This window comes from Malaya genurostris, chromosome 3, assembly GCF_030247185.1.
Source record: "Malaya genurostris strain Urasoe2022 chromosome 3, Malgen_1.1, whole genome shotgun sequence".
Lineage (NCBI taxonomy): Eukaryota > Metazoa > Arthropoda > Insecta > Diptera > Culicidae > Malaya > Malaya genurostris.
Genome location: NC_080572.1, coordinates 223,296,317 through 223,508,750, shown reverse-complemented (window position 1 = coordinate 223,508,750; position 212,434 = coordinate 223,296,317). Strand labels below are relative to the sequence as shown.

At 37.6% G+C, this 212,434-nt stretch overlaps 5 protein-coding genes across 9 annotated transcripts; 3 read left to right on the top strand and 2 right to left on the bottom strand.

The window, feature by feature from the left end:
• Positions 1–402: 402 nt before the first annotated feature.
• Positions 403–169,489, bottom strand: LOC131439177 (uncharacterized). 5 transcript variants are annotated; one of them, XM_058609890.1, is made up of 9 exons: positions 168,841–169,489; positions 142,013–142,663; positions 78,076–78,521; positions 57,904–58,150; positions 18,871–18,900; positions 18,020–18,350; positions 14,621–17,963; positions 3,107–3,347; positions 403–3,043 (listed from the first exon to the last, which is right to left on the bottom strand). In XM_058609890.1, the coding sequence occupies exons 2-9, from the start codon at positions 142,087–142,089 to the stop codon at positions 2,851–2,853; spliced, it is 4,908 nt and encodes a 1,635-aa protein (XP_058465873.1). In that variant the 5' UTR covers positions 142,090–142,663; positions 168,841–169,489; the 3' UTR covers positions 403–2,850. The 5 variants fall into 5 exon arrangements, with proteins under 5 accessions (XP_058465873.1, XP_058465874.1, XP_058465875.1 ...); XM_058609891.1 differs by having other exon boundaries at positions 168,866–169,489; XM_058609892.1 differs by having other exon boundaries at positions 169,107–169,489.
• A 19,525-nt stretch (positions 169,490–189,014) lies between these two features.
• LOC131437147 (galactose-specific lectin nattectin-like) lies at positions 189,015–190,554 on the top strand. Its single transcript, XM_058606312.1, has 3 exons — positions 189,015–189,210; positions 189,275–189,439; positions 189,508–190,554. The coding sequence occupies exons 1-3, from the start codon at positions 189,045–189,047 to the stop codon at positions 189,738–189,740; spliced, it is 564 nt and encodes a 187-aa protein (XP_058462295.1). The 5' UTR covers positions 189,015–189,044; the 3' UTR covers positions 189,741–190,554.
• Positions 190,555–200,273: 9,719 nt separating this feature from the next.
• Positions 200,274–202,073, top strand: LOC131438163 (clotting factor G beta subunit-like). Its single transcript, XM_058607996.1, has 2 exons — positions 200,274–201,124; positions 201,540–202,073. The coding sequence occupies exons 1-2, from the start codon at positions 200,281–200,283 to the stop codon at positions 201,986–201,988; spliced, it is 1,293 nt and encodes a 430-aa protein (XP_058463979.1). The 5' UTR covers positions 200,274–200,280; the 3' UTR covers positions 201,989–202,073.
• LOC131438164 (C-type lectin 37Db-like) lies at positions 202,024–202,685 on the bottom strand. The gene is made up of 3 exons (XM_058607997.1): positions 202,590–202,685; positions 202,446–202,528; positions 202,024–202,377 (listed from the first exon to the last, which is right to left on the bottom strand). The coding sequence occupies exons 1-3, from the start codon at positions 202,678–202,680 to the stop codon at positions 202,024–202,026; spliced, it is 528 nt and encodes a 175-aa protein (XP_058463980.1). The 5' UTR covers positions 202,681–202,685.
• Positions 202,686–207,752: 5,067 nt separating this feature from the next.
• On the top strand, positions 207,753–208,589 carry LOC131437247 (perlucin-like). Its single transcript, XM_058606472.1, has 2 exons — positions 207,753–207,859; positions 207,920–208,589. The coding sequence occupies exons 1-2, from the start codon at positions 207,778–207,780 to the stop codon at positions 208,357–208,359; spliced, it is 522 nt and encodes a 173-aa protein (XP_058462455.1). The 5' UTR covers positions 207,753–207,777; the 3' UTR covers positions 208,360–208,589.
• The last annotated feature ends 3,845 nt before the right edge of the window (positions 208,590–212,434 follow it).

Sequence of the window (212,434 nt, the reverse complement as noted above, 5' to 3'; positions counted from 1 at the left end):
AAAATTTAGGAAATTTACAGGGGAGGCAAATCCAGATATTCATAAGAACGTAATTCGTAAAATGGCTGAACTTTACATGAATGATTTAAATATGTGTCAATCATAACTCAGCTTTCAAGCAGTCGTTTAAACTTTTATGCTTCAGTACTTGAAAACACTGGAATCTTGCAGCTAACGTTTTTATGTACAACACTATGGGCATTATTGTTTTCTGCCTCCTATTGCAGTGGGAATTGTATGAATATTGAGCTGCTTGATACACTTTCATCATATCGAGGTGAATTTGTTGTTGTAGCAAAACGGGTTCGAATGATAGGGTTGTTAGTTAGCAGCACTAAACAGTTTTAAAGGCGATTCTTTTGAGAAATAACATTTGGATTTATTTTTCAAATTTATTTCCACTATCTCTATTAACTTGGTTTTTGGTAAATTGTATCACTATATGCTATAGGCTCTACAATTATTTCTAGTGTGTATAGTAATATCCATTCCTTTGTAACTGTAACATTCGCTTACAATCAGCATATCCTAACTTGCTTGTAATTTCCCCTACATCATTAAAACACTCCAGTTAAGTATTCTAGCCCCCTAGACTTCCGTAAAGAATAAAGTTCCTAGCGTTAGTTCGGCGTTTATCAGCTGGCTAAATTCCATTTTTTCGTCTTCCTACCTTTCTTAATTCACTCGTAACGGTAAGGTCAGAAAAGATTTGGCGATTTTTAGGTTCGTCTCAGAGCGCCGTTGAATGTGGACTGTCCAGCGTCTGAACCCGTGGAACGTAAATAGAAACGAATTGTTTTGAACAGGAGTATGCGAAGAACTATTTTGCAAACGGTCAAGAAAATGGTCATGTCTGAAAAACTGTCGTTTGTGTTGTATTTACTTCTATCATATTAGACTCTTACTCTTCGACATTATAAAACGGACAACTTTCGGATAAAATCTTGCGTCTCGGCTATAGCCTCATGTTCGTAAGCAAATCGTTATAACCTCTTCAAGATATTCGAGTATCTAACTTTATGCAAACATTTGAACTGCGTTCTACGTAGTTTAACATTCTTTCTTTCGATTCTTTCTTCTGGTAGCGCAAAACGAACTGCGCTTATGGTAAGACTAGTCTAAAATATTTGATTTGATTATTTGGTAATGTTTTTGTTTTGATCGGTTACTTAGCAACATTTATCTTTTGGTATTTCTTAACACGATTAGAGAATATGGTGTAGTCTATCATCGTAACTTGTTCTTTCCTTTCAATGTTTGTGTTCAATAGTTATATGCACGATTTGATTTGAGAGATTACGACTGGTTTGCGCACCAGTTTTCCTCAAAGTCGAACCAGGCGATTTTGTATTTTTCAATATACAAATATTAATTTGATTTGATCGTCCTCAAGTAAACGGCTATAAACTTGAATTTTGTTGGTTATTCTGTACTATTCCTAATACTACATGGCCTGATTATTGGTTAAAAGAAGTTACGAAACTGTTGTTATTTTTTGTAAGAAATTGGTGTCTTTTACATATTTCGGTGTTTTCTAACAACTCTTTCTTGCAAGTTTATGCTTTCAATAAAATCTTTGTTTTTCAGTTTACACTAATTGACTGCAGCAGCATAGCATTTATCGAAACTGTCAAACTGTCATAATATTGCTTGATCTTGCCCAACTCAATGAATATATAAACTCTATAAACTATGAAACTTTATACAAACTGAATCCTGATGATTGCAGTATTGCTACAAAAAACGAATGTTTCATCCAGGAAAAGTCAAATAAGCTCTTTTCTTCCGATCCAACAATTAATTTGGAACAGCTAACGCGCTAGGTTGACACTTTTCCATACAATAATGATATTCATAGTGTCTCGTATGACAGAACGGTTATTTAAGTAGAGATTTTATCTTGACTAGAACATTCATTGGTTGTTTTTTGAAATAAATAACAAATGCTATTGCTAATTCCAATAGGCAAATTTCTGCTTTTGTGTTAACAAATAAAAAAATAATAATAATAACAGCAATGTGGGGTTAAGTTTCACTTGTTTGCAACTGAAACTTTCGTATCCTGCATGTTTATTGCTAATCTTCAGCACAAATACGGTTCTATTTCTATCCCTGTTCATTCGCTTAGTACTTCTACTCTAGCTACTGTCGTATAGTGTTTACGTTTAGTATCCAGTTCCATTATTCAAGTAATGTTATTGATTCCCAATGTTTTGATTGATCTAATTACACCTGTTTACATCTAAAATTCCGATTTTGTTTTGTTTTTTTTTTTCATATTAGTTTTAGATTAAATCAGTCTCATTCATAAATTATATTTGATCGTTTGTTTATTCTCTAACACAGAAATATACGGGACAGAACCTAATATATAAGCTGGTAAATATTGAGAAAAAAATTTCCGAAAATCTAACTAACCCACCACAAATGAGTAATCATTCGCGTTTGGCAGTGAAAATTCTTAAACAACAATATTTGGTAACGGCATAAGTTTCGAGATTTACCTTCACCAGTTAATAGATAACATTAAACACATACAGCAAAATTTGTAATTTTGTAGACCCTGTACCAATTTTGTGTGGTTACTATACGTGTTTCACATCCTTTTTTTTGTCGTAACTCTAGAGCAAGTATATAGAAACACCATGACGGTTCTAACAGATAGCAACTTAGGCTTGAAAATCAGTCATTTTCAGTTTTGGTATTTTTGAAACTACAATTATATTTTTTTGAGTTGCAAAGGGTGTTCTCATCTCAGTAGCCAAGTCGTGATTCCGTTGTCAATCGAGGACCACTCACTAGTATCCATTGCAGTAACGTCACGTGAATCTCTATTGTGAATTCAAACAGCTAGCTAAAATATTTTAATCCAGCGACGAGTAAGAACTTTTCGATAAACAATTCCGAATCCAGGACGGCGATGTGAGCGGCTCGTCCGATCAGTGCGTTGGCCGTGTGGGGCAAGGCGTGGTGTACGTCGAACCGAACTAGCGTCAAATCCGGACGGGCCAACATCGGGGAGATTATGTTATTAACCATTTCACTGAAACGATTCATTTGATATTAGGATTATCGACAGTTTGCGTTTATTTGGAGCTACACTTACCGATACACAACACCCAGATTGGATTGATCACGAACGGCTGCCTTACACAGTTCCAGTCGGGCGGAGTGCGGTGGAACGTAGCGATCTTGCGACGATCCGCACAGTAGGACATTTTTAAAGTGGTGCAGAGTACTTCGTTGACTCAGTCGGAATAGGAAACTCTGTCGCATGTCGGGTGCGTCCCGTAGACAAAGCTGCAGTAGTGAGCCGCTCTTTTTCCATTTTTGCATGAACCACATACCTGTAAAAAAATTTGGCGTCATCAGTTAGTTGGTAAATTTGTAATATTTGTCACATAATTTGTTTTTACCGATGGCCAAAACTAGGATGATCATTTACCACAGGAAATAATCTCGTCACTAATAACGTTATTGCAAAACGAGCGAATGGCACTGTTATAGAGATGGACAATCCATTTGTGGGACCGTCCACTAGTTCTTCTGGAAACATGAGTTCTTTGTTGAAGAACGATAGTTCTCTAATCTTTTCAAAAGAAATAAATGTGATTGGATTCTATACGAAAGTGTAATAATATATGTAGATTTCGAAAAGGTTGTAATTTTTAAAGAATGCAGTTGAAATTGTATATATTGGCGGCCTCTGAACGATGGCTACTTTAAATACATGCAAACAAGTTACTGCGTTTCCAATTGAAGAATTTGTTACGAACGAAATATAATTGTTTGTTCTCGTACGGTTTAACAGAAACATGCTGGAATTCTGATGAACGAATGAACGGTTCAGAAGAACTAGTTCTTTCGTTATACCGAAAGTTCTTAACAGTTTTTTGAAATGAATTTTTTTTTATCTACAGTATTAATCGTGTTGGGCCGAAGTTGTATTTCCCTCCATTGGACTATAAACGAAAATTAACTTTTATTATAGTCTAAGTTGCGGTGCAATCAATCGGAGTCCTCGTAAGTGAGGTGACGCCAACAAGAAGGAAAAAGAAGAAGAAGAACTACAAAACGACAGCTCCGGTTGTCAAGTTCTAACTAAAAGTGTAAATAATTCGGGAGATGGTCCACAGCCTACATGTTACGACTTTTGATAAATATTAAAAAATTGACTTTAGATTGGAGCCTCGGAGATCTTTAGTGTTGAATACCATTTTACTCAGTTCGTGAATGTGTGCGTGTGGAGATGGCTGGACCGATTGTCACAAACTTAGATTTAAATGAATGGTCTCTTGGTCCCATGGGTTGCTATTGAATTTTACACGGATCGGACTTCCAGTTCGGGAGTAACGGAGTAAAATGTAAAACTCGATTTTCTTCAACTAATATTCAAATTAAAGGCCTTATAGTCCCATATGTTGCTATTGAATTTCATCTGAATCTGACTTCCGGTTCAGGAGTTACGCGGTGCAAAATGAACTGAAAAATAAATGAATGGCCTTAGAACCCCATATAATTGTACAAAATTTCATTCGGATACTACTTCCGGTTCCGGAACTACAGACAGATAAGTCTAAAAGTTTCATTTTCAGGAGCGTGCTTTCATACAAGACACGGAAAAATCAAACCAAATACATTCAAATAGTCTTATAATTCTTTAATCAATCATGTATGGTTAGTTGATGACAGTGTTCGTGTGCTCCAAACCGTAAATCACTCCATTTTATCAGAAACGGCTAAGCCGATCTTCGCAAACTTAGATTCAAACGAAAAGTATTATGTTTACATAAGTTGATCTAGAATTTCATCCAGATCTGGCTTCCGGTACCAGAAATACAACCTGTCATACAGAGCGATCATGCAAAAAAAATGTAAAGAAATTAATTTGTTTGAAAGCTGTATCAATTTATAGGTTATACTTAACACTCGGATTCGTACTGTATTTTACCGTATTGTATTGTATTTTCGACCCAAATACTGCGTACTGTTTTCACCCTTAAATGTACTTTATTTTAAATTGTACTGTATATTCCCAATGAAATGTCCTGTATTGTTCACATTCAAAAATAAATACAGAGTTTTAAAGCTGTTTAACTCATCGAATTTCGATTTGCCGCAATTCAAAACGTTAGAAGGAACAGTTTCAACACGTAGCGAATAAAAATACATGCAAACAATGAATAGAATGGTCTCTTTATCTCCTTTTCATCGTGGATTTTTCATTATTCATTCTTGTTCAGAGTGCCTCATGACAGTTTTGCTCATTTTTCTTGATTTAAAAAAAAGAACAATGTCATTAGCACAAACTGGAACCCAAGAGGTTCCAAACCCCCTAATGACTAAGAACAATGTCTCCACCAAAATGTAAGAATACACTAAATTAAAATCATCATCAAAAATATCTGTTTCTCATGATTAATTCATTATTTTTGTTTGATAATTAAGGGGTAAGGCTACCATAGAACTTTCAGAAAATCAATTGATTTTGTCAGCCTGAAATTTACCTGGTTCAAAACGACTCTTAAACTGGTTGTTTACGATAGTTTGCGAAAGCGCTTCGCGCCGCGTTTGATGCACTTTTAGACAACTTTAAACGCCTTTTCCTCGAAACACGATCTTCAAAATCGGATGAACTCATGGCAGCTACAAATCTTTATCGATTGTTTCCAAATTTTGAGGAGACTTTTATAAATACATTATCTAGTATACCACGTAGGAGTTTCTTGATATGTTGTTGACATTTTTTCTAACAAAATATGAAATTTTCATGTAAAAAAATGAATTTATATGCTTAAAATTCATACTTAAAAAAACTTTAGTTCTTGTTCCAGCTTTAAATTTGAAGATACAGTCGGTTCGACCGTTTTGAATCTCCCGGAAAACTAGTCGCAGCAACTTGGTCATGAAGAGGCTATTTTTTGTCGGATTTATGTAATATTCTATAATATAATTATTTTTTTAAGGCACACTGCTTTAGCTCTAAGGTGCCAAGGACTTTTTCTAATTTTATTAATGACTAACTTAAAACTAGGATAGTATGATTGGATAATGTTGTATTGGGGTCGCAGTGGTCGACTTTGGCAGATCCAACCTTCAGCTGGCGATCGGCACCGGCCGGTGGATGGAAAATATCATGAGTCTTCCAGATGACGTTGGCCGCATCCCTCGGTCCGTGTGGGTCCGCGGGAAACACCCCCAGGCTACGAATACCCGGCGGGTGGCCCGCATGACTAGAGCGACCTTCCGTGGGCGATGATGGTGATGTAAATATAACGAAAAAATATAGAGAAGTAAATATTGCGGAAAACGAAGTAAAATGGGGATATGGGAACGAAATGACTAAGAACGACAGAGCTCTAATTAGTTGACATCGAGATGGAGAAGAGACGGGGAGGGGGGAAGCGAAAAGGTTAGTGACAGCAAAAAGATCTTGTTAGTTCCGATGGAGATGGTGGACAGATGAGGAATCGGGATAATCGGCGGAAGTTAGTGTCGAACCTGCAGGTGAAAATAATTCTTAGCCACAGTTGAAATAACGTCGATAAATAGGAGGAACTTTCTAAGCAAGATGTAACAGATTACACTTGTATATTAATGTGTTTGAGGAACTGATATATCAGAAGCATATATGAACTATCCCGACTCGCCAACACATCCCGAACCGGAACCTCAGTCGGTCTACCTCGGGCCCTGAGGGATTCCAATAGCTCCGATCTGGCGTCGCGATACTCTACGCACGACCACACGACATGCTCGATGTCCTGATAACCGTCGCCACAGGTGCAGAGCCCGTTCTCCACGATCCCGATACGCCGGAGATGTGCGTTGAATGTATAGTGATTTGACATGAGTCGTGACATAACGCGAATGAAATCACGACTCACGTTCATCCCCTTGAACCAAGGTTTCGTCGATACCTTAGGGATAATGGAGTGTAGCCATCGTCCCAGTTCGTCATTCGTCCATGAAGTTTGCCAACTTTCGAGAGTTTTCTGACGAGAAATACTGAAAAATTCATTGAAGCAGATTGGTCTTTCATAAATGTCACCTTGTAATGCGCCCACCTTAGCCAATGAGTCTGCCTTTTCATTGCCCGGAATGGAACAATGCGAAGGGACCCAGACTAACGATATTGAATAAGACCGTTCAGATAAAGTTCGCAAGTGTTCCCGTATTTTCCCCAGGAAATATGGGGGATACTTTCCTGGCTTCATTGCCCGGAGAGCTTCTATTGAACTTAGACTGTCCGTGACAATGACGTAATGGTCTTTGGGCAATGTTTCAATGATCTCGAGGGTGTACTGAATAGCAGCTAATTCTGCGACGTAAACTGAAGCCGGATCACTGAGTTTGTAAGAAGCGGTGATGTTTTGATTGAAGATGCCGAAGCCTGTGGACCTGTCGATGTTTGATCCATCAGTGTAAAACACCTTTTCACAGTTGACTGTTCTAAATTTATTATAAAATATATTAGGGGCCACTCGAGGGCGTACGTGTTCCGGAATTCCACGAATCTCTTCTCTCATGGATGTGTCGAAAAACACAGTAGAATCAGAAGTATCCAAGAAATGAGCACGGTTGGAAGCAAACGAAGAAGGATTAATATTCTGAGCCATGTAATCAAAATACAAGGACATAAAACGGGTTTGAGAATTAAGCTCAACTAACCTTTCGAAGTTTTCAATCACCAGAGGATTCAAAATGTCGCATCGAATGAGCAAACGATATGAGAGATCCCAGAACCGGTTTTTCAACGGTAAGACGCCCGTCAACACTTCAAGACTCATCGTATGAGTTGATTGCATGCAACCCAAGGCAATACGCAAACAACGATACTGAATTCTTTCCAGCTTAATGAAATGGGTGTTCGCGGCGGATCGGAAGCAGAAGCATCCATATTCCATAACGGACAATATCGTTGTTTGGTACAATCTGATCAGGTCTCCTGGGTGGGCACCCCACCAAGTTCCGGTTATTGTACGAATAAAATTGATTCTCTGCTGGCATTTTTGTTTCAGATACCTAATGTGACATCCCCAGGTGCCTTTGGAGTCGAACCAGACCCCGAGATATTTGAATGTGAAGACCTGAGCTATGTTTTCACCCCCTAGTTGAAGCTGTAGTTGTGCTGGTTCTCGCTTCCTTGAAAATACAACCAGCTCAGTTTTCTCCGTAGAGAACTCGATACCCATTTGAAGAGCCCATGTGGATAAGTTGGCAAGAGTATCTTGTAACGGCCCTTGCAGATCGCCAGCTTTGGGTCCTATAATGGACACAACGCTGTCGTCGGCAAGTTGTCTCAGCGTGCAAGATGTGTTGATACATTTATCGATGTCGTTTACGTAAAAATTGTATAAAAGGGGGCTTAAGCATGAGCCCTGAGGAAGACCCATGTAACTGAATCGTATTGTCGACAAATCACCATGCGCGAAATACATGTATTTCTCGGACAATAGATTGTACAAAAAGTTATTCAAAATTGGTGAAAGACCATGCTGATGCAACTTCTCAGATAGGATATTTATAGAAACTGAGTCAAAAGCCCCCTTGATGTCTAGGAAAACTGACGCCATTTGTTCCTTACGACCAAATGCCATTTGAATTTCGGTTGAGAGCAACGCAAGACAATCGTTCGTTCCTTTGCACCTGCGGAAACCAAATTGTGTATCTGAAAGTAAGCCATTAGTCTCGACCCAATTGTCTAGACGAAACAGAATCATTTTTTCGAACAATTTCCGGATACAGGAAAGCATAGCAATCGGCCGATACGAATTGTGATCGGAGGCTGGTTTTCCTGGTTTTTGAATGGATATCACTTTCACTTGTCTCCAGTCATGTGGAACAATGTTGTCCTCAAGGAACTTATTGAATAAACTCAGCAAGCGCCTTTTGGCGGGGTCAGGCAGATTTTTCAACAAATTGAATTTTATTCTGTCTAATCCCGGGGCTTTATTGTTACATGACAAGAGCGCAAGTGAGAGCTCTACCATCGAAAACGGTGTTTCGTTTGTATTTGGTGTCGCGGCGCGGGTGATCTTCTGTTCCGGAACAGAGTCTGGACATACTTTTTTAGCGAAATCGAATATCCAGCGGTTAGAATATTCCTCGCTTTCATTCGTTGTGTTATGATTGCGCATTCGTCGGGCTGTGTTCCAAAGAGTGCTCATAGATGTTTCTTTTGTTAGGCCGTCTACGAACCGACGCCAGTAACCGCGTTTCTTAGCTCTAATCAAGTTCTTAATTTTAACGTCTAACGCCGCGTAATTCCGGTAATTATCAGGTGTTCCATTTTTTCTGAATATTTTATACGCGGAGGCTCTCTCCGCGTTTAAATTTGTGCACTCTTTGTCCCACCACGGGTTGGGAGGACGGATGTTAGTTTTTGCGCCGGGTACACGTTTCGTCTGAGCTTGAGTCGCGGTGTCGAGAATCAAGCCAGCCAAAAACGTGTACTCTTCCTCCGGAGGAAGTTGTTGTGTTCTTTCAAGTTTCTCAGATATCGCGGTCGCATAGCTATTCCAATCAATATTTCGTGTGAGGTCATAGGAAACATTGATTGTCTTCGATGGTTTTGAGCCGCTGGTGATTGATATTACGATCGGTAGATGATCGCTACCGTGGGGATCAGGAATTACCTCCCATGTGCAATCCAACCGTAGCGATGTCGAGCAAAGTGATAAATCCAGCGCACTTGGTCTTGCTGGTGGTGCAGGAATCCGTGTCATTTCTCCCGTATTCAAGATTGTCATATTGAAGTTGTTGCAGATATCATGGATCATAGCTGATCTGTTATCGTCGTGAAGACAGCCCCATCCCGTACCGTGTGAGTTAAAGTCTCCTAAAACCAACGTCGGTGCGGGAAGGAGCTCAATGATATCACTGAGCCACCGATGCCCAACCGAGGCTCTTGGGGGAATATAGATTGAAGCAATGCAAAGATCCTTGCCTTTGATTGTAACATGACATGCGACAGTTTCAATACCTGATATCGAGGGGAGGTTAATTCGATAAAAAGAATAGCACTTTTTGATCCCCAAAAGTACTCCTCCGTAGGGATCATCTCGATCCAGGCGAATAATGTTAAAATCGTGGAAGTTTAAGGATATTTCAGAAGTTAGCCAAGTTTCGCACAATGCAAATGCGTCACATTTCAGATTATTTACTAAAAATTTAAAAGAATCTATTTTTGGAATGATACTTCTGCAATTCCACTGTAAAACAGTGATTAGATCCGTGACCTCGATGGATGATTTAGCCATCGAAGGATACAATCGCTGAAAGAAGGGGCCAATTTGCAGTCAACTGCTTTAAATATGTTTTTACTGTTGGCATGAAAGCAATTAAAATGCTTTTAAGAGGGTCAGAAATATTAAAAGTTGTAAAAATCCAGTCCACAACATCAGAGAACTTGATAAGTCCAGCACCTAGTTGGTTCTCTGATAGATTTTCAGGGACGTTTGGGGATTTTGTTGTCCCGGGAAGTGGTGGGAATTCCATCTCGGAACTGAGTTTTCCGAGACCAGGAGCCTTTTGCTTCGGTGGTTTGTCCCGATTCCCGTTAGCTGTAACTTTTCGAAGCCCTTCGGAAGACACCTTCGAGCCCTTACTAGGTAGCTTATGAGAGGATTTATTCATTCTTTTCCTACAGCTATGAGGGACCGCCGATGATGGACCTTCCAAAGGGTCGTCAGAATCGCTCTCGTCAGTTGACAAGCAGGCATATGGGTTCGTTGTCAGTTTAGGAGGGGTGGCACTCTTAAGCATCTCGGCAAAGGAACGCTTGGAGTGTTCCTTCAGGGAACGCTTCATCCGATCTCCTCGCAGCTTATACGCAGGACATGCCATTAGGTCATGCGGACCCTCCTTGCAGTAGAGACACTTTTCAGCATCCTTACCGCAAGAGCCATCCGCATGAGCCTCCCCACAGTTAGCACACCGGGGCTTATTGCAGCAATGAGAAGCTGTATGCCCCAATTGTTTGCAATTGGTACAATTCATTACTCGAGGTACAAAAAGACGAACAGGCAGACGAACCCGGTCCAAGAGGATGTAGTTGGGCAAAGCAGAGCCGGCGAAGGTCACACGATAAGAGTCAGATTGGGGGTAAGACTTTGTTCCATCCCCGGCGATCGATACTGAATGCAATCGCTTGCAGTCCAGTATCTTGACGTTCTTAAGTGAGGGGTCCTTAAAACAGCCCTCTCCGTACTTAAGAACGTCCTCGCAAGTCAAACTCGAATCGGTGACCACACCGTCGATTTCTACTTCGCGAGCTGGCACGTAGACGCGGTACTCCCGCGTAAAATGATCATTTTGAACGAGCTCATTAGCCTGCTTTGAGCTGGTGAACAGAACCCTGAGCTTATCTGGTCGTATTTTATCAATACTTTTTATAGTATTGTATCGCGAGGACAGATCCCGCGATATTTTCAAAACATTCAGTTTTTTTTCTTTAGCCTTGGTCCGGAAATAAACCGAGTAAGGCCCGGCCGAGAGTGCAAGCCCATCGGGATAACTCTTTATGCGAGACTTATTGCTGCCAACAGAAGTCTCCATCTGATCTTCGAGAACGGAGGGGTCGGGAGTCAAATTTGACATGTCGCGGAGCTACCTCCGCGCAGAAATAAATGATTCGGGGGGGGGGGGGGGGGGTCGAATGAAGAAGAAAAAAAAATATACAAAATAATAGTACTTAACTTTTAATCCAACGGGGGCCAAGCCCTCGTCGATCGGCGTATCGCCGCTTCGAGGGTGTGCAAAAAACCTCCGAGAGGAAAAAGCACACTCACTTATAATCCGCACAGTATAATCACAATGCCCACTGAAATCTGGCCTTGATCGATCAAACAATCACCGGCTAACGGTACTGTTTCGATCGTCCGCTCACAACAATGCACTGCTTCAGTGTATAATGTACAAAAAACCTCTCACAGAAAAAAGCACTATTGTCTATTACACAATAGCGATATAATCTAGTTTTGATCGTCCGGTCACGTTATCACACACGGCACTGGTTTTTTTTCGCAGTAAACACAAAGCACGTCCGTTCGCTCGGAAGGCTGGAACGGCAATGGATTTATGTAATAGTCATTTATTATATACGTTGAAGTACACTTGATTAAACACTGAGAAATAAATTTCGATAGCTATCACTATATTTCTGGAAAACGTTTCTAAAATTGTCCTATATTTGTTTTGACGCGCTTGGTGGCCTTACCCCTTAATTCATGCATTTTTTGGTTCTTATTGAATTAAAAAATGTCTTGAAAATCTAAATTGTTAAAATTTATTCAATATTTAAAGAAAAGTTTTTCGAAGAATCATATTAATGAAAACCTGAGTTATATGAAAAAGGCTTTAAAGCACCATTAGGTGGATTAGAACAGGTTTTTTGTGACTTACTAAATCTGCCGGGCCGTAGTACGACCGACAACATTCTAAAATTCTTATCCAGTTATAATCATAGAAAGATTTGAAAAAGCTAGATCATGAATTGGGACAGCGAAAAATGAAATAGTTTTTCTTTTGCAGATTTTAATCAAACTTGTTCACCTATTGTTCTATCCTGGGATGTGATGAAAAATATCTCAATAGGCACCTGAAAAAGCACCGTCAATTTTATTTGAAAAAGCTCTGTCAAAATTGTGTGTTGTTATGCCGTAGCTCATTTTATACTGGTATAAATCAGTAATGAATTATGCCCAGAGTCTTGCAGAATGAATTCTACTTTGCCTATAACCAAAGACATCATATTAACAATATATCCAGCTCTCACATTTCGCGAACAAGTCATTGGCAACATCCTTTTTTGCGAACATGACGCTTTCAAACCTTGCACAGAGAAGTAGGGGAGAGAAATGTCAAATTCGTGTGCGAAAAATAGCAGCACTGCGCATCCATACAATTGGCATGATATGTTGAATGTGATGCCGTGTGATTGTTGCTGAATTGAAGATTGATTTCGCTCAAAGCTGACAGGGTCTGCTATAACTCTAACAGCTGGTAAAATTTGTGGACATAAATTATGAAAGAATCTCCGTTAGCTTTTGTTTATGAGCTACTGTATTTTTGCCAAACATAAAAATGAAAGGCATAAAATTAAATTCATTTTTTGTCTGTTTCAGTTAAGTCCCAAAGAGTTTTGAGATATAACTACCACAACAATATCCAATATAGAAATTTTATAGTGCAAATAGAAGTAATAAAACTGTGAATACACTTTGAAAGAGGTCTTATCAGATATAAGTTATCAAATTGGTTACATCTCATCAAAAAAGAGACTATGCTGGACAGATACTTTTAAAGTTTTCTACCGATTCATGCTGAAAGACTTGAAGCCAAGAGGCTTGAAGAAAAAATAATTTCGATCAGTCTCCGTTCTACTAATACAGTCTAATCAACTAATACAGTCTTTCACATAAAAGCGTGGTCACGATTACTCGCGATCGGTAGAGTGGAATAGTGTGATTTTTTTTAACACAAAGGGCAGTAGTGTCCTTCATGCAATGCGAGAATAAATCAGCTGACTATCGTTTACAATTCGATCTCAGCATTTTTCCGCTTACGCTTCGCGCTAGTTTTTTTTGTGCTCGTATCCGAAATGTCCCAAAATGACGCAAGCTGCCGCGGTGAAATACATGCAAAAGTCGAAATAGTTTGTGAGTAAGTGGGTTAGTCGTTTTAAAGAGGTGAAAAATGTCGTCGACTTTCCAAATCGCGGGTATCTCGGTGTATTGTCGGAAAAAGACGAAAAAGTGATTTGTGACCTGTTTTTGAAGAATCCGACATTAACTTCGCGCGAAGATGCTTCAAAATTGATCAAAACAGGTTCAAATATATCGTACGGAACTGTTCGCAGACATTTGATCGTAAATAATGTGAAATTTTGAAATACTTTGCAAAAACCGATGTTGAGTGAAAAAACATGTGCAAAAACGTCTTGAAAGGAGCAAATTCGTATCGTGACCTTTGACTGGCCCTCTCAGTCGCCCGATGCCAATCCAATTGAGATCGCTTGGGCTCAAATGAAGATGAAGCTTGGGGAGAACCGACCACAAAATTTGAAGCAGTTTGTTCGTCGAATTAACAAAATTTGTCTGTCGTTTTCAGAAGAATTTGCGCAAAATTTCGCTCAAAGTATGCTCGAAGGTGTCAAACCATTATTAACGCTGAACGGGATTGGACTTGCTATTAGTGTATTTGCATGCAAGTTTTTGATCTAATAAAACAATATTCAAAAGTATTTTCGTGTTGAGTCTTTTCATTTTCTCACAACAGTGACCACGCTCTCATGTAACAGACTGTAAATACTCATTGACTAAAACATTGTTGTTAATCAAAGAGCCAGATTACTTAGACAAAAGATCGCGCAAATCCCACTCATCGTTGAGTTTCTGGTAATTCTATTACACTCCAAAGAATGTAAGAAAAAAACGGTAAAACCAGTACTGAGATATGTGTCTAGCATCAGGTCGAACTTTTGTATTACTCAATGAGGTTGTGTACTAGTGGCGGAATGTGGGTCATCGAGACCAAGAGCGATTTTTCGGGAAATTACCTATTTTCTTAGACAGTACACCAGACTTTGGTACCTAGAAACCTAGTCTAATCAACTTACCCATATTAACAAGCCCACTGGAGTTATACAGCGTGCCTAGATGTGGTCCCGATAGCGATAAAAATGTATGCAACCTTGATAGCAGCGGACGCATCTGTGGCCTCGCCAAAGCCGACCGTACGATGATGGTGCCTAGTGAGTGTGCTACGAAGGATATTCTGCTGGGATTCAGCTGATAGGTTTCGATGTGATACAACACTTCAGCAACCAGTCGATCAGTCATCGTTTCGAAATCAGAAAACGTGTCACCCTGATTTCGCTCGGACATGAGGAATTCCAAATGTGCTCCTGGCAGTCCCAGTTCTAGGTAGGTTCGAACTAGTCTCAAGTCAGCCGAGTTTCCATCGAGACCATGGACGCAGATTACCAGGTGCAACCCTTTGGCGGAAAATGCACGGAACTCGTCACTGATGTGGAAGTAAGGCATCTCTGAGGCAAGTTTCTGGTAGTCCGAGTAGATCGATCCAGAATAGTTGATTTGTTTGCGAAACTCTTCACGGCATTTCTCAAATTCCAGCAGTTGCATAGGTGGATCGACCCGTTTCTTGGATTCGTCCTCTTCCGGTTTAGGCTGTGGGGTTCGGTGCAGCTCTCGCATAGACGAATTGCGTTCCGGAGGAATCGGATGATTTTGTATCGGATGGTGACCATTTTGATGGGTAGAGTTTATGGTAGCGTTCGGGTTGTTGAGTGTTTCCGCACATTTTGCAATGGCAGCGAGTTCGCTAGAACTTTGGGATTTTAGGACCGGGCGGGGAGTTTTTACTACTTCGTAGATGTGATAGAGCGGGTTATCGATGGCTTGAATTTCGTACTTTTTGAAAACGAGCGGAGCACGAATCGGTTGTTGAATTGGTTTACTATACTGTGGTTGCTGGAGAACTTGTTGCTGTACCGGAAGTATTTGGTACTGCTGAACCGATGGTACAATCTGCTGCTGTTGAATGACCATTGAGGGAATTGCTTGCGGTTGTGGGATCAACGGTGGTGGTGGTTGAGGTTGCGGCTGTGTTTGTTTACTTTGCACCGGTACAGGCTTGGGAAGGGTTGTTTGCTTAGGAATACTTTCTTTTGGAATGTTTTCGATCAACGACGGAGGATCGCGGAACTCGTCTGGCGGTGGTGGCGCATCACGGAACTGTTGCGGAGGCAATAACCGTAGGTCTTCGAAGACGTAATCGGAAATGTTGGCCAAGTCAAAGTCGGATTTGGATTTTTCTTTTCTCGCACTTCGTTTCTGCGCTCGTGTATCTAAAGTGGAGTGTTGAACGCTCTTCTTAGGGTCGGTCGTTTTCTGTATCGACCTTGGTTCATTCCATTCCTTTTCCAGATTGTTCCAATTTTCTGTTTGCACCGAACCCTTGATGTTGTCATTGTTCGACCTTGATTTCATCGAGCTTTGGTTACTTCGAACCAAAAATTCATGAGATTGGTTTGCGGGTTTGCGATTCATAAGCCGAGGTTGTTCGTTCAACAATTTTAAAAGTCTTTTTCTTAACTGAGCTCCATTGACAACTCGATTGTCATTCCGCAGTGTATCGGGGCTGGAAGGGATGCTGCTTCGCCGACTAGAAACCCATCCGGATTGTTCACTTAGTGAAGAAGTTGACTCACTGCTAGAATGTCTTCGCTGTAGTCGTACCGGTGGTAGCGGGGAGTTACTGAACGCCGGCGGTGGTGCTAGATTGGGTAAACTTTCACTGAAACCGTTGGTACCACCCGCTTGCTCTAGTTCTAGATTTTCTAGTTTGAACGGAACACTGGCCGACGAGAGCAGTCGGCGTTGTTTACTTCGCGTTTTCGGAGTGATATCGGGACTATCGGTGCTACTCGAATCATTGGTACCATTGGTGCCCTTGCTATTTCTTCGCTGGTTGTTGACCATATGCTTGAAGTCGGCCACCCGAACTCGAGCAAACTCCACCGATCGATGTGGTAGCGTGTTACTGCTAGTGACACCCGCAGATCCGTTTTGACAGGGTAGCATTTGAGAAGAGTTACTTCGTGGGATCGTATTGGAATCCGTTTTCGTGTTGAGCGATCCGGTAGACTGTTGCTTTTTGCTACGGATCGGTGGGTATGAGTTTCTCGGCGGAATGACCAGGCCCATACCAGCCCCTTTCGGTAGTGAGTTGTAGTAGCACCCGGCTTGTGACTTTTTGTGGTCCGTTTCGTGAACATAGCTGGGTTTCGGAACGGCATATCCATTCGTCATTCGGTTTTGAATTTGAACGGTGTGCGGAATGTGATCTTTGATCAGCTGACATGCCGTATCTTTGACTTCGTAGACTGCAGGACCGACAGAACCGTTGGTTGTGGCCATTTTGCGCGAATCACCGGGGTTTTTATATTTTTCTCGGAACTCGTTTATATTCTTCAGCAGATCTTCGGCTTGGACCGGGTTTTTTTTCGGTTTTGATGGAATCGCTTGTATTATGGCGTTACCGGGTTGATGATAGATGATCTGTTTCTGATTGTGGTTATTATAATTGACATTATGAATGTGGTGACGTGGTAAAGATGCCGTGTTGTTCTGAACTTCAAGTTGATCCAGTGATTTACTGTGTCGTGTTGGTAGTGTACCACCGGTTAGGATTGTTCCGGGACTATAAACTGCTTTGAACTGATCCCATTGGCATTCCGGATCGGCTAGTGTGGAAACCGAGTGACGTGAAAGAGGTTTGGTGCAAAGACCGTTCTGGGAAGCAGCCGCAGCCGGGGTAATTGTTAGACTAGCCTGCAGGATGTCACCACCGAGGGCATACCGTGTCGTCATGAGTCCCATGTAGTTGTTGCACATCTTTGGAATTGGTTCAATGTAGCAAGTTGAAATTCCACACGAACATTCCTTGGCACTCATGATGGGAGCGATCTTGTTCGGTTGATGATGGTGCGTTTTCAATTTTCCAAGCGTCCCATTATGACCGTTAAGATGTGGTTCACTGCCGGATCGACGTTTGCTGTAGTCATTTGAATCCGTATAGCGATCTTCAAAAATTAGAGGAAGTGAGTTGGCATCTCCATCTAGGGGTGTGCAGTGAACCGGTAGCGGTGGCAAGTTTGAAAGATATCTCGATCTACGCGCCATGTCACATATTGATGCATAGTTTTGATAGTTTGAGTCGTAGCATCCACTTGCCGTGTGCCGAGGATTTTCAATCACGAAGAACCCTTCAGCGAACCGTCTAACTCGAAGTATGTGATGTTTTTTTGACAGTAAACTGTGTACCGTTGGTTGAGTGGATGCCGAAAGGACACGTCTCCAGTAGAGAATGCATTCAGCGCAAAGCTGAGCTATGTCCGAGTTAGCCCGCGCCGCAAGGTCATCCTCGGTATCCATTAACTGGAAAGGATATTCACAAATTAGAATTAATTAGCTCACACTTTGTTCAGACTCACCTTTGCTGAATCAGCCAGTTTTCTCAGTCTTTGTTCCGTGTCCAGGTTGGAGAGTGGCGTCGATCCCGTCAAGGATGCCCATTGGTGTGGTAGCACGGTGCAGAATTCCTGTAGCGAAAGCCGTAGAGACTCGAGGGCTCCCAGCAGCAAGGCACAGATTTCCTTATGGACATTGCGAGCGTGCAGCAGTCGGCCGGCCGAACCGCCACCACATTTGGCTCCTCCGCCGACCTGTGGTCCGAAAAAGATAGCTTCCAGTGGGCCGGGGGAATTCCCTCCGCGGCAGTTGAGTTTCGAACTGCCAATCCATGGTTTTGTTGATTTAGGGGCACTGAATATTCATGAAAATAACAAAAGAACGATTAGTCGTCTTCGATCCTGCTCTACAAGTTTTCTTTGTCACAGCAACAGCCCGGGAAAAGTTTTTGCTTCGATGCAGGAATGATGGGGAAAGTTTTTCAAGTGAAATACACATTTGAACCAATTCCAGATACGCGAACAAATTAATAGAGGCGGTATTGGGTGACACTAGGAGCATGCTATGAGATACATCTTTATCCGAAATAGTCGGCTGTGAGTTACGAGCGTAACTGGGGAAACAATAGAAAGAGTTATTCCATACATTGAAAGTACCAATTATCTATTCATTTCCCAACATTAGGTGGCACTTTTCGAGGGACATGTTGATGTAATTTACAGGAGGAAGGGTACAAAAGCATGGCTGGTTAGCATGTTATTTAACAAGGGGAGATGCACATTCGGAAACGGTATGTGATATGGTCGAAGGTGAGATTGATGGAAAAGGGAAAACATGGCTTAACGAAATTAAAAACGATTCTTGATGGCCTTACCAGCTTTGTACATAGTGCATAATGCTTTTCCTTTGGAAATGGTTTGGAAAAGTTTCATTTGCAGCAATAGTTGAGTGTTTTATTTTTTCGCACAAGCGATGTTATGAAAATGTGAGGAATGTGAAGAAAAAATACGGAGATAATATTTTACAATCTGGTCGGTTAAATGGATGACGTGTTTCTTACGAACACCACATGGTATATAAACAAAATATTTGAGGCTACAGCGGAGCGGAAGGGTTAAAATATAGTTCAAATGACTATTTAGGCTTTCGATGACAATCGCTGAGTACGTTTGTTGGAGTTAGTAGGATTGATTACTACTTATTGGCTTGAAAGCCAAAGAAAAAGATAACACGGAACTCAATCTAAAATCTATCCCAAAAAATCCAAGTTAGTTATAATAAATTAAAGCAATATTATTTTCGTTTTTACTATCTCGATTCAGCAACATTTGTTTCTTCTTTTGATTTTCTTATTTATGACTACTAATTAATTAATAATCAAATATTTTCTGTTTTTGACTTTCTCATATAGAAACCGATTTTTGTACCGAGACACAGGGGGACTAGATTAATGTACCATGCGAATCAGTTCTTCGATTATGCAAAATGTCTGTATGTTTGTGTATGCAAGAATGTAACATTTCTTTGCACTCACTTTTCTCGGAGATGGCTGAACCGATTTTCATGAACTCATGGATTCAAATCAAAGGTCTTGTAGTCCCATACAAAGTAAGTGAGTTTTATTTGAATCCAACCTCTGGTTTCGGGATCACAAAGTGATATGTGCCAAAAATGAAAATAAGTGCACTAATGACTGAGCCGATTGTACAAAGTTCCTGAATTTTATTTGGATACATCTTCCGGTTCCGGGGGTATTAGTCTAAAAATTCCAATTTCAAATTACTTCCTCACTTTTCTCAGAGATGGCGTGGTCGATTTTAACAAATGTTCCGCAAACACCTGGAATATTGTTCACAAATTTTAAAATATAACCCCTTTTTGCTCAGCGATGGCTTGACATATATACGCAAAATTAGTTTCAATTGAAAGCTCTTATGATTCCATGAGTAATTCCTGAATTTCAGGGTTATGATTATCAATGATTGCAAACCTTCTTATAAAGCATAAATAGGTACATGCGCTGATACAGAAGAAGAAAACACAAAACCGCCTCTGCTAACGAAGTACGCTGTGTCCTGTATTCGATTCGCACATGCGGTAAAGAAAACGAAAACGAAAATCGACACCAAAGCTCGGTCACTTTACAGGATGTGCGGCTGACGTACAATAGATTCTCGGATGCGTCACGATGTATTGAAGTTTATTCGAAAAGATATGCGTCGAACTTACATGCTTCGTGATGTGTAGTATTTTTGCAGCCGGTATAGTTATAATAATAATCGCAACAATAAAAATCCATTCACAAACCACATTTTAAGTTGCTGGTTCAAAATTATCCTACATAGTATGTATTTCATAATAACAGTTACATGAGTTTTCGCTCGTTTAATTTGTTAAATCGAAATAGTACATGAGATAATGCTGATATAGTCGGAAGAAAAAGCAAACAAAGAGAATCTGTCAATTGCTTTTAGGCCCTTTTGAAATGCTTACGTCGATTACAATTATCGTGATGCATCGGTAATTCTTGAACGGCGTGTGGATTTACTTTTTTTATCCAAATACGGCAATTTTGCCAGTTGACGTATCAACGCATTGCGTCTCATCAATAAAAAAAGAATTTTGCGGTTAACAAAACGGATCATCATCCAATTTATTAAGCTATCAGCTTTTGAATTCACAGCGCATACGATGGTCGTGTGGCTTCAATTCTTGCCTCATCTTCAATTTTGTATGGCACCAAACCCAAATCTTTACGCAAAATTTTCCATAAAGTCGATGGACAAAGTCCAACTTCTTGCGCACGACGACGAATCGATAAATTGTCGTTTTCTTCGACACTGGCCTGAACGACGGCAATATTTTCATCTGTACGCACTCATTCTTGTTGATGGCTTGGCATCCGAAACAGTGAATATAGACCGAAATTGGATAATTACGTTCTTTATGGTGGTCTCAAACGGATGATTATATGCACCATGAAATTCTCGAAGTACTCTATGAACAGTTTTGATTGAACATTGATTTTGAAAATAAGTTTCCACGATTTGGAAGCATTGTTCTGGAGTTAACCTATCCATGATGGTTTACCAAACAATACTGAGTAGAGATGTCACTTTACACTGTCAAAACAACTTTCAAACAATAGAGTGATCCCTATAGAAAAAAAAACAAACCTCCTAAAAACACCCGTTATTTGTTCAAATTGTTCCTTTGTTATGCTACTACTTCTGAACTTATCCGATCTTTACTGGCGTGCCGAACGAAAACGCGTTGTCGAGTAAAGACGTTGCACTTCGTTGAAAATCAAGAGTGTTCTATGAATAGCAGAAACTTTACGTCTGTTTAGCGGTTCAAATTGAGCTGCCAAGTTTTGCATTAAGCAGTTCAATTTGAACTGCTATGCACTGATGAGTCAAAGACGAAACGTAAACATTTTGAAAACGGTTATGTGGCCTAGCACAAAATTTACCTGACCCCTGAATGAATAATGTGTTTTTGCGGGGAGTTTTTTCAATATACAGAAAACTGCCATCGAAAGTCATCGTATTTTGGGGTAAGCGTCCGATGAGCATGCTCTAGTCGAGCGAACGTGTGGGGTGCAGTTTGAACACTTAAAAAGTGACAATTTTGATTTGGAAAACGAAGAACTAGCCTGAACGCCACCAAAGTTAGAAGTTGAAGTATTGGAGGAATTGCTGAATCATAATCCGTTGCAAATAACAGAAGAACTCAACGTTTAAAAGCAATGGGAATGATCCAAAAGGTAGACAATTGGGTGCCGTATGAATTGAAGCCAAGGGACGTCGAACTCAGTTTATTCGCGTGCGGACCACTTCTTCTACGGTACATAAGAAAAGATTTTTTACATTAAATTGTTACTGGCGAAGAAAAGTGGGCCCTTTACGGTAATCCGAAACGTCAGGAACGGCGTTTAGAACATTCATGGTCTGAAGGTTATGCTATGCATATGGTGGAACCAGCTGGGTGTGGTGTATTATGAGCTACTGAAACCGAGAGAAACAATCACAGGATAGGTCTACCAATGGCAATTGATGCGTTTGAGCCGAGCATTGCAAGAAAAATAGCCACAATACACCAATAGATATGACTAAGTAAGGATTTATTTACAGTCCAATGATAATACGATACGAACGATGTGACGAACACCTAGAAAACCAGAAATGAGTGAACCTAGCGAACAAAAGGACGCCGGGAACACAAAAAAAAACATTGCTGTCTACTTTAAATGGGTTTGCTGTCGACATTTAGTACTAGAAATTGCAACTTTACTTAAGGAACAAAGATACTTAGATCTGAATGTCTGTTTGCTTCGACTAAATTAAACGAGTAGTGTAATCTATTAAAAGAGTAGAAATATGCTAGAGATACTAACAATTTACGCTACATGAAGCATGGTAACATCAAGTACAACTGTCAGCCTCCTAAATGTCCCTGACTCAACTTTATTTTTCGACACATCCATGCAGCGCGAAGTGCGTGGAATCCCGGATCACCTACGCTCGACGGAAATCCCAAAAATATTTTCAAGTAAGTTCAGGCATATTGACTCTGAGAAAATGTTTTACACGGACGGATCGCGAATTGAAGAAGCGACAGGGTTTGGTATGTTCAACAATAATGTTTCGGCCTCATTTAGGCTTCAAGAACCTGCATCTGTTTATATAGCAGAGCTAGCAGCAGTTCATTATAGTTTGAGTGTAATCGTCACATTATCTCCAAACCATTATTTCCTCTTCACAGATAGTCTGAGTGCAATTGAAGCCATTCGCTCAAACATGACTGGCAAGACTGAACCGTTTTTCCTGGGCAAAATAAAACAGTGCCTGAACGACATATTAAACAATAATTATCTAATCACTATAGTTTGGGTCCCGGCTCATTGCTCCATTCCTGGCAATGAAAGAGCCGATATTTTAGCCAAACGTGGTGCTATTGAGGGTGAAATTTATGAGCGACCGATTGCTTTCAACGAATTCTATAGCTCGTCTCGCCAAAGAACACTTGCCAGCTGGCAAGCTTCTTGGGATAGAGATGATCTGGGTCGGTGGATGCACTCAATTATTCCGAATATATCGACAAAGGCATGGTTCAGGGGACTGGATGTGAGTAGGGATTTCATTCGTGTGATGTCCAGACTCATGTCCAATCACTACACGTTAGATGCACATCTCCTTCGAATTGGGCTCTCCGAGACTAATCATTGTGCTTGCGGAGAAGGTTATCGGGATATTGATCATGTCGTTTGGACATGCGTGGAGTATCGTGATGTCAGATCTCAACTAATAAATTCTTTGCGTACCCAAGGTAGACTATCCAATATCCCAGTTCGAGACATTCTTGCTTGTCGTAACCTTTCATACATGAAACTTATTTATCATTTCATGAAGAAAATTGGAGTTTCAATTTAATAAAGGCCCCTTTTAAGACTTAGCTCTGATCCCAGCTGCGTCCATGAGTTCATCCAATAGCTAAATAAAAATAAAAATTATGTAATGATACAAACAAACTCGAAACGGTTTATGAAATTATCAACAAAATGTCAAAAAAAAACAGCTTATTTTATAATTTATAGAAGGTAATCGTTTGGTTCAAATAATATTTCCGAGTAGATTTCATAATTAATGACGAGTTACCTAAGATGATATTTAAGCTATAAGAGAATATGTTTTAATAAATTCAAAACGTTGTGACTATGTTAGAATTAAATTAGGATAAGAATATTATGTAAAAGTGATGCTACGGCGAAGAAAAACTTATGTAAACTGCCTTAAGAAATAAACGTATTTATGAAAAAAAAAAACATCAAGTACAACAAGGAGCAATACGGAGATGTTCTTCCAGCGATAAGAAAATTTTAATGAATTTACTCTGAGGTCTTTTTTTACGCGATTATTTTTGTGCGGTTTTTTTACGCGGATTTCCAAAGTTACGCGAATTTCCGAGGTTGCGCGTTTTTTAAGCAGATCTCCGAAGTTACGTGGATTTTTCACACGAATTTTTAAAGTTATCCTGATTACTGATATGACCCTAGTCACGTCTCACAATTCGGTTCTTTATCCAAGTAACAATTTTTAGTGCGGCAGTTTATTTGTGATTATTTTGCAATAAAAAATTAGTGTAATTGTTGCTTACATCTAACCGCTTGCACAACTCAAAAAGTACAGTTTTAACTAGTGAAAAAAAAAAACATCAAGTACAACGTCTATAAGAGATCCGTTAAAAACAAGTCAAAAACTAGTTGTCGTTTCGTTGCAAGAACATGCTTGAATAACCGGTTTATACGCAACTTGAAAATAACTTATATCAAGTAAATTTGTTACTACTTGTCACCGACAAGAATGTTAATATTAGATAAATTTAGGAGTAACATAAAACACATGCTCGTGCTTTTGTTGCAACATAGTTCGGACTTAGTAGTATCAGAACTAGTTGTGGATTAGTACTTGACTATCTTCACATCCGGACTCTCACTTGAGTTCTAAGGCTCTATAGCTTTCATATTCTTTATCTTCTAAATAAACTTTAATTAGTTTAATGTCACTAAAATTATCATTTGTATGCAAGGATGGCTTTTATCATATCAAAGAACGCTCACTAGCAACTCTTCACACGATTCATTCAGTGCCATCAAAAAGAGACGGATATCATCGCAGCAACAAAAAACCGGTATGGTTCATTTAACATAGAATAGACACCAGCTCGCTGCTGTGGGGATTCTCTCTGAAGCAACAAACGTTTCGCGCGTATTCTCGTTTCGCGATCCGATTCTATATAGGCAGTTGATAATTGCGATAGAATTATTTTACTATTGCCGCTTATCCTAACTATGTGCATATAACCTTTGTATAAGTTGTGTCTATGAAAATGTATGTGAATGCTCTACACAATGGTTTTGAAATATTGCAACTTAGTATGAGAATCATCAAGTCTAATCATCGATTCGATTTTCTGCGATAATTGAAGACAAACACGAGAAAAGGTCCTAAGTGCAAATGAGAGTTTCTCTTTGTTTACGTTCTCTTTCGATTATTACGGTCCTATCGGTCATCCCTCTTTCGAACCCTTTAAATAGAATAACGACTGAACCCATCGACTTTCGATCTGTAGTTCAGAAATTGTTGAAAAATACAGGAATAAGCTGTAATAATTGAAAGAGTAAGTAAATAAAGAGAATCTGTCATTTGCACTTGGGACCTTTTGTAATGTTCATCGAGAATTGTCAACTTGTGATTCTTTCTTGGTAAATTCCACACAACACCATTCATTATCAGACTGTATTTTTTTTAAGGGTCGTGAAATACTCAGAATATAAAGTGAAGCGAAGAAATGTAGAAACATTCTCTCGCGGTTCATGCATTGAAAGATTCGAGTTCTTGTAGCATCTTCTACCGGATTGAAAATGTTGTATACAATATTAATAAATATAGAGAAGATTCTGTAAAATTTTCGGCAATCACCAACACTGTTTGAATGTATCAAAGCTCAACTTCGAGTGACATTGTTTGAACAGGAAGTTGAGTATTTTTGCTATTTTAGCCTCTAAAGATGCGCAATACATTTGTCATTTTAATTATTTTTTACTAACTGCAGATACTTCTAAAATAATTTTTTTACCTTTTACTGTTTCTGTACAGAAAACTAAAGTAAATTGATCATTTTACTTGCGTTGCATCAATTAACACCCTTAAGTTATCATCTTTTGAAGCATTGAGAGAGGGGTTGATAGCATGCAAAGTATTCTATGGACCGCAATAATTGCACAGATATTCAATTCGAAAGATTTATCATTTTTGAATTCCCCTTTTTTTCCGACATAAAAACTTCTCAATAGTTTTTTAATAGTAAAAATTTCGCGAAAAATCGAATCGCATAGTTGCTATTCTCCAAAATTGGAAGAAAATGGTTTTCATTGTGCGATGTCACAGTAAACAGTAAATAAATTACAGAATCTCGCTAAATCTCGGTGAAAAATAAATTTTCATTTATTTCACTGATATGGTCGACAAACGTATAAATTTCATTATTTATTCTCAATTTAGTAAATATTTTGAACACCAGTAGGAATCATATCTGCCAATTTGATTTATTTTTCAGAAGTGAAAATTTAGGTCATCTAGGGGTTAAGGGTTTAGTTTTTCGAATTCGTTTTTATGACTGTAATTTCCAGATTTTTCAAACAAACTCAAACTCTCAAACAAAATGGCTCACTCAATTTATTTGATCTGGACGACATTGATCAATGATATAAATTGTGTTTGGTAAATTAGTTTTATTCATTATTGAACAGTGAATAACCATAAATGAACTTGTTAGACGAAGAAAATGTACGGGATGTATTTTTTTTTAAATTTATGTGTTCCATTAATTTTACGGATTATCAGTAAAATTTATCTTAAAATGCTAACGCTTTACAGTTCATGACGTCCATATATTAACGGATTGTTTGTAAATTCTACCAAACATCGGTAATGATTGATGAACAAGTCAGTATAATGGGGACGGATGATGGGTAGATCCAACCTTGAAAAGAAATTGTTTCTGGCCCGAAAAGGCGAATGATCGAAAGATTAAAACCTCTTTAATCGAAACAAAAAAAATCAGTATTATTATGATAGTAATATGTACGGCCTTTTCAGTCTTTTCTGCATCAATTATGGCCAAACACCGGGTCATGCTTCCCAAAATTCTTATTTAAAATCTTGCTGAAAAAATTATCCAACCAATATGGCTTACGTTTGCAAAGTTGTATTTTGATTAGAGCTCTTATAGCAAATTCAGTAGCTGGAAGTTTTATATGGGCGATCTATAATAGAACTAAAACTAGAAAAAACACATCTCCATCAAACCGTTTTAGTTTTATTTGTTCGAACAGTTCTACTTTCAAATTTATAACTGGTATATGCTGCCGTTCCATTTTTTGTATTGTTGATGGGGCTGCCAGTTTTTCTTGTTATAATTTCCAGATTTAAATTTTAAAACTGACATAAATTATGCATCTAGAACTGCAACACTCCTAAACATGCCCTTACTTTTTCTATTGGACTCGCATCAAGTGGTACAAATGGACAATCCTAGTGACCTCTTTCCTTTTACACTATCTTCACGCTAGATTCCAGCTCTCATTTTTTTTGACGAATCTTTGCTTGGTAGAATTACCATCTAGTAAACCGAAGCTTTCCAATAGATTTTGTTAATTTTTTGACGTGAATGGAATCTTTGTTTCTACATGTAACCATGACCACACTTTGATGTAAAAGACTGTACAATTGTTAGCACAGGACATACGAGGGTTGTTACTTATGGATTTAGCCTAACATTCAAAACAGTATATTTAATCGGAAATGATTTAATTGTTTTTCGAAATATTTACCTAGATGATCAATACACTTTTGCATACGCTTGAACCAATTTTCACTCTTCTTGAGGTACCCGTAAAACATGATTTTTGAATGCTTCAATAGCTTCTTCAGGAGTATTGAATTGCTCTCCCCGCAGTTTATTCTTCACGGAAGTGAACAAATAGAAGTGATTAGGTTCCAAGTCAGGACTATACGGCCGGTGGCCCATCAATTCGACGTTTTCGGCGCTCAAATATTTGGTTGTTTAAGCCGTTCAGATTTTTCACAGCATCGTGGTTTTCTGGCAAAACAACTGATTTTGTACGACCTTCTTTGAATGCATCGGCAAGCAAACAACGGCCACGATTGAATTCGTTATTTCATTTTTTACAGTCGCATAGGATGGTGCTATACTGCCAAAAGTCGAACTAAGTTTATTGAAATATTGTGATTTTCAGCGTAGCATAGAATGCGACGGAATCGCCGCAGAATAGCAAAATAATGAGCGTCAGAATCACAGGTGCCAGGTTGCAGATTTGCATGTAAATTTGACGATTTCTTTTGTAAGCAGACTTTGCAGTTTTGTAGATTTTTTACAGGCTTTTGAAACTATTTTATACAGTCATCAAATCCACAGACTTAAAAAAATTGCGTCAGGCTTCTTGTTCGTTTTTTCTCGTCATACTTATAAACTTGTATTGGAGTGCAAACGTGAAAAATTTACCTGGCATCTCTGCCCATGAGTTATGTGGTTGTTTTAACTCCTTCGCTACCTGTTTTACTGAAGTTTGTACAATAAAAGCATCAACAAGTATGTATCTGTCAAAGACGACTGAATTTCAAGAGTAGACGATTTACAATTTTTTATGGTAGTTTATTTTTATAGTTAATATTGATAATGTTACGAGTGAAGCACATGGTTTTGAAGACAAAAACGAAGTATCATTGTATAATTATTCTGGTTATAAAAACAATTATCATTTAACGGTCAGTTTGGAAATATATATTTTTCTGGTTTGTGGTTTCAAAGAGGTTGAATCGATGCGAATGACAGTTTCGCGGCATTTTGTCGCTATCTTGTTGCATCGCGATCTTTGTTAACCACCAGTGAAATTACTATACACTTGTCATGATAATCCACGACGAAAATCATAATAATGTAATGGCTAAAAATGTCAAACTTCATAATGGAAACGTCAAATCCACCACGCAACACTTATTGTGGCCAGGGTTGAGCACAAAAATAAAAACGGGTAGCATTACAAATTAGACATGAACGTACTGTTTAACAAATTTGAAACTGTGTGGAAGGCATAAAAATTTTCGATCGTTGCAAAATGGTTATGATCAAACCACTGGAATAAAATTGACAGCGACCACTATATTTTCCGTTTACGTCTTGTGCAGTTATGCCTAATTCATGTCCGTTATGCTGCACGAGGTTTTCGCAAATGAATAAATTTTGCACAGTATCAGTGATGTGTGTGAAAGAAGCGAAATTGGGTTCCCTCTTGATGCTTCTGACGAGATGTCAACTTCTGGCAATACGTTGTATTAAATCTCAAGTCTTCTAGCAGACAGAAATAAAAAAAAACGACGTCAATCAGATCCTTAATTGTAGCGTTCTTGTGAAAGGATGGATGCTGTGCACTGCAGGTGGTAGCAAAATTTGTAACGAAAATTTTTGATTTCACCATAACCCATTAGTAGAGAGGGAACGTTAGGCAACCAAGTTGTAATGACTTTTCCATGAAAGCAGTTATACCGAAAGTTTTTGGTCTGAAGCATTATGATGATTTCACTTTAAAAGCAAGCAGTACAACAAGGTACCTAATTTTCTAAGACGTTTCCTTTTGTGAACCCAGCGATTCACTAACTAAACCGGGATGTATTTTGTTGCTAACAAATTTATTCCTAAGGATGAGCCCGAGAAGCCGTACCGTACTGACTTTTTCTTTGATGAAATATAGAAATTCCTTCATTTTTTGCTAAATATTCCTGCAACATTGGTTTTTAGGACAGAAGTGAAAAAACAGTGACGCCGCAATCAGTCGAGTCCAGGCCACATAACCAATACAACAATGTGATGCCATGACAAATAGGATGGAAATGGGTATAAGAAAATTCCGCACGTTTATTCCGTCGTTTACCCAAATGGGTAAAAAATCATCACTGAAAGCATCCCACATCAAAATTTGTACCACTAACCGTTTTCCTCTCTGCGGTTGACCAAAGCATGGGAAAGTGATTTCACGTTTGACAAGACCGAATTGGCTCGGGAGAGTTTTCACTTAGCAAAAACCGTACACGCGTTTGTGTCTTCCACTTCACGAACGCTTGACCTCAATTCGGTTGTTTTCTCGACCTGTCGCCATGCATAAAACATTTTCTCTGTGCCTGTAATGTCACCCGTTATCGTTTATGACCGGGTTTTCTGGTATTCGTTCCTTCTATTGTAGTCGCTGGGCTGGCGGCATTGCATCCTCCAGCGATCGATTACTGCCTTCTCGGAGTGTGGCGGTACCGAACGGTTGGTTTTCGGTCTCCGGTTGTGAGCGTCAGTGTGCTCGAGAACTATCACCAGTTAGTGTAATGAAGGAAGTATAATTTGCAAGGATCGACAATGCTCACGAGTATGAAACATCCGCCGGACGGAAGAATAGTGAAAATGAGAATCGACAGGTCCGTGAGTGGGAAGGGTGACCAAGTTTTGATGCATTTTGTCGTGAATAAGACTTACTTTACTATGGCACACCTTTTCAAAATTTATCCTCTGAGAGAGTGATAAGTTTTTGATTGTGAATATCTCTTGTTGTATCTACACGGAGAACCCTTCGATCATAAAATTGCGATATCGCAGTTTCTAATTTTTGCGATAGTTGATTTAACTAATTTATTTTTGATTCAACCAATATGGTTTTTGATTTGCATATATTCAAGTAGTTGAAAAATATGTTGTTTTGAATGCTGTCAAATGCGGGAGACAGTTGAAAGCAAAACAATAATTGCAATGCAAAATCAACAACTTTTTTAGTTGAAATCTGTTCGCGTCGCTTCAAAATGTCAATAAAAACAACATCGATGGTTAAAGCGTTTGGTGAAATTGTGTTCATTTGATTTGAGAAATTCATGATAACAAGTGTTTATCTAACAGCGGTGTTGTGATAAAGTTAATTTTGTTTAAAATGAAAAAGATTTGGTGACAAATTAGAAAATGTTAATGATCTCGTTATCTTTCAGGTATGCGCAAAAATTTTATGCTTTAAATTCGATCATTGATTTATTTCCAGCAGACTGTTTTACTTCCAGCTGTTTGATACCGATGATGATGTTCATGCATTAGCAATAAAACGCTTTTTGACATGAATTTAATTTAAGAAAGTAACAGGAGCGAAGGGTTTCAAACACCCAGAACGCGCTGCGATTGAATGGCGCGTTTGAGTTGCCGTCGCAAAATTCTAATTCCCAGCGGTTGATGCACCCAAGCTCATATAAATTGAATAAAATTTACGCAAATCAATAACATTGTTCGATTGATTCAACTATTTGCAATGTCTAAAACAAATAAAACCGATTTATTTTTCAACTAACAGAATTTTGTTTCAATAACAACACCAGTTATTTCAACTAAAATATTTGTTGAAATTGGAAGGTATGTGTCCTCACTAATTGACAGCATTTTTTTTTCAAACAGTTAAATTAGTTGTTTCAACCATCGTTTCTGCTAATCGAAAAACAAAAATGACAGTTTAGTTAAAACAGCAATCGATTAGTTGTACCAAATTTTAACCAATCGAATTCAGAAAATCAACTAACATTCTGGTTGAAATGGGATCGCGGGTGGTTCCGTGTAACGAATCAACATAATTTTTGCTACACGCCATCGGAAATATGATCACAATTTTATGATAAAATTATCAGTTGTATTACATAATCTCAAATAATTCAAAATTAAAATTTTCCGCAATGTTTGGTATAAACGAGTATCAAAGGGGATAATCCATAAGGCGCGTTTGCCTCGCTCGTATTTTTAAAGCTCATAGCTCAGTGATCTGTGAAAGGATTTATATAATCTAATTACCAATAGAATCGAAAGTTTTCAACTTAAACGTGTATATCAAAAGCATTGAAGTATTTCAATAGTACACTATTGAAAAACCTGTCTCATTTGACCCATGTCAACACCAGCCAATCAGAAGGCGTTCTGATGAAGAGAACAAAATATCTGCTGCTGTACAACAAATCGTTCGAGAAAAATGTTCCGAAAAGTGGTGAATATCGTAGTGAGTTCCTCAATTTGGTCCTTCTGAATGCTAGAAACGAATCCCTACAGCATATTGATAGTTTCTTTCAATAAATTATGCAAATCCGAAATGAAATAATCCACATTAAAATTCTGTATGCGGACCGCCCATTAGTGAAAAAGCTACAAACGAAATCACGTAAAAAGAAAGCTCCTAACCAAAATTGGATCAGTTTGGATTCTATCGCCACTGCGAGCAGATGTATTTTGTGTCGTTCGCAAAGCTAGTTTCGCTTCCGACAAGAGCGATTACGTCACAGCTGCCAGTCATTTGCATTGATGAAAAAACAACGGTGGAGAGCATTACACAAAATCAGCCTTTCTAATGGCTCAAAAGTTTTCTAAAGAACTATTAGGATTTGTTGTTCGCTAATCGAAGGTAAATATCCTCAGTTTAGTGAAAATCTAGAACAGCTTGGTTAGATTTGTGCACTTTTCGCTGTGTGAAATTCACAGTAATCGAGATCAAGTGAAGCCTTCTTTGTTTTTGCGAAAAATGTTCCAGAGTTTAATGTCGTAGTGAATTACGCAATTTGACCCTCCTGAATGCTAGAAACGAATCCCTATAGCATATTGATAGTTTCGTTCAATAAATTAGGCCTATTGTATCATTGATCAACCCATCGAATTAATGTTTTCTTTATTGGAAGATTATAATCGATTGTAAACGCTACACATACACCAACCATATCAGTATCGCGCCCACGTACAACAGCTCAGCCTGGAATTAGATGACGGAAGTCAGCGGCATCCATCGAAATTCGAATTCAACTCATCACTTTCCATCACAAACGCTTTCATAAAACGTTCGTTTCAGAGCCACCATTATTTTATTATAAATAACTATACTGGTTATTTCATAATATTTGTGTTTCGGAATGTTAAATGTAACTAATCTGTACTTTAGTTTAGGTGCATCGTTTCAAATTCTACATACAATTTCATACAATTGATCAACTAATTAATATTCGAAATTGTTAAGAAACATGTCAGTTGTTTTCGTATTCACGACATCCAGTTATGTCTCTGACATTACCCACCCACCTTTTTTCTTTGAGAACGGGTTCTTACTGCATCATTCCGCTTGAAAATAATCGAATCAATTTTAAATGATTAAGATTACAGAATACGGATTACAACGTAGCGCTTTGAACTAGTTCTCACTCATTGTTTGTTGATGAGATTGGCTGGCGGAAAGTAGTATTATTATACAGGCACCGGCTGTTATATTACTTTAAGAACCATTATCACGTTGCACAAGGTACTGTATTGGACGACCCATCGTCGCTTTGTTTACATTCTATTTTGGTTGTTGTTGGGAATATGTTACGATTTAAATTCTGGGTGAAACTACAGGGTTGCGCAAAGGAACCTGCTACATTTAATATGTTAATTGACAAAAGCTTCGAAGTGCTAGACGAAAAAACTAACCAACAATAAAAAGATTAAGAATTAAGGTTACCATTTAAAAAAAACAACAACATTAGAATAGAATAGAAGTCACAATTCGATAAGTTAGGCGATTGCGGCGGCCAAGCAAAATCAGTGCTTCTGGAAATGATTCACTTCCGGAAACGATAAACGAGCTCCATAATCTGCCGGTCTCAACTGCTGGGTTACGACTATCCAGAGCTGCTAAATGTCACTATCAACTAGCAACTTTGCACGACGAAGATTGGAAAGTTTATGTCACTGGACTGCTGCCAACCAGGCTCTACCAATCATCACTTATTGACGGTCTGAGAGCCAATCTGTCATAACTAAAATTCTCTTGATATTACACTCACCAGGACGCTCATTGATTGCCGATGCGATTGATATTATCTTCATTTCTCCTGTCACTGCTTTATTACGATGTGACTAAATATTAATCAAGCAGCATAAACATTGAATTAAAATCATGTACACCAATAAACTCCGAAATCCAATGACTTTTTACAAAGAACAATGAACTTTATCAATTTATGTTTATGTTAGTACTCTCATGGAATTTTTTTACTTCAACAGGGAATAGGAGAATGAGAGAGAGAGAACAAAATGCGTCACCTGTCTTTGACTGATTATACTTTTACTTGGTCATTGAACTATCGAGTATCTCATTTGACAGACACTTTGATCGTACCGATTACAGTTGACGATGATTTTAGTCAGTCTGTCAAGGTCATTTGACATGACTGACAATTTTCAGCTCTGATCTTATATCGATGAAACGACAGATCTTCCTTGACCATTTGATGAAAAGAAGGGCGAGAAATTCGAAGAGCAGCCGCCTGTTTCTAACCCGAACGAGCGGGATTTTTCACAACATTCTCTGGTGTCCGTACAGTCTGAACGTGGCCCGGAGGTTTTATTTTGGTCATCTGTTTGAACAAAATGTTCACCCACATCTTCACAGTATTCCACGAAGGCACCGGCTTTAAGTTATAATGTCTTTCAAACTCACGAGTTGTACGTAAAAGCAAAGCCTTGGTATTACATTCCTTAAGTGGAATAAGACCTTCTGTTACAACAGACTTCGCAACCGATTCAGAGTGTACAGAACCAGTGCATGGCTGGTGCTACGATTCTACTGACACTACGAATCCTTCCAGGTCGGGGCTCGAACATACGACAACTGGTTTGTAAGACCAGCGCCCTATGCATTGAACTGCCAACCCGGGACAAAGTTGTATGTACGACTGTTTATTCAAAAACGCGGAGAGCGACATTCCCGTGCTCCATGATGAAAAATTACTAGATGAAAATAAACCTTCATTCTTCTACTATCCGATGCTTTATTTGGTTCCTGTGCATCCGATTTTTTCCCGATGATTTCTCCATCTCTTATTTGGTTCCAGTGTAACCGGAGAACAAAATCTGTTAGGTTACTTTGGGCAACTCTATGGTTTAATGCATAATGTTAGCATTGTGTAAGTGACAGTAGTAATTTTGCACTCGTTGCGAAGGTGGAGCCGGAAGAACAACAAAGGTGTGAAATAATCTCACTATTTCATCAGGCCATCGACAGGAAGCAGGGAATTGTACATTCTACAGTCTACAACGAACATTTAATTGTTGATCGAAATGAAAAAAGTGGCTAAAATGGTTTTCCGTATAGTGAAAAAGAACCGAATGTCTTATTATGGATGCCGAGACGTATGTGAAATCAGACTTCCGGGACTATTGTTTTTCACTGCTCATCATAAGTTCGAGGTCTTGTTCATCATAAGTTTGAAGAGTTTAGAAAGCATAAGATATCAGTTTGCCAAAAATACATGATTTGGCAAGCAATTTACACTTGTGGAAAGTAGAGCACTCCATTTGTGACCACCGGGATGATCAACGGGTAGGCATGGCCAGGGTCGCCGGGAGAAAATACGGGCCTGGGGGGATGGCATTATTACGGGCATTATTATCCTATACATGAGGATAAACCCTCTGTGTACCTTCCACACCAGAGCGCGACTCTCGCATGAATTACACCTTAAGGCCTATCCGCAATAGGCCGATGATGCACACCAGGCACGTTGTTTTCTCTTCGGCTTTGACTGATCTTGTTGTTTGTGTATGTATTGGGATGACGGAGCCGGTAAAATTTGTAGATCGGTCGCAAACGATACACAAATTTGGATTTTATTATGAAGAATAAGAAAAACTTTTAAATCTTCAAGTTTCCGAGCCTCCTGAAAAAGTCCAAGCCCGGGACGATTTTCTCTTCCGCTCCCCTCTCGGCGGCCCTGGGCAAAACCAAACTTCCATTTCTAAAGTCGCACAATAGTCTTAAGTTTTTTGGATGGATTTAGCCTCGTGCCATTATTCGAAAGATGTTTTGGAGTGGCATAAGTTTAATGAAAACTTCAACGTAGTGTCACTAAACTTGTGTCATAGGATCTGAACGTCTTTATCTGACCCTGAAAGATAAGGTTATTGGTTTACATATCGCGCTTTCATCCATTGGTGTTGTTGTTTGGGAGTATCGTTATAAGTTTTGTTCCTTTCTATATAGAATGGATATAAAATAACTGAAAATCAAAATTTTGGTCGGAGCTCCGGAGACCGCTTTGACTTCGCTCGGCGAGATAAAAAAATGTCTGTGTGTGTATGTGTGTATATATTAAGTTTAGTCTCGTTTTCAAACTTCTACCCAAGCAATTATTGTTGATTTTTGGCATCAGGGAATGTTTCGCAATAAATGTTGAAAGCATGAAAGTAATCTGAAATTTTTTGATCTATCTAAAACTGTTCCATGAATTAATTATTATTTGAATGACGTAAGAAAGGCTTTATCATACCACCAGATGAATTAAGAAGTGGTTTATTTTGAATGAATTGCTACTGACAGTAAGCGTATATTTCAGGCGCATATTGTCCCTGTAATACCGGTATCGAAAGTCGCACCCGAATGAAATTCTAAAGTTTTGCATGGGATCATAAGACCTAAGCTTGTGGAAATCGGTCACGCTTCACCTGAGAATAGTGAGTAAGTAATCATAAATTCATTTGTTTACACTAGTCACCCTGTAATTCCGGAGCCGGAAGTCGGATGGATTTGAAATTTTGAACTTACAAGATTAACTCATTGACATTTTTTATTCTTTCAGGAGGCACTTTTCGTAAAATAACTAAGATTATTCTCAACCGCAGCACCGTGTAGCACACACCAGTAGCAGACATTTGTAGCCGCACCGTGATTCTGGTTTATTTAACGCTATTGAACTGCTGGTCATATGTTTACGGAGCTTATGGACTCGGTTGTGTTTTCAAACCTAAGTTTCGGTATTGGTTTTTTTTATCTTCATAGCGTGCATGAAATTGAACAATGCACGCTGTGTGCATCGTTCGTAAAGTTGTGCTGTGTTTTCTTCTTCTGTACTAGCAAGTACCTGATTCACGTTTTCTCGCTATTAGGAAGCAATCGTTAATGGTACCCGTTTACAAAAAAAGGAGACAAGCGTAATGTGGCAAACTACAGAGGAATTATAAGCTTATCCGCGGCTTCAAAAATTTTCGAATTGTAGTGGATTTTGACCTTCTCTTACAACAGACTTCGCAGCCGAATCTTAGTGTACAGAACCATTGCATGACTGGTGCTACGATCCTACTGACACTACGAATCCTTCCAGGTCGGGGCTCGAGCATATGACAACTGGTTTAAAAGATCAGTGCCCAATGCATTGAAACGCCAACCCGGGGAGATTCACTTCTACATGTTATGAAAATTTGGAGCTCTGATCCCAGATCCACACTATATATACTGATCTAAAACAGCTTTTGATTCGACCAATCAAGACATTCTCATAGACAAGCTATCCAAGCTTGGGGTATTGGACGATTTACCAATTGACTGCAATCTTACTTGACGGATAGGACCCTCCGTATTAAGCTCGACTCGATAACGTCTTCGAATTTCACGAATTCATCTGGTGTGTCACAAGGTAGCAACCTAGGCCCATTGTTATTTATCTTGTATTTCAACGATGTGATGCTACTACTTGAGCCTGGTTGTAGAATCGCACACGCTAATTTTGATTTGAAACTGTATTTTGTCGTTCGTACCACCGAAGATTGCGTCCGTCTTCAGTCTACGTTGGACCTTTTTTGTCGATTGATGTCATCGGAATAAACTAACTGTTGGTGTTTCGAAATGTATAGTTGTGTCGTTTCATCGTATCAAGAAGCCAATTATGTATAGCATTAATCGAGTGATCCTCCAAAGAGCTGACCTGATCAGTGATCTTGCTGTATTGCTTGACTTACTTTCAACCACCACCGGCACGGCCATTATCGCAAAAGCTAATCGACAATTGGGTTTCATATTCATGGCGAGACCCCATAAACCTTCCTTCGTATGATGATCGATGCAGATTATTGAATATGAATTCATTAGGACAAGCTAGTTTTGTGGCTAAATTATTGAATGGTGAAGTTGATAGCTCTGAGCTCCTCTCCCTGTTGAATTTTCGAGTTCCTCCGAGAGTTTTTCGCAGTAGTATCCTTTTTGTATTTCGAACCAATAACTGCAATGATTCGAACCTTTGAGACTATCGAGAAGTTTCATGAGTTTGGAGAACCATCATGCCGGTTTATTTCACGAATCCAATCACATATTTAGGTAATTGTTTTAGTGCATAGTTTTAAGTTTTTATTTCATGTAAACAACAGTCAGATGAAGCTAATAAATAAATAAATAAATAAATAAAACTGAAATTCCAAATGGTTTCGATAGATGGCACCACAATCCAGAAAAGTAAAGTGTATACCGCTCTGCCCCTCATTCCACTACAGCGAGTTTTCCTTGGCTTGATTCTGCTGTGCGCTAACCTTATAAACGAGTTCCAGAAGATATTTTGGACGTAGTGGACCAGTCTCACTATGCTATTGGAGTAAAAGTAAGGTTGATAACAGTATCATATTTTGTCTAGTGGTTTCATACATTCTGTTGCGTCACGGTCATTCGCGATGACGAATTATGAGCAAGAGTTAAAGGGGATTTTGTAGGCATGAACAAGACCAAGGATGGCTTTTATCGTATCAAAGAACGCTCTCTAGCAACTCCTCACACGATTCAATCAGTACCATCAAAGAGAGACGGATATCATCGCAGCAACAAAAAACCGGCATGGTTCATTTGACATAGAATAGACACCAGTGCGAGAGTAAATTTCTCTCGATGACCTGTCTGAGAATCAAAGGTTAGCACGCTGTTGTGGGGATTCTCTCTGAAGCAACAAACGTTTCGCGATCCGATTCTATACAGGCAGTTGATCATTTTACTATTAGCGCTTATTCTAACTATGTGCATATAACCTTTGTATAAGTTGTGTTTATAAAAATGTATGTGAATGCTCAACACAATAGTGTTGAAATATTGCAACCTAGTATGAGAATCATCAAGTCGAATCATCGATTCGATTTTCTGCGATAATTGTCAACTTGCGATTCTTTCTTGGTAAATTCCGCACAGCACCGATCACTACCAGACTGTAATTTTTTAAGGGCCGTGAAATACTCAGAGTATGAAGTGGAGCGAAGAAATGTAGAAAAATTCTCTCACGGTTCATGCATTGAGAGTTCTTGTACCATCTTCTACCGGATTGAAAATGTTGTATACAATATAGATAAATTTCGAGTAGCTTTTGTCCAATTATCGGCAATCACCAACATTGCAGTAAGCCTTAAATAAAATCTGTTTGTGCCTCTTGAAAGATATAAAGATAGTTTCCATTCGTTAAACATAATTATTCTGCTAAACACAAACCTTTATCATTCCTGGGCTCTTGGGCCCAGCTAATGTAAAAAGACCTTGTTAAAATAAAAAAAATGAAATATCGAACTACCAAACCACAACCATATTCATTTTAATTGAAACATATCATTGATGTTTCCATAATTAGTAATTATATTCTTTGGTGATCTGGGCTTATTATGAAACCATTTCTGATTTACTTCTTTAAATCACGCTTTAAAACAACACATTTCTGTCATAGGTAGGTAGACAGATCCGGACACACTAGCTTGTCAGAAAATTCAATTACGACGCTCCCTTCGATAGGTATGTCCTCGCCCAATCGTCGCTCGAGCATCGCCCGTACATGGTAGACAAATTCGTTCAAAATTCAATCAATATCGAGAGGGGCCCTACTGCACGGATACATTACGATGGGATGCTGTGGGTTCGCTCAATTTTACCCTTTGCTAGAATGTCTGCATTCGTTCTTTTCGGGAAAGAAACCTTCTTCCCAGCCGGGTCTCGAATTTCAAGCGCTACCTAATTTATTTTCCTCATTGTAACGCTAGGTGGAGCCTTATTTCGCTTCGTTTAAGTCAACTATGTCGTTACAATTTTGCCAGAAAGGAATGATGGAGGTATGTCGGGAAGTGTATGCTTCGAGAGTAATGGCCGTCGCTGAGTTTGGCAATTTGGTGAAATGATGTTCAGCCATGTCCTTATTATACATTCTATGTAAAGAATAATTTTATTACTGTTAGTCTATTTATCAATTTCTTCGATAGCATGTCACATTTGAAGTGAAACTGTATATACTGATTTTATGTGTTATGTCATGTGAAGAACATTTTTAAACCTTGTTGTTTTTGCTATCGTCGAGCATTGATCAAACATTCAACTAGCGATAGTCGTCTTCCTAAATACGTTTTTGTTTTGTCTTTCGAGTCGGATGCTACATTTCATCAAACAAGAAAATCACTTTCGATGGATCTCACCCGAAGCAGGGAAAGTCAACTTGCTCGCGTGGTTGGGTAATAGTTTGATTGATTTTCACCTTATCCATGGTATGGCGTATTAGTTTCTACTCACAACGATAGCATTTTCCCGTTTCGTAAGGATCGATTATGATGAATCATTTTGTTTGCAATATGGTTCAATTCTGTGTCAAGCTTGTTTTGTCCGCAGAATATGCTTCATTTCATGGCATGGTGCCCGTCATGTAGGAAAACAAATATTTTCTGTTTTCAATTCTTAATATCGCTCTACGAAGAGACAAGGCGAAGGATGAAAATATATATGCTCACAGTTACGGAGTAATACACTAGAGGGACCAGTAAGAAAGCATAAAGTAATCTTCATAGAATTCTTTAAAAAAATATATTAATTTATTCTTTTTTTTGTCAATTTCAATGCACCTGGAATTTTTCACTTCAAAATATTGCTTCTTTCCACTCTACCGACGTCTGCTACTTTTAGCTTTGCGAGGTGACCTAGATCCCGAAACTGGCCGGCAACCAATGGGACAGCTGATTGCTGCTGCTCTGCTGACTCGTCGTCGTCGTCCGAAAAAGCGTCTGCTTATGAAGACATACGGCACTGACCGTGCCATCGATACATATTTGGCTTTCTGTTCGTTGCTCAAATTTCGCCAAGCTACAGCACCCTGGCGAACCACTTCTGTTACGGACAACCCGCAATTGGCCGCCCGGAAATCTCGCAGGTACATGAAGTAAGGATTTCGGCTTTTCCGTCCAGCATTACAAGTCATCTTCGGTTTGGTATCTGGGGCGGGGCACACACATTTGGAATTCATTTTTCAAGAGTTGAAAAAAAAATGGAACTGAACGGACTGAACGTCAGAAAGATTATGGAAAAACGAACGAACCGCACGGCTGACTTGATCGGATGAAAATTGGGCGCCAGATCAGAAGAAACGTATTTCAAAAAGAAGCATCAACAAACCTAAAGAAAAAATATCTTTCATGTATATGCGCTCAGCTTATACATGAAGAAAAATCAGTTAGAATATTTATGTTTCAAACCCAAAAGAATTCATTATAGATAACCTGTTTTAATCCACCTAATGGTGTAATGAAGCCTTTCACATATTCGTTGCATATAAATAACAGTGGAATTCTGTATACCCATATCCCTATAAATCCGACCCGGTGAAAATGTAACATATAAAATTATGAGGATTTCATTTGATGTGGGATGACCACCATTTTTCGTACTTCTGGAGCCGATGTCCGGGACTGATATTAAAGAAATCGATCAATTGGCGATCCAGTAACATGATCTAAAAATTGAAATAAATTAATGATTTTCTACGATTTTTGGATCGTCGATTTTAATCACAGTTTGAAAATTTCATCATTCTGTAATTCCGGAACCGAAAGTTGGGTCCAGACAAAATTCAGTAATAGCTCATTTGATTCTTTGAATTTTAAAAATCGGTCCAGCCATCTCTAAGAAAACGACAAGAGTTTCATTTGGAAGTGTTTGACTACTACCGAGAACTAGAGTCCGGTATGCCAGGAATTTCTTCGTCATAAACTAATAAGACTCACATAATGTATGACTATATGACTAGTTAAACTGTATGACTAGTATAGAAACACACACTTCAAACAAAACTTTTCCTCCTTATCACATTGTAATTCCAGAACTGGAAGTCGATTCCGGCATTCTACGGGATCGTAAGTTTCATCATTTGAAACTAAGTTTGTGAAAATTGGCTTAGAAAACATTATAGGTGACCTAACAAAGCTATAGCTTGAGCTTGACCGGCCACCCCTGGTTGCCACTACGTTACTGATCGGGATCAGGGATTGTACAGAGAAATTCTAGTTCTGGCCAGTCCTGGGATTGGCAAATTAATCAAATCAAACATTTTGTGCTCCTTTTGAGTTACTTACCTTACCTAACAGCTATAGGCCTGGGGTGTCCTTTGCTGTATCAAGAATACGTCTCCACATAACTCGGTCCATGGCTGCTCGTCGTCAGCCACTCAAGGCACGGATGCTTCTGAGATCACCCTCCACTTGATCGATCCACCTTGCTCGCTGCGCTCCTCTTCTTCTTGTACCAGTCGGATTAGATGGGTAATAGTTTGATTGATTCTCCTAGCAGCTGTTGCAATTCGTGATTCATACACCGTCTCCACGTTCCGTCTTCCATCTGCACTCCGCCATAGATGGTCCTCAGTACCTTACTTTCGAAAACACTGAGGGCGCGTTGGTCCTCTGCCAACATAGTCCAGGTCTCGTGGCCATAGAGAACAACCGGTCTAATGAGCGTTTTGTAGATGGTCAATTTCGTGCGGTGGCGTACTTTTCTCGATCGAAGGGTTTTCTGAGTCCAAAGTACGCACGATTCCCTGCCAAAATCGTCACCATCTATCAATATTCGTGGTGGGAGGCGTAGTGTTTCTTCTCTAGAGCCTCTTCCTCTCATGTATTTTGTTTTAGACGTATTTATGGCCAGTCCGATACGCCTAGCTTCAGCTTTCAGTCCGATGTAGGTTTCCGTCATCTTCTCAAGGTTACGTGTCACAATATCAATATCGTCAGCGAAGCCAAAAAGTTGTACGGACTTTCGGAAGATCGTGTCACTCGTGTCGATCCTCGCTCTTCGAATCACACCTTCCAAGGCAATATTGAACAAGATACAAGAGAGTCTATCACCTTGCCGTAGCCCTCTCCGAGATTCGAAGGGACTCGAGAGCGTTCCAGATACTCGGACGTAGCACATCACTCTATCCATCGTTGCTTTGACCAATCGCGTCAGTTTATCCGGGAAACTTCCGTGTGTCATTTGCGCGGTACAGCTGTTCCATCGCTTCGCGATCTTGGTCTTCCTGCTGGCGCTTTTTCCTCCGGAAAACAGTGTTCTGTCTGTTCCGTGCCTGTCTGTATCTTTCCTCGTTAGCCCTCGTGCGCTGTTGCAGCATCCTCGCCCTTGCTGCATTCTTCTCTTCGACCAACTGCTGAAATTCGCCGTCAAACCAGTCATTTCCTCGATTCGATAACCTCGTACCTAGAACGGTTGTAGCAGTGCTACTCACGGCGGACCTTATGTTCCTTCAGCCGTCTTCAAGAGTCGCCGCGCCAAGCTGCTCTTCCGTTGGTAGCACTAACTCCAGTTTTTGCGCGTATTCCTCTGCACTACGAATGCTACGTAGCTGCTTGAGATTGAGTCCAGGCGTTCCTGTGCGACGAGTATTGTGCACCGTCGATAGTTTTGAGCGCATACAAACCGCGACAAGGTAGTGGTCAGAATCAATGTTGGCACTGCGGTAAGTGTGGACATTGATGACGTCGGAGAAGAATCGCCGTTTGTTACCGCGTGCAGGCTCTCCAGCCCGATCACGGGCCTGTACATTGCCTCCCGGCCTACCTGAGCATTCATGTCGCCGATGACAAGTTTTACATCCCGCCGTGGACAGCTGTCGTAGGTTCGTTCCAGCTGCGCGTAAAATGCTTCCTTCTCGTCATCGGGTCTCGTCTCATGTGGGCAGTGTACGTTGATGATGCTGTAATTGAAGAAACGGCCCTTGATCTTCAATACGCACATTCTATCACTGATTGGCTGCCACCCAATCACGCGCTGGCGCATCTTGCCCAACACTACAAATCCCGTTCCTAGAACATTGGTTGTGCCACAGCTCTGGTAGAAGGTAGCCGCTCGATGCCCACTTTTCTACACCTTCTGTCCCGTCCAACAAAGTTCCTGCAGTGCTACGACATCGAAACCACGGATTAGAAGCTCATCATGCAGCATTCGGCCGTGTTTTGGGAAGCCAAACGATTTGCAGTTCCATGTGCCAAGCTTCCAATCGTAGTCCTTATTTCGTCGCGTAGGTCTTTGCCGATTATTCCGAGTCGTATTTATATCTTGATTATTCGTAACAAGTGTTTTCCGGGCGGCTTGTTAGGCCTGCACCAACCTCCTGTCTCGCCGGAGGGCCATCGTGTCAGCACTGTTTAGAGTCCGACACTGACACAAGGACGGTAATCAGCTGCTCCTAACATGGAGAACAGACGCTGTTTTGAGCCGCCCCAACATGGGGAACAGACGATCTGGTAAGCTCGCTCTCTGTAAAGAGGAGGCAAGCCCCCCTTCCCTGTCAGCATACGGCCAAGGTCCCACCGGGGTTGATTACCCGATCTTTCCTATGGGTACTCGCACCCCAGCCGGCACCGTGGGGAGGTAGGGATAGGAGTTACTGGACAACAGGCTATGAACCACATTGGGGCCTGAATTGCGCATTGTCCAGTCGTTTCCAGCTTCAATATCGTTTAATTTGCTTAAAAATGTTTCTATTTGTCAACGGGTCGTGTGTATACTGAAATCTTCATTTACATACGAACAAAACGGTGGCGCGCAAATTGATTCAGTATAAAGTTGTGCTATGGTGATAATCATAGATACTTCTTTTTCATTAAATGTGGCTAAACACAATGAGCTATCTCTCAGCATAATCTCTCAGAGTCTATTATTGAACCAGAAAAATCGTGTAACCTGCACAGTTAGAAATTGATTTAGTTTCATAAATTTTTTTTAGTCTTATAAATATTAAATTTTTTTTCTAATATTGCTTCCAAGAATCTCATGGAAGAGATCCAGACTAAGCACACCAAAATATTTTGAATTTTACAGGTGACTTAATCCCTCATACAATATAATTCATAAAGACCTAATATGTCAAAGGACGAAAAATTTCATTTGCAATGACTTAATGTTCAGAATCAGGAATCAGAACAAATTGGCTCAAATGGCACGTTCCCCTTGATATTTGGAGATTTGTGCCTTGCCATCAATTTGTTTTTAGCATCATTTTCCCGATATATAAGAGGGAAGGATTGAAAGGAAATGGTAAGGGTTGGACTAGGAGGATGGGAAAAATTGACGACACAAAAACACATAAAAGCAGAAGTAAATTCTGCACCCCTAAGGGATGCTGAACAATCTGCTGAGGATCACATTTAGTGGAAGCAGAAGGAAATTCTGAACCTCTACGAGGTCCCGAACAGTCTGCTGTTAATAAAACCTCCAACCCCCGAGAGGATTTAGAGATCTTACAAAAGCGACACCATTCTGCACTCCCGGAAGAATGCAGAACGACTCGCAGTATGTACGAGCAGAAGTAAATGCGGTACCCCCCAGAGGATGCCAAACAATCTGCCAAACCCTATCTAAGGTGAATACAGAAGGGATTCATTCACTCCAGGAAGAACGATGAACCCTTCTGACTATAGCTCTTTACCACATTGGGTGAGAAACGAGAGAATATCCTTCAATTTTAGCTCCGCATACACAGACTCAACCATGTATGGAGAACCAAAAACCCGGATACGTAGCTGCGTCAATGCGGGACAGTTACATATCAGATGATATGAAGTACCATAATCGCATTCACACAAATCACACGAATAATACTCAGCACGTTGAATAGTAGCCATGTGATAATTGAGTTTGCAATGTCCAGTCAGAGCTCTGACCAGAATACTTCAATGATACTTGGAGAAATGCAGTAGACACTTTGACATTTTCAGATTTAAATCTGGTAGAAATGCTTTTGTCTGAGCGCAAGTTTGCAAGCTGCGCCAGTAGCTGGCATGTTTGGATGCAGCCCAAGAACGTATCTTGTGCTTTATCCAACTAGTTGAAAGTGGTAAAGCTGGTTCAGGACCAACGAAATCATTCGTTGCACCAGCTCTAGCCAACTCATCAGCCCATTCATTTCCAGTAATACCAGAATGGCCGGGTACCCATAAGAAGTAAACAGCATTTGAAATGCTGAGGTCTTCAATTTGAGTTCGACATGCGATCACTAGATTCGACCGTGAGTCATTCGAACTGAGTGCTTTTAAGGCTGCCTGACTGTCGGAACAAAAATAAATACGTTTACCACAGATCCTCTGCTGAAGTGCCGATTGTACTCCACACAGAATTGCGTAGATTTCTGCTTGGAACACAGTACAGTATCTACCAAGTGAATGAGACTGCTCCAGCCTATTTCACGACAGTAGATACCAGCACCAGCACGACCATTCAACGGAGAACCGTCCGTAGAACAAACTATGTGTTCATCAAGTTGTCGTTCCAGACAACCAGACAATCATTCCTAACGAAGAGGATAGCTCACATTGAATGTTTTAAAAGGAAAACTGCATGTGAGAGTTAGGTCACTAGGAGCGAGTAAATACTCATCCCACGGAACCATTTGAGACCACAAGCGAGTGTGACTGGTAGCATATTCTAATGGGTTACTGTTCCAAAGCCCTGTAACCCTAAGACGGTATGCACAAGATAATGCTTCTTGTTTTAGGAACACATGTAGTGGTTTAATGCACAGTAGCGCCTCTAGAGCAGCAGTAGGAGTTGTCGTGAATGCTCCTGTCATCGCCATTAGGACCATCCTTTGGAGATGATTTAGCTTTGACTGAACTGTCGCGACTTCTCCTTTCTGCCACCATACAAGACATCCATATGCTAAAATTGGTCTAACGATAGTTGTGTAGATCCAATGAATATATCTGGGTTTGAGTCCCCAGGATTTTCCAAAAGCTCGTCTGCATTGGCCGAAAGCCATGCAAGCTCTTTTAATCCTGAAATCAATGTGAGCAGACCAATTCAGTTTTGAGTCAAGAATAACCCCGACGTATTTAACTTGATCGACCACAGTGACCCCTGAACCAAAGAACTGCAACGGACGAGCTCCTGTAATTATCCTACGATGAGTGAAAAGCACCATTGATGTTTTGCCCGGATTTACAGATAATCCAAACCTGACAACACCATTGTTCAACAGATCGCAGGGCTTGCTGCATTAAATCAAAGAGAGTGTTAATGCTTATACCGGTCATCAATATATGATAATCGTCGGCAAAACCATAAGTCGGAAATCCAAGGTTATTAAGTTTCCTTAACAAACTATCAGCGACTAGGTTCCATAAAAGTGGGGATAGTACACCACCTTGAGGACACCCACAGACACTCAGCTTTCTAATCTCTGGCCCGCCGAAGCGATGATCAAAGAAGTTGATTGCTAAGCATTGCGTGTATCCAGTAAGGGAAAAACCCAAGATATTCCGTTCACGACTGCAATGTTTAACCTCCTGCAGCCATTCAGCCATCGGCACGGAAATACACCTTGACTTAGGAGTTCCTATTTTTGTGGCCTTTTACGACAAGGAAACCAGTGGATCAATTCTTGGTAAAAAATAATTCCGCCGGATGCCACACGGCTTACCTGTTTGGTGGACTTATACCACCGGTACAGGTGGACCGTAGCGTTATTCTTAGCAGTTGGGAAACCGCTACCGACACTACACGGCTATCTAGGCTGCTCAGAGAGGGAAGTTAACATTGATGGTCACCTTCCATGGATGGCCGAGCAGCCGGTCAAATCCCTCATACAATATAATTCATAAAGACCTAATATGTCAAAGGACGAAAAATTTCATTTGCAATGACTTAATGTTAGATTAGCTTGAAATTTACTGGTTTCGACTGTAACTTGTATTCTGCCAGCTGGTGCGACTGTATGAATTTAAATGCACCTTTTACCAGTCAAGTAGATGTGTGCTTCTGTGGCTTAATCGATTAACAGACACATTTGCGATCCAATGATACTCGGTTCAAGTCGCGGCGGTTTGCTATTAGTATTCTTTTTTTTTTATTTCAATGACTTTCATGTCATGGAGTTTTAGACACAATATTAAATGTTCTTCCACGTAAATTTGCGTGAAATGCGGCGCTCCATTTATGTGCATCAAACAAGATGTAAAATCACAGGGGTTTTTTTTTAAAAGTGTGAGTGTAACAAAAACTTCCGTTATGCATTGCCGTTTCAACCTTCCGAGTGAACGGACGTGCTTTGTGTTTACTGCGAAAGCGTTGAAAACCAGTGCCGTGTGTGATAAAGTGACCGGACGATCAAAACTAGATCGCTATTGTGTAATAGACAATAGTGCTTTTTCCTGTGAGAGGTTTTATGCACATTATATACTGAAGCAGTGTATTGTTGTGAGCGGATGATCGAAACAGTACCGTTAGCCGGTGATTGTTCGATCGATCAAAACAGGCCCAGCGGTGTACGTGATATCACTGTGCGGATTAAAAAAAGAGTGTGCTTTTTCCTCTCGGAGGTTTTTTGCACACCATCGCAGCGGCGATACGCCGATCGACGAGGGCTAGGCCTTGGTGGCCCCCGTTGGATTTAAGTTAAGTATCATTATTTAGTTTTTTTTCCTTCCTGCATTCGACTGTTCTATTTCTCCCCGATTCACTTATTTCTGTGCGGAGGTAGCTCCGCAACATGTCTAGTCTAAATTCTGACCCCCCCGTTCCCGATGATCAAATGGAGACTTCCCTTGACTATAAAAAGTCTCGCATAAAGAGCTATCCGGATGGGCTCGCACTACTGGCCGGTCCTTATGCGGTCTATTTCCGGACCAAATCGAAAGAAAAAAAATTAAATATTTTAAAAATATCGCGGGACCTGTCCTCGCGATACAATACTATAAAAAGTTTTGATAAGATACGTCCAGACAAGCTCAGGGTCCTGTTTACCAGTTCAAAACAGGCTAATGAGCTCGTTCAAAATGATCCTTTTACGCGGGAGTACCGCGTCTACGTGCCAGCTCGCGAAGTAGAAATCGACGGTGTGGTCACCGATTCGAGTTTGACTTGCGAGGACGTTCTTAAGTACGGGGCGGGTTGTTTTAAAGACCCCTCACTTAAGAATGTCAAGATACTGGATTGCAAGCGATTGCATTCAGTATCGATCGCCGGGGATGGAACAAAGTCCTATCCCCAATCAGACTCTTATCGTGTGACCTTCGCCGGTTCTGCTTTGCCCAACTACATCCTCTTGGACCGGGTTCGTTTGCCTGTTCGCCTATTCGTACCCCGAGTAATGAACTGTACTAATTGCAAACAACTGGGGCATACAGCTACCCATTGCAGCAATAAGCCACGTTGTGCTAACTGTGGGGAAGCTCATGCGGACGGCTCTTGCGGTAAGGATGCTGAAAAGTGTCTCTACTGTAAGGAGGGTCCGCATGACCTCTCTGATTGTCCCGCTTACAAACTGCGAGGTGATCGAATGAAGCGTTCCCTAAAGGAGCACTCCAAGCGTTCTTTCGCAGAGATGCTTAAAAGTGCCACCCCTCCTAAACAGACAACGAACCCATATGCCTGCTTGTCAACTAACGAGAGCGATTCTGACGACCCTTTGGAAGGTCCATCTTCGGCGGTCCCTCATAGCTGTAGGAAAAGAATAAATAAATCCTCTCATAAGCTACCTAGTAAGGGTTCGAAGGTGTCTTCCGAAGGGCTTCGAAAAGTTACAGCTAACGGGAATCGGGACACAACACCGAAGCAAAAAGCTCCTGGTCTCGGAAAACTCAATTCCGAGATGGAATTCCCACGACTTCCCGGGACTACAAAATCCCCAAGCGTCCCAGAAAATCTACCAGAGAACCAACTAGGTGCTGGACTTATCAAGTTCTCTGATGTTGTGGACTGGATTTTTACAACTTTCAATATTTCAGACCCTCTTAGAAGCATTTTAATTGCTTTCATGCCAACAGTAAAAACATATTCGAAGCAGTTGACTGCAAATTGGCCCCTTCTCTCAGCGATTGTATCCTTCGATGGCTAAATCATCCACCGAGGTCACGGATCTAATCACTGTTTTACAGTGGAATTGCAGAAGTATCATCCCAAAAATAGATTCTTTTAAATTTCTAGTAAATAATCTGAAATGTGACGCATTTGCATTGTGCGAAACTTGGCTAACTTCTGAAATATCCTTAAACTTCCACGATTTTAACATTATTCGCCTGGATCGAGATGATCCCTATGGAGGAGTACTTTTAGGGATCAAAAAGTGCTATTCTTTTTATCGAATTAACCTCCCCTCGATACCAGGTATTGAAGTTGTCGCATGTCATGTTACAATCAAAGGTAAGGACCTTTGTATTGCTTCCATCTACATTCCCCCTAGAGCCTTGGTTGGGCATCGGCGGCTCAGTAATATCATAGAGCTCCTTCCCGCACCGACGTTGGTTTTAGGAGACTTTAACTCACACGGTACGGGATGGGGCTGTCTTCACGACGATAACAGATCAGCTATGATCCATGATATTTGCGACAACTTCAATATGACAATCTTGAATACGGGAGAAATGACACGGATTCCTGCACCACCAGCAAGACCAAGTGCGCTGGATTTATCCCTTTGCTCGACATCGCTACGGTTGGATTGCACGTGGGAGGTAATTCCTGATCCCCACGGTAGTGATTATCTACCGATCGTAATATCAATCACCAGCGGCTTAAAACCATCGAAGACAATCAATGTTTCGTATGACCTCACACGAAATATTGATTGGAATAGCTATGCGACCTCGATATCTGAGAAACTTGAAAGAACTTCCTCCGGAGGAAGAGTACACGTTTTTGGCTGGCTTGATTCTCGATACTGCGATTCAAGCTCAGACGAAACGTGTACCCGGCGCAAAAACTAACATCCGTCCTCCCAACCCGTGGTGGGACAAAGAGTGCACAAATTTAAACGCGGAGAGAGCCTCCGCGTATAAAAAATTCAGAAAAAATGGAACACCTGATAATTACCGGAATTACGCGGCGTTAGACGTTAAAACTAAGAACTTGATTAGAGCCAAGAAACGCGGTTACTGGCGTCGGTTTATAGACGGCTTAACGAAAGAAACATCTATGAGCACTCTTTGGAACACAGCCCGACGAATGCGCAATCATAACACCACGAATGAAAGCGAGGAATACTCCAACCGCTGGATATTCAATTTCGCTAAAAAAGTATGCCCAGACTCTGTTCCGGAACAGAAGATCACCCGCGCCGCGACACCAAATACAAACGAATCACCGTTTTCGATGGTAGAGCTTTCACTTGCACTTTTGTCATGTAACAATAAAGCCCCGGGATTAGACAGAATAAAATTCAACTTGTTGAAAAATCTGCCTGACCCCGCCAAAAGGCGCTTGCTGAATTTATTCAACAAGTTCCTCACGGGTCATATTGTCCCACACGACTGGAGACAAGTCAGAGTTATCGCCATTCAAAAACCAGGGAAACCAGCCTCCGATCACAATTCGTATCGGCCGATTGCTATGCTTTCCTGTATCCGGAAATTGTTCGAAAAAATGATTCTGTTTCGTCTAGACAATTGGGTCGAAACTAATGGTTTACTTTCAGATACACAATTTGGTTTCCGCAGGGGCAAAGGAACGAACGATTGTCTTGCGTTGCTCTCAACAGAAATTCAAATGGCATTTGCTCGTAAAGAACAAATGGCGTCAGTTTTCCTAGACATTAAGGGGGCTTTTGACTCAGTTTCTATAAATATCCTATCTGAGAAGTTGCATCAGCATGGTCTTTCGCCAGTTTTGAACAACTTTTTACATAATCTATTGTCTGAGAAACACATGTACTTTGCGCATGGTGATTTGTCGACAATACGATTCAGCTACATGGGTCTTCCTCAGGGCTCATGCTTAAGCCCCCTTTTATACAATTTTTACGTAAGTAATATCGATGAATGTATCAACACATCTTGCACGCTAAGACAACTTGCCGACGACAGCGTTGTGTCTATTATAGGACCCAAAGCTGCCGATCTCCAAGGACCATTACAAGATACTCTCGACAACTTATCATCATGGGCTCTTCAAATGGGTATCGAGTTCTCTACGGAGAAAACTGAGCTGGTTGTATTTTCGAGGAAGCGAGAACCAGCACAATTACAGCTTCAACTAGGGGGTGAAACCATAGCTCAGGTCTTCACATTCAAATATCTCGGGGTCTGGTTCGATTCCAAAGGCACCTGGGGATGTCACATTAGGTATCTGAAACAAAAATGCCAGCAGAGAATCAACTTTCTTCGTACAATAACCGGATCATGGTGGGGTGCCCACCCAGGAGACCTGATCAGGTTGTATCAAACAACGATATTGTCCGTGATGGAATACGGATGCTTCTGCTTCCGATCAGTGGCGAACACTCATTTCATCAAGCTGGAAAGAATTCAGTATCGTTGTTTGCGTATTGCCTTGGGTTGCATGCAATCGACTCATACGATGAGCCTCGAAGTGCTGGCGGGCGTTCTTCCACTGAAAAACCGGTTCTGGGATCTCTCATATCGTTTGCTCATTCGATGCGACATTTTGAATCCTCTGGTGATTGAAAACTTCGAAAGGTTAGTTGAGCTTAACTCTCAAACCCGTTTTATGTCCTTGTATTTTGATTACATGGCTCAGAATATTAATCCTTCTTCGTTTGTTTCCAACCGTGCTCATTTCTTGGATACTTCTGATTCTACTGTGTTTTTCGACACATCCATGAGAGAAGAAATTCGTGGAATTCCGGATCACGTGCGCCCTCAAGTGGCCCCAAATATTTTTTATAATAAATTTAGAACAGTCAACTGTGAAAAGGTCAGTGTAAAATGACGGATCAAACATCAACGAGTTCACAGGCTTCGGCATCTTCAATCAAAACATCACCGCTTCTTACAAACTCAGTGATCCGGCTTCAGTTTACGTCGCAGAATTAGCTGCTATTCAGTACACTCTCGAGATCATTGAAACCATGCCCAAAGACCATTACTTCATTGTCACGGACAGTCTAAGTTCAATAGAAGCTCTCCGGGCAATGAAGCCAGGAAAGTATCCCCCATATTTCCTGGGGAAAATACGGGAACATTTGAGAACTTTATCTGAACGGTCTTATTTAATATCGTTAGTCTGGGTCCCTTCGCATTGTTCCATTCCGGGCAATGAAAAGGCAGACTTATTGGCTAAAGTGGGCGCATTGGAAGGTGATATTTATGAAAGACCAATCTGCTTCAATGAATTTTTCAGTATTTCTCGTCAGAAAACTCTCGAAAGTTGGCAAACTTCATGGACGAATGACGAACTGGGACGATGGCTACACTCCATTATCCCTAAGGTATCGACGAAACCTTGGTTCAAGGGGATGAACATGAGTCGTGATTTCATTCGCGTTATGTCACGACTCATGTCAAATCACTATACATTCAACGCACATCTCCGGCGTATCGGGATCGTGGAGAACGGGCTCTGCACCTGTGGCGACGGTTATCAGGACATCGAGCATGTCGTGTGGTCGTGCGTAGAGTATCGTGACGCCAGGTCGAAGCTACTGGAATCCCTCAGGGCCCGAGGTAGACCGCCTGAGGTGCCGGTTCGGGATGTGTTGGCGAGTCGGGATAGTTCATATATGCTTCTCATATACCAGTACCTTAAACACATTGATATACAAGTGTAATGTGTTATTCCTCGCTCAGAAAATATAATCTCCACCTACAGGTTCGACACTAACATCCGCCCGATTCTCTCGATCCCCGTCCCTGTTCACCATCTTCATTGGAATTAACAAGATCTTTTTTTTTTGTCACTAACTTTTTCGTTCCCCTTTCCCTATTTTTTCACCATCTCGATGGCAACTAATTAGATCTCTGTCGTTTTCAAACATTTTGTTCCCACACCCCTTTTTTACCCCGTTTCCCACAATATTTACTTCTTTTTTTCATTCTCTTCCGTAACATCACCATCACTGGAAGACCGCTCCAGTCAATGACCAGCATGCGGGCCACCCGCCGGGCCTTCGTAGCCTGGGGGTGTATCCCGCGGACCCTCACGGACCGAAGAATGCGGCCAACATAGAAAATTACAATCGCCATCTGGAATCATCTCATCCTAAATTCAATTCACCGGCCACTACCGATCGCCAGATACTATATTACATAATGATACTACTCTAGTTTTAAGTTAGACGATAATTAAGATTAGTAAATACCCTTGGCATCTTAGAGCTTAAGCAGTGTGCCTTAATATTATATTATATTATTGAATAAAAAAAAAATCGTTATGCAGTATCAATATGAAAAAGTCCCACCAGGAATAAAACGCTTCAAAAAGTTCAGAGCTTAGTACAAATAAGTTGCACAGATTCACATATATAGAATTATTAGATGCAATATCATATAGTTTCAAAGATGAACTCAAGATAAGCCGATCTACGATTTTACATGTATGATTTGAATAGGACTCCTCACTGAATTTGGTTCATCGCCAGTTTCAGTTCAATTATCATTTGCATCAAAACAATATTCGTCTTATAACTACATGCATGGTAACTATGACAATGTTCGTTCGTGTATTAATAATATCAAGTTGCCATATTAACAAAATTAAGCAATTTGGTTGCGTATGCATTTGTTCCCAATATGCAAAAGTGAAATAAAATATTTTGTGCGGATTGTTTCACATGTTTTCTTCCTTGTATTGTTGCCATAGTATTTTCAGACACATTTCGAAGCTTATTGACACTTTTTAACGAATGATCATTAAAATTACACTACAACAAATAAAAAAATTGAGTGAGTCTCGTTTTAGATCAAGTGTTTCCGATACTTCTAGAACCGATAACTGGCAACCAGTATAGCAAAAGTCGGTTCGTTTAGTAAGTAACTAATATGACCTACAAATTGAATCACTTTTGAGTCAAATCTAGATGAACTTTACCCTTTTTTGCATCGTCGCTCCAAATGATGGCGTGCAATTTTAAACACACTTTACCCTATGAAAGCATGATGATATTCAATATCAACCCATGGGACTATGAGATTTTTTATTTTATGAGTGACTTAATTTGACACATACACACATACGCACACACACACAGACACATACATTGCTCAGCTCGATAAACTGTGTCGAATGATATAGAACACTTAGCCCTCTGTCTCAATTTTCACTAGTCAATTTTTCAAGTTATTGTATTTATGAGCAAGGTAATAAGTGTACTTTTATAGAAAAGTATCGTTATCATGATTTTGTAATAACACTAACAAGTAGGAACAAATTTAATTAACAGATTTACAAATTTACATATATTCCACCTGAAAATATAGATTGAAACGCGCGAACCCTGCACGCTATACGAAATTGAACAAAGCACGCTGCGAACGGAGCAAAGCCGCACGTACCGACGCGTACCAGTTTTGCATCGTCATTTTAAATGACGATTTAAATGTTTTGACACTCATCGCCCTATAATTTTGGAACCGAAATTCGGATCTGGATAAAATTGCACAGTATATTTAAAGACAATGAAACTTTTTATTTGAATCATGATTCGTGAAAATCGGTTTAAACGTTGCTGTGAAATAGAAGAGAGTTACGTTTTTGGAGATTTTCTACACTATTATCGGTGCTTTCGGAAGCGGAAACCGGGGACTAGTAGTCCCAAAGTAGTTTTATATGTTCATTAACTAACAAGATCTGTCAACTAGATGAATTTAGCAGTAAGTCTTTATGTTCTCTTCGTTTCGCCATCGCTTGTAAAAAAAAAACGCATGAAATTGAATTTTTTTTACTAATCGCACTGTAATACCGGTACCGGAAGTCTGATCTGGATCTGGGGACTTAAACAAAACTTTAGATCTTTTATTTGCTTCTTAGTTTGTCAAAATCGGTTAAAAAATTTCCGTGAAATTTTTGTAATAAATTTGCACATATTTCCTGGTAATTCCGGAACAGAAAGGCGGATCCAATTAAATTTCAGGGAAATTGTATGAGGCCATAAGACCTTTCATTTGAATACAAGTTCGTGAAAATCGGTCACGCCATCTCTGAGAAACGTGTGTGACTATTTTTTTTCTTTTCTTGTGACTATTACTCTGTAATTCCGGAACTGGATGTCGGATCGGGATAAAATTTAGCAGTCTAAGGGACCACAAGACCCATTTGAATCTGAGTTTGTGAAAATTGGTTCAGTCAGCTCTGAGAAAATTGAGTGACTTTATTTGTCACATACACACATACATACACGCTCAGACATTTTGTGAACGAACTGAGTCGAATGGTATATGACACTCGACCCTCCGGGCCTCGGTTGTAAAGTCGATTTTCACAGCGATTGCATAGCTTTTCTATATGAGAAAGGGAAATAGAGAGAATTGCATTCTACACAAGGAACGCTCACCAGCAACTCTTCACACGATTGAATCAGTGCCATCAAAGACTACAACAAAAACCCGGCATGGCTCATTTAACATAGAATAGACACCAGTGTGAGAGCGAACTTCTCTCGATGACATTTCTGAGAATCAAAGGTTAGCACGCTGCTGTGGGCAGAGATGTCTATCTCCTCTGTGTGACGAAGAGCAAGCAAAATTTCTCCCCTCGCACTGACAACTTCAACGAGAGCTCATCTCTTTCACATTTATACACCACTGTTGTGTAAAGTGTACACGCATCATGAGTGCGTTTGTTTATTTCCTTTTACCTCTTCCACTGAATCACACCAAAGTGCTAGAGCATTAGCTAATAAATTCTCTGAGGTGGATGCAGATACTTTCACAGAGGTGTACACGCCGGTGAGCACTCTGCTGTATGGTTTTCGTAGATGAAGCGTGGACACGCAAAATCAGCAAAATAAAACAATTTATCGTAAAATTTTCGGTTTTCCTTGCAAATTTTTCATAGCAAGGCCAGATCTACTCTCTATTAATTGAAGTTCACAGAAGTGTTCGCTCAACATCACGCGCCAGTGGTCACTTGGGTGTATTTAGACGAGAGCGCGTGTGAGCGATTCATGCGAAGAGAATGTGTTTCACTCGCGCCAGCTGCTTTAACCACAAGCACACACTCAAATGCTGTCTATTCGACACTGAGAAGAAGTGCGCTTTCCGCTTTGTGCGGTGCTTCGTTTTTTTCATCCTCGGTGTGGCAAAAATCTGACTCTAGCGTGTATCTCTCTGGTGAAATGCCATCTCTGGCTGTGGGGATCCTCTATGAAGCAACGAACGGTCGCTTATTCTCGTTTCGCGATCCGATTCTATATAGGCAGTTGATAATTGCGATAGCATTATTTTACTATTGCATCGATAGCAATATAGCAGCTTCTGTCTAATTTTCGGCAATCACCAACACTGCTTCTATATTTGGCTCCAAACAGTCCCAATTTGTAGGTTAAGCTAGTTACTGGCAAAGCGAACTCACTTCGATTATACCGGTATCCAGTTTCCGATCCCGCTTATTTTTCTCAGATATGGTTGAGCCATTTTCCCCAAATTTAGGATCAAATGAAAGAGCTCATGGTTCCATAGGCTGCCATTGAGTTTATTCCGGATAAGATTTCTACTTCCAGAGCTATAGAGCTGATTGCTTCTCGCACGGCTTATTCACTCATTCCTTCCATTTCCGTTATCTTTCCCAATGACAGATTGGGTTCTGTACACTATTTGTTCACAATATGCTGAAATTATTCTGCTGAAAGTTCACACTGATGGAAATATATAATAGGTTACTCAAGTACTGGGAGAAAAGTGTAAACAACTGAGCGCAGCCTTATGGCAACAAATCAATCTCAATTATTGCGAAATGGCAACGGTTTTCGACTGCGTCTATACTTTCTGAAACCGTCTTTATTGAATGCTTTTTAAAAGTGTGCTGCAAGATTTTAAGTTAGGGACATTTTTGACGTTGCGCTGATATTTTTCCACATTAAATTTTATATATTTTGTGAAATTTATGTACGTCGAGTTTTAATACAGAACCAAATATGAATAGTGCACTTCAAATTATAAGATTTCTAGTTAGTATTTTACGCATTTGTTAATAATTACGTAGTGATAAAATTACTGGATATCATTAGTGCCATTTTAGGTATCCCTGAAGAAAGACAGACACAAAAAGTAGTTAAACAGCGGAATTCAACACGAATCTAATGGTAGTTTTTCATCTACCAATCCCTTAGATTAAATATTTTTCCACCTACCCTCCAAACGTAGTCGGCGATTGTAATTCTTTTTTTTGTTTCGGCCAGCAAAAACGATGCAAACGGAAAAATGATGACTACAAAACAGTAATTTCCTCGCACTCAATAAACTACAAACAACAAACTCGGAAACAATCCATCGACAAAAACTGCTCGGCCGAAGCCGTTCCACCACTTACTTGATATAGGGCTGATGAAGCGCCACCAGACTGGCGTGGATTCCCACGCTGACCGCCGCCAGATGGAAGTAATCGAACAGCACCGGTAGATGATAGTGCAGACCCCGTCCCGGGTGAAAGTTGAGCTGTAGGGTCCGCGTCGAAGCCAGCGTCAAAATGTTACCGGTCGTCTGTTCGCCAAACCACAATTCCAGATTGAGGGAAAACTCCGCCCTTTCTATGGATTCCTTCAGGTGCCGACTGTCCACTGTTGGTTGGGTGAAGAAAGTGCATGGAAATAGAGATGAAAAACGAGAATCAGAACCTATCATATACAGGGTTTTTGTATGAAACATTGTTGAAGTGGATAGTTTTAAAAAAATTTTATTCGGACGTGTTCTTGCTCTGGCGTAACTTTGCCAAAAGCGGAAACGTATCGCATACAAAATGTAGAATGAATAGCGTGGGAGTTTCACAATTGTAGAGAGCAAGTGCAGAAACATTGCCGCAATTGTGCAGCTGATGTGTGGTAAAAGGCCAAAGGTTAAATCCTTTTCTCTCGGAATTCTGTTTCCGTGAAATTTGACCTGCCGAATTCGCATGGATGACGTAATGGCGTGTGCTAGCAATATGCCGTACACCATCTATCCGAATAAGGGCAGCCTGGCCGAACACCTGACCGGAAGGGCCGAACGTACGACCTACAACAGTGTGACGTAATTGGTGTTGCGGTTAACTTAAACCCACATTTCAAATCACACACTACGAAACTACGGTGGAATGTGGGGGAAGTGGGTGGGAAGACTTTGGCATCGGCTCCATTAGCAATTTATTATGTCCCGATGGCACGGGTGTGAAATGTTATTGCTTTGCGTTCCGGTACTCATCCTGGGCGAAAATCGATCCTGTTGAAAATGCCCCCCTTGAATTCCTAATGAAGGACGTAATAAAAAGCGTTCTGTTGGTCGGAATTGTATGTTACCGTTTTTGTAATGGCTGTCAAAGCTAAGTGACATATTATGTTCTGTTGTTTGAGTTGTGATGATTTTTAGTGGCAGTAGTGCTTGAGGAGGATTAAACTATTCGATCGGACAGAAATTAGTTAAGAAATAGTGAAATATTTCCCGCTTACCAGAATAACTCCTATCGTTTGTTTTCTAGTGCTCTTGTCATAAAACAATTTCTTTCCGATTACCACAATGATAAATTCGTTTTTTTTTGTTACAAACATACCACTAGCAATTCGAATGGCAGGCAAATAGATTCCCACCCAACGATGTAAGGGGACATATTGAAGATTTATTGCGGTCGTAGATCAGTATCACTCAGGCAGACCCCAAAATTCCGGGCAATGCACGGAAAAACAAATCTCTTTACAATGGTACAGTTCGAAACACAAGCCCATAGTGTTCCGGGGATCGAAAGAAGACAGTCGTAGGGAAATCTGTGACGCACTAATTCGATTCGATAATTTACGGTTCTTGTTTTTTGGCATGCCGTTTATCTTTGCCAGTTTGTCTACTTTTATTTCCTGTTCCTGGAAGTAAGAGATGGACTCTTTACGAACTGATTACTGTTCCAATTGTTGCAAAGTGGTTCGTATGTTCCGTGATGTACAGATTTATTACGATGCCTTGGGTGAAGAAATTTTCACAGACAATTAACTCATGATCTTAGATCAATTAGCGTCAATATTTGGTGAAACGTTTCAAAAGAAGAGTTAACCTGTTGTACCAAAAAGTGAATTGCTAAAAGGATTATGTTAATTTCATTCGATATAATGTAGAGTCTTCTTTTTTTGTCTTCGATCATTTACTGGATAGATTTAGTACACAGCTTTATGCTGCTCTTTTTTACTACCTAAACTCTAGTTTGGATTCCATTTTAGATTTGCACATTTTTAGATTCAGAACAGTGTTCATGACACTAGCAGTTCAAAAGAATTCTACTGAATTTACAATCAACGATTACGCGACAGAAATATACCTGGTGAGTCAATTCAATGTCATTTCGTCAAATGATCAATTCCAGAAATGGACTCTCGTTCCCATTTCCTTAAGGAAAAGTACAAAGAAAAGCGAATAACTTAAACTGGGTAAAATTTTCAAAGAATTTCTACGAAAAATTTGAACCATTTGATTTTTTTATTGTCAGTAAAATGAGTAACTTCTGAGACCTCCATCCCTATTTAATCTAAATTACTTGATTAAGGAGTGTATCGAAAATAAGCTATTCACAAATTTTTCTTCCAAATTAAGATAAAACACGTGATTAGTCCACCTAGCAGTGAGATGATACCTTTTCTTTATCAATTCGCACGTGTTTTTGTCATGGATAATCTTCGGAGTTTAAGTTCTCATGATATTATTTTAAATATAGTCGTTTTAAACGGCAAATTGAGATTTTAATCACTCACCCTTTAATGTCGAAACTGCAAATCGTGTCGAATTTCAATCTTAACGTGTGACAATCGGTTGAATATCCCATGAGATGTCGAAGTAAGTTCCACTATATAGTTTTTCGTCATTATTTATGGTACTTCCAGAGGAACTAGCATAACCCAAAATGATTCTTATGGCCATAAATTAATACCCCAAACAATTTACATCTTCTGTATCGCTATTAGTTTTAAAAACTCATCATTCTGTAATTCTAGAATCGGATAAAATTCACCAATTTTGTACCATAACTCCTTTAATTTGATTTTTTGTTTTTGAAGTTCAATTTGGCCTTATTGAGAAAATGATTGAGCTTTGAGAAATGTTTCGATACTGGAACCGGAATTCTAAAATCGGTGTAGCCGAATTCACCTGAGGAGTGTGTAGACATCTTTGTAGTGCGAATTAAATGTTTGGGTACCTGCCGAATCTAAAACTGAATATCGCTTAAACTGAAATAAATTGGTAATCGACTATCCAAATCTGCCAAGCCGATAAACCTGATTAATTTATGTGTAATGGACATTTGTATGCTAATCACCCTGTATCCCCTAAACTGGAAGCTGAATCTGACTAAAAAGCAAGATGTTTTATAGGATCTTAAGACTTTTCATTTGAACCTTAGATTTCTTAGATGCCATTTGAATCTTAGATCGGTTCAGCCATCCACGAGAAAAATGGGTTGCATTATTTTAATTTCACATATCATCCTGTGGTTCCGCTATCAGAAGTCGGATCCAAACGTAATTCAGGAAACTTGTTTGTGTGTATACGACTTTTCATATGAATCTGAGTTTGGAGAAAACGGTTGAGTCATCTCCGAAAAAAATTGAGTAAAATTATTTGTTACACATGCATTTGCTGATCTCGACGAACTGATTCGAATGGTATATGAGAGTTATGTTCTTCATCTAGTTTACAAGTCATACTCGAACGATTATGCTAAGCCAAAAACGAACCGTGCTAGAATCGGTCCATGGTAAAATGCCATGAAAAAAGATGCTGTACACAGTCTTTTCGGTACTTGGAAACAATCGCATGTATAAATTTAAGTATAAAAACGTGTTTCATTTGGCTCCGAAACAGTGTTTTATCATCAAATGCGTAAAACTCCTAATACTGGAATAAGGCGAAAAGTCGTTTACACAAAAAATCGATATCTCCGTTCAAAATGGACGGATTTTAACAATCTATGGCTTGTTGGACAGCTATTACCGTGCGGAATCTAAGTCTAAAACATATTTTGTTTTCAAGTTCAGCATTAAACTTTGTGTAACTCAAAAAGTAAACATCCGTTCTCAAAACCATTCAATAGCATTCAGGGTGACGGGGAGACCTTTCATCTGCGACTAGTTTGATCAAAATCGGTTCAGCCATCTCTGAGATCTCGACCTCTTTGTTGACAACACACATACAGACACACACACACATACGGACATTTGCTCAGTTCGTCGAACTGAATCGATTGGTATATAACATTTTTTCTTAAGTTTGAGCGAATTCTATACCTATTTTTTATATTTATAAAAAAAGGTAAAACGATATTTTATTCAAACTAAAAATTGATCCTTTATTGTACGAGGTTAAACGTGAGCATAATGAAAACCGGAAGAAACTTATGTTATTCCTTCTCGAATTTTCAAACTTTTGATCGCAGCTTCTGCATGTTCCCAGCTGCCTTACCAGTGTTCTTCACGATTGCCCAGTAACGTTCGATGGATCGAAGCTGAGGGCAATTTGGAGGATTGATATTTTCCTCAACGAAATTTATACCCTTTTCCGCAAGCATAGTGAGCCGACGCTAAATCCCGCCAAAACAGAGGATGTGTACTATGCTTCTTCTATGAAGGCAGCAATCTCTTCTGGGGACACTCAGATCGATAAATTTCTGGATTTATATTTCCGGTAGTGTAAAAAATGGTTGACATCAAACCACAGGAAGATATTGCTTGCCATACCAGTACCTTTCGTCCGAGTTTCTCCACTTAAATCGACCTGTCCGCATCGCTCACATCCTCCCCAACGACGACAGTAAAGTATTGTGGACCTGAAGGGTTTTTTAGTTCTCCTTTACATAAGTCTCATCGTCCATCAAAACGCATGCATCCGAACACTGCAAAAGACGCGAATACAATTTCCGGGCCCTTGTTACTGCTCGCTTCTTCTGTTCTACACTTTGTTTCGAGATTTTCTGCTTCTTGTAGGTCTTCAGGTAATTTCGCCTCTTGATACGCTGGATCATTCCGAAACTCGTTCCTGCTTTTTTGACCAAATCACGTATTGACATTGATTTTTTCTTCATGATTAGAGATACCACTTTTGGTCCAGTTTCGGGTTGGAAGAACTGGATTTTCTGCCTCTTCCTGGTAGCTCATCCAAAGAATAGTGTTTCGCAAACTTATTAATGATGGTTTTAACAAAGATAAACTCAAGATGGAATAGTCTGCAATTTCTTATGTATCATTTGAATAGGACCCCTCGATGTGCTCGTCAGTTTCAGTCTTTTGAAGCAAAACAACAAGCGTCTGATCGCTAGACTATGACAATGATTGTTTATGTTTGGAAAAATATTAAGTTACAGTATGAACGATATAGATATAGTGATTCTAACAATAAGGAAGTAAAAACTACTTAAAACCATTGCCTAGAACTTATTTAGTTTGTTATTGGCTCATCCCATGAAGCATTAAAGTCAGTTGAGGCAAGAAATCATTATGTGCTGAATGTAAACATATGTTTGCTTTCTTCGTAACTTGTATTGTTTCCATGGTATTTTGTCGGAATTAGTCGACGCTTATTAACGGAGGGTCAATAACATTACATTATTACTGAACCAACGATTACTGACCCAACATTACTTAATGAATCGTATGGGACATTGTAATCTTGAGTTTATCTTTGGTTTTAACACTGGCATGACGAATTCCAAACCGCTTCGCCAATTTTCGCATAGTAATACTCGATCAGATGGTAATAACAGAATTATAACAACTGGAGTAATTTATTTCAGAAATATTTTGTAACAAATTTTGAAATATTTTTGGCTGGTAAGCTGTTAAAATAACAAAAATCATAACAAAAACGATTCTAGCGGGAACATAATCGTAACAGATTTTGAAACGTTTGTATCACAATTTTTAGTGAATTTGATATAACTACAGATGTCCGAAAGCAGAAATTTCTAACAATAGTTGTAATAAATTAGATAGCAAATTTAACACAGAAAAATATTACAGCCAACTTTTAGCATCGTTCTAATCCAAAATTTTCGAATGTTTTTTATATTAAATGAATAGTTTATTGAGTGATCTGGTTTCTTTATTTGGTTCTTTGAAATTTTGATCATTATGTTTCGATTTGAAGTAACGGAAAAACTCATTTTTCCAATTAATGAACTTTATCATTATTCTTGCAAATGAAAATAAAACAAAATAACTGATTTTGTTATTATATTGTTATAATAAGTTTTAATTTGTTAAATATCTCAAAATAACACAAATTGTTATACATATCAACTGTTGATATACTTGTGTTATGATTTTGTTATATGCATCTGACCGGGTACCCTTCTCACTTGGCCATGTGTCCAGAACCTTACTTTTCACTTCCTTTTCAATACGCGACATTTTGAAAACGCAGAAATTCAACCGCACAAACAAGTAAACAAACGGAAACTGACAGCCAAACGCACAGCATGCTGTAATCTGAGCATAAAAAACCATCACAAATACATGCGTACAACACAAATGTTTTTGGATAGCTTATTTTCGATACACTCCTTACTTCAAAAGATAAAAATGTTGGTTCAGAATTTTTAATCATTAAATTGACAGAATGGTAGATTTTTGTTCAGTTTGGCAGAAAATAATAAATTTATTTATTGTAAGAATATGATTTTATGAATTTCATTATAATTCGAATGTTGCCAAGAAATAAAGATCTTAGAATGCACAATTGGGTGCCTCGGGCCACAGAGTAGTAGGCAGCCTCGAGCTACTGCTCATGAATAAAGAAAACAGGGAAATAATCAGTAACGGCCCTGAAATGTGCAGTTTCATTCTCAAAAAATGTTAGAAGTCCTGAACACCTAGAGAATCAGTAAAAAAAACTATGTGAATGTATTGCGTCAAATGTAGAAATCAATTTCGCTTCAAATGAATAAAATTTCTTATTTGAATTGTATTGTACATAATAACTTTTTTGTTCTTTACATGGAGCTGTATTATTCGAAGTTTTATCAATTGAACAATTATAAATTCAGTCTGAGAGGACGGATATAGCGTGATGGGTAAGTCGATGCCTTTCATGAAGCCCGCCTGGGTTCGATTCCCAATCCCGGAACATAGGATCAGAACGTTTTTTCTGGCCGTAAGAGGCGAATGACCTTATGGTTAAAACCTTTATAATTGAAATAAAAAAAGGTCAAATATCAATAATATCAATTCAGGTCAATTTAATGAAATTACAAAAGTATCTGTTTTCAAAAAAATCACCATGAAGGTAAGGAGATATACTAAAATGCCAAAGTACGGAAAGATTTAATACCTTCCATTTACAGTTATAAAAAATGTCGAGTGAAAAATGGCTCGAAGCTGCCGACTCTTTCCTACAGCAGGCTGAACGACACAACGTTTCCGATTTGTCGTATAGAATCGTGATTTCGAAAGTTGTTAGTTATTTGTTACTGTTACAAATGAAGTAGTTTTCGATCTTTGAATGCATTTGTCTGATTCAGGAATGATTTTGATATCGAATTAGGTGTTTCGCCGTACCAAATTAGTTATTATACAGGAAGAGGATCATTAAGCCAAAACCCAACTCGCCGAATTCTTAATTCTTCGGAATATCGTGCATTCTTTTTCTGTTATTTACTTCCCCACAATACCAACAACAAACACTCTTGAGAAAAGATAGATGATTGAAACAGTTAAAAAATGGGAAAATGAATTTTAACCTGCAACCTTCTCCTGACCACGGAAATGCTCTATCAACTACGCTATTTTGCTATATGTGTGAAAACGTTTCAGAAAAATAACTCGAAAAAAAAGTTTATGAGCCTATGAATGTTCATATTGGCTAAGCTCTTTTCACAAATCTCGCGCAGACTATTACAATACCATTTTTTTTATCGACCTCTTTCTATCGTTCGTCGAACAGAACGATATCTTTACTTTGTCTTGTTTCGCATCTTGAATATTGTTTAGATGTCTTGAATATTGTTTAGATCCGATCTCCGGTTACGGAATTATGTGGTAAAATCTGCAAAAAAAATGAGAAAATCTGCAAAAATTCAAATGGAAGGTCTTGTGGTCATATACGGAACTCCTGAGTTTCATCCAGATCCGACTTCCGGTTCCAGAAGTATATGTTGAAGTGTGTTAAAAAATTTATGCCATTATACAAAAAATGTTTAAATGTTATAAATCGGCATCAAAGCTTCTATAATCGGTCATTATTAGTAGACGGCCAAACAATCCGATTTCGGTTATTCTTTCAAGAATCGAAGAATATTATTTCGAAGAATACTACAGAATACATATGATTGTATGATTGATATGAGAAAGGCATCAACACTAGGTAGATTAAAACAGGTTTTGGTTGGCATTTTGCAGATTTTCAGATGTGTTCAATCTATCTAAAGTAGGAGAAATTGACCATGATCATAATTGAATCGTATCGGTAACGAATATTATTCGAGTCCACTCGTCAATCTAAAATTGCGGTACCAGAGCTCCAGTCCACATGAAAACCGTTAAAGGCTAAATGAAATGTTGAACTTCTAACATGAGCCTAAATTATTGCTAAATTAGCTACAGTTTGTGAGGATATTACACATCGAGTGTGGTTAGCATTAATTTCAAACTCACAAACATATGTTTTATTATTAGTTTACCCGACAATTGTATAAATAAGTACCACGAGTCAATCCTATAGATTCGGGCTTTTAAAAATCACTTGAATTACAATTTTATCAAACAAAGTTAGCTAGTGAGAGTCCATAGATTATGCCTGTTGTATCCAAGTGAATTAAAAACAAAAACTTAGCAGCTAAACGACTTTCTTCCTTCCTGTACAATATTTTCTGTAGGGTGCTACTATTCTGGGAGTGTTTCTTTTTCGCAGTTGTTACTACTTGCTTACTACAAACTGTCGTCCACCCCAAATGTATTCAACTGTTGAATGTCGTTTTTCGTGTCTGATGCATAAATCGACCGAATCTCAAAACGTGCTGCCGGCATTATACCACCTAATGGATTCGTCTGCCGTGTTGAAAATTATATCGTCTGATAACGGCCCCTTGCACAAATGGTTCCATTGTTCGAATGTTTCGTCGTTTTCGTTCGGGGCACTGCAAAAGGGGAAACCTCAAAGGGAAATTGCCACCTAGTCATTACTCGGTTCGTCACCAATTGTTATGTTTTGTCCGTGTGAAGTACCGTTTCTGGTTCCGTACGTGTACTGTTCCAACTTCCGGAAGTCGATTTCGGTATGTCGCGTCGTCGGTTGTTGCATATCTCAGACAGCATCAGCTCGCCTCCGAGAGCACCATTAGACGACGAAGGCAGCGAGTGCTTTTTAATAGCACTTAGCAGGTGCTACTTCAAACCCGAGAAAGTATTGTCCAGGTCGCTCCTATCCAACAAGTACTGCGACTTCATGTTGTGACAGTTTGGTTCGTTGGACTCGAACGACTAAACGGAAACCGGAGAGCACCATACAAACATAGTTGAGCGAATCGATGATTTGAAAATCTTGCACTCTTGGCGAACGAGTGCTTTTATGGGAAGATTATTCCAGCAGGGCTGTGGTAGACTGTGGTTGGCATCCTTGAGTGGTGCCGGCTATGTTTGCTAGCAGATGCCGTATTTGAAGTGATCTGTTTACCATTTATGGAACGTTAGGTGTCCGATTGGAATGTTGTTCCATTTCGATGAGAATGATGTAATAGAATTAAAATAGAACACAAGCTTTGCAAATAAGACATGAATCATTTAATATCTGGACACACTGTTTATTTAACAGTAGCGTTCCCAGTTGTTGGATCTGGAATGTTTTAGCAGCAATGTGTTTCGATATGTTTTCTCTTTCAGTGCTGAAAATTTCGTCGAGATTAATTTTGTTTCAAGGAAGTTATACTTCATGAACACTTTGGATGCTCGGAGTTTATGATCTGACAAGGCATTTGCAGCTGTGGACAAACAAGACTACGTAAAAGCCGAAGACGATATTTTTGGAGGCATGATACAGCTGACCACAAAGCACTTTTCGATGTGAAACACATCTCTTTTTTCTATATAGGGGTGAAAATTAGAAACTCAAGGAAAAATACACGTAGAAATGTGGTCAGGTTTTAAACACTCACAGCTCAGTATATTTTGTCTCAATTATTATATTATTTCATTATTTGATTGGAAATATTTCTACGATTCGATTTGAATGTATCAAGCCGCGTATTTTCAATTATAAATGATTGAAATTTTGATTAGTAGCGAGCAGCGTCCTATTTTGTCTGCTAAAAATCTCCGGCATATCGGGTTTCCCTGCCATAGACGACGGTTTTGAAGAAGTAAGCGATATATCAAAGGGAAAGCATCGCTCTGATTGGTCAATCGATGCAAAAGCGAAGCTGTTGGAAGCACACGAATCTATAAATAGAAGCAAAATTATAGCTAACGTTTCAGTCCTACGTGTAGCATGCTAGAGGTAGGTTGTTGCTAGATAGCAAGACAAAAAGTGCCATAAAACGATTTGAAGCTTTAATTGGTATGCTCTGATCTTGTGTCATGCAAGCTCGGATGAAATTCCATGTTTGGGATATTGGTGTAATTTCCTCGGCTATTATACAGATACAAATCAAGACAAACGATGTTCGGTGTTGGTTCCTAATCAAAATCAAGACTCTCGTGCAATTGCGGACTCGAAAGTGTCACGATTGAACGTATTTAGAAGGACCGCACGAAACGCTATTATGTTCATTTTACACCAAGATTATCCCTATTTGTATTGTATTGTAATTAAGTTTAACTATATAATATAAAACAGAGAAGAGTGATTAGAATGTTTCTGATGTAGAAAAGCCTAATACGATCTATCAATACTGGTTCATATTACGTACAAAACATCTGTGATCCAATTAAACACAATGGGAGTGACAGCAGTAGCCTGTTGAACCCGTTTTACCACAATTTATTTCATAAATCGCATCATTAGTTACATTATTATTCGTATTCCGAAAGAAGGCTGATTACGGTTAATTAAAATCGATTTATAATACGAAGAAAGCCCTTAAAAGTAGAGTAAAAATAGGTTCAATGACCGACCGAATTTTATCATACCGTTTTGCCCCAATTCTTTTTTCAACTGAGTCTTTTGATAAATATTGATCTACAATTGAGAAGCGGATCCAACACGAACTATCAATATTGGTCCATTATACGTAGAATACTTCAGTGATCCAAACACACACAATGGGAATGACAGTACTAGTCCGTTTAAAATATGATTTGGGATAGAACAGAATACAGTTATTTTGGTCGATCTTATTGAAAACAATCCATTTATCGAACATATGAACATGTCAGAAGTACTTTCAGATTAGTCGAATTCATTATTTCAGAGTTAGTCTTCGAAGTAAAGTCAGAAAAAGTGAGAAATTGGAGTCAAAATCAGAAAAAACGAGAAATCGAACTATTTAGAAAAGGATATCAATTGCTTTGAATTTTGCATAGTTGAGAAATATGACTCTCGATGCGACAGAAATGAAGAGATGCTTGATCAAAACAGTCGCTCAGATTAGCCAACAGAGTGTACGAAATATGATGAATTCGAAGAAAAGCATGGACAAAAAAAGTGGGACGATAATGTCAGAGACATAACCGGATTGACGTGGAAACGAATCCTTTAATTTAATGTAGATGTTACAACCAATAAAATATTCGACACCACTTGCCTATCCGGAAGACATCAAAACGCATTTAAACTAATACACATAATGCATTTTTCTCGAACGCAAAGCCGCTGAATTATATTTTTATTTGCACTTATTTGGTTCACTAAACTGACTTGGCAGGAACAGCCGAATGTTCCATCTTCTGGATTATCGTACTGAGCTCTGAGTTTGAACCAACCGAATTGAGGTACTTTATATGCACTTGCTTTACTTTCAGCTCAGTCAACTGCGCTGGACAAGGAAACATAGAAATGAAATATCGCTTACTATCTCGAAACCGTCCTCGCGGGTACGAGAAAGGCAAACTCGCATTATGAGTTTTTCTCTTTCAGACTCGTTGATATCATACATTTTTGAAAACCTAAATTCTGAACTATTTGAGGTTATGTCATACGACTGAACATTTCATCATAAAATGCTGATCATATTTTCGATGTCATGTAGCGAAAATCGTGTTTTTACAAAGGACATAGGACATAGGACATAGGACATAGGACATAGGACATATGACATAGGACATAGGACATAGGACATAGGACATAGGAAAAACGATATAGCGAAAACGAAATAGGAAATGGGAATAAGATTGTTTTTCTAAATTGATGTAACAACACCGATAAATCAAATCAATCAACAAATTTTAGCATCGATTTTTCAAATTAGATTCATATCCATAGAAAAATTAACTCTGACGTATTTTTCAGGCGAACAAGTAACAAGGTGTCAGTTACGGCTTATCTACCTAGGATATGAGACAGAAAACAAAATCAAAACTCTCAAACTTTTCTACTCGACGAAAGACAGAACAAGTGTGATAAAACGGAGTTGGTTTTGTGTGTTATAGTCTGAGTGGGCGATGTGAAATGAAATCAGCCAGTAGTGATACAGTATGAACTTACACGGGCGCGTACAAAGTATAATGCACGCGTTCAGCTATATTAAATCGGCCTGCTTTCTGAAATGTCGAATGTCCGCACATATACTAGAGTAATTTAGTCGGTAGAATATCGCCGCGAAAAGAGAAAGGTTGTATGTTCTAGCTAAGGGATAGAAATAAAAAAAATCATCGACGAATGAAAACATTCGTGAAAAACACCTGTTTTAATACACCTAATGCTGTCTTTCTCATATTATTCATTTTCTTCTATATATTACAGTAGAAATTCCCCGAAATACTACAATTTTAAAAAATTTAAAGAAGAGTTTTGAAGATTTCTATTGCATAACTCTACTACATTAATATACTACATTTGAATTTAAGTTAGTGAAAATCTATTCAATCATATGGGAGAAAGTGGAGTGAGTTCCATTTTATCACATTTGATTACTATTGTCGGCACTTCCGAAACCGAAAGCTGGATATCGGAATAGTGGCATTCGGTTCATTCAACCATACACTAATATGACCTAATTTTTTTTACGATTGTCTATGAGGATTTGAATTTTGTAAAGAAATGTACCGATAGTCGGACTTGGATAAAATTCAGCAAATCAGTAATGCGACAGCTTTATTAGCTTACAGACTCTCATTGTCTGCAAACTAGAGAACTTCACTAGCCAATATAAAGAGGCGGCTTATGAAAAAAATATTCTTGAAATTGACATTTTTACACTAAGCACCCTGTCTCCGGAACCAGGGGTTTGATCTGAATGAAAATTGGAACAATCTTACGGTATCTTGAGACTTTTCAGTAGAATCTAAGGTATTGAAAATTGGTTCAGCCATCTCCGAGAAAAGTGAGTGACATTATTTTCACATTTTGGTGCATATCACCCTGTGACTTCAGCACCGGAAGTCGGATCCAAATGTAATTCAGGAATTTTGTATTGGACCATAAGAATCTAAGTTTGTGAGAATCAACTCTAAGTTTGTGAAATTCAATTTGTCACACACACACACATTTGCTCAGTTCGTCGAGCTGAGTCGAGTGATATATGACTTTCGTCCCTCCGGACCTCAGTTCAAAAGTCCGTTTTCACAGTGATTGTATAGCTTTTCTATATGAAAAAGGCAAAAACCAAAAACGGGAGTTGTGCTATGTTGACTACTTAGGAAAAGCTATGCGGAGTTGATGGCGACTAACGTAATTCCAAATAAAGTGGAATTAATAATCTGTTTTAGATTAATCACGTTCTTAAGGTGAAATGTAGCGGAATGCGAAAATCGCGTTTTTGATCAATTATTCAAAAACTAGACCGATTTTCGAAAAACCAAAAACACTTAAGTTTTCGAAATTAAATTTATCATAACTAAGTTACTGTTACGTTCCACGGGGATGATTTTAGAACTGAAAAGTAGTGTTTGTAGCAGAATTTCACAAAGAATCTGAAAATGCAACTCAAAATTTTAAAAAATTAGCTAAAATAACCGAAATTTGAAAAAGTTTACATAAACTTTTCCGCCTTTTTTCATTGCTTGCGCACTGCTGTTTCGTATTGAGGTGGTGTGAGAAGTGCACGGTGGGCACGGTGGCATTATATCGTGAGCAAAAATTACATATAAAATAATGATGCGAATTTATGCAGCATTGGGTTTTGTGTTGAAATAAAAACGAGTTGAATACAATAAAATGGGTATTGTAAGAAATCGTTTATTTTCTAAGTAACTGTCATTTATAATGCTAATAATGTCCAATTCTGTTTAGTTCAATGCATTGATGTTGCTGAAGCAATAAAGCTTGGCTGTGTAATATCGTATAACAGGTATTATTTTACATTGTAGCAATTTTTATAGCAAAACTATAACTTTATCATTGACAAGCTACTGAATGAAATGAATACAAGCCAAGTATTATCGTTCATTAACCTGTGATACAAACAATGTGATGAAAATTGAGAGTCAGCTTTGAGCCAGTCAGTATGGAAAACTTATTGGAATTCATTGGTTTTTCAATTATTATGAATACAATGAATCAACGCTTGATTTTTCTTTCAAAATCTATTGAAAAATAATGAACTACGAAATAACTTTATATTTAATTTCGTGCCCCAAATATGTGCGTGAGAAAAGATTAACTAAATAATTTTAACTGCATGGTAAGATGAACTCATGCGAGTCAATTAAATACTTTTACGTAAATTCTATCTCATTGGCGGGAAGGGCCTGGTGAACTACTGCAAATATATCAAAAATACTTGAATGTTCTCTTGTCTTCAATCGTTCTTTTGAAGAAGAATCCATGCTTGCTACTAAGCTCAGGCATATACATGGCTAGAAAGTTATTCAATACATATACATATACATATAACCTCATGTTAGTCATTCATAATTACTCATGATTTATAGCTCTAGTGTAAGAGTCATCACTAACAATAACGATTGAATTAGCATATATTCAAAGTGTGAAGGATTCAACAATCCATTACGTCCAGTCTTTTTTACAAGCCAATATAACGAGAGGTAAACCCACTACGCTCAATCATTGAAAAAAGTTCTTGTTTCTATGTGTCCGTTTTTCTTGGTATGCTTTGTGCAACGGTTCGTTCAACTGAAGCGGATGAAATTTTGCGCGCATTATATGACGCTACCTTTCACCTTAATTGTTAAATATAAAACGATGGTGATGAGCTTAATTCGTCCACGTCTCTAGTCGCAATTTCCTGTCATATACGTTTGTAATCGTATAATGTATAATGTTTAATTATCTTGATAGAGATAATTGAACATAATAAATTATGCATTATTCAGCCCGGGTTGGTGGCTCGATGCATAGGACGCCGCTCTTATAAGCCAGTTGTCGTATGTTCGAGCCGTAGGATCGTACTACTAGCCATGCAATGATTCTGTAGGTTTTTGAAATGTGACGTCCAATATTTTCAATGAGCGCATTTTTGAAGTACCTAATTATATTACTGCTTTGCCCTATTTCCTGAAAAAATCTCCACAATAAACGTTTACATTCTATAGGACAACGTGTATTTGTTAATGTAAAAGCTTCTTCTTGTAAATTCGGAAATGAGTGATACAGGAAATCATTTCTGTTGTGATCAGCAAAAGTGCACGAAGGAGCGAGTAAATTAGCGAAATTAATTAATTTTGCCTAATATTAGTAAAAAAGAAAAAGATGCCTTCAAACGGTTTAACTTAAGTTATGCACTGAAAATTTTTTCAGTGATTTGATTTTCTAGCACTGATAATAGTATATCATAAGAATTTCTCTTATCTGTATTTCTGATGCAGTTTATTCAATTGTACTCCATTTGAAAAAGGGCGGGAGATCAACGATTTCAGACGTAGATCATGTCATGTCTTATCTTGATCATATGTGATTTTCCTCCACCATCATCAAAGCTTATCGAATCATCCAATGATTGAACTTATATAAATCAAGAAGCATTTTAGCTCAAAACCACTACCCATTGTGTGACGGAAGATCAGTACCGATATTGATCGATGTGATTTAAAATTCACTGATCAACTGATCTTGAAAAGATTCTTCGGCAATGATCTCGTTTTGATGAGGTTTTGGTCTTTATTTTCTCAGCCCTGTATGCTACACTAAGGAAATATTATTCTTTACCTAAAACAATAACATATCTGTGTACTCCTAGGAGGAATAAAACAGATGATTTAAATGTTTCATCAATTCCAACCAAATACTTTTGTTGATTTATATAATTGATATTAATAAAATAATTCCGATGATTTTGTAGTTTTAGGGATATTTTTTAATCTAATGACAGCATGTAATAAATCGATTTTTCCTTCATATTTGTAATGTTTTTCATACATATTGAGAATGTATTGAGATGAATTTTATTTATTTTGAATTCGTGACATGTGGCATAGGGGGGGGGGGGGGGGGGGGGGGGGGTCTTTGCTTCTGTGACAATTTGTGACAAAGGGTGGATGGGGAGTCAAAAATCGTCAAAAAAGCGTGACGTCTTTTATGAACAGCCCCTAACGACATATAGTGCGTGAATATTATCTATAGGGATTCGATTTTTGTAAATTAAACGTTTCGTATGTCACATTCTCACCAAAAAGTGAAGACGAGTGAAAGTGAAATTTCAAAGCCTCCTCGGTAGCTGGCTACTCAGAGAAATTATCATAACAATGATAATGTACACACCAAAAAAAAATTGAATTTTACAGGTGACTTAATCGCTCATACGATGTAATTCATGAAGACCTAGTTTGTCAAATGTCGGAAAATCTCATTTGTTATGACTTAATGTTAGATGAGCTTGAATTTTACTGGTTTCGACTGTAACTTGCGTTCTGCTATCAGGTGCGACTGTATGAATTGAAATGCACCTTTTACCAGCCAAGCAGATGTATGCTTCTGTGGCTCGGTCAATTAACAGACGTACTTGCGATCCAATGATTCTCGGTTCAAGTCGCGACGGTTGCTCTCAGTGTTCTTTTTTTTATTTCAATGAATTTCATGTATGGAGTTCTAAACACAATATTAAATGTTCTTCCACGTAAATTTGCGTGAGCTGCGATGCTCCATTTATGTGCATCTAATAAGATGTAAAATCACAGGGTTTTTACCTCTTTTTATATATATAAAAAATAGGTATAGAATTCGCTCAAACTTTCGAAAAATTTTCCGAGGCCCGGAGGGCCGAATGTCATATACCAATCGATTCAGCTCGACGAACTGAGCAAATGTCTGTGTGTGTGTGTGTGTGTATGTGTGTGTGTCTGTATGTGTGTTGTCAACTAAGAGGTCGAGATCTCAGAGATGGCTTTACCGATTTTGATCAAACTAGTCGCAAATGAAAGGTCTCCCCGTCACCCAGAACGCTATTGAATGGTTTTGAGATCGGATGTTCACTTTTTGAGTTATACGAAGTTTTATGTCAAAATTTTCAGTTTTTTGACAGTATCTGTCACATTTGACCTTGAAAACAGAATATGTTTCCAGACTTAGATTTCGCTCGGTAATACCTATCCAACAAGCCATAGATTGTTAAAATCCGTCCATTTTTAACGGAGATATCGATATTTTTGTGTAAGCCTCATTCCAGTAGAAGGAATTTTGAGCGCTGTATGAAAAAGCAATGCTTGGGAGCAACATGCAACACGATTTTTTATACTGTTACATATAATTGTTTCTAAGTACCAAAAAGACTGTGTACAGCATCCTTTTTTATGACAATTTGCCTCGGATCAATTTTAGCACGGTTCATTTTTGGCAACATAATCTTTCGAATATGCCATATGTAAACCAGATGATACCAGCATTATCGAGTTGGAAGTAATTCCATAATTATATTGATTTAAACTATTTACAGCAATAAATGCTGGAAGAACATGACTTCCATATACCATACGACTCAGTTCGTCGAGATCAGCAAATGCATGTGTGACAAATAATTTCACTCAATTTTCTCGGAGATGGTTAAACCGTTTTCTACAAACTCAGATTCATATGAAAAGTCGTATACTTCCAAACAAGGTTCCTGAATTACGTTTGGATCCGACTTCTGATTGCGGAACCACAGGATGACATGTGAAACGAAATTAAAATAATGCAATTAATTTTTCTCGTAGATGGCTGAACCGATCTAAGATTCAAATGAAATCTAAGAATCATCTATGATTCAAATGAGAGGTCTTAAAATCCTATAAAACCTCTTACTTTTTAGTCAGATCCGACTTCTGGTTTAGAAAATGCAGGGTGATTAGTATAAAAATGTCCATTTCACATATATTAATCAGGTTTATCGGGTTTGCAGATTTGGATAGTCGATTACCAAATAAATTTATTTCAGTTTGAACGGTATTCGTTTTTGGATCCTGAATGTACCCCCAAATTTTAATTCGCACTACAATTTCTCAAAGATGTCTACACACTGCTCAGGTGAATTTAACTGATTTCGGCTACACCGATTTTAGAATTCCGGTTCCAGTATCGAATCGATTCTCAAAGCTCAATCATTTTCTCAAAAAAGACCAAATCGAACTTCAAAAACAAATATTACAGGACTTAAGGTCCCATACAAAATTGGTGAATTTTATCCGATTCTGGAATTACAGATGATGAGTTTATAAATTTCATGTAAATTGTTTAGCGTAATAATTTATGGCCATTCGAATCATTTTGGGCTATGCTAATTCCTGAATACCGGCTCTGGAAGTACCATAAATAATGACGAAAAACTCTAAAGTGGAACTTACTTCGACATCTCATGGAATGTTCAATCGATTGTCACACGCTAAGATTGAAATTCGATATGTTTTGCAGTTTCGGCATTACAGGGTAATGAGTGATTAAAATCTCAATTTGCCGTTTAAAACGACGATAATTAAAATAATGTCATGAGAACTAAAACACCTAAGAATATCCATGCAAAAAACACATGCGTATTGATAAAAAAAGGTATCATCTCACTGCTAGGTGGATTAATCACGTTTTTAAGTGTGTAATTAAAACATGCATGTGAGAATGTTGAATGTTCATTAGTTCCTACCACTATGCTTCACACTAACAATCTTTCCCTTCCCAAGTAGATCTGTTTCCGGTGGTAGACTTTATAAGGTCATCTTACAACCTCAATGGGTCCTGATCGATAGTCGAGTAGCTACACAATGCTTAGCTACTAGATGCAGAAGGGTAGCTATACTTCGGACAAACACTCTTGAATATTTATAAATATGTGGTTTCAAACGTCATTGCAGTAACATAGTTATAATTCCAACTTTTAAATACTCGTGTTGAACAGTTTTGGAGGGAGTGTTTAAAATATCTGCCAAAAACAACGAAAAGTATGGTCTCTACGCATTCAGATTTCGTGTTTTACATGTATTTTTTTAAACAATGTGACATTTAATGAAAATATCATACTTTAAAGATATTTGTTTGGAGAAGAATATTCACTAGTGAAGGGCTGAATTAGTATTCACTTGCAAGAACGATTGGATAATGAAAACAAATGAACTCTGCATTTGTTCAACAGACATTTTATTATTAACTAAAATTTTTAACGTTCCAAACATCCACCAAATTATCAATTATAATTAAAAGTCGTCCCTATATATGCACATAAACGGAGCTTAAATTTTCATCCAAAAGCATATAAATAATCATTCACAACTCATTTATCTGAATCTAACAGCGAAATAGACTCAAATGTCTCACTCAAGAAAATATGTCATGCATAAGTTTTTTTTCTGAGAATACATTGTTGTCAAAACAGGTTTCTTGAAATCGGATTTAATATTTACCAAATAATTTAAAGCATCAATTTTTGAAAAGATACATGATACACTGACAACACAAAATATTTCATTTCGGGAGCTAAATCAAAACGGTAACTTTTAAAACATTAATTCGAAATTCCACCATAATAGTTTAAAACATGAGTATGAGTAAGTGTTTAGAGTAATACGGGTATAAAAAGGTCTTTGCTGACATAAGAAAATGTACGTCAAACCTTGAAGGATTCGTTTTACCCGTAGTTTCTCTACCAGCTTGCAAGAACTACACGTTCGTGACCATAATCGACTTATTTGGTGTTCATGTAGGAAATCATTATTTGGTGGCTAAGTGGTAGCGAAAGGAACGTTATCATCAGCTTGGGAGTGGAAAAAACTAGCGACAATCTGAAAGTAGACGCAAAGCACTCGTTCTGGAGGTCATTCGAGATTTAATGACCAAAATGGTGTGGTCTGGCTTGTTTTTCTATATGTGGAAACTGCTGCATTGAATGCTTGTAGGTTCAACATGAGGGATTTTTTTGTAGTAAATGAGATATACGTGTTTCCCAGAAGTAAGTACAGCCCTCGCCCAACCCAACAGTGATTTAGATTTATACCAAACATTCATTGGATCGCGTCGGGTTGCATAAAATTACCTAGTAAATGGGCACGGAACATGATAACATCACGTAGCGACACTTCTTCGTTGCGATAGAGAATCTGGAACACACGCGAGGCGCCACAGTCGTCGATGATAGTTGCAGTGGAGCCGGTACTCCCGGTGGTGGGCGAACCTCCCGGACCGGCAGTGGTGTTTGTGCTGCCCGTTCCACTGCTGCTCGTCGTTCCTGCGTTGCAACCGGTGGAGGAATTGGTAGAATTGGGTGTGTTGGCACTGCTGGAGGCGGAGCCGGGTGCATTGTTGCTGCCGTTCAGCAAACCGATGGATCCCGTTCCAGGAGCGCCGCTGGCTGGGACGGAACCAGACGCAACCGGGGCAGCTGAAGGCACTCCCGTCGTTGCCGACGCGTCCGGAAGACATGTCTCCACCTGAACCGGCAGTCGGGGTGATACTCGCAGTGAACATCGTACTTGATATAACCTGCAATAGAACAGGAAGACAAAGAAAGATACATGTCATTGGCTGTTATTGCGTCTGTATAGTTTCAGCATAAATTGCGACTGCGACAGAAATATGCCTGGTTATGAATGCAAGTTTTATTGCAGTCGTTCGGTTGGATTTTCGTGTGACAAACAAATGGCTTTCGGTGTGATGCTGTGGCAATTTGCCATAAAATCGAAACGAAAAGTTTATTGCCCCAGGTAGCGTTTCAGTGGTGTTTCTTTTTCTCTCTCACATTTGGGTGTGGATGTCGGCAAATGTTTGTATGACACATTACATGAAAAAATCACATCTTTTCTCTTTATACCAAGAATGTTTAATGAGACTGGAATGAATGGCCATTGACGAGTATAATAATTTTTCATCATATCAGGTTTACGATCGGCGTTACTTGATGACTTGCTGCGCTTTTGTAAAATTGACTTTTCAATTTATATGAGCATGCATCCACGATTCGCTAATTGTCGTTAAGTTTGATGTTTGACGAAATATGTCAGCACATCTACACACCTCTAATGCGTACAACATCTCTAGTTTGGTATAGTTTCAAGAAAATATTGAATTTTTAAGTACATTTATTTTATTATATTTTACCTCAACTGCTCACATTGTTAGCATATCATTTTTGTTTCAATTTATGACGATTATTTCGCTCAAAATTATGAATACACCCAAACCTTCGTTTACGAACACTTTTTATACGTTACCTCGTTTTACGTAACTCTTTTTTACGAACCAAATTCCAAACTACGAAAAAATTTTGTTTTGAACCTACTTCGTAAAAAGAGTTTTTTTTGTTTAAATGACTATTTATTGGAATATGAGTTAGAATTAAATTATTAAGATTTAAATTGGGTGTTCAGCCACAGGTGGTGACTTTTCAGCCCTATTATATATATATATATATATATATATATATATATATATATATATATATATATATATATATATATATATATATATATATATATATATATATATATATATATATATATATATATATATATATATATATATATATATGATTTGGTTATTACCATGAGGACTTCCGCATTTGCTTCCGCAATTCTGAGATTTTTGTGTAGGGAAAATTCCAAACCTACTTGTATTGTGTAATGGGGAAAAGGAACTTATATACTAACTTGCTAACTAATATAGAGAGCGAGTCGATTCAATTGAAGATTGCATCGATTTTTTTGGGAATTTGCTTATAATATTATGTGATATTACATCTAATAGTTCTACATTTGTGTGTCTGTGTAAGTCATTTGTACTAAACCAGGGAGGATGCTTCACAATCATTTAAGCGTTTTCTTCCTGGTGGAACTACAACTTGACCAAATTGGTACTGCATAAAGCATGGCTGGTCTGAAAATTTGTTTATAAATTAACAATTTGTTTTTAGACAGAGCTTAGAATTTCTGTTTATAAGAGGATATAAATATTTAATATATTTATTACACTTTACCTGGATTCCTTCAAAGTGATCCTTGAAAGTGAGTTTTTTGTCATACGTTAAACCTAAGTATTTAGCTTGATCAGACCATGTCAATTCCAAACCATTCAATTCGAGAATATGATTATTGTTTGGTTTTAGAAAAGAAGCTCTTGGCTTATGAGGAAAGATAATTAATTGTGTTTTTGCTGCATTTGGTTTAATTTTCCATTTTGACAGATAATCACTGAAAATATTTAAACTTCTTTGTTTGCGACTGCAGATCACTCTTAGATTTCTACCTGTGGCTAACAGACTTGTGTCGTCACAGAATAGCGATTTCTGACTACCAACGGGTAGATTTGGAAGATCAGAAGTGAAAATATTATACAAGACTAGAGCTACGCTCGAACCCTGCGGAACACCTGCTCGTACGGGTAGCAATTCAGATTTACAATTCTGATAGCTAACCTGAAGAGTACGATCAATTAAATAATTTTAAATCATTTTGATCAAATAAATAGGAAACTCTAAATCAGACATTTTTGCTATTAAACCTTTGTGCCAAACACTGTCGAATGCTTTTTCTATGTCTAGAATAGCAACTCCAGTGGATAACCCAGATGATTTATTTGTTTTTATCATGTTCGTTACTCTGACAAGTTGATGAGTAGTTGAATGTTCATGACGAAATCCAAACTGCTCTGGTAAAAAAATTGAATTCTCATTTATATGAGACATCATTCTCAACAAGATAATTATTTCAAAAAGTTTACTGATAGAAGAAAGTAAGCTAATTGGTCGATAACATGATGTTTCTGTTGGGTTTTTATCAGGTTTAAGGATAGGAATTACTTTAGTGTTTTTCCATCTTTTTGGGAAGTAAGCTAATGAAAAACACTTGTTGAAAATTTTAACCAGGAGTCTCAAGGTAAAATCGGGAAGATTTCTAATAGGAATATTAAAAATTCCATCATTACCAGGAGCCTTCATGTTTTTAAGTTTCCTAATAATTGATTAAATTTCATCAAAATTCGTCTCAATAATGTCATCTTGTTGACATCGGGTTGAAATATGATCATTTTTTTTTTTTTTTTTTAAATAACTATTTATTGGAATATGAGTTAAAATTAAATTATTAAGATTTAAATTGGGTGTTCAGCCACAAGTGGTGACTTTTCAGCCCTGTTATATATATATATATATATATATATATATATATATATATATATATATATATATATATATATATATATATATATATATATATATATATATATATATATATATATATATATATATATATATATATATATATATATATATATATATATATATATATATATATATATATATATATATATATATATATATATATATATATATATATATATATATATATATATATATATATATATATATATATATGATTTGGTTATTACCATGAAGACATCATTTGCTTCCACAATTCTGAGATTTTTGTGTAGGGAAAATTCTAAACCTACTTGTATTGTGTAATGGGGAAAAGGAACTTATATACTAACTTACTAACTAATACAGAGAGCGAATCGATTCAATTGAAGATTGCATCGATTTTTGTCGGAATTTGCTTATAATATTATGTGACATTACATCTAATGGTTCTATATTTGTGAGTCTGTGTAACTCATTTGTACTAAACCAGGGAGGACGCTTCAGAATCATTTTCAGAATTTTATTATGAATCCTTTGAAGCGTTTTCTTCCTGGTGGAACAACAGCTTGACCAAATTGGTACCGCATAAAGCATGGCTGGTCTGAAAATTTGTTTATAAATTAACAATTTGTTTTTTAGACAGAGCTTAGAATTTCTGTTTATAAGAGGATATAAACATTTAATATATTTATTACACTTTGCCTGGATTCCTTCAATGTGATCCTTGAAAGTGATTTTTTTGTCATACGTTAAACCTAAGTATTTAGCTTGATCAGACCATGTCAATTCCAAGCCATTCAATTTGAGAATGTGATTATTGTTTGGTTTTTGAAAAGAAGCTCTTGGCTTGTGAGGAAAGATAATTAATTGCGTTTTTGCTGCATTTGGTTTAATTTTCCATTTTGACAGATAATCACTGAAAATATTTAAACTTCTTTGTAGGCGACTGCAGATCACTCTTAGATTTCTACCTGTGGCTAACAGACTTGTGTCGTCACAGAATAGCGATTTCTGACAACCAACGGGTAGATTTGGAAGATCAGAAGTGAAAATATTATACAAGATTGGAGCTACACTCGAACCCTGCGGAACACCGGCTCGTACGGGTAGCAATTCAGATTTACAATTCTGATAGCTAACCTGAAGAGTACGATCAGTTAAATAATTTTGAATCATTTTGATCAAATAAATAGGAAACTGGAAATCAGACATTTTTGCTATTAAACCTTTGTGCCAAACACTGTCGAATGCTTTTTCTATGTCCAGAAGAGCAACTGCAGTGGATAACCCAGAAGATTTATTTGATTTTATCATGTTCGTTACTCTGACAAGTTGATGAGTAGTTGAATGTTCATGACGAAATCCAAACTGCTCTGGTAAAAAAATTGAATTCTCATTTATATGAGTCATCATTCTTAACAAGATAATTTTTTCAAAAAGTTTACTGATAGAAGAAAGTAAGCTAATTGGGCGATAACTTGATGTTTCTGCTGGGTTTTTATCAGGTTTTAGGATAGGAATTACTTTAGCGTTTTTCCATCTTTTTGGGAAGTAAGCTAATGAAAAACACTTGTTGAAAATGAAATATGATCATATTTCAGTGTGACTTCATTTTCAATAGGACTCACAATTAGAAGAAGATGATGACGAGGTCGATCTACGCGTCAATAAATTGTTTTCGTTAGAAGACGAGTTGGAAGGCGTACCTGTTTTTTGTTTTAAATTCGAAGAAATAGGGTAACAGAGGTGTTTTGGCCACTTCATATATTTTGGCCCACCTAACAAACTTTATCAATTTTATCGGATTTTATCGATGTTAAGTAACCGATGTTGCATAAATTTGAATCTAATCACATAAAATTACCCATTGCGGAAGGGTTTTTCAAAGATATTACAACATTTGGTGGATATTTATTCAAAGTGGGCCAAAATAAAATCAATCCTAGAGTGGGCCAAAATACCTCTGTTACCCTAAGTGCCTCAGAAGAATTAGGCGTGGCATTTGTAACGGTTTTTTGATTTTCAGGTATGTTCTGTAAATTTAAGGTCGTTGATTTGACTTGTTGTCTAAGCGAACGAGCGTTTAAATTTTTTCCCTGACAGGACATTTCAAATAATTAGATTTATGATTTCCATTGCAATTTGAACATGAAAATTTATCAGTGGTTTCATTACCACATTTCAAACACCGTATATCCATATGACAATTTTTGGTGATAAGATCGTGAATGTTATTAGAAAAATGTTGAATAACGGATTGTGATTTATTCCGTATTGAATTATTTTTAGCCTTAGGCTTGTTGCCTTTCCGGTTGGACGCAGGCATTTTTGAAATGAATGAAATTTTGTATCACTTAGTCACTCTAATATCACTCTTTGTATAGTCTTGAGAAAGGCTGACTAATTGTTAGTCTTTAAAAAGACTGTTAGTGATTCAGGTAGGCTTGAAAAAGACTGAAGCCTTGAATCAATGAAACTCTAGGTAGCCAGAAAAAAATTTCCAGGAGCCAGTTGCTATACGCGTGCGGTGCGAACGACTGTTCAACACCGACTGACGTAAAAAGAGGTTTTAGCATACAATGAAAAAGATTTCCAGCTCATTTATATTCCACGGAAACTACTTAAATATGGGTATTTTCGGAACGGGTTCAAATAGTATTTTCCGGAAAATGATGTTGGTGGTATTTGGAAACTCAAGATGGCGACTTCCGGTTTATTGTTTTTACTTAGGAACTTGAAGAATATCATTCTCCGGTATCTAATTATCAAATCCGATCCGAAAATACCCTTATTGTAGGGGTTTTTAGGGATTATAAATAACCCGGAAGTCGTCATCAAGGAATTCAGAAACTTCAAACATCGTTTTCCGACATCTGCTCATCAAACCTTTTCTGAAAATACCCATATTGTTTGATAACTCTTCCAAAATTACATATATTGAATAACATAAACCGGAAGTCGCCATCTTGGAATTTAAACCATCAAACCCTTTCCAAAAATAATCATACTGTAATGGCATTTAAGAATTATAAATAAACCAGAAGTCGCCATATTGAAATTCAGAATCACCTCAAACGTCGTTTTTCAACATCTACTCATCAAAACCGTTCCAAAAATATCCATATTATAAGCGTTCTTAAGTGATATCAATAAACCGGAAGTTGCCGTATTGGAATCAGAACCACTTCAAACATCGTTTTCTGAAATCTACTCATCAAATCCGTTCCGAGAATACCCATATTGGAGAGTTTTTTAAGGAATATCAATAAACCGGAAGTAGCCATCTTTGATTTTGAAACGATCGCAAACATCATTTTCTTGCACCCACTTATCACATCCGTTCCGAAAATGGTCATATAATTCAGGGTTTCCACATTGATGGCACAAAACTTTTTTCACGAAGTAAATTCCAAATAACGTAAACTTTTTTTACGAACTACCTCCATTTATGAACCCCCGTTTATTTCGTAAAGAGAGGTTTCGGTGTATCCGTTTAAACTATATGATGAAAAATTAAACCTGAAACAACACTTACTCAAATATGCAAAATATAAAAAAAAAAACAAAAAAAAAACTGATATGTTTACGTTTCGTCTTTGACTCATCAGTGCATAGCAGTTCAAATTGATGCAAAGAAAACAAGTGTTCTGTAAGTAGCAGAAACTTTACGTGCCGAGTTTTGCATAAAGCAGTTCAATTTGAACTGCTATGCACTGATGAGTCAAAGACGAAACGTAAACATATCAACATCGGTTATGTACCCTAGCACAAAATTTGGTTAACCCCTGAATGAAAAAAAACTGTTCTTCGCATAACCCTAACCATCGACTGAATCGGTAACAGTACCAAGAAATGTTGGAAATTGGAATAGTTTATTTGTTCAAATTTCAATTCACGAAAACTGGTATGTTGCCAAAACAGCAACAATATGCTTTTAGAGGTTAATAGTTCTCCATGAATCACATATTGTTACGTTTTGTACACATATTGCTACCAGTGCGGTAAAACTTAATTTCAATTGAATATTATTAGACGAAAATGAAATTTATGGCCATTGACAACCGGTATATCCATTTGACTTTTGTTGCCGTACTGAAATGAAGCTTCCAGAATTCATTGTCAATTGAATATCCGTACCTAGTCACTTGAAGTTTTAATTGCTCAGTTTCACGCGCCAACTAGTCTACCTGCTTCATTTTCTTCACTGTTGGTAGTGAGCAAGTTAGAATGAATAGGCATGTACATCAACTCGATGACCATAACTTTCTTCAACCAGAATTATAAATAGAGGGTGGCGGTTCTCATTTATCAACCAACAAGTTTGAATCGACAATTTTGACTGTTTGAAGTGTATTGAGATGTGTTCCATTGTATTAAAAATAAAAATTGAAAGAGGGAACAAATAATTTATGTTTATTTTGTAATTGATATTTCAGTTATCATAACTGGTTCATCTTTCATCCATTATCTTGAACCAAGTCGAATATTAACATGAACTTCATTTGAAAGCCGCTCTCTCATTCAATTGCAAGATATATGTTATTTCAAAAGATAAACTGACGGTGGTGGTTGAATTGAGCTCCGATTGGAAGAGAAACGGATGAAGAACTGAATGCTACCCGTTCTGTACGTCAGCGAAGGTTGTGTGTTTGCATGTGAAGTTTACTGCAGTAGAGTAATCGTCATGTAAGTTTATGCCTCACCAAAGGCTTTTCTTATCTTTTTTTGTTCTGTATACATACGACGTCTGTTCAAAAAGTTCCCGGAATTTTATAATTGCGCGCGTCTGGAGAGTCCGGTGGTCAACATTTTTTTTATTGTGTTGGTACATATGTCCCTAATGTATGGTGAAATTTTCAGCTGTATTCATTGTTTACATTCTGTCTTGTAACGGCTGGTGTAGACGTGTTTTTTTGAGCTCGGCGATTTTTGTCCTGGTGACGTTGGGTGCTTCCACGTGGACGATTGTGCTTTTGTTTCGACATCATAACCGTACACCCATGTTTCATCACCAGTTATGACCCTTTCAAGTAAATTTGGATCGTCGTTGACGTCGTTTAACAGCTCCTGAGCGATGGTAATGCGTTTGTGTTTTTGATCAAAATTCAGCAGTTTTGGAACGAATTTTGCTGCCGCTCGTTTCATGCCCAAAACATTTGAAAAAATATGATGGCATGAGCCAATTGATATGCCAACTTCATCAGCAACTTCTCTAATAGTGATTCGGCGATCATCCATAATCATTTTTTCCACTTTTCCCACATTTTCATCGATTATTGACGTGCTGGGTCGACCGGAGCGTTCGTCGTCTTCAACGTCTTCGCGGCCATCTTGGAAACGCTTATACCACTCGTAAACACTTGTTTTTTTCATAGCAGACTCACCGTAGGCTCTCTGTAACATTTCGCACACTTGGTTACACTTTATTTCATTTTTCACGCAAAATTTAATACAAATTCTTCAATTCTTCCATTGTTTAAACTAACAAAAATCGCCGAGCTCAAAAAAACACGTCTGCACCAGCCGCTACAAGACAGAATGTAAACAATGAATACAGCTGAAAATTTCACCATACATTAGGGACATATGTACCAACACAATAAAAAAAAAGTTGACCACCGGACTCTCCAGACGCGCGCAATTAAAAAATTCCGGGAACTTTTTGAACAGACCTCGTACATTGCAAACTGAATTGCAAGCAAATCTATACGAAATTGGTCAGGTTTCGAGCAGCTACTACTGGGCCAACTTTGAAAAGAGTTTTGATATTATTGCATCTAAAGCGATGAAGTAATTTTTCGTATCGATTCAAGCGAATAGAACTAAACAGTTCAAATATTTAGTGATCGAAAATTCAATTATCTTTTCATGATCTTCCAAACAGAAACAACAATTTTGATCGAATGAGTTGGTTTTGCAGCTTGTGTTGTTTTGAAACGTTAATCCGTGGGATTTCACTTATGTAATTAGCCTTGGCAACATTATCTATTGCCCGGTGGATTTGAAGTTTTCATTAAAAAGTTTGACAATTTTAACCAGTACCATCTTCTATTTTACCTCAGTAAAATAATGGATTTTGCTGTCCAACTTGCTGTCATCCGAAGGTCTAATTTTCATCAACTGTAATTCTTTCAGTTCACTTCCACATCTCATCCAAGTCAGTCGATGAAACAAAACCGCTTACGTTCGGGACGGAAGAAACCAAGTACAGTATTGTGTAGTGAACAATAGAACAACCTCGAAAATGAGCGAACCAAACGAACAAAAGCTACCGCCGACACGAAAGAATACTTGAAGGTTTGCTTAAGGAGCAAATGCATCTTGACATTAAACGTATGTCAATGGAATAAGACAACTAATGTTGTTTACATCCAGTTTTATAAAGAGTTGGATGCAATTCAATTCGCAAAAGACAATAACAATGTGCACTATGCGGAGCACGAAAACATTAGGTACAACATTCCAGTATATATGGAAGATAGTGCTATAGAAGTGCGTGTGCATGATCTTCCCTCAAGCGTCATCGATCCTTATATTCGTAAAACTATGTCCCAAGACGGAGAAATATCCTCCATCGAAAAAGAAAAGTGGAAGAATTTGTTTCCCCGGTATTCTAAATGGCGTACGTTTGTTACGCATGCGCTTGAAGAGGCCTATACCTTCTTATGTGACTTTCGTCCCGTGCAAATCACTTGTTACCTATGACAATCAGATGGAAACATGTCAATATTTCCTTCACATCAATCCAAAGCAAACCCAGTACACATGTAACAGTCACCAACAACAGTGAAGCATCCCCTTCAACGAAACCATCCAACGTATCCCCTATAGAACAAAGTAAATTAGCTGCAGGTAAAAACTTACCATCCAACCAACCAGCAACTGCAAACAATGTACAACAAGGCGCATCTACAGCAACTAGCAACGAAATCAACAACAATACCACCCATGCGGCAATGGATGACGAGACGAACCACGAACAAACTGCCCCTCAGTCCTCGCAGAAGGTAAATGGAAGCTCCTCTCCCCCTAGAAAAAGGGTGACAACGAGATCCAATACAAAAATTTTTTTATCTAAAAACTCAGCTCAAACGGTCACGTAGAGCTTGAATAAAAAATATCTTTCAAATAAAAAAAGTGTAATTCTTTGACAATAACTAAATCTAATAAGACAGTAATCTAAGCATTATTACTATTAAGTAATTATTCGATATCATTGTGTGATGACACAGAGGTTGAATACACTGCACTTACTGGAAGTTAAAATACGGCAGAAAACATTATAAATTGGTTTTGGTTAATTTTCTAACAATTGAAATATCCTTCAAACGCCTTTTCGTCAGTGCATAATATTTTTAGAGCACCCTATTGCTTTTCTACTACTTCTTTTTGAGCTCAATTCTAGTACAAGTAACAAGCGTTAAGCACAACCATTTGCATAAAATTCATTCACCCTAGTAGTCTGGAGTCAAAACGGTGAAATATTAATGGCTTGCCATACAGAAGACGTGTATAGATTGCATCCAAATCGGAGCAAGTCGATCCTGATTCGCTACTTTATTTTTATTAACTTTTCTCTGAGATGATAAATCGATTCTCACAAACTTAGATGCAAATGAAAGGTCTTATGGTCCCATACAAAGTTCCTGAATAACATTTGGGTTCGACTTCCGGATCCAGAATTGTATGATGATATGCACCAAAAATGTGAAAATTATGTCACTCACTTTCTCGGGGATGGCAGAACCGATTTTCACCATCTTAGATTTTACTGAAAGGTCTTAAGATATTCCAATTTTCATTCGGATCAAACCCCTGATTTTTGAGGTAGGGTGCTTAGTGTAATAATATCAATTTCAGGAATATTTTTTTCATAGGCTTTCTCTTTATATTGGGCAACAGAAATCTTCAAAACTCTTTTCTAAACTTTTTAAATTGTAGTATTTCAATGTAGAAGAAAATAAGTAATATGAGAAAGGCATCATTACACCACTAGGTGAACTACGACAGGTTTTTTGTCTTTAAAAATTGTAATTCGTATGATAAAAATAATCTCCCACTAAAATCTATTTAAATTACATTGTTACTTGTTACCCCGATAAACTTATTCAATACAATTTTTCATCGTTTATTTTTGTTGTATCAAGAGATCGTATATCGTTTTCACAGGGAATTGCTGGCGGTGAATATGCTACATGTGAATTGAGTGACCCTCAATCATTGCTTGATAGTAATAATTGCCTCCTCTATAGTAATGACGGTATGAAAGCTCTTTTGAAGTAGTTTTATATGTAAGAGGCCTCATATGAACCGTTCAGTGCCTTTTGATGATAGACAAGTTGAAATTATGTAAAATAAAAAATTATAGATGACTCTTTTTCATTAAAAACTGAGATTGTAGCGGCATAGTATATTTTAGAAAGTTGTGTAGTTTTTAATAATGAAAAACTTTGTATAGCATGAAAAACTCATAGATCATAAAAATATATAAGTTTTCTCACAAAAACTGGTTTCAGGACACCGTTTTCAGAAATAACATTGTCTCATGAATTAAACTCGAGTTACAGGAATAGTACCTTCTATAAATTTGTTTGAAATGACTTTCCGCATAGCTTTGTCGAAGTTGTGCACACTGAGCTATAATAATAGTTTTATATCACTTTTAGGGGGATTAATCACATAAATAAAAATTTTCAAAATATGGCGCCTGCTATTCTGAGCAACTTTGCTGTACCTCGAAAACCACGTTTTTGAAGAGTTATCAATTTGGAGCGTAAAATTGGGCTTTTGAACCACTGCACAGTGGGAAAAATGGATCAAAAACACGACGATTTTTTTGGAGGCATGACAGCTGACCACAAAGCACTTTTTTGGTGTAAAATGGTCAGTGAAATCGATTTCATGTATTTAGAAGGACCGCACGAAACGCTATCATGTTCATTTTACCCCAAGTTCCCTTTTTATACTGCATTGTATTCAAGCTCAACTATATAAAATGAAACCGAAGAACTTGCAGAAGAGCGAATAGAGTGTTTCCGATGTAAAAAAGTCTAACAAATCGATTGCATATAGTTTTATTGACAGCAGAAAACTTATTGCACCGTTTTACCACATTTCTTTTCTTGTTATAATATTCAGTTGAAATATGATCTACAATCCAAAAGCAGATCCAATGCGATCTATCAATATTGTTTCATAATACGTGCAAAACATCTGTGATCCAATTAAACACAATGGGAATGACAGTACTAGACTGTTTAACCATTTTACCCCAATTTATATCAAAAGTTGTATTTATGGTTAAACTTTCTCTCGCATACCGAAAGCAGGCTGATTGCGGTTGATGAAAATCGATTGATATTACGAAAAAAGACCTGAAAATAGGATTACAAATGAATTCAATGACCGCACGAATCTTGTTATACCGTTTTACCCCAATTTATTCTTTAACTGAGTCTTAAGATTTTGTCTGCTTTCGGTATGCGAAAAAAAGTTTAAACAGAAATAGTACTTATGAATTAAATTTGGATAAAACGGGTTAAACAGGCTAGTACTGTCATTCCCATTGTGTTTAATTGGATCACAGATGTTTTGCACGTAATATGAACCAATATTGGTAGGTCATATTGGATCTGCTTCGGGATTGTAAATCTGAATTCAACATAAAATTATATTTGTCGGAAAATTGGGGTAAAACGATGTAGCACGAAGCATGCGATCATGAACACTATCTGTAAATTATTATTTGAAGTTATATGCGAAACATAGAACTGTCTTGTTTAACCAAAATTGGTCCAAACACCGATCAGTAGAACTTTTTTCTGTAAATTCACGGAAGAAGATGACTCGAGGTAACACAGAATATAGTTGTTTGCGGTCAATCTTAGTAAATACAATCCATTTTTCTAACTTATGAGCATGTCAGGAATACTTTTCGGTTGGTTGAATTGAATTTTTCTCTGAGTTTCACAGTTAGTTTTCAAAGTAAAGTCAGAAAAAAGAGGTATTAGAGCAAAGCGGGCATGAGCGTGAATTTTGCGGATCTTCTAACTATCATAAATCGATTCTACCGAAAAATTTGCATAAGAAATACTAACTTTGAAAATAAACCTCTTTGGAAACCAAAACTACTACAAATTCGAGCACTAACAGGTAAAATTTATTGTGTAACCTTTTTCTGTCACTTTCGATTCTCACAACTTCGGTTGAATATCGACACTGCATACTATGGTATTTTTACTGAAAACTACAAATGACTGAAAGGGCAAATGAAAGAAAAAACACAATTTTGAAACTACTCTCCCGCTTATGTCATTGACTGGACATGGGTTTCGTTCTCATAGTTTGCAAGCGAAGCTGAGAGTGACAGTAATTTCACGTCATTTTCGTCTATTTTGAGTCAATGAAAATGACTTTTATTAGCACTGATCATTGCTTCCGCGACACACTGGGAAGTTTTCTTGCTATTCAACAGACTTGGCCCTACCCTGCTACTATTTTTTATCTAGTTGGCCCATGTATTTTAAGAGCAATGCTTCGATTTTTACGAAAATTTGCGAAAATTGCTCACCTAAGCGTTAAACACCAAAATCGGTGAATTCTTCTGGTAATGTATTCACAAATCACCAGAAAGACGACAAGTGTGTGTAGAAAACGGTTGAAAAAAATTAGAATAAAATAACTGTAACGGTGAACTGCAGGTTTACTTGTTACTTCTGGTTTACTTGTGCACTTCTTGTAACTTAATATTTTATACGGCTTTTATTGTTCGGATATTCCAGACTCCTATTGAAGCACAAATACCAATTTTGTATAAAATGATGGGGTATAAATCAGGTACCAATAGTTACATCGTTCACTTGAAGAATATTCCTATCCTCATATGTTGATATCGAAAATTTCACGAAAGAATCAGAGTCGTTGGCCTTCCGTTAATGACATATGCAGGAAACACGATGAAATTGTTTTACAATTTGCTACGATTGTCAACACAATGCAAGACAAAGCAACACAGGAGCTTTGAATACTGGAATTGCGAAAAGATTCTTCTAGAACCGCTGCAAGCTAACAAATTTGTATTTGTTTTGTATACTCATAACTGAAACCTATATCTAATTATGCATAGCAATAAAGTATACATAAGAGCGTTGCTATTTATTTAGTGTTCATAATAAAATGAAACTTCTTCTTTAGAAGCTAGTCTCGAAGGTATCGCAACATTATTTAGAATCATTTATTCATGTGCACGGTAGAAACCGACAGTCGGATGCAATTGAATATCAAAACTAAACCGAACGGACAAATTGTGTCTCACGTACTTTGTGCAACGTTATTGTTGTCGGAATCCAATTTTCAATAAATACAGTCTTGACCACACGGTTAATTGCACTGGGTTGGCGTCGTTATGGGAATATATTGTCGTTAATAATCGTTTTGTATTACTGATTGTGCTTGTTTAATCCTGACACATTTTGCGATCAAACAATTTGGATTCGCTTTCAAACTCTGTCTCAAAATTGTTCGTTACTGTTATAGTAGAATGAAATTGAAATTCGGTTTTCTGAACTTTCACCAACATCCTGATGCAAGGTATGATGGTACAGAAAATCGTTCACTTCTGCTTAGCACAACCTGTGCTCATTACTTCCGCTATTGCTTTTGGTATGGGCTTCGTTGCTGATATGAAGCTCAAAACGGGATCCCACACATCTGGTCACCCACAACTAGTTGCATAAAGCTCACCTTGAACAAGTGCTTTTGTCACTTTTGGTTGCTGAATGTTGCATAGTACTAAGCCAAGTCAAAGTCAAACGGCAATGCAGTATGATTTTGAAGCACTTTATTTTTCGGTTCCATGGGTTTTATTTTGTGACACCACAAGAAAAATATGCAATAGCCTTTGCTCCGTTGCTTCATTGTAACAAAGAATTCTAATCCAAATTCACTATGTGAGGACAAAGAAGACACTGCACCGGAAATGCGTTGTGCTATCTGTCTGTGGTCAATTATTTTGGTTTAACAAGGATTAGCATACAGTACCGTATCGGACCAGTATTGGTGACAATGTTGATTTGCGGTATCAAATCTTCAATGAAAACATACTTAATCGAGGGTCAACAGTTCCTAGCAAAGCTTATTTACCATCATCATCGGCTGTTTGCATAATAAATCGGGTGCCATCATTTCAATAAAAACGTTTAGTTTGTGCGTACGCATTTTGTCACTGTGCAGTACCCAAAGACACCGACAAAAAAAAAATTTAGAGTCTGCTAGAGTCGAATAGATCGTAATATTACGTTGCTTTTACAGTCGTTTAAATAAATTCATGCTCTGTTGTTTAAATAAATTTTTTGCTTCTGCGATATTTTCAGTTTAATAATCTTTTCGAAAAAAATTACTCATCCAGCGAAACAGCTTTCGGCGAAATGATTTTCGGCTTTTGGCGAAAAGATATTCGACGAAATGGTTTTCGACGAAATGGTTTTCGACGAAATGGCTTTCGACGAAATGGTTTTCGACGAAATGGCTTTCGACGAAATGACTTTCGGCGGAATGGCTTTCGGCTGAACCACTTGATTTCTTCTAAATTTAAATAGTTTCCATCGTTGCGGTATTTGCTAGTAACTGAGAGCAGTAACCACTTGCCTAAATTAAATGACGTAAATGACATTCAAAAGGAAACAATGGAAACAAGCTAAGAGATGTTCTGAATGGTGCTCGAACCACTAGTTGAAATAATTTCATTGATTATAACGTTCCTATTCAATCATCTGTGTACTCTCAACCGGATTTTGTAAACTTTTGCCTCCACATCCGGCCCAAACTTGAAACATATTCAAATTCTGTGACAAGGTGACAAACAGCCGACACCAAGTCAGAAACACAAACATTCAACTCACAACAAACAACTGACAGGGCACTAGCAGCTTCAGGATATTATTTTTTAGTTTTCACCCTATCTTTTGATCGGAATGACTGGCAGAGCAAAGCGGATGCTGGATGCGACAACGTGATGGTTTTTGTATCCGTCACGTGACAAGCAAAGAAAAGCAATTTGCTAGTGGTATGGTGAAGTTTAAAGCGAATTTTTGATTTTTTTTTCAATATGCATAATAAGTTGCTGGACGAGTTGGAGTGTCATCCTAAAGTTTCAACAATACAAAACCAATCTCGTATGGGTCCCTGTGGGCATTGAAAAAGCTCTGACATTTGATGCTCGTCTTGTTTATAAGGAAAGGATTTTAGTTAGGTTCATCACCTGCTTCTGTTCGCTGGCTGCCCGTCCGTATTCTGATTTGCTAGGCTTTATAAGTATTATAAAACTTTTTATCCTAGTCACAAGTCATTTTAGTTTGAACAACGTTCTCGATAAAGTTTTTCAGACCGCAAATGGAGTTATGCTTTGTTCGGGTTTTTATTGTTATTATTTTTAATTCAGAATAGTTTAATTTAAAAATTTGTGATTACGGTATCCGTGGGGTCAAGGGTAGTGTAAGAATAATGCATACATAAAGCTCGTCCACGTTCATGGATCGCTGAAATGCTAGACTTTTTTGACAACTGAAACTCTTCCCTTTGCTTCACTGTACAACATTTTTACATTCTTGTTACATTCAGTAAAATAACGTCGTATCAAATGGAATTGCGCAAACGCATTTTGTACGAACGGCAGCAAAATCCGAACTCATTGGTAATGCTTGACGAGAAACTAAAACTACCGAAAAGTACCGTACTTGCAAATCATTTGATCAGCGCTTGACTGTGTGGATCGGAAGGTTGATAGTGGAAAAAATAGAAATGTTTGCTCCCAACAAATGAACAAAAAGGTTGTAGCCATCCCAATCTTTATATGCCAAATGTGGCTCACAAAGATGGAAAGCCAAAGTCATACGTACAAAAAAGTGAAATAGAGACAATGACTGAAGGCGTACAAAGTGAAAAAAGGTGCTAAACCGTGATGACAAGCAAAGTTCCGTTGTGTTAAAGAGCTTCACTCGAATTTTTGCAAAAAAAATCTTGTACAATAATAGATGTTGAAACGTACTTGCTCTAAAGTTTCAAAAAGCTAACGGTTCAGACGTTTTTATACCGCAATGTGAAAGAACGCCGTTGCCGAGCATTTCCGGATAAAGAAGGTGTCAAAATTCCCGAAGAAGTAACTGATTTGGCAGGCTATATTTAGTTGTGGTCGTAAATCTAAAAGGTTCGTTTCTACCGGCGCTATCAATAAGGTTGTGTACGAGAAAGAATGTTTGCGTAAGCGGTTGCTACCATTTATCAGAAGCCACGACTCTTTAATTCTGTATTGGCCAAACATGACCTGGAATGGTATAAGGAACAAGGTGTCAAATACGTGCCAGAAAAGGAACTCTTTTTTAACCGCTATTATTTTGGTGTCCGGAATTTAACGGGGACAGTTTTTATATGGGAAACTACAGATCTGAGTACTCAACACTTCGATTTCTTTGCGTCCAGACATTGAATGGCATTAGCTTCAATTGGTATGTTTTTTTGTTGCAGTACCATTTTAAGGCTACAAAGACTGTTTTGTACACTTCGCTATGACAGTTTTCAATAATTCTCTTCAAAGTACAGATTATTTATCAAACTATCAATCAATTCTGGATTAATTAAAAAAAATCTGCTAAATTATCAGTCATATTATTATCAGTCTATTATAATTGGGGTACTCAAACGTCCACCTACATTTTTTTGTTTCTGTTGTTTACTAAGGATTGTCAAACATCTCTCATTTATCGAGTGGGTTGAAAATGATTATTCAAAATTTTACCTCACGGAAATTTAAAACGACGAATGGTGGACATTTTTGGAATTTTTTAATATTGAATTTTACTTTTTGCCATCATTTTTTTATCTCCTACACCAGAATTCTTGGTCGGGATTTAGGAGATGGAACTGAATCCGAAAACTAAATTCGGAACCTGGGATTGGCTCAGAATTCAGTTGAAAAATTTAGGTTCAAAATTCAGATGAAGAATTTAATTCTACATAGAATTCTGGAACTAAACTCATTTTCAGAATCCAGGTTCCGATTTTTTTGTTTCGATTATAGAGGTTTCAACCTTAAGGTCATTCACCTCTTCGAACCAGGAAAACTTTCTGATCCTATGTGCGGGGTTGGGAGTCGAACACAGGTGGGCTGTGTGAAGGGTTCCGAATTTGATTCTAGAACTGAATTCCAAATCTGAATTAAGGAACTGAATTCAGTTCACAGAATCTAGTTCCACAATCCAAGTTCCAAATTGAGTTTCAGCATGCAGGTTCTGAATTCAGGAAGTAGATTCTGGAACTGAGTTCAAGAATTGAATTCTGGCTCAGAAGTCAGTTCCAAAATTCAGATTTGGGGTTCAGATTGTTTGTATAACAATCTAGATCTAAAATTCTTGAATATCTTGAATTTCTTTCCAGTATTCTGAAGTGGAAATCTTGAATCAGTGTACTGGATTTTAAATTGAGAAACTAAATTCAGTTTCAAAATCTGATCAAAGGACTAGTTCCAGAATCCAAAGTTGGGATATGGGACCCAAGGTCACCCCGGATATGGGTAAGGGGTGCTACCCTAAAAATTGTCTATCTTGAAAAACCACCACAGGGGAGCGTACTTGAAATTTCCGAAATCGAAAATTTATTTCTGATGCCAAAAATTTTAGAATTGCATGAAACGTCGAGATTTAGTGTCATCTCGAAAACAATTTTTTTTAAAAAGTCGATTTTCTTGGAATTTTTTTTTGTGTTGACCCTAAATCTCGACGTTTCATGTAATTCTAAGACTTTTGGCATACATAAAAAACGCGTTTTTCTCCATCGTCATTCGAAAACTACTTCACCAATTTTTTTTTTCAAATTTTGCACACACTTTCGACATATAAAATACCAGTCCACAACGGTTTCTTTTTCATTTTTTGTTACTTTGGAGACGTTGTACTGCTACAAAATGGCGGTTTTTTTTGTGAAAATCGTTGTTTTGACTTTAAACATCGACCAAAAATTAATTTAAAAATAAATCAAACAAAAAACGTTGGGGTCCAAAAAACATCTAGTATATACTCTATAACTAAACTGTTTTGTTTTGTTGACTTCTGATTAGTCTACGCTTAGATATATATTCACTATTAAGTTCTGCCCATTCGACGAATTTCGAAAAGACGCCCCATATTGAACTAAGATATATTCACGGCAAAAGTTAGCAAAAAGTGCATGATATTTTGCACGCGTCGATAGAGTTGGTTTCGGATTCCTATAATAACGGAGTCTGAACTTTTTTCTGGGGTTCAAACATCTTCGTGCTTTAGTTGTAGTCAAGTTGGTCTGGGGGTTCATTATTTTTTTTTTATTCAAGAATATAATGTTTAAGGCACACTGCTTAAGCTCTAAGATGCCAAGGGCTTTTACTAATTTAAAATTTACGACTAACTTAAAACTAGGGTTGTATCATTAAGTAATGTCATATTTGGGTCGCAGTGGTTGACTTTGGCAGATCCAGCCTTCATGTGGTGATCGGCCGGTGAATTGAATATTTCATGAGAGTCTTCCATATGGCGTTGGTGAATATTCATGTTGGCCGCATTCTTCGGTCCGTGTGGGTCCGCGGGAAACACCCCCAGGTTACGAATACCCGGCGGGTGGCCCGCATGCTGTTGATAAGTTTCCGTGGGCGATGATGGTGTTGTTACAAAAGAAAATGAAAAAAAAAAAAAATATAGCGGAGTAAATATTGCGGAAAACGGAGTAAAAAGGGGATATGGGAATGAAATGACTAAAACGACAGAGATCTAATTAGTTGACATCGAGATGGTGAAGAGACGGGGAGGGGGGAAGCGAAGGTTAGTGACAGCAAAAAGATCTTGTTAGTTCCGATGAAGATGGTGGACAGATGAGGAATCGGAATAATCGGCGGAAGTTAGTGTCGAACCTGCAGTTGAGAAATAATTCTTAGCCACAGTTGAAACAACGTCGATAAATAGGAGGAACTTTCTAAGCCAGATGTAACAGATTACACTTGTATATTAATGTGTTTGAGAAACTGGTATATGAGAAGCATATATGAACTATCCCGACTCGCCAACACATCCCGAACCGGAACCTCAGGCGGTCTACCTCGGGCCCTGAGGGATTCCAGTAGCTTCGACCTGGCGTCACGATACTCTACGCACGACCACACGACATGCTCGATGTCCTGATAACCGTCGCCACAGGTGCAGAGCCCGTTCTCCACGATCCCGATACGCCGGAGATGTGCGTTGAATGTATAGTGATTTGACATGAGTCGTGACATAACGCGAATGAAATCACGACTCACGTTCATCCCCTTGAACCAAGGTTTCGTCGATACCTTAGGGATAATGGAGTGTAGCCATCGTCCCAGTTCGTCATTGCTCCATGAAGTTTGCCAACTTTCGAGAGTTTTCTGACGAGAGATACTGAAAAATTCATTGAAGCAGATTGGTCTTTCATAAATGTCACCTTGTAATGCGCCCACTTTAGCCAATGAGTCTGCCTTTTCATTGCCCGGAATGGAACAATGCGAAGGGACCCAGACTAACGATATTAAATAAGACCGTTCAGATAAAGTACTCAAATATTCCCGTATTTTCCCCAGGAAATATGGGGGATACTTTCCTGGCTTCATTGCCCGGAGAGCTTCTATTGAGCTTAGACTGTCCGTGACAATGAAGTAATGGTCTTTGGGCAACGTTTCAATGATCTCGAGGGTGTACTGAATAGCAGCTAATTCTGCGACGTAAACTGAAGCCGGATCACTGAGTTTGTAAGAAGCGGTGATGTTTTGATTGAAGATGCCGAAGCCTGTGGACTCGTTGATGTTTGATCCGTCAGTGTAAAACACCTTTTCACAGTTGACTGTTCTAAATTTATTATAAAAAATATTTGGGGCCACTTGAGGGCGCACGTGAGCCGGAATTCCACGAATTTCTTCTCTCATGGATGTGTCGAAAAACACAGTAGAATCAGAAGTATCCAAGAAATGAGCACGGTTGGAAACAAACAAAGAAGGATTAATATTCTGAGCCATGTAATCAAAATACAAGGACATAAAACGGGTTTGAGAATTAAGCTCAACTAACCTTTCGAAATTTTCAATCACCAGAGGATTCAAAATGTCGCATCGAATGAGCAAACGATATGAGAGATCCCAGAACCGGTTTTTCAATGGGAGAACACCCGCCAGCACTTCGAGGCTCATCGTATGAGTCGATTGCATGCAACCCAAGGCAATACGCAAACAACGATACTGAATTCTTTCCAGCATGATGAAATGAGTGTTCGCCGCGGATCGGAAGCAAAAGCATCCGTACTCCATCACGGACAATATCGTTGTTTGGTACAGCCTGATCAGCTCTCCTGGATGGGCACCCCACCACGACCCGGTTATTGTACGAAGAAAGTTGATTCTTTGTTGGCATTTTCTTTTCAGATATCTAATGTGACATCCCCAGGTGCCTTTGGAGTCGAACCAGACCCCGAGATATTTAAATGTGAAGACCTGAGCTATGGTTTCACCCCCTAGTTGAAGCTGTAATTGTGCTGGTTCTCGCTTTCTCGAAAATACAACCAGCTCAGTTTTCTCCGTAGAGAATTCGATACCCATTTGAAGAGCCCATGTGGATAAGTTGACAAGAGTATCTTGTAACGGCCCTTGCAGATCGCCAGCTTTGGGTCCTATAATAGACACAACGCTGTCGTCGGCAAGTTGTCTTAGCGTGCAAGATGTGTTGATACATTTATCGATGTCGTTTACGTAAAAATTGTATAGAAGGGGGCTTAAGCATGAGCCCTGAGGAAGACCCATGTAACTGAATCGTATTGTCGACAAATCACCATGCGCGAAATACATGTGTTTCTCAGACAATAGATTATGTAAAAAGTTGTTCAAAACTGGCGAAAGACCATGCTGATGCAGCTTCTCAGATAGGATATTTATAGAAACTGAGTCAAAAGCCCCCTTAATGTCTAGGAAAACTGACGCCATTTGTTCTTTACGAGCAAATGCCATTTGAATTTCTGTTGAGAGCAACGCAAGACAATCGTTCGTTCCTTTACCCCAGCGGAAACCAAATTGTGTATCTGAAAGTAAGCCATTAGTTTCGACCCAATTGTCTAGACGGAAGAGAATCATTTTTTCGAACAATTTCCGGATACAGGAAAGCATAGCAATCGGCCGATACGAATTGTGATCGGAGGCTGATTTTCCTGGTTTTTGAATGGCGATCACTTTCACTTGTCTCCAGTCATGTGGAACAATGTTGTCCTCAAGGAACTTATTGAATAAACTCAACAAGCGCCTTTTGGCGGGGTCTGGCAGATTTTTCAACAAGTTGAATTTTATTCTGTCTAATCCCGGGGCTTTATTGTTACATGACAAGAGTGCAAGTGAGAGCTCTACCATCGAAAACGGTGTTTCGTTTGTATTTGGTGTCGCGGCGCGGGTGATCTTCTGTTCCGGAACAGAGTCTGGGCATACTTTTTTAGCGAAATCGAATATCCAGCGGTTGGAATATTCCTCGCTTTCATTCGTGGTGTTATGATTGCGCATTCGTCGGGCTGTGTTCCAAAGAGTACTCATAGATGTTTCTTTCGTTAAGCCGTCTATAAACCGACGCCAGTATCCGCGTTTCTTAGCTCTAATCAAGTTTTTAATTTTAACGTCTAACGCCGCGTAATTCCGGTAATTATCAGGTGTTCCATTTTTTCTGAATATTTTGTACGCGGAGGCTCTCTCCGCGTTTAAATTTGTGCACTCTTTGTCCCACCACGGGTTGGGAGGACGGATGTTAGTTTTCGCGCCGGGTACACGTTTCGTCTGAGCTTGAGTCGCGGTGTCGAGAATCAAGCCAGCCAAAAACGTGTACTCTTCCTCCGGAGGAAGTTGTTGAGTTCTTTCAAGTTTCTCAGATATCGAGGTCGCATAGCTATTCCAATCAATATTTCGTGTGAGGTCATACGAAACATTGATTGTCTTCGATGGTTTTGAGCCGCTGGTGATTGATATTACGATCGGTAGATGATCGCTACCGTGGGGATCAGGAATTACCTCCCACGTGCAATCCAACCGTAGCGATGTCGAGCAAAGGGATAAATCCAGCGCACTTGGTCTTGCTGGTGGTGCAGGAATCCGTGTCATTTCTCCCGTATTCAGGATTGTCATATTGAAGTTGTCGCAGATATCATGGATCATAGTTGATCTGTTATCATCGTGAAGACAGCCCCATCCCGTACCGTGTGAGTTAAAGTCTCCTAAAACCAACGTCGGTGCAGGAAGGAGCTCTACGATATCACTGAGCCACCGATGCCCAACCGAGGCTCTTGGGGGAATGTAGATGGAAGCAATGCAAAGGTCCTTACCTTTGATTGCAACATGACATGCGACAACTTCAATACCTGGTATCGAGGGGAGGTTAATGCGATAGAAAGAATAGCACTTTTTGATCCCCAAAAGTACTCCTCCATAGGGATTATCTCGATCCAGACGAATAATGTTAAAATCGTGAAAGTTTAAGGGTATTTCAGAAGTTAGCCAAGTTTCGCACAATGCAAATGCGTCACATTTCAGATTGTTTACTAGAAATTTAAATGAATCTATTTTTGGGATAATACTTCTGCAATTCCACTGTAAAACAGTGATTAGATCCGTGACCTCGGTGGATGATTTAGCCATCGAAAGATACAATCGCTGAAAGAAGGGGCCAATTTGCAGTCAACTGCTTCAAATATGTTTTTACTGTTGGCATGAAAGCAATTAAAATGCTTCTAAGAGGGTCTGAAATATTGAAAGTTGTAAAAATCCAGTCCACAACATCAGAGAACTTTATAAGTCCAGCACCTAGTTGGTTCTCTGGTGGATTTTCAGGGACGCTTGGGGATTTTTTAGTCCCTGGAAGCGGTGGGAATTCCATCTCGGAATTGAGTTTTCCGAGACCAGGAGCTTTTTGCTTCGGTGATTTTTCCCGATTCCCGTTAGCTGTAACTTTTCGAAGCCCTTCGGAAGACACCTTCGAACCCTTACTAGGTAGCTTATGAGAAGATTTATTCATTCTTTTCCTACAGCTATGAGGGACCGCTGAAGATGGACCTTCCAAAGGGTCGTCAGAATCGCTCTCGTCAGTTGACAAGCAGGCATATGGATTCGTTGCATGTTTAGGAGGGGTGGCACTCTTAACCATCTCGGCAAAGGAACGCTTGGAGTGTTCCTTCAGGGAACGCTTCATCCGATCTCCTCGCAGTTTGTAAGCGGGACAGTCAGAGAGGTCATGCGGACCCTCCTTACAGTAGAGACACTTTTCAGCATCCTTACCGCAAGAGCCGTCCGCATGAGCTTCCCCACAGTTAGCACAACGTGGCTTATTGCTGCAATGAGTAGCTGTATGCCCCAGTTGTTTGCAATTGGTACAATTCATTATCCGGGGTACAAATAAACGAACAGGCAAACGAACCCGGTCCAAGAGGATGTAGTTGGGCAAAGCAGTGCCGGCGAAGGTCACACGATAAGAGTCTGATTGGGGATAAGACTTTGTTCCATCCCCGGCGATCGATACTGAATGCAATCGCTTGCAATCCAGTATCTTGACATTCTTAAGTGAGGGGTCTTTAAAACAACCCGCCCCGTACTTAAGAATATCCTCGCAAGTCAAACTCGAATCGGTGACCACACCGTCGATTTCGACTTCACGAGCTGGCACGTAGACGCGGTACTCCAGCGTAAAAGGATCCTTTTGAACAAGCTCATTAGCCTGTTTTGAGCTGGTAAACAGGACCCTGAGCTTGTCTGGCCGTATTCTATCTATACTTTTTATGGTATTATATCGCGAATTCAGGTCCCGCGATATTTTTAAAATATTCAGTTTTTTTTCCTTTGATTTGGTCCGGAAATAGACCGCGTAAGGCCCGGCCGGTAGTGCGAGCCCATCAGGATAGCTCTTTATGCGGGACTTTTTACTGACAAGGGAAGTCTCCATTTGAACATCGGGAGCGGGGGGGGGCAGGATTTAAAATAGGCATAGCGGAACTACTTCCGCGCAAAAACAAATGATTCGGGGGGAAATATAATGGTCAAATAAAGAAATAAAAATAAACGACGTAAAGGTACTTAACTAAGATCCAACGGGGGACACCAAGCTGGACTTCGTCGATCGGCGTATCGCCGCTTTGATGGTGTGCAAAAAACCTCCGAGAGGAAAAGGCACACTTATTTATAATCCTCACACAATGGCCGCTTGTTTATAATCCTCACACTTGGCCTTGATCGGCGAAACAATAATCGGCTAACGGTACCGTTTCGATCGACCGCTCGCAATAAGGCACTGTTCTATTATATAATGCGAAAAAAAAACCTCTCAGAGGAAAAAGCACTATTGTCTATCACACAATATCGTCCGACCACTTTATCACACACACACAACTGGTTTTCAATGCTTTCGCAGTAAATCCAAATCACGTCCGTTCGCTCGGAAGGTTGAAACGGCAATGGGGGGGGTTCATTATGACAGCCGTTCATGTATTGGGAGATCAAGATACACTAATTGCGAAAATTGTTTTCGAATACTCACAGTATGAAAAACATCACGCAACATACGAAAAAATTTACATACGGCCTAGTTTAATGTAAGAAGAGGTTGGATGGAAAAAAAATTATTGATGGTTGCCTAAATAATCAAAATAACAATAAATAAATTAAAATTGGCTAAAAATTGTCTACTATTCTTATTTGTAGAATGTGTGGCAGTTTAGAATTAGGTATATTGTACTAATAGACATAAGCACGGTCGCCAAGTTACCGTTTAAATAACACCATTTTTTCGAATTTTTTAGAGCTACCGTTCGAAAGAATAAATTAATTTTTTTTTTGCTTAGTGCAAAGCACCTTTCGAACAACATTTTGTAATTTTTTCGTGGAAATATATTGAGAAACAAGTCGGTGAAGGCGTATTTTCGAGAGCACTTTGCAGAAATCATGATTTGCGGTGTCCACCGTATCTCAGCGCAAAATTATCAGAAGTCAAGAAATTCAAGTAACATAGTTGTAGTAGATATTTTTCTAGATCTCAACGATTTTATTTTACACGCTTTAAATTTTTGGTGGTTGTTTAAAGTTAATACTGCCCTTGTCCTAGAAAAATCAGCCATTTTGGTAGCTGTAAAGTCTCCTCAGAGTGAGTCCCAGTCCTCTGAAAAGGAAAACTTTGGGACTGAGTATCTTATATGTGAAAAGTGTGTGTGAAATTTGAAAAAAAATTGGTGAAGTAGTTTTTCAATGACGGTGGACACGGACTTTTAAATGTGCTTTCATTCTGAACGGCTTACAGAGCATTTGATAATGCAGTTGATCTATAATTTTATTCAATCGATGACATTCTCATAGAAATTAAAATAAAACAGTAATAACATCGATAATCCTAGGCTCTGACAGAAGAAGAGTCTCTCGACTTTAAGCTGTAAAATTTAATCCGGAACGAAATATGATAATTTTTCTTAATACGAGATTCGATTGAATTGAAGATTATTGCACATTTTGATTCATTTCTAGCTCTTCATTAAAAACAACTTAAGAATTTTTTTAAAAGATCGCCATTCACGAGAAAGGATCAAAAAGCGATGTGACCTGCTGTACAGTTAAAAATAAATCTGCCCCCTTGATCAAAGAACCCTGTCCGTGTCCGTAAAGTTTTTGAGTGATGTTACGGCTCTGTTTCATGGAGAACGTAGAAAGCTGTGCCTCGAAAAAAAAAATGCAATTAATGTTAATACTCAATCAACGAAAATCACCCCGGAAAATAATCAACGGAAAACCCGATGAAATTTTATCATCTCCATTGAGATTTCCGGAACTCCAATTATTTCCCCCTCGTCGTATCTTAATCATTTAAGCGAAGTGTACTATTAAATTTTCATATCCGCAACTGTCACGTAGAGAGCACAGTGGCGACGGTACTACAAAGAATTTTTACCCGACGCCCGCAGCACACCCATCGTTTTACACGGTTGAACCCGGCTCAACACCCACTTCGCTTAGCCGATTGGCGTGCTCGTTTTGTGATTTTGTCCGAACTGCCCGAGCTACCTACAGCTTAGACCGTGTTATCTTAGCCCAGCCACAGTTGTATGCGAGTCTGACCAATTCATCAACAACCGGGCGGACTCTTTCCGCGCCCGGCAGTAAAGTGAATGATAAATTGATGCCCCGTGCGTGTACAGTCGAAAACTTTATCTTTCGCTTTAGAGATGTACTATGTGGGATGAAAAATATCGATCTCATTTCGTTGCTGTTTTGTGGAATTCAGTATAAGTTTTTTTTTCAATGGTATTCTACGAAATAAATGTATTTTGATACGTTTTAGATTCTGAATTGTTAGAATATAATTGAAAACTACTAATTTAAGATAACTTTTTGTTTTTATATGATCCCTTCAATCAAATGTTTATTTTTTAAAATTCCAATATAAATCACTGTACATTTCACCTAGCATAGACACTACTCCCCGATCAACAGAGCATAACAGGATTCTATTAAAATTATATGTGATCTTAATATTTATATCTCATTTTGTTATAAATATGATTCCAAATCAGAAGCAAGCATTCAGATTTTATTAAGATTATAGCAACTCCAGATATTATATTAAGGGCCGTTACATTTCAGGTAAAACTATACTAGAGAATTGAATAAAAGAGTTCAAACACTTTTGTCGATCATGTTTTTGACTTCGAACCCGAAAAATGCCATGCTTGAATAAAGAGCAGTAACAAACATTTTGTGTTATTTCACATACCTGAAGATGCTTTTGAAAACAATAATTTGATATTTGATTTTTAAATGACAGCCTAAATATTAAATTTGAGAATGTTCCTAAGTAATTCCTACTTAAATTGTGTAAAGTTTTTATTCAAATATTAATTTTAAATCGAAAATAATTCAAAAGTGACGCTGCAATAAACGAAAAACAAAATCTAAACTAGGTTCAAAACCAAAATCTAAACTCAGCTCAATACTTTTTCGATTTATAGGTCTTTTAGTTGCAGATTGAAAATAGTGACTTTAGTTTCACCGGACCCCGGATGTACTGGAAATAGAGAAAAAAAATCTTAAAAAATTCGTATCGATTTATGTTTAGTTTTTGCTGTACTTTATACTATGTTGATCTGATGATTTTTTACGTAGTTCTAAATAAAAAAACTTTGTTAATATAACATTGAAAATTGTTCACTGGTGGCGCTGATGATATCATCATGGTCTAAAGCAAACTGAAGTAATATCGAATCACTTTCACAATTTTTGGATCAAAAATCAGTAAAATCGAAATGAGTTGGTTAGGTCATCAACTAATAAGATCTACGAATTGCAGATATCGAATTTTGCCCGTTGTCATCTACATCATTGCATGAACATTTTTAAATTCATGAATTCATTTCAACCATCAGCTGGGATTCGAAATTTGCAATGTAGAGTTTAAAGCGACCGACCCGCAATATGAGACTTTCCATTTTAATTATCTAGATAGATAGATCGTAGCGTATGTTGCAACCCAAAACTTCCCGGTTCGAAACCAGTCGCTTAACTGTTCATGTTTTTTTATCGGAAATCAAATCGCCTAAAGGTATGCAATTTCATCTTACTTCGCGAAATCTATTTTTAGATTTGCATGATAAAGCCTTTCCCCCCAAAAAATGGGTAATAACAGCTGAAAAGTCGTACTGAATTTGTAACAAATTTCGATATAATATTGATATTTACATATCAAGGTTTGTAACAATTGTATTTCCACCTAGGTTAAATTGAGTTTTAATTTTTGTTATTTTAACTATTAACGAGGCCAAGATTATGACTAATTTAGATAGAAAAACCGAAACAACCCCAGATACAATTTTGTTATCCCTTGTTGATCGGGTCTTTAAAAAGGGCTTCTTCCACACAACCTGAATTGTATATTGAACCGATTTGCACTCTGTGCGATTCGTGAACGCTGTGAAGAAGGTTGCAGTACACGCCAACAAGTCGACCATTCGAAGATTTATTTTGTGCGCCGCAAAATTGGAATTTTTTTTCTAATTTGGGCTAGAAACTGTTCCAAAGTATAAGTCATGTAAGTGCGAAAAATGTGTTTTATCAATTTGAAAAAAATTGATTGTATACAAAGTTAATATTGAAATGTGCATAAATAATCGGAGAATGTGAATGAAATAGGCTCTATTCATGGATAATTCAGAAAATTTATCTACTTTGTTTTAATAAGACATAATTTGGTTAGAACAGAGTAGCAGGATACTAAATCACACCAAAATAACATCTAACTTTTGGCATTAAAATGCTTTACTCTTCACTATATGGGGCCGAGTGTTGATTAAGAAATGAAAAACTAGCCGCCTAACCTATTTCTGTCATAATTTTGAACGCTTTGTTGTTTGATTTATATAATTTAACTATCAATCGATTTGGAAACTTTTAACTATAACATATGAGCCAACGTCGTTTAATTCTTTTATTACTATTGAAAAATCGGTTTGAATTGACCATGGTTTTCACGAGCCAGTTATGTCACTTTTCCCTGAGGTCTAATCCGTAGATTTGTCTTCAAGTCTAGGTGTTCTCCATCGAAACGAACTTTCCGTGCGGAACTCTTTCGATTGACAACTCAACGTTCCCAATAAGAACAAAACAACTTAATGAATGTATCTAAAGTTTTTAGATTGAAAATTAGTAAATTCCAGATAAAACCCTGTTTTAATCCACCTAGTGGTGTAAAGATGCCCTTCTCATGTACATATTATATTGTGGTATTCTATTCAAAATTTTTCTCTTCGATTTTTGAAAGAAACCAAGAGATTTTTTATGCATTGCCTAAGTCATCCTTAAGAAAACGAAATGGGTTTACCATTATATGCACATCCGATACCGGAACCCGAGAACCGGTATAATCAAAGTCGGTTCGTACGGCCACCAACTAACATGACACACAATCTCTTCTAGTACGCACTCCAAATTACGATTTAAATGTTTGTTGCATCCGAAAATATTTTAAGTGACAATATTGAACACACTTTACCCTATATTTCCGGAACCGGAAGTCAGATCCGGATGAAATTCAGGAATTCCGTATGGGACCGGAAGACCTTTCATTTGAATCTAAGTTTGTGGAAATCGGTCAAACCATCGCTGAGAAAAGTGAGTGAGATCTATTTTGGTATATATGATCACTATTTCCGCTACTTCCGGAACCGGATACCGGGAACCAGGATAGCCGGAATCGGTTTGTTTAGTTGCCTATTGATAATGACTATCGATTTGTGTAGTTTTGAGAAAAGTTTAGAAAATTTTTTATGTGTTTTGTTTCGCCGGGATATCTAGAGAAATAACAAAAAATCTGAAGTTTTTGGAGAGATTATGTTAAATCCTTAAATTTTAAATGGTCCATCCGTAGATCCGTAGAAAAGACAGAAATCCGTAGGTCTACGAATAAATCCGTAGTGTTGGCATCGCTGATCCTCTCGTCCGATTTGCACAGTACGAACAATCGTACAAAACGGAATTTAATAAAAATGCATGCTCCAACACATTTTTTGTTCAGTCAACCCCTGGTTATGAGCAAGGCAGGTAGTTTGACTAACGAGTGGATGACAAAACTGAAAGTTACATCCATTCACTCGCTGTATAGTCGCTTTTGCATGGCATGCGGTGTGTTGAAGCCATTTTCCGTTTGCTGCACGCCGTGTTCACTTGAGTATATTGAATACTAATTAGCTGTGGATGATTTTGATTCTTCGGTAACTAGCAGGCCAATTTAGAACTATTGAGTCTAATAAGATTTTAGTTTAGTCCATCCACTATCATCTTCAATTTTATATTTATTATGGGAACCACAATTGTTTCATTTTTAATGTCATGTCTCTCATACAACCCTGTATTTTTTGGAAACAGAATTGACGTGGTACATTTTCCGGCTACAATTTTCACAGATTTCACCTTAATTCGACTGTGTTTCGGACATTTCAGATTTTGACAGGTCTTCAAAGAATCAACTGTTTGATAATTCCGATTGATGATTGATAATGTTTTCTGAAGTCTCTGATTAAAACCTCCTTCAACTTCGTAGATTTGTGTAGCCAAATTTGGCTTAGATTCAGTTCCTTTTCGACCACGATAGGAAACAAATCCTTCAATGTGTTTTTTATACCATACCGTTTGAAAGCATTTTGGACCTTTTTAAGTACACTCTTTGTTCACCTTCGATTTTCGCTTTTCTACTGTTAGTCCTCGCAATGTTAAACTTGGGGTAAAATTTCAACTGAAGGCTTGTACCAAACTGAAACTCAGCAGCTGTCAAAATAACTTATAGTGTTTTTCACGCGGATCCTTGAAGGATTAATAGTTTTTATATGAAGCTGTTTATGGCCTGGAATCCCTAAACTTGTATTAATTGCTCTTTGTGATGAGCAAAAAAAAAACATTCCATTTCTTGCTCCCTCGTATTAGTTGACTGACGACAGGAAAATAAATAAAATTTCATAATCTGTTTCAATTAAAAGCATTCGCCGGCCTTTTCAAACCTAATACCACCCCTTTCACAATAGACTTATTTGCTAAACGCCAGAACAAAGGTACACTTGAGCCAAACGAGATTGTTATCTTCATGATGGGAGTGAAACAGCACTACAGAGCGAAGATTATGCGAACGCCCAGGGACGCAAACTGCTTCTTGCATTGTGTTTCTTGACCTTTTGCATTTTTTATCAATCAGAAAATCAAGCAAATCCAGGCGGAACTCCTGGGCTGGGGTTAGTTTAGATGCCAAAGAAACAATTTCATCGGTATTTTAATTAAAATTTTTCCTATAATACTGCTGAAATGTATTTAGCATTGAGACAAAGAAAATAATTCACGATCAAAATAGAATCGTATTGGGAATAGTGGCAAGGAACTATAATTATGCTGATGTCGTAATTCCACAAATGTTAATGTAGATTTGTTAAATAATAACATTATACATTCTAATGTCTAACTTAACCTTCTGTTTGTCAAAATTCCAGCCGATTCGGAAATTAACCTGTTTCATAATGTGACAGACAGATGGTAGGATAAGTAGTTTCCACTCAATTGCGAATTCTTTTCCTTTTACTACACTCTTACCAGCCGCTACCTAATTTTGGGTCAAAACCTACCCAAAATCAACTGAATTACCCATTTTTTACGATCCAGACAAAGTTTGAGTAGATAACGACATAATTTTGGGTAGCTTATAGAAGAGCTATAATTTATTTACAATGAGCTATTTCTCCTAAAAATAGGTAAAATTGATTTTCAGTGTATTTGCTTACCGGAGGCCGATTGTGTCCATGATGGCAACCCTAAACAATGTATATGCACTGACTGCATCAGATTTTTTGCTGTTTCACGAGAATGCAGTTCCAGCTTTCATTGCTCGAACGTTTCAGTGGAATATGCTCACTATACTCTCGGCATTTGCATCCTTTAATTTCATTCTAAACTTCATTATGCATCACTTCAAAATACCAGTACCTATTACTTGTGATCTTCAAACACGAACGAATATTGATCAGGAGTAGTGATCGATAGAATACGTATCGGCACTTATGTTGTGGAGTGGAATTATAAAGAAATAAATTCTGAATGCACAGTGAATGTGCAGTGCTTCATTCAATTTGTGATTAGATTTGTTGAGTTCCCCTTTGCGAAGCGGCACTTTTCGCTGATTGATTGCTAACAATAGCACTGAACAGAAGGAGGAGTGCCAGGATACTAGTAATACCGGTGGTGCTATTCATTTCCCCTTTCTGGATGCGGCCGCATCTAGGTCAAACTGAAAAATTGTGGCTTTTACGATTGGTCTAATGGATTACTTACTACGGAAATTGCAAATTTTTCGGTTCGTTTGAGATGACGTTTTCCATAAAGGAAATCAATTGAATAAAACTGAGTAGTTTCGTGGTCATGATCGACTTTTATGAATGAGAAATAAATTTATTTGAAATAGTTGTTAGGGCATTCAAAAAAGGATGTTTAGGTATCTCATTTGTTATTTAACATAAAGGTGACTGTTTTAGAACGATTAGTTTGTTTAAAAGTGATCTAATATAAAAGGTTTTAGGATGCGTCAGATCGAAAAGTGTTTCTTGATCTTCTCAAAGCAACTGAAGTCTGTTTCAGAACGATGAAAATTGTGTGATCAACCTCCAAACAATTCAAAACTATTCCACAAAAAAATATTGAAATGAATATTCAAGAAGTATTTGAAAACCAAACCTGAAAATTATCCTATTTTAATATTTTTCCGTTGCTTTTGAGGTGCTTTCAGATAAGAACGGCATAGTACTGTTTCAGTGTACGTGGTAACAAACGCCAAATATTTCACTTCGCTACGCTTTCCAATAGCGGTAGTCAATAATCCATCGATGAAAACTTATTTCATTTCACTTTACTAGCTATAATGGGAAAGTTTTTGCTTTTCGCCAGTTCGAACTACCGCTTCATTGCAATTTGTATACATCTAAATATGGATGGGATCAGGCCGAACACTTTTCGGCGAGTTGCTTCGATAGCAGCGTGAGTGGAAGAGTTTTTTTTTATGATACCACTCGATGCAAATTGAATCCTTTTTAAGCAGCAGTGGTTGAATGCACTGGTGCTCGCTGCAGTTTTGTGTACATGAATAGTAGGGTGCCAATATTTTAGGGTCATCTCTAATTTCATTAAGCGGTAGCGCTCAAAAGTTTAAGCACCTTAAAAAAGTCCCTATTCTATGACATTTGGCATCAAACGCTTCAAATAAGGTCCAGAAAGTCTATCGCCAAAAGTTCTGAATTGGCCTGCTAGTTCCCGTAGAATCAACAGATTCAATATACTCAAGCGAACACGGTGTGCAGCAGATGGAAGAAAATGACACACCACAAAAAGCAAGCATCCAGCTAGCGACAAGTTACTTGCTTCGTTTGCTATTAAAGTTAAAATTGTAAGATGGCATATATTTACGGATTTCCTTTTGTGTGAACGTTCATGCAGAAGAGAGGGATACTTTTTCTTGCATTTCGTAAATACTTCCTATACCGAATGATCTGGTACTACATAAAATTCAAGGTGCAGATCAACGCTCGAAACTGTCGACCGGGTATGAAAAATCAATAAGTCGACATCATTTGCCCTGCTGTGATTGGTTAGTGAAAACGTGGGTCGATTTTAACAAATTTTTCAATAGTAAGGCATTTTTGATTGTGGAGAACATGGAATTTCCGAAAAATAACCAAATTGATACCAAATATCTGCAACTTCATGAAACGTCGAGATTTGGTGTCACTTCGAAAAAAATGCTGCACCCGAAAAAGAACCTGACAAGCTCGGGTACAGCAAAAAACCCATTCCTTCGACTTCGATTAAGATTTTTATTTTTTATCGGGTTAGACTTTTTAAGTGGTCGAGTTCGGGTTTGGAAGAAAATTAGTTCTCGGGTTCGGGTACGGGTAAAGGATTTGTCTTTCTCTATAGAAAGGTAATAGAATTGCTGGAGAAACCGACTCGAAGCTCCAGAGACCCCTAGTCAGAGCTGCAAATTGTCAATTATGTCAAATGACCTTGACAGATTCACTAAAATCATCGTCAACTGTAATCGGTACGGTCAAAGTGTCTGTCAAATGAGATACTCGATAGTTCTATGACCAAGTAGAAGTATACTCAGTCAAAGACAGACGACTTTTTTGTTTTCTCCCTCATTCTTCTATTCCCTGTTGAAGTAAAAAAATTCCATGAGAGTACTAACATAAACATAAATTGATAAAGTTCATTGATATTTGCAAAAAGTCATCGGACTTCGGAGTTTATTGGTGTAAATGAATTTAATTTAATGTTTATGCTGCTTGATTAATATTAAGTCACATCGTAATCAAGAAGTGACAGGAGAAATGAAGATAATATCAATCGCATCGGCAATCAATGAGCGTCCTGGTGAGTGTAATATCAAGAGAATTTAAGTTATGACAGATCGGCTCTCAGACCCGCAATATTTGTTGATTGGTATAGCCTGGTTGGCAGCAGTCCAGTGGCATAAGCTTTCCAATCTTCATCGTGCTAAGTTGCTAGTTGATAGTGACATTTAGCAGCTGTGTTCCAAGTATTATATACCATTCGACTCAGCTCGGAACATGTCTGTTTGTGTACACTTTTTAGACGATTTTAACAAACTTAGCTTATATTGGGTTGTGAATCAAGTTCGAAGATCAAGTGGCCATCATTTCCGGTTCTGGAGATATACTGTTATACGTGATGTAACCGACAGAACGCATTTTTTTCTCTCCGCACAATTTTCTCGGATATGGTTGAACCTATTTCTATAAGCTTAAACTAGTTTGAAAGCTACTATTGGGTTATCAGTATAGTTCGAATATCCATCGATCTCACTCACTTTTCTCAGCGATGGTTTGACCGATTTCCACAAACTTAGATTCAAATGAAAGGTCTTCCAGTCCCATACTGAATTCCTGAATTTCATCCGGATCCGACTTCCGGTTCCGGAGTTATAGGGTAAAGTGTGTTCAATGTTGTACACCGTCACTTAAACCGGCGAAACAAAATACGTAAAAAAAAATTCTAAGCTGGTCTCAAAACTACACAAATCGATAGTCATTATCATTAGGCAACTAAACAAACCGATTTCGGCTGTCCTGGTTTCCGGTATCCGGTTCCGGAAGTACCGGAAATAGTGATCATATATACCAAAATGGATCTCACTCACTTTTCTCTGCGATGGTTTGACCGATTTCCACAAACTTAGATTCAAATGAAAGGTCTTCCGGTCCCATACTGAATTCCTGAATTTTATCCGAATCTGACTTCCGGTTCCGGAGTTATAGGGTAAAGTTTGTTCAATATTGTACACTGTTACTTAAAATATTTTCGGATGCAACAAACCTTTAAATCGTAATTTAGAGTGCCTACTAGAAGAGTTTGTGTGTCATGTTAGTTGGTGGCCGTACGAACCGACTTTGATTATACCGGTTCTCTGGTTCCGGTGCCGGAAGTGCATATATTAGTGAACCCACTTCGTTTTCTAAAGGATGACTTACGCAATCAGAGCACTGTGTTATTATGTATGTTATGCACAAACAATCTCTTGGTTTCTTTCAAAAATCGAAGAGAAAATTTTTGAATAGAATATCACAATATTTTATGTATATGAGAAAGGCATCATTACACCACTAGGTGGATTAAAACAGGTTTTATGTTTTGCGATCATTGAGCACTATGTCTTTTATATATTTTTCTGAAAGCTGAAATATTTTTACATAACGCATCTATTTTTTTATTGTTTTGATTTTTGAGAGAAAATCGAAAAAACATGCACATAGCTAGTGTTCTATTGTATTATTTTAGTGGACAATATTGTATGTATCATATGTTTTTCGTTTCGTCTTCGACCCGTCAGTGCATTAGCAGTTCGTGTTGAGCTGAATTATATGAGTGTTAAATGGTTAGAATGGAATTGCTAAACAGTTAAATTTCAATGCAGAGAAATTGAATATGAAACTCCAAAATGACTGAAATATGATAGAAAAGAATCATCAATCCTGGCAATGATTCAATTTCGTACGTGAAGCATTCATGGCTCAGTTTATGTATTATGTCAAACAAAGATTTTTTTTGCAGATAAAGACACAACCGTTCTGGAATAATCGACTTGTACTTCTGATAGAGGCAGAGACAACGCGAGATATACTTGATATACTCTTCTGGATTATGGTGCCAGCTAGCGAAGAATTAAATGAAATTTCGTTTCGAAACACCTTTGAACTTTACCGTGCTTTTCTGTTCAGTTTTCTTGCTGAATTATTATTTTTATGACACAAGTTTTTTGCTTCGATGCGTCGTTATAATCGTTCGAAATTTTCCAATTCAATACACATTTGAAAAAAAAAAAGAAATCCTGTAGTATTTCATAGTCCTCTCTTTTGCTTTTCAATAGCGTATTGTTTTGTTTTTTCGTTTCCGAGCATTATTTTGTTTGCTACAAGTAGGAAAGAAAAATGTTCACAGCACTCAGCGACGTGTAACCTATCTTTGCCCGAGTATGTGAAAACTCTGGTACATTTTACTGATACAATTTACAGTATGGTACGTAACATTTAATTTCTACTCGATGTAATTTGTTAACATTTTTTATAAAAATAAAATAAATCGTTTTCTAACCATCAACTGTTGACGGAACAATTACTCAACCTAACGAATATTCAAGATAAAAATTGTTTTCAGTCGGGCAGTAAGTCAATGAAAATTTTTTATACGCAATAAATATCTGTTTTAAACAAAAATATTTTTTTTTCAAAATGTCCCCTTCTCCTAATACCAAACAGAATCTGCTTCGTGATTATTCAATTGATGATTTATCTGTCGATATCCTGCGAATCTTACGATTACAACATGCGTTAAACCAACACAGCAAACATTCTGAAATTTACAGGTGACGACAATCCAATGACTTAATTCATAAAGAAGTAATTCGTAGAACAACTGAGTTTAACAAGAAAAACTTAAATATGTGTCAAATATACCCAGACTTTCAAGCAGGCGTGTAAACTTACAGGTTTCAGCCATTAAAACATACGTCAGAATGCATCAAATTGTTGTTAGATCAACTGTAAAAATGAATCATTTTTGACACTCCAATATGACGGTTTCAGGAAATTACATTTATAAGATTCTTTAAGGTGTGCTGTGTATGAGTGAGTGGTAGTCGCGATTTTAAGAAACAACGAATATCGGACTTACATCCAATTCGCAGTTGTACAGCATTTGATCATGATTGGCGTTCTGTCCCGAACCCGTAAAAAACCGAATTTATTAATCCGAGCCCGACTTGTACCTGTTGAAGATGAAAAAAAAATCGCTAACCGTACCCGATCTGGCCCCAAAAACATTTTTTTTTGAGCCGGAATTGATTTCGAGTTGGATTTCGGGTGCAATTACCCGAAACCCGACCATATCTAATGTGTGTGTGGCATAATGCATACCGTTTTATTTTGACATTCGTTTTAAAGCTGCTAGTTGCTAAACTAGTCTCAAAGCAAGAGGAATACCGCGACAAAGTTTCTCTCAAATCAAATCAACTGTCTCCAACGTAACAAATGTGTTCGAAGATCCTTAGTCGATAGTCAGGAAAACTGTATCGAGGAAAGATCGAACGCCGGAGGGCGTAGATATGCCGAACGAATGAACACATCACTCAATTAGTCGTGTCACTGACACACAGATGGTGCTACTATACAATCTCAGCAATAGCTTCAAAAGTATTATCCGGACTCTGCCATTTGTTATTAGTTTGTTGAATTCAAACGTAGTCGTACAGTCACCGATGTTGTTGAACGTTCTGGTCGTCCAATTGAGGTGGTTAATCTAGAAAACATAAAAAGTGTCCAAAAAGTGCATGAATATTTGAACAGGAGGAAGCTCTTTTTAAAATGGGTTCTACGTTTTCTCACAGTCGACAACGTCTTGATGATTCAGAGCAATGTTTTTGTCATGTTTACAAGAAATAAATCAGATATTTTCTGCATCGATATGTGACAATTGATGAAACATGGATCCATCACTTCATCCGGAATCAAAACGATCATCATTTGAATGGCCTGCAGCCTATGAATACCGTCCACAGCTGGGAAATTAATGGCTTCAGTGTTTTGGGATGCAAATGGTATAATTTTTATGGACTATCTTGTAATAGGAACACCAATCAAAAGCGAAGTTTACTTAGCGTTGTTAGATGGCTTGAATGCAAAAATCAAGGAAAAATGGTCAAGACAACGCACCGATTCACAAGTCGATGGCAACGATGCTAAAATTGAATGAATTACTTACACTTCATTCACCGTATAATCCAGATCCGGCTCCCAGTGACTACTGGACATTCATTGATCTCGAAAACACACTCGCCGTTGAGAAATTCAACTCAAACGAAGAAGCAATTGCTTTATGTGAAGTCTATTTTGAGGCAATAGACAAATTCTTTTACAAGCACGGCATCGAAAAGATATAGAAGCATAAGAATTATTTTTTTGCTTTTAAAGAATGTCACGATGATGAATGGAATCAATTTTTGTCAAGAAAAAGTTTTTTGTTAGCTACACGATTAATTGAGTGTTGTGTTACATTTTTAACAGTTTAAAATATATCAGAATACATGAAGCATGCGATCAATCAACCGTAAAAATCTGACATTTTTGACGCTGCAACACGTCGGTTTAAGAAAATGCTAATTTACACGGTTTTTCCTAAGTGTATTCGTCAAAACAGTTTTCTGCATAGGAATATTATACGGAATGAAAGAGGGAAGGTGACAGAGGTTTTCAAAATTCGTAAAAAATATCTCGTTTAGCAGGTATGTGAAGAGAAAAGCATTTTCTCAAACATCACCATTTTGTTTTGCTAGGATTTAGTATATTGCTATTAAAGAAAAATGTCAAATGGTTCAGGTGACGCCAACGCATACACACCTTCCAAAGAGTCTCAACGGAAGAATTGTGGGTCATCCTCAAACAGAAGTTTAAGTACACGCAAAAGAAAAATTGTCTGCGGGATGCAGTTCATGGAAAATGGGTGATCTGTGGCATAGAAAGTGATCTGGAAGTATGAGCAAAACTTGATGAATGGGATGAAACGATAGGATTGGAAATTCGTATTGGCTGAAAAGAAACTCGAGTTATAGGCTAATAGGTTATGATTTTTTAACGAAATTGTAACAACCTTTATGATTTTTTATTCCATAATTTGTTTTAGTCGTGAAGAAGACAAAAACAAAATCTCAAATCAACGTCTGACGGCAAAGCAGAGTGAAGACAGACTTGCGATACGCGTCGTGTAGTGATTGCTGGCGATGGGGTTGCCATAGAGATATGACTATAATTGAATGCCGCAGCGGCCGAGCACAGCGAAGCATGCTCGGTTCTTCCAGTCAATTAGGTTTTTTCAGTATTTGTTTTCACATGCAGCGTAGTTAAATTGACAAAACAATTTTCCTGGATAGCTACGGGTTCGAGTTCCGTATTTGTGGCAGCTTTTCCGCGGTTTTCATTACATAGTTGTTAAATCTCGTTTGATTCTGATCAAATTCAATTTTTTGTTATTGTTTATGGATTGCCAATACGTGAAAAGTCCACTTCTTAACCATTATGTTAATAGTTAGGCCAAAATGTTGATACTTTTGGCTAACGCTTCGACGCATTATTCAATTTATTGAAATTTTCGGTAAGACTGTTATGATTTTACACCATAATTTTAGAGTTCATGATTGACTCCGTTTATCCTCTACTTGTCATAAACTTAACATATGGACTGAAAAGTTCCGTACCTAACACATAGATGGCGCTAGTTGGTTTGTTTGCTGACTTCAAACGTGGTCGTCCAAATGATACGGTAATACCAAAAAAACATTAAAAAAAATCCACAAAATCGTTTTGAATGATCGAAAAGTGAAGTTGTGTGAGTTAGCTGACATCGTAAAGATGTCAAAAGAACGTAACGTTTAAATGTAACAAACCGGAATTTTTGCGTCGATATGTAACAATGGATGAAACATGGATTCATAACGTCACTCAGGAATCAAAACGATCGTCGTCTGAGTGAACAGCAACTGGTGAGCCTCGTCCAAAGCAAATGGCAAAGAAAAAAATTTGCTTCATCAAGACATCGCACCGTGCCCCAAGTCAATCAAAACAATGACAAAACTACATGAATTGAACTTCGAATTGCTCTCACATCCACAGTATTCGCCAGATTTGGCTCCCAGTGACTACTGGCTGTTCGCAGACCTGAAAAAATGCTCGCTGAAACTGAGGCCTATTTTGAGGCAAAAGATAAACTGTTATACCTTGGACTTTTCAGCCCACGTGTTATACTAAAAGTCAGGATATAAGCACTTATGCAATGTAAAAAATAATTGAATATGAAACCAAATGACTGTATCATGGAAACAATGACCATCATATGTTTTTACTTTTGTTTGAACCAAATCTATCATTATCTATTTTCCAAAGATACACCAAACAAAGCCTAAATTTCTTCCTCCCCTGATTGGTCTTGCCTAGCATGGGGGAAGCACTGTCATTGCTATCAATTGCAACAAAGTGGTATTCAAGTCGACTTGCAGTTTCCCACAATACGCCACAATGTTAGAAACCCGTCCGTACCGTGGAACACATAACCCCATTCTGTGAGGTGAGAATCGGAGTGGGACCCGTCCATTGTATGATTTAGGTCCCTGATAGTAACAGTAACGAAAGTGTGCCATATTTATATGACACGTTCCGTGTATCAAAACCAGACGCAGTCAGTCAGTGGTGTGAATAAAACTGCACTGTAAGTAGAGCAGTAGTTAATGGGGCTATCTCAACTCGGTGCAGCACTCACAACAGACAACGGGGAAAGACATAACGATATTCATAGAACCTTTAGCATTTCCTTGCCGAGAGATGCGCCGAGGACTGCTCCCGATCCCTGACAGCCTCTCCGGGAGATCACGGAAACTGGATGGATGAATGACACAGTCAAACATCAGTATCGGTGCCATCGTTGTATGGCAACGATTTGAATCCACCTAACAATGAGATGGATGTGTTTTATAAAGGACATTTTTTTTTATTTTGCGCAATTTCAAATAATGTTTCGAATGGAATGAACTTCCATGCCAGTTACATCATTACTATAAATGTTGCATAAAAAAGGTATTTGAATTCTTTCGAGAAGTGTTTTGTAATTGTTTTATTGAATACATAAAAATTGCTTCAGCTTTTAGCTTTCCTTAATATTTATGAAAAAAAAACTAGAATAACGAACTGTACGAAATAGAAACCAAGTCTAGTATCGTGTTGGTGTTTAGTTTCCTCACTTCTTCTATACAGGGTTCACATAGTGCTCGTTCAATAATGGGCCTGACTTCTGGTATGCCTTCCCTGGCCACGTCATTCTTCCATTCGTTAGTAATGAAAAGAATGACAATGATTATGATTACTGTTAACACCCTTTTCTGTTCGGTCAATGCACGCTACTGGCTCTCTGTGAAAAGCTGGATATGTGGGCTAGTAAGGAAAAATAATGGTGCCGTTGGTTGAGCTGAGAAACTCAAAGAATGGTGTCGGCAAAATATCCTCGGTCTATTGTGTGATGAGTACAATGGTGTTTTGGAATACGTCTTGAAAACTGTATACTTCCTCTAGGGCTGCAACGAAAATGACTACTGATTTGTGTGTTTCTACGTAGAATTCCTTTTGAATTCACTTTTATTTCTTTGTGTACTTTATCCAGCTACAGTTGATTTGAACACCAAACAAAATGTTGTACGTAATAAGAAATATTATGCAACCGTGTAAATATACATGCTTACAGTAAATGAAGGGTTTCAAGGTAAAATTTCGACCGTTAGTGATTCTGTTTTTGAACAATACATTTCAATTCCGCCCTACTGTAATATGGGGGAAAAGCAAAACTAAGACTGGATACTACATTCCGATGAGAAACTTGACCTTCTTTTTCAACAGATTTCGCAGCCATCTCATGAGTAGGGTAAAGTATTATAAAGCGCCTCCTTTACATTTTTAAGTATTCAAGACTTTTCTAAACAAATGTTTTATCATTAACACTATCTTTTCGTAAGATCTTTCTGCTATGCATGTTCAACAGTTGTCGTTTGTTGGAAAATATGAAATAAACTGGAAAAATCATTAGGCAGCTCTTCGATGTAAGGTTTTGCTTCGACTAAACAAGCATCCCGAGTAGAGTGTGAGATTAAAAAGAAAACTCAATTTGATGTTGTGCTGTTCGTAAATATCTATTACTTAATTTGCTATCGTTTTGGTCGTTTTAACGGTTAAAAGATCAAAATTGAAAGCAAAAAAATGCTGTGTGACATCAAACTGGAAACTAGTTTTGCTCTCAGTGAAAGCACATTGAAAACTTATTGTGATGTAGATTTTCTCAAAATGACACGTCACGAGCATAATCTAAAAATAGAGCAGCCAAAAAAGGTCCGGGATAGTATATAGATTTTATACAATCTCCATATTGTCGCAAGCAAAAAAAAAAAAGATTTCATGCAAGCTCCATACTACCGCGGAGAGAGTCCGGTTTCGAACTTAGGTGTTTTGGAATGCGAACTTTTTGCGATTGTTACGGGCTGTAAGCGCTAGCTATCATGAGATGGAAAATGTTCGGTTATATGACAAGTAGTGTTGTTTCACAAAGTTGTATACAGGTAGTTTCTGTCAGTGCACACTCGTTGCGTCGCTTGTCTCGCTTCTCGCTTCTGACCACAGATAGAACCAGAATCTCTTCAGTAAATTTTTAGTTCTTGTGTAGACTTATAATTTACGATCATTTTATGCAGGATTAGTCCTGTGACTCAAAATTATGAAGATTTAGTGAGACGGTTTCTTTAGAAAAGTGTATCAAAGTTCCAAGATCTATTAGATGATTGATAAAATACTTCTTATAGTATCTAGCGTTAGTGAGAATATGAAGTTCTAAGCATTTATAACTAGGAATGAGAATTATTTGACAAGGTTCTTCGACACAGTTTGTGGACTACTTAGGAATATATAAATTAAACATATATTTTCTTGATGGTTTCTCTAAGACACAAAAGTATTATTAAGAATAACCTCTAGGTTCTGAAATCTGAGACATTTAATATTCGATGTTCGAACTTCGTAAACAATGATTTTTTCCATACTGTTGGATATAAAGTTATGGATATTTTCAGAACGGGTTTGGCGAGTAGATTATTTTTGCTATCCAAGTCCCCGATTTCTGAATGCTCTGAAAATAATGGTCTAAAAACTTTGGAATGAACTTCGCGACGTCGCATAATTCTAAATATCGAAACATTTTTTTAAAACTAAACGCAAAAATTGTTACAGGATCGGATACTTAACGTATCTAGGGAAATCGATGACGTCAAATATATTTCTCATATCAATTTCTGAAATAAGCTTCTACGGCAGACGATCAGCGAGATGGGAATGCCGAAGCCACTATTCAGATTGACCTGCTTCAGACAAACGTGGTACCGATGATCGCCAATTTATTTAATGCCTCACAGACGTATGGTTTGACATCAATATTCTCGTGGTTAAAAAGAAAGAGCATTATTTGCGTAAAAGTTGAAAAAATGTTGAAAAAAAATGTTTCTTCTCGGTTATGGTTGCGGTCAACTGCAGGATCTCGGCAGGATGTCAAAGCATTTTTGTAAAAGGCAACAAAGGATTCTTCCATTGAAACTTAACTTTGTATTTTTGTGCTGCCATTTGAAATTTGCTCAATTTCAATGGATTCACTAAGTTGTTGATTTTAACATTTTCATTTTTTGAGTTTCACAAAACTTTTGCCTTTAAACAGCAATATGATAACACAATGTGATATTGATTGAAAATTGGATGAGTCGATATCATATTAGGATTTCAATCTGATGTTGCTATCATAATCAAATATCAATTTGTTCTGATTTTGATGTTAGACTTTACTCGGGATTCTAGCCGTAGAGAACGTCGGTTGCTGCTTAGTAACTTTTAGCAGTGATAATATCTATATTTACAATATAAAAATCCAGACAAACAAATCCGAACAAATGCTTCGAGTTCAGTTCGTGCTCGCATCTCACCCGATTCAGTCGAAAATCGTTTACGGTCGAAACAACAGAACCAAAGACAATACGCCAGTGAACAATAGAGTGTACGGAACGGTCAAATACGATTTAACAAAGCCTGAAACTTGGCCTGCAAGACCGAATTCAATTTGTATAGATTTCAAGCGTTGCAAAGTTAGACCAGCTGCAAATGAAATTGAAATCTTACTTAAAGAACGAATGCATCTACACGGAGAACCCTTCGATCATAAAATTGCGATATCGCAGTTTTTGATTTTTGAGATAGTTGATTTAACTAATTTCTTTTTGATTCAACCAATATGGTTTTTGTTTTGCATATATTCAAGTAGTTGAAAAATATATTGTTTTGAATGCTGTCAAATGCCGGAGACAGTAGAAAGCAAAACAATAATCGCAATGCAAAATCAACAACTTTTTTAGTTGAAATCTGTTCGCGTCGCTTCAAAATGTCAATGAAAATAACATCGATGGTTAAAGCGTTTGGTGAAATTGTGTTCATTCGATTTGAGAAATTTATGATAGCAAGTGTTTTTATCTAACAGCGGTGTTGTGATAAAAATAACCTTGTTTAAGATGAAAAAGATTTGGTGACAAATTAGAAAATGTTAATGAATGAACATCTCGTAATCCTTTAGGTATGCGCGAAAATTTTATGCTTCAAATTCGATCATTGATTTACTTCCAGCAGACTGTTTTACTTCCAGCTGTTTGATACCGATGATGATGTTCATGCATTAGCAATAAAACGCTTTTTGACATGAATTTAATTTATAAATGTAAGAGTAGCGAAGGGTTTCAAACACACAGAACGCGCTGCGATTGAATGGCGCGTTTGAATTGCCGTAGCAAAATTCCAATTCCCAGCGGTTGATGCACCCAAGCTCATATAAATTGACTAAAATTATCAGTGCATAACTTTAGTTCAACCGTTTGAAGGCATCATCATCTTTCAATACTCATTTTAGGTAAATTAAATAATTTCGCTAATTTACTAGCCCCTCCGGGCACTTTTGCTGATTAAAAACGTTTTTCTACATCAATCATTTCCGATCGAATCAGAAGTATTTTTTAAAATTTAGATCTTTACTGATCTCGACTTGACATGATCATGATCATACAAAAATCAAAATCACTTAGAGATCAGATCAGTTCTGATTTCGTAATGATAATTTATCTCTTGGTTAAAATCACTTGAAATCAGCAGTGATCGGTGGTTTTCCCAGCCCTAATGATATTACATGTCAATATAAAATACTGTTTATATTTTAACAACGATATTTATTTCATGAATCTCAACATACCGAACTTATTTCAAGTAGATCAGTAAGTATATTTTGATTATTTTCGCAAATCAATAACATTGTTCGAGTTGATTCAACTATTTGCAATGTCTAAAACAAATAAAACCGATTTATTTTTCAACTAACAGAATATTGTTTCAATAACAACACCAGTTATTTCAACTAAAATATTTGTTGAAATTGAAAGGTATGTGTCCTCACTAATTGACAGCATTTTTTTTTCAAACAGTTAAATTAGTTGTTTCAACCATCGTTTCTGCTAATCGAAAAACAAAAATGACAGTTTAGTTAAAACAGCAATCGATTAGTTGTACCAAATTTTAACCAATCGAATTCAGAAAATCAACTAATATTCTGGTTGAAATGGGTTCGCGGGTGGTTCCGTGTAGACGCTAATAATGTAAGTGAGATTCAATTTAACAAGGCGTCTAACTGTGTGTACATTATGTTTAAACGTGAAAGCGATGCACTTGCATTCGTTTCGGTTAACAACGAGGTGCACAGCTTTGAGTGTGACAACATTAAATACAAAATCCCGGTGTACATGGTGGACAATGCCATAGAAGTACGCGTGCATGACCTTCCCCCGCAGGCCACCGATATGTTCGTTCGGGAGAATATGTCGCAGTACGGTGAAATCCTTTCCATCGAAAGGGAAGTATGGCGGAGTTGTGTGTGTAAGGCAATTCCATCTTAAATCATTTGTGATCAAGGTGGGACACGTCCGTGTTAAACGTTGATTACCTATGAAAATCAGTTGGTTACATGTCAGTTTTGTGAACAACCTGCACACTACGGTAAACCTTGCACTGAAACTGCGAAAAAGACATCTTCAACCAAAAACAAGGTCAACCGTTCAACAACGAAAACTAGTGAGCACAGTACTCATGTTTCACCATCAAACCAACTAGCAACTGCAACCAATGTACAACAAGGCGCATCTAAAGCAACTAGCAACGAGCTCAAGACTACAAACAACAAGGAAAACGAAACGAAGACGGACACCAACAACAAAATCACCGATGCGGCAATGGATGACGAAACGAGCCACGAACAAAGTGCTCCTCAACCCTCGCAGGAGGGAAATGGAAGCTCTTCTCCTCCTAGAAAAAGAGTGACAACGAGATCTACTTCAAAAATTTTTTTATTTAAAAAATCGGCTAATTCGGCCACGTAAAGCTTGTAAGCAAATAGGCATGAATAAAAATATCTTAAAAAAAAAATGCTTCGAGTTTAAGTACTGTTTTAAAAATTTATAATGGATATTAAAACAAAATGTAGCGTTAGAAAGATAAAAAATGATGGTTTCCAATTGTAATTAATTGATTATGCTATTGATTCCTGAAGCAAGGAATATCTTCTTTATCTGCTTTTCTTCTATATCGACATTTCAAGGGGTATATTGCATGTGATATATGATATTAGAACTAAATACCATGCGTCTCCATCGGATGATGACGATTTGATGGAGACGCGTGGTTCTCCGAATGATTTATTTTTTTAAAAGTCTGATCTTATACCCGTCCACATTTTTTAAAATTCTGAAAATAATACAGTGTAATGTACTCATGAATGATTAATTTTTTTATGTAACATCTTGAGTGGTACCAAAATTGTAAGTACGATTAAAAAAATCGGAAATTCGGAACATTTTTTTTCACATAAAATACATTTTGAAAAAAATCAGAAAGGTTTCCCATAACTCCTAAAGTTATGTTTAAGTTTTTTTGAATTTTTTAAATAAAATGAAAATCAGAAGAACTACCCTTACTCCACCAATATGATAGTTAAAGGGTTAAAATTTTGGGAAAACCATCTCCAATATAAACCCTTTCAAACAGCGTATATAAATTTTTTTCTGTGTGGGGGCAGCTTTTATATGCAAACATGGCTACACTCTTTTAAGTACATAGATATTTTTAAGAAGTAATTTTTTTCTGTGAAGTTGATTTCAAGTAAGAGGAAGTTTCTTTCATGAATCTTGTCTAGATAGATGATGACACAAGAGCGAGACTAAGAATTGAGCAACATTGTCGTACAAACAATGAACATGTGTACAATTGCGTTTGTTTCTGATTTGTCTGTTACATTTAGAATAGTTTATTTGGCCATACTATTTGCATGGTTTCTGTCTCTAAAGTAATTTTTAGCAGATTTTCATCTCTGTGTGTCTGCTGTTTCACTCATCTGTTGTACAATTATACATTTATTTTATTCTACACACTTTATTTATTTATGAGTTATTTAACGCTATTAAAATAATAAAATAATAAATCTGATAAATAGGTTTTTGACAGTATTGCGAGACAAGTGAAGATCCTACTGGTTAGAGCAACTGTTGAATAAGCGGCACATACTGGAGACAGGTTCATTGAAACCGTAGTTAGACCTTAATAGAGAAAGGTTCCGCGCAATTTGTACCCTACCTCGCATATTTTTCAGACGCCTGGGAGCTGCAAAGTGAGAAAAGTTCGGGTACTTTTGGATCGCAACCTTGCAATCATATATTATCAATTTTTAAATTATCTGCTGAAATTCCTACAACTGCTGAATTTTGACATTCATCGCTAGGTCTAGCGCGAGTAACTCAGAGAAAAGGATTGAATCGTAAATTACAACGATGAATGTCAAAATTCAGCAGTTGTAGGAATTTCAGCAGATAATTTAAAAATTGATAATATATGCTTGCAAGGTTGCGATCCAAAAGTACCCGAACTTTTCTCACTTTGCAGCTCCCAGGTGTCTGAAAAATATGCGAGGTAGGGTACAAATTGCGCGGAACCTTTCTCTATTAAGGTCTGAGGCCAGTGTGTTTTAGGGAGTTTTAGAGGGCACACTAAAAAACTGATTTTCTCAGAAACGGTGACGAATATCAAAAAACCCAACTGACAATCTCTAAAAAAAATTAGTTTAGATTATGCTGTGCAAATTTCAGAATGATTCATTGACTTTAGCGGTTGGGAAAGTCTTTTTTCTGAAGGAAGAATTGCATAACTGAAAACTTGTTCATTGAATATCTCGCCTTCAAAGGAAATGCATCAAAAATCTATCCTGACAATGGCTAGATAATTTAATTTAGATGCGATTAGTGCATAAAAACATAGGTGTTGTCGCGATAAAAATGAAGAGAATGTTATTTTTGTGAAGGTAAGTTGATTTCTATGCACGCGCTTTTTTTCTGCTCCAGTTTCCTGGTAACGTAACGAAAAATGAGAGAGAAATAAAATCGGCTCAGAAAGGCAGCCAAACAAGCGGTAGCTTTATTGGATTTTATGTGATGTAGTAACTTTTTTGGTCACCCGGCCCATCGAGAGTCATTTTGCACATATGCGAGAGAGCATGGAGAGAAATGTAATACGCAGAACGAGACACGTGGTTATACGCGACCTACTGGCCTCAGACCTTAAGCGTCGCGTTGACAGTCGTCAAGAGAAGATCGCCAAACCCATTTTAGCAATCGGTCACGCTTTTGAAGTGCAGTAGCACAAGGCCGGGAAGACGCCGAGGAAGAACCACGTTCTGGGAGGCCGTCCGACGAAAACATCGAGCGGGCTCAAGAATTTTTCAATCTGGACTATCGGTCAAGCCTTCGGGAGATCAGTGATGAACTGAAGAGCGTAAATTTGCGTACGTCACATAACATCTTCTCTGAAGGCTTCTTTGAGAATGTCCTAGGTCTGGGTAAACTTTTTTTCTCAGTTTCGCGCAGAACTTGGTTGCATAACGTTAGTGTGTTAGTATTTCCATCTGTCTGTCAGGCTGATAATTAATTAGAGTCGTATTAATTGGAGTCTTCATTATCACCGATGTATTGTTTCGGATTTTTGTTCCGTTTCTTGTCGTTCAGGGCAATCATACAGACTTACAGACTTTTTTGAGAGAAAATTATTTATTAGATATTATTTATTAGTCGACAATTATTTATAGAATGTTTCTTCTTTTTGTTAGTGTTTTTGGTTAATTGAAATATCACGAGAAATTTAACAATATTTTTCGATTAACGACCAACAGAATGCTGTACATTTTTTCATAAGTTGCATTGTAGGAACTATTTTATTTTAATTGTTCGTCGTTAGATCGAACTCAAGTTTTGTGACTATTTATCAGCAGATTGAAATTAAAAATATATGCAACAGTGTTTTTTGTTTGTCAAAGACTAAGTCTATGTGACCTTGTAATTTGATCGTGGGTGAAGCACTTGGATTCCAGACTAACATAGCTGAAGTGAAGAGTCCCCATTTTTATTTCTACCCCATGAAAGACGTGCAAATTGACACGATTTATGTATGTCATTGCGGCCTAAGCATACTTAGCAATAATGCATATTTGCCCGGTATTTCGACTCCTGTTACTGTCCTGCACCAATTTTCCCTTCCGTTATTTTCTTGCACACCTGAAGGAAATGAACCTGTGCCATAGCCTAATGCCGACTAAGTCAATAAAAGTACGAAGCTACGAGGGCAGTACAGGCAAAGTCAAACAAATTGTAACAGAAGAAACAAACAATAAAACAAGTACATAAAAGATTCCACCGCTCAGGGTGCCGGTCGTTATTTCCGACCCATGAATCGCGTAATGCTAGGCAATCTCAGCTTTAAAAAGCAGATCCTTTTAGTTTTTTTTTTTTTTTTTTTTATTCAATAATATAATATAATATTAAGGCACACTGCTTAAGATCCTTTTAGTTTGATGGTAGAAAAATTTGTAATTTTTATCCTAGCTGTCGAACAAAGCTTCCAAATGGGTGTTTGACTACAGGACTAACTAATGGAAGGCACATTAACGTGCAAATGTCCTTAGCTGAGCGGGAATATTGACACCGGTTGATTTTGAGCTCGTCTACCTTTGCGGCACGCTTGTTTGCATTCGACTCTAGAGGTGTGTACCGAGCTATATAGGACACACTAATGGCTGTCGTTTTTCTAGAATGAACCAAAGTGAGCCGGAGCTAATTAACTGCTGTGGCCTTCCCCAACCGAAACGTTCGTTCCACTTCATGTCCGAACGGAAACGTCCCGGGGGTGAAAATCAAATTCAATAAAGTGTAACATTATACTAAAACTTCCCGTACGCCAGCGAACGTTACCGAACTGAGCAACGTTGGCGAAATGAATTGGTTCGGTGCTGGGCTCGGCCGTGAAGAGAGAAATGCTAAAGAAGTGGAATGAACTGGTGCGTGCTACTGCTGATGCCATCAACCAAGCGTTTCCATCCAATCTGTATTCGATGGTTGATTCCTGTGGAAGGCGCCCACATTCCTCGTGGGCTGCCAATATAATGCCCATCGAATCGAAACAACAGGCTGATGCTGATTGGAATCCCGAAAATAATGTCTCTTTATCGCAATCAGGGAAACTGCTCTCATAAATCAATCGCACAGATGATTTTCGCTTGATGAACAAGGTGATAAAAATTGAAAGAAGCAATAAAATTTCGTCACACTTTGCAAGGAAAAATTGCCATCTTTTCTGACGAACAGATCAAAGCCTACAGCCGCGGAAATGCCTACAACATACTCTGAAAAGCATGAGAGGATTCCGACGGAGTGAGACAGTTATGATAATTACTTCCCGTTTGTGCGCTTTTTGGAAGCAGTGAAAAAGTTTCCTTCCCCTTAGACTACTGGCTGTTGCTAATATCATGCATCATCACCGTACGTAACGTTTCGTGATGCGCTGGTAGGCACAACATATAATTGAAATGACACCCATAGCCAAGTGCGTTGGAATATATTCATTTTTAATAGGGATACAATTTATGAACCATGAGAGTATGAATCCTTTCTGTCGAACAACGTTCGTTGGGTTGGGTCGCCTAACGTTGTTCATCCACCCCCCCCCCCCTCCCCCCACTGGAGCTATAACATATATCACCGGAGATTAGCGATACTCTTTCATGGGTGTTTGTCTGTGTGCAAGGTATTTTGCGAATAGCAGTATTGCTGGAAGTGGAATATGCTAAGGGAAGGATAACATGTTCGTAGCCAAGGTATGGCTTGAAAGTTTCCGGTTAAAATGTACTGGACCCCAATAAATATTGAATGTAATAAATTAATTTAACTTGTTTAATTTGTAAAATCGTTTATACGAAGTACCTATCGCCCAGGGTATGTGGTTCATATCATAGAATGCTGATCTTACAGGTCAGTTGTCGTATGTTCAAGTGTCAATTAAACCATAGCACTAGCCATGCAATTTTTCGGTATGCTGAAAATCGTGTGTGAGGTCTATTCAAACAGAATGGTCGAACTCGACAAAAGGAATGTAACATCAAGACATCCGCACGATATCTTTTTCGGTTTCAATAACGAGGTAGTAAATTTAAGGGTGAATATTTGGTTTCATTTAACTAACCGAGTTAATTGATGAATGTATAGGTTTCAAATCTTTAATCCTCATTGAATAGTCTTATTATTGACAACAATTTTTCGGTGGTAGACTTAACGTTCTCTTGATTAAATTGGAGCGCCACCGATAATCTTGACAAGTCACCAATTTCACACTAAAATGTATAACATAAACATTCCGGATTTTTTTTAACTGACCGAAAATCGCGATTTTCATTGAATTCAATTTTCTTACTTCAGCATTAAAAATGTCTTACATTTCACTAAACGGGGCCGGGAGTCAATAAAAAAAACCTTGCCGCGTAACCTTTTTGGGTCATAATCTTGAACGATTTTAACTAAAGTTTTGTGATCGGTTCCTGGACCCTCGGGGAAGGTGTACCAGACGATAGTTTTATGAGTTCTAGTAAGTTCTTCACATTTTATACAATATATGGATTAGTCCTATACCTATATAAAATTGCATGTACCAAATACTTCTAACGGTAGAACAGACATACCGCAACGCGATCTCTAATAACTCCGGTGTTTTTGGATCGCAGCGGTTCCGTAAGAGTCAGCATGGACTAGAAGAAAATCTGATTTTTTTACACTGGACGCATCAAAATTGATCAACTTTATCAAGAGCTATGAATTTAAAAAAAATCGATAAAAATCCCTATCCCGAGCGTTTAGGTGTTTGTATAATTTAACAACCAATCGATTCGAAAATATTTAACTTACATATTGCAATGTTGTTTTGCCTTTCTCATATAGAAAGGCTATACAATCACTACAAAAACCGACTTTTGAACCGAGGCCCGGAGGCCGAATGTCATATACCATTCGACTCAGCTCGACGAACTGAGCAAATGTATGTGTGTGTATCTGTGTGTGTGTGTGTGACAAATATTGTCACTCACTTTTCTCGGAGATGGCTTAACCGATTTTCACAAACTTAGATTCAAATGAAAGGTCTCATGGTCCCACACAAAGTTCCTGAATTTCATTAGCATCCGACTTCCGGTTCCGGAATTACAGAGTGATATGCACTAAAAAGGGGGAAATAATGCATTAAAAATGTGAAAAAACCCTTCTTAATCCACCTAGTAGTGTGATAATGCCTTTCTCTTCTTTCATAACAGTCTCATGAAAATATATTTCATACTTTTATTAAATAATTTCGGATACTAATTTTGACACCAATTGATTCAGATTGATTAGAATAGTTCACAAAAGCATGCTTCAGTGTTTATGTCACACAGTCAGCATCATTTTTCCAAACTAGTGCTTACATTTGCGTTGCCTATTCGTATGAGAAAAGTAATGCTAATCTAAAAAACGAGTGACATTATTTTCACATTTCTGGTATATATCACCCTGTAATTACTGAACCGGAAGTCGGATCCGCATGATATTTCGGAACTTTGTATGGGATCATAAGACCTTTCGTTTGAATCTAAGTTTGTTAAAATCGGTTTAACCATCCCAAAGTAATGTGAGTGACATTACTATCACATTTTTGATGTATTACTTTCACATGTTTTATGCATATCACTCTGTATTTCCGGAATCAGAATTTGGATCTAAATGATATTCAGGAATTTCGTATAGGGCCGTGAGACCTTTAATTTAAATCTGAGTTTGAGAAAATCGGTTTAGCCATCTCCGAGAAAATCGAGTGACATTATTTTCACATTTTTAATGCGTTATTTTCCCATTTTTGGTGCATATCACCCTGTGATTCCGGAACCGGAAGTCGGATCCAAATAGAATTCTGGAACTGTGCATGGGACCGTAGGGCTTTTTTATTAAATCTAAGTTTGTGAAAATCGGTTCAGCCATCTCCGAGAAAAGTGAGTGACATTATTTTCACAATTTTTGTAAATATCACCCTGTAGCTCCGGAACCGGAAGTCGGATCCAAATGAAATTCAGGAACTTTGTATGGGGTTGGATCGAGCTCAATCGAAGTCGATGTGCGTGGGAAGTGCTTGTTGTAGAGTAGCCGTTTTTCAACCAACTATTATAAATGTTACACCATACTTGACGAAAAATATTTGTAGTCGTTTTGCCCTGAAGATGAAGGTATAACCTTCGAAACGTTGGCCTTTAACGAAAAATAAATGTTTTGATGAGAAACAATTTGACCAAAAACCCATCTCTTCATTTGAAAAAAAAGTTCCTGAATTCATTTGGATCCGACTTCCGGTACCGGAATTACAGGGTGATATGCACCAAAAATGGGAAAATATTGTCACTCACTTTTCTCAGACAACTCTTAACCGATTTTCACAATCTTAGATTTCAATGAAATGTCTCATAGTCGCATACAAAATTCTTGAATATGATTTGTATTAGACTTTCGCTTCCGAAATTGCAGGGTGATATGCACCAGAAATGGGAAAATAACGAAAATAAAATCACTCACTTTTCTCGGAGATGGTTGAACCAATTTTAACAAACTTAATTTCAGATGAAAGGTCTTGTGGTCGCATACAAAATTCCTGAATATTATTTGGATCCGACTTCCGGTTCCGGAATTATGGGGTAAAATGTGTAAAAAATTGTGAAAATAAGTGCACTAAATTTTCTCAGAGATGGCTGAACCGATTTTCACAAATTCAAATGAAAGGTCTTGTGGTTTCATACAAAATTCCTTAATATTATTTGGATCTGACTTCCGGTTTGGGAGTTATGGGGTAAAATGTGCAAAAAAAAAGAAAATGTGTTCTAACTTTTCTCATAAATGGCGCCACCGATTTTCACAAGTTTAGGTTCAAATGAAAGGTCCCATACGTAATTCCTGAATTTCATACGAAACCGACTTCCGGATCCGGAAATATAGTGTAAAGTCGGTTAAAAATTGTATACCATAACTGAAAATAGGAAAAAACCTTAAAAAAAGTTTCTAAATCGACCTCAAATCTTTTCCAATTGATAGTTTTTATCAGTAGACGGTCAAATAAACCGATTTCGGTTATTCTTTTAAGAATCGAAGAAAATTATTTTGAAGAATACCACAGTGTTATATATGATAGTATGATTGATATGATTAAAACAGGTTTGTTCCAAATATTCCTAAAATCCAATAAACATTCCTAGAATCCAATAAATATTAATTTAAGAGTAGATTCCGAAAATTTCTTCCCATTGTACCTGAAAATGGTAAGAAATTGCTCCCATTGTACCTTAGAATAAAACGGATTGGTGCAAAGCAAAACTTTAGGAAACAATTTAATAGCTCCATCGATTTCCTGAAATGAAAGTTATAAAATCTTATCTTCATTTCCCTTGTTTATTCGTCTAATTCTACTCATTGCAAATCGAATGTAGTTTAAAATCGAATAATCAAATATTTCGACTAGACAGCACTGCTAAAGAGAAATTATATTCAAATAGAAGAAGCAGCACTTCAACCAAGAATACCTTCTAGCTAGTTTCTAACTTTAAGACGCAATAAATACTAATCATAATGATAATAATAATAATAATAATAATAATAATAATAATAATAATAATAATAATAATAATAATAATAATAATAATAATAATAATAATAATAATGATAATAATAATAATAATATTAATAATAATAATAATAATAATAATAATAGTAATAATAAAAAGTACAGTTTTTTATAACTGTTATTTGGACACGAAAATCGACAGCGCTGTATCACCTAAAGCGTCTTGGTTTTATGATTACACGGAAACGTTCGAGTGTGTTTTTCACTCGAATATGCTGATTGACACTTTCGATCGTGTGAAGATATTAAACAGAGACTTGCAAGGTCTTTGCGTCATCGAATCGTATGAAAAAATACAAGAAGTTTCCGACGTTCTTAACGCTTCATGCGATTCTACATATGATGAAATTTGGGACAAGAGCATTCAAGCTGTTACTGATCTTGAATTACCACTTAATAGTAATGGTCTCACTGCCTCAAATTCAGCGTCGTCGAAAAATTTCAAAACTTTTCGAGCAAAGAAAGGCGAAGAACTTTAAATTTAAAAATCGATAGATATGTTCAGCAAATCTTACTCTGAAGTTTTTGATGCAATGATTTCGTAACTTAGATGTTGATTCGAAAATGATTCTGCGCGATTTTTTAAGCTATTGGAAAGATTTGCAAGTTGTGTCAGCCAGCAGATATCGATGAAACTGGGAAATTTTATCAGTTATAGTGAATAAAACTCAGGAATGAACATCACATAAAGAATTTGAGATAGACTCAAGTTTGGTGCTATTTAAGTATTGATAGATTAGTATGAATAATTAGATTATATATTTGCACTGAATTAGCCCTTAAAATGTAGTTAGGCAAAACGTTTCAGTTATATTGGAACTATTGAAAAATTTATTTATTGTCGGTAAACCAGTTAGGTGAGTCGAATCTGCTGTTATTTTGAATTACAACGAATAGTTACTGCTAGGTTCTCTATCTCGGATCATGCGTTATTCCACTGAAGGCAAGTGACCGTGCAGGAGAAAACTAAACGTGAGATGAATGTAATCCTTTCAATGAATTATGTACGAATTAGAATATTTCAGGAGATAGCATTAAACATTTGGAAATATCTTCTGCCCTGTTTACGCCGAAACGACAAACGCAGTGGACGACTTTTTTGAAGAGAGCATTCTACCCACTCTGATCAAAAATGATCTGTCGGGTCTGCTTCCCATTATCTGAGAGACTTTTTATACACCGTCCTTTCGATTCGGTCTAAAGGTGATCAGTCAAATGACCCAAAAACCATATGAACACTCACGTCAGTGACAGCGACATTCGGTTAAACCATCACGAACGGTACCGGTAATACGTGACTCTCGATTGGAATTGTGCCGAATCGGTATTCTATTTCGTTAGTGCAGTAATTTGATGGAAAATTAATGGGAAAAGTTTGATTTCCGGATGGAGTTTGCTATCCATTTGCACGGGAATCACGCAATCTCGTTGTCATCTGCTTTCTACTGTACGGGTTTTTTTTTGTATTCGTTCGAGTGTTTGAGTGGTGATAGATTTGTGAGTAGAACGTGAATTAAAAAAAAACTTATAATATTAGAAAGCATAACGAAACTTTTCTTCAGAATATCATAATTTATAATTTGTCTATTGTTTGCGCATGAAGCTAGTATTTAAATATTCTCCTACCAACATTTGGTGACCTTTGACTGTACTGAATTGTTCTGACACGGACATTGAATCATTTCGAAATTTGCATTTTTAGAATAAAATGTCTAACCTAATAGAGTTCATATTTCACTGCTGCTATCATATTCTACAACCAAATGCTTAAGCATAAAAGGTTCCGTTTTTTTGGGACATCTTTTGTTTATGTTCTGTGTGTTCTATTTATTCGGGTAGGCCGCGTCGTTTATGTCTGCGGGTTTTGGCACTAAATAGAACGCGCTGGCACTGTCCGATGCTGTTGACTACGATAGCCATAAATAATGACAAGGCTTTGTCGGGCAGCAGCAGCACAGCCACAGATCTGCTCGAGAGTACGAAATACAGACCGATAGAAATTCACAGCCGGTGTAAATTTGGGATGGCTGCCAGTAGTTACCAGGCTGCAGAAATTGGCTTTCCGGGTTCGTTATACGCATCTGTGAGCATCATTCCGTTGGTTGACCGTACCGTAGCTTTTTGGTATGATAATATTTGGAAACAGACATTTGTCGTTGATTGAAATGATAATGCCAAACGTCTCGCGTAAATCATGTTTACTGGAAATTCTGTTCGGTTCCTACCAGCATAGGCCGAATATAGAAAGAAAATGAAATTTGAGAAATTTAAATTGGTATAAGTCACGGCACTTGCACATCAATTCGTCTGAAGGTTCTGAAGGATTAAAGTTTTGTTGAATAAACGTGTAGACCAGTGATTCCCAAACTGGTTCCTACAGTCCACCACTGGGTGCTAGCTGATTTCTAGTGGTCAGTAATCTCTTATTGGTCAACTAAACCTTTCTATTGAGGTTAGATTTATATTAAAGAAAAGAAAAGTTGACACTACACAATTTACTATATTCTCAATTTTATCAGATGATTTGAAGTTCGTTTTGAAAATAAAATGTGTTTTTTTTAGCTACAGGATTTTGGGTTTTGGATAACTTAGCCCGTTCGAAACACAACTTGATTATATCTCATTCCGTGCATATTTCCGAGAATTGGAGTTTTCGTACCTTCTTACTATTTCTAGAAAGAAAATCACAGAGAAAAAAGAAGTGATAGATATGGATATGAGAGGTTACAGCAAAACTCAATTGGATCGCAGAGATAATTTTAGATTTTTCAGTCCGCTTATCTGCAGTTCGTTTATCAGAATGGACCGGAATCCGTTTAAGGTTTATAGATGTTGATAAGCTGAGCTGATTCGAGCTTCATAATTTCCTGGCTCTCCAAACAACAACTAATTGAATCACCACCAATACCTTGTTGGAAAGTATCCTGTACTATGCAGAGATTGAAATACGGTGAAAAATCCACCCAGTGAAAGGGATTACTCAAATCATATTTCACGGCAATAGAAACCAGCACCGGGTCACCCGTCCTACATAAAAAGTGTCAATATAACAAGCTAATATTCTTATCCGTCTTTTTCTAGCGTTCATGGTTACTTTATTTACACTTTTTAAAGACTGTTCCATAAAGTACGGACGCAACCAAAAATCGCTGCTATTTCGCAATGGTTCAGAATCTGTTAATTTTTATTTTTTATTTTTTACTTTTTTATTTATGACTTCTGGTCAGTCAGTAATTTTTACTTTTTTCGGTTTTTACGATATCAAACTAACTCGAGATTATAAGAGAAGAGAGATTATCACATCCTTGCTCTTCCTTGAGTGCTATGGCTCTATTATTTCATATTCTTTCTTCTCTTATAATCTCGAGTTAGTTTGATATCGTTAAAAACCGAAAAAATGTTAATTTTTATGACTGCGTCCTGTTGTTTACACTCTTCTCTAACCACTTGTGCAGTTGTTTATTCGTTTTCATTAGTTTGTTTCGAAATGCGTGGACTTTCAGCACAACAACGTTGAAAAATTGTGTACAAATGGTACACAGAACGCGGACTGTCACTGAGAAAGATAGCAAAAATGGAAGGAGTAAGTGAAAAAGCCGTGCGAAATGCAATCAGGGAGTTCGGTGAGGATAACACCTTTGAGGATAAACCGAAAACGGGTCGAAAAAGAGGTCCTGCTCACCCTCAGTTGGATAAACGTATACTGAAGGCGTTCGAGCAAAAGAAGGAGGTTTCAGTTTGGGATGTGGCCAAAAAAGTGGCGCTTCGAAGTCAAATGTCCTTCGTGGTAAAGAACGTTCGAATCTTTGAACCTATAAGAAGCAGAAACAACCAAAACGCAGTCCGAAACAAGAAGCATCGATCAGGCCGAGGTTTCGAAAGCTGTACAATACGATTCTTGCTGGAAATTTGAACTGCATAATCATGGACGACGAAACCTACGTGAAACTCGATTACAAATCCTTGCCAGGACCACAATATTATACGGTGCGAGAAGGGCAAGTGTTAAACCAGTCCGAGACATCGATTGAAGTCGAGAAATTTGGTAAGAAGCTATGGTCTGGCAAACAATTTGTAGCTGCGGTAAGATTTCGATGCCCTTCATCACCACTGCTTCAATGAACTGCGAAATATACATCAAGGAATGTTTACAAAAACGACTTCTACCCATGATTCGAAGCCACAAGGATCCTGCTGTCTTCTGGCTAGATCTTACTTCTTGCCACTACTCGAAATCAACGGTAGAATGGTATATTACCAAAAATGTCACTTTCGTCCTAAAAGACATGAATCTACCAAATTGCCCACAACGAAATAGACTAAGATATATGCACAGTCTGAACAAAAACAATAGTTATACACCAAAAATTTCATTCAAAATAGCAGCAATGGTTTCAAAACAAAAAATAAACAATGGCTTTACTGTATTTTCCAAAAGAAACATAATTTTTGCCATTCTAAATTTAAACTCCCGTCAATCATAATGTTTTTCCTACGGCTCGTGAGCAGGGATGCAAACGGTAGCGGTAGAATACATTTATCCTTGTACATTCTACACATTCAAAATTCTACAGCCTGCTACAACTGCTTGATGCTACATTTACCGCAGAGAGAGTACCAGCGACGATCAGAACGGTGCAGGTAGAAACACATTTTGCTCTACTTCATTCTACCTTTTCTTGATGGTACGGCCTTGTACTGCTGCTTGAAACTCCCGTAGATTTAAAAAATGTACTGTAGCTTCCTACCGCCAACAAAAAAAAGTATTCTACTGCGGACAAAAATGTACTTCTACTGCGGATGAAAAAGTACTTTACAGCTGCGAACGAAAACGTATTCTACCGCTGTACTTTACGGTGTTTGCTCAGTAGGTGTGTAGTGAAAGGTTGATTGAATTAATCTTTCACATGCATAAGTATTATTTTTGCGTAAAGACGAACATTCATCTATTTGAACAACTGATTATATTTTATTGAACTAGGAATTCGTTGATATTATTCTTTAATCTTTTTGAACGATGCAAATTATGAGAAAATCGGATGAAATATCTTTGTTTCGGCTATGAAAAATCAGATTACGGCATAATTGCGCATAATACTGGTGTTATTATCATTACGAATGCACTCAGAATGCACCATATTTCAGCTTATTGAGATACGAAGCTGAAATGAATGAAGGTACCGTTACCCTACTCAGAAAAAAATCAAGTTTTCTGAAGCGGGCAATTTCATTTTTTCCTTGCATTTTTATTTCTAGTTATATCTTTATTTCAAACGTATGAATTTCTAAGGGATTCTTCAAAGAACTTTTTTAAGTCTCTTGAACGGACACACAGGTGCCTTTTCTTGTAATCTAGCCATGCATACAATATATTTAGGCTGTGTTTACAACCCAATAGAAGCTAATCAAATAAGGACAAAAAGAAATTTGAATTCTTCTACGAACCTTTTGTCGATGTTACTATCTTTGAAGATGTATTTTTATTGAACGATCAGTATTGCTTGTACAACTCTTTCCCAACTAGAAAAATCAAATGTCGAGTTTAAAGAAATGTATTTCGCTACGTTTAGAATTTTTGGTGACTCGAAGTGGAAATCATTTTTAGTCAAAAAAATTTTTTTTGGTTAATCCCAAGCTAAAGAATAATTCATCGTAAAATCTATAGAAGCTGTGTTGAATTTTAATTGATTCCGGTGAACATGAGGATAAAAAATACAAATGGTAAACTTTTGTTTTACTAATATACGTAGGATGCTTTCTAGCGATCATCATCAGCACAAATTAAATTTCGGATAATTACAAAATTTACTGAAATTGAAAAGCTAATAATGATTTCAGAAAGATATAGTCTTCGAAATCTGAATATTTTCCATATTTTGAGCAGTAAGTCTAATGTTTTTTCGAGCACACTTGAATAAATCGATTTTGTGGGACCAAAGATGATATTTTACCAGGTTTTAATCCAAACCGTACAAAATAGCAGTAATGCTCTATAGCTTACCAATCTCGTGTATTTACAATTTTTATGTTAATGTCCTCAAACTTCAGTATGGAGCGAAAAATAGTTCAGTATAAAATTATGAAGAAATAAGTCTCAGCTCAGCTCTACCGATCGATCGGTAAATGATACTTTTCACTGATCTTATTGTTGAGCTGTTCGAAAGTCAGCAATATTTTTTCTTATTAGAGGAGAGTGGCCCAAACTTCCCACTGTAGGCTAAGTCGCCATTCTAGCGTTTCTCAGATATAGCGTGGGTGTTAGCTCTACCTAACCTAAACTAACAATTATCACAAAGGTTTCCGTTTGACAGAGTCAGTGCAGTTGAAATTATTTGTGTATCAGAGATTTAATTTTCTTCGTGTTTACTGAAGTGGCCCTAGGCATGAAAATATACAGATATTTTATAACACTAGGTACATTTGTTTCTTGGGAAGCTTTCGTTTGATATAACCGATTTTGACTCAATTCTGTGTTTAGTGCGTAACAGATTGAAAAGTGTAAAAAACGGTAGTGGTCATAAGTCAACACTTTTCAGGTGGTCCTTAGGTTGCTGTCAGAGAGAACGCGATATGCGAAGCACCAACTTTTCTCTTTCTAATGCGACACCTTTGGAAAAATAATATAAATGAACAATCAGCTGACGAGGATAGCAAGACAGTGATCATACCAATGGAAATAAATTTGGATGATCTGCATATTATAACACAGTACAAAACTTCTTTTAATACATATGATTGACGGTAGTACAAATAGAGTATAATGAATCTAACTATGGCAGTTTAAGTTACTATTCTAATTTGTTTCTTTAGTACTGTGTTTAAAATAACAAAATTTTCTAACAGGCAGACAGTTTCGAGTATTTCCATTCTGAGGGAGTTTTTCATTCATTTCGATCGAAATACTAATTGATTTTTGTTTTGTTCATATCACGGTTTGAATTATTTTACACGTATAAATATGTCATTTCGGAACTAGTCTTTAAATTTTATACGAAGTTAGTGAGAATCGATCAAACTATTTCAAAAATATCTTTCGCCCACTACTTTCCGGAACCAGTAAAGTCGAATTGAGTTTACTTGTCCATCAATTAACAAGTCCAGAAAACATGAATAATTTATTGAACTAATCACACAGTCACTGTGCGAACTAAGTGAACTGATTCAAACGGTATAAGACTCTCGGCCCTACGACCGAGACCGTACCCTCTATTCAAAAGTTGATTTTCACAGCGATTACATAATTTATTTATTTGAAATACATAAATAATTCTGCAACTTAGTAATATTACTTCAAAACATTTTTTGTTCGAGGAAAATAATTCATTAATACCCTTTGGCAAAACCAACCATTAATACCTCCTGGCAACGATCAAAAGCTTAAAACCGGGTTTAAATAAATTATATTAGCAATACTACTTTATAAACATTATGAATAAGCGAAAATCATCTTTGAAATAGCGAAGAATATAGGCAATGTGCTGCGCTTACTGTTCTTCGATACCACTGTTAACTACCGCGGTAAAGTACATGTTTCTATCGCACTAATGTACTTTTTTTCTACAGCGCAAAGTACATTTTTCTACCGTAGCGAGCTACATTTTTTTGTGCTACAGTAGCGCGAACAAGGAGACAGTAAAATTTAGAAAGATAGAATTTCTACCTACATCAAGCGGCGGTGATTTCGGCGGTAGTTTTTAACGCGATACTGCTTCGCATGCCTACTGTAATAGAATTTTAGTTTGGATGCAGCAGCGTGGTACAGTACGAATAATAAAAAATGTAAATGTGGGTTAACAGACTACAGTAATAAAGAAGGGGAGGCAGTTTGCATCCCTGCTCGTGAAAACAAACCAGAAAATGTAGCCGCATGGCGATTAGAGAAGCACATGATCCCAAGGATTGTGACATCCAACCAACCCAAACTGAGCACCCAGTCACAGTGTGGCAACAAGATTGAACAGTCAATAATATAGCGATAAGGAGACAAACAAAAAAATCTACTCACCCCCGCTGGAACAGATCAACATTGTAGAACTTGTACAGCTCGACGGCGAACTCAATGGTCGCCTGTAGATCGGCCATAATCCTAGCGACTGGCACTTATCCCCAAACGTGCGACGCGCAAAGCGGCTGCGGTGACAAATGAATGGCGTCGCTGCAGATCACTATCTTATCACAGCCCGGCGAGGACGGTCTCCGGTGTCACCAGGGGCTTTTCTCGTACTTATCCTTCGTTCAAGAGGCCCATTTTCGCCATCACTACCACCACCACCACCATCACCACGGTCCGCCGAGCGGTGGCCGAAACCTAACGCGTGAGTACCCGAGTGGCTGTGTGATAATTTGTTTTCTTATTCAGATTCTTTTGCGGTTTTTTCACAGACCGTCGCATAAGGATCGAATAAATCTTTACTTCTATATGTATTTATCAGTCGGCTGATGTTTTTGATTACTTCTTTTCACGAACTGTTCGGAGGATTAGAATATTTATACACTCACACTCTTGTTTCATATTTTTTCCCTGGACTCTTGACGAATTTGATTTGCTTGATTCATTTCCGTTGTGAATTTTCAACGTTTTTCTTCACTTGTATAATAAATCATTTCTCTATTCAGATGAAACGGTGATGAGATGACGGTTCAGTGTTTTTGATGCCTGCAAGGTACAATCGCTCGTGAATCAGATGAGAAAAAAAAACTAACTTTCCCGTGTGGCCCACTAAACAACGATTCCGGATCATCTTCATGTCACTTCCTGTTGTTTGATGTTGCGTGTTTCGCTCGCTGATGGACAAACATTCAATTAATTTTGCTTTGCGAATTCTCGCTATGCCTCATTTCTACAACAAAAATGTGGAACGCCAACACAAGCAACGAACGGTTCGCTATGTCATCTGTGATGGATGGCGAGAAGTGTTCATTATGTTTTTATACTCTTCTTAACCTTCCTCGTTCTGTTGTGTTTCTGTAGAAGATACCGATGACTTTTGCTTCAGATATTCCTGGCCTATTTCCGAAATTTAATGACATGACTCTACCGAAATCAGGAAGACTGTCGAAATAATGCAAAAAAGTAACCATTTAAAAACAACTCATTACACATTGATTTCATTTTATGCATTTCTTTTCTTGCTAATGATTGATAAATATTCAGAATTGTGGTATAAAACAATGATTCTAATTCTGAAGCGAAACATGGCATTCCACAAAAAATCAGTCATCAAATCTTTTTCCGTATAACTATTTTTTTTGGTTTCGGTTTTTTTTTTCAACTTCAATACGATACATGAAATTTTCGAGAAATGATTTTTTGAAGTTCTACGTTCTCAGAAAAGAGACTTTTTTCAACATCATATACTGAAAAATCTAATAAAGATACAAAAATTTGTACAAGACTTGAAATGAGCGTCTTTTCCTTAGCTTTCAAATAAGTGATTCCAAAAAATAACGTTAAAATTAAATTCGTGTACAAAACTAGTTCGATAGAGTCATGAATTACCTTAAATTGAAAACAGTTGTTTCTAACAAGTAATAGACGAGAATATTAGGGAAATTTCGTGGTAAGCAATGGTAATAAACCATAAATAACACCTTTCTCCAAGCGTTCTGGTTCAAGCAAATTGGTAACGTCAACAAGTCGCATTGAGAGCGACCGTTTGATCGAAAAATGACAGTAGCTCGAAGCTCGTTTTGTTTCATTGTGACTGTCAAACCGATACTCTTTCGTGAACAACATTCGAAACTAGTACATGAAAAAAAAATATCGTAAAAACTATGTACCCTCAAGCAGGATTCTGATCAGTTTTTTTTCCAGTTGCTAATCATGTGCGTTATCACTCCACCATCGAGGAACTGCGATTACTTACAAAAAATCCAATACTTTCATAGTTTCGATCTCGAGTGCTAAATTCTGTCACTGAAATTCATGGACGCGAGAAGTCTCGAAAAATACTTTAAAGTTTTTTTTCGCTCTTCGTAACCAATGCCGAACGACATTTATTTTTACCAACAACATTGTTTATTAGTGCTTTGCTTTCCAGCGATTGAGAGAACGCAGGTTTGAACCCTGCTCGAGAGCACATGTTTTTCACAATGTCATATACGCATATATTGAAGTGTTTTGTCAAAAAAAAATGATGCAGATGCAGATTCTTTAGTTCAGAAATTCGTAAACAAAACGAGTAGCTTTCTTGTCTGCTTCTTCTGGGGCTTCCGAGTCTAGAATACTGAATTAAGAGCCAGTTTTATCGAAACAGGTATGTTTCACTTATTACATAAAAATTCTTTTGCACTTGCAATTCTTAGCACTCATCACCATGTAATTCTAGGACCGAAGTTCGGTTCCAAAACAAATTTTTCATGTGCATCAGTTAATAATGCGAGATTTTTTCAAGAGATGTCTCTATAAAAAAGCAAAGTCCTGTCATTACATTCCTTTTGTGGAATTTGGCCTTTCTGTTTCAACAGACTTCGCAGCCGATTCTTAGTGTACAGAATCATTGCATGGCTAGTACTATGGATCCTACTGACACTAAGAATCCTTCCAGGTCGGGGCTCGAACATACGACAACTGGCTTGTAAGAACAGCGCCCTATGCATTGAACCACTAACTCAGGCGAGTCTCTGTAAACAGGTCTTGGTTTCTTTTGTTGGATGTAACATCACGTTCATAAGAAATCATTGCTGTTTTGTCATTCGCAAGTTAGTGGCATACACACTAAGTCGATATTCTTGCCAAGTGAAGAGTATTTGCGGAAAGTGTTGGTTCATTACTTTGTGTTCGAAAAAGTCCTATTGAATCTAACCTAATTCTTGTTGAACATTACGGAGAACATCGGTCACGACTTGTGAACATTGCTTTAAACGATTTAAAAGGGCGAACTCCAGTGCGAAAAACAAATAACGCACAGGTTAACCAAAAAATGTGAAGCAGTATTGCTAGAATTGTTGAGCGAGGACTTGCAGAAAGGCTAAGCGTTAGTTACAAAGTCGTTTCTGGTCATCTACACGTCATGGGAAAAATTCAGATGGTTGAAAAATGTGTTCCTTATAAGTTGAATGATAGACAGCAGAGAAAACGAGAAACAGAGAACGAAATATTACTTTCTCGGCATGAATCAAAAAGTTTTTAGCACCGAATAGGGTAACAGAGGTATTTTGGCCACTTCATATATTTTGGCCCACCTAACAAACTATATGGATTCAATCGATCTTAGGTAACCCATGTTGCATCAGTTTGAAGCTAATCACATTAAATTACCTATTGCGGAAGCATTTTTCAAAGATATTAAAACATTTGGTGGATATTTTTACAAAGTGGGCCAAAATAAAATCGATCCTAAAGCGGGCCAAAATACCTCTGTTACCCTAGATACGGGAGATAAAAATTAGAGAGCAATTCCAGAAATGCTTATCAGATCATCAGACTCGACCTTCACCGGTTTGGATGAAACTTTGCACATGGCTTCATTATGACAAACCATAAGTTTTGAACCGATGGAGAGGTCAATCCGACTCACGACTGATTTTTATAAAGGGCGTATGTATTTTTGCATTTCACAAAAATGGTCTTTTTCAAATCGTTGTAACTACGAAACCGTTAATTGTACAAAAATGGCGTTCAGGAAGAAAATGTAGGGAATCGATCCGAAACTCTAGAAAAATACACGCTGAAAAAATTTTTGATTTTTTACTCAATAATTACAAAATAATCCGAAAAAGTTAAATAAAAAGAAGCATGGTTTTAATTTTTTTGATAGTTTTTTTAAAGCTGTTATTAAAACATACAGATTGATGTCTATCCCATCTGTGCCTTTTGAAAAATGAAAAAGTTACAGCTAATACAATTTACAGATATATTTGAAATTTCAAGTTCTCGTTGAAAGATAATCATTTAAACAGTAAAATATTATTCTATAGGTTAAAGGCAATAAATTTGTTCATGATATCCTTTCTTCTAAAAGTAGCTGTTCTTGAGATACTTGGATATTTATTTATAACACCATTTTTATATATCCATCAATTGTTTATTTGCTTGCTATATCTGCAATTATTACATGTATATGAATAATTCTTAATTATATTTAAGGTTTTATATATTGCAGTACAAAATCAGAAAAAAAATTTGCAAGTCTCTGTAAATTTAAATCAATGTATAACATTGATGCTTAGTGGCATTTTTCTGCAGCTTCTCATGGTAAAGGACCATGTGATGCACTCGGGGGTAATTTAAAGCGAATGCCAAGGCGTGAAAGCTTGGCTAAACTACATGAACATCCAATCACAACTGCAAAACAATTATATGATCAATAAGAGCTTTAAAATAAAAATTATAAAAAAAAATTAAAACCATGCTTTTTTTTATTTAACTTTTTCGGATTATTTTGTAATTAATGAGAAAAAAATCAATTTTTTTTAGAGTGCCCTATTTTTGTACGATGAACGGTTTCCGAATTACAATGAGCTCCGTAAACTGTGTTAACTGTAACTTCTTAATCTTTCAAAAGGCACGGATGGGATAACCATCAATCTGTAGGTTTTAATAACTGCTTTAAAATAAAAATTATCAACAAAAATTAAAACCATGCGTTTTTTTATTTAACTTTTTCGGATTGTTTTGTAATTATTGAGAAAAAAATCAAAATTTTGTTCAGTGTATATATTTTTTCAGAGTGCCCAATCGATTTCCTTCTTCTTCCTGAACGCCATTTTTGTAAAATTAACGGTTTCCGAGTTACAACGATTTGAAAAAGGTAATTTTTGTGAAATGCAAAAATACTACGCCCTTTTTCAAAATCAGTCGTGAGTTGGATTAACCTCTCATTCGGTTCATAGCTTATGCTTTGCCCTGCTGAAGCCATGTGCAAAGTTCCATCCAAACGGAGAAGGTCGATTCTGATTTTGTCACTTTTTCGTCTACTCATTCCTGGAATTGCTCTAGACTTATTCAAGAATCAAAAACGCAGAAAATCATGGGTTAACCCTGGCCTTCGACATCGACTGCTAAACCTAATCACATCCCTAAAGAAACAATACTGTGCATTTAGCGGGACCAAAATGGTGTCTTGCACCATGAGCTTCTCAAATCGGGACTGTAAACACTAATCGCTGCCAGACAGTAAATGATAAAATTTAACCAAACATATCTCGAGAAACAACCAGGATGCTCTGCAAGTCATTTTTCAGCATGACAACACTCGCACACACAACGAAAGGGGTCTAAAACATCATCTATGACATCAGATGCGGACTCCTGCCCCACGCGTCATACTCCGCATACTCCCATCCGATTATTACTTGTTTTCATCGTTCATTTCATGCACTAGGCTGATTACAACATCACTAGTTATGAAGGTGTAGTAAAAAGGTTTATCAACTAGATCGATTCAAAAAATTAACAGTTCTTTTGACGTGTTATTCGTGAGTTGGTGGAATAGTTGAAAACAGCAGAACCTTTGAATTTGTGAAAACTTATGAAATCTTTATTAGAACCGATAGAACGATCGATATTATTTTATGTTTGAAGATGATTTCATGCAAATGTTGGCCGCGGCTCTGCTTTAGATGTCCCATGCGCAAGGTTCTATTTTGACACATCCTCTCCAACATATCGGCCGATATTCCACGAATAATGCCCATCATCCACACCAAACAGTTACTTTTCTGATATGTGTTGGTAGCTCTTGCTATGCTTCTGGCTTGCTTTCACTCCAGTTGCGGTAATTTTGAGTGTTGACGTTATCCATTCAACCAGAAATGAGCTTCGTCGTTGTACACTATTTTTCGATAAAAATAATTGATCTTGCTCCAATTTTGCCAGTGCCCATTCATGATTGAATTTTAAACCAAACGACGATTCATGATTAAATTTTTGACCAAAACGAACTGGTTTGACAATGACACAATACACGATTCACAAGTGATCTGTCAAAAACAGTGTTGCCAGAAAGATACCAGCAAAAAATTACCCTTTACTTTGAATAAAGTAATCTGGTGCAATCAAAACCCGATGGGATCATGAAGCCCTTAATTTGAATTTTGGTTCGCAAACATTGCAAATGAAATTAATGCTGTCACAATCCGTATGTCTGAAGTTCTTTCTTATGGATTACGAAGATCGTTTTGTCTCAGTGTAAATGTCTGGTATATCGAAACAACAAAACGATTAGTTGCCAATCAAACCCAGAATTTTTGCTTTAAATCGAGATATCGTAGATTAAATTAAAATATGCTTGTTTGAAACTAGAATATGATTGTTTCGAACAGAACATTGGCTGAATCAAACCAGAAATTGATATTGTCACAATACCAACAGAGAAATTCGTCAGAATCATCCGGAATTTATATATTTTTGAAAAAAAAAATCTGCCTTACCATATTCTCAATTAATCATTTTTGACGAAGGTCTATGGCCTTCTTTACTGTACTGACCTGGGAGTCAAATATCGCAAATATCACACATCAAAAGGTTACAAAATGACTGCCGATTTATTTTATCAATAACTATCTTCCTGACTGGTTATTTTCTATGGTTGTTTTAGTGATCAAAGTCAGGAGTCGAATTTATACTCAGTATTATTCAAGTAGTGCTTCGCATTCAAAGGACCTGCTGAACCAACCAAACCAAAACCAAAGATCATCACGAAAAATGCTTAATGCAAAAATTACACTAAAAAATAGTTGAACACTTTTCAGAATTTAAAAACCGAAAATTTTTGGAAAAACGTCCCTCCATGGTAAAAAATTTTTCAGTAACTTTTTTCGTATCACTGAAATAGGAAATGGATTTTACACTTTAAGAAATATACACCGAAAAACAAGTCGAACACTTTATCAAGAATATAAAAAATCGATCAAACAAATCAAATTAATCAATCTTTTCTTCAAAATTATTGGAATAATTTTATTTTAACGTGAATTTGATAAGGCGATTAGTGCGAATTGAAAATTAGAGCCATTTTTCTAACTTTAAGTTTTTGATAGAAAGCTCCCCCTAATAGTTGTCGTTTTTGAGATATTTCGACAGAAACTGAGAAATTTTGACGAGATATTTTGGCCGAAACTGAGTTAAAACGGTGTTATTCATTGAAAACCTGAGTTCTTTCAGGTCACAACGAGTAATTAATTTATTTTTTTGTATAGAATCATATTCTTTTGTTTGAATGACCATTTTTCATCAGAAACTTAAGGCCGTAAAATTATTTAAATTCTCACTTCATATAGTCCTGAATAGAGTTCTTGGGACTTTTTATATAAATAACAGTTTCCCAGCTACAGTGATAGGAAAATAGTGCATACAAAGAAAACATACACATTTTTTAAAAGTCTCTCTTATGTCAGTTTCGTCTATTCATTCGTGGAAAAAATGGTTTCTCATATTGAAGATGTGTGCAATGTTTCATTTAAATCGTAGTATGGGAATTCCGATGACCTGCTACACATTTGTGGTATTGCATCTTCAAATATAATCAATGTCTCTATAATTCCGTTCAAACGAACCTAAAATTGTTCAAATCGGTTTAGCCATCACCAAAAAATTTGAGCTAATAAAAAAATCATTGAAAACTGCAGACACAGACATTCTCCGATCTCGCTAAACTGAGTCAAATGGTCACTAATACTACACGGAACCACCCGCGATCCCATTCCAACCAGAATATTAGTTGATTTTCTGAATTCGATTGTTTAAAATTTGGTACAACTAATCGATTGTTGCTTTAACTAAACTGTCATTTTTGTTATTCGATTAGCAGAAACGAGGGTTGAAAAAAAATGCTGTCAATTAGTGAGGACACATACCTTTCAATTTCAACAAATATTTTAGTTGAAATAACTGGTGTTGTTATTTAAACAAAATTCTGTTAGTTGAAAAATAAATCGGTTTTATTTGTTTTAGACATTGCAAATAGTTGAATCAACTCTAACAATGTTATTGATTTGCGAAAATAATCAAAATATACTTACTGATACACGTTATTTTCTATTTGAAATAAATTCGGAATGTTGAGATTTATGAAATAAATATAGTTGTTAAAATATAAACAGTATTTTATATTGACATGTAATATCATTAGGGATGGTAAAATCAACGATCACCGCTGATTTCAAGTGATCTTAACCAAGGAATAAATTATCATTACGAAATCAGAACTGATCTGATCTCTAAGTCATTTTGTTTTTTGTATGATCATGATCATGTCAAGTCGAGATCAGTAAAGATCTAAATTCTAAAAAAATACTTCTGATTCGATCGGAAATAATTGATGTAATAAAACGTTTTTAATCAGCAAAAGTGCCCGGAGGGACGAGTAAATTAGCGAAATTATTAAATTTACCTAAAATGAGTATTGAAAGATGATGCCTTCAAACGGTTGAACTAAAGTTATGCACTGATAATTTTAGTCAATTTATATAAACTTGGGTGCATCAACCGCTGGAAATTAGAATTTTGCGACGGCAATTCAAACGCGCCATTCAATCGCAGCGCGTTCTGTGTGTTTGAAACCCTTCGCTCCTGTTACTTTTATAAATTAAATTCATGTCAAAAAGCGTTTTATTGCTAATGCATGAACATCATCATCGGTATCAAACAGCTGGAAGTAAAATAGCCTGCTGGAAGTAAATCAATGATCGAATTTGAAGCATAAAATTTTTGCGCATACCTTAAGGATTACGAGATGTTCATTCATTAACATTTTCTAATTTGTCACCAAATCTTTTTCATCTTAAACAAGGTTATTTTTATCACAACACCGCTGTTAGATAAAAACACTTGCTATCATAAATTTCTCAAATCGAATGGACACAATTTCACCAAACTTTTTATTCATAGATGTTGTTTTCATTGACATTTTGAAGCGACGCGAAAAGATTTCAACTAAAAAAGTTGTTGATTTTGCATTGCGATTATTGTTTTGCTTTCAACTGTCTCCGGCATTTGACAGCATTCAAAACAACATATTTTTCAACTACTTGAATATATGCAAATCAAAAACCATATTGGTTGAAACAAAAAGAAATTAGTTAAATCAACTATCGCAAAAATCAAAAACTGCGATATCGCAATTTTATGATCGAAGGGTTCTCCGTGTAGGGTTCTCTTGGGCTCCGATCTAAAGTCAGGATTTTTCTGTACTTTTATGCCCTTTATATAAAAAGAAACGGGTAATATTTGTAGTTTTGTTTAAAGTCTAAAGTTGTAGATTATATGTTCTAAGAATATGAATGAGTGTTTTAGATAGTAATTAACTGAATAATTGCTATGAAGATTTTAAGTAGATATGCCACGTTTTCAGGTTACGAAACAAACATGAATTTGTTCTGTTTTATGAAATATCAAAAATAAAACCATATTGATGTTTCCATATTCCAAAGAGATTGCCATATTCTTGTTATTGCACTCATTTCTGAGTGGGCAGAGTAAATCAAATGTACTCGTTCTTGAATAGCAAGAAAAAAAGCCATCAATTTCAATTTCTTATATAACCATTCCGAATGTTGCCTTGAACTATAAATTGTCTTCATGTAGGTACATGAAAGTGCGTGCTCGAAAAACGGTACCAACATTGGAGCAGCTCAGACATTTATAGTCGCCAGTTCAACCCATTCACTGTTCGTTCGTCGTTTCAATCAATGCATAAACGACACGGCAATTCATCTTGGATGGCAGCTACCAAGGTGCCCAGAAAAGGTTTGCTGATGGGAAAATTGACCGGAGGGAAGAAACAGCTTATCGACTCGGTGAAGTATATTTTCTTCACATCAAGGATGATTTTTTGTTGCGTGTTTGGTGCCTCTAAGTGCGAGCGGTAGGTTGTTGTCAACAGGCTCGTTTCATCGTTGCAGTTGTTTGTACAAAGCTTGATTTAAGTTTTCAGGAGCGAACTGCTCAACAGACATGATAGACTATGCTCCTTGTCAGTACATCCGCAACAGTCGCTTCCGTGCTAGATTGTTCCATGATCCCAGGTTTGGAGCAATCGTGATGTTGAGTTCCGGTCTAAAAAAAATAATAATCTAGAGCATTCCAATCCAATGTTACTTCCCAGCTCCTCCCATCATCTTTTCACGTCCAAATGTACTAGCCCCTATTTCAGTGCAACCGCCCGAACAAATTGACTTCGACGGTTCCGTGCCTGAACAGGTGACATCAAGTGGATCAACGTTGAGTGTGGAGACATGAAGAGAAATACTCTGCTCGGCCGTCCTGTGCGGTATGGATGTGTTTTGCACACCTATCTGCTGCCACTCACCACTGCTTATGCTTATGAAGCTCTGCTATCGCAGCTCGGCCAGCACCGCTACCGACGCCATTGCCGACGCCGGCTGGGTAGGGTAAGTTGCCAGAGATTGAAGCGTAGATTGTGTTACTCACAGCTCCTCGAGCCACGGAGAAGACTTGAAATTTCGTCCTAGGACGGTGGGTGATGGGAATGGGTCTGGTTGTTTGCATGCTTATTCTTCTGTGCTTGGGTCCTTTTGCATGAATATTTTACCGGGAGACATGCGAACGAGAAATGGCACAAGATGTATTTGCATTTAAGATTTTGACATTTATTAAAATGTGTCCTGGGCGGTGGTAGAAAAATGAGAAGGAAAGTGAACGCTTGTAAAGTTCAGGATTAACTTACTCGAGGTAGGGGAACAGAAATTCGGTTTGCATTTGCGAAGAAGGTCCTCGGTAATAATATTCTGATGGTACGGCGCTGTTGAAAATGGGGATCGGAAAGATAAAACGTCAAGATTGCCTGTGTACATTGATTACAATGTTAGAATGTTGCGTTGATGAAAATAACAATATCGTTTATTGGAACTAACATAGTTCTATCATGATGCGCTTTACGGTGATACGGATTTAACTAAACATGTATTTTTGTAAGTTTCCTAGATTCAGAAACCGACACATCTAATGAATATTAAAATTAACGTTTGCTTCAAAGAAAATGGACAAAAATTTCCGATTTTTCATGGGTTTACCTTCACCCGCACTGACGAAACTACCCATGCAGCATCAATCATAAATAACCCACGAGTCAGCAAACAAAATTCGACGTGATGACAAAAACAGTGAAGTAACACCGTCAAGAAGTGTGTGTATTCAAAGAACGGTACCATCTACAATATGTTCGCATTATAAGACAACAATCAGAGTATTTAAAGAAACTCTGGACGGCCGGCGACATTGAGCGACAAGAAGCTCCAAAGGAAGCTGAAGTGGAAGACCGAGAAAAAAGTGGCTACATCACTGCGTTCGTTTGGCTGGGAGGTCGGTGCAACCGGTCAAACAATGCATAAGTTCCTAGCGAACATGAACATACATATCAGAAGTTGCGTCCGCGTCTCGTTTCGGAGCTGCAGGCAATTGAGAAGGGGATGTCAGAACCACTCTTTTTTAGCTCCGGACTGGCCTTAAACGGGGAAATTTATAGTACGAAATGCCTGCCGAAAGTTTCCGAAACAAAGCCGCGGTTTTCTGGGCGGATCTGGCATCGGCCCACTACTCTTATCGATCGTTGGAGAAGATGGAGCGGCTGAATATCGATGTGGTACCGAAGTCGGTAAACCCACCCAACGTCCCCCAGCTGCGTGAAAATTTCTGGGCCAACCTGAAGCGTAAGATCGACTGCAACAATTTTGTCGCGAAAACTGAGGAGGAATTGATAAATAAAACGACGAAAGAACTCAAAAACATGCCTTTACGCATGTTTTCGTCCGCCATGGGCGTAGAATATTTCTGCATGTAAGCTTAAATAATTACCTTCGATGGGAAATTTATCAAAAGCAATTAACTGTTCTAGCTTTTTTATCACCTTGGAATCTATTTTTTTAGTGCAAACATTATGTCATTTCCTTATTTCATAGGTTCGCTCAGCGCAGTAAAACTTCATTCAATTCAATTGTAACCAAATGTGAAACACACTGACGATCTCTTTACTGCAGTAAACTTCACACTCTGGCACACACACAACGATCGCTGACGTACCGAACGGGCAGCATTCGATTCTTTAATCGATTCTCTTCAAATCAAAGCTCAGTTTAGCCATCGTCAATTGATCTCTTGAAGTAACAAAATATCTCTTTCAATAGTGTGAGAGCGGCCTTCAAATGAGGTTTATGTAAACATTCGAATTGGTTCAAGATAATGGATGAAAGACAAACCAGGTAGCTGAAACATCAATTACAGAATACACATAAATTAATAGTTTATTCCTTCAGTTGTCATTTTTAATACTTTACATTTATAATTCTATTCATTCGAACTTGCTCACTACCAACAGTGAAGACAATGAAGCAGCTTGGCACTTAAAACTGAGCAAGTAAAACTTTAAATGACAAGGTACGATTATTCAGCTGACGCTGAGTTCTGGAGCTTTTCCTGAAAATGGCAGCAAAAGTCATATGATTTTGCATCAATATGCTGACAGTCAGTGGCCATAAGTTTCATTTTCATTTGATATCATTCGATTGAAAATGAAATTATACCGCACTGGGTTCGCTGGAAATGCACATGTAGATTGGCGTAGGATTGACATTTATTTGAGTTTATTGAGAATTACGTTAAAATTTTTCGCAAATTTGCACAATCGAAGGTTTGGAAAAAGGGGAAAATTTTATATTACCGAAATTTAGAAAAAATTGCTAAATCTTTGGGAAACTGTGTTCTGGCTGACATACAGGGTCCGCCATGTAACTTTTTTTTAAACATGCAATAAAACACAAACGGTTCATCCGATTTCAAAATTTTTTTTTTCATATTAAAGTACAATCCTTCCGGTTAATTGTGGAAAATAATTTCATTCAAATGGCTGCCTCGGCTGGCCTTGCAGTACGTCATACGGTCGGTCCAGTTTTTTAGAACATTTTTGATTGTATGCAGCTTTATTTCAGCTATGGCTGCACGAATGTTGTCCTTCAAGGCTTGAATTGTCTCTGACTTGTCCACATAACACTTATCTTTGACAGCTCCCCAAATATAATTGTCTAACGGCGTCAAATCACAGCTCCGAGGAGGCCAAACGACATCCGAATTTCGACTGATAATTCGATCTTCGAAGACTTCCTCAGAGAAGATCGATCGTAGCGTTGGCTGTGTGGCACGGAGCGCCGTCTTGTTGGAACCAAATGGTGTTCAAGTATTCCTCTTCAAGTAACTGGAAGAACCAATCGCTAATCATGGCGCGGTAGCGCTCGCCATTGACCGTGGCGGCGGCTCCTGCCTCATTTTCGAAGAATAATGGCCCAATGATGCCGCCAGACCAAAATCCGCACCAAACCGTCACTCTCTGAGAATGCATCGGCTTCTCCATGATAACGTGCGGGTTTTCCGTTCTCCAGATGCGACAATTTTGCTTATTAACATACCCGCCGAGATGATTTTCAAAGTAAAACTGCACTATTTTCACGCGTTTCTCAAGCGTATACACAACCATTTTCGTTCAGCAAAAGGAAAAAACTAAGTTTCTGTCAAATCAGAAGTGACAATAAGTTTACCAATGTCGAAAAAACGCGCTAGTTAAAAAAAAGGTTGGATGGCGGACCCTGTATTAAAATCTTGCCAAAACAGTTATTATGCATTTCCCGATTCTGCATGTAGAAGGAAATTCGTTATTGTTGCCATGATTGAAAATCATGATAACAATCATGTTACGTTTTACATAATGATTATGATCATGATAATTGGTCATGGTTTTGATTAAAAGGATCCAAATCAAGAGCAATAAGTCTTCTCCCATAATTATGGTTGGAGAATACGTTATTTGTGGAATACATTTCATCAAAAACTCGCAACTTCAGTTTCTACCCGTATGTCACTTTGAACCTTCAAAGAAATGTGATAATGTGATAGATTTTGTGATAGATTCTTGGGAAGAAGGGAGAAGCAGACATTGAAAAACAAAGACTACTGGATATATGTTTACTTGATTCTGAGTAGTATTCATTCAAGTTACAAACTAAAAGTGCTTCAATCCACTGACCAACAGAGAATCGATATCATCAAGGATAATGAACGGGCACCATCAAATGAAAAATATAAAAATAATCACCTGAATATTTTATATAGGATGATTCTTCCAACAAATTTTTGAAAAAAAGTTAGTTACAAAAGTACCTTATGATAAAAAAAGAACCGGAATGTTCATTTTAAAATTCCCGCGCTTGTCCAATCGGTAAACTTTTATTCTCTCAACGTTGGCAGGCGTTCGAAGGCGAGCCGTTGTTCTAAATTTTCATCCATTATAAAAATCGCCACACGAAAATTTTTCAACTTCTTTGTATAGACGCCAAACAAAAACCAATCGTACGATATGCGTCAAAATTGACAGAATGTGTATAAAAGTGTTGCCAACGTTGAGAGAATAAAAGTTTACCGATTGGACAAGCACGGGAATTTTAAAATGAAAATTCCGGTTCTTTTTTGATCATAAGGTATTCGACAGATATGGTTTTGTTCTCAGAAGTTGTGTTCTCACGCAGTTCGATGGAGTATATTCTTGAATAAAAATTTAAGCCCGAAACAATTAACATATTACTTTAAGCGTCGTTCTTTTAAACAGCAAAATGTTAATAACAAATCAAAAGGATTCTGATTGATTGAATCGACATTAATCTGCAAAAGATATTTGTCATGTGATTTTCACTGTTTGCTTCTCAAAGGTATAGCATTTAAATAATAAGTTGAAGTAAAAAAAATTAAAAACCTGTTTTAACCCACCTAGTGGTGTAATGAAGCCTTTCTCAAACAGACTATCATATATTATACTGTGGTATTCTTCATAATAATCTTCCTGGATACTCAAATGAATAGTCGGAATCAATTTGTTTGGTCGTCCACTGATAATAGCTACCGATTGGAGTAGTGTTGATCCAGGGTACAATTTTTTTTACGTCTGGGAGACCGGAACTAGTAGGCCGAACGGCCGATTCGCAGAGTAGCTCTTCTGATAAGGCTATTATGCACAGTGGCGACATCTATAATGATTTTGGTGGAGCATCAGGTCACCAATGTACCGACGTAATTTTAGGTGTTTCTGTGTTGTCGTTTATGCAGGAGCACGTTTTTTCTTTTTTCGACACAGGTGAGTAAATTTCTATTTTTGTAAAGTAATACGTGTAACATGGATCAATTTATATTTGATTTCCAAAAACATGGTACCAATGCAATGGAGAGGGTATTCAAAACTTTACAAAATGTCACATCGTTTTTAAGTATAACCTTACTTTTATTTTATTAATCGTGATTGTTTTCGAAAACATTCATTGGGGCAGGTTGGCCGAGTTGTAATTTTAGCTTAGAGTAAAGTGCACTTGGATGTTCGTGAAATGTTACCCTTTTTTTGGACGAAATTGGATTGTATGTTTATATTGATTATTATAAGGAAAAATATACATGCGGAATACGTTATGGAAATAAATCAAAATCATTGACAAATACACATGGATTAATGAGTCTCGAGACTAAAGCAGAGATGGCGCTCGTAGTAAACCAGTAACCACTTCTTTCTAGAGTACTAACCTTTGCTTGAAACGGGTCAAAATTTTAAGTCGATCCGACCAGAAACAGCTGAGTTATCGAGGTTGGAGTAAAGTCGTTTTGTGGTTTGTTTAAAAAATGGAAAAAACCGAGTTTCGTTTTTGATAAAACACTGTTTTTGCCTTTCTCATGTAGAAAGGTTATGCAATCCATGTGAAAACCGACTTTTGAACCGAGGCCCGGAGGGCCGAGTGTCATATACCATTCGACTCAGTTCGTCGAGTACGCAAAATGTCTGTGTGTGTATGTGTGTGTGTATGTAACGTTTTTTTGCACTAACTTTTCTCGGAGATGACTGAACCGATTTTCACAAACTTAGATTCAAATGATGATGATGGTCCCACCTCATACCCCTACAAAGGTGTGAGCAGAACGAGTTATCTAAATGATAATTAATATTTTTGCACATATCTTAACCAGTAAACAAAAGAAAACGATCTGATTAATCTAGCAGGTATAGATTCTTCTTCAAAAGAACGACTGACCACAAAATAACATTCAAATATCTCGGATTTACTATCCAGGGTTAATCAAGAAAATTTCCAACCCGGGAAGATCCTTGATCACATCAGGAATCGAACCCGATATCTTTACCAGTATCAGACAGTAATTCACCTGGCCCTTCCCGCCGGACCAGTTCATCGCTACACACATCAGCTACGATGGAGTAACGAGACTGCGGATGAGCAGAGCCAAGCCCAATTCCATCAACAACTGTCGATCCCAATTAGTTTCCCGAATCTATTCCTTAAATAATTATCCAACCTTGCGATCAAGGTCAAGAGCAAACTTAACACACTGAATGCTAAGGCTCTTCGGCCAGTCCTGTTCGCTTTCCAAATAGTCACTACCTGCTTCGCGCGCGAGGCTCAAACGTTTGTAGACTGCTCATTATTTTTAACTCTCAAACAAACTAAAAATCCATCATCATCATACCGAACATAGTAACTTAATACGTCTCACAATAATATATATAAACAAAAAAAAATACAATCTTCGTAATACGTAAAAAAATAAAAAATCTAAAAAAATTGAACTAACTAACTAAATATTTGCTTACAAAGCGGACTTTATGTGTGAAATACATAACTTTTTGAACTCCACCAATGAGGCCGCGCGTTTGATCTCTCTTGGCATCGAATTGAAAAAACTTATTCCCTTGTACAACAATGAGTTTTGCGATCTGGCTAACAAAAAGCTTGGTGTTCTAGCATCAGACGCGTTTCTAGTATTGTACCTATGCAAATCAGTTCCTCTTTCAACTCGATCACACAAATATCGAGGCAGCATGCCATTTAATATCTTGAAAATAAATACCATGGTTAAGTAGTAAATTCTCTGTTTCACTGAAAGCCATTGTAATGCGTTCAGTAGAAAATCTGAGGAGGTATATCTACTACATTTTAGAATTAATCGCATGATCTTATTTTGCAGTCGCTGTAATCTCAAGATTTGTGTGTTATTAGCAAGAAACAGAATGGATGGGCAAAAGTCAATGTGTGGTGAAATGACTGTTTTATACAAAAGAATCTTACTATGGGTCGTTAAGTCATTTTTCAAACGACATAATACACCATATTTTTTGGCAATCTTCTTGATGACGTTATTGATATGAGATTTGAATGTTAACTTTTCATCAATTATGACTCCAAGATACTTCATTTCTCTAACGCGATCAATAATTTCACCATCAATTTCCACATTGGCGTCATGACCGGTGCTGACAGAAGAAATAACCATATATTTAGTTTTCGCGACGTTTAGTTTCAGTTGCTTAAATTTTAACCATCGAACCAGCGAACTTAGATCCTCGTTTAAATGTGCAACAGCTTCATTGAAATCTCTAGCCGTAATGAACAGAACAGTATCATCAGCAAACAAATTTATATCACAGAAACGTAAGACTCGCTTCATATCATTAATATACATGATAAATAGAATAGGACCTAACACACTTCCCTGAGGCACACCAAGTGAATTGCCGAGGGAACTAGACATTACATCGTTAAAAACAGTCTTTTGAGATCTACCACATAAATAGTTTTCAAACCATTCATGTGCCATTCCCCCGATGCCAAAACGCCGCAATGTCTGCAACAATAAAGGTCTTGAAATTGTTTCAAAGGCTCTCTTCAGATCCAAGAACACAGCAAAAATACTCTCTTTGGCTTCGATTTTCTCCTTCCATTTTGCCAATACTAGGTTCAAAGCGGTTTCACAAGAGTGACCCTTACGATATCCCGATTGTTCCGGTATTAGCAAACTGTTAGAGTTCAAATAGTTAATCAGCTGATCTTTAACAACAAGTTCCAAAATTTTTTCCAGCGTGTGCAGCATGTTAATGGGACGGTACTCCTCGGCTTTATCCGTTCCAGTAACCTTGGGGATAGGAACAACCAGAGATTCTTTCCACACTTTTGGCACGTGCCCCGTGTACAACGATTCATTTACCAGATCCAGTAGATCGTGTCCGATAACATGAAAGCAATCCTGTATCACTTTTGAGTTTACATTGTCAATACCCGTCGATTTTCCCAAATTAAAACAAATATTTTTCAGTTGTTCAAAAGCGATTGGTTGAAATTCATCAAGTCTACAATAGTTATTCATCGGCTGTGTTATTTCAACAGGTTCACCTACCAATTCAATACTTTGATTGATCTGCTGAACACTATTTATGAAATAACTGTTGAACTTTTCAGATATAATTTGTTCTGTGTGTTCTTCTATACCGTCAAAAGTTATACTTTTCGATGCACTATGTGTAGGCTTGATAAGCTGTTTGAGAATTTTCCATAACTCTCTACTGTTTTGTTGATTTTGATCGATTCTCCTCTGTATGTATTCATATCTAGTCTTCTTCAGTGCCCGTGAATAAATATTTCGTGCTTGTGTATATCTACTCCAGTGACTATCATTGTTAGTTCTACAGAATCTCTTGTACTGTTTATCCCTCTCCCGTTTTAACCGTAAGAGGTCTATTGAGTACCAACTACTCGAGCTGTTCAAACTAACATACTTTTCAATTACTAATTCATTAGTACACTTTTTCAGTATGTCAGTAAGAATAGATGCCCTGTGATCCAAATTTCCAGTCAACTGTGTACAACCCAAGCTTCTTGATACAAGTCGAGATATGGTTTGCTTTGAATAGTTTTTCCAACTCTTGATTTTCACCGTATCTTCCTCATTTCTAGAGCTACTCGTTACGGAAATTGCAATTGTTTCATGATCTGAAATCTTGCAATCGGATTCCGCATTTGAATAAACACCGTCGAAATTGGAATACACGTGATCTATCAATGTTTTACTGTATCTCGAAATTCTTGTAAATTCATTCACAGTTTGCCTCAAATTGAAGAATTCTGCTAACTGTTTCAATTGATTCGAACCTTGATCACTGAGCCAATCAATATTAAAATCTCCAGTAATAATATTTAGTTTACCAAAATCGACGAAATTCTCCCACCAGTTTTCTAGAATTTCCAGAAACTGGCGGTCGCTTGAACTTGGAGAGTGGTAAACGACTCCATAATTTCCCATCTGCATGCCTCTTTCAACTGATATACCCAAGAACCAATTATTTCCAACTGCTTCGTTTGATTGAATGCTGAATTTAATTGATTCTCTGGCGTAAATTGCAACTCCACCCGTGTGCCTGGAATGGGACAAACAAAAAGCAACAGTGTAACCCGGAACACTGAACTGATCGAAAGCGTCAGAATCAACAATATGTGTCTCTGAGAGCAAAACTAATGAAGGATGTCTATCCTCTATAAGATGACGCATTGCGACATAATTAGAAGACAAACCGGCTATGTTCAAATACAAAATATCTGAATGCCTCCCATCGATTAGTTGCTATTCCATTGACATAATGTTGTTCTTTTTCGTTTCAAGCAACCTCAGATATACAGGACACTGCTTACTAAATGCTGGATGGTGAATGTCTAAATTCAATTTCCTTTCTTTGTTCATTTTCAGACAATTAACGCATTTGAATTCAGTTGAAGAACACTCAGATGTTCTATGTGCGGAATTACATTTGGAACAATTTTCACTGTTTAAACATTCGGTGCTCTTGTGACCAAACTCACCACACTTGAAACAGCGCAATACGTTGAACGACTCGAAAACCGAACACCTATCCCAGCCGACGCAAACCTTACCGGCGGCCATCAAACTAGAATAAGTATTTTTATCAACCTCAATTATAACACTGAATTTGTTATATTTGAAGCGTGGATTCTCAAAGTCAGCAACAACTTTTACATCTTCAATCGAAATTTCCTGATTTTGACTTTTCAATAGGTCAATAAATACATCAGAGGAATATCGATCACTCATCCCAACTATTTTCAGTTTAGGTTTCCCGGGCTTGGGTATAACAGCATTGTATTCAGTACCTAAATTGCTTTCAATGTTTTCTTTCACTGACTGAATATCCTCTCCTGCTGCACACTCAACAATAATCGAGCCATCTTTACCATTTTTGAAATTACTAATTTTATGTGTTCTTGGATCCAACCTACCCTTCAGAAATTGTCTCGTGTCATCACTTGTTTGCGAAGACTCAATAGGTTTAATCATAATAACCGAGCGAGTCTCACGTTTTCTGTTACTTTTCGTTCTATTTCTAGCTAATTTACCAGAAAGAACATCCGCGTATGATTTTTTATTATTTTTATCAAAAACTTCGTCATTACTATCATTATCAACATTTTTATCATGTGGTTCATCATCAGTATTAGACATAATTTTTCTTTTGCGTCTGGGATTTCCATCTGACTCCGAATGAGTCTTTCTATCTGCAACAATTTTCTTTCTCTTCATTACGACCAATTCATTATCATTGCGCTGATTATTCTTAATCACGAAACTTTTCAAATCTTCCAACTTTTTGGCCACACTGTTTTCTAAACAGGCCATTTTGCTCTCCAGAGCATCATTGGAAGATCTGATCAGTCTCTCGATTCCACTCTCTATCGCGATATTAATATGTGCCTCGATACTCTCCCGCACAGCAGCAAACGAATCAGTGATGGATTTGAATTTCTCCATCTCCTTCTTCATATTACTAATGAGCGAAAGAACATCATCCTTTGGCATCATATTAGACACCGCGGCACCTTCCAAACAATCAGCACATTTAAACAAAAGCGCCGGTGTATCTGAAACCCAACCGGCCATGGCTCTCGTAAGCCCAGTACAGCGCTGGTGATAGCCATTCTCACAAACTGAACATGTTATTCTAATATCTGATATGGTTATTTTTTCCTTACACTTCACACATTCACCCATCATTCATGCACAAACCAAACCGGCCCGACACACAGCTGGGGGAGAAATTAAAGCAAAGTGAACCATGCAAAAACAATAGACAATGCATTCAATATACCACGGTACGACGCCGCTTTGTTTGAGCGACCGCCGCACGGCGATTACTGACACAATTTACAGCACAAAATAGAAGTATTTACAAAACACTTTCTACTTATCTGTTTAAAGCACAATTAGTCACTTGCTTAGTCGAAAAAATTTTCGCAAAAAGCCACCTATTTCACACAAAATTTATCACAATTTGACTCAGCACTAAAGACGCACAAGTTACCATGTTCGCCATTCAATACAATCAAAAAATGAAAGGTCTTGTGGTCCCATACAAAATTCCTGAATATTATTTGGATCCGACTTCTGGTTCCGGAATTATGGGGTAAAATGTGCAAAAATTTGTGAAAACAAGTGCACTAACTTTTCTCAGAGATGGCTTAACCGATTTTCACAAACTTAGATTCAAATGAAAGGTCTTGAGGTCCCATACAAAATTCCTGAATATTATTTCGATCCGAATCCGGATCCGGAAATATAGGGTAAAGTGTGTTAAAAATTGTACACCATCACTGAAAATGAGGAAAAACCTTAAAAAATTTTCTAAATCGACCTCAAATCTTTTCCAATTTGATGGTTTTTATCAGTAGACGGTCAAACAAACCGATTTCGGTTATTCTTTTAAGAATCGAAGAAAATTTTTTTTTGCCTTTCTCATATAGAAAGGTTATGCAATCACTGTGAAAACCGACATTTGAACCGGGGCCCGGAGGGCCGAGTGTCATATACCATTCGACTCAGTTCGTCGAGTACGCAAAATGTTTGTGTGTGTGTTGTGTGTGTGTATGTGCGTATGTGTGTATGTAACGTTTTTTGCCCTAACTTTATTGGGTAAAATGTGCAAAAAAATGAAAATATGTGTTATAACTTTTCTCATAGATGGCGCGACCGATTTTCACAAACTTAGGTTCAAATGAAAGGTCCTGTGGTCCCATACGTAATTCCTGAATTTCATCAGGATCCGACTTCCGGATCCGGAAATATAGGGTAAAGTTTGTTAAAAATTTTATACCATCACTGAAAAGAGCGAAAAACCGAAAAAAATTTCTAAATGGACCTTAAATCTTTTCCAATTGATAGTTTTTATCAGTAGCATTCAAACAAATCTGTTTCGATTATTCTTTTAAGAATCGAAGAAAAATAATTTTGAAGAATACCACAGTATTATATATGATATTTTGATTGATATGAGAAAGGCATCATTACACCACTAGGTGGATTAAAACAGGTTTTAATGGGTAAAAACACCGTGCAAGCGAAATAATGGATTGAAAAATGTTAACCGGACTCTTGTCCATCAAAAGCAACGATTTGTCGGTGGTTCGCCGAGTTTAAACGTGGTCGTACCGACACAAATGACGCGGAACGCTCGGGTAGACCTGTGGAAGCCGTTACACCGGAAAATGTGAGTGAAGTGACAAAAATTATAATGAAAGATCGTAAAGTGAAGCTCCGTGAGATTGCTGAGATGACACAGATATCATATGGAAGTGTATTTACTATCCTTCATGAAAAATTGAGCATGAAAAAGGCAAAATAAAAAATAGCAATGAACAAAACAATGAAAACAATGGCGAAATTGAACGAATTGGGCTTTGATCTGCTTCCCCATCCCCCATACTCGCCAGATTTAGCCCCCAGTGACTACTGGCTCTTTGCTGATTTAAAAAAAAATGCTCCAGGGAAAAAGATTTGGCTCAAATGAGGAGGTCATCGCTGAAACTGAAGCTTATTTTGAAGCGAAAGATGAGTTTTTTTATAAACATGGTATTGAAAAATTGAAAAAACGTTGGAACCATTGTGTCCCCCTAAAAGGTGATTATGTTGATGAATAAAAAAAAAATTGCAAAAAAAATGTTGTTTCCATTGTTAGTCTCGGGACTTATTGATCCATGTGTTAGAAATAAGAAATTAGAATCATTGAAAGTTGGAAATTGTCGATAGAAAAGATGATTCCAATATTTTATGAATCAAATGCCATCAAAACTTTAGCATTTAGAGTTCCTGACAGGATTTATCGCAGATTGACCAAACCCCGAACAACTCGTCCATCAATATAGAATCTGCTGCAGATATAAGCCATCCTGAAAGTAACAGACCTCTTCCCAAGGAAAGTATGCAAAATTCGGAGGAAGGTCAAAGTCGCGAATCGCGACCCAAAATTTTACTAATTCTCTAATAAAATTAGCATTGGAAGAGTAAAACATGAAAATAAGCGTAAGCGCGAACGCTGGTAGAGGAAAAGGTGGAAGGGAAGCTGGAAAAGTTTTCTAATCCTGCCGAAACTAATTCCAGAATAGTGAAAAAGACTCAAAATCAGTTTTTTTCACGTACTTACATAATAAAAATGAGGCATACTAACTTTTTAACTAATGAAAACGTTTATTGATACAATTGATGTTTTTGAAATATTTTTTAAAACTCGGCCAACCAACCCCAGCTCTGGGGTTGGTTGGCCGATTTTTTGCTCCGCATTTGAATGTTAATAACTATGAGCTCGAAAGATGCATCTTCATGACAGAGCAAAACGTTTATCAAATAGTCTAATCAGAAAGAGTACAGAAATTCCGAAAGCGAAACTCGGCCAACAAGTCCCGATCTCGTCTATTTTATTTCGCCCCTTTAAGTGATGGTATAAAATTTTTAACACGCTATTCTATAATTCCGGAGCCGAAAGTCAGATCCAAAGGAAATCCAGAAGTTTTGTAATACCATAATAGCTAGATTCATTTGAACCTAAGTTTGTACAAATCGGAAATTTCATGTACTCCCCCATAGCACCATAGCTTTTTAACACTCAAACGCTCGGGTAAGGATTTTCATCGATTTTTTTTTAAATCATAACTCTTGATACCGTCGACAAATTTTCATGCGTCCAGTGTCAAAAAAACAGATTTTCTTCTAGTCCATGCTGACTCATACGGAACGGCAGCGGTCCAAAAACACCGGAGTTATTCCAGATCGCGTTGGGGTATGTCTGCTCTGCCGTTAGAAGTTTTTGATACATAAAATTTTATATAAGTATGGGATTAGTACGGAATTGTATAAAATGTGAAGGACTTACTAGAGCTCATAAAATGCAATGTTCAATTCCGGTAAATCCGGATTGTGGTCCCATAGAATTGTGCTTGAAATTTGACATGGCATTTCATCTCAGGACTTTTCACGTTGTTAAAAGAATTTCAAAACTAATTTGGGAACTCCAGTTTAGTTGATCTGCATATTTTCGAGATTTTGATGTAAATTCAAAGTACTTTCCACTTATAGCTGTTTGATCAACTACTTTTTGCCACCTTCATAACATACTTCTAACGGCAGAACAGACATACCCCAACGCGATCTGGAATAACTCCGGTGTTTTTGGACCGCTACGGTTCCGTATGAGTCAGCATGGACTAGAAGAAAATCTGATTTTTTTGACACTGGACGCATCGAAATTGATCAACGGTATCAAGAGTTATGATTTTTTGAAAAAATAAATTCGTTGAAAATCCCTACCCGAGCGTTTGAGTGTTAAGATCGAAAATTTTTGAACCTTAATCGCCGGGCAGCACCCCTTACCCATGTCCGATTTAGCTCAAATTTTACATGAGGACTTTTTTCGAACTTCTGAGAACTAGTGCTTTACGAAACTAGAGGTGGTCCCGAAATATTGGCACTCTTGTGTATATAAGAGTGGTAAAAAAACAACGTGTTTTGTCGATTACGTCACTTATACCATCATATCTCCGGAAACAGAAGTCGCAGCCATTTGATCTTCAAACTCGATCAATGGTCTGACAGTAGCTTTCAAACGAGCCTAAATTGAAAATTTTTAATACATTTCTATAGAGAAAGGCAAAAGGTCACTTACACACATACACATACAGATATTTTGCATAGCCATAGCTCGACGAACTGAGTCAAATGGTATAAGACACTCGACCTTCCGGGCCTCGGCTCAAAAGTCGGTTTTAACAGTGGTTGCATAACCTTTCTATATGAGAAATGCAAAATATGCTCATGAAAATGAAATTTTCTTACCTATTAGTCTGTTATTCCGGAACCGGGAATCGTATCCGGATGAAATTTGGTAGGGTTATATGGGCTTGTAACAGCTTTCATTTAAAGATTTGATGAGCGGACTCTGAACCGACAGACGGATCCAGATGGGATTCAATAGCATACTATGAGACTATGAGGCCTTTGATTTGAATCTTAGTTGAAAAAATCGGTCTAGCTATCTCTAAGAAAATTGCGCGATAAAAATATTTCCGAAAAGTGCTCACACGTACATACATACACATTTACACACACACAGACATTTTCCGATCTCGTTGAACTATGTCTAATAGTACATAACACTATAAATTTCCGAGGCTCCGTTTGAAAGTTAAAATGGAAACTACGAGTCAACGAATCTGTTAATTATTGAGAAAAAGAATATAATTTTTTCGGGGAATTTCAAGCAAATCGGAATCGAACGAATACTAAAACGAGTGTAAATATCAAACTAATTACTTTGTGTACCGAAATAAATTATAAATCAAACTGCTAGATGATCATTTACCTGAATGAACTAAATGTCACAAACCTACTCCTCCCAGCTATTCCTATTTTTTCCTACTTGACTTCTCAATTTACATTTTGCGTGTTTGCAGAACGTAAATCGTTGAATGTATTTTTCGCATGAGTGGTTTGGTTGGGGTGAAAATCACTGTGAAGTTTGTTATGACTTTAATTACTATGACACAGCAACATGTAAGTTGTGTCTCTCGTTCTCCCATGCTTGCCTGAGCACAAAAACAACTGATTTTAGTTGAAACTTATCCGATATGGAGAAACATTAAGTAGTCGTACATGTTAGAATATAAAGCAAATATAACGTAAACGCTAATGACATTTCAGTCCGTACTGGTCGCTTGTTATGATGAAACTGGAATTCAATTTCACTTCAATTATCGCTCGTCTTAAGCAATCAGCGGAGATCCATGACCGGATGCTCCGCATGGCATTTTGTACTGTTCCAAATCACTTGTTTCCCCGGATGGTGCTCGGCACGAGAAACAACGCATCCTTTCGATGCTTGCACCCATACTACAGGGGTCCGCATGACAGTGTGTGAATGCACCATTTTCCGTTCTGTCACTGTCCCAAACTTCTCTCGGCAAAAGCTCCGACTCTCCCACTGGTTCGATGGGAGCCGACACAGTCGAGACCGCCACAGAACGGACTCAGATCGGAAGCTGAAAAATTGTTGGTGGGTTCCCTCGGAAATAGATTGAATTGCTTGCGCTTGTGAACATTTATTTTTTGGTACTGGATTGATATTTGTAAATTATGGTTTTTACTTGGGGACATTTTGTAAACTCTGAGTTGTATACCTCAAACATTCTTGATTATTTTGTTTTGCACGGAAAAAAACATTCCTCCGCCCTTGGTTAATATTGTGATAGATAAAACTGGGGATGATAATGATTTCTTCATAAAAAAAATTAAACTACGTATTCTGAATGGATTCAAAATAAAAACTATTTCAAGACAATGTTTTACTATTCCGATTCGTTCTGTTTACATTCGAGATAGTTTGAACAAATCCATCAGCTACTTCAATAAATGATTATTTTCCTGAGATATGAAATCCACTAGCAGAATGTTGAAATCCATCAGCGAGCACCCATCACGCACTGTACCGAACTGTGAACTTCTGCCCTTGGTATTGGCGTTTTACAGTTCTCACTTCAACGGTATCCTGTTTTCCTGAGAAGCATCTTGGAAAATTTCTGGGCGAGTTCATGACTCTCTTCGTAATTGACTCGGCCTGAATAGCATCGCATTTTCGAGAATAAAAAAAAACCTTCAATTCACTATTTCCGTGAACGACTCTGTGAATGCTGTGCTTCTTCCTTGGGCCATCCACTATTTACCACAATTACCATCGACCATAAACCAATTCATTACACACTTCTCCGCCAGAAATGAAGATAAGTTTTACATCCTTTCCGCCACCCACTTTTTTGTACACATTCCGTCACCCAACGCGAATACATTATTAATCGTTTACACTCATATTGAGACCGATTAGCTCACATCCTACATATTTTCGGATAATTCATCATCCATCTTCTATTCCGTTGGCCTATCGCACATTTCAGTTGTCAGGACTGCGCCCACTCTTTTCTCGCATGGTATCGGTGCTTACTTGGATTGGATTTTACTTATGTTTTACTGGAAAATTTTCACTGGCATCCGCTATTCTGCATCATCATCATCGTTGACTCGATTTATTCCAACTGCCTGGCACTGAAAATCTCCACCCAAAACAGTTTTCTTTCGTTCACTCCGTGTTACTTTGGGGACGAATTTTCGTTTAGCTCACACACCGATTGAAGTGAAAACTGAATGGGCCTCATCTACGCCCGTACAAAGTCTTCGGCCAGGAAAGCAAATTCACTACACGGGGTGGAACCTTACGTCTCACCCTCTCCACCACGAACCGAACCGCACCGTTTTCCCGAGTAGCAGGGGGCTTCACGACGCGAATCGACAGCGAAATTCCGTACCCTCTAGCCTCATGAAAGGCTGTTCGACTTCTGCAAATGGTATATGGATACTCCGGTCGTGGTAGGTCCTGCAAGCAGTTTTCCCGGCGTCCGAGCGATACGTGGAAAATCCGCTCTGAGCGAGAACGATGTGTGCGATTTTCCTTCTGTTGGCAGGTACTCTCTCTCTCTCTCTGCGTTCATTCATGCTTTCGGGCAGTAGCGTAGACGAGTACTTGTGTGTGTGTGGGCGAACAAAAACGTGTTGGGCGGGAAAATTTGACAATCAGATGGTTGTAATGGGTACTAAAAGTTATGGTGAAACGAGACACAGCACATGCCGGAATTGGATGCGCTGTGTTAATTTAGATTTAGCACAATATTCAAAACATGGCCGTAAAAATACACTGGAAGACTTTATGACTCGATAAATACTATGATGTGGTCAAATTCTCAAGCACTTCATTTAGGCGCGGAGAACAAGTATTATATTATATTTCAAGAATAACTAAACTCAACTTTCCTTAACGGTTAAAGGCAGTACATTTAAGACGCAAGGTTTTTAAAATTTTCCCGTTTCAAATTTGATTTTATATAAAACGATGATGAACCTTGAAAACTTCATCTTGTATCGTTGAAAGTTAGTTGGGAATAATCTGTGAACTTATCGGAATGATTCATTGAGTTTACCACTTGAGTTATATTTTGATGACTGAAAATTTCACCGCTTGGAGTTTCATACCTCTACTTGTTCATCGAATAGCTCGACTGTATCATAAATTTACCGTGATGAAGTCTAGTTTTTGACGTGAATACGTCGTACTTTATTATGGTACGCCTTTTCAAAATTCACTCCCTACAATAATGGGTAGAATACAACAAGATAATTTTTTCCTTATCATCGAAAATATGGTCAGCAATTTATGATAAAATTTTCAGTAGTATGAGTCAACCACAAATAACTCAAAATTGAAGTTTTCTAAAATGTTTGGTATGAACGAGCATTAAGGAGAAATTTAGTGCCAAAATAAGGCGCGTACAATTTCAACCACTTGAATTGAACGAATCATCGCAAAAAGTGTATCGTGCAAAACCGACAAATAGAAGTACGGAATACTTGCAGTGATTGAGTACAGTGGGTTTACGACATGTTTTGTTTGCTCGTAAAACAGACACTAACTGTTCCAATAATCAGTAGAGTTAGAAGAGTCACCATGTTAATTTACCGACTACTCGACTTAAAACTTCAAATTCACGCAAACTTCAAACAATGAATGTGGATAAAATCGAGCACAATATCTCTGCTTCGACTCCAAGAAGCAATACTGCCTAAAAAGTTTCTCGGAAATTGTTCAATATTGCTGTTAAAGCGACGTATAGAGGTCGAGATCTCAGAGATGGCTGGGCCGATTTTGATCAAACTAAGAGCAAATGAAAGGTCTCTCCGATGCCCTGAACTCTACTGAATGGTTTGAAGATCGGATGTTTGGTTTTTGAGTTTTATGTCAGAATTTTCACAATTAACAGTTAACCTTGGAAGTAGAATATGTTTTGCCTTTCTCATATAGAAATGTTATGCTATCACTGTAAAAACCAACTTTTGAACCAAGGGCTGGAGGGCCGAGTGTCATATACTATTCGACTCAGTTCGTCGAGTACGCAAAATGTCTGTGTGTGTATGTAACGTTTTTTTGCACTAAATTTTCTCGGAGATGGCTGAACAGATTTTCACAAGCTTAGATTCAAATGAAAGGACTTATAATCTCATACAAAATTCCTGAGTATTATCTGGACCCGAATTCCGGAGTTATGGGGTAAAATGTGCAAAAAAATGAAAATAAGTGTTCTAACTTTTCTCATAGATGGCGCGATCGATTTTCACAAACTTAGATTCAAATGAAAGGTCCTGTAGTCCCATACGTAATTCCTGAATTTCATCCGTATCCGACTTCTGGATCCGGAAATATGGGGTAAAGTGTGTTAAAAATTTTATACCATCACTGAAAAGGGCGAAAACCCGCAAAAAATCAGTAGACGGTGAAACGAACCGATTTCTGTTATTCTTTTAAGTATCGATGAAAATTATTTTGAAGAATGCCACAGTATTATATATGATAGTATGATTGATAAGAGAAAGGCATCATTACACCACCAGGTGGATTAAAACAGATTTTAAGCTTAGATTCTGCACGGTATTAGTCTTACGCGCTTGATGATAAAGCAATGTTTCGGGGCAAAGTGAAACACGATTTTCAACACTGTTTTATGCAATTGTTTCTTAGCACCTATAAGACTATGCACAGCACCCTTTTTCATGACGTTTGGATGTTAGCACGGTTAAACGCTCAAACATGACATATGTATTAAAAAAATGGCAGTATTTTCAAATTCAAAACAATTTCACATTTATATTGATTTATACTGCTGCAATACTTCCTGGAAGAACACAACCTCTTACACCCTGATTCCATTCAAAGAAGTTCGTCGAGATAAGCAAATTTTTTGTGTGAAAAATTATTTCATTAATTTTTCTCGGAGATGGCTTAACGGATTTCTACAAATTTAGAATCATATAAACAGTCCTGTGCTCCTATATAAAGTTTCTGAATTTCATTTGGATCCAACTTCTGGTTCCGGAACTACCGGATGATATATGTAATGAAATTAAAATAATGTAATTTATTTTTCTGGTAGATGACTGAGCCGATTTTGTCCATCTAACATTCAAATGAAAGGTCTTAAGGTCCCATAAAAATCGCTTGTTTTTTAATCACATCCTAATTCCGGTTCAGGAGATACAGGGTGTAAAAATTTTATATTAATTTATCGGGTTTATCGGGTTCACAGAGGGTAGACGACCAAATAAACTTATTTCATTATTTTTTTGTTCGATCCCGGTAGGTACCCAAAAATTTTATGTAGAGCGCACTACGATTTCTCTAAGATGGCTACACTGATTTTCAAAAATTTCGAATTTAATGAAATGGTTAACAATCCACTGTGCGAATTTAACTGACTTCGGTTACACCGATTTCCGAATTCCTTTCCCGAAAGTATCGGGAATAGAGACGCTAAAAGAAGGCCAAAGCGATTTTAATAGACAATAATTCAAATTAAAATGAACTCATTAAAATTGGTGAATTTTATCCGATTCCGACTTAAAAATTTTGAAATTGCAGGGTTATGAGTTTTTAAAAGTCAAACCGTCAAAGAATATGACGATACAAAAAAAAATCTTCAAAGCTGAGCTCAAAACTATTTCAATTTATTCGTCATACTAATTCATGTTTATACGAACTATTTTTAGTTATGCTGGTCTCTGCATAGCGTTTCTGGAAGTACCATAATTAATGATGAAAACTTTAAAGAGGAACCCACTTCTACATCTAATGGAATGCTTAAACAGTTGTCACACGTTTAGATTGAAAAGAATGATTTTATGGTTTCATACAATCAGTGTTGGTGATTGCCGAAAATTTGACAGAAGCTGCTATATTGCTATCTATATTGTATACAACATTTTCAATCCGGTAGAAGATGCTACAAAAACTCGAGTCCCTCAATGCACGAATCGTGAGAAAATTTTGCTACATTTCTTCGCTCCACTTCATTCTCTGAGTATTTCACACCCTTAAAAAAATTATAGTCTGATAATGATCGTTGCTGTGTGGAATTTCCCAAGAGTGAATCGCAAGTTGACAATTATCGCAGAAAATCGAGCGTGTGGAGCATTCACAGACATTTTCATAGACACAACTTATACAAAGGTTATATTCACATAGTTAGAATTAGCGGCAATAGTAAAATGATTCTATCGCAATTGTCAACTGCCCATACATAATCGGATCGCGAAACGACAATAAGCGACCGTTTGTTGCTTCAGAGAGGATCCCCATAGCAGCGTGCTAACCTATGATTCTCAGAAATGTCATCGAGAGAAATTCGCTCTCGCAGTGGTGTCGATTCTATGTTAAATGAGCCATGCCAGGTTTTTGTTGTTGCGATTATTTCCCTTTTCTCTATGATGGCATTGATTCACTCGTTGAAGAGTTGCCAGTGAACGTTCTTTGATACGATAAAAGCCATCCTTGCATACAATTTCTATCTTCGATTCTTCTTTCAGTTTCAAAATTTTAATTACAATTCGTTTAAAACGACGGTCATTAAAATGATTTCATGAAAACTAAACACAACGAAAAATAATCACGCGAAACACGCATGCTGATTAATAAAATCATCTCTCTGCTAGGTGGAATAAGCACGTTTTTATCGTGAATACGACATACTTTACTATGAGGCGCCTTTTCAAAATTTACCCTGTACAAGAATTGGTAGAACTTAATCGTGAATATCTCTTGTTGTATTCAACGCAGCGACATAATTTTTCCTCCATTTCATTGAAAATATGGTCAGCAATTTATGACTAACTTTTGAGTAGTATGATATAACCACAAATCACTCAAAATTGATTTTTTTTTATTCAAGAGTATAATGTTTAAGGCACACTGCTTAAGCTCTAAGATGCCAAGGGCTTTTACTAATTTAAAATTTACGACTAACTTAAAACTAGGGTTGTATCATTAAGTAATGTCATATTTGGGTCGCAGTGGTTGACTTTGGCAGATCCAGCCTTCATGTGGTGATCGGCCGGTGAATTGAATATTTCATGAGAGTCTTCCATATGGCGTTGGTGAATATTCATGTTGGCCGCATTCTTCGGTCCGTGTGGGTCCGCGGGAAACACCCCCAGGTTACGAATACCCGGCGGGTGGCCCGCATGCTGTTGATAAGTTTCCGTGGGCGATGATGGTGTTGTTACAGAAGAAAATGAAAAAAAAAATATAGCGAAGTAAATATTGCGGAAAACGGAGTAAAAAGGGGATATGGGAATGAAATGACTAAAACGTCAGAGATCTAATTAGTTGACATCGAGATGGTGAAGAGACGGGGAGGGGGGAAGCGAAGGTTAGTGACAGCAAAAAGATCTTGTTAGTTCCGATGAAGATGGTGGACAGATGAGGAATCGGGATAATCGGCGGAAGTTAGTGTCGAACCTGCAGTTGAGAAATAATTCTTAGCCACAGTTGAAACAACGTCGATAAATAGGAGGAACTTTCTAAGCCAGATGTAACAGATTACACTTGTATATTAATGTGTTTGAGAAACTGGTATATGAGAAGCATATATGAACTATCCCGACTCGCCAACACATCCCGAACCGGAACCTCAGGCGGTCTACCTCGGGCCCTGAGGGATTCCAGTAGCTTCGACCTGGCGTCGCGATACTCTACGCACGACCACACGACATGCTCGATGTCCTGATAACCGTCGCCACAGGTGCAGAGCCCGTTCTCCACGATCCCGATACGCCGGAGATGTGCGTTGAATGTATAGTGATTTGACATGAGTCGTGACATAACGCGAATGAAATCACGACTCATGTTCATCCCCTTGAACCAAGGTTTCGTCGATACCTTAGGGATAATGGAGTGTAGCCATCGTCCCAGTTCGTCATTGCTCCATGAAGTTTGCCAACTTTCGAGAGTTTTCTGACGAGAGATACTGAAAAATTCATTGAAGCAGATTGGTCTTTCATAAATATCACCTTCTAATGCGCCCACTTTAGCCAATGAGTCTGCCTTTTCATTGCCCGGAATGGAACAATGCGAAGGGACCCAGACTAACGATATTAAATAAGACCGTTCAGATAAAGTACTCAAATGTTCCCGTATTTTCCCCAGGAAATATGGGGGATACTTTCCTGGCTTCATTGCCCGGAGAGCTTCTATTGAGCTTAGACTGTCCGTGACAATGAAGTAATGGTCTTTGGGCAACGTTTCAATGATCTCGAGGGTGTACTGAATAGCAGCTAATTCTGCGACGTAAACTGAAGCCGGATCACTGAGTTTGTAAGAAGCGGTGATGTTTTTATTGAAGATGCCGAAGCCTGTGGACTCGTTGATGTTTGATCCGTCAGTGTAAAACACCTTTTCACAGTTGACTGTTCTAAATTTATTATAAAAAATATTTGGGGCCACTTGAGGGCGCACGTGAGCCGGAATTCCACGAATTTCTTCTCTCATGGATGTGTCGAAAAACACAGTAGAATCAGAAGTATCCAAGAAATGAGCACGGTTGGAAACAAACAAAGAAGGATTAATATTCTGAGCCATGTAATCAAAATACAAGGACATAAAACGGGTTTGAGAATTAAGCTCAACTAACCTTTCGAAATTTTCAATCACCAGAGGATTCAAAATGTCGCATCGAATGAGCAAACGATATGAGAGATCCCAGAACCGGTTTTTCAATGGGAGAACACCCGCCAGCACTTCGAGGCTCATCGTATGAGTCGATTGCATGCAACCCAAGGCAATACGCAAACAACGATACTGAATTCTTTCCAGCATGATGAAATGAGTGTTCGCCACTGATCGGAAGCAGAAGCATCCGTATTCCATCACGGACAATATCGTTGTTTGATACAACCTGATCAGGTCTCCTGGGTGGGCACCTCACCATGATCCGGTTATTGTACGAAGAAAGTTGATTCTCTGCTGGCATTTTTGTTTCAGATACCTAATGTGACATCCCCAGGTGCCTTTGGAATCGAACCAGACCCCGAGATATTTGAATGTGAAGACCTGAGCTATGGTTTCACCCCCTAGTTGAAGCTGTAATTGTGCTGGTTCTCGCTTCCTCGAAAATACAACCAGCTCAGTTTTCTCCGTAGAGAACTCGATACCCATTTGAAGAGCCCATGATGATAAGTTGTCGAGAGTATCTTGTAATGGTCCTTGGAGATCGGCAGCTTTGGGTCCTATAATAGACACAACGCTGTCGTCGGCAAGTTGTCTTAGCGTGCAAGATGTGTTGATACATTTATCGATGTCGTTTACGTAAAAATTGTATAGAAGGGGGCTCAAGCATGAGCCCTGAGGAAGACCCATGTAACTGAATCGTATTGTCGACAAATCACCATGCGCGAAATACATGTGTTTCTCAGACAATAGATTATGTAAAAAGTTGTTCAAAACTGGCGAAAGACCATGCTGATGCAGCTTCTCAGATAGGATATTTATAGAAACTGAGTCAAAAGCCCCCTTAATGTCAAGGAAAACTGACGCAATTTGTTCTTTACGAGCAAATGCCATTTGAATTTCTGTTGAGAGCAACGCAAGACAATCGTTCGTTCCTTTACCCCTTCGGAAACCAAATTGTGTGTCTGAAAGTAAGCCATTAGTTTCGACCCAATTGTCTAGACGAAAGAGAATCATTTTTTCGAACAATTTCCGGATACAGGAAAGCATAGCAATCGGCCGATACGAATTGTGATCGGAGGCTGATTTTCCTGGTTTTTGAATGGCGATCACTTTCACTTGTCTCCAGTCATGTGGAACAATGTTGTCCTCAAGGAACTTATTGAATAAACTCAACAAGCGTCTTTTGGCGGGGTCTGGCAGATTTTTCAACAAGTTGAATTTTATTCTGTCTAATCCCGGGGCTTTATTGTTACATGACAAGAGTGCAAGTGAGAGCTCTACCATCGAAAACGGTGTTTCGTTTGTATTTGGTGTCGCGGCGCGGGTGATCTTCTGTTCCGGAACAGAGTCTGGGCATACTTTTTTAGCGAAATCGAATATTTAGCGGTTGGAATATTCCTCGCTTTCATTCGTGGTGTTATGATTGCGCATTCGTCGGGCTGTGTTCCAAAGAGTACTCATAGATGTTTCTTTCGTTAAGCCGTCTATAAACCGACGCCAGTAACCGCGTTTCTTAGCTCTAATCAAGTTTTTAATTTTAACGTCTAACGCCGCGTAATTCCGGTAATTATCAGGTGTTCCATTTTTTCTGAATATTTTGTACGCGGAGGCTCTCTCCGCGTTTAAATTTGTGCACTCTTTGTCCCACCACGGGTTGGGAGGACGGATGTTAGTTTTCGCGCCGGGTACACGTTTCGTCTGAGCTTGAGTCGCGGTGTCGAGAATCAAGCCAGCCAAAAACGTGTACTCTTCCTCCGGAGGAAGTTGTTGAGTTCTTTCAAGTTTCTCAGATATCGAGGTTGCATAGCTATTCCAATCAATATTTCGTGTGAGGTCATACGAAACATTGATTGTCTTCGATGGTTTTGAGCCGCTGGTGATTGATATTACGATCGGTAGATGATCGCTACCGTGGGGATCAGGAATTACCTCCCACGTGCAATCCAACCGTAGCGATGTCGAGCAAAGGGATAAATCCAGCGCACTTGGTCTTGCTGGTGGTGCAGGAATCCGTGTCATTTCTCCCGTATTCAAGATTGTCATATTGAAGTTGTCGCAGATATCATGGATCATAGTTGATCTGTTATCATCGTGAAGACAGCTCCATCCCGTACCGTGTGAGTTAAAGTCTCCTAAAACCAACGTCGGTGCAGGAAGGAGCTCTACGATATCACTGAGCCACCGATGCCCAACCGAGGCTCTTGGGGGAATGTAGATGGAAGCAATGCAAAGGTCCTTACCTTTGATTGCAACATGACATGCGACAACTTCAATACCTGGTATCGAGGGGAGGTTAATGCGATAGAAAGAATAGCACTTTTTGATCCCCAAAAGTACTCCTCCATAGGGATTATCTCGATCCAGACGAATAATGTTAAAATCGTGAAAGTTTAAGGGTATTTCAGAAGTTAGCCAAGTTTCGCACAATGCAAATGCGTCACATTTCAGATTGTTTACTAGAAATTTAAATGAATCTATTTTTGGGATAATACTTCTGCAATTCCACTGTAAAACAGTGATTAGATCCGTGACCTCGGTGGATGATTTAGCCATCGAAAGATACAATCGCTGAAAGAAGGGGCCAATTTGCAGTCAACTGCTTCAAATATGTTTTTACTGTTGGCATGAAAGCAATTAAAATGCTTCTAAGAGGGTCTGAAATATTGAAAGTTGTAAAAATCCAGTCCACAACATCAGAGAACTTTATAAGTCCAGCACCTAGTTGGTTCTCTGATAGATTTTCAGGGACGCTTGGGGATTTTTTAGTCCCTGGAAGCGGTGGGAATTCCATCTCGGAATTGAGTTTTCCGAGACCAGGAGCTTTTTGCTTCGGTGATTTTTCCCGATTCCCGTTAGCTGTAACTTTTCGAAGCCCTTCGGAAGACACCTTCGAACCCTTACTAGGTAGCTTATGAGAAGATTTATTCATTCTTTTCCTACAGCTATGAGGGACCGCTGAAGATGGACCTTCCAAAGGGTCGTCAGAATCGCTCTCGTCAGTTGACAAGCAGGCATATGGATTCGTTGCCTGTTTAGGAGGGGTGGCACTCTTAACCATCTCGGCAAAGGAACGCTTGGAGTGTTCCTTCAGGGAACGCTTCATCCGATCTCCTCGCAGTTTGTAAGCGGGACAGTCAGCGAGGTCATGCGGACCCTCCTTACAGTAGAGACACTTTTCAGCATCCTTACCGCAAGAGCCGTCCGCATGAGCTTCCCCACAGTTAGCACAACGTGGCTTATTGCTGCAATGAGTAGCTGTATGCCCCAGTTGTTTGCAATTGGTACAATTCATTATCCGGGGTACAAATAGACGAACAGGCAAACGAACCCGGTCCAAGAGGATGTAGTTGGGCAATGCCGAGCCGGCGAAGGTCACACGATAAGAGTCTGATTGGGGATAAGACTTTGTTCCATCCCCGGCGATCGATACTGAATGCAATCGCTTGCAATCCAGTATCTTGACATTCTTAAGTGAGGGGTCTTTAAAACAACCCGCCCCGTACTTAAGAATATCCTCGCAAGTCAAACTCGAATCGGTGACCACACCGTCGATTTCGACTTCACGAGCTGGCACGTAGACGCGGTACTCCAGCGTAAAAGGATCCTTTTGAACAAGCTCATTAGCCTGTTTTGAGCTGGTAAACAGGACCCTGAGCTTGTCTGGCCGTATTCTATCTATACTTTTTATGGTATTATATCGCGAATTCAGGTCCCGCGAACTTTTTAAAATATTCAGTTTTTTTTCCTTTGATTTGGTCCGGAAATAGACCGCGTAAGGCCCGGCCGGTAGTGCGAGCCCATCAGGATAGCTCTTTATGCGGGACTTTTTACTGGCAAGGGAAGTCTCCATTTGAACATCGGGAGCGGGGGGGGCAGGATTTAAAATAGGCATAGCGGAACTACTTCCGCGCAAAAACAAATGATTCGGGGGGAAATATAATGGTCAAATAAAGAAATAAAAATAAACGACGTAAAGGTACTTAACTAAGATCCAACGGGGGACACCAAGCTGGACTTCGTCGATCGGCGTATCGCCGCTTTGATGGTGTGCAAAAAACCTCCGAGAGGAAAAGGCACACTTATTTATAATCCTCACACAATGGCCGCTTAATTATAATCCTCACACTTGGCCTTGATCGGCGAAACAATAATCGGCTAACGGTACCGTTTCGATCGACCGCTCGCAATAAGGCACTGTTCTATTATATAATGCGAAAAAAAAACCTCTCAGAGGAAAAAGCACTATTGTCTATCACACAATATCGTCCGACCACTTTATCACACACACACAACTGGTTTTCAATGCTTTCGCAGTAAATCCAAATCACGTCCGTTCGCTCGGAAGGTTGAAACGGCAATGATCAAAATTGATTTGTTTTAACTTTTTGATATGAACAAGCATGAAGGTGAAATTCAGTATCAAAATAAGCCGTGCAAAATTTTCAACCCCATGAATTGAACGAATCATCGCACATTGGTAGCTCTTGCAATGCTTTTGGGTGGTCTTCACTCCAGATTCGTCAATCATCACCCTTCATGATCGACAATTTGTGATAGAGTTTTCGGTAGTATGACAACATCAAATAACTCGAAACTAACGTATTCTTAAAAGCTTGTTAAGTAAATAAGTTACAAAAATTTAATGATTTATTTATTCTAGCTTGCGTAGTTAACTCATTCAGTTCAGATCAGATTCTTGATCAAGAGTTCAGTTCTGAAATTCAAATTCAGAATTCAAAACCTATTTTCATTTCCAGAAGCCTCTGGATCTGAAACCGAGCTTCAGAACTTTATTCTAAGCCGGAATTTTGGAACCGAATACATCTGAGATCAGGATACTGATTCGAGACCTTGACTCTCGAATTTTGACACTGAAATTGGAGGCTCAGGCCAGAATTTAGTTCCGAAATTCCTGTCCGGAATTCAGGCTTAGAATACAGTTTCAGAATTCTAAACCAGAAGCTCTTGAACTTCAGGCAGAAATTCAGGAAATGGACTCAGATTCAAATAAATTTGTATTGCATTAATTCAGTTCTAAACTCTAAAATTTGGTTCCAAAGCTCAATTTTACAATTCTAGAAGTGTGACTGAATTTAGGAACTAAATTCGAAAGATTGTTCAACTAAATTTCGGATCTTTTGAGCTGAATTCTGGATCAGATTTCATAAACGGAATCCTGGCCTGGAGTTCTGTAACTAAAATTCAGACGCGGATTAAAATTCAGGTCCAGAGCTCAGTGCTTGGATTCAGAATTCAGAACCGAACAAAAAGTATTGAAATATGAGTTAAAATGAAATTTTTAAGATTTAAATTGGGTGTTCAGTCACAAGTGGTGGCTTTTCAGCCCAATTATTTACATGATTTGGTTAATACCACTAATATATTTTTTTACACTTTGACTGGATTCCTTCAATATGATTCTTGAAAGTGAGTTTTTTGTCATTCCTTGAACCTTGTTAAGTATTTTACTTGATAAGACCATGTCAATTTCAAGCCATTCAATTTGATAATTTGATTATTGTTTGGTTCAAGAAAAGAAGCTCTTGCATTTTGCTGCAATTTTCCATTTTGACTGAAAATATTTATCAATCACTTTCAAAGTATTAATCGATCAACTGGGCTCCTGTTCTCATGTCGTAAAAGCGATTGTATCATGGTGCTTTGTATCATTTATATACTAGCAATCCCATACGAAATCAAAGGTTTTTTTTCTGGTATTTTGATTGATTTGGCTCAAATTTTGCATATGCATTCTTTATGATCAAAAGAGACAATTATAAGGACTATGTAAAAAAAAGTAGTATTGTTGAAAAAAAAATCTTAAAAAGCACATTTAAAATTCACTTATCTCAAAAAAGGGATTTTTTTTATTCTTTTGATATATTGTAGCTGAAGTCCAAACTAAAATAACGTCAAATTTCGGAAATGGAGAAATAATGTTTGAAAAAATTATATATTTTCAGAATAATGTAAAATTTTGTTATTCAAAATTTGTTATTCATTTTTCACCAACATTTTATGAAACAACGATAAATTTCAATTAAAACAATATTGTTCAAAATTTTTCTATATGCTACCGTTTTCGAGATACAGCGGTTTGGAACAGAAATCGGGAAATTTTTACTTTTGTATCGATTTTCGGGTGGTTATTTAAGAGTATTACCAACATTCAACATATCAAAAATAAAAAATCGGTTTTAACCTAACTAGTGGTGTAATGATACCTTTCTCATATTACTCATAACATCATAAATGTTACTGTAGAATTCGCAAAGACAACTGTTCACTGAATAGAAAAGTTTGTTCGAACTTAGCCTAACAAACTCTACAAATTCTGTTTACCTTGGCGTTCCGGAGCCGGAAGTAGTATCCACAACAAATTTAGGAATTCCGTATGAACTTCAGGTTCTTTTCTTTGAACCTATAAGTTTGTGAAAATCAGTTTAGTCATCTTGAGAAAAGAGGGATCCTGACCATTTCCAATTCGTCCGAAACCGGATTAAGATGACCGGAATAGCTGAAGTTAGCTCGTTTGCTAGCAATAAATATGAACAAACACAGTTCGAACAGTTTTGAATCTAGTTTAACCTAGACTTACTATCTCATGCTCTATTAAACGAAATCTAACAAGCGAACCAGCGTTTCTGTTACTTTTGCGTATGTAAGTCAAGCTAAACAGCATGAATCTGTAAGATACAACATGTAGTAGGACTATTATTATTATTATTATTATTATTATTATTATTATTATTATTATTATTATTATTATTATTACTATTATTATTATTATTATTATTATTATTGACATCACAACACCACCGGCACGGTATTAGTGCACTACCCGCTGTGAAAATTGCATATTTTTTCAAATAAATTTCAATTCATTGACGTTTTTTTTCTTCACTTATCATAAAATAGCTAAAATTTTTATCAACCGCAGCACTGTCATCTACCAATATCACACGCCAGTAGCAGACACCGTCTCGATTTCTTCATAGCGTGTACGAAATTGAACAAGGCACGCATCGTTAGTTTTGTGTTTTCTTTTTCTTTCGGTGTTGTACATAATGTCTTTCTATATGGCGATTTGAAAACTTTGACACTCATCGCCCTGTAACTGTGGAACCGGAAGTCAGGAAAAAGGGGAACAAGTAGTTCCGCATAACGTTTTCATGCCCACTAACTAACTTTATGACAAAGTTTTATGGGATTTGTATCTGTTTTTAACCATCGTTCGTAAAAAAATACTTATGAAATTGAAATTTTTCACTTATCACGATTTAGTTCCGGAACCCGAAGTCGGATCCAAATAAAATGTTTTATAAAGTTTTAGGAAACTGTGGCGGAATTACAAAACCACCACGTTTTTCACGTTAAACCCTCAGAATAACTTCAATATTATATTTCATTTCGACACAATGTAGTTACATTGTAAACGTCTTCTTGAGAATACTTTGTACGGAAACCAGCCATACATCGTAGCACATACAGTCTTATGATTTGATGAATCGACTCTTTACAAACCATAAACTTTACATATTTTATGAGTTGGACCGATATGACCGAAATTATGCTCGGTACCAAAAACGGTCCTCCTATCTTAAACACTTGAATTGCTTACAGCGCACAAGCAAAGTAACGCAATGAATATAATCACTTTAAACCATGCGCGCCGCTGGCGTAGATTTTCCATCTCGTGCGAAGGAAAATAAATAACTTCAATTGCTCTTGCCATCGCTGCGGGTCGAGCGATGTTTCTTAAACATTAGCCTTCTCCATAAAATCATTACCAAAACCTTTTCGATATATGTAATTGTCAAGTCTCAAAATTTCTCGTTAAACTTACTCGTACACAGATAAAATTTGTATATTCTATCAAATCAAAATGCGGAAAAATAAATGCACTTTCATTCTGTAACCAAGACGGAAACGAGATCGACCCTTCTCCACAAATCTCCAAATATCAAAGGGAACGTGCCATTTGAGCCATTTTGTTCTGATTCCTGATTCTCCTCTTTAAAGAAAGAATCTGCTACATGACAGACCGCGACAGTTAGAGTACAAATGCTAAGTCCAGTGTTAAAAAGGACTTAGAGCAATTCGAAGTGCAAAAAGAGCAAGTGGAAAAAAATGCAAAGTCCAATGTTATAAAGGACTTAGCGCAATTCGAACTGTAAAAAATACAAGTGAAAAAAAAATGCTAAGTCCAGTGTTAGAAAGGACTTAGTGCAATTCGAACTGAAAAAAAAACAAGTGGAAAAAAAGTTAAGTCCAGTATTAAGGATTTAGCACAATAGGAACTGTAAAAAAGTACAAGTGGAAAAATGCTAAGTCCAGTGGTAAAAAGGACTTAGCGCAATTCGAACTGTAAACAGTACAAGTGAAAAACAAAGCCTTGCATTTAACTATAAACCTATAAACTATAAACCACCAGTATGGACGGAAGACTTGCCAGAAACTCAAGCTAGTGAAATGGTTAGAAGAAAGTGTTTAATGTTTTAAAAACAAGAATAGTGAATTCGGAATGGGCTGGTTCGACTCGACCGATAGCAACACCACGTACGTCCAGTTGGGAAACGACGCCCAAACCTGGACAGGAATCATCATAGCAGCCTGCCTGATGATCTACACAGCGGGAAGATTCATCACCAAGCTACACCGCGTATACACGGAGAGGACTGCCGAGCGGACAACACCTTTCATTTAAATCTAAGCTTTTGAAAATCGGTTGAGCCGTTTCCGAGAAAATCGAGTGCACATTTTTTCTCTAACTTTCACATACTACCATGTATCTCCGGAACCGGAAGTCAGATCCAAGCGAAATTAAATAGCAAACTATGGGACCATAAGACCATTCATTTGAATATAAGTTTGTGAAAATCAGTCTAGCCATCTCTAAAAAAAGTGAGTGCATAAGAATCAAACGAATTTTTTTTCAACGGTGCCGAGTTTTTTTTACATAGTTCTTATAATTACCTGAAACATTGCATAGGATACCAAATCGATCGGACACACCGTTTCTGAAACATATGATATTATTGAAAATTTTGAAGGGATTTTTGCTTAGTTCCTTCTCGAAAGTAAGGTTAGAGTAAAAAGGGAAAATTGTTGATGCAAATTGTTTCATTTGTCTTGAATAAGCGAAATTTGAGCCAAATCAAAAATACAAAAATAAGATTAAAAAAAAAATCTGTCGTTGCGGTGGAATTGTTCATATACCGCTGTTGTCTGGTCACCTCACCATCAAATTGACATTGAACGCATAGAAACCATCAAGCGGAAATTTGTTCGAGGCGCTCTGCTGCTCCAGCTCTTGTCACCATGCGAAATTCGTCCTGGAATGAAATAAGGAACAAGAGAAACATGTCAAAAAAGCCAATCCACTAAACTGTACTCTAGTGAAGCAACACTAAAAAAGCAAAGTCCTGGTATTACATTCCTTTTGTGGAATTTGGCCTTTCTGTTTCAACAGACTTCGCAGCCGATTCTTAGTGTACAGAATCATTGCATGGCTAGTACTATGGATCCTACTGACACTAAGAAGGAAGCAAATATTACCGATTATTTCAAGAGCAGATGAAGAATCGTTACCGCGGTCGTATCTGCTGCTTCTATGAGCAAAGTCATTAATCCCTACTCCTTCTTGCGCACAACAAAATCTATTATTTTCGCAATCAGAAAGTGCCATATTGGAGCAAAGTCATCATGAGCTAACTCAACTCAGCTATATGAAACTGAACAAAGCACGTTGTTTGCTTCGTTCCAAAGGCTCGTACAGTATGCGTATCGTTTTTGCATCGTCATTTTATTTGACGGTTTGAAAAATTTGACACTCATCGCCATATAATTACGGAACCGGAAGTTGAATCTTGATGAAATTACGCAGTATCTTTTGAGACAATGAGATCTTTAATGTATTTATTTGATTATTTATTTATTTATTTCATCAAGTATTTTGATTGTAGTTGTTGTTCGTTTGACTGAACTGTATTTTGCATAATTTGTTCTAGTGTGTCTTTCTAAAAATAATATCCAGGAGGTTTATAACTGACGGCTAGGTACATAAAAATTAATTTGCGATAATAATGAAGTGGATTGAATGCGTTGAGAAATAATGTCGCTGATAAAATAAAGCATTGCAAAGCCGCGGCTTTCTTCAAGTGTTTGTATAATGATGAGCACAGGGGTGCGAAAATTTGACATTTTTTTATACTGTTGCCAAGCGTAAGACAGTCACTGCCAACGATATGCGCAGCTGCTACGTTCAACAGTAGCCAACTCGCAATGACACGAGAGCTTGGCGCAATCATTAGAGCCACGACACACGACAGCAATATTGAGAGCAGTTAATTTTGTCGCACTCTCTCACAGCAGTCAAAGCCACAGCGTTCGCTTTGTGGTAGTGTAGGTACATACTGGATAAGTAGCTGCTTTGTTCACTTTTGGTCACGGGTTTCGAGAATGTCACGAGCTCAAAATGTCATGACATTTTCATAACGGGACTGTTATATCCGCTGTGATTGATCTGTGGCGATAAATTTAATGCGAACGGCGGTGTTTTTATTATCGGTTCAATTTCAGTTTTGAAAAAATTCAATCACAAAGCTTGTTCATGCAGATGTTTCAAAAATATTACAATTATTTACACAAATTTCATACACGAAGTATCAGGAGCGCAGCTTTTGCCTTTCTAATATGACGCAAAGGCAAGAAATCTTACAGCAGAGAGAATAAGTTTTGCGATCCTATTACTTCTACAATTCTTGTTCATGCTAAACGGGCTTCAATTGTTTGATCGAAAAAGTGCATCCCAATTCTGGAAGTCAAAGCATTTACTTTGCTTTTCTCACTGAACCGCTTCCTTCCAACGGGAGTGCAGAGAAACAAAACACGTAAGGATACACAAAAAAAACCGTCTGCATTGGAAAGCAAGACTTTCTTGTGCATGTCCCCATACACCTCATGAGAATCGACATAAAACGAATTTCAAAGTTAAGCCTTGTTGGCGACTGCCTCTCGAAAGTTGTTGAATTTGGAAGGAGCTACTGTTTATTGTGGCTAGCCATTCTCAGATTGAAAAGATTCGAACAGCTATCGATGAGAGCAAACGGCGACATTCACGAGAAAAAATGTCATGAGACCTATGACATTTTTCATCTCCTGCAGTCGTGGCGAAGTACAATCGGCGACTGCTGTCATTTGCGCAGTTTGAATGTCTGCTGTTTCGTGTCATTCTCCAGTACCGTTTGCAACCCTGGATGAGCATGCAGCGTGCTTTATATGACGATTGAGGAAATGAATCTTGAATTGTGAAAATCGGTTTGACCGTTGCAGAGAAATCGAAGTGAGTTCCGTTTTTGAAATTTTCCTTCACTATTATCGTTGCTTTCGAAAGCGGAAACCGGAGACTAGAAGTCCCAAAGTAGGTTTATATATCCGCTAACTAACTTTTCGGGGACTTTTTAAAGAATTCCAAGACCTTTTCTTTGCATCTTGGTTTGTGAAAATCGGTTGAGAAATTTCCGAGAAAATTGAGTGCGCATTTATTCATAGATTTGCATATTTGCATGCATCTTGTAATTCCGGAACCAAAAGTCGGATAAAGATGAAATTCAATAGCATGCAATGACCTTTCATTTAAATTTAAGTTTATGAAAATCGGTTCAGCCATCGCTGAAAAATTGAATGACAATATTTATCACACACATATAACATACGCACATACACAGTTAGAAAAAATCTTGTAATTCCACATTTTATAAGACGCACATAAATGGAGTGTCGCATTTCACACAAATTTTTATTCCAGGATATGTACAATTGTGTGATTTGAATAGTATATGGCTTGAAATAGAATAAAATAAATAACAGAAGATCGATAGCAACAGCGCGACTTGAACCGAGAAGCATAAAATCACAAACACACCAGTTAATCGACTGATCCACAGAAGCACATATCTGGTTAATGAGTAAATGATACATATAAATCCATACAGCGGCATTTGGTAGCAGATTGCAAATTACATTCGGAGCCTGTAAAATTCTGTACGATTCAAATATTGTGTCATTTGACAAATTAAGTAGTTATGAATTGTGAATTATGTTACCTGTAAAAAATATGATATTTTTCTGTGTACAGACAGATATTTTGTGATCTCGATGTACTGAGTCGAATGGTGCATCACATATAGCTCTCCAGGCCTCCGTTCAGATGCCGGTTTACACGTTTATATGAAAAAAGCAAAAATAATTAAATTTACACTACATGTTCAAATCGATAGTACTATGTGAAAGGTAGATATCAGTTGCATCCAATTGCCTGCTCCAAATATGTGCATGAATGGAGGAACTGCTACCCTATTTCTTTTTCGAACGAGCCATTCGTTTTCAACTTTGGAACTTTCGCCTTGCGGGTCAGAGAAATTTCTTGATCGAAGTATCTGGGTCAGGAAAAGTTACCGATATGATTACGATTAAAGATATGATTCGCGTAGACGAATCCTCAGGACGTAAGATCGTGATTTGTTGGAATGGTGTTATGAATGTTGGATTGTTTTATTGAGTTTGCTTTAAGTATTGTCTCCAATACCTTTCAGTGCAATTGCCGTGATCTATGAGCACAGTAAGTCTCAATTTGCTCGGCATAGAATAAATGTTTTAAGAATTTTTTTATACCCTTCTTTTATCAGGCGAACGATATCCCGTTACGTACATGTTTAACCCCTTAACGCTTATGGGAAAATATTTTTCCATTCTATAAAAATCGTTTGAGTTTCTTCAATTATTATTAAATCGATGTGTTTTTTACTGAATGTTAAAAAAGAACTGTCAATCTTTATTGCACTGAAAATGTTTGAGCAAAACGACGTATAGAAAATAGATCACATAACAAATGTGTTATGTGCAACATCCACATGTGCTAAACAAGTACACGAAATCGTTTCGTAGAATACCATATCTAACTATTTATTTTACTATGCTGATAATTAAAGCAATTACGATACAATAAACCCAACTCTTCGTTTATTTATTTCGGAGGGTCATAGAGAAGAATATTTCTCACGAAATTATAGGAAACTTATGCACCCTGCTATGTTTTTCTGGTGATATTCTCTTACTTTACACCCACAATAGCTAAAATATTGTGTTGTACTGACATATTTCGTCCTGGACATCTTATGGTCGTGAAAGGGCTAACCGATGCGCTTTCATGCAATTTTCGGCTGTACTTATAAAAACCGGTTGAACGAATCAGCCGGTCATTATAAATAACGGAAAGAACATTTTCGACTGCAGTACAGGAATCGTTCCGAATCAACCAACAAGTTCACCGCAATGATTTTGAAACTCGTTCTGGTTCTGCTAACATTTGCAGTATGCAATCTTAGAGCTACCAGTGATGATCAGGAAAGCACAACAATGTTGTATGATCCAAATGTGATCGATGTAAACGATACCGAACCATTATCCAGCAGTGTTGAACAGGACGATACCCCGGGACGTAAGTGTTTCGTTCATTCTTCTCATTCTAATTTACTTCAGAATATTTAATCCAATTGGTAAAGGTGCCGGGATCGATTCTCTACTCTTCCTTGCGCACAACAAAATCTATTACTTGCGCAATCAGAAAGTGCCATATTGGAGAGCTGTTCAGAATTGTATAGACGAAGGCAAAAGGATCGCTTCAATAGACAATAGAGTGCAACAGAGTGATTTGGTTAATATGTTACGTAAGTTTTGACTAAATTCTATGTTTACTATTTAACAGAATTGGAAACTTTGCAACATTTCTTAACAGGAAACAGTCATGAGATATACTGGGTAGCTGGAGTTGATTTAGGACATGAAGGAAGTTGGGTTTGGATCAACAAACACGTGAAAATTATGGAACAGTTTTGGGCTGCTAATCAACCAGATAATTTTTATGGAGCTGAGCATTGTTTGGCAATCAATGAATTTGGAAGTGCATTATGGAACGATCAGAACTGTGATGTAACGTTATACAATTATATATGTGAAATTAATGTATAATCTAAGCCAATGATGGGATAGTATTGATATTCTGTCAAATTTTGACGCATATCGTACGATTAGTTTTTGTTTGGCGTCTATACAAAGAATTTTAAAAATTTTCGTGTGGCGATTTTTATAATGAATGAAAATTTAGAACAACGTGCGTGCATCAAATTTTGTGTTGCAAATGGATTTAAGTGTTCCGAAACGTTGAAAACGTTAGAAAAGGCCTTTGGTGATTCGTGTCTAGGAAAAACACAGGCATACGAGTGGTATAAACACTTCAAAGGTGGTCGTACAAGCTTGGATCATGATGAGATCCCTGGCCGCCCAACAACATCTGTTACTGAATAAAACATTGAATCGGCGAAGCAAATCGTGTTGCAAAATCGTTCTGTAGTGATTAGAGAGATTGCTGTGTTGTTAGGCATCTCTTATGGATCAGTCGAACACATTTTAACTGATGTTTTGGGTTTGAAATGGGTCGCTTCTCGGCTGGTGCCAAAAAAGCTGAATTTCATTCAAAAACAGCGTTGGTTGTGTCGCAGTTTTTATCCAAAAACTCAACCAATATCATCAACCAAGCACCGTACTCTCCAGATGTGGCTCCGTGTGACTTTTTCCTCTTCCCCAGACTCAAATTGCCATTGCGGGGTCGCGTTTTGAGACCATAGAGACCATAAAAGAGAATTCGCTGCGTGAACTAAAGGCTATACCTTCGGCGGCCTATAAAACTTGTATGGAAAATTGGATCAAGCGTTGGCATGTATGTATTGCCGCAGGAGGAGAGTACTTTGAAGGCGATAATAAAGAAATTTATTAAAAATTGAAATTTAACGTTTTTTAATAAAATTCCAGTTCTTTTTATATCATAGGGTATTTAGTTACTATTATAATTGCATCTCTCAAATGACCGACTCAAATATAATATATATGTGAAGGAAGCGCATTTAATTTCACACGATGGTAAATACGTTTTGATTCATCAATCGATAGTACTTATTTACTGCATAAACTCAAGAAATAAAAACGTATCTCAAAAATTATCTGCTAAAGCTAATAAAATCTGTTTGCGATCAAATCCATATCTGGTGTTGAAAAAAATGTTTTTGATTTTTAGTATTTAGTATTTACCATTAAGCATAAATTTATCATCACTTAGAACTCAAGCAGAATATTTCGAGCTTGTGACTTCAAATCAGTCCCACTTTCTTCTGCATTTTAAGATTTTTGTTTGGATTCGAACAGTTTATGTTTTATCAGAAAAATTCACATTTAATTTATTTATTTCGTCAAGCAAATGTAGACTACATATAAATTGTTTACAATGTTCACTTACATACTACGCATTATTTCTACGACAAAGCTGAGATTTGATTTGATTTTTAGACATAGTAAGGTCAAGATGTTCGCAGTATTGATTGTAATGGCGCATTATTCGATTGACTGGACTGTATTTTGCATAATTTGTTCTAGCTTGTTTTTCTAAAAATAATTTCCTGGAACGTAATTGACGGCTAGGTATATAAAAATTTAATTGCGATAATAATGGAGCTGATTGAATGCGTTGAAAAATAATGTCGCTGATAAAATAAAGCATTGCAAGGTCGCGGCGTTCTTTAAGTGTTTGAATATTGATGAGCATGCAGCGTGCTTCATATGGTGGTAAAGGAAATGCTGTCCAGTTTAATTTACGAAGAGCATATATAAGAAATTGTTTTTGAATAGATTCGATGCGTTCTTCGTGAATGATATTGTATGGATTCCATACTAGGCTGCAATATTCCAAAATAGGTCTGACATATGTAGTGTATAATAATTTAATTGTGTATGGGTCCTGAAAGTTATGACTGAAGCGTTTAATAAAGCCCAGCATGCTATTAGCTTTATTGATTATGGTATTGTAGTGTTCCACAAAAGTGAGCTTGGAGTCTAAGATTACGCCTAAATCTCTTACAATTTTACATTTTTCTACAAGTTAATTTCCTAGATGTATGTTTATAGGTATAGTTTCATTTTTCCTACTGAAAGTTATTGAGTTACATTTTTTTACATTGAGTTGGAGTAGACTTTTGCAGCACCAAATGTGGAATAGATTGATTTCGTTCTGGAATATTACAGCGTCGTTAATATTTTTAATTTCCATGAAGAGTTTCACGTCGTCTGCATATATAAGCACTTTCAGATTTTTGAGTATGAAGGAAATGTCGTTTATATGTAAAATGAAAAGGAGAGGCCCTAAGTGAGAACCCTGAGGTACGCCAGAAGTTACATTAATTGGTTCAGACAGAATGTTTTGGAAGCGGACTACCTGTACACGATTCGTTAAGTATGATTTGAGCCATTCCAGAAGAGTATGTTTTATGCCATATTTTTGTAGTTTGTGTAGAAGTAATGGTATGTCAATACGGTCGAAGGCTTTGCTAAAGTTAGTGTAAAGAGTTTCTACGTAGTTTCCGGCGTCCATTGCATTCAGAGTGAATGTCATAAATTCTAAGAGTTGTAGTTGTAGTTGAGCGGCCTTTAAAAAAGCTATGTTGTTTGTTTGTTATTACATTTTTAAGTTGATTAAAAAGTTTTTCATTTACAATTTTTTCAAATAATTTTGGAATGCATGAGATAATGGCTATTCCACGGTAGTTCCGAATGTTAGAATTTGCACCAGATTTAAATATTGGTACAAGAAAGGAAGATTTCCATGCTTTAGGAAAAGTACATTTATTAAGGGATAGGTTAAAAAGTAGTTGTAGTGGTAGTGTAAGTTCTTCAGCAAGATTTTTTAAAAATATTGGTGGTATACTGTCAGGTCCAGGCCCTTTTGAGGCGTCTAAGTTTTTCAGTGCTGTCGAAATGTCATGTTCTGATAGATAGTTTACAGAGATGGAGTTGGAAAATGCAGGTATGAAAGAGAAGTATTGACGGTCACGGTCAGTTTCTGAATAAGATGTATATACTTCTTGGAAAAAATTTGCAAAGTGATTGCAGATTTCTGTACTATTTTTCCCTACATGTTCGTCGAGGTGCATTTGAGATGGAAAATTGTTGCTTTTTAGTTTAGTTTTTGTGTAGTTAAAAAAGTTCTTAGGGCAAGTCTTTATTTCGTTTTCAATTTTGCGTTTATATTCTTCATGTGCTGTGTTAATGGCTATTTTAAGTTGATTGCATAGATTTAAGTAATTTTGAAGATGAGCGTCACTTTTTTCTTGTTTGTAAGTTTTGTGTGCTTTTTGTTTCCTATTTTTCAAATGTTTTAGTTGTGAATTGAACCATACAGGTAATTTGCTGTTATGATTTTTTCTTCTTCTTTTCATAGGCAAAGTTTCGACTAATATCTAATATTTTGTTTATAATGTGATAAAATTTGTTTACTTCGACGTCGACATTTCCTTCTGTACTCAGTATTTTCCTCCAATTTATTATACTTAGTCTACACTTGACTACTTCAAAGTCAATTTTATTGTATTCCGGCACTTCCTCATATTCCAAGTCGTAGGGAAGGGATGCATTGTGTGTAAATAATGAATATTCAATTGTGGTGTGAAATGCTTCATTTTTCCATAATGGCAGGTTTGATGCATTCACACAAAAGTCTTCTGTGCAATTTGTGAAAAGAAGGTCTAAATATGCGTTTTGTTGATTTTTTACGGAGTTTACTTGATGTTTATTGCTGCCTTACTCATGAAGAAAGGTTATGCTATCACTATGAAAAAAACCGGTTTCCAATTTCGGAAGCACCGAAATCACAGGTCATATATTCCAAAATGGAACTCACTCACTTTTCCCAGAGATGGCTGGGCAGATTTCCACACGCTCAAGTTTATATGAAAAATCTGGTTGTCCCAGACTAATTCCGTGTGTGTGTCTGTATGTGTGTTGTCAACTAAGAGGTCGAGATCTCAGAGATGGCTGGACCGATTTTTATCAAACTAGTCGCAAATGAAAGGTCTCCCCGTCACCCAGAACGCTATTGAATGGTTTTGAGATCGGATGATACTTTTAGAGTTATACGAAGTTTTATGTCAAAATTTTCAGTTTTTTACAGTATCTGTCACAATTGACCTTGAAAACAGAATCCAACGTGCCATAGCAGTGCGGTAAAATTTCATTTTCAATCGAATAAAATAAGACGAAAATGAAATTTATGGCCGCTGACAGTCAGCATATCCCTACTAATTCATTTGACTTTTGCTGCCATTTTCAAGTGAAGCTCCCGGAATTCATCGTCAGTTGAATAATCGTACCTAGTCAGTTGAAGTTTTGCTTGTTCAGTTTCAATGGCCAAGTAGTCCACCTGCTTCAATGCCTTCGCTCTTGGTAGTAAGCAAATTCGAACGAATAGAATTATAAATGGAGTAAAGTATTAAAAATGAAAACTGAAGGAGGAAACAATTAATTTATGTGTATTCTGTGATTGATATTTCAGCTGGTCGTCAAATGGTGAGATAACTAAGTCCTCACAAGTCCCTATCTCATGCCTCCCCGAGCGTCTATGATGACATTTGGTCAATAGAACGGCGTCGACTGGGTGCTATCGCCTTCTGCGTTAGTAGCAGAATGAGAGGGTGCGAAACGGCTTGTAGGTTGAAGCCCATCCTAAAGTGCAGTGTTTATCATAGTATATTACAACATATAATTGTGTTGTTTATTACATCATGTATTATTATTATTATTTTTATTAGAAGAGCGTAACTTACACTGCGATATTACCTGTTATATTGTATCATAGCATATTATTTCATATATTATCGTCTTACACTATTTTATGTTATTATATACTATGTTGTATGGTATTATACTGCATTGCATTATATCATATTATATTGTATTATATTTTATTATATTATATAATATTATATTATATTGTATTCTATTGTATTGTGTTATATTGTATTGCATTATGTTGTATTATATTATATTATATTATAGGGTTTATTATTAGTAGTACTACGTACCTCTGCGCAAAATATAAATTTGTTTTCCTTATAAGTTATCATTTTTAAAGTAACTTTCAACTAAATGTCAAGGTCGTCACAAGCTGAGCTTCATGCCTACACGTGTGCCTGTGGTGACAAATGGTCGATGGAATGCGTTGATGGCAGAATGAGAGGATGAGAAATGACATATAAATTCAAGTAATATAATATCATAGCATATCGCAACATATCATTTTATTTATTCTATTATTTATTATATAATTCATTGTACTATATTATATTGTTTTTTATTGTTATTTTCATTATTATATTTATTGTTATTATTATTAATTTGTCATCAATAATAATAACATATATTATTTTTATAGATGTGGATATTATTATTATTATTAGAAGAGAAATATTCTACTTCCTGCAGTATTGCCAAGATAAGAGCATAACTTACACTACATTAACTGTTATTTTATATCATTGTATTATATTATATTAAATTAAAATATATTATATTATGTTATGTTATATTATATTATTTTGTAATCTATTATATCATTTTATGTTATATTAATTTCATTACACTATGTTTCATTGTATTTATCAATATAAAACATTTTGCACGGAGGCGTAAAGGGGAGGGAGCATCAGGGCATCGGACGAATTGATGACTGGACGAGGGATTGTGGATAGCCAGCCCAAGTCACTTGAAGGAAACTTGTTTGCTTCTGAAGGTTTGAAATGAGTCTGACGCGCCCTTCTCAAACAAACCATCAGGCGGGTTCAAGCATGTATAGCGATATGCTTCATCCATGCACTGGATATTATGGTTGGAAGAGCATCTTTTATTCCCGCGGAATACGAGTAAGTGACTCTACTTACGTATCCGCCCAACCCTTTTTGTTCGCTTTTCGGTAACAGCTATAGTAAGAAGGTGAGTGGATGAGTCATATCGGGGCTACTGTAAGTCTACCGAGTTGAAATCAATTCCATAATTATATTGATTGAAACTACTTACAGCAATAAATGGTGGCAGAACATAACAACCATATACCATTCGAATCAGTTAGTCAAGATCAGCAAATGCGTGTGTGGCAAATAATTTCACTTTATTTTTCGGAGATGACTCAACCGTTTTCTACATACTTCGATTCATATGAAAAGTCGTATACTCCCAAACAAGGTTCCTGAATTATGTTTCGTTCCGACCTCTGGTTCCGGAACTACAGGATGTTATGTGAAACGAAATTAAAATATTTTTCTCGTAGGTGGCTGAACCGATCTAAGATTCAAATGAAATCTAAGAATTATCTAAGATTCAAATGAAAAGTTTTTAGATTCTATAAAACATCTTGTTTTTCAGTCAGATTCAACTTCCGGTTTAGGGGATACAGGGTGCTTGGTATAAAAATGTCTATTTCACATAAATTAATCAGGTTTATCGGGTTAGCAGATTTGGATAGTCGATAACCAAATAAACTTATTCTAGTTTTAGTGGTATTAAATTTTCGATTCGGATTTAATTCGCACTGATTTTTATACATTTTGAAACAAATGTAAACAATACAGCTACTCATGTGAATTTGTTTGACTTCGGCTACACCGAATTTCGAATTCCGGTTCCAGTATCGAATCGTTTCTCAAAGCAATCGTTATCTAAAAAAACCCTTCTTAATCCACCTAGTGGTGTGATAATGCCTTTCTCTTCTTTCATAACAGTCTCATGAAAATATATTTCAAACTTTTATTAAATAATTTCAGATACTAATTATGACCCCAATTGATTCAGATTGATTCGAGTAGTTCACAAAAGCATGCTTCAGTTTTTATGTCACACAGTCAGCATAATTTTTCCAAACTAGAGTCTGACATTTGCGTTGCCTATTTGTATGAGAACAGTGATTCTAATCTAAAAAAACTCTTCTCAGACCACTTAGTGGAATTTTCATATATCTTGAAAAATGACCATAGGGGGGACTACATGAAATTTTCTAAATCGAAAAAAAATTTTGATGCCAAAAGGCTTAGAATTGCATGAAACGTCGAGATTTAGTGTCATCTCGAAAATTTTTTTTTTTTAAAAATCGACTTTTTGGGACTTAGAAAAAAGCTGATTTAAAAAAAAAAAAAATTTTTTTTGAGATGACACTAAATTTCGATGTTTCATGCAGTTTTAAGAGTTTCGGCATCAAAAAAAAAATTTCGATTTTGGAAATTTTATGTACTCCCCCTATGGTGCTTTTTCAAGATCGAAAATTGTCAAACCTTTACCACCGGGCAGCACCCCTTACGCATGTCCGATTTAGGTCAAATTTTCCATGAATGCTTTTTTCGAGGTGCTTAAACTTTTGAGCACTAGGGCTTAACGAAAATAGATGTGATCCCAAAATTTTGGCACCCTTATATATATATATATATATATATATATATATATATATATATATATATATATATATATATATATATATATATATATATATATATATATATATATATATATATATATATATATATATATATATATATATATATATATAAGAGCGGTAAAAATCAACGTGTTTTGTCGGTTACGTCACATATACCATCATATATCTGGAACCAAAAGTCACAACAATTTGATCTTCGAACTTGATCAATGGCCCGACAGTAGCTTTCAAACCAGCCCAAGTTTGTTAAAATCGGTTCAGCCATCTCGGAGAAAATTGAGCGCGTTCAAATATCTTCTAAAAGTGCACACACATACATTTTCCTATCTCGTCGAACTGAGTCGAATGGTATGGTCTCCGATGGTCCGTTCGAAAGTCGGGTTTTCTAGCAATTCTAATACCTTTCTATAGAGAAAGGCAAAAATCCAAATCGAATTTCAGAAACAAAAGTTCAAATTAAAATAAATCCAATTTTATCCAATTCTGACTTTCGATTCTGGAATTGTAGGATGATGAATTTTTAAAATTCAAAGCGATATAGAAGATGACAATCCCGAAAAGCTTTAAAGTTGGACTCAAAAATATTGCAATTTATTCGTCATATGACCATACGAATCGGTTTAGTTATACTGGTTCCTGAATACCGGCTCTGAAAGTACCTTAAATTACCGTAAACTCTAAAGTGGAACTTACATATCATGGCATGTTTAATCGATTATCACACTTCTAGATTCAAATTCGATCCGATCCGTTTTTCTGTACAAAATTGCTGATTTTTGTTCGGACTCCTTTTCCGGCCCCGGAATGACACGATGATAAGTGTATTAATATTTTCAAATCGTCGTTTAAAGCACGATTCAAAATTCTTATGAAATCTTCTAGATTTGACTAAAAACTTATAGAGTTTGTAGGACATATTAATTGATGATCATTCCAACCTATTTCGTTTATACCTGGTTCTCGGATTCCGGTTCCGAAAATACCTGCGACAGTAGAGCTCACTTGGTGTTCTTGGCCATCTGAGAACTGTTTCATTTTGTAGGATATACTAGTTGATGCATAAGCAAACTTTTTTGCTGACTTTTAAGAATAAAAAAATATGTTGAAGAATACTGCAATATTACATATGAGAATATGCAGCTAGAATCATTACACAGCTGGACCAAAACAGTGTGACATAATAACTTAATATTAGGTGTTGATATTTTCATATATATATCCCTTTATCCATACATTTAACTTCTATTTTATATTACTTTTCAGAACGAGGTGTTGAGAAGTAGAAACAAATGTTTTTGGTCGTTCCTAGTTAGTGTATTTTGTTATTCTGGTAGATCTTAAGGTCTGAACTTCTGGTAGATTTTGAATGGCGTAGATCACTCTCAATAAGGCTATGAATAGCATGTGGTACCACGAGTACGGGCCGAGGACAATATGTTAAGTTCGTTAATGCACTTTGATTTGCTGGTAGATCTTAAGGTCTGAACTCCAAGTAGTTTTTGGACGAGCGAGCACTTTTTCATAATTCATTACAATGATCCCATGAGTTGAACGTATGTATACCACGTGTATGGATCACAAAAAAGTACGGGTGTGTAATGTCAGAGACATAACTGGATGTCGTGAATACGAATATGACACGCTTTATTTATGCTTCCGAGTTCGAGTTGGTAGTAGTAGTAGATGATTGTTTGAATTGTGCAACTTTCCCCTCTTTCATTACCTGATTTTTAAACGATGCGCTTAGACTAAATTACAGATTAATTACATTAAACATTCTGAAACGCAATTAAATATTATGAAATAAGCAGTATAGTTCTTAATAATAAAATAATGGTGGCTCTGAAAAGAACTTTTTATGACAGCGTTCGTGATGGAGAGTGAGGAGTTGCGTTCAGTACGCAGACTCTGAATTCTAAACCCATATTCCGGAACTAAGCTCTGAAACTTGAAGACGATTTTTCGCCATGACTACCAGAATGGGTTGTATAGAGTACAGTAAAGTAAATTTCCGCATAATTCTCTAGGAGTATTATTATGGTTCTAAAAAGAACCGAATAGAAGAAGTCTGGAATAAAGAACTGGACCCTGAGTTCAAGAACTAAATTTAGAACCAATAACAGACTCAACATCCAGTTTCAATTCTAGAACTGCAATTTCAGTTCCAAAATACTGTTCCAGAATCTAGTTTCAGCACGCAGGCTCTGAATTCTTAACCTATATTGCGGAACTAAAATCTGAAACTTGAACTTCCCCGTTACGACTACCGAAAAGCAAATAAGAGTTGCGACCTGAGCGTTTGAGGTTTCAACCACGCAGAAGGTGCACTCTCCGTCGCTGCTGGTTGATGGTTCAACTCCAACGACGTCTGCTTTCATCGAACGTACGAAAAGAAATGATCGATTTTCACCACGGTTCCCCTTTTATACGCATTGAGTTGAAGATATGTGCCTGACTACCTCAAAATCGTCGTCCTTGCGCGAAAAACCCAAGCGAAAGTAAAGAGTTCTCCGCATTGTTTTCAAATTTTGAGCAAACTTAATTTTTGAGTTGTTTGTGGTTATCTCACACTGTTCAAAATACTATCCTAAATTCCTGATCATAGTTTTGATGAAATAGTGAAGGAATTATGTTGCTGCCATTAATACAAGTCGAGATATTCACGATTAAGTTCTGCCCATTCTTCCATATGGTTAATTTTGAAAAGGCACCCCATAGTAAAGTAAGTCGTATTCACGACAAAAGAAACTTGCTATTGTCATCGGTAACGTTGGTAGACTTCAAGGTCTATATTCCAAGGAGATTTTGTATGGACAAGAACTTCCACAGACATTATTACAGTATACCACACTCAATAGTCATACAAAAGTCACCAGTCTTGCGTATGTAGTTTTTTTTACATAACTATAATTGGCGGCGGTGTGAAGCGGCGCACAGATCTATTAAGTTATTCATATAAAATAATCGCATCATATACCAATTGATCAGTTCTATAACGAATGTTTATTAAAAAACTTTGGTTTAAATGGCAAATGGTTTTTGAAGCAATCTACTCTAATATTGAACTTGTACAAAAAAATAATTGATCATTAACAATTAAAATCGACCAGAAAAATCACCGCATATTCCAAATGAATAATAAACATCACCATTCTTTCCCGTATCATGGGTTTGAAGATCAGTTCAAAAGTTTACGTCCTGCCAGCGATGCTGCATTCAAAAGTGCTCTCGTTCGTTGTGATCCTTCTCTCCGGGCAGGCGAGATGTTACCAGTCGTGTGGTGAGAGACAAGTAAAAACACGTAATCTGATTACCAACTCGTTTGAAGTCCAACCGGGGGATTACCCTTGGCATGCGGCTGTTTACCAGCGTTTCCCAATCAAACAGTACATCTGTGGTGGTACACTGGTTGGTCAGAGTGTGATCATTACTTCGGCCCATTGTGTTAGTGTTCCCGGCCATCGACAGGCCAAGTCGAACGAAGATCTTGTGGTGCAAGTTGGGAAACACCTGCTGATCGGACTTGAAAACGGCTCAGAACGAGAGTACTCCCTAAGCTCCGTCATAGTGCACGAAACTTCGGGTGCCGAACAAAATGATCACGACATAGCCCTGCTGATCACGGCGGAACCGGTGCGGTACGGGAAGTTTGTACAACCGGCTTGTCTTCCGACATTTTCGTTGATTCACGACAAAACTGCAGGAACGATTGTCGGCTGGGGCTACACGGAACAAAATACCGTGTCCAATGTGCTGAAGGCAGCAAATTTACCGATCGTCACGAAGGATGCCTGCATCCGGAGTAATCCGGGAGCGTTCGCCAACAGTGTGACGGATAATATGTTTTGTGCCGGTCATCGAAACGGTACCAATGCTTGCAATGGTGATAGTGGTGGTGGTTTCTTTCGAAGTGTGCGAGGAAGATGGTATTTGGTTGGAATTATTTCATTCACTGCTGCGAAGAAACAGAACGAGAATCTGTGCAGCTCCACCGATTATACGGCTTTTGTGAATGTTGCCAAGTATGAAGCTTGGATTAGGAAGAGATCAGGTAAGGAATGTTGAGATATGAAATTGAACGATTCGAGCTAAGGCGGAAAGTATGGGGATTTTGAATAATAGTAATAAATGAACACTTAAGTAAACTTTCAAACCAAATATATTCTGATAAGACTTGCATGTGTATCTCTGTTCATTCCGGTGCTCTTTTCGCTGTTAGTGTTGGGGAACCCCGTTGGACGATCGCAAATGTTTATAAAGTAATTGCTTCAACAGAAGCTATTAAAGTCAGTCATACAGTAAACGCTGTTCTAGAAGTGGCCGGAATGGTTTCGTTAATTTTCTTTCTTATTATCGTTTGCCTCTCGACAGTTACAGTTAGTTCGCCAATAGTAGATGAGGAAGATTGTTAGCACTCAAGTTCGATCAGACAGGCCGTAATTTATTAACTTTGTGTATCTTTTCAGATTCGAATTTCGGATCTTTGTGCCCCGATGGAAATCCAATATCGAAAATCAAAGCAAAAAAGCAGTACTTCGTTCATAACAACAAAGAGGTTACATTTTTGGAGGCATGGAGACTCTGTCAGGCTGTAGGGCATCAACTGGCTACGATCACATCCGAGGAGGACAGCGCTTTGATAGAACAAGCGATAGCGAAATCTAGCAACAAAAAAGGTCCCTGGTACATAGCTGGAACTGATTTGGGCAATGAGGGACAGTTCGTTTGGATTTCCACTAACAAACCAGTTGGCTACCTAACCGGATACTTTAATTACTCCCCTGGTCAGCCGGACAATGCTGGTGGTAACGAAAACTGTCTCGAAATCGGTCGTTGGGGAGGAGTGGTGTGGAATGATGTCCCGTGCGATTGGAAACAACGCTACATTTGTGAATATGTTGGTTGGAATTTTTAGATTCCAAAAAGTTTAGAAGCCAATCAAATTTTATTCTACTGCACATATCGTTCACAAATAAACTTTAGTTTTTTTGAACACACAGCATCATTCCATTTCATTGTATCTGTCACCAGTTCAACACAGTGTTCGGTTTCCCCTCGTATAGTTGCTCCGTTCGGTTCTTCTGGAGCCCATTCGACGTATTTCGCACGCTTGTTGCTTAGTCCCCAGCGATGAACTCCGGCCGTGGCAAGATCATTGGCTCCTATCCAGAAGCTTTCACTCGGTTCAAGACCTTGTCTATCTAACCAATCTTGCAGTTCTTTACTGTCGTGTTTGTCCCGAATCTGCACGATCGACATTCCCATCTCATTGCAGTATGAGATCGCTTCGAACCAGTTACCCTCCTGTATTGTTTTGCGAAAAAAAATATATCAAAGAACAATGTACAAGCGTTTAGCTTAGTTGAAGTTACACTGAATGGAATAATAAAGTTCTTCCAGCCGTCGGACGTGGATGGTCCACAAGGACATAAACATCTATTTTTGATTAATATATCTGCAGCAAAAATGATTATATTAATTTTCGTTATATGTTTGATAGTCTTTTACTAATTAACCTCTCACTGTTTGTTGGTCAAGAATTTCTGCTTTTGAAACCTTATAAATAACAAAGAGTAGCAATACAAACATTTGAATGTCTATCGCCATGCTAGACTCTGTACGAACTAAATTATAGAATTACGAGTAATGAGCTTGCGATATTGATAAGGTTTTACAATCAACTGTAAACATTCTCAAATACATAGATGCAATGTAAATTAATTCTGCCTAACACGGAGAGTGGTGTATGGAGAAATACTGCAAATGTTTTCTGTGTTTAAAGTTTGACGTGAATAAAGACTGTCCCAGAAAGTATGGACGCACTTTGATTTCGCTGTAAATAATTCACAAGTGTTAGATATTCAAATTTTATTCGATATACTGATAATATTAGACTACAATAACAGAATATTATTCTAAACATTTGCTACTTAGCCATTGTAGACTAGCTGGCGCACCTTCTTGCGAACGTTCCGTACAAAGTTTTGACACTTTTTTTCCAATCTTTCTCGAACTGTTGAATGGTTTCGGCTGCCGAGACATGTTTCCTAAGATGTGCCTTCGTTAATGCCCAAAATTCCACAATTGGTCGAAGTTGTGGGAAATTTGGTGGATTCATGTCTTTTGGGACGAAAGTGACATTTTTGGTAGTATACCATTCTACCGTTGATTTCGAGTAGTGGCAAGAAGCAAGATCCGGCCAGAAGACAACAGGATCCTTGTGGCTTCGAATCATGGATAGAAGTCGTTTTTGTAAACATTCCTTGATGTATATTTCGCTTTTCATTGGAGCAATGGTGATGAAGGATTTCGAAATCTTACCGCAGCTACAAATTGCTTGCCAGACAATAGATTTCTTACCAAATCTTTCGACTTCAATCGATGTCTCGGACTGGTTTAACACTTGCCCTTCTCGCACCGTATAATATTGTGGTCCCGGCAAGGATTATCCATGATTATGCAGTTCAAATTTCCAGCAAGAATCGTATTGTACAGCTTTCGAACCCGCGGCCTGATCGATGCTTCTTGTTTCGGACTACGTTTTGGTTGTTTCTGCTTCTTATAGGCTCGATGATTCAAACGTTCTGTAGCACGAAGAACATTTGATTTCGAAGTGCCCACTTTTCTGGCCACATCCCGAACTGAAACCTCCTTCTTTTGCTCGAACGCCTTCAGTATACGTTTATCCAACTGAGGGTTAGCAGGACCTTTTTTCGACCCGTTTTCGGTTTATCCTCAAAGGTATATATATACCCGAACTTCCTGATTGCATTTCGCACGGCTTTTTCACTTACTTCTTCCATTTTTGCTATCTTTCTCAGTGACAGTCCGTGTTCTGTGCCCCAATTTGTACACAATTTTTCGACGTTGTTCTGCTGAAAGTCCACTCATTTCGGAACAAACTAATGAAAACGAATAAACAACTGCATAAGTGGTTAGAGAAGGGTGTAAACAACAGGACGCAGTCATAAAAATTGACAGATTCTGAACCATTGCGAAATGGCAGCGGTTTTTGGTTGCGTCCATACTTTCTGGGACAGTCTTTACGTCTTACTTTACTATGGGGCGTCATTTCAAAATGCGCCGTGTGGCTGAATGGGTAGAACTTAATAGTGAATATCTCGAGTTGTGCTAAATACATCAACATAACTTTTCCTCATGCTGTCTGAAATATGATCAGCGATTTGTGACAAAATTTTGATCAGTATGAGATTATCATAAATAATTAAAAACTCAAGTGACTGAGTGGAAACATTTATTGAAAAAGTCAAATGAATGAGAAACTCACAGAAAAGATTATTTTTTTTGGAAAAAGATACGCTAGGAGGCCGGACTCGAACCTGCGTTCTTATGCAATCTGTGCATACGCGCTTACCATTTCCAGCATTCTGAGTTTTGGAAGACACAGCTCTACAACAGCACCGAGTTGGTAAGCGTACATTGAACAATGGACTAAATCCTAGCCGCCTCACGGCCGGTATCCCATATTCAAACATCTTCTCTGTTCATCAGCCAACAACACGCTAGTCTTCTTGCTCTGTACCTATTTTCAGCTCAAGCACTGGGTAGGAGAGTGCCAATCGCTGCCTGGCTATCGTCAGCAACAGACCCTATTGTTACGGAAAATCAGAGATGTCCATCTTCTCTGTGTGACGAAGAGCAAGTATGTATAATTTCTCCTCTCGCACTGACAACATCACCGAGAGCTCTTTTCTTTCACACATATATACTATTTTTTTATAAAGTGTGCACACATCACGACAGCGAGTGTTTATTCTCTTTCAACTCTAGCAGTATATCACACAAAATTGCAAGAGCAGAGCTCTGAAATTCTTTGAGGTTTATGAAGATATTTTCTCCGAAGTGTGCACGCCGGTGAGGACTCTGATGAACGGCTCGCATAAGAGAAGCGTGGGACACGCATATTCAGTAAAAGCGCAATTTATCGTTAAAATTTAGTTTAGTCTTGCTTGTCATAGCAAGGCCATCGTTACCTTCTAAAAATTTAAAAATTAAATCACAGAAGTGTTCGCTCACGAGCACGCACCAGTAATCACATGGGTGTATTTAGGCGAGAGCGCGTGAGAGCGATTCGTGCGAAGAGAATGTGTTTCACTCGCACCAGCTGCTCTTACCACAAGCACACACTCAAATTCTATCTATTGGACACTTAGAAGAAGTGCGCTTTCCTTTTTGCGTGATTTTCGCTTCTTGTATTCCCTGTGTAGACAAGAATCTCATACCAGCGTGTATCATTCTGGTGAAATGTCATCGCTTCGGAAAATCAAACCACTATTGTTTTACCGGTTTTTTAAATTCGAATAATGTTTTAACATCATTTAATACGTTAAAATATTATTCGAGTGAAATCATTCTAAAAAATTCTTAAGTGACAAATTAGTGAATTATTAAATTTTATTTGGTTTGATGTAAAGTCGCTATAGTCGCCAAATAAATGAGAAACTCTCGGAAAAGAATTTTTTTTTGATATATGGTACCGGCCGTGAGGAGGCTAGGATTTAGATCATTGTTCGATGTACGCTTACCAACTCGGTGCTGTTGTAAAGCTGTATCTACCACTGATCATGGAGGTCGAAACGGTAAACGCGTATGCACGGATTGCATAAGAACGCAGGTTCGAGTCCTGCCTCTAAGCGTATCTTTTTCCAAAAAAACATCTTTTCTGTAAATTTCTCATTCATTTGACTTCTTCAATATATGTTTTCACTCAGTCATTGCAAAACTGAGCTTAGTTATGGTGCCTTTCCGTAAAAAAAACTAAAAATAATAAATCGTAAAAATTTAAGTTTTATCAAACTTTCTTGAACATTGAGGAAAACTCATAACGCTTGCCTGCCTTTCTCGTACCCCCGAGCAAGATACTTGAATGAAGGCGGCTCAATGCATGGGATGTTGGTCTTACAAGCCAGTTGTCGTATGTTCGAGCCCCGATCTGGAAGGGTTCTTAGTGTCTGTAGGATCCATAGTACTAGCCATGCAATGATTCGGTACACTAAAAATCGGCTGCGAAGTCTGTTGAAACAGAAAGGCCAAATTCCACAAAAGGAATGTAATGCCAAGACTTGAGTGAATTACGCAGATATCTCAACAAGAGATTTTTGCTTTGCAGTACCAAACAAACGACCCATAATCGTCAGTGTTCAAGAGAGATAAGAAAGTTTATGTAGGATATCACACTTTGCTTGGCAGCGTGATGAACTAACATCAACAATCAACTAAGTATTGTATGAGAGCGAATAAATAGAAATGAATTAACTATTGATGGCTTTAGCTTCACTGGAATTCATATAATATGAAGAGTATGAAATCATCGCTCGGCGAAGATTGGTTATACGGTGAATATGCCGAAAAATTAAAAAAATTACTTCCCTTAAGATGCACAGAACAAGTTTTCAACGAACGAGGAAGTCAAGGGGGAGGTAGAGAGGTGGGTAAAAGAGTTGACGGGAGATTCCTCTGATGCAGGCATAAAAAAAATGATTTCGCGGTTCACCACTTGCATCGAGAGGGAAAAATTACTTACATATGTAGAAGTGTAACCAGGTATGTGTTTAAAAAAAATGTTTTTGAACCCTACATAAATTGAGTACATTTACTTTCTAAGACGTGCCTCGTATACTCTTTAGACAAACTGTTCTTGTATGTGTAGAGGCGTAGTTCTGCGAAAATCTGAGTTCTTCGACTTCATATCTAAATATCTTGAGAACTTCATGATAAAGGTTACTATTAGCAAATTTAATAAATAGTTTTAGGAGTAAATTTATCATTTTGAAAATGACAACGCTATAACTAATGTCAAACGCTGGTTGTAATAAAGGTTTGAACTTGAATTCCAGTTCCAGAACTTCTTCTTAAACATCATTTGGGTACAATTTACAGTTTTTGAGTTGCAGCGATTCGAAGAATGTGCATGCAAAAATACATCCGCCCTTTCTGAAAATCAGCCTTGAGTAGAATTGGTCTCGTCATCCGTGTAAAAAGAAAAATCCTTCGTCATACTAAATACGGCGATGACTTACTACACATATCTGGAATTACTCTTAAAAGTAGATACTGACTTTTTTAAGGAGAAACTTTGCTGTAAAATTATTGACAAAGGATTTGTCTTTGTTTTCTATATAGGGGCGTAAATTCAAAATACTGAAATCGAAACCGTACAAATACAGGTGAGGTTTTGAACATCTACAGCTCGACCAATTTAAACTGTTTGGAAATTTGCCTACGCATCAATTCGTGTAGATGAAACTATATATTCTAGGTAATTGGTGGTAAATTTTAATTCATAGAAAAAACTATCTAATATCCCTATTTTTCAATCATAACTAACACCAACCAAACGGTCCTTTTCAGGGCATTCAAAAAAAATTAAAAACATCAGGGCATTAAAAAAAATTATTTACGAATGTATATTTTGTATAGATACAAATAAGTGATTTCGACAGTAAGACTGTCCTTTGTAGTTTTGAAATAATAGTATTGAATATTACGAACAAGTAAATTTTCAAGAAAAATATATTTTAATAAGACTAGTAGTTTGCATGTACATTCTTTTTATTGCGGAGTTCATTATGTTATTGATGTTGGGAATCCCCATTTACGATCATCTCAAATGTTTATAAAGTAGCAGTTCAACATGGACTGTTAGTTATTCGTACAACAAATGCTGATCTAGCAGTGGCCGGAATGGTTTCGTCAATTTTTTTGCTTATTATCGCTTGTCTCTCGACAATTACAGTTAGTTCGCCAATAGTAGATGAGGAAGATTGTAAGAACTCGAGTCAGATGAAACAGGTCGTGATTTATTTAATTTCTTGTATCTTTTCAGATTCCAATCTCGGTTCGTTGTGTCCTGAAAGAAATATAGGTTCCAAAACCAGAGCACAGAAGCAGTACTTCGTTCATAACCACAAAGAGGTCACATTTTTTGAAGCATGGAGACTCTGTCAGGCTGTAGGCCATCAACTGGCAATGATCACATCCGAGGAGGACAGCGCTCTGATAGAACAGGCGATAGCAAAATCTAGCAACACGAAAGGTCCTTGGTTCATAGCTGGAACTGATTTGGGCAATGAGGGACAGTTCGTTTGGATTCCCACCGGCATGCCCGTTGGTTTTCTCACCGGATTCTTGAACTACTCCTCAGGTCAACCGGACAATTTTCAGGGCAACGAACATTGCCTCGAAATCGGTCGTTGGGGAGGAGTGGCCTGGAACGATATCCCGTGCGATTTGAAACAACGTTATATTTGTGAATATGTTAGTTGAATTTACTTTTCAAACGATTAGAAAAAAAGTTTTAGTCTATTGCAATCAAAATTTCTGTGAAATAATTTTCCAGATAGGTCAGATACTCAATTACAAAATATCGTTCACCGTTTGTTGGTCAAATTTTATGAATAATAGATCTAGAATTTGATTTTTTTACAACCAGCTGTAGCAATTCCCATTGCCATTATCTGATTTAAATAAATTTCTCCTAACACGGAGAGCAGCTATATGTAGAAGTGCAAAAATTATTTTCTATTGGCTCTGTGCTTGAGGAAATCCTTCGATATCGGTAATAGGAAGACCCTGTTGAACTACAGTCATAATTTATAAAAGTCATTATTAAAAACAAAGTCCGGATACTGCATACCGAAGAGGAAAATTTAACTTTCTAGTTCAGTAGGCTTTGCAATAGACTTAGAACGCATGGCTAGAGTCTAATTTTACTTAAGCATAGAAACTCAATAGAGAAATTCTTCTGAAGGGAAATTAAGTCCTACCAGGGGTCATTCTTAATTTAATTTGTCATTTACCTACCCTGCTTGTGATGAGTGCTATAATAGCCGGCATAAACTGGACTGGACTCCGGTAGCTGTCAAAATAGCGTTGTTGGACCTGTCATGCAAATTCGCCATTTCTTCTGTTTGGGCTCATTTGATTTTTGTCATGGATGTTTTATCTCGGTTTTATCAGCCGTTCTTGTATTAAAAAGTATTTTGAGATCTGATGAATCTGACCGCTGATACTCGTATGTGTAACGTGTCAGGTAAAGCAAAAACAGTGCTATTGCTCTAAACGGTGTACGGACTCAAGTTTCATCACAAGAAAATATTTGGCAAAATTCACCCATTCAACTGATCATCTATAAACTGCCAGGGAATCAAATCAAAGATATTATTTAACATTTTCCATGTTCGCTTTATTAATTTTTTTTTCAAAACTATATCCAAATTCACGAAGCTTTCTATTACTTCTACTCTTAGGGTCTTGTACAATGTTTGGGTCAAACCCTTTCGCACGAACATAAGCCTTGTACTACTCCAAAACATCTATGGAGTAATCGTACGAGACTAAATCTGGCTAGAAAAGCGTAGGACCATTGTGTGACCTTAGCAGTGACAGTAGACACTTTTGGAGGTATTCCAAATTCCACAAATAAAGTGCTCCGCTTTCCACATGTGCAAATTGTTTGCCAAATCATGTATTTTTTGGAAAACTTTGGCTTTTTAACGTCTTCTGGGACATCAAACTTATGATGTGCTGTATAAAACCGGAATCCCGGAAGCTGTCGAAGGTCTGCTTTCATGTTCGTCTCATGATCCAGAGTTTTCGTGCACATAATTTACACATTATAATGCTCCATACACCGACTTCTGAACTTTGTAACTTTGCCGATTCGATGACTTCTGAACTTTGTAACTTTGTACGCAGGGGCGGCAAGTTCTATGAAATATTGGAAAGGGGGGGGGGGCTGTGACAACAAATTCTTATTTTTACAGATCATTAAACTTTGCAATATATAAAACATTTATATAAAGAGAGCAAATAAAATGGAACAAAGTAAGCAAGTTTAGTTTTTTTTCGGAATGTTTTGACACGATCACAAACATTTTCCTTACTATTCCAGTAATAACCAGTATTGGATAGCGTTAAAGTAAGTCCACATTGTAGTAAATTAGTTTAAAAATTGTATTTTTTTTATTTAATATTATAAGTTTAAAGGCTCACGATTTTCGAGACGAGCTACGGGGATAACAAAAAAAGTGTTATATCATAACATATTTCTAGCGAATTTTCAAATATTTATTCCAGTTGCAAAAATATTAAGAGGGCATGGTCACTCCAATAAATCTTTTGGGGGAGCAAGAAGTACTTTGCCCAGATTGAAAACGTCAACGTTTTTCTGTATTTATTTTTGAAATACGTCTACGTTATACTATGTTTGTTTGAAAAAAAAATCAATACACGTTTAAATTCGAGCCTCAAAAAATTCAGTTTGAATAATTGGTTATTTAAATTGTAATTAACGAAATGTACTACTCAACCATTCAGTTTCACTTTTTATCAATACCTTACGACTGAAAGTTTAGAGAAGAGTTGGCATCACTGGAAGTGCCTGGGTGTTGACCTAAAAAAAGTCTAATTTCAATGTGTATTAGGCAACTTATAGAAACAGTTATTTTGAGTGATAGTGCAGCGTCGTCGGTGCAGCTGTGGCAAGTGTGTGTTGTTTAGTGAAAAGTGTTATTTATTGAACACTGCTGATTCGCAAAAATAAAAGAATTATTCCAGCAACAGAAAGTGTGAATTTACCGCTCAAGATTAAACGACGTCAAGCGAACGAAGCGTCATCTACATTTCAGTGTCGGTGTTTGCAGATTTTAATGGAACGTGTGAAAATTTACAAGAAAATCTAAAATTGGTCTGCAGCAAATCCATCTGAGAGTGTTTATTTTATTTCATTTTCTCAATAGTGGTGTGTCATCTCGCGTTGTTTGAAGCAATGCGAAAAGGAGAAGCAGGATACTGGGTGAGGTCGTTCCTTAGAAATATTTCACATTTTTCTTATTTACAATCTTATTATATTTCATTTCACTAAAAATCGCGCTAGACTAAACTCCGTCGATGATTCGGGGATCGTTTGATTAATGGATCTATTTTTCTTCGGGTTAAACGTTAAGTTTAGAACGCGTGAAGTTTGTAACCGTGCAGATATGTTTTGCAATCGTACTTAAATAGGGTGTAAGTAAATAGTAGATATCGATATTACTTCGTATCGCGTCAGGTGTTGTTGTTCGATTAATGATGATCCAGTGATGTCTTGCCAGTATTACGGCAGTATATTTAAAAAAAAACAGAGCACAATGAATTAAATTTATGAATTGATATCGAACCTCCCAGCAGGCAGTCCAGAGTTTTAAGAGGTTTTGAAAGTATTTTAGTAGAAAGCAAAACGCAATAAAATTGCAACGTATTCTTGGAAGCCGGCTACCCAGAACAATAAACACATTATTCGATTTTTTTAACAAACATTCCCTTCCTGTCATGTATGTAAAAATGCAGAGGATTCGGTTTCTAGTAGCACCATGCAAGGAAGGCTTTTATCGTATCAAAGAACGCTCACTAGCAACTCTTCACACGATTCAATCAGCGCCATCATAGAGAGACGGATATCATTGCAGCAACAAAAAACCGGCATGGTTCATTGAACATAGAATAGACACTAGTGCGAGAGCGAATTTCTGATTCTGAGAATCAAAGGTTAGCTCGCTGCTGTGGCGTTTCTCTCTGAAGCAACAAACGGCCGCTTATGACTGTAATTTTTTCTAAGGGCCGTGCAACTTTTTTTTGCATACTCAGAGTATGAAGTGGAGCGACGAAATGTAGAAAAATTTTCTCGCGGTTCATGCATTGTGAGACTCGAGTGCTTGTAGCATCTTCTACCGGATTGAAAATTTTGAATACGATATTGATATATATCGAGCAGCTTCTATTAAATTTTCGGCAATCGCCAACATTGGCACCATGCATTGAACTAGCAATCCATCGTTCCCAAGTAGTTTTGGATTCGGACGTGACCGACGACGGTATTGATCAACATTTTTCAAGCTTAATTGGTTCTGATCAATAACGGAGTAGCAACACACGGGCGGTCTCTAATGCTAATGTTAATGCTAATACGACCGAAAGATTAAATAAATGTAGATAAACCAAATTACGGAAATGAAACCTTGCTGTTATACCCCAGAAGCAGAAATCGATCTAGTATATTCTCACCAATTTGTGAAATTGCTCATCCAGTTAAGCTGTCATCCAGTTAGTGGTGGCTGTCGAACCAAATGTTGTGCATGTAAACTTTAAACGGTCGGTGTGAGTCAATTTTCACTATTTCCCATACGCCCTATATCGCCAACAAGCTTCCACCAATCTGATTTATTATTATTTACTCGTTTACTTTACATACTAACGTCTAAGTGTCATTTTCGTCGTGTTAAAATAGATGTAACAATTTGGAAATTTTTTAAAGTTAAATAACTTATAAACGACATTTGATCTCATTTTTATAAAATTTTCA

What these genes read in the sequence shown, in the direction of transcription:
- LOC131439177 (XM_058609890.1), bottom strand. Translation starts at nt 142,089, where the DNA reads ATGGCCGATCTACAGGCGACCATTGAGTTCGCCGTCGAGCTGTACAAG. An exon ending in CTTCATCAGCCCTATATCAA is followed by an intron (nt 18,901 to 57,903) that starts GTAAGTGGTGGA and finishes CCATTTCCAAAG; the next exon opens with GAAAAGCATTATGCACTATG. An exon ending in ATGCACTATGTACAAAGCTG is followed by an intron (nt 18,351 to 18,870) that starts GTAAGGCCATCA and finishes ATGAATATTCAG; the next exon opens with TGCCCCTAAATCAACAAAAC.
- LOC131437147 (XM_058606312.1), top strand. Translation starts at nt 189,045, where the DNA reads ATGATTTTGAAACTCGTTCTGGTTCTGCTAACATTTGCAGTATGCAAT. An exon ending in ACAGGACGATACCCCGGGAC is followed by an intron (nt 189,211 to 189,274) that starts GTAAGTGTTTCG and finishes CAATTGGTAAAG; the next exon opens with GTGCCGGGATCGATTCTCTA. An exon ending in TGATTTGGTTAATATGTTAC is followed by an intron (nt 189,440 to 189,507) that starts GTAAGTTTTGAC and finishes ATTTCTTAACAG; the next exon opens with GAAACAGTCATGAGATATAC.
- LOC131438164 (XM_058607997.1), bottom strand. Translation starts at nt 202,680, where the DNA reads ATGGCGATAGACATTCAAATGTTTGTATTGCTACTCTTTGTTATTTAT. An exon ending in TGACCAACAAACAGTGAGAG is followed by an intron (nt 202,529 to 202,589) that starts GTTAATTAGTAA and finishes TTTTTGCTGCAG; the next exon opens with ATATATTAATCAAAAATAGA. An exon ending in ACTTTATTATTCCATTCAGT is followed by an intron (nt 202,378 to 202,445) that starts GTAACTTCAACT and finishes AAAACAATACAG; the next exon opens with GAGGGTAACTGGTTCGAAGC.
- LOC131437247 (XM_058606472.1), top strand. Translation starts at nt 207,778, where the DNA reads ATGGTTTCGTCAATTTTTTTGCTTATTATCGCTTGTCTCTCGACAATT. An exon ending in AATAGTAGATGAGGAAGATT is followed by an intron (nt 207,860 to 207,919) that starts GTAAGAACTCGA and finishes GTATCTTTTCAG; the next exon opens with ATTCCAATCTCGGTTCGTTG.
- LOC131438163 (XM_058607996.1), top strand. Translation starts at nt 200,281, where the DNA reads ATGCTGCATTCAAAAGTGCTCTCGTTCGTTGTGATCCTTCTCTCCGGG. An exon ending in TTGGATTAGGAAGAGATCAG is followed by an intron (nt 201,125 to 201,539) that starts GTAAGGAATGTT and finishes GTATCTTTTCAG; the next exon opens with ATTCGAATTTCGGATCTTTG.